At 47.1% G+C, this 287,421-nt stretch overlaps 4 protein-coding genes and 1 pseudogene across 12 annotated transcripts; 2 read left to right on the top strand and 3 right to left on the bottom strand.

Moving 5' to 3' along the window:
• Positions 1-3,739: 3,739 nt before the first annotated feature.
• Positions 3,740-80,906, bottom strand: EPHX2 (epoxide hydrolase 2). 2 transcript variants are annotated; one of them, XM_045055599.1, is made up of 20 exons: positions 80,732-80,906; positions 65,567-65,651; positions 59,072-59,228; positions 57,678-57,868; positions 55,853-55,975; positions 52,722-52,796; positions 48,367-48,462; positions 47,744-47,822; positions 44,833-44,867; positions 38,557-38,583; positions 36,044-36,129; positions 32,132-32,243; positions 16,775-16,846; positions 13,519-13,552; positions 12,933-13,065; positions 11,538-11,640; positions 10,598-10,667; positions 6,034-6,114; positions 4,378-4,436; positions 3,740-4,204 (listed from the first exon to the last, which is right to left on the bottom strand). In XM_045055599.1, exons 1-20 carry the CDS (start codon positions 80,830-80,832, stop codon positions 4,175-4,177), a joined length of 1,749 nt encoding a protein of 582 aa, XP_044911534.1. In that variant the 5' UTR covers positions 80,833-80,906; the 3' UTR covers positions 3,740-4,174. The 2 variants fall into 2 exon arrangements, with proteins under 2 accessions (XP_044911534.1, XP_003984847.2); XM_003984798.4 differs by lacking the exon at positions 12,933-13,065 and having other exon boundaries at positions 80,732-80,904.
• Positions 80,907-103,542: 22,636 nt separating this feature from the next.
• CHRNA2 (cholinergic receptor nicotinic alpha 2 subunit) lies at positions 103,543-116,922 on the top strand. Its single transcript, XM_023252629.2, has 6 exons — positions 103,543-103,842; positions 105,040-105,191; positions 105,574-105,618; positions 109,108-109,217; positions 112,952-113,966; positions 115,167-116,922. Exons 1-6 carry the CDS (start codon positions 103,734-103,736, stop codon positions 115,290-115,292), a joined length of 1,557 nt encoding a protein of 518 aa, XP_023108397.2. The 5' UTR covers positions 103,543-103,733; the 3' UTR covers positions 115,293-116,922.
• Positions 116,923-117,287: 365 nt separating this feature from the next.
• Positions 117,288-243,457, bottom strand: PTK2B (protein tyrosine kinase 2 beta). 7 transcript variants are annotated; one of them, XM_045055596.1, is made up of 32 exons: positions 243,248-243,455; positions 178,925-179,165; positions 149,529-149,707; positions 148,898-148,985; positions 147,615-147,694; positions 145,430-145,492; positions 145,160-145,214; positions 144,609-144,749; positions 144,121-144,195; positions 143,172-143,273; positions 142,333-142,450; positions 141,742-141,781; positions 141,567-141,635; positions 141,266-141,312; positions 140,325-140,375; positions 139,750-139,847; positions 138,877-138,961; positions 138,536-138,636; positions 138,171-138,286; positions 136,103-136,203; positions 135,605-135,694; positions 134,517-134,721; positions 131,808-131,916; positions 130,514-130,579; positions 129,127-129,252; positions 123,949-124,095; positions 123,596-123,631; positions 123,201-123,225; positions 121,463-121,509; positions 120,648-120,785; positions 120,312-120,392; positions 117,288-118,394 (listed from the first exon to the last, which is right to left on the bottom strand). In XM_045055596.1, the coding sequence occupies exons 2-32, from the start codon at positions 179,126-179,128 to the stop codon at positions 118,179-118,181; spliced, it is 3,099 nt and encodes a 1,032-aa protein (XP_044911531.1). In that variant the 5' UTR covers positions 179,129-179,165; positions 243,248-243,455; the 3' UTR covers positions 117,288-118,178. The 7 variants fall into 7 exon arrangements, with proteins under 7 accessions (XP_044911531.1, XP_044911532.1, XP_044911533.1 ...); XM_045055597.1 differs by lacking the exon at positions 243,248-243,455 and adding an exon at positions 188,068-188,084; XM_045055598.1 differs by lacking the exon at positions 243,248-243,455 and adding an exon at positions 153,887-154,076 and having other exon boundaries at positions 178,925-179,050.
• LOC111560367 lies at positions 164,573-164,676 on the bottom strand (annotated as a pseudogene).
• Positions 243,458-253,048: 9,591 nt separating the features above from the next.
• On the top strand, positions 253,049-280,646 carry TRIM35 (tripartite motif containing 35). Of its 2 annotated transcripts, XM_003984794.6 has the most exons (6): positions 253,052-253,548; positions 266,880-266,975; positions 271,564-271,794; positions 275,443-275,465; positions 276,280-276,398; positions 277,814-280,646. In XM_003984794.6, the coding sequence occupies exons 1-6, from the start codon at positions 253,114-253,116 to the stop codon at positions 278,389-278,391; spliced, it is 1,482 nt and encodes a 493-aa protein (XP_003984843.2). In that variant the 5' UTR covers positions 253,052-253,113; the 3' UTR covers positions 278,392-280,646. The 2 variants fall into 2 exon arrangements, with proteins under 2 accessions (XP_019684147.2, XP_003984843.2); XM_019828588.3 differs by lacking the exon at positions 271,564-271,794 and having other exon boundaries at positions 253,049-253,548.
• The last annotated feature ends 6,775 nt before the right edge of the window (positions 280,647-287,421 follow it).

Raw genomic sequence — 287,421 nt, 5'->3', positions numbered from 1 at the left:
GGTAGGGTCTCAGTTTGGGACAATGAAAAAGATCTGGAGGTGAGTGGAAGTGAGGGCGGCAAACAGAGTGAGTGTACTTAATGTCACCGAACTGTGTACTTGAAAGTAGTTAAAATGGCAAATTTTAATGTATATTTTACCACGGTGAAAGTGAAAAAAAAAAAAAAAAGTGAGTTCACAGGAGTATAAATGTCATTGATATTCTTTCAAAAGTAGGTACCAGACTCAAAACCCTTATATGTACATATGACAAAATGTACTTAAGTAAACCAACAAAGTGATCCCACTCATACCTTATAAATACCAAAGCTGGAAGCCTCCACGGTAACTGTAAATCCTTCAGCTGTGTTATTAAAAAAAGTATTGCATTTCTATTTTACGCAGCAGACACCCACTGAATGCTAACAAAGATTCATAGATGACTAGAACCGGGAGGGCTTCTCCTTCTGAATTTAGTTCTATTAGCAGATATTCCAGGAGTCTTGAAGATGAGTCCCCTTCCTTCTTCCTCCCTCCCTTCCTTCCTCCCTCCCTGCCTTCCTGTCTCTTTTATAGGCTCCACACCCAACATGGGGCTTGAACTCATGACCCTGAGATCAACAGTCACATGCACTGAGCCAGCCAGGCACCCCCAGTCTTATTCTATCAAGTCTTGGCATGGTGATAACAGTCATGCAATTGGCCATCCATGTCACCCAGTAGGGCATCAAAATCAAGAATCTGAAATCCACTCATTTATCCATCCATTCATCTGTGCTTTACTCAGCAAACATCGAATGGGCATCTACAAAATGCCAGGCATCTGCTGGGTTAGGATCAAGGGTGAGCACCTAGCTAGGTAGTTGCCCATCCTAAAGGCCTTACAGTCTCATGGGGCAGACAGTTCACAACTGGGTGCAGTAGCCAACACTTGGGAGAAACTTCTACAACTGCTAAGAAAATATTTTATCATTTGTTGCCAGATGGATTCCTTTGAATCGCGAGGCATGGTATTTCCCACCCAACTCCTGTTGCATAAACCTTTGAGGTTCTGACCTAGATATTCTAGCGATTTGTCTGTTTTGTATTTGTGCTTATGGTAATGTTGATGTGAACAACATGCCGACTGGCTTAGAGTTACTTCAAGGCCTAACACCAGGGGTTCATTGGACCCCAAGAGAGACAGAAATAGTTTTTTGTCCCATCTGTTCTAACAGACTCAGAAGACATTTCTCCTGAGAACCTTGGATACTGCTAGTTGACAGCCACTAAGGGTGAGGAATTTGTGAGCGACCATAATCCCCTCCGGAGAGAGCTCTGTGACCCCACTGATACGTGGGTGTAACAGAGAATATAGGGTCTGCTGTGCCTCTTTTTGAGAAGGCTAGTTCCCTTAGCAGAGGTCAATACAAATTTATTACAAATGTATTTGTTATACATTGTATAATTAAAAGAACTTGAACACACTCCCAGCAAGTTGTACTTAAACCGGCATCTGAAAAATCTGTCTTAATGAGGTCAGTCCCCTTTGCTGCCAGAGCTACAAGCAGCTGATTGATGTGTGGGCCAAAGCTCTCCAAGGCAGCGGGGAAACACATATTTCTAGTGTTTTCGTGAATAAACTGAAGACTCTTCCAGTCTAGGGTCCTTTATGACCCTCTATCTTGCATGACTGGTTATATTTTTGTTGCAAATCTATGGACCTGAGTCATTTGACCCTTATTTGAGATTGAACATACTCTGTTTTAGTAACATATCTGGCTTACATGGTCATTTCCCCAGGTCACGAATTTGCCATTTATTTTATTATTTAAAAAAAAAAATTAATGTTTATCCATTCTTGAGAGAGAGCACAAGCAGGGGAGGGGCAGAGAGAGAGAGGGAGACACAGAATCACAAGCGGGTTCCAGGCTCTGAGCTGTCACAGGCTCTGAGCCCAACACAGGGCTTGAATCCACGAACTTCGAGATCATGACCTGAGCCGAAGTCTGACGCTGGACTGACTGGGCCACCCAGGCGGCCCACTAATTTGCGTTTTAAATGGGCCCTTTAACTTTCAGATCCAAAAGGAAGGAGGTGGTGGTGGTGTGGCTGGAAATTTAAAGCCCACATAGGCCTTGTCCTAGGATAAACTGGAAAGCTTACAGCTAAAACTTCCACAGCGTTTCCTCGTGCCCGGTGCTGTTCCAGGTCCCTGCATCCGTTAACTGATTTGGTACTCACAATCACCTGAGTCTGGTACTATTCATGCACCCTTTACAGCTGAGGAAACTGAGGCACAGGAAAGCCTTTCTTGAGGTGACACAGTAGAAAGTGACGTATCAGGAGTCTCGTCCAGGGAATCTGACTCCAGATTCAGAAAGGAGATTTTTGGTAGGACCTCAGCCTTTGGGACCAGAGTGAGCCTGAATCTAGGCTCTGCCTCCAACCAGCCAAGTGACCTCGGGCAAGCTACCGGAACCTCAGCTTTCCCATCTGTTAAATGGGAAGAAGAGGTGATATATAGAAGGCTCTAAGGCATGCAGACATACTTAATAATGATAGCAGCTAACGTTTCTAACCTTTCCCTTGCCTTCTACACACACAGACACACCCTTTTTTGCCAGGTTAATTTATACTCCACATAAGTCATAGTTCAGCTTAAAGATACCACCTCTGCCCTCAAGCCCTCCCTATAGAATGGACAGCGAGGGAGGTGCACATACACCTGTGAGCACACCGGTCTCTGGGGAAGGGAGAAAAGGCACACGGGCCACTCCGGGGACTTGCTGGAGGAGGTGGCAGGTGGGAGTCCTGCAGGCAAAAAGACCCATACACTGGGGTGCAGGGTCAAGGAGAATTGGCAGGGTGCATGCAGAGACTCGAGGGGCAGTGACTTTGGAGAGCATTTAGGAATCTGGGAGTGATCAGGGCAGGCTGGGGGTGAGGGGCCTTTATTTGGGGACAGCGGGAGGCCCTGATACGTTCCGATCAGACTCTGTGCAGGGAGACCAGTTAGGAGGCCGTGCTGCAGGGCTCTGAGCCAGAGGCTCTGGACTTGGAGCCGGTTGGTGGGAGGGGCAGGGGGGCACAACTGGAGGGGACAGATCCAGTGAGACGCAGCTTCTGGATGTGGCTGGGGAAGGTACAGCTGGAGGGAAGTTCTGGGTCTGCTCTGAGACGCATGGCAGCTGCTGCCAGACGTGACCATTCAGGTTTATACTAATTACAATTAAAGGAGAAATTCACTTCCTCGTGCTCATTTTCCACATTCAAGGGCTCAGGCCACGTGCATGTATGTGAGCATACTGTGTCGAGGGCACGTGGCTGCTGCATGTGGCCGATGGCTTCTCCGTCCAACAGCACAGAACAGACCATTTCTCTCATCTCAGAAAGTTCCACTGCACAGGGGCGCCTGGGTGGCTCAGTTGGTTAAGCAGCTGACACTTGATCTCAGCTCAGGTCACGATCTCGAGGTTCGTGAGTTCGGGCCCCGCATCGAGCTCTGCACTCACAGCGTGGAGGCTGCTTGGGATCCTCTGTCACCTCTCTACCCCTCCCTCACTTGTGCTCATGCTCTTTCTCTCAAAAATAAGTAAATGTTAAAAAAAAGTGTTTTAAATAAAAGAAAAAGAGAACGTTTCATTGGACACCACCGCTCTAGATCACGCAGTGCCTCAGAGACTCAAACAACAGAGGGATACACACTCACTCAAAGGCGACAGACAGGACTACCACCCTCGCTCTGCCTTCCTCCCAGAACACAAACGCCAGCCTCACGGAATGTTTGAGCTTTATTAGACCAACGAGTTCCAATCTCAGCTGATGTGCTTCAAAATTAACGGATTTTGCTGCCGAACCGTGATTGGTTAGTCAAAGAGAAATCACCCCTGGCCATCCCGTGTCATCCCCTATAGAACACTGTAAGCCACTCTTAAGAGAGAAAGTAACACCTTTATACCTGGAGAATGAATCAGATGTGATTTTTCCTGTATCTAAAATTATGTCAGATTTGACTCTCTTCGTTTAAAGGAAACCACTCTGCAGAGTAAACCCCCTTGGAATGATGCTGCCAGTTACAAGAGGTGCCGGAAAGACTTCCTCTGGGTTCCAAGCCCAGCGAGGAAGGGCTTGCAGGCCTGCTGGGGGGCTGGCACACGCCATGCCCTAAAGCTTCGAGACCACTGGTGGGTCCCTGGCATCCGTCTCCAGCCACTCAATGAGGATCCGATTCAACTCGGTGGGCCTGGGAAGGAAACAGAGGGCAATTCACACCTGTCAGGACCCACTCACCGCAGGCATGTGAGAGCAGAGGTGATGAAGTGAATGGCAAGGCCAGGAAAGCCCTTATTGGAGGTAAACAGGAAGTCCCGGTCTCCCCCACCCAGGGGTCTCCCCACCCCCGCCACATCTCCTTACTTCTCCATCTGTGTCCAGTGTCCGCAATCCATAATGTGTCCCCTTTTCAGGTAGGGGATCTGGAAGAAACCCCCTCCCCCCCCCCCCCCCGAAAAGTAAGTGGCAGAACACAGGTGGCTCTCGTTTTAGGTTAGTGCTCCCCACAGGCCACCCTCCCCGAAAATCCTTGCATTATTTAAGAAAGGAATGGGCATTTACTGAACTCCTACTATGTGCCGGGTAGTCTATGTGCATCGCCTTCTCTAACCTTGACCGTGATCCTATGGGGTAAGATGAAGGCTCAGAGAAGCTGGGTAACCTATCCAAGGTCACACAGAGTGGTTGAGTGAAGATTCAAATTCAGGGCTGACTTGTTTGTACTCATCGAAACAAGTTGCTTCTCTTTAGAATTATCAGGACGCAGCTTGTTCACTGTCTGGAAAACGCCTGGTTGTTCAGCTCTTGCCACACAGATATGACTGAGTCCCCCTCTTTTGGACCCTGAACCCCCACAGTGGGTCACCGTAGCAAGCCCCAAAGAGGGAGACAGCGCAGCAGCACCGCCCTTGGCACATGCAGGCTCCCTCCCGACACGAGCCTTGAACTGTGCAACCCGATGCAGAAAATGTTTGGGGCGGGGGAATGCGGCTTTCCTCCCAGAGGCGAGGACGGCCCCTTCCGGGCCTAAGCCTCAGCGAGGTTAGCAGTCAGTGGCCAGGGTGGGAAAGGGCCAGCCAAAGAACTGGAAATTCTACAGAAATCTTCAAGGGTTGGTGCTAGAGAAAACGAGCCCCGCCCCGTGGGCTCAGCCCCTCCATCAGCTGGGTCCAGGGCCCACCAGAAGCGTGTCCTTGGCAGCGTCCCACCCTACACACTGTCTGCTGTGCCTGATGATGCCAACGAAGCCACAGCCGAGTGCGGATGGACCGCTCCGGGCAGCTAGCTAGGCAGGATCCGATGAGCCAGCCCAGCCACCCCACCTGCAAGCCTCCCCGGTCCCTACCAACCTCCACGCTTGTGGCAGAGTGAGCTTCCAAACTGCAGGTTTGTCACCTGTCAATCCCCTTCAATGGCTCACGCCTATGGGCCTACAAAGCGCGGTCTGGCCCGGTGGGCTCAGCAGAATCTTCCAGTCTTATGGAGCTCCTACCATTCTCGCAGTAAGCCCTGCATGCTCCTTGCCTCTCACCCTATCTTCTGTTCTCTCTGCGGGGCAAGCCTCAGTCGTTCACCAAGCCCAGACGCAGTGGTCAGCACCTCTGTGAAGACCTCCTTCCCTACGGAGCCCTCTTCACCTCTCTCCTGCGTCTGGGATGAACTGCAGGACAGCGAGCTCCCCAAGGGTGGGGTCTGCGTCTTATTCACCCTTACCTTCCCAGAATCTAGCACTGTGCTAACACAAGTGCCCAGTAAAAGCCAATGAAATGAATGAGTGAATGAATGAATGCATGAGTGAGTAAAGCACGAGTGAGTAAATGACAGGCTACATCAGTGCAGGGGAAAGAACGCATCAGTCAGGACTGCTGCTCCTATGAGGTGGCAGGGATCCTACTGATGAAGAACCAAGTGCTTTACCGGATCTCCAGCTCTGTGTCCCCAGCTGCCATCTTTCCTCTGTGAGGCCTGCGCCCTCTCCCGGGAAGCACCGATGACCCCAGTGCAGGACTGTTGGCTTACCCAGTCCTCCATATGCTTGGACATCTCCGGAGTGAGCACGACGTCCTTCTCCGCGGTCACCATCAGAGCCGGAATCAGGATCTAGGGGAGGGTACCAGGAAGCAGAGGCAGGCAGAGAAGGGACGGAACGGTCCCTTCTTGTGCCCCTCCATAGCTGAGGCCTTGCCTCTCCCAGGACAAGGATAGGGTACTTCATTTCCCTGCTTTGTGGCTTCCCCCACGATTAACATCCCCCAGAAAGACCTCCTGTGGTGCTGCTGTGGTCCTGGCTTTGTTTCCCCAGGTTTTGCACTATTACTGGGAATCTCAGATGATGGTGTGAGATGACAGAAAATACATAGGTTTGTCTCTGCCCCTGTTCCTGGCACAGGGCTCCTGAAACCCTTGTACTCTTCTAGGTGATAAGAATGATAGGAGCATCTCTTGTTCTAATATTTGGTCTTTTGATCCCATCCTTGCCTGACACAGGGTTCCTCAAACCCTTATAAATTCCGAAGTGATAAGAGCACCAGGGGTATCTTTTGTTCTACTGCGGGGACTCTGGGTGGGCTCCTGGGTGGGGATTGGATGGGGCTGGTCACCACAAAGACGAGCCGAGCCAGCCGTGATCAGAAGCTTAGGCTTTTCAGCCCCACCCCCCATTCTCTAGAGAGGACAGAGGGGCTGGAAATGGAGTTAATAATTGATCGTGCCTACATGAGTAAGCCTCCATTAAAATCCATAAAACCCCAATAGGATGGGGTTTGGGGAGCTTCCACACTGGCAAACACATCTACAGTGGGAGGGGTGATGTACCCCAACTCCGCAGGGACAGAAGCCCAAGAAGTGCTTGGGCCCCTCCCAGACCTCACTCTATGTATCTCTTCATCTGGCTGTTCATCTGAATCCTTTGTCATCTACTTTTGCAAACTGGCAAACGTGTCTCCCTGAGTTGTGGGAGCCACCCTAGCAAATGAATCGAACCTGAGGAGGGAGGCACGGGAACCTCAGAAGCAGAGGTAACCACCTGGACTTGTGATTGGCATTTGAAGCGGGGCGGCAGGGGGGCGGGGGCAGTCCTGTAGGACCCAGCCCTTACCTGTGGGATCCGACGCTATCTCCAGGGAGACAGTGTCAGAACGGAATTGAATTGTGGTGATGCAGAGAATTGCTCGGTGGAGGAAAACCCTCATACATCTGGTGACCAGAAGCGTGAAGTGTTTTGTGTTAAGAGACACACAGGAGGGTAAGACTAGGTTTTTCTAAGACGAGTAGAGTCAGCAGTGTCGTGACCCACACGGGTTTTGTGTGCATGTGTGCGTAGAAGTAAGAACACTTCTACTGGCCCACTCTGTGTGTCTGGTATTTACAGAACTGTAAGAAGAAAACCATAGGCCCCACATGGTGTCACTTGGGCCAGGCCAAGTCATTAAACTGGAGCTTAATACCTAATTGCAGTTTCAATCTCCCCCAGAAATGTCTTAGCTGGTTAGGAAGGAATTTATTGATTAGCACCAAGGAGGTAATCTGTCACACGGGTTCTCCCCTTACCCCATAGGAAGCTGAGGGAATGTGCATAAGACCCCTGCTCTTTCCCCTAAGGGAACAGGCCCTTGCCTGAAAAAATGGTCTCTTTTCTTTTGCTTATACCTTTCTCGCCCCACCCCTCCTTCCGAAAAACCCTTTCGCTTTGAGCACCCCTCTACTTGCTTGAAAGGATGCTGCCTAATTTCATGAGCCATTTAATAAGGCCAATTGGACCTTCAGATTTACTCAGTTGAATTTTGGTTTTTGACAGAATGGAATAGATGACACCAGAAAGGAGGAAAGATGCCTTGGATAGAGATCAATATTCCTTTTCTTTGAATTAAGTGGATGCTTTAAAAGGTCAGCCAAGAATCCAGGAAGTGAATGGGTCAGCCACAGCTGTTATCAGCCCGACATTAGTGGCAGCAGAAAGGACTTCACTTTCATCTACTGACAGATAGGACACTGTGGGGTGGAGAAAGCCTCCATTTATCCTCTTTGTTCTCCCTCCACCGTTATAATTGTCAAACAGCTTCGATTTGTCCCTGGTTAAGGGACTTTTACTGGTTTTTACCAATGTACAGAACTGCATGCTTCTCACTGCCAAATGATAAAGGACCAGCGATGTTCAAAAGTGATTTTGTTGCTACATGATGGAACTAGAGTGTATTACGCTGAGCGAAAGAAGTCAGAGAAAGACAATCCTATGATTTCACTCATTTGTGGAATTTAAGAAAACACATGAACATAGGGGAAGGGAAGCAAAAGTAAGACAAAAACAGAGATGGAGACAACCCATAAGAGAGTCTTAAACACAGAGAACTGAGGGTTGCTGCTGGGGTGTTGGGTGGGGGGATGGGCTAAATGGGTGATGGGCATTCAGGAGGGCACTTGTGATGAGCACGGGGTGTTATACAGAAGTGATCAATCACTAAGTTCTACTCCTGAAACCATGATTATACTACGTGTTCACGAACTTGGATTAAATAAAATAAATAAATAAATAAATAAGAAAAAAAAAAAGGGAATAAGTTGAATGAACACCAACAAAAAAGTGGTTTTATTGCTGAAACTAATCCTAAGGCTGCTATAAACTCCAGAATATTCCCAGTCAAAATGTAAACTGGTTGTGGGGGCATGAGAGGAGGTGGGGGAGAAGGAAGATCTGAGAGGTATCTGTAGAAGAATGGGTTTCCAACGTTAGCACCATTGGGGTTCACCTTCCCAAAGACCCTGCCATTATGCACCTGCATGTTGCAAGAGATTTTGCCTACCAACCCATGGCTTTGTCATTTTTGTCAGTCACAGGTGAGGGAGTCAAAGATAATGGGCCTTCACTGAACTACTACTATGTGCTAGGAACTATTCCTGTCATTTCCGTAAGTGGCAATGGAGAACAGAGTGGTTAAGTGCCTTACCCAAGGGCACACAGGGATTAGATCCCAGGCCAACCTGCTGCCCAGTGTGCTCTTAAGTATGTTCCATGCTCTATTGCCTGACCCCATGAGGTCAGCACCTCATCTGTTTTTAGTTTTGTTTTCTTTTGTTTTGAGTGAGTGAGAGAGAGAGAGAGAGAGAGAGAGAGAGAGAGAATTTTAAGCAGGCTCCACCCTCCGTGCAGAGTCCAACATGGGGCTCGATCCCAAGACCCTGGGATCATGACCTGAGCTGAAATCAAGTCAGACATTCAACTGACTAAGCCACCCAGGCACCCGATGGGCCTCATGTATTTTATCTGCCATCGTATCCCTAAGGTCCACCATAGTGCCTAGCATGTAGAGGGTGTTCACATTCCAGGGAATTGATGAGAAAACTAGGGCTACTGAGTGAGCTGAGGAATGCGAAAATGCAACTTCCCATAGGTTCTTAACTTTTTAAGTTTGTTTATTTATTTTGAGAGAGTGTGCGTGGGAAGGGCAGAGAGGGAGAGAGAGCGGGAGAGAGAGAATCCCAAGCAGGCTCCACACCATTAGTGTGAGGAGGCCAACATGGGGTTCGAACCCACGAACCTGTGAGATCATGACCTGAGCTGCAATCAAGAGTCAGACGCTTAACCGACTGAGCCACCCAGGCGCCCCGGTTTTTAATGTTTTGAGTGTAAACTATGAATGCCGTTACAGGTTTCCCCGGCTATCCAAAGGTGGAGCACTCCTGTGAAAGCTCCCGTAAGCCAAAGTGGCGTAAAGTGAAGAAGCAATCACCACTAATGTATAAGGAAAAGTGTTTGAACACTCCCAGACCCTCCAAATAACCTCTCAGGCATTTCTGATGGAAACATCTTGCTAACAGATACACAAAACAGACCAACATAAAGCCCAGATGCTCAGAGACACGGTTCAAGGCCATGGCGGCTTGATGCTGAGATGCTGAGGGGAGTTCCTGGGGAAGGGGCTTGGCGGGGCCGCTTTCGCTTGCGCGCTGCCTCTAAAATGAGTCGGTGCAAAAGAGATGCTGGATGCTTTTTTTCCCACAAGTGAAAATCCTCTTTGGATTTCTTTCAATTAGTGAAAACAGCTCCGAATGGAGGTCTTTCGTAAAAGCGATCTTTCAAAAAAGTGGGGCACACCTGTATTCCCTCTGCAGACCCAGAGATTGGAAACCCACCTTCTGCTTGACTCAGGTGGACTTGGACAAAAGTGACACAGCCAGAGGCTAAAGCCTGTGTCTCTGAAAGTGCCTCAGGCTCCTTCTGTGAAATGGGGGCTCTGTGTGACCCTCCTCACCTCTGGGAGTCATCCTGGACCATCTGCCCTGACCTGGGGCGCCATCAGGAGACGTGGGCCTTCCACACGGATGTCACGGGCACCCGGACAGTCCCCTGCTCTGCCCGCATGCTACCCTCTACCATTCCAAGGAAAGCATCAGTGAAAGCCCTAGTCGAGGCACTCACTTCCCCCTTGAGTGGAGGGAGGGGAAGGGCAGAAAGGAGGACAGCAAATCAGTCTGTCCTGCCCATCCCCCCAACTCTGACCAAAGGGCAGATTAACTGGGCCAATGAGAAGCCCAGGGGCGGGGCGGGGTGGGGTGGGGAGGGCAACCACCCTGAACCAGCACTTACCTTTCGTCCCGAACCTGTGCAGCCCCACTTCCAGTTTACATCCACGTTTCGATACCAGTTTAGGGGACCCCTGGGGGTGGGGACGATCAGGGGAACAAAAACAGGAAGGCTTTTAGTAGATGACTATGGTACAGACCCCACCCGAAGCCAGCTCTGAACAGCGGGTCTTCCCAGTGGGAGCAAAGGTTTCTGCAGGGGAGGGGAGAGGACGGAGCCCAGGGGTCACGTCTGGTGGCCCAACACACTTGCCATGTTTTAACGAGCAAGGTCTAGTGCCGGCATTCAGGGCTCGGCTGAGAGGGCTGCCAGCCTCCGAAGTGGGCTTCCGGAAACATGCAGAAACTGGCCCACATTCTCGGGGGGCTGCTGGGTTAGATCATGGGGAGCTCCGTTTAGTGCTCTCACCATCCAGAAGCTGCTCCCTTGCCCCAGGGAACCTACTGAAAAGAAACTTCGGGAGGTGCCCTCCTTCCAATGGGACGTAGAGAGGTAGCTTAACGATGCCTCTCTGGACAGGTAAGGATGGCCAGGGGCTGTCCCTGAACACTCTCCCAATCCTTAATACAAACGCAAAACCCAACAACCTGAGAGGTCTATAACCCTCCCCTGAAGATGTATGCACCGTCTGTGTTTACGTAGGCTTTTGTGTTTTTCTGAAGAAAGAACCCAGAGCTGTCATCTGCTTCTTTCAGGGTTCATGATGGAAAAAAAAAAAAAATGTTTTTAACCGTCTGTTCTGAGGGGGCCCATAAGCACAAGAGGGAGGAAACTGAGTTATCCCAAACTAGAGCAGGTGGAGTATTTTCAGGAGTGAGCCTCCCGACACTGGAGGGGTTCAAGCAGAAGCTGGCCAAGCATTCGCAGGGGGACGGCCGGCCTCACCCTGTAACCCTCTTTGCCGATCATGTCTCTTCGCTGTTTGGGGCCCCGTTCTCTTTACCTGAAACCAGACTTCTTGAACTGCTGCACATAGAACTGGATGTCCTCCTCGGTGACGATGTGGCTGAGGCTGGGCTCCTCTGGGGTTCTCACAAAGAGTCCTCCTGCAAAAAGCCACTTGTCTGCTCTCGGATCTCTGGGCCAGGCACCTGAGTTCTAACTCCAGCGTGTTCCCAGCTGACGTTGGGCACCTAACTGTCTCTCATGTCACATCTGAACTCACAGGGAAGGTTCTCACGCTCCTTCATTCATTCTTTCTCTCCTCCTTCTCCACAGTGAGCCCATCTCCTCCCAAGCTCTAAATCCATGCCCTGTCATCTTGGAACCCAATGATATCACACACAGACCTCCCCTTCCAGGACAAACCATGTCCCTCTCCTTTAGAAACTCACAATAACTCCAAGATGACCCTATTTCTTGTTTACCCAGGACCTACCAGCCCTTCCAGCAACCCTCTCCCCCAGACTACACCTTTTCTAAATAGTTTAACTTTAGATACCCCCACTGACTCTCAGAACTCTCGTAAATGTGTACTGATTTTGCTCTCAGCCCAGAGTAAGATCCAGGGCAGGCAGCAGGCATTTTGTTGCCTTCTGCGTGCTCACAGTACTTTGCACAGTGTGGAATCCTATCTTGTTTTCAGAGGTGTGCACTGTGTCCTGGCAGTCCCCGGTCCCCATGACGGTGACCCTGTGACGACCATGGGCAGCCCAGGGGCCACTGCTATTTCACAGAGGACAGTCACAAGGGCTATTAATGTTGGCACTTGAAGAGGGATGACTCACTATTTTCAGGCTCTTGAAGCCTCCAAGGAATAGGAACTGGGCGAGGCAGGTTTTTGCGAGACGTATCACAGGGGTACGTGATCAGAGTGCCTCCACCCCCCAGGCTGGCGCTTCTGGCTCGTTCAGCATCTCCGGAAGAGCCCCCACCTGCTCCCCTCACTTTACTAGTGCTATCTGCCTCCCTAAGAGACTGTGGGCTCCCTGAGAGCAGTGACCATGCTCTGTGCGTCTGGATATCTGCCCTGCCTCACATCAAGCGTGGGCTCCCAATGCTTGGGGAATGAAGGCATGAACAGGTGCATGAAAGAGGAAAGAGAGAGAGGGAGAGAGGGAGGGAGGGTGGGAGGGGGAAGGTGTTCTTGACCAGTGAGAAGACCTTGGCCTTCAGGGTAGGAGGACTTTAAGCCCAGCCTAGCCACTCTGAACGAGTTCCTTAACTCTTCTGAGCTCCATTCTCCTCATCTGTAGAACAGTGATAACAAGGGGATTTTTAAAGGATGTCTTGAGGACCATAAATGTCTAAAGGGGGCTGGGTCAGTGTTGGATGCACACAGTAGGTGCTCAAACAAGTGGCAACGATCATCGTCGTTAATGAAAATACAGGTGCATACTGGCAAGGCAAGGTTCCGTGGGAACAGGGCTGGATCTGGGAGCCGCGGGATGAGCTCCAGATGGTTCTGGGCTCTGACTCTTCACTTACATACAGCCAGGAGGGAGAACAAGGATGGTCGTCATGTGGGGGTACTGGAAATGACAGCAACACAGCACAGGGATGGAGGGAGGGCCAGTGGATTATGACAGAGGGGTTCTGGCTTGGGGGTCCAGCCTGACTCTGGCCCCAGCCCTGTGTGCACCAGGTGATCTTGCAAAGGTCAGTTCCTATCTTAGGTCTTGGTCCCTTATCAGCAGAAGGTGGGATTACCCCGATGAGCTTTAAGAATCCTCTAAGCTCTTGCTGTTTAAGACCTTGGGCCCAAAGTCCCCTGTGGGAAAGGAACCAAGGCCCAAGGCCGTGTGGTCAGCCCAGGGCTAGGGTGAGCGCTAGTCACCAGTGGGGACCCATGTTAAGCAAGTCACCGTTCAGAGCTAGTGGGTGGCTGCGTCTGCTCATAGAGGTCAGATGGACACTCGTGTCACGTTTAGGTGATTCCTGCCGTGATCCTCCCGTCCCCCTTCCCTCCTAAGAACCTCTCTTACCCATTTCGCGGACTCTGCTCACGGAGAGAAAAGCCTGTATGGAGGAGAGTTAGAAATGTCATCGTGGGGGAAGAAAGGAAATATGCTGGAACGGGTCATCTGTAAACCCGGTCACAACCAAAGACCTACAAGTGCATCAGGTTACACAAACATACTAAACTCCCAGGAGAGCGAGACACATCCTCAGGAGTCAAAGCAGATGTGGCCAACGGCCATGGCTCTGTGCCAAGGCTGCCCCTGGGTGCCTGCAGGTCTTGGCAGTGTAAGAACTTGGGTTGACACAACCAATGGGAACAAGAGATGAGACCTGAGATCTATGACGGGCGGGAAGTTAAAAATGAGACACTCTCTGGGGCGCCTGGGTGGCTCAGTTGGTTAAGCGTCTGACTCTTGATTTCAGCTCAGGTCATGATCTCATGGTTCGTGAAATCAGGCTCCGAGTCGGGCTCTGCACTGACAGTGTGGAGCTTGCTCGGGATTCTGTCTGTCTCTCTCTCTCTCTCTGCCCTTCCTCCTCCCCCAAATAAATAAATAAACATTAAACAAAATTAAAAAGAGAGATACTCCCTGCCCCTCCACTATGAATCCAGTAAATCTGCAGTCTTCAGTAAAGGGGTGGACTAGAAAAAAATCCACCCATCATGCAGAGCAAACGTGAAGGGCGTTGTTCCATTTCAGTTTGGTTCTAAGAGGAAACCATGAAAAGATCTCCGAGGAACTCATGGCTGTAGCCCTGCCTTCAGAGGTGTCTGGACTTGAATTTGCTCTATCTGCGTGATCTGGAAACCCCCAAGACACAAAGTAAACAACAAGAAAAGTGAGCCTAGGCTGGTAATGCCACCAGGATGCCAGGCAGAAGCAGCAAATGCGAAAGCACAGGACAGTCTTTTCTCAATCCCAGCTGAAGCAGACTGGTGCAGATTCAGTGCTGCTGAAGATGAGCTCACAAAGCAAAACGGTTAAAACTCTCTCTCTCACACGCCCCATTGCAAGAGACAGCAAACATAGCAAATGGTAAAATAAGAGTCTTCAAGAATATCAAATAATAGAACTTGAAGAGAGAGCGAGAGAGAATGAAAAAGTGAGTATACTTAGTGTTAAGCACTAAAGACATAAAAGAAGGAACTAGACAAGAATAGAATAAGACTGTATCATAAGAGATCAGAACGATTTGAAAAAGAGTGACATACAACCATACAACTTTCATACAAAAAAAAACAAAACAAAACCCCCGTTCATCGACATTAAAAAGAAAACTTCAAAGATGTATTCAACTGCAGATCAGACACCACTGAATACAAGAGGGCAGACCTCAGGCTGATTTTTCATAAGCAATGACAGAAGCTTCTACCTGGTGCTGGAAGCCGAGCTATCCCAGCCTGACGGCAGGGCCCGGGCTGTGGACGGATTGGTGACTGCAAGGCAGCCCAAAGCTTCTTGTCCTCCCGCTTTTAGGTAATTTGGCCTTAAAACTACCTGGGGTATTGTCTGTTGGGGAATTGCCCTCGGCAGGCCCCCTGGGAAAAGAACCATTAGGGAAGAAAATAAGGTTCCGCAAGAAACTGTGCGGCCTTACGTTTAGCCCTTGCCATCCCCTATGGAGACTCCTCTACTTACAGGAAGGATAGCCTCATACATTTGCCAGCAAAGAGGGCCTGTATAGGACAGACATATGGATTTGAAAGCCTCACTCTGGCAACTGAGGAGTGTATCTCTGGGTACAGGTGACTTCAACCCGTAGGCCCACCTGCCCTCCCCCCCCCCCCCCCCCCCCGGAGGCATTCCAGATGATGACTGAACCTAGTCGGTTCATTGGTTCCTAGGTGCATTGTCTTTCTAAGAATGTATGAGGCATGGGTTTCTAAGGCTTTTTCAGCCCCTTTTTTGGCACCTAGGATGGAGGCAAACACATTGTTCTTCTGGCCTCATGTGGTTAGGTCATGTCCCTAACATCACTTTCGACTTGAGGTGTTGAGAAATGGAGGGCCTTTCACGAGAACAGCAAAGCAAATGCTTTGTAGATCATAGATAAGTGCAGGTGCATAATGGAATAATGTTAGAAATTAACCTATAATCAAAGGGCATGTGGGAAAGTTAGGGGAAAATCACCATGTTATTTCTTAAAGGTTGTTTACACATAGGAACATTTTCAAAATTAGGTAATGTTAGAAAAACATAGAAGACGTATGCCAGAAGGAAATCACTGGCATATATAATGCCACATTTACTACAATAAATCAGCCGGTTCAACACACTGCTGTTGTCTGTGCCCATTTTTACTTTTTGTTTTTATGTTAGTTTTTTATTTTGGTTTTAGTTTTTTACTTTAGTTTTGTTTTATTTTCACCGACGCCGTTCTTCCTGCGGGAACCCCTGGTTGCTGGAGCTGGTCTCCGGCAACCCGGAATTCTGTATTTGCATGAACTATTCTACAAGACTGAAAAGCAAAACAGAAATATTCTCAGGCCAAAAAATTGTTTACTCTCAACAGACTCCTACAGAGACAACTACCAAAGAAGGTCCTTCAGGAAGGAAGAAGTTGAACTAAATGTAAAGGAGCAAGATGCCAGCGGGAACCAGCAGAGGAGCCGGCAAACGTGGGGACGTCTCACGGCACTGACTGAACGACAGTGGAGACAGTGACAGCAGGTGGGGATTATGGAATGAAAGCATTCTGGGCCCCTTTCCAAGACAAGGGTTAGTGATGTCAAGTGATTTGGGACTTTGATAAAGAGTTGTGCATGTGAAGCCGGTAGCGGCGGGTCATGGCATAATTTCTGAACTGTTGCCATTATAGCCCTTCTTTGATCTTTAGTCTCAAAGCCCTACCTGTGTGTGACAGGGAGGACGTAACATTTCCCGGTGATGAGGGGAGCGATAGAGTGAGGACCTCGGTCACCCTGACTACACCTGGTGGAAGGCTGGGGAGCCTGGGTGGCTCAGTCTGTTAGGCACCCGACTCTTGATTTTGGCTCAGATCACGATCTCATAGTTTGTGAGTTCAAGAACCGTGTGGGGCTTTGCACTGACAGTGGGGAGCCTGCTTGGGATTTTCTCTCTGTCCCTCCCCACTTGCACTGTCTGTGTCTCTTGCAAAATGAATAAACTTTAAAAAAAAAAAAAGGAAATAAGGCCAAGTTGCTCATTTCCAGACCCTGCCATACCCCAGAACCCCGCCCCCTCCCAGGGTTACATTCCAGAGGTCTTTGTACCTCTGCAGCTCCCAGCTCCACCCCCATCCCCACCCAACCCTCACCTCATCACTTGCTCTGAAGAAGCTTTTGAAAGTCCGGCTGAGGTTCTGTTCCAGTTCAGCCTCAGCCACTCCCTAAAACAAACAAGAAATCAAAAGGAAGGACTCTGCAGAAATCCTGAACCCAAGCCCTCCCCCGTCCGATTGACAGCCAGAAGCCCCCAGCCTCTGTCCCATCCAGCCCAAGTTTCATCAGAAGTGCATTAGTTTGGGTTTTCACATTGAAACACGTGTTTAAAACAAACAAAAAAAGCAAGCTTGAAATAGAATACAAGATGCTCACAATGGTTTCCCTGGGAGGTGGGTTTATGGATGTTGCTTTCTTTTCTTTTTACGTTTTTCAAAATTCCTACAATGAGAACGTCTTACTTGTTACACGTCCTTTTATGGGAATGGGGGAGGGCTGGACAGGAGTAGGCTGGGAGTGAGAAGGGACCGGTTCCAAGGATTCCAAGAAGCCAAAAATTGTTCCATTCATGCATCTCATTTTGCTGTGGCAACTTCAGAACCAACTTCTTTGAGGTGGGCCTAAATTATTACCGACTGACTGTTATTCCATGCCCACGGACTGTCTCCCAAAGGACAGGACAGCAAGGTTGCCTTGTTAAGAGCCAGCACACATAGCCCTTGTGGTGACAAATTACCAGGTATCCCCGTTCATGGGAGAGTTGTCACACAGAATGCCTCACCTAACACGGTGCTCTGGTCGTTTCCAGGTCTCTGGCTTGTGCACAATTGGATTAGTTCTGACTTGAACTTGCTTCATCAGTTCCACAGATATTGGGCCCCTTCCCCAGCAAACAGGGCTAAGAAGAGATGCTAATGTACAAAATAGAGGTCCCAAGGGCGGAGGCGAGGGTGGGGCGTAGACTGGGGTAGATGCTGGAGGCGCCAATACATGCTGGGGTCGGGGGAAGACATTCTTGCTGGAAACTCTGGGCCTGCATCCCTGTCTCCCCACCTCCCCTTCCTTCTGACCCCCACTGGGGGGCATGTCCAGACACTAAGACGGCGTGGCAAGGGGCTTTGAGATCCATCAGTAGATGCTGATCTGCTGGCTAGTCTCTCAGGACATGATTTTCTTAGGGCATAAAAGGAAAATTTTCATCCAGTCTTTCTTTTCCGGAAATTGAAAGCCCTTGGACCTGAAAGCTCTTATAAAGCCTGTGTCAAGAAAGATAGCTGTCCCCGAGGCAGGGATCCACCGGGGGCAACTGCTCCGAAGGAACAAAGATCCTTCCCCAACACGGTTCTGAGGAGACCATGTGGCAGGACACGGAGAAAGAGTGTGGTGGGGTGTCTCCATCTGTTCAGGCTGCCCTAACAGAACACCATAAATCAGGGAGCTTATAAACACAGACATTTATTTCTCGATGTGGAGGCTGGGAAGTCTGGGATCAAGGTGCCTGCAGATTCAGTCTTTCTGGCTCATACCCGGCCATCTTCTGGCTGTGCCCTCACATGGCGGAAAGGGCGAGGGTACTCTCTCTGGAGAGGGGGCTCATCCCATTCATGAGGGTGCCATCCTCCTGACCCAATCACCTCCCAAAGGCCCCACCTCCTAATTCCCTCCCACTGAAGATTAGCATTTCAATCTGAGAATTCGGGGGGAACACATTCCGTCTACAGCACAGTGCCAACCTACTTTTTCCTCTTCCTTCCCAACTGCTCACCTGAATGTACCCAGACACCATCTGAAATGGACTACAGAGTGTTTCTGAATGGGTGCCCTTACCCTCTCACCTCCCTGGTTTAACACACTGAAAAGTCCACCAAGAACACCTTGTTCTCTCAGTGTGGCCTTCAAAGAGCCTTCAACACCTGTACCCAAAACTGCCACTTCCAGGAAGTCCCACCTCCTGCCATCCCAATAAAAGAACTCTATTCTTGTTGGATCCCGCAGAGCTTTAACATGCCCTGCTTGGGCCACTTTGAGGCAGGGAAGCATCCACTTGGGAGCATCTGTGACTGTTCCCAGAAAGGAGGGTGCCGTAAGCCGGGTCTCTAAAGCCTTCCAGTGACCAGCAGCCCTCTGTCCTGCACACTGTGGAGGCCCCGCTACAGAGCGCTTCATTTCTTCTGCACGGCAACCTCGCGAGAGCTCCCAATTTGTGAGAAGGCAGCACACACGGAAGGAAACATTTATCATCTGCAGCACTAGGTCTGCGGTTTGAGAGTTTCTGATGCCAGCAATGCCAACGTGTTCATTACAATCCCCTCACATTTGTAAGATTCGATCACGACGACGAGTCATTCGTGACCTTCTGCTCTGCTGATGAAGGCCAAGGCCAAGAATCAGCCGTGGAAGGAAGTGCATTTTAAGGGTGGCTAAAAGCCCTGCTCAGCCCCGCATGTCACACGGATCATTTTTATTTATTGGGAGCCGCCCTCATCCCAGAAAGAGCTGCCGTTCAGGAGCCCACGGTTGGGGCGGAGTCTCCACAGGCGCAGAGCTCTGGACAAGGCTCTGGCCCACAAATGGCCTTTAAAAGAGCAAATGGATGCCAAATGGGTCAATACAAAATCAAAGGGATCAAAAAGGTAAATAAGTCTGTCAACCCACATGAAAGTAAATCAGATCAACAGAGATTGAGGACAAAGGTGAGGGCCAGAAAAGGGGAGAGGACAGTAACATTTGTACTCGGGTTATGTGCCCTGCTGATACCACCTGACTCTGTGATTTATGAAAGGTGACACCGTATTTTTAAGTCCCACGGACCAATGACAAGATTCCCGCCTGCCCGCTGGATGGGGCTCCTCCCTCTGTGCTCCTGAGCAGAGGTTAAAGGATGGACTCTGGAACCCAGCAAACAAGGCTTCACGCGCCAGTCCTGATCCTTAACTAACTGGGCAACTTAATCTTCCAGAGCCTCAATTTCCTTATCTACAAATTGGGAGTTTTGTAAGGATTATACGAGATCATAATGCCCGTTTTTTACAAAGTCTGACACACAGGAGAAACGCCAGTGAATGGTAATTTTCATTATTATTAGTATCTCCATCAAAAAAATGATTGGATTGCATCAGCAATGTCTGTTTTTGAGTGCCTGGGTGGCTCAGTCAGTTGAGCAACTGATTCTTGATTTCAGCTAAGGTCATGACAGCGTGGAGCCTGCTTGGAATTCTGTCTGCCCCTTCCCGGCTCCTACTCTCTTGTCTCTCAAAATAAAACATTAAAAAAAAAAAAAAGAAAGAAATGTCTAGTTTTGGATCTGGTCCGCTCATGAGCCTGTGAGTTTCTTCTAGACACACAATGTATCGTCTTCATGTTTTTGGTCCCATGGCCACAACATGGTAACAGTAGGTACCCAGCAAAGGCTGGGTTGGGTGGGAAGGAGAAAAAGAAGAACAGAGAAAGAAGAGGGGCAGGAATAGGAGAGAAAGACTTTGGTGGGAGTGTCTTCTAAATGATCGTGGCTTTTATTTTTCTGGCCTGCACTGGGAGCTCACACTCACCTAACAAGGTAAGTCAGCCCCAGCTAGAGGGAGAGCTGAACTGTAAGCTACTGAACGAAGTCTAACGACAGAATCAGATCTCTTGTGACCCAAAGCTACCTCGGGGGCAGGAGAACTGACGACCACTCGGGGTTCTAAAAGAAGCTCCTAGAACAAAGCCTTTGGAACTCCGTGAAGCCTGGAGCTCTGGCTCAGAGAACTCTGAGGCTGTTCAAGGCCAACCTCTTATGGTGTGGGTGGTGAAACCCACCTTGGAGAATGCATCAGAATTTCTTGGCCTTTCTTACTAACCACCTCCCCCTCCTGCCCTCTCTTTATTTTAAAGAAATCACAGAAAGTCACAACTATGAGGAAACTTCTAATTCTCTTCTCCCTGCTTTCTGTGCCTTCATATCAGTATCCTTGGCTTTGCCCTTTCTCCTGAGATGTATTTCCAACTGTCAGATAAACACATCTGTGAGGCTATATCTTGTCATACTCTTCAATGTGATCATTAAAATTAATCTGAAGAACCAATGAAGGAAATGTAATCTCTGGTGAAATATATTTTTTATTCGTACCCCAGTGTTATCGCCCCCGTCCCGCTCCCCGGCCCCCCATAGTGGGTTGAAGAGTGGCCCCTAAGAAGGTTATGCCCAAAATCTAATGCCTTGTACCTGCGAATGTGACCTTGTTTGGCAATGGAGTCTCTGTGGATGAAACCATCAGGATCTCAGATGAGTGACAGTTACAAGTCAGGGGCGCCAAGGGTTCCTGGCACCAGAAGTGAGGAGAGAGGCACGGAACAGATTCCCCCTCACAGCCTTCAGAAGAAACCAAACCCAGTAGCACCTTGATTTCGCACTTTAGCCTCCAGAACCATAAGAGCATAAATTTCTGTCGTTTCAAGCCACCAAGTTTGTGGTAATTTATAATAGTTAGCTCTGGAAAAATAATACACCCCTTCAGGAAGTCTCTTGATTTGGGGGGTGGATGAGGAGGGAAAGGGACTAGGGCCTACGTAACCTCTGGCCTCATGGGGGCGGACGCCCCGCCCCCCGCCCCCACCCAGTGGCAGGATGACAGGTGTGCGTTGGGATCTGGCTCCTGAGATCTCTTCACCTGCCTCCACCCCCAGTTTCACTCGCTGTGAGAGGAACCCCAGAAATGGAGGTTACAATGAAGAAGATCCAATTTTAGTCTAGACTTTTCTCCCGAGTGTTGGCAGGGGAGCAATTCTCAACCACCTCATGGGCCAGGGAGGTTCCTACAGCTGGCCACGGCAGCCGTTGTCTTGAACTCAGATGTCCTCACAGAGACGTCCTCCCCCTGCTTCATGACCCAGTGGGATTCCTCCTCCCTAATCTCCCCGTTTGTTCCTTCCAAGGGGTCCAACAGGTCTTCCTCGGAAGATGCACTAATTGGGTCTATTGTTTCATTGCTGAGACAGTGGAGACAGCCACTTAAATCAAATGGCAGGCCCTCAAAGCCTGAGCTCAGGCAGCCTCTGTCCCCCCTCCAGTCAACACTAGAAGCTGCATGTTGTCGTGCCTCTGGCCTTTTGATTTCTTTTTTAATGTTTATCTACTTTTGAGAGAGAGAGAGAGAGAGCATGAGCAGGGGAGGGGCAGAGAGAGAGGGAGACACAGAATCCAAAGCAGGCTCCAGGCTCCAAGCTGTCAGCACAGAGCCCGACGCGGGGCTCGAACTCATGAACCGTGAGATCATGACCTGAGCTGAAGTCGGACGCTTAACCGACTGAGCCACTCAGGCGCCCCTAGAAGCCGCGTCTTGGAGGGAAGAGGGGAGCCAGCATTCCTCCCATCAGCGGCTGGGGCCGGCAACTCTGCTTCACGTTCTACCTCGGTAATAATTGCGCAGATTCCCCTGAAACTCTGGGGCAGGGTTTTCTCAAAGTAAGCCAGAACACACGGCCGGCTGGGGTGGTTGTCCCTGAGGTGCAAAATGCCACCCGAAACCTGGGCAAAAAGAGAAAAGGGTTACTTTTCGTGTTCAGCCAGGCACACAGGAGAGAGAGGGGGTCGGGCCCCAGAAGGTCCGTGAGAAGAGCCGAGGCAACTCTGAAGCCACTTCCCCCCCGGGTGGGCTCCTCTACTCTTTGCCGGGCCCGGAAGAGGCCATCTTACAGACGAAGACCCTCAGGTTGGAGGGGGACCTCCTGCAAAGCCAGGCCCGTCACGAATGGCCCAGCTGGGGATGAGAACTCCAGACTTCAGACCCTCAGTGTTTAGCTCCTCTTACTATAACAGAACACTACCCATTCTACCCATTTAGGAAAACGAAAATAAGGGGCGCCTGGGTGGCTCAGTCGGTTGAGCAGCCGACTTTGGCTCAGGTCATGATCTCGCGGTCCGTGAGTTCGAGCCCCGCGCCGGGCTCTTTCTTCCACAGAAGGCACAAGTACTAAAACCACGACAGCAAAGGCTTGGCGAGTAAGGCAGCACAGAGTGACACTTTCTTTTAAATGTATCGCTCAAGGGGCATCAGGGTGGCTCTGTCAGTTGAGCATCCGACTCTTGATTCCAGCTCAGGTCATGATCTCACGGTTTGTGGGTTCGAGCCCTGCACTGGGCTCTGCGCTGGCATCACAGAGCCTGCTTGGGGTTCTCCCTCTCTCTCTCTCTCTCTCTCTGTCCCCCCACCAGAATAAGTAAATAAACTTAAAAAAAAATGTATTATTCAGGGGCACCTGGGTGGCTCAGTTGGTTAAGTATCCAACTCTTGGTCTTGGCTCAGGTCATGATCTCACGGTTTGTGGGTTTGAGTCCCACGTTGGGCTCTGTACCGCTAGCATGGAGCGTATTTGACATTCTCTCTCCCTCAAAAAGAATAAACAAACTTAAAAAATTAAAAAAAAAGTATTATTCAGCTGTGAAAAACAACCAAAATAATGTCCTTCCACGGGGGATCGGTTAAATAAATGATGGTCCACCCAGACTGTGAAGCACGAAGCAGCCATTACAACGAATGAGGTAAATCTGTATGTACCGGCAGGAAAATCTGCCCACGATCTAGTAAATGAAACAGCAGCACGACTCCACTTATACAAAAATTACATGCGCACTCATATGCGCCCATGCGTGCTCCCTCCCCGCCCCCACACTTAAAAGCATATTTAAAAAAAAAAAGTCTGGGAAATACTCACGAAACTATTCATAGTCGCTACTTCTAGATGAGTGAAAAGGGATTTAACTCTTCATTTTACACAACTCAGTACTTTTTTTAAAGTACTAAGCATAAATTATCCAAAAAAGAAATGCAGGAACAAATCACCAGCTGTCCCTGGAGCCTGGCAGCCGGGGAGGGGGGTGGTGGTTACTATGTGTGTTCTGGGGATTAAGGGAGACTGGGGACACTGTGAGGCAGAAGAGGAATCCTTTGTGCATGTGGGGGTGCCCTTCCACCAGGCAAAGCCACCTCTTCTCCACCGCTACCTGTAATTTCCTTTCCCTACATTTTCTCTCCATTACCTAGTTTCTCAGCTGGTTACAGACTTAAAAGTGGGCCCTGGCCTTTTGCTCTAGCTTCTACAGCCTCTTAGCTTGCTATCTGGTTCCAGACACCCACACCCTCGGTGGGAAACAAAGGCAGAAGGAAATGGCCGATAAAATTAAATTTCCTTCTAACCTGCAGCCCACTGGCAAATACTTGAGGCAGGCAGAGCAAAACATTTCTCCAGGAACTCCTTACTGTCTCAACGCTAAGGCTTTGCTAAAGGGCAAAACAACCTTAGCTTGACAATAGCTAGGCCTCCAGTATCCTGGGAGTCTTCTTTAGCATATGAAAATCTCCCTGGAAACTTCCCCAGGACTTCACCTCCCCCAACCCTGTAGAATATACCCAGTCTCTCCTCAGGATCCGGGGCAGCTCTTCCTGCCCACGGGTCCCGTCCCGTGCTTTAATAAAATCACCTTTTTGCACCAAAGATGTCTTCAAGAATTCTTTCTTGGCCATCGGCCCTGGACCCCGTGATCCCCACTATCACCCCCCCCAAAAACCTCATCAACACCCACAGGTGCCGCCACACACCCTTTTCCAAAGAAATAAAAATACATTCTACATTATACTGTTAAAGAGGAGTAAAGAGGGACCAGTGTTGGGAGGTGGAAGAGGTCATGCACTGACCATGTGCTGAGTTTGGGGGCAGAGGGGCTATAAAATATTCCTAGGCTAAGAGAGGACCCGAAGAACCTTAAGGACTAAAACATGGAGCTTGTCACACTCAAATTACCCAGCCCATTCTATTTGTCTTTGCTGCCCAGAGCTGCCTCCCCCTCTTTCTAACTATACAAACGCAAAGCCTATCATCTCTTTGCTGAGAAAAAAAGAAAAGCACACCTTTTAATTTTAGTCTCCGCCAGACTTGACAAATTTGCAGGACTAGACAGAAAACACAATGGCTCAGGGTTCAAAGGGCCAGAGGAGCTGAATCTAAACTTGGAGTTTACCTAAGCCACACTGAGCAAGCCATTACAAGAGGTGGGAGGGATGGGCACCCTGTGGTCCACACTGTAGCCTTCCTTGGGCTGAATGAATCCAGAGTGACCTTGAGGGCTCATGGTGACTCCTCCTGGGCTGCCCAGTGGTGGGGACAGGTTTGGAAGGAGAGAGGTAGGAAGGAGGGGGTTCCGGCACCCATCCCTGAATTAAACAGGCGGTCTACACATCATGCTTTATTTACTGGCCTAAATTCAGCTTAAGTTTGAAACCTATTTGAAAACCATCCAATGAGGCACTCCTTTTTCAGAGGAGGAAACTGAGGGCCAGAGGTAGAAAGGGACTTGCCCCATTGCTGAATAGGCTTGGACATGCTGGCAGGACCCCCGGGCATGGTTTCTCCTTAAGACCCAGTGTTGTGCCTATCCAGTCCAGCCTCAGCAGCTGAATGTACCTCAAACCCACTTCCTGGGTGCCTTTCAGTAGCCAGGTCACTGATTTGAATATTTAACATTTCCCTACCTGAGAGGCTTTGTTCTTAAGAACAAAACCATTCTCCAAAGTCTTCCTACAGATTTTTTTTTTAAATGTTTATTTATTTTTGAGACAGAGAGACAGAGCATGAATGGGGGGAGTGTCAGAGAGAGAGGGAGACACAGAATCTGAAACAGGCTCCAGGCTCTGAGCTGTCAGTACAGAGCCTGATGCGGGGCTCAAACTTACAGACCGCGAGATCATGACTTGAGCCGAAGTCGGATGCTTAACCAACTGAGCAACCCAGGCACCCCTTTTCCTACAGATTTTAAACCCAGCAGCAACACCATAACAGTGGAAGTACTGATTTTTCCACAATGACTGTTAAGAACCTTTGAAACCAAAAACTTTGCCCTACAAAGTCAGTAGGCATCTTTCCCCACCAAGGTCACTTTTGTCAATCAGGCCTTGGAGCTTATCTTGGTCTGCTGCTTCCCACTCTGTTGGGATGAGCAGGGCACACACAACAAAGTCCAAGCTCCCTCCCAGGGTGGCTTAGGGGGAGGCATGTAGGCTTTGAAGTCAAAGCTAGGTCAAACCCAGTCAGGACCTGGTCTCGGACCAGTCAGTGATCCCCCAGCGCCCCTGTCTGTTCAGCTGAAAGACAGGAGAACACAGTGAGCTTGTGAACAGAACCACTTGGTGGGGCGCCTGGGTGACTCAGTCGGTTGAGCGTCCGACTTCAGCTCAGGTCATGATCTCATGGTTCGTGGTTTCGAGCCCCGCGTCGGGCTCTGCTCTGACAGCTCAGAGCCTGGAGCCTGCTTCAGATTCTGTGTCTCCCTCTCTCTCTGCCCCTCCCCCGCTTGTGCTCTCTCTGCCTCTAAAATAAACATTAAAAAAATTTTTGAAAAAAGAACCACTTGGCATACGGAGCTCAAAAAAAAAAAAAAAAAAAAAAGGAATAACCGCAACCCAAGTGTCCATGGAAGGATGAATGGTAAACAAAATGTGGTCTACACGCACAACGGAGTATTATTCATTTTTAAAAAGGATGGAAATTCTGACAAGTGCTACAACACGGAATAATCCTGAGGACGTTGGGGCACCAGGGTGGCTTACTCAGCTAAGTATCCAACTCTTGATTTTAGCTCAGGTCATGATCTCGTGGCCGTGGGATCGAGCCCCACGTTGGGCCTCATGCTGAGCATGGAGCCTGCTTGGGATTCTGTCTCTCTCTCTCTCTCAATAAATAAATAAATAAACATTAAAAAAATAATAATCTTGAGGATGTTAAGCTAAAGTGAAATAATCCAGACACAAAAAGACAAATACTATAGGCCTCTGCTTCTATGAGGTACCCAGAGTAGTTAAATTCAGAGACAGAAAGTGGACTGCTGGTGCCAGGAGCTGGAGGGAAGAGGGAATAGGGAGGGAATCAGTGTTGCTTGGGTACAGAGTCTCATATCTACAAGACGAAAAAGTTCTGGAAATGGACGGTGGTGACGGCTGCACAGCAAAGTGAATGTACTTAATGTCATTGATCTATACACTTGAAAAATGGTTAAGATGGTTAAGTTTTGGGTTACGTGTATTGTTAAGTAGCAAAAATTCAACCAAGTATATTCTGGTACCTAACTGACTTTATTAATCGGTTCATGAATCGGGCAGTATCCCGTCTAGCAAGCAGAGGGGAGTTTCAAAGGGCAACAGAAAAGGAAAGGTTTTTAAAGGTAGAGAAGGATGGGGCGCCTGGGTGGCTCAGTCAGTTAAGCAGCCAACTTTGGCTCAGGTCATGATCTCACGGTCCATGAGTTTGAGCCCCACGTCGGGCTCTGTGCTGACAGCTCAGAGCCTGGAGCCTGTTTCAGATTCTGTGTCTCCCTCTCTGACCCTCCCCCGTTCATGCTCTGTCTCTGTCTCAAAAATAAATAAACGTTAAAAATAAATAAATAAATAAATCAAAAAGGTAGAGAGGGAGTGGAAAGCAAGCAATTAGTAGCAGAGAATCCATTGTTTTAGGCAAGGGGGCCCTTCTAGGGGGAACAGAAGGGGACTCTCAGTGATTTCCTTGTGCTGACCAGGAAGTTCCCATGTTGACTAGTTAAAGGTTGCATTTGTGGGGGGTTGAAACTGCAGTCAGGCTGGGTACTGAGTGTTGGTTTAATGACCTGGAGACTTCACCTAAGGGATGCCATTTTGGGCTCGTGGTTTTCTTTTAAACAGTATTTTACCACAATATTAAAATTAATGAAAGGGGGCCTGGGTGGTTCAATCGTTTAAGCGTTGGACTCTTGATTTCGGCTCAGGTCATGGTATCACGGTTCGTGAGTTCGAGCCCCATGTTGGGCTCTTGGCTGACAGCACGGAACTTGCTTGGGATTCTCTCTACCTCTCTGCTCCTTCCCCGCTCACGCTCTTTCTCAAAATAAATAAACATTAAAAAAAGAAAATACAAAACAATGCTATTTTCACTAAAGTTTCTAAAGAAAATATTATAAAAAAATAAGTGTGTTACTTACATCAACATGGGCACATTATTTTTTTAATGAAATAAATATTTTAAATATATATATATATATATTTTAATGTTTCTTTATTTTTGAGAGAGAAACAGACCACGAGCAGGGAAGGGGCAGAGAGAGAGGGAGACACAGAATCCAAAGCAGGCTCTAGGCTCCGAGCTGTCAGCACAGAGCCGGACGTCTGGCTCGAATCGACAAACCAGGGGATCACGATCTGAGCCGAAGTTGGACGCTTAACTGACTGAGCCACCCAGGCACCCCAGTTAAATATTTTAAAATTTCAATACCTAGTAGGGCAAATACCAATAGATGTAACCCACATTAACTAGAGCTCTTTGAGGTCCTTAATAACTTTTAAGAGTGTAAAGGGGGCCTGGGACCAGAAAGTTGGAGAATCACTGCAGTGCAGGGAGCCTATCATCGGGGAGCCAGTCAGTGCCCTCCTCGATCCGCACCAGCAATCCCAGACCTGAACAGCTGCCTGGAGGTCATTCACTGAGGAGGATGGCTATGAGTGCCTACCATCATCTGGAAAATGGCTAGATTAGCCCCTTCCCTGGACCGGCAGCATTAGCGTCATGTAAAATGACGCTTAGAAATGAGAATCCTTTGATGCCAACACAACCCATTGAATCAACACTCTGGGGGGTGTGGTCTGGCGATCTGTGTTTTAACTAGCTTTCCAGGGGATCCTGATGCAGGCTGACGTTTGAGAATCGCCAGGCTAGAGAATGACAGAACAGGAGCTGTCAAAGCTGGGATAACCTCCTGGGGCACTTGATGTACATGAATCACCTGTGGGACCTTGTTAAAAAGTGGAGTCTTGGGCGCGCCTGGGTGGCTGTCAGTTAAGCAGCCGACTTTGGCTTAGGTCATGATCTTGTGGTTCGTGAATTCAAGCCCTGCGTCGGGGTCTGTGCTGACAGCTCAGAGCCTGGAGCCTGTTTCGGATTCTGTGTCTCCCTCTCTCTCTGCCCCTCCCCTGCTCATGCTCTGTCTCGCTCTGTCTCTCTCTGTCTCAAAGATAAATAAACGTAAAAAAAAATTTTTTTTTTTTAAAGTGGAGTCTTGTTGGGTAGATGGCAGAAGGGCCTGTGAGTCTGCATTTCTAGCAAGCGCTCGGGGGATGTCGATGCTGCTCCCTGAGCCTCACCTGAAACACCAAGCCCTTTGCTCCAGCAGCTCCTAGCTTGTACTCAATTCTGAAGGTTCTAATGGAAGCGAGGCAGGAACTCCTTCCCTGGGAAAGTGCATGCATACATTAAATTATGTGGGCAATTTCAAGGTGTTCCAGACCTTCTGAAACTCACCTTGAGGATTGCTGACTGCTTCATTAGGAAGTCTCTCACCTCAGGAAGTCTCTTATCTTGTATGATATTTATGGGAGATAAAGAACTTGCCTGGGTTAAGCACATTTCATATGCATCTTCAGCCATTTGTCCCCTCAGGCTGGTATGGGCCCCCCTCCCCCCTTCTCATATCCACCCACACAGATCCCCTTCATCTTCCAGGGGCCAGTTCAAATGCCCCTCCTTTGGTAAAAAGTTAACTGTTTTCTTAGGAGTTCCCAGAGTAAGCTATGCTTCCATTACAGTCCTTTATGGCTGCCTTTTAAATGTTTATTTTTGACAGAGAGAGAGAGAGAGAGAGAAAGAGCATGAGCAAGCACGAGTAGGGGAAGGTCAGAGAGAGGGAGACAGAGGATCCGAAGCAGGCTCTGCGCCAACAGCAGAGAGCCTGATGTGGGGCTCAAACTCTTGAAGATCATGACCTCGAGATCATGACCTGAGCCAAAGTCAGATGCTTAACTGACTGAGCCACCCAGGCGCCCCTATGCCTGCCTTATGCTTCAGTTATTTGTTCACTTGCCCGTTTAACCCTGAGGTTGTTACTCGTCTCTGCAACTGGCACCTAACAGGAGATGCAGAAGCATTTGCTACATGAAATAATGCCTGTTGATTCTTCATCAGAAACACTAGCCAAAACATTTCTGACATTTACACACGTATGTAATGTTCGGGCCCTTCCCCCCACCACGGGGCACCTCTGTTTTACAGCAGACACAAGTCTTCTTATGCATGTTGCATTCAAAAGGAGGAGGAAGAAAAAGTTGAAAAGGTGGAAGAGAAAGAAGCGGGTGTGAAAGCCCATGTCCTCCTCCTCCCTTGGGACCCCCCATGTGGTGCAGCCTGGCAATTGGGGCCCAAGTGTCAAGGGTCTGGTGCCCACACCAGAGGCATGGGGTCTGGGTTAGGGAAGAAGGAAGAGGGTGAGAAGGAACTAGGAAGCATGGGGTGATGGCGATGGAAGGGCCTGTGGGGTGGGGTCCTCTGGGCACACAGAAGGCCACGGGAGGGGGTTGGGCTCTTGGGGGTGGGTGCCAGGCAGAGCCAGAGATTGAGAAAGGGTCAGATAAGAGACAAAAAAAAAAAAAGAAAGAAAAAAATCCAGACACCAGCTTCCCAATTCTGGGTAGGGCCCTGTTCCCTCCCCAGTTCCCAAAGGCCATGGCAGCTGCCACCGAGGCAGCTGAAACCAACACTTTGTTTCTCTCCCCACCTCCAGATCCTTCTCCAGTGTGAGATGCACAGGGGCCAAGCAAACACCTGGGAGAGGTGGCAGGCAGTACATCACACCTGAGACCAGGACTCGGACCTCTAGTCCAGCTGGAAGAATTTTCACGGGGCCACCTATGGCAACGAACCTACGAGGATTCTCTACGACTTTCGACATCAGCTACAGGCTCCGGGCGTATTGGCCGGTGCACAAGGACACTTAAACCTCCTTCCTGTCCCACTTGCCCAAGTCTCCTTCCAAACAGGGCAGTTCCCACAGTCCCCAACCTTCCCCTTCACTGTCTCCATCCTGTCCCCACCCTCCTGCTTCTCCCACCAAGGGGCACTGTTCCTGTTCCCCCTACCATCTGTCCCGGCCACACCATGTCTCCTCCTAATTCCTAGGAAATCCTAACCCCTAGTACCTCAGAAGGTAACAATATTTGGAGATGAGGTCTCTAAAAAGGTCATTAAAATGAGATCTTTGGAAGAGGCCCTCATCCACTGTGACTGGTGTCCTTATAAAAAGAGGAAATTTGAATGCAGAAACACACGTGCACAGAGGAAAGGCCATCTGAGGACACAGCAAGAAGAGGCCATCTACAAACCAAGGAGAGAGGCTTTAGAAGGAACCAACCATGTAGACACCTTGATCTTGGACTTCCAGCCTCCAGAACTGTGAGATAATCAATTCTATTGTTTATGCCCCCCAGTCTATATAGTACTTTGTTATGGCGGCCGTAGCTAATACACCATCTAATCCATCCTCCAGTCAAGACTTCGTCAAACTAATTAAAGACACTTTGATTCAATTCGAGCAGAAGGGAGCTCACCACTTCCCACACTCTGGGCACAGTAGGGCCTGGCCTCAATGAAGAATGTGATACAGTGAGCATCTTTTCATGATGTTGCTAGAGGCTTCTGGTGTCTCACTGAATGTATCGGGTCATTGCCTGACTCGAAAAGTTCCTCTTCCGAGGCAGCATCTTATCAATTAAAATCATTCTTAAGAGAAGCGCTACTCGCCAAATTGAAGCCGGGATGTTTATGACCCTCGGTTGGAAATCGTACCTCCTGTGAGCAGCAGAAGGGCAAGGGCTAGGTGAGAAAAATGGGGAGATGCTCTTGGTACTCCTTATTAATTCAATCCATCCTCTCTCTTGAGAGTGTCAAGGAAATGTCCTTTATCCTCTCTGGAAGTACCCAGATGTAGCTGGACATTGGGGTCCAGAGTCCACAGTGGATGAGATGCAGGTGTCCCCCTATGTCCCCAAGATGAGGCCAGATGACACTGGCTCACAATGCTGCTGTCAGCGAAACCCCCTGAAAGGTGGCAGTGACACCCCATCACAGGTATCACCCAAGCTCCAGGGAGCATCTCTGAAAGGCACCTTGGGCTTGCTGCACACGAGGTGATGCATAGAAACCTCCTCAAAGCACACGTGGGGCCTGGTGCAGGGATTTTAGGCTCTGGTGCTCCCTGTAATCACGAACCACACTCCTCAGCAAGTGAGGTGTGAGGGCCCTGGCAAGAGTCCGGGAGCTGTCCCCAATAAGAGGAGGGCTTCAGCAGGCTCTCAGGCACAGAACTAAGAGACGGCGCCTCCAGACCTGTGCTCAGCCCCCGACTCCACAATTTCAGAGAAATGGGAGAACCCACTGCGCCATCACCCCTACTCCCTGCCCCCCGCCACCCCAAACGCACACACACAGAAACGTGTCATCACCTGGAAAGGACCCACTGGGCTGTGGAACCAGTTTCACCTGAGCCCAGGTATAAAACCATTTCTAACTAATGCCATGGGAAATTATCCGGCACAGAGAAAATCAAGTCAATGGGGAGATGGAGAGAGAAAGGGGAAAGAAGAACAAAAACCTTGCTGGGATCACTGCTCTCAGGAGCCCGAACTTACTGGTTCTTGGAAGTAGAGCTGGTAATCAAAAATAGGATTGGCTTTGATTTTCTCCATCGTAGGTACACTGGGATCAGCTGGTATGAAGGGAGTATTCAAACTGGCCACTGCCCTGTGGAAAGAAGATACCAAGATGCAGACGTTGTAAGAAGACAGTATGTAAAAACCAGAAAGGACCTTACTATCAACACGAAAGCTCAGAGCAGGAAAGGGAGATGCATGAGATCTCATACCAGCAGTGTGGGGGAGAATGGGGTCAGCAGTCCAATTGCTTGACTCCCAGCCCGGCGGTTTTTTCCTCACTGAACTGAAGTATTTCTCACCTTCTTGCCTTAGACACAGACACACATACACACTGTGCGTGGCATGTCAACCTTGGTTAGATTATAGTTTTAAAAAATGCATTCATTTTGGGGCACCTGGGTGGCTCGACTGCTTAAGCGTCTGACTTCAGCTCAGGTCATGATCTCTGTTTGTGGGTTTGAGCCCCACGTCGGGCTCTGTGCTGACGGCTCAGAGCCTGGAGCCTCCTTCAGATTCTGTGTCTCCCTCTCTCTGTGCCCCTCCCCTACTCGCACCCTCTCTCTCAAAAATAGACGAGCATTAAAAAAATTGTTTTCAAATGCATTCATTTTGCCTTCCTTCTTTTCCTCCCTTAACTCTGTGCTAATTTTATGCTGTGTACTAAGGGAGAGAAGATATAAAATCAATACTAGATGAGCTTATTATAATTTTAAAAGGCTAGACAAATATACCCATGACTATACTACAAGATGGACTGTGATATGAGCCATAAGACTAGCACAAGCACCACGGGAGTTCAAGGAGATGAAGAGTTTCTAAATTTGGGCATCACAGAAGATGTCATGCAAAAGCAAGCATTTGAACTTGGTTTTTAAGGGTCGGAGAGAGCAGGGGAGGGGAAATGATACTGTAAGGGAGACATCATGGGGTAGCATGAGCAAATTCTAGAAGCGGGCAAAGCTGGTGGCTGAGTTTGACAGGGCAAAGAATCTATGTGGCCAAAGGCAAGCGTTTAATGGGGCATCTTGTGAAATAAAGCCAGCAGGGCAACTGGGAGCCTAGACATGAAGGGCCCCGAATCTGGATTAGATGCTGCAGAAAACCAAGACAACCATGAGAGCTTCTGAGAAAAGGGGAGAGTAGACAAAAGTTGCAGTCAGGAAGTGATGGGTCAAGCAGGAATACATGACATGGATGCAGAGAGGGACACCAGAAAGCCAGGAGAGGGCCAGCACACTACACTATACACAAAGTCACCCGAGGGGAACGGGATGGCAGATGTGGGAATAAAAGAGATGGGTGGATTTGAGCGACCACAGGAAGGCAGGACTGACAAGCCGACCAGCACAGTTAGTCTGGTGAAGTGATCCTGTGCCCACTGTGATCCTAAGGAAACTCCTTCCCGAAAGAGAAGCAGAGAGGAGAGAATATGTGGGGGAGATAAAAACTAGAAGGAACAGGATAAGCAGGACAATTGAACTAATCAGGGAAAGCGGTGGTGAGGCTTTCCCAGTGCCAACAAACAGAAATACAATGGGAGCCACACGTATAATTTAGAATTTTCTATTAGCCACTTAAAACAAGTAAAAAGGAACACGTGAGATTAACTGAAAATATTTAAAATTTGAAATCTAATGCTGATTTAAATACTTAAATATTCAACCCAATATATTTAAAATATTAATCATTTCAACATGCCATCAATATAAAAATTATTAAGAAGATATTTTACCTTTTCTTTTTTTGCTATCAAGTCTTTGAAATCTGGAAGGTATTTCCTACATAGAGTAATCTCAATTCGAACCAGCCACATTTCAAATGTTCAATAGCCACCAAAGACAGTGTAGGTTAGGCTACAAAATAAGTTACCCTGATGTCTAAAGGTTTCCAATGTTATCACAGTGAACCTATTTTAAGCATAACTTAAATCACAAGTCAAGAAATTCTAGCTTTTGCTTAACATTCTGAGCTGAATAGGATTTTCTTTTCAATTGCCTTGACATACAGTTTATTCCATATATAAAAAAATTATCATCACATGAGATGTTAGCATATAAATGCTGCTGCCAACTGCATTAAGATTGGAAAAAGCTAAACCACAGCCTCCTTTTGGGAGCACAGTCTCTAGATAATTGTCACAGAAAGGATGTAAAAAGGTATTCTTGCAAACAAGTGAAGCAACTCTTACATTAAATAGATCCCTGCAATTTATCTCAGTAGAATGCCAAAACTAAGGATTTAAAGAAATATTCCACACTAAAGGTGGGTTTTCCCTTTTCATTCATTATCTGGCTAGAAATGTGAAGATCAATGCCAAAGATTTTTTTTTTTAATTTTTTTTAAGTTTATTTATTTATTTGGAGAGAGAAAGAAAGAGCACGGGCAGGTGAGGGGCAGAGAGAAGGAGAGACAGAATCTCAAGCAGGCTCTACATCATCAACGCAGAGCCTGATGATGGGCTCGAACTCATAAACTGTGAGATCATGACCTGACCTGCACCAAGATCGAGTGGGATGCTTAACCGACTGCGCCACCCAGGCACCACAATGCCAACAATATTCTTAAAAGCCAGCTTTGCCCCTGGATGGGGGTCCTGGCTCCTTCCCTCTCCTCCAGGAATGCAGCAACAGGGCTGTTTTGATGAGCATAGATGGAAAAGGAGCAACTACTACCAAACTAATGACAGGATGGAAGCAGAACAATGAGAAGCGGAACAGGAATCCAGAGCATGCTTATGTATTCCAGACCTAATGTTCTTCTGGGCACAACTTTACTGGGCTCATATTAAATATTTTCAAAGTCTCACAGGAGAGAGACAGAGACTACATTTAATAAAACAAGAAGGTGTTTCACTTCCTTCAAGGTAGAGATCATAAGCTTGTTGCTCTAGTTCCTTTTACCCCTTTCAAGAAGCATCTAATACAGTCTACAGAGTAACTTTCTAGTGACCCAACTGCTAAGAACTGAGCTCTTATTTCAACTCTGAGTGAAAGAGAGGACAGAGAGAGAAGCTAATGAGATCAGAGGGACAAGAGTGCAAAAACTTTAAAAATATTTCAGGAAGTGTTTGATTCATGTTGGTCTTCGATATCATCCTACCATTTGAGCTGATGTTGAGCTGAACAAAGTTCTCCAGTGTTTCCATTATAAACTCAATGAAAGAAAAAGTGACTGGATTAGTTAGGGAAATACAGATAGCTAAGGATGATGTTGATTTAATACGCTAAGATCCCAAGCTGAAATAGGAGGTCACACAACACGCTTTAACTACAGTTGCCAGCACAACTGGGGGATGGCTACAAAGACCACCTGGCTCTCTGGGTTCAAAATCTGTCCTTTGAAAGCTCCCGCGAGTGCTCTGATGCCATTCTAAGAATGACTGTGAACGATGTGATGGTGGTCACAAAATGCCATTCTAACCTGATACCTGCACAGCATTTTGCAGGTTATATAGTCAAAAGGAGTTACCATTACTATGCTATCGTTGAGGAAACCAAGGCCTAACGGGTGAAATGATTCATCACACAGCCAGTCATGGCAAAACTGAAAGGCACGTTTCCTAACTCCTGGTCCAGGGCTGAAGTTTCTCCTGGCACTCAGCTCTATGACCCCACCACCCTTGCTGCCTCACCCACTCCCCCCAAACATCTACATTCTCCTACATTCCCAATGGCTACCCAGGCCCTGAGTTATCTGTCCCATTACTGGTAACTGGGACAGGTCTTGCTTCCTAAGACATTTACTCATCAATGGGCACTAAGAAGTTACATGTTGCCTTCCCAGATAACCTATTTGTTCTCAAGAAGTTGACTGCAGTTCAAGACCTGAGGAAGGATTCTAACAGGAATTCAAGTCCAAACTCTGGGCCAAATTCTGTGGCCTAATTACCTTACTCTCTCCGGGTAGAAGAGAGCCATGTTCCACACCAGCATGCCTCCCCAGTCGTGGCCAATGAACACTGCTTGAGTGATCCCCTAGTGAAGGATAAAGACATGAGCTGAATGTGGGCAGGTTTCTGGGATGGGATGCTGACAGCCCAATGCCTTGTGCTCCCTGGAGGCCCAAACCCTCGTCTGGCGATCCTTTCCTTCACTTTCTAGGACCTGTCCTCCACTGACCACGCAGTAGCTCCCCCAACGTCCACCCTCTTCAGGCCTCCCTTCCCACACACCAGCCCCACAGAGCCTCTGCAGATGACTGGTCTCCTACATTTTCTTAGAACACTAAGGCCACTGGCCACAAATCCTCTCCCTCTCTACCTTCCCTCAAATCAAAGTGTGTTTCACCTCTTTCTCTACTTTTTGTCTTCAAGTTAGTATGATTTACCTCCCTGTGTTCCATGTTCACTTTTCACTGAGTGACTGTGATTCTCTCCCCATTCTTTTGGGATCTTCCCTCCCTTAACTAACCACTAAAACCTCAGAGACATCTTTAATCCTTCTCTCTCTACCTGCGTCTTCCTTTCTTCTTCTGCTGCTAACAATGGATGACAACAGCTCCCTTTTATTGAGGACCTCCTAAGACAGGTGCTGTGTGTAGCATATGCACCCATTGTCTGGAATTCTCCCAATAACCTTCGAATACACGTTTTACAAATAGGAAGACAGGCTCGCAGTTGTTAGGCCACTTGCCCAAGGCCACATGGATGGTAACTCAGACCCAAGCTTCCTCAACTTAAAATCAGGCTCACCCCTCCACCCAGCCCTGCTGGCCCCAGTCAGCCACATGAGGGCCCTTCATTTTGAAAAGCAGCTCCCTGCCTCAGCTCCCTTGCCACACTTTTGTCTTGTGTCCAACTTCCCAGTGATCCACGCCAGTCACCTGCCTGGCGACCTTCCTAAGGCCCCACAACTTGGCTTCTTCCCTGCTACCCCTGAGTCCACTGAAACTTCCCTCTTAAAGGCTATTAATCACTGGTAACAGTTTTTTGCCCTCTCAGCTCTCACTCTTCTGACCGTTCTGCAGCATCAGACATTTCCTTTAAAATGTTCTTCCCTGGGCCTCTGTGACTCTATGCTTTCCAGGTTCTTTTCTCACTCACTGAGTCCACCCCCTCCTCTTCCTCTCTCACAGGAGTTACTTCATGGCTCAGCTCTCAGGCCTGTCCTTGGGAACCCATCTACTACTCTAATGGCTTCAGCTTCCACCTCCAGGTGGCGGGTGACCTCCTCACCAGCAATGGGCCCAGCTTCCTTCCCACGTGTCCCAGTAATGCCTGGGCTGGGGAGGGACACCCAGCCCAGTGGCCGACAGCCACCGGGGCTCTCTTCCAACAATCAGAGTAAGAGACTTTCTCAGCTGGATGGAAATCTTCTAGAGTTGGAACTGGGGTGGCCACACCGGGCCATGTCCTCTTAGATGTCCCTCCCCCTCATTCTCAAAAGGTCCAAAGCTGATTCTGCGGGACCGAGAATCTGCAGAGGGCGAGGACAGTGACACCTTTGCCTCGTTTCCTACAGTGGCTGGCACCATGCCTTGCTGCCCAACTGGAACCCCTGGGTCATCTTGAATTCTCCTCCTGACTCTCATATCCAACAAACAGGCACTAAATGTGGTGTTTTGGGGTTCTCTCTTCACTATCCCTCCACGGTCACTGTCCTGGCTGAGCCCTTCTCCGCCTCAGTCTAGGTCCCGCTGTCCTCATCCTGCCACTGTGACCTAATTGAGGACAGGGAAAGCGTACTACCTAACTGCGATCTCAAACTTACACAAGTAAAAAGCAGAAGCACAGTCTCAGATCACCATCATTGATCTGCTTTGTGTTTGACATTCCACATGATGTTAAATGAAGGAATTTGACTTCAGGTCTTTCCAAAGGGATAGATATGCGGTTTTAAAAGTTGTGAAATATCAGCCTATAGGATATTTCCCAAACTTCTTGACACAAAGCACTTGACCCTGGCTCAAGGCCAAAAGAAGTATCCTGGAAAATGCTTTTCATGAAACAAAAAAACCAAAACAAACTTGGCTCTACACTATTCTCCACAATGCCATCTCTGTGTCTATACTTCCTCCTGAGCACCTACCCTGCCTCCCACTGTCCCCGAAGTGTCATTCCTGCCCTTGCCACTCTCCTTGAGGGTTCTAACAGCTGACACCTTTGACAGTTCTGTCTTTGGGGCGCCCGGGTGGCTCAGTTGGTTCAACGTCTGACTCTCGATTTCGGTTCAGGTAATGATCTCACCGTTGTGGGATCAAGCCCCGCGTCAGGCTCTGTGCTGGGTGTAGAGCCTACTTGAGAATCTCTCTCTCTCTCTCTCTCTCTCTCTCTCTCTGCCCCCCACTTTCCCTCTGCCCCTTCCTCACTCTCTCTCTCTCAAAACACAAACAAAACAAAGGTACATCTTTAATTGCCCACACAAACAGAATTCTCCAGAGATCAGTTTAAAATAATGACTTACCAACTTATCCAGGAAGGTTACCATCTCCTAAGAAAGAAAAGACAAAAAATCAGAAATTGTATACACCCACCTCAGCTGCTTCAATATTAGAATTACCGTATCTGCCTTTTTATGGGCTATATTGTGTCTTCCCCAAATTCACATGTTGAAGCCCTAACATCACCCCTACCCCAGGACCTTGGAATGTGACTGTATTTGGAGACAGGGGCATTAAAGAGATAAGTTAAAATGAGGTCATCAGAGTAAGCCATGATCCAAGTTGGCCAGTGTCTTTATAAAGCAAAAGGTCTCGGGGCGCCTGGGTGGCTCAGTCGGTTAATTGTCTGGCTTCAGCTCAGGTCATGATCTCACAGTCTGCGAGTTCGAGCCCCGCATTGGGCTCTGTGCTGACAGATCAGAGCCTGGAGCCTGCTTTGGATTCTGTGTCTCACTCTCTCTCTGACCCTCCCTCGTTCATGCTCTTGTCTCTCTCTGTCTCAAAAATAAATAAAAACATTTTTAAAAATTAAAAAAAAAAGAACAAAAGGTCTCGACACAGACACGCACAGAGGAAAGCCCAAGTGAAGACACAGGGAGAAACGGCCACCAACAAGCTTCAGATGAAACCCTGCCGACACCTTGATCTCGAGCTGGATGGGCTCCAGCCTCCAGAATGGCGAGAGAATAAATTTCTGTTGTTTAAGCCTCCCAGTCTGTGGTACTTGGTTATGGCAGCCTGAGCACACGAATACAACGTTCAGTCATTTCCCTCGCTTGTGAGTTCTCTCCCTTCCTCTTCCAGCATCCTCTCAGTAACCAGGCTGACCTCAGATAAGCACAGTGAATTATTCAGTGTATGTTGGTGCACATCCCTAACTGGGCAACATCCATCGTAAGACAGAAATCATGCCTTCTTCCCGGGAGAAAGAAAGGGGAAGAAAACTGCTGTGCGGAGGGCTGGCTGCTTGCCTTGCCCCAGGACAGTGAGCTCCTGCCCCTTGTCCAGCAGCACACATGGGGGCTCCTGGCCACACCCGCCAGCAAGCTCGGGGTCTGGAAAAGGGGTCTAAGATGTGTGGAGGTGCTGGAGATGAGGGTCATCCAGAATCAGGACTTGGGGATGCCATATTGGGCCAGGTACAAAATGAGCAAGCAGGGGAATCCTGCTGGGGATGGAGGGAGGGTAGGACAGAGCAGAGGTGTAGACAGAATGAATCAGAGACCTGACGCGCCATTCAGCCCCTGCAGAAAGCCACACCACCTTCCGGCTTCCCCACCTCACTCCTCCTATATGGTCCCATCTAACTTGTCAACGCTACCCCCTGTTTACCTGAGCCTGTGCTCTGCTTGCTATAATCAAAGAGTCTATGGAGCTCTATCTCTGGAGCCCTAGCTTGGCCACTCAATTCACGTCCTTTCCCCTCACGCATCTGTATGTCCACTCTACAGATGAGGTAGCTGAGGCTCACAGCGGCCAAATGGTCAAATGCAGCCAAGGCCAACATGGCTAGTCAGGCAGAACTGGGACTGATTCCAAGTCTATCTGATTTCAAAAATTTAACATCAAGGGGAGCCTGGGTGGCTCAGTCAGTTAAGTGTCTGACTCTTGATTTTAGCTCAGATCCTGATCTCACAGGTCATGGGTTTGAGCCCTGTGTCAGGCTCTGCTCTGACAGCACAGAGCCTGCTTGCAATTCTCTCCCTCCTTCCTTCTCTCTCTCTCTCTCTCCCTCTCCCGCTTGTGCTTCCTCTCTCTCTCTCTCTCAAAGTAAATAAACATAAAAAAAAATTCAACATCAAAGCCTTCAAAGCTATCCTGGTTTGCCCTGTGGACCAACAGCGTTATTTTAAATATTTTCCAGTCCCTTGATTCCTAGCCCCTACCAGTTGAGAAGTCCCTAATTTGTTTTTGATTCCCTAGATCACTGCCCTCACTGGAGGCTGCGGAGATTTGCACCATAAAAGTTTGAAGACTTAGAAAATAAATGTGATTGTATTTCCCTTGCCTCCTGTTTTAGGCGCTTCCAAAATGAAAGGCGAGCTTTTTTTCCTTCTCTGGGCAAGGCCTATCTTTTGTTCTTCTACACTAAGCAAGGAGATGGAAACTTCAGGATAGAAGGATAGCATGATAGAAGACAAAGGGCTTCCCACAGAGCCCTAACAGCATTAAAAAGTGTTCAGTTATTCTCCACTGCGGCCTCAGTTCCGATGGGGACATCCACCAAATGGGAACATCCTTTTTGGCGGGGTTGGGGGACACACACAGAGTTCTGCCTACAGCCAGTGACAGTAACATTCTTCAAAGAGAAAGAATGTTAAAGGTTTTCTGGCTCCTTTTGCTACCCCAGCTCCCAAGCCTGCCCAGAAATCCCGGGGTCACAGTGACAACCTCACTAGGTAGGGAACAGAGGGCAAACCCCTCCCTGCTCCCCTGAAGAACGTTGGCAAGCAAGTGCAGATGACAGGTTCCATTGGTTAAAATGTGCACAATTTGTTGTTGTTTTCTTTTAATGTAGATACTCAGTATTGATATAATTAGGTTATTAATGGTTTTTATTTTCATCTTTCCCCCCAAAGACAGGGGAACGATTATTGGAAGACACCATACTATGTTGTCAGAAAGTTTTGTTATGGACTGAATGTTTGTGTCCCTCAAAATTCACATGTTAAAGCCCTAATCCCCAGTGTGATTATATTTGAAGATAGTGTCTTTACAGAAGTAATTAAGGTTCAGTGAGGTCACGAGGGTAGGGTCCTGATCAGATAGGTCAGTGTTCTTATAAGAGACACCAGAGAGCTTCTTCTTACTTTGCAATTAACCACAGAGAGACTGAAGATTAGTTCAGTGTTATTTCCACATCCTACTCTTAAAAAGAAAATCAGACCTAAAATGGGATCACTTAGGTAAAGGCCCCAAGTCAGAAAACCAACACTCAATACACAGTCTGACTGCAGTTTCAACCTCCTATAAATGTAACCTTTTTAAAAAAATTTTTTTTAATGTGTATTTTTGAGAGACAGAGAGAGCATGCGAGTGGTGAAGAACCAGAGAGAGAGGGAGACACAGAATCCAGAGCAGGCTCCAGGCTCTGAGCCGTCAGCACAGAGCCCCACACGGGGCTCGAACCCAGGGACCACAAGATCATGACCTGAGCCGAAGTCGGTGCTTAACAGACTAAGCCGCCCAGGCACCCCTAAATGTAACCTATAACCAATCAACATGGGAATTTCCTGGTCAGTACCCTTTCCGTTCCCCTTAGAAGGGCCACCTTGCCTAAAACAATGGATTTTCTGTTAATAATTTCCTTCTTTCCACTCCCTCTCTACCTTTAACAATCTTTTCTGTACCCCTTTGGAGTGAGTTCCCCTCTACTTGCTAGATGGAATGCTGTCTGATTTATGAATTGATTCATAAAACCAAATAGATCTTTATAATTTACTTGGTTGAATTTTTGCTATTTTAACACCATAAAACTAAGAATCACACTCAGATCAGGAGGGGTCTTGAGAACATGAAGTACATCCCTCTGACTGCATCTTATACTTGACAGCATGACCTGGAAAGGTTAAATGACTTGCTCAAGGTCAAACACAATGAAAGGGGCAACTGGGTGTGGATAAGCCTCTCAATGTTATTGCTATGTTGCATTCCAATACCCCTAATTTGGAATCCTAAGACTACAGACACACAGAGAATACATTCATGGTTCCCTAAAGGTACTTATTCGAAAAAAATTTTTTTAATGTTTATTTATTTTTTGAGAGAGAGAGAGAGGGAGGGAGGGAAGGAAGGGGGGAGGGAAGGAGAGGGGTAGGGTAGAGAGAGAGGGAGACACAGAACCTGAGCAGTCTCCAGGCTCTGAGCTGTCTGCACAGAGTCTGATGCAGGGCTCAAACCCATGAACCATGAGATCATGACCTGAGCCGAAGTCGGACACTTAACAGACTGAGCCACCCAGGCGCCCCCTAAAGATACTTATTCTAAAACAAATAGCAGTTGTATGATGAACTGGCACATACATTTAAGGATTTGTGGTTGAGGAAAAAAAAAAGTTTTCAATATATTTGGGGGGGGGGGTGTAGTTGAGAGAAGGATTTTTGTGGGCACTTGAAGATAAGCAGTATATGGCTCTTTATTCAGTTTCTTATATTTAAAGTTTATGCAGGTAATTTTTTTTAAAAAAGATTACATAGAGGGTTTAAAAAAATTTTTACATTATAAATATTGTGCTGATAATTTTTCAAATGACAGCTTTATTGAACGATGACTCATATACCATAAAATTCACCTGTTTAAAATAAACAATTCAGCGGAGTTTAGTGTAGTTACAGAGTTGTGAGATCACCACTGCTATCTAGTTACAGAACATTTCATCATGCCAAAAAGAAACCTTGTACCCATAAACAGTTCCCCATTTCCTCTAGCCCTTGGCAACCATTAATTTCATTTCTGACCTCTTCTGGAAATTTCTCCCAAATGGAATTATACAATACGTGGCCATTTGTGACTGGCTGATCTTAGCATAATGTTTTTAAGGGTCATTCATGTTGAAGCATGCATCATGATCTCACGCCTGTTTATGGCTGAATACTATTCCATTGTATGGATATGTCACATATTTTTTATCCATTCATCAGTTATTGAACATTGGGGTCGTTTCCACTTTTTGGCTTTTGTGAATAATGCTGTGAACAGTCACGTCCAGGTTTTTGGTGGACATATTTTTTAAAATTCTTTTGTGTGAATATCTAGTAGTGGACATACGAATAGCTTTTAAAGGGTGGAGTTGGAGGACAGGAGCCTCACATTTTATCTTGTTTGTTTTAGTAAAAGAATTGCCTTCTTCTGGAAGGCAATTATGTCAAACGACCCGATGTATCTGTCTTAAGAACCAATTTTGACACAAAGAAGTAGGGGTCCAGTTAGGGGACATCAGGGGGATGGAGAGAACCCACCCCCCTCCCCACAGGGTCACTGGGGAGATCTTGGCAGGATTTCGGAGGAGATATGAGCAAGATCAGAAGTGGCAGAGTGAAAGAGGTAAAGACTCAGAAACTGAGGAAGGAAGGACAACCCCAACTGGAAACTAAGGTTTTATCAATGCTCCTCTTCTAAGGCACCAAAGCCTATGTGTGGGCCTGGTTGGGAGGAGATCCAAACAGAGCTATGACTCCTAGATGGAGCCTTCTTGTAATTTTAGCATCATCAGCGGCATCACCAGCTTTCCGGCCAACCAAGAGGCTATTTCTTCCCCTTGGCTCCCCCAGCTAAGGCTCCCGCCTTGCTTTTCCCAAGGGCTGATAGAGCCTTGGGACACAGTCTCCTCACCTCAGCCTTGGCTTCCTCTTGCAAGCCCTGAAATGAGGGTCCCCTCCCTGATGGTGCTTACCCTTCACCTAGAATAGGAGCGCCATTACAGTCACCAATCCACATGCTAACTCCCTAGGTCTGGCCAACAACATCTTTACCAAAATAATTTTTAAAATCTTCAGGATGGAGGGTGCCTGGGTGGCTCAGGTGTTATGCATCTGACTTCGGCTCAGGTCATGATCTCATGGTTTGTGAGTTCGAGTCCCATATCAGGTGAGCACGAGCCCCGCTTCTCTCTTTCTCTCCCTCCCTTTCTCTCTCTACCCCTCATGGGATTCTCTCTCTCTCTCTCTCTGCCCCTCATTCACTTGTACCTCTCTCTCTCTAAAAAAAAATTAAAAAATAGGGGTGCCTGGGTGGCTCAGTCGGTTAAGCATTCGGCTTAGGTCATGATCTCACGGTTCGTGAGTTCGAGCCCCACGTCGGCTCTGTGCTGACAGCTCAGAGCCTGGAACCTGCTTGGGATTCTGTGTGTGTCTCTCTCTCTGTCCCTCCCCCACTCACACTCTGTCTCTCTCTCTCTCACAAATAAATAAACATTAAAAAACATTTTCTTTTAAATAAAGAATAAAAATAAAAAATAAAATCCTCAGGATGGCAAGGTGAGTTGGGGAGTGGCTACGAGGAAGGCCGTGGGAGCTGTGGCAGAGGTCAGACCTGGCTCTACTAGCTGTTGACCTCAGGCAATTACTTCACCTCCTGGTGACTCAGTTTCTTCTTCCATCAAATGTTTGGAACAGTACTTGATATACAGTAAATGTTGGCTATCATTTTGAAATACCATCTTAACTGTCAGTAAGATTGTATACTCAAATGCTGTAAAACGCTTTCCTAGGGTTTAATGAATACCCATACTTCTATCTGGTATCAGTGAAAACACCAGGACAGAAACGATGTTACAAATGTTACCCAAAGATCTTCCTTACCTTGCATAACACTTCCAAGGAATATTCTTCTATTTCTGCCATTAAAAATAAAGACAATTAATTAACATACTTGAAAATTACCAACAAACTAAGAGGGCCCCTTTGCCAAAAAAATATACCTTATTAAATCTTTAGATTGCTGTAGTCTACTTATTTTTGGTTTTGTTTCCTGTGCTTTTGGAGTCACGTCCATGAAATCACTGTCAAGGTCAATGGCACAAAGCTTTTCATTTACGCTTTCCTCTAAGAGTTTTAGTTTCAGGTCTTACATTTAAGTCTTTAATCCATTTTGAGTTGACTTTTGTGTAGGGTGTGAGGTAAGGGTCCAATTTCATTCTCTTGCATGTGGATACCCAATTTTCCCAGCATCACTGGTTGAAGAGACTGTCCTCTCCCCTAGGGTATGTTCTAGACACCCTAGTCAAAGATCAGCTGACAGTCCAGGCGTGGATTTATTTCCAGGCTCTCTACTCAGTTCCATTGGCCATATGTCCATCTTTATACCAATTCCACCTTGTTTGATTACTGTAGCTCTGTAATATATTTTGAAACCAGGAAGTATAAGTCTTCCAGCTTCGTTCTTTCTAAAGACTGATTTGACTATTAGGGTTTTTTTGGTGGATCATATGAATTGTAGAATTGTTTTTTCTATTTCTGTAAAAAAATGCCATTGGGATTTTATTTTATTTTATTTATTTTTTTTAAATTTTTCAACGTTTTTTATTTATTTTTGGGACAGAGAGAGACAGAGCATGAACGGGGGAGGGGCAGAGAGAGAGGGAGACACAGAATCGGAAACAGGCTCCAGGCTCCGAGCCATCAGCCCAGAGCCTGACGCGGGGCTCGAACTCCCGGACCGCGAGATCGTGACCTGGCTGAAGTCGGACGCTTAACCGACTGCGCCACCCAGGCGCCCCGCCATTGGGATTTTAAATAGGGATTCCACTGAATCTATAGATCACTTTGGGTAGTATGAACATTTTAATAATAATAGCAATTCCAGAAAGCAAAAAAGAAAAAAGAAAAAAAGAAGAGAAAACAGAAGAAAAAAAACTATTGAAGAAATAATTCAAGAAAACTTCCAAGAACTAAAAGATATATGTACCCAGAAAAGTGGATGAAAAGAGACCCAGATCATGGTATATAACATCATAAAATTTTAGAACACAGCAAGATAAATAAAAAGATCCTAAAGGTATCAAGGGTGAGGAAAAAGAAAACGGTCACATAGAAAGCCTCACAGATCCGAATGACATGGGACTTTTCAGTAGCAACAAGGGAAGAGAGAAAATAGCAGGATAACGGAGTCACGGTTTTAAAGGAAAATAATGTGTTATTTAAAATCTATTGCCAAATGATATGAAGTTTACATACAAATGCTCTGCAATGTATTTGTATGCATTCCAGATCATCAAGCTTGGCTTTAGAATTCACGTTGTGTATAATCTTTAGCAACGGTTAATGTGTAAATTATTATTTTCTTAAAAAAAGTTATAATTAGGGTATGTATAAGTCCCAATTCATCCAGAACAGTTCAGTTTGTGTTTCTTTTAATAGTGTTCTAGCCTGAATGATAAATTAATTACTAAGTTATGCCTAGGGGATTCAGGGAAGATCATAATAGAGATGAATAAAAATAAATATCTTAATAATTAATTTTGGGGGGGGAACCCTTAAATGTCTTTCCTGGGTGTTTGGACTAGAAGCTTTCTTTTTGTCAAAAGTGCCTCTGCACCACTCAAGAGGCAGTGAGTAGCCGCTAAGTCGATACCATGACAATTACGGAACAATCATGGAGGCACTCCACTGGTGGTCACCTGAGGGCCAGTTCATGTCAGCTGGCTTCAAACTCGACACAATAGGCTTGATGTGAACACGGGGGAGGCAGCTCAGGGAAGGGGTGGTGAGCAGCTTGTTTGGTTCACTGAGCTGCCATGGCTAACAGCACGGGTGGCACTGGGAGGGACAGGGATTCTGCCACAGGCCTGGCTGTAACACGTTCCTGTCCCCACCTGGGGAGCTTAACAGTTTGGGGCTGAGAACCCCTCTGAAACTGATAAAGCAGTAGACTCCCTCACCCCAGGCAAGTGTTCATAAATCCACACATAGACTCGGGTTCATAGGCCCCTGATGCCCATCCTTAGATAGGCTCCATGTGGGATCCAGAGACCCTGGGTTAAGAATCTGGCCTACCAATTACTGTATGATCCAGCAGTTCCACTTCTGGGTATACACCCCGAAAAACTGAAAGGAGGAACTCAAGCAGATACTTGCATACCCATATTTGTAGCAGCATTATTCTACATTAGCCAGAAGGTGGAGGCAACACAAATGGCCATTGATGAATAGATGGATAAACAAAATGTGATCTATCGTTACAATGAAGTATTATTCAGCCTCCAAAAGGAAGGAAATTGTGATATATGCCACAATGTGGATGAATCTTGAAGACATCATGCTAAGTGATATCAGCCAGTCACAAAAGGATAAATATTGTATGATCCACTTAGAGATGACCGGAGTAGTCAAATTCAGATAGAGAGAAAGGTAGTTGCCAGGAGCTAGGGAAAGGGGAATGGGGAATAGTGCTTAAGGAGTACAGAGTTCTGCAAGATGGAAAAAGTTCTACAGCTGGATGGTACATCCTATGCCCTATATCCTCCCAGACCAGTGGGAGACTTCCTCAGGGCATAGGCCATTGGGTTTCTTGTGTTCTTTCAGGTAATGCAGAGCAGGGATATCTGAGCCCAAAGTGCACAGACACAGATCACTGAAGGAGAGAGGAAGGGCAAAGTCAGACCCCCATGAAGGGCTGCTTGCTCCAACGTGGGCCCAGGGAAAGTCAGTGCAGTTGGAGAGCTCAGGCAGAAGGCATAACCAACACAGGACAGCTGTGAGACAGCTAACCTACCAGGAGGAGCAGATGACTCTCCATAGCCTTTCATATCCAGAGCTAGCACCCGGAAACCCGCCTGAGCCAGAGCAGGGATCTAGAAAACAAACAGTTCAGGTACACTCAAGTGCGGCCTCATCAGTCTTTTGCCGACACTCCTTCTTTCTTCCTTCTATCCCCGTTCTTGTAAATGGCTCAACTCAAAACGCCATGTGGCACTATCTGGAATTACCACCACGAGGCTGGAACAAGCCCACCTGGATAGGGCGGCCATACACAGTGGTAGGGCTCGTATACTGCATCTAATGCTACATCTAAGCATTTTTCTTAGCATAGCACAGATCTTGCAGATTTCTATATTCATTACAAAGGCTTCCCAGCAGGTGGCATAAAGTGTCCGGAAGAATCTGCCTTTTTCTAATCTGCAAAAGTGGTATATGGGGCTAGCACAGCTCTGAGGTCTGGCCCCAACTCTGGCCCCAACACTTCTGAGGTATCACATGGTCACACGTTCAAGGCGATGCTCCACTGTTAAGTTTTCAGCTTCTTTAAGGGCATTCTACTCTAGGCCATACCACCTAGGCTTTCCCCTCCTTTCCCCTCCCCCTGGCTGGGGCGTACCTTCCCCCAGTTTCCTTTACCTGGTACCTCCAAGAGAACCAGCTCTCCGGAAATCCATGGCACAGGCACACGGCAGGACCGGAGCCCAGCTCCACAAAATGCATACGCACCCCAGGCTGTAGAAAAGAGAGGTGAGCGGGTAGTGACCACAGCACCAGGCTGGGCAGAACCAGGTACGCCTTCTGCAGGCTGCCCCAGGCCGTCTCAGTGTATTGCCAGACCTCACATGGCCCAGTTTGCTCAGCTCAAGACCCCAGTGCTAGAAGATGTTCAAGAAGACAACTGGCCAAAGTGCATTAAAAACAGGCAGCTTTCCTAGGCACATAGGAAGCCTGAAAAGAAGGTTATAATGTTGGAAAGAAGAACAAAACAACTCGGCCTTCCTCCCGGAAAGGCCCTCATACCGTCAGAGTTTCTGATACTGTTTGACAGGTCTTCTGTATTTTAAACTGGGCTGATTTTGTGCACAGTGTAATATTCATGTTAACGTACAGAATACCAGGATTGCTTTGTTAAAAATTGTTTATCTTTTTTTTTTTTTTTTATTTATTCATTTTGCAGGGAGGGGAAGAGGGAAGGAGATAGAGAATCCCAAGCAGGCTCACGCTGTCACTGCAGAGCCTGACACGGGGCTTGAACCCATAAACCATGAGATCATGACCTGAGCCCAAACCAAGAGTTGGGCATTTGGGGCACCTGGGTGTCTCAGTTGGTTAAGCGTCCAACTTTGGCTTAGGTCATAACCTCACGGTTCGTGGGTTCATGCCCTGTGTCTGGTTTTGTGCTGATAGCTCAGAACCTGGAGCCTGCTTCGGATGCAGTGTCTCCAGCTCTCTGCCCCTCCTCTGCTCATGCTCTGTCCTTCTCTCTGTCTCTCTCAAAAATGAAAAAGTGTTAAAAAAAAAAAAAAAGAGACTTGGGCATTTAACCAACAGAGCCACCTAGATGCCCCTAAAAATTATTTATCTCTTGGATATAAAGTCTTCTTCAAGCTTTGCTAACTTCTTGTCCTTTCTGGGCTCTGTGTGTCAGAGGCTGCTAGAGCTCTGCATCTGTGTTCTCTTCTCCCTGGCACCTGACAGCATCTTCCAGACCTCCCCCACTTCCTCGCAATGGATGTGGCCATGTGGCCGAGTTCTGGCCAAAGGTATATGAGTAAGAGAAGTATGTGCTACATCCTGGGCCCGTATAACCCTCCCACACTTGGTCCTCCTCCTTTTCCTATCTGCTCCTGGATAGTTAGGGCCTCAAGAAAGTGAGAGCCAGCAGAAAGAAGGAGCCTGGCTGCTTGAACAACTGCATGGAGAACACCCACTCCTACCCCACACTGGACTGCTCTGCAAGCAAGAAAACAAACTTGGTGTTGGGCCACTGAAACCTTGGGATTGTTTGTTTTAGTACTGAACCTACCTCAATCATTATCGTGTGGTCTAAGCACACGAACTAAAGCAATATGGAGTCAAAGTGCTCTATTTTCCCCCAAAGTATGTGTCTCCAACTTTCTAATGGAAAGAAATGAGAAAAATAAGCTTTGCATCTAGAAATTCACTTGGAGCAATTCTATTTAGCTGCATCTCCGATTACTCCAAACTCCATGTTCCAAACCGGAAGTTTCACTCATGATTCCCAAGGAGTTATTTTGCTCGAGAAAGCATTTGGCTGGCATTTCACATACTCCTTCATGGTCTACAGTCTTATCAGAATATGTTCCATAGTGTTCCGGTTGGTACTTGGCAAAGGGAAGGATTTAACTTGAAATTCTATACTCCTTATATTGAAAAATGTTCTAGTACTGATGTCCAGTGAAATGATCTTTTTTTTTTATATTATTTATATTTTATTTTTCCTCCCTTTATTTTTCCTCCCTTCCCCTCCCGCCATGGTCTTCTGTTAAGTTTCTCAAGATCCACATATGAGTGAAAACATGGGGTATCTTTCTCTGACTGACTTATTTCTCCAGTAAAATGATTTTTTTTTAAACATTTATTTATTTTTGAGACAGAGACAGAGCATGAACGGGGGAGGGTCAGAGAGAGAGGGAGACACAGAATCTGAAACAGGCTCCAGGCTCCGAGCTGTCAGCACAGAGCCCAACGCGGGGCTTAAACTCACAGACTGCGAGATCATGACCTGAGCTGAAGTTGGCCGCTTAACCGACTGAGCCACCCAGGTGCCCCTAAAATGATCTTAATCTGCCTCTGTTGTAAGTGAAGCCTAACTCAAAGGCCCCCTCTCGCTGCTTTGTATTTGACTGAGTAGCCCAGCAAACGTACGTACTTTCCCATCCTTTGTGTGATATGTTAAAATTACCAGAAAGCCAGAAAATGAGAAAGATCGAACCCAGGCTGGACTGCCCCAGCATTCAGGGAAGATACAAGGAATAGCTCTGCCCCAGAAGTGGCCGCCCCCGGCCTTTAATTTGGAGCGAAGACAGAGGGGGTGATAAAGCAGCTCTGATCACACTCCTTCAAGGTCAAATGAGAAATGTATCGAAAGGGACTGGACCTTCAAGCCTCAGAGGAGAAGAACAACCCTGTCCTTGGCGTTGAAGCCACAAGGATACAGCCCAGACCCCAGGCCCCAGGGAAAGAGTCCCTAGGTCCTCAATACCGGAGATGAGGTGTGAGGGGACCTCATGAAACGTTCACCCCTTCAGGAGCCCCCAAGGTTACAGGAGGGGCGGCGCTGACGCTGACCCGTAGCTTCAGCCCTTTCTTTCTATCCGGCTTCCATTTATCCTTCCGTGCCTACCTCAACACGGCTGCTAAGCATTCACCACGGCAGCCTCCGCCCTCACAGGGCCCATCCCAAGTGCTCCAGGCACCACTATTATACAAGAACCTGTGAATGTTTATCTCAGTAGACTGGAAGATTCCTGAGGTCACAGAAGACCCTCCATTCATCTCGGTATTTCTCTCCGTGCCTGGCAAATAACAAATACCCAGTAAATATTGGAGGGGCTGTCCTCCAGGGCAGCAGGGGGTACTACGCCCCGTGGTCTGCATGCGGTATTTTAATTACCGTTGACCCTTGAACAAGGTGGGAACAAGGGGTACTGACCCCCACCCAGAGTCAAACATCTGCATGTAACTTTTGACTCCCCCAAAACTGAACTATTACTAGCTTGCTGTTGACCGGAAGCCTTACCGGTAATAGTTGATTAACACGTATTTTGTGTTCTACGTCTCATATGCTGGAATCTTACAATAAAGTGAGCTAGAGGAAAGAAAACGTATCTGAGAAAATCATAAGGGAGAGAAAATGCATCTAGAGCACTGTTCTTACAAAATCCTCATATGAGTGGACCCATGCTATTCAAACCCGTGTTGTTCAAGGGTCAACTGTAATCCACACAAGAACGCTGAAGGCAGGTATTAGTATCACCTCATTATAAAGCTGCGTACACTGAGATTCAGAGTGATAAAGAAATGTACCTGGGGGCACCTAGGTGATTCAGTCGGCTAAGCGTCTGACTCTTGATTTAAGCTCAGGTCATGATCTCGCGGTTTCGTGAGTTTGAGCCCATGTCAGGCTCTGTGCTGATTCTGCAGAGCCTGCTTGGGATTCTCTCTCTCTCTCTCTCTCTCTCTGCCCCTCCCCAGCTTGTACTCTCTCTCTCTCTCAAAATAAATAAATAAACTTAAAAAGAATTATTAAAAAAAAGAAAAAAAGAAATGTACCTAAACTTGCAAACTTGGTGCCCATGCCAGGATTCAAACTGGTTCTGCCTGTCTCCAAAGCAACTGTCCCATCTTGTTTAGCATACAAGCTGACCTGCAGCTTTGGGTCCCTTTTCATTTAAATGGGACCAATGACAAATTAAGAGAGATCCCAAAGTGAACCCACTGAATGGGGTTAGGACATTTTAACACCCTGCTCTGTATCCTGGCTGGCTCAGGAGTCGAAGCCCCTCTGCACATGGCCTTGGCTTTGCCATAGCCCTGACCGCCGGATGTTTTAATGACCACTTCTGTCCTTTGTCCTCACTCTGGGTTCCTTGAGAACGAGTCTGTCTTGTTCTCATACCTGGCCCTTGCCGACACCAAGGCAGTGGGTGATGAATATGTGTTGGAATAGAAACAAGTTCTCCCCAGAACACAGGCCAGACACACATGCCCTTTAGCACCTCCGGGCCACTCAGGGCCCCTTATAACCTGTTGTTCCAAAGGAGTCTGACTACATCTGTCACACTGCTTTGCATATCCTAAGGCGTGGTGCCTTCTGACTTCTGTGGACGGATACTCGTGGGAAGTACTATTTCCCTACAAGCAGCGGACGTTCGGCTACCCTCAGCATTTAACAAATGTCTCTGCAGGTCCGTGTAGGTGACCTATTGAGGGAGGGCACGGCGGCCTGGGAGAGAGCGCTCACATACCTTTATTGGCACATAGCCGTGGCTCACGTCCCTCGGATTGCATGCGATTGGCAGAGCGGTGGCAACTTGGAGAAGCTGGACGGAAAAGAGGTACAGTAAGAGAGGCGGCAGCCTCCTTCTGTGAGAAGTTCTGAGAGAGCTTCCAGAACTCCAGAGTGCTGGCCTGTGCCATGGCCTCCTGAGTCCTCCGGGGATTTCCCAGCCCATGTCCCTCTCCTGCAGGCACACAGCTAGATTTCTCTTCTCCCCTCTCTCTCAGGTCAGAGTAGCCCATGACTGAGTCCTCTGACAGAAGGCTATGGCCTGTCAGCCTAACCCATTAAAATCCCCCTCGATTCTCTAAATTCTCTACCTTGCCTCTCCCAGCTGAGAGCCTGGTGTGACCTGGGAAACCACCGGCGGAAGACGGTGGGTCCTCCGTCAACCCGGGTCTTTGAATGGCTGCATGAAGCAAAGCCCCTGGCTGCCACCAACTGAACTTCACATAAGAAAAAAAAAAAACAACAAAAACCAACTGCTCTAAAACACTGAGATTTTGTACTTCAATTAATAGAATTCTTCTCTGTGGCAGTTCCTCAAGTGGTCACCCAGGCACCTCTTGGACAGCACTAGGAATGCAAAGTTCACCGTCCCATCACTGGATGGCTCTGCTGAAGGGATTCTCTCTCAAGCTGGCCAAAATCAAACTCTCTCGGCCTCTGTATTCATCTGCTCGAGCTGCCATAACAATGTGCCACAGACAAGGTGACAGAAACAACAGTTATGCCTCTCAGTTCTGGAAGCTGGGTTGGTTCTTCCTGAGGCCTTCCTCTTTGGCTTGCGATGGCCGCCTTCACCCTGGGTCCTCACACGGTCTTCCCTCTGTGTGTGTGTGTGTCCTAACTGCCTCTTCTCATAAGGACACAGTCATACTGGTTTAAGGCCCAACCCAATGACCTCATTTTACCTTAATCATCTCTTTAAAAGCCCTATCTCCAAATATAGTCACTTCTGAGGTCCTGGGGCTTTCACATGAATGAATTTGAGGTGGAAGGGGGCAGAGTTCAGCCTGCAGTCCCCAGGTCTGTCCTCTGGAGTCCCAGAAGGTCAGATAACCCATCTTTGTATGACATCTGGGTAAAGAAGAGAATTCCTGAACAAAGGGTGCATAAGGAGCTCCTTTGACTCATTTGTGTCAGGTATCTTGAGACAAATGATAAAGGACAGGATGATGAGCACACCTAAGTGAATTTATTCATGACAAGTGACATATTAGTGACTTCTACTGCTAGATCTCTCATCTTTAGTCCCAAAGCTGTAACTGAGGAAGAAGTGGCTCCCATCAGCTATCCAGTTCTCTGACCTCTAAAGCGCAGGAAGTAAACTATGAAATCTACCTCCCTTTTAAACATGGAAGAGTCTGCCTGGGCATCCTCCGAGGGTGGGAAACAGAAGGCAAGCCCCCAACCTCTGTGGCATCTGGAGGGGATTCAGGGTGCGGAGGGAGGGATGGCAGCTTGGTGGCCTCTGATGACAATGAGCCTTGTCGGGCCTGAGGAAGCCAAGATACTGACCATAGGCCAGTGTGCCTTGGGACCCTTCTTCTAAGGTATCCCTGGCTTCCTAGGTCACACCCTAGCAGATGTCCCACTGCTTCCAGGGCTGAGGGGGTGGGGGTTTCCTGTTCTTATAGTTCTCCCGCCGTTTATACAATTTACAAAGCCTGTTCAGAACTGAGTCCCATAGCCTTCCTGAGAGATAAGGGGTAAGTCTCCTCCACTTAAAAAGGTGTAATTTTCATTTTCATTTCATTTTTCCTTTTATCTTGCCCATACTCTGGGGAAGGAGACAGGTGAGGCACAGTTTACTTTTCTGATTTTACAGGACAGGTATCTGTGGCTCATATATGACCAGTGGATACTAGTAAGTGGGGCAAGCAGGTGGCTGCTGGGATTCCACGTTTTCTTCTCTACTGCATAAGACCTCCAGGCTTGTGAAAGGATAAATCAAGTCTGGGCAAGACACTTTGAGGTTGTGAAGTCATTAGATACACATTTTGTATTTATTTGTTAAAGATGACAAATCAATTGTCCCTGTCATGGGGCTAAATTTGTGTCCCCTCCAAATTCATCTGTTGACATCTTAATCCCCAGAGCCTCAGAATGGGACTGTGTTTGGAGATAAGGTCTTTAAAGAGGTCACTTACGTTAAACGAGGTCATTGTGGAGTGAGCCTACTAGAGTTAAACTATAATCTGGCTGGTGCCCTTGTAAGAGGAGGGCGTTTGGACACACACACAGGGCAAGACCATATGAAGACAGAGAGAATGTGGCCATCCATCTACAAGCCAAGGAGAGAGGCCTCAGAAGAAACCGTCCCACCAATACCTTAATCTTGGACTTCTGGCCTCCTAGCCAGACTGCCTTGGCCACCCACTCTGTGTACTTTATGGCACCTCGGGAAACGAATGCAGTTCCCTTTGAGAAAATGGTTGGGATGGCTGTGACGTCCAGCTGGCTTAGCCAGGCGTATGTCCCTCCCTCCTCTCGCATTATGCTGACACAAGCAAAGCAATGCATTCCTGCAAAAGGCTTGTATTAACTGCTCCGCCTGGGCTCGGCGGGCTCAGCCATCTCAGGTAGACTTCTCTAACAACAAAAGGTTCCTCAGCTCTGGCACAGAAGGCTAACCCCTAGGCCGCCATCAGACATCATTAAGGGCATCCCATCCTCCTCTGTGAGGGATGGTTAACTAAACCACTCTGCCTGAGTGCCAGCAGTATGACCAGGCAGACCAGGTGAGGACTGCGCCCCGCACCCCCATGGGGTCAGGCCTGGCAGCTAAATTCTCAATATTTACTCTAAAAAGTCAAGGCTGGTGGGTTTGAAAGCCTCAATCTTGTCTTGGGTCTTGGTTCTTCTGACTCTGACTAGTATGGATTCTCGTTCTCAGAGCAGTTTCTCTGTTCACGACTGCAGAGAAAGAAATACAAAGCTCTTCAAGGACATCATGCTGATTGCACAATAGGTACTGGCCTCCCACCCAGGAGGTTCAAGAACTCCCAGAACCGGTTCTCCCCTCCCTTGCTGTTTCTTGCACACCTAAGCACCGGTGACTGGCCAAAACCCAACCTGGCACAGCCGTAAAGTTACCTGCACCCCAGTTACTTTCTCCAGTTCCCTCAGGGCTGTGTCTGTGTCACGGACGAGAATGGTGACCATCCCCAAGTCGCGAGCTGGCTCCAGATTAGCCCCGATGTCATCCAAGAATACAACCTATATCCAAAAAGCACAGATACTAGAATCACCACCAGCCAAAGCAAAACTCACGCGTGAGGGACAACACCGGAAAGAAACACATTAAAATGCAAACACTGGTTATTTTATGACAAGATGAAGAATTACTTTTTCTCCATATAATTATTTACTCTTAAAGTTAAAAATATTTAGGGGTGCCTGGGTGGCTCAGTCGGTTAAGTGTCCGACTTTGGCTCAGGTCATGATCTCCCAGTCCATGAGTTTGAGCCCCGCATCGGGCTCTGTGCTAATAGCTCAGAGCCTGGAGCCTGCTTTGGATTCTGAAGCTTCCTCTCTCTGCCCCTCTCCCACTTGCACTCTATCTCAAAAACAGAAAAAAATTTTTTAAAAAAAGTTAAAAACATATAATTATATGAGCATACACATAAACATACAGATAGATACACTTATTCCCATGTGCACTTATGGGTTTCAGCCTGAATTCTGAAACTGTAAGAAAATTAAGGAAGGATATAAACTTATCAGGGTGACATCAAAATAAATTAACCTAGGAAATCAACATGTACGAACAGATGAACAGACAAAAAAAGTGTGGAAAAGAACTGTAATAAGGGCAGATACTAAAACAAATTATCAAGCCACAGAAGGTAAAAAAAAAAAAGGGGGGGTGGTGGTGAGGGGGTGTTAGAAGATAGACATGTTAGTGAAATAGAAGAGAGCTGAGGAATAAACCCAAATATAAACAATTCGTGTTGTCTGCCTGATGAGGAAAAACAGTATTTGAAAAATTATATAATTATTTTAACTGTTTTGGGGGAAAAATGGATGCTTCCTTCACACCTCATCCCAAAATAAATTCTGAATGGAGCAAAGATTTACATTTTAAAGTTAAAAGAAAATCCTTAAAGTTGTAGAAGAAAGCGTAAGCGCATTCATCATCTTGGATTACGGCAGGTCTAGAATTCTAAGCAGCTCACACAACCCAAAAGTCAGAAATGAGAAGACGTTTATTTATACGCACATTAAAATTCAGAGCACTGTTACAAGGCTTAATCCAGGGACTAAGGGGAGCAAGAGCAAAGTTTGAGAGGAGAGAGGAAGACTTCTGGGATTGAGCCTGATAAGGATTCCCCATGACAGAGTTCAGGGTTTCATCTGATGAGCTCGTGGACAAGGTGGGGCCAATGAGAAAGAGTCAGAAACATCAGCGAAAGGAATTTAATCTTGTTCTGCTTGCCTTTTTTGAAAATTAGAGGTGGAGAATACAAGGAAAACAGAGTTTTAGAAATAGATAATTAGAGACAATATAAAGACAGAATTTTAGGGGTGCCTAGAGAGACAGCTGTAATATTGGAGCCCACTTCTGCTCACCCTTTGGTGGGGTGACTCTTACCAGCCTTGTGGTCTTGGGAAAGTCTCCCAGGGTCTATGTTCCTTTATAGGTAAACTGAGGCAGCTGGTCAGCAGTTTTGACAATACCTGTTTTGACCAATAAAAGCCACAGAGAGGGGCCAGATCCCCACATCTTATAGACTGTTCTAGACTGAAGGGATGGGTAAAGTCCTTTGTAAGTCCTGGCCTGGGAGAACAGGACCCTGCCACTGGACCTAGAGGTCCTACCAGGCTCCAGATGTCCCCCACCTGCTCACTCCTCCACAGTTTTTCTTAATTGCAGTATCTCTAGAACATTCTTTTTCACTAAAAGGAAGTGTCTACATACCTCATTGGGGCTGGCGTTCAAGGTGTCCAGTACAAACTTGTAGATCCGAGGGTCAGGCTTGGCCATTCTGATCCTGCATGACTCTATCAGGAAGTCAAAGTGTGGCCTCAGCTGACACACCAGCTGGGCCAGGATGCCCCTCTGAGCACTGTCATCCAGCCAGTTGTTGGTGAGGAGGCAGGTTGTATATCCTGAGAGAGAAGACACCAGTGACTGGACCAGATACAGGACTTTGCTCTGAGAAGCTCAGGGTACCCCACGGAGAAGGGGCCAAGCAGGGTTCTGTTTATTTACATCAACCTCTTGATGCCCAACGTCTAAACTGACAGGTTGGAAAAGAAGCATCTTCACCCATTAGCACCTCCTGACACAGAGACCTGAGAGTGAGTTAACTGTGTACATAAGGGCTTCCAGAAGCTTGGATAGAAACACTACATCCCTCAATTCCTTGCAAGTGTAGAGCAAGAGGTTGTGACCTTCATCAGCTCATATGATCCTCACCACCTTTGGGGTAGGCGGGACAGATCTTACCATCCACTTTTACAGCAAACAGAAGCTCAGAAAAATTATGAGCTTCCCTGAGCCACACAGTGAAGGCAGAACCCAGCCGGCTCAGAACTGTGCCTTTGGACTGCCCTGCCAGTGCTTCTTCCAGTCTATAGTACTTAAAACTCAGCTCGACTATAGTTCGAAACACCTGCCTTAACTGTCAGAGACTGTATTCCCATTTCAAAACTAGAGGAATGTAAACAGAGACAGCATTATCCCCTGGAAGGGCAAGAACCAGGAGCTACTGATGAGTCAGTGATGAGACCCTGTGCATGTAACATGAGTGAGAGATACAGACATGGGATGGCTTAGCCGCGACCAGATAAGTCTACTGATGAGTGGGTAGAATGATTTCGAATATGCCTGTGACCAAGAGCTGGGTTCTGACACTGAATAAATGTCTATCGGATAAACATGACCTCACGTCTTAGACCATTTGACACCATCTGAATTCGTGTCAGCTAGCTCATAGCTCAGCCCCTTTGACATCCAAAGGTCAAGACAATCCCAGTTGCTTAAAAGGCCTTGATTTTCAATCACTGTGGCAAGAAGTTGGGTCATTCTGGTCATTACTAGTGTCACTAGAGGGAGAGAATTTTGCTCACAAGGCAGTCTCTGGCACAAATTGCTTTATTAAATAAAATTCTTACATTTTCCCAGCTATTCTGATGGTGTTATTTTTTGCCATTTGATAAAACTTACTTTGGGGCTATGTTTTAAGAATGGCTTTCCATCGAGGTCCAGAAGACTTGTGATCTCAGAGCACATCTAGATGTCTTCTGACCTAACCTTTCCAAGGGTTCTGGTGTGGATGGTTCCGAGAACGGCCAGTATTGGATCCTTACCCTGCTTTCTGAGAGCAAGAGCCGCCTGAAGCATGGGGTGGTTGATCTTTGTTGCAGCCGCCTTGCCAAAGATTTGACTTACAGAGAAATTCTCAGGGAGGCGGATTCCAGAGTCCTGAGAACACTTCCTGCAGTCTTCTTCCATGAGTGGCACCCACTGTAAAAATGAATTCATAAGGGACTATCAATTTGTACAACCCTTTGTACAACCCCTTGCTGTGATCCAGCAATTCCACTCCTAGACACACACCCAACGGGAATGTCACCATTCCCAAAAGACATGTTCACCAAAAGACATGTACATACATGCACTATTCTAGGGCACTGTAGCAGCACTGTTCCTAAGAGTCCCACACTGCAAACTACACAAATGCCCCTGTGATGGGCTGAATAGTGTTTCCCCCAAATTTATGTTGAAATCTTAACCCCTCATACTTCAGAATGTGACTACTCTTGGAGGTAGGGTCTTTAAAGAGGTGATTAAGATAAAATGAGGTCAGGAGTGGGCCCTAATCTAATCTGACTGGTATCCTGGTAAGAACAGGAGATTAGGACACACACACACACACACACACACACACACACACACACACACACAGGAAGGACTGAAGACACAGGAAGATGGCCACTACAAGTCAAGAAGAGAGACCTCAGAAAAAACCAACCCTGTCACACCTTGATCTTGGGCTTCAAGGCTCCAGAGCTTTGAGAAAATAAATTTCTATTGTTTAAACCACTAAGTCTGTGATATTTTGTTACAGTGGGCCTAGATAACTAATATACTTATTAAGAGCAAAATGGATTATGATACATTTACGCACTATGATAGCAGCCCTATTTGTAATAGCTCACATTGAAAACTACCTAAATACCCAATAGCAGAATGATAGGCCATAAATGAACCCATGCATACGTGGTCAAATAATTTACAACAAAAGAGCCGAGAATCTACAATGGGAAAAGGACAATCTCTTCAATAAATGGTGTTGGGAAAATTGGACAGCAACATGCAAAACAATGAAATTTGACCCCATCCTACATCATACACAAAAATTAACTCAAAATGGATAAAAGACTGAAACCATAAAACCCCTAGAAGAAAACATAGGTGGTAAATTCCTTGACATAGGTTTTGGTGATGATTTTAGGAATCTGACAACAAAAGTAAAAGCAACAAAAGCAAAAATAAACAAGTGGGACTGCTTCAAACTAAAAAGCTTCTACACAGCAAAGGAAGACATCAACAAAATGACAAAATGAAAAGGGAAACCTATGGAATGGAAAAAACATATCAGATATCACGTATCTGATAAGGAGCTAATATCCAAAATACATAAAGAACTCACACAACCCAACAGCAAAAAAAAGCAAACATTCTGATTAAAAAACATATGGAAGATCTGAAAAGACATTTTTCCAAAGAAGACATACAGATGGCCAAGAGACACATGAAAAGATGCTCAACATGACCAACCATCAGGGATATGCAAATCAAAACCACAGTGAGATATCACCTCTCACCTATCAGAATGGCTTTTACCAAAAAGACAAGAAATAACAAATGTTTGTGAGGATGTAGAGAAAAGGGAACCCCTCCGCGCTGTTGGTGGAATGTAAATTGGTACAGTCACTGTGGAAAACGATATGGAGGTTCTCCAAAAAATTAAAAATATAACTACCATATGACCCAACATTCTACTTCTGGGTATTTATCCAAAGAAAACAAAAACACTAACTCGAAAAGATATCTGTATCCCCATGTTCACTGCAGCATTATTTATAATAGCCAAGGTATGAAAACGAACCAGGTGCCCATCAATGGATGAATGAATGGATAAAGAAAATGTGACGTATAAATACAATTGAATGTTATTCAGCTATAAAGAAGAACAAAAATTTTGCCATTTGTGACAATATGAAGATCGAGGGCATTATGATAAGTGAAATAAGCATACAGAGAAAGAAAAATACCATATGATTTCTCTTACATGTGGAAACTAAATTAAAAACTGAAACCAAAACAAAACACCAAAAAAAAGCCAAACTCATAGATACAGAGAATATGGCTGCTAGAGGCAGGTGGGGGTAGGAGTGGGAGCAATGAATTGGGGGGGGGGGGCGTCAAATGATAAAAAATAAGGGGGTTGCTCCTGGGTGGCACAGTCAGTTGAATGTCTGACTCTTGATTTCGGCTCAGGTCATGATCTCACAGTTCATGAGACTGAGCCCCATGTCGGGGTCTGCACTAACACCTCACAGCTTGCTTGGGATTCTGTTTCTCCGTCTCTTTTCCCCTCCCCTGCTCATGCACTCTCTTTCTCTCAAAATATTATTTCTCTCAAAATAAATAAATAAACTTAAAAAAAAGACACAAATGCCAAAATGGATGCAAGATAAAATATAAAATGCAAATAGACCAAAGCCATTAAGGGAATTAAAAAAATAATGGAAGAATTCACCTTTCCATAAAAATAATAAAACTCTTCCAGGCTTAGACTATTATACAAGTAAAAAAATATATATAGTTAAGTGGGAGAGTTACGTAAGTCGATTTGCATTTTAGGGAGGTCATCCTGGAAACAGTGAAGAGGGTTGGAGGAAGGGAGAATAATTAGAATTTTCACAAGTTCCCACCATCACAAATATCCACCTACTGGCATCTGTGGCCAAGAACTCCATCTTCCCTTCCATTGCCATAGATAATGGTCTATTGCTCTTATCAAGTTCAACCCCTCCATCCAGATTCCACTCCTTTGGGCTTCAAGAACATGGCTCCATCGGGTCTCCCTTCCTTATTCCTCTATCAGCAACCTTCCTTGCTAGTGGATCATTGTCATCAGCATACAAGCATGTTGTTTTCATAAAGGAAACCTCTTTCCCCTCCCACTACTGCCCCATTTTTCTGCCCCACTTTGCCTGAAAACTTCATGTAGTCTTCAACCCCTTTTTCTCATTCTTTCCTGAACATGCTCTGATCAGGCTTTCACCTCCACATTCCAGAGGCTCCTCTAGGCAATGTTACCAATGACCTCCATGTTGTGTTGCTGTATCTAATGCTGTACCTGACCTAGCAGTTCCATTGATACAGATGACCACTCTCTTCATCTGAAACTTGATAACTTCTTGGCTTTCAGGTCTCCTCACTCTCCTGATTTTTCTCTTATTGATGAAGATTCATTCTCCATCCCTCATTGCTGGGTCTTCCACATCAACCTGACCTTTAACATCAGAGTACCTGGGGGTCTGGATGCTCCATTTATACTTCCTTCCTCCACAATCATACTGAGTCCAATGGCATTAAAAGTGCCATCTACATGCTGTGTGTGTGTGTGTATTCATATTCAGCTTGGACATCTTTATTCAACTCTGGGTTTGCATATCCAGCTGCCTATTCCACATTCCATTTGGAGATCATTAAGCATTTCAAATTAAAATATCCCAAACTGGGCACCTGATTTCCCAGCCCCACAGTGATGAACAGCAACTGATACTTCTGGTTTGTTCTGGCCAGAAACCTTTTATCCTTCATTCCTCTCTCATATTCACACTCGATCCATCAGGAAAACCTGTTGAATCTACGGGCAAACTATTCCAGACTCGGACCACTTTTTACCGCTTCCACCAACATTCCTTTAGTCCAAGCTACCGCCATCTCTCACCGAGTCAGGTTTTAAAAGTATCATTCAGGAGGTGGATCTGAGGTTTGTCCTCCCATCTTCTCATTTGGCTGCCTCTCGAATAAACCTTTTTCTTGCTGTAAATACATATATATACTGTCACTTCACCACTCAAAATCTCCCAGTGCCTTTCCATCTCAGGGTGAAAAAAAAAGCAGAATGGATAAACAGATTGGAGTATATTCACACAATGGGATATCATGCGGCAATGAGAATAAAACTATCTATAACTACGCACAATAACATCTATGATTCTCCAAATATAAGGTGGAGGAAAAGATATCAGACACAAAAGAGTTCAGCTGCGTAGCGGTTCCATTTACATAAAGTACAAACAGTGATCTCTAAGGTTAGAAATCCGGAAGCATAGTTACTCTTGGAGAGGGGCGTGTCTAGAAGGGGCATAAGTGGGGTGTCTACAGTGTTGATCATGTTTTATTTCTGGATAAATAAAACGTGCTGTCAGTGAAAATTCATTCAGCTGTACACTTGGTGTACTTTTCTGTGTTGCACAAATGATTAATTAAAAGATGACATTCCTTCCCATGATATGACCTTTTTAAAAGACAAATTGAACCTAAGTAGCATTGATCCTTGAACAATGTGGGGTTGGAGGCACTGACACCCCGTGCAGTCGAAAATCCACATATAACTTTTGACTCCCCAAAAGCTTAAGTACTAATAACCTACTGTTGACCAGAAGACTTACTGATAACAGTTGATTACCACATACATGTTATATGTATTATATACTGTATTCACACGATGAAGTAGGCTAGAGAAAAGAACACATTATTAAGAAAATCCTAAGGAAGAGAAAATGCATTTACAGCACTGTATGTGTATTTATTGAAAAAAATCCACGTAGGGGTGGGCCCATGCTGTTCAAATGCACGTTGTTCAAGGGCCAACTGCTATTTGGTTTTTCAGGCCTGCTACACACAGACTAAAGAAGTCTGAATGGGTGCAGGGTTTTTACGGCAATAAGATATTCACTCTAGTATGTTCACTGAAAACATGTTGCACTTCCCTCTTTCCTTATCTTTCAACAATATTACTGCAGATTTTTTATTGACTTAGCATTTATTCTCAACAGTGTCATTACTTTTCACTCCCCAGTGGCCACAGTATGTGTGTGTGTGTGATGTGGCTTCACAGAATAGGTACGCTTTTGCTTTCTACTACAGTGTGCCGTAAGTTCTCTGACAGACAACAGGTAGCTGTAATCTGTAAAAAGGTTTTTTTTAATTTATTTTTTTTTAACATTTATTCATTTTTGAGAGTGAGAGACAGAGCATGAGCGGGGGAGGGGCAGAGAGAGAGGGAGGCTCCAGGCTCAGAGCTGTCAGCCCAGAGCCCAACGCGGGGCTCAAACCCACAGACTGTGAGATCATGACCTAAGCCGAAGTCGGACGCTCAACTGACTGAGCCACCCAGGCACCCCTAAAAAGTTTTAAAATATAGACTGTGTTCTCTGTGTGCTTATGAAATAGATTCTCAATAGCCTTTCTTCTTCCAGACACAAACAGAATTCAAGTGGTTTCAAATCCTGATTATTTTGTTAAAAAACAATTGGGGGGGGGTGCCTGAGTGGCTCAGTCGGTTATGATCTTGCAGTCTGTGAGTTCGAGCCCTGCATAGGGCTCTGTGCTGACAGCTCCTCCCCCACTCACACTCTGTCTCTCAAAAGTGAATAAACATTAAAAAAAAAATAATAAAAATTAAAAAAATAAAAAACGAGATTGTAGTAACAATAATAACTACTATTTATTGAGCACCTACTATGTACCAGGCACTGTGCTAGACACTTTCCAGGCTTCCTAACAGCCTATGAAATAGAGAGTATACCACTCTCATTTTGACTGAGACTTTGACAGGTTAAGCAACTTGTTGGGGTCACAAAGTCTATAAGTGGGAGCTGTGATTCAAATCCTGCGCTGATCTAGCAATCCCTTCTAAGGTATATATACCCAGAAGAATTGAAAGCAAGATGTCAAACAGATAATTATACACCCATGTTCACAGCACTATTATTCACAATAACCAAAAGGTGGAAACAACCCAATGTCCGTCAACAGATGAATGGATAAACAAAATGTGGTCTACCCACACAATGGAAAACGAACCATCTTTAAAAAGGAAAGAAATCCTTTCACATGCCACAGCACGGATGCACTTTGAAGACACCGTGCTAAGGGAAACAAGCCAGTCACAAAAGGACAAATACGGCATGATTCCACTTAGATGATACAGCGAGAGCAGCTACATACATAGAGACAGAAAGTTCAGCAATGGTTGCTGGTGGCTGAGGAAAAAGAAGGATGGGGAGTTCTTGTTTAAGGAGTATAGAATCTCACTTTTGCAAGATAAAGAGTTCTAGAGATGCATGGTGGTGATGCATTCACAATATGAATATACTTTACATTACAAAATTATATGCTTAAAGCGATCAAGATGGTAACTTTTCTATTATGTGTATTTTGCCACAATTTAAGGTAAAAACAAAACAAAACAAAACAAAAGCTACTCTGGCTGTTGTAATTCACTGGCATAGATCTTCAAAGGGTTGGAAATTTTCCAGTCATGGGGTGCCTCCTGCTGGCTGGCTGAAAGAGACAATACATCAGTCTTAAATATCTCTTTGTGTGTCTCTGGGCCTCCATACCAGTCTCAGGAGGTAAGTACTAGAAGGGGTAAATGGGTAAAGCAAACGTGAGTTTGCCCTCAGGGAGCTTCTAGTCAGTGCGGGAGAATGGGTGTGTGGGCACAGAATGCCTTCTCAGGGAGGTGGGGGGCGGTCTATGAAGTTTCCTCTTACCTGGGAATACGTGATCTCTCCCCTCATGAGGCGGGCACTGGGACCATCTGGGCCTCCTTTCTGGAAAGCTTCATTCAGAAAGCCTCTGGAAGACCCAAAGGAACAACATCACGAATGTTCTGATGACTTCATCACAGCACCACGTAGGGGACGGACACTATTTATATCCACAAACTGCTGTTAGAAAGGCATTCTGCCATGAAGGGGGAAATGCAAAGTTCAAGTTGGAATCTTAGTCGAAAGTGCAATCCAACTGTGACATGAGACCATAAACTAAATGATGAATATGCCCACAGGTGAAGCAGCTCATCATTCCTGTTTTCAGCTCATTTGCACACAGCATCGCTCCCAATGACTGCTTTATTAGTACATATTCTTCAAAGGGAATGAAATATTTTTTCTGGTTTTCTTCCTTCCTTCCTTCCTTCCTTCCTTCCTTCCTTCCTTCCTTCCTCCCTCCCTCCCTCCCTCCCTCCCTCTTTCTTTTCTTTTCTTTTCTTTTCTTTTCTTTTCTTTTCTTTTCTTTTCTTTTCTTTTCTTTTCTTTTCTTTCTTTCTTTCTTTCTTTCTTTCTTTCTTTCTTTCTTTCTTTCTCTTTCTTTCTTTCTTTCTTTCTTTCTTTCTTTCTTTCTTTCTTTCTTTCTTTCAGACTCCACTCCCAATGTAGGGCTTGAACTCACAACCCTGAGACCAAGAGTCACATACTCTACCGACTGAGCCAGCCAGATGTCTCCAACCATATAGTTCCTATTTCATTTTAACCTTATTTAAGTTTTAAAAGGTTTTCCAATGTCATGAGCTAAATTGTGCCCTCCCCCAATTCATATGTTGGAAGTCCTAATCTCCAGTACTTCAGAATGTGACTGTATTTGGAGACAGGCCTTTAAAAAGGGGATTAAGTTAAAATGAGGTCATTAAGGTGGGCCCTACGCCAATAACTAACTGGTGTCCCGAGGAGCAATCCGGGCACAGACATGGACAGAGAGAAGACCATGTGAAGACACAGGGAGAAGACAGCCATCTACAAGCCAAGGAGAGAGGCCTCGGGAGCAACCAGCCCTACCACCACCTTGATCTCGGACTTCTAGTCTCTGGAACTGTTGTGGAAGCCACCCGGTCTGCGGTACTTAATAATGGCAGCCCTAGTTATCTACCACACCTCAGTTCACATTCATCCCTTATACACAGACCCAAGGAGTAGTAGACACAGAGGGAGAGAGGTCAGCTAATTACCTTTTCACTTCCCTATACTACAAAATGTAAGTTTCCATTCCGATTTCCTGATAATTTCCCGCCCCCAGCGGTGGATTAGCTACCCTCACAGGGCTGGCTGGACGACATCAGACAGATGAAGGATGGGACATACGTGGCACGTACACACATCTCTGCTCCCCCGTCCCCCTGGCTGATGTGGATAGTCTATCACCACATCCTACTCCATTGAGTCCAAATACCAATGTGCAATCCTTCTTAATACAGTGCCCCAGGCAAAATATTTACAACGGACTGGAATTGGCAAGCCAGTTAAAATTATTTACCATTCGCAAGTAAGACGACAAACATCTCGAATCTGGGAGTTTCATTTCTGATAATAGTCAACCTATCTTTTATGCAACTAACCCTCTTGCAGGTAACAAGGATCAACTTTGCACAAAATGTACATAGATATATTTCTAGTACTTGCAGCCTTGTTCAACTTTCCAGTAATAACAATGGCGTTGCCACACCTTTGCTGTCAGTTGTCTTTTTGTAATTTATTTTTCTTTTTTTTAAGATTGTGTTTTTAAGTAATCTCTGCACCCAGCATGAGGCCCCAACTTACAACCCTGAGATCAAGAGTGGCCTGCTGTACTGACTGAGCCAGCCAGGCACCACCTACCCCAGTTGTCTTTTTTTTTTTTTTAAACACTGTTATTAAATGGCAATTACAATACCATCAAATTCACATTTTAAGTGTATGATTCAATGATTTGTAGTAAATTTACAAAGTTGTGTAAACATCAGCACATTCCAGTTTTAGAACATTTCCGTCACCCCAAAAGATCCCTCTAGTTTGTTTTAAGTTTATTTATTTTGAGTTGGGAGGGGGGAGAGAGAGAGATCCCAAGCAGGCTCCACAGTCAGCACAAAGCCTGATGCGGGGCTCGAACCCACAAACCATGAGATCATGACCTGAACAGAAACCAAGAGTTCAACCAAGAGTTTGCTTAAGCAACTGAGCCATCCAGGCACCCCTGCCTTCCAGTTTTAAGAATCAAGAGACAATTCAACTCAACAACCTTTTATTGAGCACCTAAGGTGTGTAAGACATCATGCCAGGTGCTGTGATATAAAAATGGAAAAACAGGATTGTATACTTAAGGAGCTTATGGGGGAACAAGGGAGGCAACCTATATACAAATAACTAACACACTCGATGAGTAGGATGGAAAGCAAAGGGAAAATTACTTTTGTGCCTGGAGAATGTGGGCTGATAAAAGAAAAGGAGCTGAGGGAAGAATATAATTGTAGACGAAGGAGGTACCAATGTATCTAAAACCACATCAGGCAATAATAATAATAATAATAATAGCAATTTGAGATAAGAACATTGTTGAATTTGAAATCACGATTTCCAAATTCTAAGGGTGGCTAATAAGAGCCATGAATGGTGAAATGGCCATTACAGAAAATGAAATTAGTGAATCAAAAGGCACGATACATTTTTCAAGGACAAATAGCAAAATGATGAATTAAAGTTAATGAGCAAAAAGATGAGACCTGAGAGGCCAAATGCCTTCCATAAACAAACAAGAATTCTAGAAGGATAGGGACGCCTGGGTGGCTCAGTCAGTTGAGTGTCAGACTTCAGCTCAGTCATGATGATCTCAGGGTCTGTGGGTTCGAGCCCCATGTGGGGCTCTGTGCTGACAGCTCAGAGCCTGGAGCCTGTTTTGGATTTTGTGTCTCCCTCTCTCTCTGCCCCTCCCCTGCCCGTGCTCTGTCTTTCTGTCTCTATCTCTGTCTCAAAAATAAACATTAAAAAAATTTCTTTTTTTAATTTAAAAGGATTCCAGAACGATAGATCTGAGAAGCAATACAGCAATAACAGGAGAGCATTTCTCAGTACTGAAGAAAGATTTGAGTCCTCAGGTCAAAAGTATACCAATTACCAAGGCAAAATTAATGAAAAATAAAAACACAAAAAGACCCCACAACAGGCATATGTTGGAGAACTATGTCAATTCCTAGGATAAAAAAGGGTAACAACCTTTTTACAGAAAAACAGATTAACACAAAAGAAAAACAATTCAAGCTAACATTAGTTGTCTATCTGCAACTTTAAGTGTCAGAAGATTGTGGAGGAACCACTCACTAGACATTGAGATAAAAAGAAATAGTCCAAAAATTCTAGCCCAGACAACTTTTTTTTTTTTTTAAGTTTATTTACTTTGAGAGAGAGAGAGACAGAGAAAGAGAGAGAGAATCCTAAGCAGGCTCTACACTGTCAGCGTAGAGTCCAACACAAGGCTCAATCTCACAACCGTGAGATCAGGACCCAAATCAAGAGTCTGGACGCTTATCTGACTGAGCTACCTAGGTGCTTCTAGCTCCAGACAATTTATTATACATTTGTGAAGGCAATAGAAAATCTCAGCCATGTAAAAGTAATGTTTACCATCACATGCCTTGCCCAGGAAAAAAAAAAAGAAAGAAAAAATTCAAGAAAGATTTCCATTCAACTTAACATAGATGAAAGTAAAAAGTTGAGAACAGGACAAATGCGGTTTATAAGAAATTGGAAATTTAAGTTTTTAAAAATATCATTTGTCATAGCATTAGAAGAAAACAGAACTAAATCTAATGAAAGAAGTTTGAGACCTCTACACTGAAAACTACAAAACTAAGAGAAATTAAAGACCTCAATAGATGGAGAGATCTGCATCAAGTTCATGAATCAGAAGACTTAATATGGTTCAGGGAAAATTCTCACCAAACTGATATAAAGATTCAATTCACTCCAATCAAAATGCCAGCAGATTTTGTGTATAAGTGTGAAAATTGGCACACTCATTATAAAATTTATCTGGAAACACAAAGGACACAGAACAACCAAATAAATCTTCAAGAATAAATACGAAGGATTTATATTATAAGATTTTAAGATTTGTTATAAAGCTATAATAATTATGACAATGTGGTATTATTGCAAACATAGACAAATTATCAAATATCAAATTAATATAACAGGGAGGCTAGAAATAGGCCTCCACATATATGGTCATTTGATTTTTCAACAAAGACACCACTAACATTTAACATAGGAAAGATTTTTTTCATTAAATGGCATTACAGCAACTGAATATCCATGAGTGGGGGACGGGGGGGGACTTCACACCATTTACAAAATTTGCTTTGAAGTGGAACATAGACCTAAATGTGAAAGTTAAAACAATCCAGCTTCTAGAAGAAAAAGCAATATGGGCCGTCTGGGTGGCTCAGTCAGTTAAGTGTCTGACTCTTGATTTCGGCTCAGGTCATGGCCTCAGGGTTCATGAGTTCCAGCCCCACAACAGGTTCACGTTCTCTCTATGCCTCCCCCACGCATGCACACTCTCTCTCAAATAAGTAAACTTAAAAAAAAAGAAGAAAGAGCAACATCTTCATGACCTTTAAGTAAGCAAAAATTTCTTTAAAGGACACAAGAAGCACTAACATAAAACAAAACAATGATAAATTAGATGTCATTAAAATCAAGACTTTCTGTTCATCAAAGACATCATTGAGAAAGTGATGAGTAAACCATACACATGGAGATGTTTGCAATATATACATATGACAAAGGACTTCTATCAAGAATATAAAAAGAATCCTAAATCTTTTCTCAATAAGGGAAAGATGACCCTATTGAAAAATGGGCAAACAACTTAAACAAGAATTTCACTCAAGAGAATTACCAAACGGCCAATAAGCATATAAAATGAAGCTCAACATCATTATTCATCAGGGAAATACAAATTAAAACCACAATGAAGGGCGTCTGGGTGGTTCAGTCAGTTGAGCTTCCGACTTTGGCTCAGGTCATGATCTCTCGGCCCTTGAGTTGGAGCCCCGCATTGGGCTCTGTGCTGACAGCTCAGAGCCTGGAGCCTGTTTCAGATTCTGTGTCTCCCTCTCTCTGACCCTCCCCCATTCATGCTTTCTCTCTCTCTGTCTCAAAAATAATTAAACATTAAAAAAAATTTTTTTTAAACCACAATGAGATGAAACTATATACCCACCAGAACCACTAAATTTAAACACCCTGACAATGTCAAGGACTAATGACCTTGTGGAGAAAGTGAAACTCTCTTCCACTGTTGGTAGGAGTATAATTTGATAGCAGTTTAGAAAATAGCAGTTACTGGGGCGCCTGGGTGGCTCAGTTGCTTAAGCATCCGATTTTGGCTCAGGTCATGATCTCACAGCCCGTGAGTTCAAGCCCCGCATCGGGCTTTGTGCTGACACCTCAGAGCCTGGAGCCTGCTTTGGATTCTGTGTCTTCCTCTCTCTCTGCTCCTCCCCTGCTCATTCTCTCTCTCTCTCTCAAAAATAAATAAACACAAAAAAAAAAAGAAAGAAAGAAAATGGCAAAATAAGCACTTTGATATCAACACAGGGCACATACCTCTATGCAATAAAGTTATAAGGCACACACACCACACCTTTATGCAACGATTAAGATGGCATTGAAAAATGCAAAACTAAGAGAGTGGGGATGGTATCAGGACAGCACACTGAGCATGTATCTATTTCTCTTTCTGCCTAAAATCCCACTAAGAGCATACAAAAGATACCCTTAAGAGATTTAAAAAGAAAAACAACTTCCATCGTTAAGAAAAACAAGAAAACGTAAATTATCGGACTGAAAAGTATGAGAAAATCTGGAAGACAGATGTAGCTTGGAACATATGGACTAAAAAAAGGGAGAAAGGAGGAAAACAAGAGGCCGAACATGTGAAAAGAAGTCTACTGTTGTTCTTTCCTCATGAAGTCCCAGGGCAGGTTCAAAGTCACTGTCAATAAACTCCATGAGTAGAAAGTGGACTCGGGGACTTCTGACAGCTGAGCTGGTGCCTCCCCTCCCTGCTACCATTTCATTTATTCACTAACAAACACTCACTGAGCACCTTCTATGTGCCAGGCACTGTTAGAGGCAACATGGAAGAAGGAGTGAACAAAAATCTCTCTTCAGGAGCTCACATTCTAGTGGGGGGAGAAAGAGAATAAACTGGTAAATTACACAGAGTGTTAGTGATACTGAGAAAAATTAAGTTGTAAAGGAGGCAGACAGTGTTCTAGCCATTACTGCTACCTAAAACATCAGCCCCAAACCTGTGGCTTAAAACAATCAGTCGTTTTATTATCTCTCAAGGTTTCTGCAGGTCAGGAATTAGGGAAGGGCTCAGCTGGGAGGTTCTGGCTGGGGATCTCTCCTGTGTCCGCAGACAGCTAGAACTGGATGGGGGAAGGGAAGGGCTGAAGCAGCTGGGGGCTGACCAGGTATGTCTCTTTTCAAGCAGTCTCAGGGCCTCTCCGAGCGGTCTCCCCAAGTCAGTTGGTGTTAAAAAGAAAACCACAGGCTCCAAACACAGTTACTTTCCTTAAGGCCCCACATCAGTAAGACTTCCTTCTTACCTAAATGGAGTTTCAGTCTCCACCCCAAAAATGGAGTTTCGGCCTCCACCCCAATCACTCCGTTGGCCTTCCTGGTGACCAGTCCCAACCATGAAGATTTGTAAGCTCCCCCCATGAGTCACCTCATTGCCTAGCAATGGCACTCCTCTCCCTCAGGAAATTTGAAGGGCTTTAGAAGCTCCGTGCTAGGAACCCAGGACAAACACCAGACAAATTCTTCATTATACAAAAAATAAAGACACCAATAAACATGCATGCTGATAGAAAAGGTTCTATTAATGGAATAAATTACTATGTATGCACATTAAAAAATCATAGGTAGGGGCGCCTGGGTGGCTCAGTCAGTTAAGCATCCAACTGACACTCAGGTCATGATCTCATAATTCATGAGTTCAAGTCCCACATTGGGCTCTACGCTGACAACATGGAGCCTGCTTGGGATTCCCTCTCTCTCTCTCTCTTTCTCTCTCTCTCTCTCTCTCTGCTCCTCCCCACCTCATGCTTTCTCTCTCTCTCAAATAAACTTAAAGAATAAATAAAAATAAAATAATTACAGCTTACCTTAAAGAGATAAGAAACAAAATGTACCCATAAGAAGACTAGAAATAAAATGTTTCCCCCCCGTTAAACTGGAGAAAAAGAAAACTTGGTCAACACAACTACAGACAGGAAAAAGAGGAATAAAGGAAGAAATAGCAGAAGCGGTGGTTAAGTAGAAAACACAAAACATCATGGTAGGAATCAATCAAAGTGACAAACAATCCAGGACAAAAATATGAAAACAGCGTAACACGTAAATACCAAAGGAAGAGCTACAAATGGCCAATTAAAATGAATAGCGAAGAGGAAAATGAAAACTTGCACAGTAGGGTGCTATTTTTCACCCATCTGCATGGAAAAAATTTAAAAGGGTCATCCCCGCTGCGGGGAGGCTCTGGGGCTGGGTTTCTGATATGCTGTCAGGAAAGGTACAGTGTTTTTACAGAAGGCTTTGGCAGAATCCATCAATAACTTACATGTAAATGCACTTTCACCTGATGTTTCCACTTTTAGCAAACTACCCTAGGGAGCTATTGCAGGGACACTGTTTGTAACATTGATGATTAAGAAATAACAAAAGGGCGCCTGGGTGGCGCAGTCGGTTAAGCCTCCGACTTCAGCCAGGTCACGATCTCGCGGTCCGTGAGGTCGAGCCCCGCGTCAGGCTCTGGGCTGATGGCTCAGAGCCTGGAGCCTGTTTCAGATTCTGTGTCTCCCTCTCTCTGACCCTCCCCCGTTCATGCTCTGTCTCTCTCTGTCCCAAAAATAAATAAACGTTGAAAAAAAAAATTAAAAAAAAAATAAAAAAAAAAAAAAAAGAAATAACAAAATGTCCATCAAGAGGGAAAATGTTTAAATAAACGATGACACTTCCACGTTGTGAAATACTATGGAGTGGTTAAAAAAAGGAAAAGTAGATATATATAAATAGACACAGGAAGATGTCCAATTGTTAAATGAAGTAATTGAAACTAAGCAAGTAAAAAAAAAAAAAAAAATTAAGGCCTAGAACAGTACGTGTGCCACAATCCTATTTTTTTTTAACCTTAGCTTTCTACCAAACTATCTACCAAACTCCACACCCGAAAAACAAATAATCCAGTGAAGAAACAGACAGAAGACATGAATAGACACTTTTCTAAAGAAGACATCCAGACGGCCAACAGGCACATGAAAAGATGCTCAACGTCGCTCCTCATCAGGGAAATACAAATCAAAACCACACTCAGGTACCACCTCAGGCCAATCAGAGTGGCCAAAATGAACAAATCAGGAGACTACAGATGCTAGCGAGGATGTGGAGAAATGGGAACCCTCTTGCACTGTTGGTGGAAATGAAAACGGTGCAGCCGCTCTGGAAAACAGTGTGGAGGTTCCTCAAAAAATTAAAAATAGATCTACCCTAGGACCCAGCAGTAGCACTGCTAGGAATTTACCCAAGGGATACAGGAGTGCTGATGCCTAGGGGCACTTGTACCCCAATGTTTATAGCAGCACTTTCAACAATAGCCAAATTATGGAAAGAGCCTAAATGTCCATCAACTGACGAATGGACAAAAAAGATGTGGTTTATATACACCATGGAGTACTACATGGCAATGAGAAAGAATGAAATATGGCCTTTTGTAGCAAGTTGGACGGAACTGGAGAGTGTTATGCTAAGTGAAATAAGTCATACAGGGATACAGATACTGTATGTTTTCATTCTTATGTGGACCCTGAGAAACTTAACAGAAGACCATGGGGGAGGGAAAGGAAAAAAAAAAATTAGAGAGGGAGGGAGCCAAACCATAAGAGACTCTTATTGATGGGGGGTGGGAGGGAAGAGAGGGTGGGTGATGAGAACTGAGGAGGGCACCTGTTGGGATGAGCACTGGGTGTTGTATGGAAACCAATTTGACGATAAATTTCATAATAAAAAAAAAAAAATAAACCTAGCTATCTACCAAACTACCCACCTACCAAACCGTGCATCGATGTGCCTGCAAATTCAGATAAGCAAGTGACAGACTGACAAGGCCTTATCTGAAACCTCAGAACCAGAGGAGTTTTAAAAGTCAGAACTGTTCAGACTGTAACGGTAAAGAACTGGGGGATATACCATGGTAAGTAACCCCTCCAGGAGGGTCTGGGGCAGCCCTCTTAATCAAAACCATTAGTATTTCTGTGGTGAAATGTGTGACTACTCACAGCAATGGGATAAAAATGAAAAATAGCCCCATACTTGTTCAGTTCGGATTTACTACCAAAACGAGGTCAGATTTTGTGGTCAAATGAAGTCAGGCCCAGGTTTTGCTATAAAGAATTATGGGGGTGGGGGGGTGGCGCCTGGGTGCTCAGTCAGTTAAGTGTCCAACTTCAGCTCAGGTAATGTTCTCATGGTTGGTGGGTTTGAGTCCCACGTCAGGCTCTCTGCTGTCAGCACAGCACAGTCTGTTTTGGATCCTGTGTCTCCCCCTCTCTCTGTTCCTCCCCAGCTTGTACTTTCTCTCAAAAATAAACACACAAAAAAAAGAATTACGGGGGAGGGGGATCCCTCTAAAAACCCCCTTGGTCTTGGATTAAATGAACTAGGTATCAACCACGATTACAGGCATGGGGAGAGGAAGAGGAAGAAGAGGGACCTGCATTCCTTTTTTTTTTTTTTTTTTTTTTTTTTTTTTTTTTTGAGAGAGAGAAAGAGAAAGCGAGCGAGCAGGGGCAGGGGAGGGCAGAAGGAGAGGGAGAGAGAGAGAATCCTGAGTAGGCTCCACACGGCCAGAGCAGAGCCCGATGCAGGGCTCGAACCCACAAACCACGAGATCATGACTCAAGCCAAAAATCCAGAGTCAGACATTTAACCGACTGAGCCATCCAGGTGCCCCAGGGCTTGCATTACTTTTCTGTGCTATTCTGTTAGTTTGAAAATTTTCATAACAAGGATGCATCTGTGTATTAGTTGTGAAGTTCAAACCTATGTGTAAAAGAAAATAAAGAGAAAGATGCTTCAGAGATAATTTAAAATCCCAGAGGTAGTAAGTAACAGGCATAAAGCACTACAAATCTGGGAGCTGCCCCCGGAGCTCCTGGGGGCATTCAACAAATACTTCCTGATATAGCACGCAGGATACAGATAAGAAGACCTGATTCTCAAATACCCTTTCTGTATTTGCTGACCCCTTGTTTCTCTTCCTAAAAAAACATTTACTGAGCACTGCATACAACAAGCACCTTGGGTTCTAGCACATCTTTCTTTTTTGTTTGTTTATTTTTATTTATTTATCTAGAGGGGGTGGGGGGAGCACAAGCAGGGGAGGGGCAGAGAGCGAGGGAGACAGAATCCCAAGCAGGCTCCGTTCAGCTAGCACAGAGCCCGATGTGGGGCTCGAACTCGCGAACTGTGAGATCATGACCTGAGCTGAAGTGAAGAGCCAGACACAACCGACTGAGCTGCCCAGCGCCCCCTTGAACATACAGTTTTGAAAGGACCTGATACTCTCCCCATCCCTGGTGTTCAGGCCAAGTGCACTGGGTGGATCTTCCATAACAAAGCTGTGTGCGAAGGTATTACGTGAAACACAACTGTCTACACAGTGGATCCGGATCTCAGGGCGCCATCCTGGCTCCTCTAGATCATGTCAGCCTCAGCTGTCAAGGTGACCCCCATCTCCAGCACCCCGACCCTCACAGGACACTGGTCCGAGGGGGTCACCGCCAAGAGTGGAGTCTCCCTGTCCCTCCTCCTGCCGTGCGATGCCACCGATGCCCACCGGAAGAAGCTGCACCCTCCTGTTCCAGGCCAGGTATTCAGGCGTCTCCACTGCTGGAGTTCAGGATGGCCGCCCAGGCCCCCATCACCTTGTCCTCTGGCAGGGATGTACGGATGTCCAGGACCCTCCCGCCCTCTCCCCCTCACGGCTTCAGCACAAGGCTCTCGGGCCTCCTAGGATCCCCACTGGGCCCTTCAGCACAGCTTCCTCACCTTCCATGCCTGTGACCTCGCTCACAGAAGGACTCGCTCACTTCGGCTCCAACCCCTGCCGGGCTTCACCGTCACCCGGCCTGCTCTACCGTCACCCGGCCTGCTCTACCAGCAAGCGCCCGAACTCCCGGGTCTCAAGCGAGCATCAGCCTCTTTCCTCTGACCGGTGTACCTGACCCATCACCCCAACAACCGGCTACCTTGCATTTGAGCACCTGTGATTTTACCTCCCCTTCACCCCAGCTCAAAACCCCTGAGACAGTTACCGGCTATCAAAGTAGGTACACGCTCAGCCTGACTTTCCTGTCACACTACAGCACAGGAACAAGCAACTCCCCTACTTGTCTCCCACGACGTCCCTCATCTCTGGCCACACTCAATCTTCTAGTGCACATTCTATGCTTTCCACCCCCATCCCCCAAGCCTTTGCTCATGCTGCTCCCTTCATCTGGAAGGTTCTCCCTTCACATCTCTCCCCATCAACCTCTTACCAGTCTTCTCAGGCTCTGCCTCCACTAAGGCCTTCCTGGTTCTCCAGCTTAGGCCTAATCCGTCCCTCTTTTGAACCACCTAAAAACTCTGTCCCTCTGATGGCACTGCCTTCATCTTGAGCTCTGGCCATCTGTGGATGTCTGAGTTTGCATATCGGATCCCAAGCACGTTGGAAAATGTACAGTGTAAGGCAGGCTCTTCAGGCTCACCTTCTTTTTTTTTTTTTTTTTCCTTCCATGTTTATTTATTTAAGAGCAAAAGAGAGTGAGAGAGCCCAAGGGAGTGGCAGAGAGAAAGAATCCCAAGTAGTCTCCGGGCTGTCGGTGCAGGGCCCGACATGGAGCTTGAACTCACAAACTGCACGCAAGATCATGACCTGAGCCAAACTCAAGAGTCGGATGCTTAACCAACTGAGCCACCCAGGTGCCCCAGGCTTACCTGCTGAATGAATACCTTCCCGGTTAGTTCCCAGACTCCAAAGGCTAAGAAGGTCAAGATTATGGACTCTGACCTCCTGGCACCAGCTAGCTTTGCTACCTCCTGTTTTATGACTGCTGGGAATGATCTTAACCACGGTCACAGAGGGAGTGCAAGAGTCTTTGCAACTATAAACAGAATATGCCTAATGGAGCACTTTACACATGCACGAGACTTTTATAAAGAAATGAGTCACAATACAGCTGTCCATCCACCTTACATGTTACCTAATTTAACCCTCACAAAAATTTCTAGAAGGCATTTTCTTATTTTAACATGAAGACTAGGGTTATAGAGGAGTTGACTAAGACTAAAACAGATTAAACAAGGTTACCCAGCAGTACGTGTTAGAACTGAGATTTTTAATCTGGGCCTGACTCAGAGATGAGTGCTGTCTTCAATACTCCACATTTGTAAACTTGTATACTTGTATCCTCACAAATCATGTTCACCCCCACATTGATGAGATCACAGGCACAAATATAGCTCACAGCTTACTCTCTTTTCAGGCCTTTTAAAAATAAAATCAAATTTATGAGTCAAAAGGAAGCAAAACAACACTATGGTTAAAAGGGTTTCTAAACTCACTAGGGAACCTGGGTGGCTCATTTGGTTAAGTGTCCAACTTGGGTTCAGGTGATGATCTCGTGGTTTGTGGGCTTGAGTCCCACGTCAGGCTCTGTGCTGACAGCTCAGAGCCTGGAGCCTATTTCAGATTCTGTGTCTCCCTCTCTCTGCCCCGCCCCCCCACTCACGCTCTCCCTCAAAAATAAATGAATATTTTAAAAAAATAATAAAAAAATAAAAATAAAAAATAAAACTCACTAATCCTCCCTCAGCTTCTCGCTCCTGTAAATGATCTGAATTGGACAAGCCTGGATCAAAGGTGGCCTTCCATTCTCAATCCTTCTCTCAAATCCTAATGACCTGGGATGTGATTATTCTGATTGTGGACTCTGTAGGCACAGAGTTTATTCTGTTGTTTGTGTTTACTGACAACAAATAATTATTGACACACTTATTATTGATGTGACGTATTGATATCAATTTATTGTTGACATACTTATCAGTGTACTTACTCACCGCCTACAGACTGGTATCTTTTCCCGTACAATAGCCAAGGGAGTGGGAAGTCATGATGAACCAGAGAGGAAAGAATCCTAAACAGGGAGGCAGAAAAACTGGTTCCATGGCTGCCTGTGTCTAATTACTACAGAGATCAAGTGAATCCTCTAAGCTTCAGTTTCCATACTATAGGAGTAAGGGCTGCTCTAGATTCTGAGACCCCTTTGGCTTGGCAGGCTTGCACTAACCAGTCTTTTATCATTGATACAACAGGACAGAAAGTCCTGCTGGTCTTTAGTATCACAAGAATTCTAGAATGGGGCATGTTTTGTATTGGTTTGATATGATTTCAAATCCACAACAAAGACCCCCCCCTCCCCCAAATGAAGTTGTTAGATGTGAAGCTGTTTTGAAAGGAGGGAAGCTGTAACAGAAAGTCAGTAACTGGTCTTCTGGTCCTATGCCCTTGATAAGCACTCAGTAGCTCAACTGCTGACGGCCTCACTGGAGGTCAATCAGTAAAAAAAACTGAAGAAGCCATTCGGAGAGTCTGTGAGGACTCTCCAGAGTATTTGGTCAGTGCTGAGGGGCTCTGCTCCTCTAAATAGCTCTCCCAAGCCCTTGGGGCAATTAGCTTTTGCCCTGATGAAGGCAACTCTTTCAGGAATAGCCGCCAGCTGGAGAAGCAAGTCCTCCTGCCCACCAATGCTGGTGCCATCGTTCCCTAGCAACATGCCCTGGCAACAGGGGACTCTGACTTTTGCACCAGCAAGCTAGAGGGCAGCTCTCAATTGGCTACACCATCTCCCACAAGTGCAAAATCAAACAACTAAATTTGGACCTCCTTTGGATCCAGTTCAGATCTCCTTAACTGGAACAAGAATGGGATTAATCAATCATTGTTTGCAAGTATGTTGTTTATTGGTTTATGAAGGGACATTATCCTGCATGCTATTGGCTTGTGAAATACCCACAGAGAACCAGTGTTAAATAAACTGCAGACAAAAACAAACTCAATCTCTGAGCATTAATTTGCCATGAAACAAAACAGGGCACGATTCTCAAAGCTTCCACCCTCTACTTATTCTTGCCACTAGTTCAGAATTTCGTTTTTGTGGGTGTTGCCAGAGTGATCTCTCTTTCTTCCTTTCTTTCTTAATGTTTTAAACAAACAGGCTTTCCTTCCTTCTCACTATAGGAGAAACACATGTTCATAAGCAGATATTTGCACTTAGAAAATGCAAAAAGTAGAAAAATGAAGGAAATAATTCATAATCTCACCTGGGATTAACAATCCCAAGGATATTCTGGAATACTTCTTCCAGACGTTTTTCGGCATATAGCTCTTCTTCCCCCGTAACTGAAACCATGTTGTATTAATCGTTTTACATTCTGGTGGGTGGTTTTTGTTTGTTCGTTTGTTTGTTTTTTCCCAATTATCACAACAGGTCTTTCTTTTCTGGTGTTATTGAAATCTCATTCTGAACATTTCTCTTCAGAGGTGACGCTTCCTAGTCCACCATTTCCCAGCGATTCGGCTTTGGGGCTGTTTCTCTAGTTTGCTCTTCTAGTACGTGAACGGCAACGCACAGAACTTTTTTCTCTTGCAAACTTCAGCGCGTCTTTTAAGACCCATTCCATTACACAGACTTAGGGGACAGCAGATGGCGCGGCGAGCAGTTCCCCTCCCTTTGGGAAAAGCCTTCAATACACAGGGCAATTGTGGAGTCTTTAGAGAGATTTAATTACTCAGTATTCAGGAAGACAATGGGTCTACTGACATGCTCGGGTATTTTCGGGCCGGGTAATTGTTTTAACCTTCAGCAGGGCTCTCGCCCTAAGCAATGTGAAAGCTAGGCCTAAGGTCCCCAGAGGCAGCTTCTCGGCGGGGTCCCGCCCCCTGCCGCGCCGCCTCCCCCTCTCCCCCTACCCTTCGCCCGTAGCCCTTTTCTGGCCCGGCGCCGGCTCCCTTACCTGGGCAGCGCCAACTCCTCCTCCGCGCGGCTGAAGGCGCTGGCCAGCGAGGGCAGCGCCAGGACCCCGTACAGGTCGAACAGGGCCGCGCGCACCGCCATGGCGGCCTGCGCCTCCACCTCCGGCCCCGCACAAAGCGCCCGGGGTGCGCGGAGGTCTGGGGTGGTATTGGAGCGGCAGGCCGCCGGGACCCCACCCACTTGTGGAGCGCGGCCCCACCCCTGCCCCGCCCCCGCCCCGCCCCCTGTCCTGGTCCGGCCGGGGTCGCGTCCCAGGCGGAAAGCGGACCTGTGTCCGCGGCCTGTCGGGGCTGAGCGCTTCACGCCAATTTGCCAGACTTTCACCGGACCGAGCAGGCCTGAGACAGGGGACGTCTGAGAAAGAGCCAGGGGCCACAGACTTTCAAGTGCGCGCGTGTGTTGCCAAAAGCTGCGTTCAATATTTGGATCCTTTGATGTGCGTTTCCCTTGGCCTAGCCACTAAACTAATAGCTTTGTTGCCCTCCTTTCGGTGCGTATATTTACAGACCCCTCACTATCCTGAGCACGCTCCCCTAGTCGCACACTTACCTGTCAGGGCAAAATGTGTTTCCAGAATAAAATATGCTCTGGGTATGGTATGCCAACTCAGAATACATCCATTCCAATCTCTTGTGGAACGAGGCTTACTTATTACTCCTTCGTACATGCTACTTGTACTAATGCTCCTAAAAGTGTTCCCGGCTTTGTTTTATTTAAAAACATTTTTTTAAACATTTATTTACTTTTGAGACAGGAAGAGACAGAGCATGAACAGGGGAGGGTCAGAGAGAGAGGGAGACACAAAATCTGAAACAGGCTCCAGGCTCTGAGCTGTCAGCACAGAGCCTGACCAGGGGCTCGAACTCGCGGACCACTAGATCATGACCTGAGCTGAAGTTGGACGTTTAACCGACTGAGCCACCCAGGCGCCCCTCCTGGCTTTGTTTTAAATCACAGACGCCACACTCCTGGTTGGCTCCTTTGTTTCTGGACTTTGCTTAGGAGTGTCTGAGCTGTCCTCGCTGAAGGGGGGGTCCTTGGACCCCTCCTGCGTCTGTAGTGTAGCTCTGTGAATTAAAACATGCTTTTGGCCTATGGAGCCCCTGAGTGCCTCAGTCAGTTAAGCATCTGACTCTTTCTTTTTTCTTTTCTTTTTTTTTTAGTTTCAGAGTTTAGTTTATTTATTTTTTTATTATGAAATTTATTGTCAGACTTGTTTCCATACAACACCCAGTGCTCATCCCAACAGGTGCCCTCCTCAATGCCCATACCCACCCTCTCCTCCCTCCCACCCCCCATCAACCCTCAGTTTATTCTCAGTTTTTAAGAGTCCCTTATGGTTTGGCTCCCTCCCTCTCTTAACTTTTTTTTCCCTTCCCGTCCCCCATCGTCTTCTGTTAAGTTTCTCAGGATCCACATAAGAGTGAAAACATATGGTATCTGTCTTTCTCTGTATGGCTTATTTCACTTAGCATCACACTCTCCAGTTCCATCCACGTTGCTACAAAGGGCCATATTTCATTTTTTCTCATTGCGAAGTAGTATTCCATTGTATATATAAACCACAACTTCTTTATCCATTCATCAGTTGATGGACATTTAGGCTCTTTCCATAATTTGGCTATTGTTGAAAGTGCTGCTATAAACATTGGGGTACAAGTTTCAGAAAGCATCTGACTCTTGATTTAGGCTCAGGTCCTGAGAGATTCTCTCCTTCTCTCTCTGCCCCTCCCTCCTTCCCTCTCTAAATAAATAAATAGACATTTAAGAAAACAAAAACAGGGGTGCCTGGGTGGCTCAGTCGGTTAAGCCTCCAACTTCAGCTCAGGTCATGATCTTGTGGTTTGTGAGTTGAAACCCCACATCGGGCTCTGTGCTGACAGCTCAGAGCCTGGAGCCTGCTTCCGATTCTGTCTCCTTCTTTCTCTGCCCCTCCCCTGTTCACGCTCTGTCTCTTAATAATAAATGTTAAAAAAAAATTTTTTTTTAAAAAACACAAAAACAAAAACCATGCTTTTGGCCTAGTTGTTCCAACTTGCCTACAGCTCGCCTCAAGACACGGACACTAGAGACCTCCCTGTTGAATGTGCCATTTGTGAATTTATCCAAGATATTCTCCCTCATTTGGCTAGAACAATGTTGTGAAAGATCATCAGACTCCTTACTGAAATCAAGAGGTATTGACCGATACCATACTTTGCATCTACAAATCATCAATCTGGTGAAGAAGAACAACAAATTTGTTTCGGGTGTTTTGTTCTGGTTAACTATGACCATGCTTACTTCTCTTGTCTTACAACCTCTTCCAGGATCTGCTGTAATGCCCCCGATTTCGAATCCGAGAGACCACCAAGGAGCTGATACCGATGCAAACGCACGAGGGTTTATTTGCAAGCTCGAGCTTGGGCCCAAGTATACCTGACAGAGCAGAGCAGGGACTTGGACCCCTAGGTTAAAAGGCATAGCAGTTTTATAGGGGCCAGTGGCCAATGAGATTGTAACACACACAGAAAGTTGCATAGTCATGTTACTCCACATGCAGGTGGCCAATTGAATTACAATTTACCCTATAGTAACTGTTTGAACTAGCCTATCACTCTGGTCAGAATTGGCGCGCAAGTTTGGCAGGCAAAAGGTGGGGTTTACATTCTTTGGCGGTTAGGGGTTCTGCATTCCTGTTTGAGCTGGTTTCCAGTAAGGGTGTGCTCAGCGGCTTGACTAGGGTGGGGGAGTGTCTTAAGCAATAAGTGGTCATGTGGGGGTTATACATGAGATGGTGGGTGTAGCACAAAATGGAGTCAGTCTTGCTCTGCTTGTCCAGGGGTAGGGGATTTTTGTTAAATTCCTTGGGTCCCACACTGCCTGAGACTGATAGTAGTGCTTTCTTCCTTTTTTTTTTTAAAGTTTTATTTATTTATTTATTTTGAGAGAGAAAGAGAGAGACAGAGAGAGAGAGAGCAGGGGGCGGGGCAGAGAGAGAAGAGAAGGGGACAGAGGATTCTAAGCAGGCTCTGTGATGACAGGCAGGGGCTCAAACTCAGCCTTGAGATAGTGACCTGAGCCAAAGTTGGATGTTCAACCGTTCAACCGACTGAGCCATCCAGGCGCCCCAACAATATGAACCCACTTAAATTAAATCTCCAACTTAGACTTTACTTTGGTCTCTAAACTCACACATCCAACCTCTTACTGAACATCTCCCCTTGAATATCCAACAAGTATCTTGAATTTATCATGACCCAAACAGAACTCTTGGTACATTCTTACCTCTTAAACCTGTTAATCCCAATACATTCTCAGTCTACTAAATGGCACCCCCATTCACTCAGTCACTCAGCCCAAAGAACTCGGAGCTGCTTCTGGATTTCTGGCTCCCCACTAAGCTGTGTATTCTTGAACTCAGTCCCAGTGGTGTCCAGTTGAGTAGGGCAGAGGTAATAGCTTCTGGTTCGGTGGTGTTTTTTGGGAGTCTTTCTTTTTTTTTTTTTTTTTTTAAACTTTTTTTTTTTTCAACGTTTATTTATTTTTGGGACAGAGAGAGACAGAGCATGAACGGGCGAGGGGCAGAGAGAGAGGGAGACACAGATTCAGAAACAGGCTCCAGGCTCTGAGCCATCTGCCCAGAGCCCGACGCAGGGCTCGAACTCACGGACCGCGAGATCGTGACCTGGCTGAAGTCGGACGCTCAACCGACTGCGCCACCCAGGCGCCCCTTGGGAGTCTTTCTTAAAGGCTCACCCTGGAGCTCACTTCCCCACTGCTTGCAAAGATTTTGTAGGTTCCTAGTAGCCTGAATTACATCTCTTTCTATTTAAATTAACTAGAGTAGTTTCTGCCATCTGGTGCAGTACCATTTAGGAATACATATACATATATGTTTGTAAATGTAGCAAAGCAAAGAGGAAGGACACCCTGACAGAACTGGATTTTGTAAATCCCCCTTCTGAGAAGGAAAGTAAGAAACACAGAATCTGAGACTTCCTTTTAAGATGGGAATAATTGCTTGTTAATAGGAAATTATGAAGCTATCACGGGCACCCTTGTTTATTCAGGGGCAGTAAAGTAGTAAATTGACGTGGTGTGGAATATTCTATAATACCTTGTGAGTTACAGAACGCCCTGGCTGAATTGCTTAGGCAAGGTGTAGAGGTCTCAATGGCATTTTACTGTGCTCTGCTCTTTCTCTTGGGTAATACTTCCCCCGTGTTTTCTGCTACCCACGGTGTAGGAAGGGAAGAGCTCACTCAGCTGGGCTATGGAAATCTTTACTGAAATGTAAATCCTACCCCTTATGTCTGCTAATTTTAATATGTATAAGGGGCGCCTGGGTAGCTCAGTCGGTTAAGGGTCCCACTTCTACTTCGGCTCAGGCCATGATCTTGTGGTCTGTGAGTTCGAGCTCTGCATTGGGCTCTGTGCTGACAGCTCAGAGCCTGGAGCCTGCTTGGGATTCTGTGTCTCCCTCTCTCTCTCTCTCTGCCCCTCCCCTTCTCGTGCGCTGCCTCTCTTGCTCTCAAAAATAAATAAAGCATAAAACCATGAGATCATGGCCTGAGCCGAAACCCAGAGTCAGACACTTAACCAACTGAGCCACCCAGGCACCACAAGTTCTCTAAACCCACATTCCACCTGAAGCTTTGTCTTTCTTTAGTGCAGCAAATGAATTTCTTTAATTCATCAACAAATAATATATTAAGCACTTTCTGGCACTTGGGTTTCATTGGTAAATAAAACAGACAAAAATAGGGACTAAGAAGCTTCTATTGTAGTGGGATGATGAATTCAAGGAATTTCCAGTTGCTTCTGGGGCCATGAATGAGGACATTAGAAATATTTATGGTGGCTACTTGTCATTTTTCTTAGTTATTATTATTATTTTTTTTACTTCCCAACATCTATAACCTCTTCCTACTTTTGAAGAATTCTACCCTGCAGTGGACATCTGTCATTTAGAGATGCACAGTGTCCTTTGAACATCATCTCTCTACTGTGATAGCTCTCGCGTTTTGAGTTCTTCCTTCTCAAGATAGACTCCACGAACACCCTGTTTCCTAGGCTCCCGTAATGCTGTTCATGTGACATGGGCTCTGCCCTTCAACCTTCTTGCCTGTGATTTGGGTATGAGAACAAGCAACTTGAAGCAACAGATGTGCGAGCTGGAACTTTCTTCCAGCAATAGCAGTGGCAGAAGCATCTAGTGTTTCTGGGGAGGATAGTATGGAACTTCCCCAGTCAATTCCTATATACTTGGTGTGGACGAAGAGACACAAGGGTGGCTTCCTAAAAATTGTACCATGGTGTGGTTTGCTGTCACTACATTGTTCTTAGTTGTGCGGTTTCCTAGCCTGCTTCTCTTTTCCTCCCTCAGATTCTGTGAGCACGCCTTGAACTAGGGTGAAGGTCTGTGAGTCAGGTTCAGCAGATTAGATGCACCCAGCCCAGGCTTTATAGCAGGAGGGAAGAGGGACAGAGGGGAGGGTTTTGGTTGGCAATTTTGGGGCAGCAGCAATATCCAAGGTCCTCAGCCGACAGGGACGATGCAGGCCATGTGACCCTCAGCATTCAGCAACAGAAGCAGCACTGTGTTTCCAAGTCTGGTCTGGGGTGATTTTGATAGTTGGCCTTCTCTACTACTAGTTTTCCAGGTTTGGTTCTCTAAGCTTCCAAGGGGCCTCACCAATAGCCTGTCATTAAATATATTCTCTGCCTAGATCAGCCAGTGTAGGCACCTCTTACTCCTCACCAATTCTCAAAACCCTTCTACTGTGCCTTCTGGAACCTTCTGGAACTCACCATGCCCTCTGGAACTTCAGGGTCATCATCAGCAAGATTCACTCCTTCCCCTAATCTCTCTTCTATTGTCTTGCTCTTCTTGCTCTGTCTCAAATGTGGCTCTCCTCTGAGGCACCTGCTTTCACTGTTCTCCCCCCTCCCCTTGTGTCACTGGGAAGGGGGAGGGGGAGACGACCTTTCAGTCCTCATCGCTGCACCCCGATCACCTCTGAAGACCCACAATATTAATCTCAACTCAGCCGACTGTTCTACACTACACCCAACTACTCCACTACTCTTCCCTTCTCTGGTCTCTCACGTGATCTCCCGAGAGACTGAGTGACACATTCCTTTCTCCCCTCAGTCTCCAATGCTTTCCCCCATCCTCGCTCTCAGCCAGTGTCTTTGCTTCCCACTGCACTGAGAAAATTGGAGCAATCAGAAAACTTCCACAGACTCCCACCTGTCTGTTGACTCACCCTGGACCTGTGGCTGCTTCAACTCCATCTCCTCTCCAGCCACACTGAGCAGCTGCCTCTGCTCCTGGCTAAGGCTGACTCTTCCTGTGAGACACTGAATTTGGTACTCTTGTAGGCACAAGGACAACTCCTCGCCCCATCACCAGTTATCTCCTCTCCTGGATCATCCCATTCACATGCCGACCGTTATGGACAGAATGAATGTATGTGTCCCCTCCCCCCCTATCTGTATGTTGAAGCCCCAGTGTGATGGTATTTGGAGGCAGGGCCTTTGGGAGGAAATTAGGGTTAGTTGAGGTCATGTGGGTAGGTCCCATGATGGGATTAGCGTCCTTATTTATTTTATTTTTAATTTTTTTAATGTTTTATTTATTTTTGAGAGAGAGAGAGAAAGACAGAGTACAAGTGGGGGAGGGGCAGAGAGAGAGAGGGAGACAGAATCCACGAAACAGGCTCCAGGCTCTGAGCTGTCAGTACAGAGCCTGATGTGGGGCTCGAACCCGTGAACCACAAGATCATGACCTGAGCCGAAGTCAGATGCTTAACTGACTGAGCCACCCAGGTGCCCCTAGTGTCCTTCTTTAAAAAGGCACCAGAGGGGCGCCTGGGTGGCTCAGTCGGTTAAGCATCCAACTTTGGCTCAGGTCACGATCTCGAGGCTTGTGAGTTCGAGCCCCGTGTCGGGCTCTGTGCTGACAGCTCAGAGCCTGGAGCCTGTTTCAGATTCTGTGTCTCCGTCTCTCTCTGACCCTCCCCCGTTCATGCTCTGACTCTCTCTGTCTCAAAAATAAATAAATGTTAAAAAAAAAATCTTTAAATACAAAATAAAAAGGCACCAGAGAGCTTGCTCTCTTGCTCTGTATGGACACAAAGAAGAGGTCATGTGAGCACAAAGTGAGATGGTGGCTGCCTACATGCCAAGAGACCTCAGAATGAAACCCCCCCAGCCAGCACCTTGACCTTGGACTTCCAGCCTGCAGAACTGTGAGCGGGAAATTTCTGTACCTTAAATCACCCAATCTGTGGTGTTTTGTTATGGCATCTCAAGCAGACTAAGACACCAATAGTCTATAACTTCATTTATTAAATAAATGAATAGGGGCACCTGGGTGACTTAGTTGGTTAAATGTTCGACTCTTGGTTTCAGCTCGGGTCATGATCTCAGGGTGGTGAGTTCAAGCCTCACTTTGGGCTCTGTGCTGACAGCGTGGAGCCTGCTTGGCATTCTCTCTCTCTCTCTCTCTCTCTCTCTCTCTCTCTCTTCTTTCTCTGCCCTCCCCCCTCCCCCACTCACATGTGCGTGCTCTCGGTCTCCCTCAAAATAAATAAATAAACCTTAAAAAAATGAATAAGTCTATGGAGAGCCCACATTTCTCTCCCACTACTATTCGTTTTCTTCTTTTATAGCAAAAGTCTGTAAGAGTTGTTGAGGCTTATCAACTCTACACCTACTTGGCCCATTCTCCTTTGAACTCATCTGATTCATGCTTTTGTCTTTATCCTCTTGGTGAAAATCCTCTTCCCAACGTCACAGAAAACCTCTGTGTTGCTAAATCCATAGATCATTCTACACCCTCACCATGCCCGACTTAGCAGCAACTGGCCCGGTGGCCCTTCCTGATGACACTCTCTGTCCTCGGCCTCTCGTACCCTCTCTTGCCTGGATGGTCTCACCTGCTATGCATATGGCTCCTGCTTGGTTTCCTCTGCAGATTCCTCCTCATTTTCCTCATCTCTAAAGTCAGTCCCTAGGCCTCTGCTATTCTTCATGTAAAACCACTCTCTTGCTTATCTCAACTGGTCTTCTCTTCCCTAAATTATTTCTCCTGCAATCTTCCTCACGCGTGACCCTCTGGCCACAGTCAGCCATATACAGCCCTTAGAGGGGCTCACCGAGGGAATCTGGGCAGGTGGCTGTGTGCAGGCTACCTGGGGCTCTGGTTTCCATGTCGACGGAATGGTTACAGAGAGGCAATTGCCAGGCTGAGGCTGAAAGGTGCCCCCACCTGTGCTAGAAATTACAGGAAACCTCTCTCTCATCCTCCTGCAATGTCCCTCCAGGGCTCTTCACTGAGACAGCTTAGTATTGGGTATACTTTAAAGAAGAAATCCTCAAAGAAACATAAATTGAAAGTACATTCAGAGATAACAGGCAATAAATGGATAAGTGACCAGATGGTGAAATTCCAAACTCAAATTCTGAGCCTGTGATGTGCTCAATTATTGCATCAATTCAACTCACAGCACTAATGGGGAAGAAGTAAGACTCTAAGAACTGGGAATAATCCCAAGATAGGAACGCTTCCTTGTCAGGGAAAGACGTTTCTCTTCCTGTAAGCTGATGAACTTGTTCTTACCTTAGCGGAAAGCCCCACAAGAACCTCACCTGAAAGATTTATCATGAGCCAGGTAAGCCAGCTTCCTTCATGCCCCATCCTAAGTCCCCTCACCGCCTCTGGACTTGAACAAGGGCTAGGTCCCCACCGTGCCCCAGCAGACAGGTTCCAGGGACAAACCTGGGAGGAGACACAAACACACACCAAACCTGCAAGATTCTGCTCGTTGATGTCCACAATCTGGTGATCATGCATAGAAATGGATTATCAGGGTACTAGACCAAGGACAGAAAGTGAAAATAAGATTTGGTGGACTGATAGGGGGATACTTCCTAGAGATTTTGGTTTAGTCTGCAAATTTGAATAGCTGGGGTGTGTATGAGTCAGGGTTCTCCCAAGAAACAGAAAAAATACTACACACACACACACACACACATATATATATATGTTATTCATATATATATATATATATATACATACATAAAATGAGACTTATTATAGGTATTGGTTCATATGGTTATGGAGGCTGAGAAGTCCCAGTCTGCTGTCTGCAAGCTGGAAAACCAGAAAGCAGGTGGTGTTACACACTGACAGTCTGGAGTCCAAAGGTCTGAGAATGAGAGGTAGGAACCAATGGTTTAAGTCCTGGTCTGAGTCTGAAGGCTGAAGAATCAGGTGTACTGGTGACCAAAAGCAGGAGAAAATAGAGGTCATAGCTCAAGCAGAGAAACTGAATCATGCTTCCATCACCTTTTTGTTCTACCCAGGCCCTCTACAGATAAGATGGTGCCCACATGCATTGGGGAGAGTGATCCTCTTGCCTTCGTCTACTGATTTAAATGCCTATCTCCTCCAGAGACATCCTACAGACACACTCAGAAAGAATGTTTTAGCAGCTATCTGGGCCTCCCTTAGCCCAGTCGTGTTGACACATAAGATTAACCATCACAGGGTGGTATTCACGGTTCGTTCAATGGTAGTCCATGCAAAGTTACTGTGAGATATCACAAATTAGTATAGTGGAAGGAAAGACTTGGAAAAATAGAAATGTTGGAATGGATTTTTTTATGCACAACCTTCCACCTTCTTCCTCGTATGAGAAAGCTCATGAGACACTCCCTTCTCCAAGGCCTTGAGAAGTAGATTGGTGTGAGAGGGCTACCATCTTGATTACGGGAGCTGTGGGAAGTGGTTTGCAGTTTGGGTGCTGAAGACTTGAGTTAAGGGAACTTCTCAGTATGTGACACATCATCATCAATCTTGACAGGAGGAACCAAGGAGAAGCCTCTATAACAAAGTAATAAATAAAATCTATAGCATGTTTCGGTGTGGTGGGGGGCGGTCATGGCATTAGAACCACCATCAAAGACCAGAATGATGCAGGGAAGATAATTTTGATGACCACCAAACTCTATCTAAGATGGATGGGTCTTGCAGAGTGTCAATGCATCGTTGTAAACTTAATTAGGTGATTCTAATTACAGATGTTATTCCTGATGGGATCCCTACTGCTGTCATTGCCAAATGCCCAGCTCTCCAGCAGCAATGACAAACCCCGAGCTCTAGATAGGGTGCCCGAGCCCAGAGGCTCAAATCATTCACCTGGTGGCAAGCTGATTACATTGAACTCCTTCCATAATGGAGGGGGTAGCAATTTGTCTTTCATGGAATAGATGCTTCTTCTGGAGGATGGGTGAAGGGGAAAGCTATAAATACCAACTCTAACCTAACAATCTTTTATAGCAATAAGGAAAGTACCAGCCTATATTTTCTTCCTTACTTGGTTAATTTATTTTATTTTCTGTGAACCCCTTTACTTTATATGCAGTGTGCTTTTGATGAACTTTATGATTTACTCCATGGGAAACAGAATTTCAAGATGACGTTGTGTCAGGATAAGAGCAAGGATGGGCATTGCCCAGAGAGGCTAGATATGGAGCTGGACAGAGTAACTGATGACTCCTAGGGATACGGGAGTAGAATGAGCACTTTTATTTCTGTGTGGAATGACTGCCTCACATTAGTGTTCGAAATGTGTTTTCTTAGATTCTCTGTTTGTCCACTTGGCCACCATTACTCACAGGGCCTAACTAATGGGCAAAGTTGTTCACATCATCCTTGTGATCCAGTTTTCACGGAAGTACAAAAATCATATTACAAACCCTCCAGTCAGTCCCGAGTCGACATCCCCAGCCACTTTCCTTTTTCTCTCGCATACAAAGCCAACACTCCCCCTGCACAAAGCACCCCACAACCGGGTACCAGACAACTAGAGGCTGTCCCTATGCCCACAGCCTGCCCAAATTACTCAGACTATCCGATCCTAAGCTGCTTATCCTGGCCTGCCTTGTCTCTTCTGCAGAAATTCCGGTAAATACCCTGAGCCCTGCTCTCCCCTTTGCCTTTTCTGTCCCCTGGCTGGCACTGGTGCTTCCCCATGTGGCCCCGCATGGCAACTGTGGTTTTTATTTCTAGGGATCTGTGGGTATAAACTTCTTCCTTCACGACAGTCATTCTCATGTCTGCATGTCTTGCCATACCCAATTAAAACACATTCTGGGTACAACTTTTAGAACAGTTAGATGTAAGCATTTTTTTTCCCCAAAGTGTAATTATGGAAAGCTGGGTGTGCATCGATGTTAGGAGCCAGAAAGCTAGATTTTGGGGAGCTTCCCAGCATTTAAACTCCTTTCAAATATTTTGGGAATGTTCCCACCTTGAAGGTGGTGGAGCCCACTTTCCACAAGGAGCCCGAAATGCCAGATTCCTGCGTCCTCAACCTTCCTTGCCCCTAGTTCATGGGCACATGCTTAGTCGCATGCATCTGTGCTGACCTTTGTGCTGGGAGCCGGTGCCACAAAGGAGCAGGGATAGAGGAGAACTAATTCCAGCAGCAGCAGGAGAGCCTGGCTTCCAGGGACAGCAGCGACAGCGGAAGGTTGGAAGGTTTTGCATCCAGTTCTACAGCAGCAGGCCAACCATGCAGGTAATGGCTTGTGATTTGGGCTCTGGTCTGGCTGATGTCTCCCTTATTCTCACCTGTGCCCTAAGCGGGTTCTCTGGCTTCCCTAGTGCTTCTGTGAACTCCCCATTGTCCTTTAGTAAAACTGTTTTCTGCTTAAATCATTCATGGGTTTTTACTGCTTGTCACCAAGAACCCTAGTTGGTATAAGCTATGATTACACACACACCTCAATATGAAAGTACATATGGCGAAATATTAAGATTTGTCAATTATAGATAGTGAGAATAATGAGTTTAACGAATTTATGAACTTGTATTTTGATAATGAATTATCAATAATGAATTAATGACTTTGTATTTTATGCCTTAATTTTCCTCAAAAGATAACACTAGCAATCATATGCATAGGTGTAAACATATATATTTGTGTACATACATATCACATATATATCATATATTATTTCACAACTCTAAGGCCTTTATTTCTACTAACTCGTTTACTCCTCACAATAGGCCTGTGAGGTAGGTACCAGTATTCACATCCTTGTTTTACATACAAAGAAATTGAGGCACAGAAAGCTCTAGAGACCTATCTAAAACCACACAGCTTTTTTAAAAGTGTGGTTGACACAGAATATTACATTTGACTCTGGGTTTACAGCGTAATGATTTGACAATCACATATATTACAAAATCCTCACCACGATAGGTGTAATTACCATCTGTCACCGTACAAAGTTGTTATGAAATTATTGACTATATGGCCCTGTGCTGTACTTTTCATCCCTCTGACTTACTTATTTTATGACTAGAAGTTTGTACCTCTTAATCCCCCTCATCTATTTTGCCTATCTCCCACCCTCACCCCTCTGTCAACCACCAATTTGTTCTCTGTATGTATGAGTCTGTTTCTCTTTGTTTTCTGTTTGTTTGTTCATCTGTCTTGTGTTTTAGATTCCACATATAAGTGAAATCATACGGTGCCTGGCTTTCTCTGTCTGGCTTGTTTCACTTAGCATAATACCCTCTAGGTCTATCCCTGTTGTCACAGATGGCAAGATTTCATTCTTCTTTATGGCTGTATGATATTCCATTGCATGTGTATATCACATCTTCTTTACCCATTTATCCATTGATGGACACTTGGGTTATTTCCATAATTTGGTTATTGTAAATAATGCTCCTATAAACTTAAGAGTGCATGTATCTTCTTAAATTATGTTTTCGTTTTCTTCCAGTAAATACAAAGAAGTAGAATTGCTGGGTTGTCAGGTATTTCTAGGTTTAATTTTTTGAGGAAACTCTATACTGTTTCCCACAGTGGCTGCACCAATTTACATTTCAACCAACAGTGCAAGAGAGTTCCTTTTTTTTCACATTCTCATCAACACTTGCTATTTCTTATCTTTTTTATTTTGGCCACACTGACTGATAATCTCATTGTTGTTTTGATTTGTGTTTCACTGATGGTTAGTGATGCTGAACATCTTTTCGTGTGTCTATTAGCCATCTGTATGTCTTCTTTGAAAATGTTTCTATTCAGTTCCTCTGAATGTTTTTTTTTTTTGATGTTTATTTATTTTTGAGACAGAGAGAGACAGAGCATGAATGGGGGAGGGTCAGAGAGAGAGGGAGACAGAATCTGAAGCAGGCTCCAGGCTCTGAGCTGTCAGCACAGAGCCCGACGCGGGGCTCGAACTCATGGACCATGAGATCATGACCTGAGCCAAAGTCAGACGCTCAACCGACTGAGCCACCCAGGTGTCCTGCATGTTTTTTAATCAGGTTTTTTTGTTTGTTTGTTTATTTATTTTTTGAGAGAGAGAGAGAGAGAGAGGGCACGGGAGGGGCAGAGAGAGAGGGAGAGAGAAAATCCCAAGCAGGCTCCACACTGTCAGCACAGAGCCTAGTGTGGGGCTCAATCTCATGAACCATGAGATCATGACCTGAGCCAAAGTCAAGAGTCGGACGCTTAACTGACTGAGCCATCCAGGTGCCCCAGGTTTTTTATTTTATTTTATTTTGCCATTAAGTTGGTACATTAAGTTGGTAACTCATGTTCCATGTATATCTTGATGTATGTCTTGGATCCTCTTATCAGATATATCATTTGCAAATATCTTCCTCATTCAGCAGGTTGCCTTTTCATTTTGTTGATGGTTTCCTTCACCGTTCAAAAAAACCACACAGCTTTTAGAGAGCAAAGCCAGAAATCAAACCCTGGTGGTCGTGCTCAGGGCCCTTTGCTTTTAACAAAATAAAGGACACAAGGTAACAAGCAGCTTGAGGGGGAGGCAGACCTCCAAGAGTGATGTTGGGGTCCAGGATGAGCTTACTTATGGGCTGAGGGGAAGGATCAGGCCAGAGGAGAGGTGAAAGTATGAGGAAGCCTGGGGGTATTTAATAGACGAGGATGCTATCAAGACCACCGTGCAGGGGGGAGGGACAACACTCATGGTGCGAGAAGGTGGCAAAAGGTCTACAGTTTGGAGGATGACCTTGCTTCTCTGGGAAACTGAAGGCAAGGTCACCAGCAAGGAGGCTGAGGAGGTGACAGGCAAGCTGCAGCCAGATCAGGTGGCAGCATGGGTGACCTGTGGTCCTGCAGACAGCTGCCTGAGGGGAGAGGGGTTTTCCTCCAGGGGAGAAGGGGAAGGAGAGACCCATAGGCCGGCTGACTGAGGGCTCTGTCTTCAGTCCTATTCTACTTGAAATTCTACGGCTCTCTTGACACACAGACCCAGGACCCTGGAGATTCCCCACCTGTGGGTGACATCAGGGGGTCCAGGCAGTGATCCCGGAGCACGGGGTCCTTCAGAGCAAAGAAAGAAGCATCTTCATAACTGGACAGAGGGAAAGCAAATCTGTTGTCTGTCCCCACTGGACACAGACTGAATAGTCACAGGCTCCTCCTCCCCTCGAGAGAGGGTGTGTGTGTGTGTGTGTGTGAGAGAGAGAGAGAGAGAGAGAGAGGAGAATGAGAGCATGAGTCTGTTTGCTTGCCAAGCCAGCCGTCCCTCCTGTGGACTGGCTTGGCTTTTACCTGCAGAAGCCCTTGTGCCGGGCTCTCCGTGTCGCCCTCTCCTATAGCAACTGCGAAGCCTCTCAGGCTGCCTGAGCTGGGAGCCCCAGGCAACGACCTGCCTGCAGAACTTGTCCAGCCCTCCCTAGAAAGCCCCCTTGACTCTCAGAATCAGGTCGCCCTCCGCCAAGGGATGTCCAGCCCCAGCATCTGTTTGCCCACGAGATGAAACCACCCAGCTCTGCTCTGCGCCCGCCTTTCCGTTTGGGGGGGACTTTTGACCAGGACGACTTCCAAGCCAGGCTGGTTCTGCGTTCTTTCAAAGGACTTTCTTCCTCTGTGGCCACGGGTAAGGAGGGTGCCCCCCAAAGCACCTCTGGGGGTGGTAGGTGTGGGGACATTGTCGGGGTGGGGTCGAGGGGATTCTAGCAGATTCGCTGCTTCTGGGTACTTTAGGAGGAAAGTATGTCCGACCACTAGAAGCCGCCTGCCCCTAGAAAAACGTTGGTCTTCTGGCTGTCTCTGCTAGAACTGCTCAGAGCCCAGTGATGGTCAACCCCTTCCTCGGAGGGTAGCTGAGTCTCGGGAGTTAGTGGCTGTACTATATAATATCTGCTTCTGTGTCTTGATGACTACTGCTCCTTCGCTTGTCACTTATTTATTCGTGAAGTAAATATTCTATCTTTTAGTGAAGGCTAATAGACATCGATGGTATTCACTGACTTGGAAGGTAGCAAGTTCTTCATTGCTGAGGTTTTACGGAGGCTGGAATTTGTGAGAGAAGCTTCCCACATCAGCTGATGTGCTAATCCAGATGACCTTTAAGATTCCACCTGACCTTGAGATGCGAAGCTTCTGTGGTTGATCAATTTATTGAGCAGAGCAGATATACAAGCTAGAAATATGCTCTCTCTCCCCTAAGTGCCTGGAAGGAAATTACTTGGAAGAAGAAACAGTATCATTTCCTCTAAGCGAGGGGCTTTCTTTGGGGGTAGTGACAGTTGGGAGAGAGCTGGGATTCTTGTGGTGGGGGAGGTGAGGGGATGCTGGATGGCAGAGAGGGGCTGTCGGGATCTAAGCAGGCTTTCTGGAGAAGGTGATACTTGTGAAAAGAATAGAATACGGCCTGGTGGGTGGGAAGCTGAAAATCAGCTGCAGTAGGAAGATGGACAAAGAGGCGAGCCCAAATCACCTTGACTTCATGGGACCAGGACTCAGGAGGTGGGCATGGGCATAGGGGGTGGTCTGGACACCCTCATGTGTCAGCAACAGTAGTGCGGATGTTGGTGTCTGAGCCCTTTCCATACACAATTTCTTTTGTGTAGATTTCCCCGTGCACCTTTTACCCAGACCCACCTTATAAACAGGGACATCACCCCACAGCCACCCCCTCCTTCCCCAAACCTGCCAATCCAGCCAGTTAAAGGATCAAAGAATCCAGGGCTCTTTCTCTTTTAATATCTTTCTTAGGTGGAAGGTAACTCTAATTACTGTCAATTACCTGGGATAATTTCCCCTTTGGTTTCCAGTGACAAATTAATGAGATTATTTTTGTGGGCCAATTACAAAGGACGCAAATGTGAGGCATCTTGTAGGAATATATCGTCTAGAATCGATTGACTTCTATTTGCACATCTTCCATAGGGTCCAGCACATCTCTGGTTGGTTCCTTATATGATGCAATTTCAGCATGCCTGGATTTCCATTTCTTTTTCTCCTATTGTCAGAAAAGTCTTTTATTTAGTGCACTGGATTGAAAGGTGAAACGGGTCATAGCTTTGGGATTTTTGGCCATGATATGGGTTGGAAGGGGGAATGAGTGAGTCTGCATATAGAGGAAACTCCTAGAACCCTGGATCCAGGTGAACCAGAAATTGAGGTGGGACATCTTTCCTTCTCACCACCCATCTGCCACTGACCTTTACCACATTATGGTTTAGAAGTTGGAGACTCGAGGGGCTCCAGGGTGGCTCACTGGGTTAAACGCCTGACTCTTGGTCTTGGCTCAGGTCATTATCTTACAGATGAACCATGAGAGTTCATTGGGGATTTGAGCCCCATGTTGGGCTCCATGCTGATGGTGTGGAGCCTGCTTGGGACTCTCTCTCTTCCTCACCCTCTCTCTGCCCCTCCCTTGCTCACTCTCTCTCTCTCTCTCTTTCAAAATAAATAAATAAATAAACTTAAAAAAAAAAATAGAAGCTGAAGACCCGAGTTTGAGTCCCGACCATATTGATTTTGAACTATACATCCTTGAGAAAATCTTTTCTGAATATCAATATTCTTTTAGTTTCATAAAAAAAGATAATAAAATCTCTTCCCCTTACCCTCCGAGGCCCAAATGAAGGAAAAGTGTGAAAGTGCCTCGTAAACCATAAAACTACACAAGCTTTGTAGATTGTTCTTAGAAAGATCTAGGCATTAATATCAAAGGGGACCCTGACATCCTCTTTCCCTGTTGCCTTTCCCCTTTGCCCTGCCCTGTTTTCTCATAGCTAACTGAAAACAAAGCAGTGAATCTTCATGGCTATGTCCTGGTGGAGAAAAACAATTTAATTTTATAGCTCCTCTGCATTTTAAAACAAGCAAATAAAACTTCTAGATGGTGGAGATGGTGTCAGGTAATAATTTGTCGCTGACGCTCCAGGTCCATTAGGGAGGCACGGGATACGTAAGAATATGAAGACATCCGGGGTGGAAGAGGAAAGAGAGAAAAGGAACCAGAAAAGGAGTGCTGTGATTGTCAGGTTTTGAATGAGCGTAGATAGACCGAAAAACTCACCTGTTCTGCAGTTCCCCCGGATGTTCATGACATCTGTCTTAGTTGGGCAATGCCAGGCTCTCTAAAATCAACTCAAGTCAACTCAAGCATCTCTAGTCTCTCAGATGCTTACCTGACATCAGACTCAGGGAAGAACTTCCCAGTGTGAGGAGTTGTAAAAAGCTCAGAAGGAACACTCTGGGGACTTGGGACCTCTCTGCATGGCTTTGAAGCCAATGGGACTAAATGAACAAAGTCATGCCTCACAGCAGGGGTGGATGAGCAGAGGAGAGTCTACAACTTTCCTTCCATCCTTTCTTCTCTAATATGTCCTCCTCAGGGCTATACGTTCTCAATTCTTTGCCCCTACTGCCTGGCACACTGTTGGCCCCATAATGGAAGAGGAAGTGGAAAGGTGAATGGGTAAAGAAAAGACAAAAGAATCAGATTATGGGAACAAGTGACCTATGTCATCTTGCTTCCTAAACTAAGCCTGGGTCTCCCTCACAGATTCTTCCCGAGCTCTCTTCCACTCCTGGGCACTATTCATGGTGACCCTATCTATATACCTGGAACCCACAGGCAAACCCCTGTTACAAGGGCTGTGCTTGGGGCTGAGATAACAGGCAAATGAGATACAGTCCCCATCCACAAGGAGCTCACGGTAGTGACTTCTGCTTCTATCCCAAAGCCCCTGACAACTTTTTTTTTTTTAATGTTTATTTTATTTTTGAGAGAGAGAGAGAGAATGAGCGGGGCAGGGTCAGGGAGAGAAGGAAACACAGAATGTGAAGCCTGCTTCTGAGCTGTCAGCACAGAGCCCGATGTGGGGCTCCAACTCACAAACCGTGAGATCATGACATGAGCCGAAGTCAGACGATTAACCGACTGAGCCACCCAGGCGCCCTGCCACTGTCTACTTTTGTCTCAAATTTGGAGCCCATGCGAGGAGTTCAGTGCTACGATTTATTTCCTGTTCTCTCTTTTATCTCAGCCCTAAGGTGATTCCCATGAACACGGCTGATTTTGGGGGGATGAATTTTGAGTATTTATTACCAGTTTTTTCCCAAGTATTTCTTTTTTAATTGTTGCAAAATATACATAATTTACTGTTTTAACCATTTTTAAGTGTATAGATCAGTGGCATCAAGTACATTCACAGTGCTGTGCAGCCATCACCACGGTCCATCTCCAGAACTTTGCGTCTTCTCCAACTGAAAGTCTGTCCCCATTAAACACTAACTCTCCCCTCCCCCCTCTTCCCAGCCCCTGGTGGCAGTCCCCATTCGGACTCTATGAATTTGATTACTCTAGGTAGTCAGATTATTGCATCATACAATATTTGTCCTAAGGCTGTTTGGCTTATGTCACTTAGCACACTGTCTTCAGGGTTCTTCTCTGTCCATAGACATGTCAGATTTTTTTTTTTCCTTTTTAAGGTTAAGTAATATGGCACTGTATGTGCACACCACACTTGTTTATCTATTTGTCCACATTCGGATTGCTCCCAGCTTTTTTCACAGTTGACTTTGACAACTTGCACTCCATTCAGATGGAAGAATGGAGTCTTTATTTATTTATTTTTTAATGTTTTTATTTATTTTTGAGACAGAGAGAGAGCATGAGCAGGGAAGGGGCAGAGAGAGAAGGAGACACAGAATTGGAAGCAGGCTCCAGGCTACGAGCCATCAGCACAGAGCCCGATGCGGGGCTTGAACTCACAGACTGTGAGATCATGACCTGAGCCGAAGTCGGACGTTCAACCGACTGAGCCACCCAGGCGCCCCAAGAATGGAGTCTTTAATCGATACCTACTTGGGGGATGAGAGCAGCTCCCCCCACACCCGGCCACGAGTTGTGGGGGAGGGCATGTAAAACACCCAGCAGATGTCACTACCCAATTAAAAATACTTTATAATATTTAGTAGCTAATACATCCTTATGGTAGGAAATTTGGAAAATATAGCAACGTGTCAAAAAGAAGTAAAAACTGCCCTCTAATTTCTGCACCCAGAGATAACACAGATGATGTGTATGTACAGAGAAAAAAAAGACTAGAAAAGAGCAATTCGGTTGTCTGAGTCCCCTGCAGCTTCTATAACAAAAATCCCACAGACTGGGTGGCATAAATAAACAAGGGACATTTATCTCTCGGAGTTCTGGAGGCTGGAAAGTCCAAGATCAAGGTGCTGGCAGATTTGGTGGCTGATAGGAGCCTGCTTCCTGGTTCAGAGATGATGCCTTCTCACTGAGTCCTCTCATGGCCAAGGGGAGAGGGAGCACTCTGCGATCTCTTTGCTAAGAACACTGATTCTATTCATGAGGGCTCCACCCTCGTGACCTAATCACCTCTCAAAGATCCCCCCCCCCCCACCTCCTAACACCATCACCCTGGGGGTCAGGGCTTCAAGCTATGAATATAGTGGGGGAAGGGGACACAAACATTCAGTCTACAGTATTGGTAACAATAACTTTCTCCGGAAATTAATTAGCTGTGCTTTCTTCTGCCTGGGTCTGCTGTAGGGAAGCCTCCAGGAGGCTGGCCTCTGTACCTGCAAGGGCCTGAGCCCCAGACCCAGCCGCTGCAGTTCATCTGTGCCTCAGGAGCTATATATAGACCCACAGGCTGGGGCAGGCATCACGCAAACATTATGCATGATGTGTAGCGAGATGTTAGTTCATGTATATATAAAGCTGCGCTCCCATTACAGAACTCCTAATAATTAGGCTCCAGAAATTGCGGTTTGGACAGAAGCTGCTCCAGAAGGAGTCTGTGTTGGGGGAGGTATCTACGGAAGAAGCTTCCCATTTTCCCATTGACAGGATCCCTTGCTTCACCCCACTTGGATCGTGGAGCCCCCCACCCCTCCCCCTGTCCCACCAGGAGAGCTGTGCGCTGTTCTCTTGATACTCATTAGATGTTTTAGAGAAGCCAACTTCTGGGGGCTTCCAGCCTTTTCCACCTGCCCTCTGGGGTTTTTGAGGGGGGGGCAGGAAGGATCTAAGAACTGAGCGGGGTAGGACTGCTAAGTGAGGAAACCTGGAGCAAGGGTGAGTTGCAGTGTGTGGCATGAGGGTAAGGGTGGCTGGTGGTCAGGGGCCATATTCTCCTGAGGGAACAGGAGATAAATGTAATTGTCAATTTCTAATAAGTCTTTGAATTGAAACCCAAGAAAATCAATACAGGAGCACCTTCTCTGCCCAAACACATTCTGGAAAAGCCGATTATAATACATATATTTCAGAACTGCCAGCACAGTGAAATTCACATGAAGCCCCTCCCACACGCTCTCTCCCTCCAAGGTGACACAAGCCATCAACGCGGGAGGCTGTGGGCTCTTCGTGTCCCCATGACCCCATGCCTCCACTTCTCCTACCCAGCCCCCTGCACTTCGCAGGCGCTGTGGTGGTCATGATCCCTCGTGCTCCCTCCCTGCACCCGTCCTGAGGGGTAGGCAGGCAGAGACTGTTCTATCCTTGCACCAGATAATCCCAGAGGGCTTGAGTGCCCTGACCAAGTCCTGAGTCAGGAGAGTGGTGGCCAGGACTCAGAGCCACATTCGCGAACTCCAGGAGGGCAGGCAGGGTGGGGGGACAGGCTTGAGGAGAGGTGGGACATCAATGATGGAATCGCTGCTCCAAGAGTAGGGGCAGAGTCGCCCGGCAGATGAGAATGGAACACACAGGAGAGGATGGACCTGGGGGCTGCATTTTAAAATCCCTTTCACTCATGTTCTTTTTTCTTTTTAAATTGCAGTAAAATATACATGACATGAAATTTACCATTAGTGCCATTCAAAATGTTGTGTAGACATCACCGGTATCGAGTTCTAGAACATTCTCTTCATCCCAAAGGGAAACCCCATGCCCGTTACCTGCACTGTGTCCCAAGGACACAGCTGGTGCCGGACAGAGTTGGCATTTGACACGTGCAGACTGTGGCTGAACAGTAGACATCATTATTTTGCCAACAAGAAGCGTGGTTAGAAGAAGAAGAAGAAGAAGAAGAAGAGGAAAGTGCTAATTTGAATATGTAAACTTTTTAGGGTAATACTGAATTTTTCCAGTAACGTTTTAAATCACATACTATATACATTAACACATTAACTTAAAAATACAGCTTTTCCCCAACTCCCTCTGTTGTGAAATATTTAACACTTCACTCACATCTTTGACATCAGGTCCTTCTTACCACTGGAATCATTTTTTTAACATTTATTTATTTATTTTGAGAGAGAGGCAGAGAGAGAGAGAGAGAGAGAGAGAGGGAATTCCAAACAGGCTCCACACTGTCAGCTCAGAGACTGACTCAGGGCTCGATCTCACAAACCTTGAGATCATGACCTGAGCCGAAATCAAGAGTCAGACGCTTAACCAACTGAGCCACTCAGGTGCCCCTGAACCGTGTTGTGAATCAGAGATCCACATTCTAGCCTATATTATTGTCCCTACAGTCTAAAGAGACTTGGCTATTTTTTATTAATACAGAAAATGTTTATTTCTTTAATAACAGTTTTTTGAGATATAATTAACATATCATAAAATTCATCCTTTTAAAATGTACAGTTTGGGGATGCCCGGGTGGCTCAGTGGGTTAAGCATCCCATCTTGATATTGGCTCAGGTCATAATGTCACCATTGGCTCAGGTCATGATCTCATGGTTGGTAAATTGAGCCCCATGTTGGACTCTGGACTGACAGCCCGGAGCCTGCTTGGGATTCTCTCTCTACTGTCTTTCTGCCCCTCCCCTGCTCACGAGTGCACGCTTGCACACGTGCTCTCTCAAAAATAAATAAATATTTAAAATATGCATTTTAGTGAATTACATTCGCAGAGCGGAACAACAGACACCGCTAAGTACTTGTAGAACATTTTGACCATCCCCCAAAGAAACCCTGTACCCTTAGCGGTCACTCCCTCTTCTCCTTTCCCCTCCAGCCCCCCACCAAAGCAGCTAATCTGCTCTCTGTCTCCACAGATGTACCCATTCTGGATATTTCATATACGTAGGGTCACATCACGTGTAGTTTTGTGTGTCTGGCATCTTTTACTTCGCATGTTTCCAAGGTCCATCCATGCTGTAGAAGGTCAGCGCACCCTTCCATGGTACCAACATTCCACCCCTCGTGTATTTCTTTATCAGCTCGTCGGCATTTGGGTGCTTCCATTTTGGCTATGGTGAACAGCACCCGAGTTCTTCCACTGACCACCTCTTGCGGCGTGATTATCTCCATTTTACAGGTGCAACACTGAGGCCAGAGCAGTGGGGACTCCAATCCCATCTTGTACCCACCCCCCCTCCGTCCAGCGCGTCAGGGTTTCTCTCAGGCCAGAGTCGCTGGTTGATGCCAGAGAGAGAAGGTGTTAGATCTTCACTTAAGCCAGAGAGAGCCCAAGAGCCCTCTACTCGTGGGAAGCCTGCGTGCTCACCTTTTACAGCTCTGTGAAGTGTGAGGAACCCAGGCACACACACCCGTGTCAGGGATGCACAGCCCTAAGCCCCCTTCTGTGACCTGCTCAGGTTCTATAGCGAGAAGGGCCGTGTGGCGTCCAGCAGAAGCTCTGCCGTGCCAGCAACTGGACCCTCTACTGGGGAAGCAGGTCTGAGCCTCAGCCCACAGCAAAGCCCTGGCCTGCCCTCCTTCTGATGTCCAGGGGAAACCAGACCCCACCCTCTGAAGCCATGGGCCCTTCCCGCTCTGCAGTCCTGTCCTCGATGAGGCTCGGTCTGTGGTGGCTCCTTCTGAGCCCAGCAGGTGAGTGGGTGTAATCACTAGGACATCATGTCGCACCTGTAGGCTCCCGTGCCGCATGGGGGAGACTCCTGCAGGTGGGCTCCCGGCAGCTGCCAGCGCTGCAGGGGACTTGAGTAGCTCCTCCCACAGCGGGAAGGTGGCGGGGCACTCGCGGCTTTCATGCTGGGAGCTGTGGCACCTCGAGCCTCCCGAAGGTCAGCGTTCCTCAACTGCAAAATGCCCCTCGTTCTGCGAACTGCCCCAGGCTGTCGTGAGGACCACGTGAGATGCAAGTCTGGGACGAGCCCCTGGGATACAGTGGGCACTCAGTACACGGCAACTGCTATTACTGATGTGCTTTTCTGGATTTCAGCGCAGCATTCTTGGCTTGCTCGGGCGGGGGAACCTTGAAGAGTGAGGCTGTGTGCAGAGCGCGGTGAAAACAAACACGAACGATTCCATCCACAATTTTGGGACACTTTGCCTGGCTGATAAGAAGGAGCAAATGCCAGTGGTTGGAGCAAAAATGGGGGAGATGCCTGAAGTAGCAGAGGATTTTGTGGTTAGCATTAGCGGTTCGTTGACTGGTGCGTGGGAATGAAAGGCTCGCTGTGATGGGTGAAGCCCTTCTCCCTGCAGCTCACTCCATGCCAACCAGGTGTCTCCCCCATATCGCTGTCCCTGGGGGCTCTTCAGTTCTAGGCTGCATGTTATCTGTAGGTCTGACTTCTTCTCCATTCCTCCGTCTCTGCCTCCCTGTCCAGCACTTATTTCCATGCCTTCTTATCTAATAGTCACAGCGTAACTGACATTTCTTTATTTATTTACTTGAGGAGGCAGGGCAGAGAAGGAGAGAGAGAGACAGACAGACAGATAGAGAGAATCCCAAGCAGGCTCTCTGCTCTCATTGCAAAGCCCAACGTGGAGCTCACTCCCGCAAAGTGGGAGATCATGACCTGAGCTGAAATCAAGAGTCAGGGGTTTAACCATCTGAGCCACCTGGGAGCCCCTTTGGGCTCCCAGCCATGTGCTGGTTGCTTTAAGTTCTACTTTATTATGTTGAATCCTCAAAACAATGTTTTGAGCCCAGCTCTGGATAGAGTCCCCATTTTGCAGATGAGGAAACTGAGGTTCAGTGGTTCTGATTTGATGGGGGAGGGACCCAAGCACCCACCACCATGGACTCCTGGAGACCCCACTCTTCCTTCCTGTCCGCAGGGTCAGCACAGCGAGCCTCCCGTACCCAAGCCGAGGACCGACTCTTCAAACACCTCTTTAGGGGCTACAACCGCTGGGCACGGCCAGTGCCCAACACCTCAGACGTGGTGATCGTGCGCTTTGGGCTGTCCATTGCCCAGCTCATCGATGTGGTGCGCCTGTCCCCCATACTTCTCCCTCTTGGGATCAGGCCCCAGACCACAGGTCCCTTTCCCGGGGTCCTTCCTCCCTACCCCCCACTCTCCCAGCCCCACACCCCCTCCTGAGAGGGCAGTGATTGGCAGCAGCGGGTTTTCTAAGTGCCCTGCTTGTTCCACTGGACGCAAAGTCAGAGGACCCAAGTGGCCCGTGTGATCTTGAAGAATCTGAGTAAGGGTGGCGGTATCGGGAGGGAATGGTAAATTGGGCTGGGCTTGGGGTGTCGCATAAGAGGTTCCTCTGGTGAGTAGGGGGCCTGCATCGTCCCACCCCACTCTACCCTGTTTTGGGGGGCTGGTTCCATCACTGCCTGTTCTTATTCTCTCTACCGGTCAGGATGAGAAGAACCAAATGATGACCACCAACGTCTGGCTAAAGCAGGTGAGATTCTCTCCACTGGTTGGGGCGAGAATAAGGGAGGGAGCCCACGGACCCCAGACCCACCCAGGACTCTCTCACTCTCAGCGGGATTCTGAATTCATGTTTCACCCAAGAGTTACCACTTGGGACATTCCCAAAGCCAGCCGATTGCAGCATGCTCCTCGTAGGGGCTGTGCTCTGAGACTCCAAGTCCAGTACCTGAGAATGTCACCTACAAGAACCCAGTCACCCCCTTTCTGGGAATGGGCATTTTCTACGTCCCGGCTATTGTTTGGAGATCAGTTTATTGAGTTGTCACTGAAAACCCAAAGGAGGTTTCATTCTGCCCCTTTTACAGCTGAGGAAAGCCTGAAGCTGAGTGCAACTCAGCTAGAAAAGGGGGGCCCAGGTGTGCTCAACTCGGAACCGCAGGCTCCTTCTGCGGGAGAATGCTGGGTGTTCCACGTCTATGCTGCCTAACAAACTACCCCGAAACTTAATGGCTCAAAGTAACAGTTGTCATATCTCATAGCTTTATGGCCAGGAGTTTGGGTGATGTCTTCTGCTTTGAGTGGCAACTACTGGTGATACTTGGTGCTGTTTAACCTGTGGTCTGCTCTGGAGGTTCTAAGAGCGCTTGACTCATGTCAATTCCTTAGGAGGGGTGTCTGGAAGGCTCGGGAAGGTTCTGGAAGCTGGGTCCACAGGGCCCTTCTTTCTCTTCAGGCATAGTCAGGGTGTCTCCATGAGTTCTCTCCTGCAGGGGAGTTGGACGCCTCACCTGGTGGTTCAGACACCCCAGAGCCAGGGTCCTCAGAGTCAGGAGATGAAGCTGCTGGCTTCTTATGGTCTGAAAACTGGCCTGCATCCATCCTGGAAAAGAATGTGTGACCCTTTTTGATGTACTGTCCTTGGGGGCAGAACTTGGGGGGCACAGGCTTTATTAGAGCCTGAATATATTCCTTTCCTCTTCACCCCCTCGCGCTCTGCCTGGCCCCTCCCCAGGCCCCGAAGTGGAGATGGTGAGAGCACATGAGAAAGAGGACCTAGCCTTCTGTCTACTTTCCCCCCATACTCCGTCTTTCTGCCCCATTGGTAACTTAACCATCTCCTATCTCAGAGGCTCGTACCCAGAAAACCACAACAATCAGAATTTTGATTGGCATTTCCATTTTGAGTCTTTTGAATGACTGCCTTACTTTCTGTAAGTGGCTAGTGGTGTCCTTCCTGCCTCCATAGGCCCTGGGGCGGTATGCTGGCCACTTAATTTATAGTTGGATGCTTAGGTTGGAGGTGTGGAGCAGGCCCCTCTGACAATGTTCACCTTGCGGCTGTCAGGGGCCACACAGCTCATCTTTACAGATGTGCACACTGAGGCCCAGAATAGTAAGAGACTTGGGAAGCCACATAGTCCCGAAGTTCAGGGGGAGACCTAGAACCTGGGCTGCCGTAATTGTCCCCATGAGCCCGTCACCTTGGCTTCGGGGGCTGGGGTGGGAAGCAGAGGAAGGAGCACTGGAGCAGAAGTCAGGCCAACCAGCACCACCTCTGACCAGCCTCAAACCTCACTTTCCTCATCTGTGAAATGGGGATAGTATAAACCGTTGCCTGCATCGGCAACCAATTGCCAATTAATATAACCCATTGGTGTAGATGCCCTCCATGTGTTGGTTGAACCCAAAAGCTAGACAGATGATGGTCTAGGGGCAAGGGGATAGGTTTCTGAAGATCAGTCCCTTTCAAAATTATTCAACGTCCTGAGAAATCCTGACAATTTTACGAACGTTTCAACCTTTCTTATTTTGCAAGTCTGGCTCCTCTGAGCACCTCAGCCTTCCCCTACAGGTGAACGGTCAATACCACAGCTAGGTCAGTGTCTTCCCAAGCGTGGTTTGGGTACCAACGGCAGTGTTTTGTGAGATGATTTTACTTGCCTCGCTAATCTTTTGGTAATAGTCGTGTATTTATATTCTAGTGGATGTTTTCGAATGCTCTTGGTTTTCTAGTTACGTCAGTGACATAAAATTTCAATATTTATGTAAGTTTAAAAACGGCGAACCAATTTAAAGGAAAATACTAAGCACATGATGAGACAGGTGGTGCACATATATTGGAAAAAATTATGAAAATGGGGCTTGGAAGTTTGAGGCTGGGGAACCACTGAGTTAGACCAGTGCTTTTCCGCTCATGCTCCTGCTTCCTGGAAATGCTTGCCTTTCCCTTCTCTCCTTCCTGGATCTCTACCCAGGTGGATGCTTTGTGTAAACGTCACATGACTATCCTTAGAGGGGAAAAGGCATCATTCATGAGACCCTTTCCCAGGGTGCATCACAGCGCTATTTTAGTGCAGATGTACGGAAGCAAAATGGCTCCTGGGATGAGGGCAGGCTTGGAGGCCAGGGGAGGCCAGGATTCAAGCACCCTCCATACTTCACTTTCCTCACCCTAACCCACAGGATTACTTGTGAAGATTAGAGAGAACCATCTAGAGGGCCTGCGACAAAAGTGGGTTTCTAAATGGTAGTAGTCATTATTTTAATTATGATAAGCCCTTGGAGGCAAAGGACAGCCTTGTGTGTCGACCCCAGTCATCATCTGTTGGGGGTGGCTGTTTCCTTCAGGTCCAGAAGAGATCTGGGAAGCCCTCCCAGAGACAGGACCAGACAGCTTTAGAGGGAGGAGGCATTGTTTTCATTGCTCAGAGACACGTTTACTGAGCATTCACCAGGGGTGTGGTGCTAGGGAGCCAGAGTGAGAAACAGATGTCCCTGGCTTCATAGAACTCACAGAGGCATTCAATAAACCCATACGCAAATCCACATTGCTCGCCACTATGATCATGCCAAAGAGGGAAATTTCAGAGAGCGGGTAATGCTAACCTGGTTTGGGGGGGAAAGATTCACTTGGACCAGCTGCTGAGAGCAAGGTTGCCCCCCTTCCCCCCCCCCCCCCCCCGCATCCCCTTGCTGCTGGGACTCCCAGGGGGCCCTCTGAAGCACAGTCAGGAAGTCACTGCATAACTCTGGCAGGATGTGTTCACCTCTCTGGTCCTCAGTTTCCTTACTTGTTAAAATGGGGAAATACTGCCACGTGCTCAGCATTCCCTGCCCGGCTCTCCCGCTAAGGCTCTTCCCAGACAGAGGGTGTAAAAATACGTAAACTGTGGGGCGCTAATAAATGTTCCTACAAGTGAGTGAGGTGGCTCTCCAGGGTCTTCCTGCTAGGGAGGCAAAATGAGGACTAGAAGCGGGACTAGGGTGACCTATGGTCTTGGTGCGCTCGTACTAGAGTTGGGGCAAAGCTGGGGGATGCTGATCTTAGGCTGGACTTCCGATCCCCAACTCAGAGCCCTGGCCCAGCCTCCCAGACTTTTCCCTTCTCTGGGGCTAGGAGAGGCGCTTGGGACGTTCCCGCCAGCTGCTGAGGCGTCCCCAGGCTGCCCTAGGTGTTCCCAGGTGGTTCCCTGGGCGGTGCTGGTGATGTGACCCCCTCCCCCCCTCCCATGCACAGGAGTGGAATGATTACAAGCTGCACTGGAACCCGGCCGATTTCGGCAACATCACATCCCTCCGGGTCCCTTCCGAGATGATCTGGATCCCTGACATTGTCCTCTACAACAAGTAGGAAACCAGGGATCCTGGAGGCCCCTGGGAGGCCCCTGGGGTGGGGGGCGGGTAAAGAGAGGCTCGGCTGGGTTGGACGTGGGCGGTACCTTCTTGTGTCCCTGCTTCCTTGCTTTCCTCTCAACTCCTGTTTGCTCATCCTTACCCCCTTCCCCTTCCTCTTGGTTCCATTATTTCTTTCCTTGTGTTCTCGCACTCAGACACCCAAACTTACTGAGTGAGCATCCACTCTAAATCAGTGCACGGTGCTGTGCTGGGTGGTGGTGGGGGACACAGATTTGCCAACATTGAGTAGTATTTGCAACATGTGGCTGGTGCAGGCTCTGAAAACAGTGGCTAGGAGTTGGCGGTTTGCAGGCTGACAGTACTGCTGGAACAGGTAAGCAGCATCCCCCTGGGGGGGGAAACACCTTCCAGGGAGCAAACTCACTTGGTATGGGTACTTTTTAAAACTCATATTATTGACAGTTGTCTTGTATTCAAGACCAAAAAGGAGCCGTCTTTGAGCATAGTGACGAGAAGCTAATAAAAGCCAAGGAGAGTCTAAAGACGGCACCAAGAACACCAACACAATTTTTTTTTTAGTGTTTTTAATTTTTATTTATTTCAAGAGATACAGAGAGAGGGAGCAGGGGAGGGGCAGAGAGAGAGAGAGGGAGAGAGAGAATCCCAAGCATGTTCCGCGCTGTCAGCACAGAGCCCGATGCGGGGCTCGAACTCACCAAGGGTGAGATCATGACCCGAGCCGAAGTCAGTTGCTCAGCTGACTGAGCCACCCAGGTGTCTCCACAATTTTTTTTTAAAGAAGGTATAGAGATCTATACTTCCATTTGTGTTTGCTGTCAGGTAATTCTTGATTTAGAAATCAAAACTTAAGGGGCATCTAGGTGGCTCAGTTGGTTGAGCGTCCGACTTGGGCTCAGGTCATGATTTCACGGTTCGTGGGTTCAAGACCCCCGTCAGGCTCTGTGCTGACAGCTCAGAGGCTGCAGCCTGCTTTGGATTCTGTGTCTCCCTCTCTCTCTGCCCCTCCCCCACTTGTGCTCTGTCTCTCTCTCTTTCAGAAATGAATACACGTTAAAAAAAATTAAACAAAACCTGTTCTATAGAAATCAAAACGTAAAAGCTGTTTGGCATTATGCTTGTCTAACAGTGTTTTCTAAAGTGGGGCTCTAAAGGGTGCTAGTTCTCAGAGATATAAATAGGTATGAAAAGTAGTCCTGTGGTCAAATAATTTTGGTTAACATTGTATATCATTAAGTCTCCTGTCCTGGCCCCAGTCTTTTGGAAAATGTTAGGACAAGACAGCATTTTAAATGTTAGAAGTTGCACAGCCAAGAAACCCATGTAGCCTAGGATTTCCCTGTTCATTTGGCCCGAATTTGGAAAAGCTATTTTTAAATAAAACAAAGGGAGACAGATCCACTTTTGGAGTCTTGGTGTCTTCAGATAGGTCAAAGGGGAATGACAATGATTCCTTTACGCCACCCATCCCTGGTCAGACCCAAAGCCCTGAACGTCTGTAAACACACAGCACGGATTTCTGGAAGGTCTAACACTGCAGGTGCCTAGTGTTTGCTGTCACTGGACTCATGGACCCCTTTGTGCCCCAGAGCCGCCCCCTCCCGCCCCCCCCCCCCCCCCCACCCTGAGCCAGCACCCAGGATCCTTCGTGTTGCTGTTTCTGGCAGAAGTCAGGAGCAAAATCCTACACCTGATGTTTGGGATTGCCAATAAAGCTTTGGCCAGTGTTACTTGATTATAACAGGAAAGTCTTTTGATAGGATGAAAGTTCAAACCAAATTCTTGCAGACATTCAAAGAAAGGTCTCCTCCATGGAGGCATTCCACTCCAGGCGAAACTGAAGGATCAAGGAAATTGCACTTTTCCTTCCTCAGAATGGGGCACATGTTGCCATCTAGTGGTAATTCTGCGTGGTGACAAAAAAATGCCTTAAAAAAAATTAAAGTTTGCCCTGATATTTGTTACTATCAAAGTTCCCGTTTCCAATCCCGTTTTTCCAATCCGTGGTCTGGAATTTCTCCATGGGAAAGAAGGTTGTCTTCCCGTGTGTTCTTCTGGTTCCCCTGCCTTATAGGGAATTGGAGGGAGAAGGAAGGCTCCTTAAATGCTGGGGTGTGGAGCCCACCGCACTGCCTGCCCCCTCTACCCCCCAGGGAATCAGGGACTCAGGCTATCAGGAAGCCCCCAGCGAATGGTCACTGTTCTTCCAGTGTTCCCCGAGCCTTTGTGGGTCCTTGGATGCTTAGCCCCATGACACCACAAACATCATCTCCCACCACCCCTTCTTTAAAAAAATATTTTTTTAATGTTTATTTATTTTTGAGAGAAAGAGAGAGAGAGAGAGAGAGCGCGCACCAGCAGGGGAGGGGCAGAGAGAGAGGGAGACACAGAATCCGAAGCAGGCTCCAGGCTCTGAGCTGCCAGCACAGAGCCCGACGTGGGGGGGGGGGGGGGGCTCGAACCCACGGACCGTGAGATCATGAAAATCAGAAACGCAACCGACTGCGCCACCCAGGTGCCCCTTCTACCACCCCTTCTTATGCCCTGCCCCCCAAACCTGAGCACACACTGAGTTCTGTCTTTCCCCTCTTCTTCCTCTGTTCCCAGCCCAGGCTCTGCTGGTAGGCTCTTCACCCCATCTCTCTGCCAATCCCACTACTTTCAGGGTGACCCTGCTCACTTGGGGAGGTCCTCCCACCCCCACCTCCACCCCCGCCCCCAATGTGTCTTGGGGAGCACTTGGACTGCCCTTGGAGTGCTGCTGCCAAACTGCCTCCCTTGTGGTGTAGGTGTGCAGGGCTGCCTCTGGTTTCCTCGAGGTTCCTGAAGGGCAGGCCCGTGTCCCACATCCCATCCCCCCACAGCTCCCGTGCGGCCCCTAGTGGATGAGGCCCAGGTAGAAACGCACAGTAAATGGATGGAGTCAAGGAGGTATCTCTCTACACCAGCAGAGGTGCTGGGTCTCTTCTGAGCAAGGAGCTAAGGATCCCAGGTGGAGAAGGCAAGACCCCAGATAAGGGCTTTGCTGACCATCTGCTGGGGGGAGGAAATATACACAATCACTCTAACATATTAAATGAATACCAGCAGGCAATGAGACTATATGCCCCATGGGTTTATAAACATGTAAAAAATTATATACACGATCTGTATGTCAGTCAAACATATATGATGTACATGACATCAGAATGTTAATGTGGTTATTTAAAAAATTCTCTTTTTAGATGTTTACTTATCTCGAGAAAGAGAGAGAGTGCACGCATGTGTTCGTGTGCTCTTGCACACTTGCAGGGGAGAGGCAGAGAGAGGGAAAGAGAGAGAGAGAGAGAGAATCCCACGAAGGCTCCATGCTGTCAGCTCAGAGCCCAACACGGGGCTCGATCTCAGGAACCGTGAGATCGTGACCTGAGCCAAGATCGAGAGTGGGACGCTTAACCGACTGAGCCACCCAGGCATCCCTAAAATTCTTGGTATTTTCCTGTATTCCTCAAAATTCCTACTTTTGTAATTAAAAAGACAGCGTTTGAAAGACACTCCTTCAGGTCGCTCTGAATATGCGCGGGAAGAGTCTCACACGCTTGCGTAAATCCCCGCAACTTGGCCAGGTCTGGCTTTGTTCTTGGGGTCCCCTGCTGTTGGCTGTCTGGAGCAGCCTGGCTTGGGCAGGCAGGCTGTGCCAGGTCCTCCAGCTCCTCTCCTGTCTCCAGTGCAGATGGGGAGTTTGCGGTGACCCACATGACCAAGGCTCACCTCTTCTCCACGGGCACTGTGCACTGGGTGCCCCCGGCCATCTACAAGAGCTCCTGCAGCATCGACGTCACCTTCTTCCCCTTCGACCAGCAGAACTGCAAGATGAAGTTTGGCTCCTGGACGTATGACAAGGCCAAGATCGACCTGGAGCAGACAGAGCAGACAGTGGACCTGAAGGACTACTGGGAGAGCGGCGAGTGGGCCATCATCAATGCCACGGGCACCTACAACACCAAGAAGTACGACTGCTGCGCCGAGATCTACCCCGACGTCACCTACTACTTCGTCATCCGGCGCCTGCCCCTCTTCTACACCATCAACCTCATCATCCCCTGCCTGCTCATCTCCTGCCTCACGGTGCTTGTCTTCTACCTGCCCTCCGACTGTGGCGAGAAGATCACGCTCTGCATCTCCGTGCTGCTCTCGCTCACCGTCTTCCTCCTGCTCATCACGGACATCATCCCCTCCACCTCCCTGGTCATCCCGCTCATCGGCGAGTACCTGCTCTTCACCATGATCTTCGTCACGCTCTCCATCGTCATCACGGTCTTTGTACTAAATGTCCACCACCGCTCCCCCCGCACCCACACTATGCCCCACTGGGTGCGGGTGGCCTTTCTGGGCTGTGTGCCCCGGTGGCTTCTGATGAACCGGCCTGTGCCCCCCCTGGAGCCCCGTGACCCCCCAGATCTGAAGCCCAGCTCCTCTCATTACTGGCTGGAGACCAACGTGGATGCGGAGGAAAGAGAGGAGGAAAAGGAGGAGGAAGACAGATGGGGGTGGGCAGCTCACGTATCCCCCTCCATGGGTGTCCTCCATGGCCACGGTGGTCTACATCAGGGGGCCTCAGGGCCCAGGGTGGAGGTCCAGTTGCAGGAGGGCGGGCTTCTGCTGTCACCTCGCATACAGAAGGCACTTGAAGGTGTGCACTATATTGCTGATCACCTGCGATCTGAGGATGCTGACTCTTCGGTGAGTGGGGGCCGGGAGAGGGGCTCTTCCCCTCGGTGATTCCACCAGCCTGGTAGGGAGCCACCTCACCCCAAGGTGTTAGTTTGGGCCACCTGGTCTCTTCATGAGGACCCACTTCCCTCAGTGTGGCCCTTGGGAGTCTGGACTAAACTGATAAAGAACTTCTAGCCAGCAGCTCTTAAGACACTAATTGGCAAGTGGCAGAACAACAGCCAAGGATGCTCTAGTTAAGGCTCACTGGGGGACAGCAGGCCAGAGAAGGAGGGTCCTCAGATGCTGAAATTCCCCGTGCCATCCTCACGCCAGCCTTTATCACCATTACCCTATAGGTGGTGAGGCAAGGGGGCAGAGGGAGGTGGAGGGACTATCATCAGGAAACGATAAATCAGATAAATCAGGCTGCTGCTTTGTCAGCCTTCTTCCTCTGTCCTGATGGGTTTCCTCCCAGTTCTCTTTGTTTGTGGGCTCTGGGCATTTTGTGGAATTCACTATTCACCCACAAACCCTGAGGAACCTGGGTTGTACCAGGCGGGCTCCCCGTCTCGGTGCCTGCTGTGCCCAGTATTATTAGGTCAGCAGGCCACTGCTCAGAATCACAGATTTCTTATCAACCTAGGGAAGGATGAAAGGCCGGGAGGTTATTAGTGGGTGGCTTTGTTGAGTAGATAAGGAAAATTAATCATTAATCTAGGAGCAGGTAGGAATCCAGAACTGTTTGCTTGGTCTTTGAGCACAAATTCCACATAGCCCCACCCCCCCCATGGCCCCACCCCTTTCCCTGGGCCACACTACCCTTGCTTACCTCCTCCTCTCCAACTCCTGCAGTGGATGGGGGAATTGGGTGGGAGGTGATGTCGGGGCAGCAAAGTCTTCACCATTTTGTAACTGCTGAGTGTTGACTTTAAATCACTGTAGGCCCCTGAGAAGACCCATGCCCCTTGGTGGTTGTAGAACCTTTAGCCTCCCTTAGCTGGAACTTGAGAGTCTATGAGAAGGCTCTGGGGTGAGGTCACAGGGGTGGGATAGGACAGGGATCACTAGGAGAGGCTTGTTTGAGTCTTGAGACAACATTAGCTCCCCAAGGTCTCGGTGGGGCCCCTGTTGCCCCCAGTGTCATCGCTACAGGGCTGTGAATGGGTGGGACACTTCCCCTCTCCCAAGGCCTGACCTCTGTCACAGTGAGTCCTTTTCTACCTGCAGGTGAAGGAAGACTGGAAGTATGTGGCCATGGTCATTGATAGGATATTCCTCTGGTTGTTTATCATCGTCTGCTTCCTGGGGACCATTGGACTCTTTCTCCCTCCATTCCTGGCTGGAATGATCTGATTTCCTGTTCCTTGTTTTGGCCCAAAGGCGGCACTGCTTGACCATCTTTAACCGCTGTCCCCTCTAGAGAACACCTTTGGGGTCAACACCATCTGCCTGCAGGTGCCTCTCTGTGGAGTCCTTACACTGGCCTAATCATCAAAGACTCCTTGGGTCAATTCACTTGACGTTACTGTATTATGTGCTGAGAATCTGCTGGGCACAGAGCCCTGCTTTGGATGCTGACGAGCTAGGAAATAAGGAATTTGCTTTGAAGAAGATTACAATATGGTGGTGACGGTGCAAAGCCACATAAGATTCTCTGGCAGGGGCCAGGAAGACACTAACAGGAGGTCCAAGCAGAGTGATCCAGCGGGGAGAGTCACAGACCTCAAAGGATGGGTGCATGGGGAAGAGGGGAGAGGGTGCTTCTGGGGGTGGAAAGGCTGTGAACAGCACTTTGGATTCAGGAATGAGCACGAAGTGTCTAGGAGAACAGGCAGGCTGAGATGGGGCTCCGGGGTGGGAGCAGTGGGAGGAGCTTGGAAAGGCAGGTTAGGGTGTCTTTGAACCATGTAGAAAAGCAAGTTCACATTCTGATCCTGCAGGTCTAACAGTAGGATGGTAAAGACTCTTCTGGAAGGAGAGAAAGGGGGAAGTGGGGCCACAGGTGGCGGTATAGGTTAGGGCCTCTAGGTGGTGGAGGGATGTGTGGTTGGATGCAGGTAGCTGGGCCATCCCACCTTCCTGGAAGCTCATTGGAACCCCTGGCTTCTCCTCACCTTTAGCCACACCCCCTGCTACAAACTGGCTCAGCACCAGCGGCCCCAAGACGTTTGGCAGCGCTGAGAGTCCCTGTCTTCGGGGGTGCCATCTGGCCTTGAATGCATATTAACAAACCAGGAAGCTATCCTGAGCCATTCTTGACTAACTCAAGCTCGCAGCTTGCTCCCCCCAACCCTCTACAGGACACGTGGTGCTCGACGCTCGGGACCTTTGCTCCCAGTGACTGACGGGAACGAGCTGGATCACTCTGCACCTCGAGACTGCTGTGTAAAGGCAGAAGCTGCAGGCCTGCTTCCCTTTCCCAGCCTGGCCTCCTGTTCCTTCCCGAAGTCCCGCAGTGGCTTCTGAGCTGCTCTGTGCAGCCATGGAACCCTCACACCTTGGGATCCGGCAATCTGCACCCCTCGGCCACATGCTGGAACCTGGAAGAGCTCCTGCCCCAGGATCAGGCCTCACCCCTGCCTGTCCAGCCCCTGGAGGGCAGAACCTCAGCCGCTGATGGATGCAGACGGACACTGGGCTCTCCAGACAGCCTGGGGACCCCGGAGAGGAGGCCGAGCAGGGCGAACTTCCAGCTTCCCTTTGGGCTCTGGGGTACCCTCCTTCCAAACCCCCCACTCACCTCTCCCTGACAGACACAGAGGAAATCTGCAATGCCTCGGCCCAGCCCCCCGCTCCTCAGTTCTTCCCAAGACTTGGTGACACATCTGGTTTCTGGCTCCTCTTAGCTCCCGTGGGGGCAGCCTCCCAGCCTCCCTTCTCCTCCCTCCTGGCTCTCCCCGACCCGATCTCCTGTGCCGTGATGTTCCCTCATGCTAGCCCATCTCCCATCCACCTTGCATGTGAGTAAAGAGATGAAATATGAGGCTGAGGCCGCTGCTCTTTCAGCTGTGGGACCCCCCTCCTCAGCATCCGCAGGACCACCCATGCCCCGCTGGAGCCCCAGCTGGGAGACTGTCATCGGTGGTCCTCGTGTGGCCCTGGAGGGGGCTGCCCTGGGTCCCCACTGGAAAGTCACCCTTCGGTCAGGTGCAGGGGTGAAGGGGCTGGAGCACGCACCTGACCCCATGCCCTGGCGTCACCATGCACCCCTCCGTGCTGCAGCCCAGTATTGGCTCTGGAGCTGCGCCCAACAGAGCACAGTCGACTTCTTCCAGGGTTGTGGCCCGAGGCCAGTGTCCCCCTCCCCACAAAGAGCAGGACAAGCAAACAAAACAATCAAACCACAAAGCAAATGGTACAATTTTAATTCATCCACAAGTCAACTAGAAAGAAGGTAAAAGAGTATTCTGCACCAACACAAGGGAGGGGTGGGGCAGCTGGGAAGGCGGTGGGGGAGGGGAAGAAAAGGAGAAGTAAGAAAAGAGGGAGAGAAGGAAGGGGCAGAGTCAGGGAAGGGAGAGAAAGGGCACAGGGAAGAGAGGCACAATCTTGTGGTCCAAGTCCTGTTTTGGCCTCATCTCTCCCCCTCTCCTTGACGCTTGGCGTGTCGTCAACACAGCGTCTTGTGCCCGGACTCCCAATAGCTTGTTCCTGGACTGTGTCCCAGGTCCCCCCTCAGGGGGGCACACGGCTGTCAGTCCAGACCACACTCACATTAAATAAATTCCAATATACACTGTACAAGGAAGCCAGGCCCGTCCCTCATCTCGCCAGCCGCCCACCCCCAAAGGAAAGCCCCTCCCCAGTCCCTCTGCATCAAGGGACCTCCGTGAGCGGAAGAAGAAGGAATAGCTTGGTTCCACTGGTCCTGCCGTGTCCATGCATAAAGCCATCGTGGCCACTAGGGGCACCAGTGTGACCCCTCTCCCCCCCAAAGTGGGGCCGGCGGGTGTGAGGAGGGAGTGGCCAGTGGCAGCAGGGCTCCCTCTGAGCCCTCTTTGTCACCCCCTGGCATCTGTAGCCCTGAGTCCCCTCTTTCCAGCTGCAGCCTGAGCAGCACAGTCTGGGGGTTGGGGTGGGGAGAGGGGGTCGTGCAAAGTGGCAAGGGGAGGACTCCCCTCAGCCTTCCCCCTGAGAAGACCCATGTGACCGAAGGCAAGGCAGGGGCCGGGGGTGGGGGCGGGGGAGGTACACTACAGGCAGGGGCAGAAGACGCAGGCAGGTGGTGCCGACCCTCCATCACTCTGCAGGCGGGTGGGCCAGATTGGCCAGAACCTTGGCCTGGTCTACGGCATCGAGCAGGTTCTTGGCGTCCACGGCCAGGGTGTGGGAGGCTGTGAGCATCTGCCGCTTGCACTCCTCACTCAGGGAGGTCACGGCGTTTTGCTGGGCCAGGCGCATCTTATTGATGAGCTCCGCCAGGTCCTTGTTGAGCAGCTTCTGGGTCCCCTCAATCTGTAAGAAAAGCGCACAGAGAGGCTGGGAGCCTGAGGGGCCACAAAGGTTAAGCCATGCACGCATCCCCTTTGGTGTTGGCTGAAGTAGTTGGAAGTTCACTGGGGGGCAGGTCTGACCCAGGCGTGGGCTGAGTCCAAGGTTGGCATGGATGGACATTACAGATGCCCCAGCCCCCAGCCCACCCGGTGCTGGGTCTGTATGATGCAGCCCTGCAGACCACCCCCTTCACTGCAGCGGCCCCCATGCTGGCCCAAGGTTAGAGTGAATGGTCAGGGGACAAGGGCACTTGGTCATTTGTTAGCTGTCTACCGTCAAACCAAGAGACTGGGGATCGTGATTTGAACTGTAGGGTTTTGTTTTCACCGCCATATCCCCAGAGCCTAGCACACTGCTGAGCACTACTCCACACTCAAGAGATATTTACCAAGTGAAATGAATGACCTGAGCCATCAGAGGGAAGGTAAGGAGCTCTCACATCAGAAGGGACAGCTCCAGCGGGGCTCCTCTATGGGCTGCTGCCGCCACCCAGAGGGAGGCCGGGAAATGACCAAACTCTCCTGTGTCGTCTTGTCTTGAACAGTCACAGGTAGTGGAGGCTGTGTTGCTGACCAATGCGAGATGGGGAATCAAACTACAGCCTGGCAGGGGGCCCGGGGTTCTCCTGAGCTCCGTGGCTGGTTTCCAGACAGACAACCAACACATGTTGAGAGGCGGTATTGTTCGGCGTTCAACTACGTTCAGAGTTTCCTATGGCTGTGGTCCTAACCCAAGACAAACGGGGTGGCTTAAAACAGCACAGACTCGTTTCTTACACTTCTGGAGGTCAGAAGGCTGAAATGTGCCCTACGGGGCCAAAGTCAAGGGGACAGCTGGGCTATGCCCCTTCTACGGGCTCTAGGGGAGAATCTGTTCCCTGCCTTTTCCAGCTTCTAAAGGCTGTTTCCTGCCTTGGCTTATGGATCTTTCCAGCAATGGCAATATTCCAATCTCTGCTTCTGTCATCCCATCTCCTTCTCTGACTCTTATAGGATGTCTGCATCTGCCAACCCTGTTACAAGGACTTACACTGCACCCACTTGGGTAATGCAGCATAATCTCCCCATGTCAAGACCCTTAAATTAAAAAAAAAAAAGTTTTTATTTATTTATTTTTGAGAGAAAGAGAGCGGGGGAGGGGCAGAGAGAGAGAGAAGGAGACACAGAATCCCAAGCAGGCTCTGTGCTGTCAGCACAGAGCCCGATGCAAGGGCTCGAACACATGAACTGTGAGGTCATGACCTGAGCTGAAATCAAGAGTCGGACGCTTAACCAACTGAGCCGCCCAGGCGCCCCTCAGGATCCTTAACTTACACCTACAGAATCCCTCTTGCCAGGTAAGGTAACATAGTCACAGTTCTGACGATTAGGCTGGGGACACCTTTAGGGGAACATTATTCTGGCCACCCCAGGCACAATCTCAGAATAGAACACCAAGCTTTTCATTTTGGTTTTCAGTAATTGTTTCTCACTTACAAAAAAAAAAAAAAAAAAGGAAATTATTTAAATGATCAACTGAAGAAACCTTAACTATTTTGCTATTTTGATGATACATTCACTTCAGCCTTAGTGTGGTGGGTGATTAGATAAAGGATCACCGGAGGGGAAAAGGGAAAGGGAAGGTCTGTCCACCTGTGCACGCCCTCATGCAAAATTACCGCAACTCTGTAAGACTTAAACTAGGAGACTCCCCCTGGGAGCCTGGTCATGTCCCTGGGTGCAAACACAGCCCCCTAGGGGTCCTGCTCAGATTTGCTGTGTGGAGCCACATGTCCTGTGCGGAAGGCCCTGCAGATGGAAACGAGGCTGCCCACATGGTCCTTCTGAGTCTCCTGCGTGAAGCACAGCAGAGGACACAGTCTGGGATGAGGACACCCACCTCGGTCCGGGAGGATGACGGCAAGGAGGGCAGGAGATCATCCACGCTCCCAATAAGCTTCCGCAGGGTCAAGCCCACGTTCTGCGAGAGAGACGGAGGAGGGGGACTATCACTTCTTGCTTTTTGAGAAAGCTGTATTTCCCTGGGGAAGAGTCCTCCCGGGCTGGTATGCGCCCTCCGTGTCTACGGGGCACTAAATTCCCTCTGACCGCCCTGCGCTAAAGGGAGTCTTTCTGAGAAAGTCGCCTACTGGGCAGATGAGGGAGCTCGACGCCACCGCCCTTCCACCCAGGGCCAGAATGAGCAGCCTCCACCTGCCCCGTCCACGGCTCTCACCTTCACCACCACCACATAGCCCTCGGGAGGCAGCTGACAGAGCTCGTTCTTGAGATCCAGCACAGCCCGCACGAGCTCCATGACATTGAGGTACACCAGGTCGTCGGTCCGGTCCAGGTTGGCTGTGGGCTGGATGGACTGGGGGCGGGGGGGAAGTAAGCGGCCAGAGGGGAGGGTCATGAGTCTGGAGGACACTGCTCTTCTTTCTTGCGCAGACGCTATTGATGCCCACATGGCCACCAGCCCAGTTTGAAAAGATTCTTCTCTGACATAACAGTGCCCTGTCCTGGGGATGCATCCCCTCCCTTCTGCTTTTAGGGGTTCTCAGATTAGAGTCTGCTAGGGAGTCTTAAAGCAAAAAAATACTTCTGGCTGGCCTCACACCGGACCAACGAAACCATCACCCGGGTTTGGGGGCCAGGTGGTTCTCAGAGCTCCTTGGATGATTCTAATGGGCAGCCAAGGCTCACACCCACTGTTCTAGAATGAGGAACACCAGCTACGGTAGGAACCGTGTGGGTGCGGGAAGCCAAGGGGGCAGCTTGAGAGAGGAAGGGGGTCCACATGTCCTGCTCCTAGGGCTGGGCCAGTGAGCCTTCCTGCACATCAGGGAGCGAGCACGGGAGGCAAGGAGACTGGGTTTCCCCTTGCTTTTTCATGAGTTAGCTGTGTGGCCTTAGACAAGACACTTCTTCGTTCTGGGCCTCAGCTATGTGAGGATACAGGACTGGGTTATTTGTGAAGTCTTCATAGCCTTGCGTCTCGTGGAACCCTGATTCAAATTCATCACCAGCTTCGGCAAAGCTAACACGTACCTGAGCACCCAGCCGCGGTGGCTTCTGTGGGGGGCCCGTGAACTCCGCTGCAAGGAGGAGGGAGAGTGAGTGGGGGGGGCGGGGAGGGTCTCGGCACCCTGGCCCTTCCCTTCATTCCTGCTGCCAACCAAGCCAACCTCCTCTCTTCTGCTACCTGGAGCCCCAGGGAAACTAAGCCCGAAGGTGTTTCCAGGAAGGTGCCTGGGTAAATGGGCTCTGGTCCCCCTGGTCGTCCCATAGTCAAACACCACTGTCCATTTTACAGAAAGCAAAAGCCAAAGTTGCAGCGGAGGTGGAGTCCTCGCACAGACGTCCCAGCGCCTGCTGGACACACACTGGCCCCTGAGGAACAGCACACACGCTGGCCTTGATGGTCCCGGGGAAGAAACTTCACTCTGTGAAGTAACAGGTGGCTGTGGAGCCCCTGACCTGGTGCCAGAGCAGCTCCTGGGGTAGACTTGTGAGGATTCCCTAATGGTCTGCTTTGAGTGTTTGGGGTTCAAGGAAGTGAAACGGCAGAAAACCCACACTATTCGAAGTTACTTGACCTTCCTATGCCTCGGTTTCCTGTCCTTTGTAAAATGGGCGTAATGACCTTTTTTTTTTTTAAAATGTTTATTTATTTATGTTTCTTGAGAGTGAGAGAGAGCGTGAGCAGGGGAGGGGCAGAGAGAGAGGGAGAGAATCCCAAGCAGGCCCTGTGCTGCCTGAGCAGAGCCGGATGTGGGGCTGGATCTCACAACAGGTGAGATCACGATCTGAGATGAAATGGAGAGTCGGACGCTTGGGGTGCCTGGGTGGCTCAGCTGGTTAAGTGTCTGACTCTTGGTTTCAACTCTGGTCGGGGTCTCACAGTTTATGAGTTTGATCCCTGTGTCGGGCTCTGTGCTGACAGTGCAGAGTCTGCTTGGGATTCTCTCTCCCTGTCTCTGTCCCTCCCCTGCTTTCTCTCTCTCTGTCTCTCATTCAAGATAAATAAAGAAATATTAAAAAGTCAGCCACTTAACCGACTGAGCCAGCCTGGCGCCCTGCGTAACGATGAATCACGCCTATCTGATAGAGTTGCTGTGGGGTCAGAGCTAACATTTGCAAGCAACTTGGGCCTGCGCTTGGCTAGTGGTGAGTTTCCTGTGACTGTTGTCATTGTCACTGGTTGCTCATCACCATCACCATGATCATCAGCCTCACCCTCCCTAGGATGACAAAGATGAGCCTAGCTCGCTGCTGACTCTTCCTGACCCCCCCTTCAGCAGCAGCTTCTGGAAAGGCCCTGTGGGCTTAGCTGCCCCTGTCCCCTCTCTTCCATCCCTGGGGCCCTCTCTCTCTTTCATCCTAGGGGCCTAGGGAAGAGAGGCATCCGCTGGGAGAGGCGGGCGGAGCAACTTTACTATCCCTGCAGGCAGCCTCCAACACAGTGAGGGGGAGATAGGAAGAACCACTAACATCTCCAAATAAATGCAGAAGGAGATACACTGAAATGAGGGCTGAGGACCCCGGCAACAGAGGGAGACAAGAAGAGGCCTGGGCAGGGAGACAGTGGGGGCGGTAGATGGAGCTGAGACTAAATACCAAATCCCAGACGGGCCCTCTCTGCACACTCTGAACTGAAACAGGCAGAGTTTCTTAAAATGGCAAGCAGATTCTGCTGCTGTCTGCAGTGGGCAGCGAGCGCGGATGGGGGCTCCACGCGAGATGTCAAGCAGAAGTTCCTGCCAAAAGGAAGGGCGCAGACACTTACTATAGCCGGCCTCCTTCTCTGGGGTCTGGAAGGGAGGAGAGAGAACGGGTCACCAATGAGGTTCGCGGGACACCTCACCCCCCACCTTGACCTGTTCCCCACGCCCTCAACTGTGTTCTTGGAGGTCATAGCTGCAGGGGGACACCGGCGAGCCCTTGTCCTAGGGGCCGGGAGGGCCCTATGGCAGAGGAAGGATGCACTGTGGGTGTCGATCAAGCGGGAGCTCAGGAATGGAGGTTCGTGGAGATCCAAGTAATGGGAGAAGTCAGGCTCCCGAGGTGAGAGGCAAAAAGGGAACGGATGGGCAGGCAGGGGGCCTGGGGCTGGGGGTCCCGCGGTCTCCCATGCCTTCCCAGGCCTTCGCTTTAAGGCAGAACCTTCTCCCGGTGACTTACCAGCGGGGACTTATCGTTCATGTACACCATGGGGTCCTGCAGAGGAGGAAACCAAAGCAAACGACTTAGGATTCTAGAACTGAAAACCCCAAGGATGCATGGAGGGCATTCACTCTCATCATCCGGGCAGGCAAGAGGACACAGATGGACACGGTGGTGTGGACATGGCTCCCATTCAAGTGCCTTTATCAAATTGTGCTCAGCAGCGCTGCGGGCGGGGGTGGGAGGGGGGTGGGGGGAGGGGGGAAGTTGGGGGGCCGAGGGGGCTGGAGGGCGGGGGGCGGGGCGAGGGGGCGGGGAGGGGGGGTGAGGGGGCGAGGGTCCCTCCCCGCCACGACTCAGTGGCTTCTCACCAAGGATTTCTCCTCCTGCCTCAGCCACTGGTAATCTTCCACCATCTGCTTCTGCTGTTTCTCCAGGATCTGCCTCATCTTGAGCCTCTCGGCCTCCCATAGCTGCTGGGCCTCTTCTCGGCTGCTGGGTCGGATGAAGTCCTCCTCCTGAGAGGTCAGCGGGGAGAGAGGAGAGGACCCGATGAGTCCCGTGCCCAGGCCCAGGAAGGGCAATCCTCAGAAGAGCCTGTGGGAGCCACGAGCCTTGGCCTCGCCAGCTGCTTTCTCATTGGAAAGTTCTTAAATCCGCAGCCGTATATGCACACAGTTATTGGATCCGTCAGCCCCGAGCACGTGCCCCTGCTGCAGTGTAACCTCGAGCCCGAGAGCACAGCACTGAACATGCGTTGTATCTAAACAACGGCTCGATCTGCTAATACAATTTTATTTGCAAATGACCACCCTAATGTTATTTTCTCAGTTGGCACTTGTCGTGGCTGCTGTCACTTAATAAATTAAAAAATGCAAAGCCAGTCTTCTGGAAAGCCTTGGGTGCTTATCGTCACCCGAACACCGTGGCAGTGGGTCTGGAAGCCCTGAGGAGCTGTGGTGTGGCTGCAAAGCTGTCCATACAGGGTACAGGCTGAGGGAAGGGGCAACGGCCTGCACCCGTGTGACCGCGTCTTTTTAGGAAAACATACTCTTTACTATTTTTTAAACATTTATGTCTTTACTTACTCATTTACTTATTTATTTATTTTAAGAGAGAAGGAGAGACAGAGTGGGGGAGGGGCAGAGAGAGAGAGAATCCCAAGCAGGCTCCATGCTATCAGTGCAGAGCCCTACTCGGAGCTTGATCTCATGAACCGTGAGATCATGACCCGAGGCCAAAATCAAGAGTTGGACTCTCAACTGACTGAGCCACCCAGGCACCCCCAAAATGTACTCTTTTTTTAAGCTAGTAGCTTGGGTTATTTAGCCAAAGGCTAAAAGAAATGTATGAACTAAAAAAAAGTAGAGAACAAAACTTAAAGAAATATGGACCTATAGATATGCCATAAATGCTTCCTTTCCTTGGCTTCATTAATCTAATCTCCGTCTTAACTTGTTTAAAGGGCTTCGGAGCAATAGTTTTACCTGCTATTTCTTAAACAGAAGGTATTACAAGGGCACCTGGGGGGCTCAGCTGGTTAAGCTACTGACTCTGGGTTTTGGTTTGGGTCATGATCTCAAGGGTTTTGAGTTCTCTCTCTCTCTCTCTCACTTGAGATTCTGTCTCCCCCTCTCTCTGCCCCTCCTCTGCTCATGCTGTCTCAGTCTCTCTCAAAACAAATAAGTAAACTTAAAAAAAAAAACACCCATTTTAAACAGGGGGTGTTACATGTTTTCTTAGTACTTCTTTTCCCTTAATCTTCCCCAGGGTTCATTTACATCTTTTGCTTTTTTCTGCTGTACATGATTACCTTGGCCTCCTGGACTCATGAGTGCCATATGTCATTTTTTCGAATGCATAAAGCCCAGGGTGTGCTTTGTCACGGGCAGGACCTTTCTATGGCATTCAGACCAGCGGCCTCCTCAGATCCTTGCTTTTAAAGTGGCCATTTTACATACAAGTCACTTGCATAAATTGCTAAAAATTATTCTCTATCTACTTTAGCAAGCCGTAATCTCTGCCAAGCCTCTAAAAAAGATTTTCCCAACCAAACCCTCTAAAATGCACTTGAATATAACAACACAGTTTCAAATTAGTTATATTTCCTAGCGCTCACTGAGTTTCAATCACGGCTCTCAATTTCTAACAATACTTCTCCCCCACCCCCACCCCCACTCCACTGCAAGTTACATTTCTTGCTGGAATATTCTTTGTTTGTTAATCCATTCAACAACTACTTATTAAGCAACTACTATGTGGCAGGCATAGGGCTGGGTGCTGGGAGGGCAGTGATAGTAGAATATGCAATGTCCCTGTTCTCATAGGGAGAACTAAGGAATAGTTAGCCAGGACTTCCTCAACCTCAGTACCATTAACATTTGGGACCAGATAATTTTTTTTTCTTGTAGGGAGGCATAGAGAGGCAGACAGAGAGACAGAGGTGAGAGAGAGAGAGACACACACACAGAGAGAGAGACAGAGAGAGAGAGAGAGAGAGAGAGAGAGAGAGAGGTGGGGGGAGGAACAGGGGCAGAGGGAGAGAGAGAGAGAATCTTAAGAAGGCTTCACAATCAGCATGGAGCCTGATGTGAAGCTCGATCCCATGACCTTTGGGATCATGACCTGAGCCCAAATCAAGAGTCGGATGCTCAACTGACTGAGCCATCTAGGCGCCCCAAGATAATTCTTTATTGAGGAAGATTTCCTGTAAATTGTAGGTTGCTTACCAGCAATTCCACCCACTAGATACCTTTGGCATCTCCCCAGTTGTAACAAAAATGCCTCCAGACATCTCCAAATGTCCCCTCTGAGGTAAGATCACCTCAGCTGGAGGCTATTGAGTTAGACTTTATTTTAAGACAAGTTTCAGGACATAAGAGTATTTTATAATCATAGAATTGATAAAATAAGTAAGATTGATTTCAGAGGCTGATGCTCCAGAATGAGGGTATTTGAAGGTTATAAATACCCATGGTTAAATGTCAACACCTGCAAACACAATGGTATGGCTGCCCCATGCTATTGGCAAATAGTAACACAGGAGCTTAAGTGTAAAATATTGTGACTATCAAGCTAGGAATCTCAAGGTAAGACGAGGCTAGACTGAGAGAGAGTAGATGCTGGTAGAAGAAGTTAGTAGTCAAGAAAGCACTGTGTAGTTTTGTAAGCATTAAAAGAAAATTCCCAATACTCAAATGCCTAGGGTGCCCCAAGTCTGATCACCATCTCATCAGATATTTTAACATGTATTGGAAATTTTTTTCCTATGACTTAAAATTGCATAATAAAACTCAAGGTGAACATTAGATTTTTAACAATTAATCACTTTAGGGCTTACTTGCCTACACGGTACCTCAGATATTCCTATCAGGTAATGGATACTTACATTGCTGGTCACTTTAAAAAGGAATCGGGTTCTGGTGGTACCTTAAAGTGACTCTCGCAAAGCTGTGAGTCCTTCCATATTTTGGCTACCTGCCTCCCACCTTGCCAGTCTTATTTCCATATCCAAATGCATCCTCCTATGTTCTAGCCAAACAGCTCCCGCACTTGCCCTGTGGCTTCACATCACTCAGTCTTGGCTCCTACTGATTGATGACTCTTTCATCCCCCATATCCCAGTTTCTTCCTGTCCAAATCTTCCCCATGCTTCGAGGCCCAGCTGAAAAAAAGAAGCTGGAAGCTGTTCTTCTCTTTGACCTCCCACTGCACCTTTGCGTTACTTCTGTGCGCCACTCCCAGCTTTATGGCTTGCATCACAGGTAAGTGTGCATGCACCCGCCCTATTCCTTCTGGCCGCCTGGAAGCTCACTGAGGGCTGAAGTCTCTCGTTCTCCCTTCAGCACCTAGGACAGTGCCTGGCTAACCGGTCCTGCACAAAGTAGTAGTTTATTGAATTTTATTATTAATTTAAACCGAATTGTGGTTTAATCCTTCAAGAGAAGGATTGCTGCCATCCTGACCCTGGTGTGGAATTCTAGATTCCCAGATGAGTAAGGCAATAGAGTCAGTCAGGACAAAAAATAGTTTTTGTGGGAAAACCGTCTCTGATTTTTGTTAAATGCTTTCAAATGCTTGACGGGAAGCCTGTTACACCTTTCCAGCATTTTACCTGAAAGAGGTTTTCTCAGTCTTTTAGATGTATACCATAAAATGGATTTTGTATTTTTTACTTTGTTGTTGTTGTTTACTGAAAGAAATGTTCATTATATTCTTTTAGGCAGACATTCCTTATGGCAAATACTTCCAAATCCCTGACACAAAGGCCTTTTTTTTTTTTTCTGCTGCACGATCTGTCTTTATGGAACTGAACAAAGTTCTTATGGTGAAGCGGGGATTAGATAAAGGCAGTGCCACCCTGGAAATGTGCAAAGTAGTTTTTTCTAAAAGGACACACTTTAAAGCAAAATTCGCTGAAACTCAACTACAAATAGAATCAAGGACAGGAAGGTGGAGGAACTGAACATTCTAAATTATAGTGCATGCTTAAAACTTCAGTTTTATTATTGTTAAGTATATGTTAAGATATAAATTGGTTAAATTAACATAAAAGGGGAAAGTGAGCGAGGTCAGGGGAAATTTTAGTCCACAATAGATCTTGCTGCCTAGAATTCTAAGTTATCTTATGCATTTAAAATTTTTCCTAATTTGAGAATAATAGTACAGAACATGTCAACATACTTTCCTCTATTTTTCAAATCTATTGGAATAAACGTGTAGTTTTCCCAAAAAACTTTCAAAGTCAAGTATACTGAGCCTGAAGTATCACTCTTGCATACAGAGATAGAACTAAAATAATGCATTTGGTTTGTTTTGTCACATATCAAGACCCAGTTTAGTAAAGTATATCAAATATTCATGCCAGCTGACCATGGCTCCATTGAAGGAGAAGATGGGTGCTGAAAAGGGGCAGGTGGGCGTCACTTTTATATGCAGAGCTGCCTTTTTTTTTTTTTTTTTTTGCGAGACTTGACAATCAGAAGCCAGTCCACAAGACCTCACTGGCAGTTGTAACAAAAACATGATGACTGGGAAGGGTGGCTTAGCCCCACACCAACCCCCAGGCTCCTTCCCACACAACAGCAACTTTCACAAAAGCAGCAGAAGTAGAACCACAAGGAAGCCTTTCCATTGACTGAGGAGAGATTTAGCAACCTAAGCAATCACGCAGGAAGGGCAGAACTGGGTAGAGCCTCCTGGATCTCCGGCACCATCAGGTTTGGTTGCCATCTGCCCACAAACCTCCACACCACCCCAGGGCTCAGGAAAGGGGAGATTTGACACCGATTGCCACAGCACCAGAGTATGGACAGGGGCAGGTCCAGGCCAGCTGGGTGTCCTTGAGAACAGAGCCGGGTTTGGCCCCCAGCTTCCAGTGTGTTTGCAAAAGAGAGGGCATCACAGAGCCCCTTGGTGGGCTGGCTGGTGCATTAAAGCATGGAGGGCACCTCCTGACCCTGAGGATGTAGGGTTTCTGGTGGCCCAGACGCCTCCCTCTAGCAGCCTCCTCAGTTCGGGTTAGGACCCAGCATGCAGAGCCCTCTTACCCGCATGCTGTGGCGCTTGAAGACATTGTGCCGATGGAGAGGTGGGGTGTGCAGCGAGTTTACAGGAGATGGATACTCCATAGGGCTGGTGAGCGTAGGTGAGCTGGCACACAGACCCTCAGGGACCTATTCAGGAGAAGCAAAGAAGCACCAGGCACAGGGACAAGGCAAGAAGGTGGACGATTAGCTGCTACAAACATGAGCACAGAGAAACATTAATGGACACCATTGGAGAAACAGGACTTGCTCTTCAGGAGCTAATAAAGAATGTGGTGTAGGCATTTCGTTGGTCTTATGATAGGGCAACACACGTGGCTCTTGCCTAGTGTCTGCACCACTGCTGTGGCCTCTTTTTCATCTAGCATCCAACCACCATGATGCTCTGCATATCATGGGGTCCACCTATGTTACTGACCTACTGAGTCCATGTCTCTGCCTTTAGGACTCTTCAGAAAAGAGCTCTGTTTCATAGTCATGTTGCAAACTGAGAGATATGATTAGCCCACAGAAATGTGTGTGTGTGTGTGTGTGTGTGTGTGTGTGTGTGTGTGTGTGTTTAATCATTATTTTAAACATCACACAAAAAGGTATGATGCTTTTTAGGAATATTGCTTCTGTCTTCTGCATCAAGATTTTTTTTCTTTACAGGACAAAAATGTATCTGTTAGTTCTTGGTTAGCCTTGTTTTGGTACTGGAGCATTTCCTTGAGAAATATAGGACCATGGGACAGCACATTTCTGTAAGGAGTACCAGGTAAATAGATATTGTTTCTATTGGTTGAGATGCTCCATTGTTGAGCAGTGACTCTGAGCTGAGGGATGTAAGAGAAGAAAAGAGATGGGCTCCCTATGACTGAGATGCAGGACTGAGACACAAGACAGACATTCTCAGACAGGGACCAACAGCTTGGGAAGATCCCATGTTTGGTGATGATGGAGGTGTGAGGAAAGCTCAGATGGAGACTGGTTCTGCCCACCTGGGTTCTGCTCAGGGCCTCCGAGGGGAGCCCCAGGGAACAACTCCATTCCCTGGGGAATACCAACTGTCCCCAACTGCCTGAAATTCCTTCTCAGAAAGCTTTCTTCAGGGTAGGGGGCCGAAGAAGCCTTCAGCATAGAGAGGTAGCTGTAGGCAGGCACACAGAGGAACAAACACTATGGACAGAGGTAAGTCTTAGCTGAGGACAGCCTGGTAGAATTGCATTTTGATATCTGGCACTCTGAGTTCAAATTCTCTTGTGGGTACCAAAGAAGAGTCAGTGCAGGCCATCTCCTAATAACCCAAGCAGGTAACGGCTACTCCTCAAAGGCACAAGAATGGAATTTCAGGATGGCTTGAGATAAGAAATGGCCCCAAACTTTCCCGGCCCTCTGGTTACATGTTTACCTGGAACTGCAGCTTGGGAGCCAGAAGGTTGGTTTGTGGAGGGGGTCTATACTTGGGCCGGCTGGGCTGGAGAGAAATCACAAAGATGAGTCAGTCCATGGCTCTCTCCCTGAGTGACCATGCTCATCAAAGGGAATACTAGATTGGACACAGGTCAGGCTTATTCAGAATGAAGGAGACATGAGGGGCAAAATTATCATTAAAACCATTTGCATTCACTTATTGAGCACACACTATACGCTGAGTGATAAGAAGGTACAAAGAAACCAGTCTTCCTGTCCTCCTGGGGGCCATCACTAATTGAAGGGTTTACCAATCTCTGTTGTGTAGCTTCTTTAGATATGGGAATACCTGTCAAATCAGCTATCAAAAGCCACATACTTTCAGAGGTAACAAGTCAGCGAGGCCTCAGGCACTTGCAGGGGCTTCATGGAGGAAATGAAAACTGAGCTGGGCCCTGACTGAGGGAAGGGGCAGGGCATGCCAGGCAAGGGCGACAGTGAGAAAAGGTCCTGGGCCAGATAGGACTTTGTTATGGACTGAATGTTTGTGTCCCCCACCCCCAGATTCATATGTTGAAGCCCCAACTCTTAGTGTGATGGCATTTGGAGGTAGGACCTTTGCAACATAATTAGGGTTAGATGAGGTCATAAGAGTTGGGGCTCTTGCTCCCTCTGCTGTGTGAAGGCACAGTGAGAAGGTGGCCATCTGTAAGTCAAGAAGAGAGTGCTCACCACACAATGAATCTGCCATCACCTTGATCTTGGACTTCCTAGCCTCCATACTCAGTCTACTGTATTTTGTTATGGAAGCTTGAGCTGACTAATATAGGCATGGTCCCTCAAAACCCACCCACCTAATGGCATGGCAAGCAGGGCACTGGATTCTGAGCCTAGAGATACCATGTAGGGCATGTACATGGAAACTGAACATAAGGGACTAAGGGACACTCCCCATTCATGTGCTCTCAGGGACATCTAATTTGTCCCTGAAAAACACCAGAAAGAAAAGTGCTCCAGCCCTGCAAGGGCAGAGTTTACAGGGTGGTTCCCTGCCCTAGCTTCTCTCTGAGAGGTCTGCTGTCTTGGGTCTCAGATCAAACCAGCCAGGGACCCATGTGATGGGTGCTGAGTTCAGTGCTGATGGACAGTTGGGTTGAGGGCCAAGAGGACTATTGGAGTACATCCTGCTTATGCTGGAGGAAAAGGGAGGAGGGTACATAGGCCAAGACGGGCTAGATGGGGACCCAGTTCTGCTTGACTCACAGGATCCATGAGACCAGGGCTTTGTTTACCTTGGGTGGGGGTTCCTGGTAGGCTGTGGGCTCCAAGATTTTGGGAGGTCGGTAACGAGCATTCCTTTCCTGCTCTATAGCGATGTCCTTCTCCATCTGATAAATGTCACTGCCAAGGAGTCAGGTCAGATAAAGAAAGAGGGATAAAGTTAAAGATGCTCCTGGGACGTCTTCTCTGCATTCCTTCCTCAGAAGCCTGGAGAGGCCCAAAGAAGGACCACTGGATCCCATTTCTGTTTCCTCTGCAGAGTGGCCTGGGGAGACCCCTCTGAGAAGGCTGGAAGATGGATCCTGAGGCTGCTCCCCCAACAGTGAAGTTGGGAAAATCACGTGAATGGATCTATGGTGGGGAAAAAGTCCTTGGAGAGCCAGTCCAACAGGGTAGTGCAAGCATGTCTCCCACCCACCTCCCCCTGCATCTTGCCTTCCTGTGCTTACTATTGGCACCAACCCCCTATGTAGATTTCTTATATCCCAGCCAACTTCATAACCAAGGCCTGTGTTCTACATCTCCTATATCTCCTATTTTTCATTAAATCACCCATCAACACATTCCTGGTATATATTAATGAGAAATGGCTATGGATTCATTCCTGGGTTAGCTATGCGCATGCTTCTTGCCTTTCTTACTCAATCCGGTGGTTCCCAACTTGAGAGTCACAGACCCTAGGGGACTCTGGAGTGATTACAGGGAGTCCATGAATCCACATGTTCATATGTGTACCAAGTATTATGTGCTACTGAATATACACTATTTGGTTTTGTATTTTCAAGTGTACAAGCAGTATGTTATATATTATATTAAAAATTCATTATATAGCTTAATACATTTTGCCAATCAATAAATTCCGAAAATATAACTATTGTTACAGGAAGGAATTTTCAAAGTTTGACATTAAATGGGCTCTTCTTTCCGCCCCTCCCCCCCCCCCCCCCCCCAATTAGGAAACACTCATCAAATCCTTTCTTAACTCTAATGGAGGACTGCCAGGCTATAGCTTGAGCAGGGGCGTCGGGGGGGGGGGATATCCTGGGGTCCTTGGGGTCTTCAGATATCCTTCCAATTATACCAGAAAGCCTGCTTCTAACTCCATCCATGGAGGAGGCTGGCCTTGTTCCTCTAATAGGGCATGCCTCTCAGCCCATGGAGAAGCACCTGTCGTAGCTCCCCGTGGTTCTCAAGCCCCCAGGGTGAATTAAGACACCTCCCCCCCTCATCACCCCAGAGCTTTGGCCCTTTCAAATTACATCTTTCAAATACTTTTCCTGGAACACTTTGGCTTCTCTAATTTGACCAAAGAGATCAATCTAAAATTAATCAGGAGGGTCAACGAAGGGAAAGACAGGTACAGAGAGGTCTTTTAAGCTGAAGGCCTTGCAGACTGTGTTGGAATGCCCTACAGACAAATTCAATGTCATTCCCACTGCCTTAGCTTGGGCAGTTCCAGCATACCCCTTGGGGTAACGCCCCAAAAAGTAGTTGCCAGGAACTATTTTCTTTCTCTAAAAAATGCCAATGTGTTGACTGCAGTGTTTAAAGCCATGGTGTTTTGAATGTTAATGAAACACTAGATTCCCTAATGCAGGGGGCCAGGAAGCTATTGCCTACAGGCCAAATCCAGCCCCCTCACCTATTTTTGAACGGCCCCAAACTAAGAATGGTTTTTACATTTTTAAACGATTGAAAAAAATAAAAAGAAGAAATTTCATGACGTGAAAATTGTATAAAAATTCAAATTTCAGTTCCCCCAAATAGTCTTACTGAAATCCAGCTACACTCGTTTATTTATGTATTGTCTATGGCTGCTTTTGAGCTATAATGGCAGAGTTGAGTAGTTGTAACAGAGACCATATGGCTTGCAAAGCCCACAATATTTACTATCTGGCTGTTTACAGAAAAAGTTTGCTGACCCCTGCCCTAAAGAATGCCAAAAAAAAAAGTCAGACCACCCAGGGAGAAGTTGTCGGCAGGGAGGCCACCAAGAAAACAGGGAGACCCTCTAAAATGTATTCTGACAGCGCCCTTCACCAGGGACCTCCCAGTACCCAGAGAATAATGGCTCTTGGGTGAGAGATCAGACCTCCAGGCTGCCAATGCTCCATTTAGAAGGGAGAGGCGACCCATGGGTCACTGTCTTAACAGTCAAAAATCAATCACTGCCTTCTCTACTATCTGGGAGGAACAATCAAATGCAGAGGAGAGGCACAGGGTGCTGCTGGGGGTGTGGGTCACATGCCCGAGCTGGGCCTCCTGTAGGGCACACCCCATGTCTTTGTAAAGAGCACAGGTATGTCAGTGAAAGTCTGGTTCAGACTTTGGGTTCTAACCTAAAAAATATTTTTGGAGCACTTACTAGGAGCTTGAGGTTGAGACACATCGAGATGGTGAGGCTTACCCAGGCTCACTGTGTCTGATGGTGAACTCAGTTTCCCTCCCCTGGCCTCTGGCAAGCTGCTGAGTCTGCACCATGCTTCTGCTGGGAGCACCAGTCATTTCCACTTGGATGGGTGACTCCGTGTTGGTCAGAGGGGAGGTCCTGGTGGCAAGTCCCAGCCCCACCCGCCACTGCCACTGAACCTGAATTCTCTCATCCGTAAGGTGGCCAACTGCATGTTGTTTAAGGAAATACATTGTAAGAAGGGCTCTAGAGGAGACTGGCTCTCTGGGGGCCCTGTGCCTGCAGCCCCCCACCCCTGCTCCATGGTCACCTGAGGTTGCACACGAGCTCAGTGAAGCGGGGCCGCTCACTGGGGTCGTAGTCCCAGCAGCGAGTCATGAGGGTGTAGAGAACAGGTGGGCAGAGGTCGGGCTTGGGTAGCCGGTCCCCCTTCTCGAGCACCCCGATGACGTCCTTGTTCTCCAGCCAGAAGAAGGGCTGCTTGCCAAAGCTCAGGATCTCCCACATGCATACAGCTGAGGGCAGGAGGAGAGGGCTCAGGACCTGCTCTGGGGAGGACTCATGCGTGGAGAGGCCAGTGCACCCTCCTCAGGGAAAACTGTGGCAATCAGACCTCCCGTGTTCCCTAGCTTCCCCCTCTAGCATCCCTGGGGGCTCACCGTGGTGGTCCATGGAGGGACCAATCACCAGCATCTGCAAGTGAACTAGGGCTCACCTCCCTATACCCTGTTCCCATGAAGCTATTAGGTTTTGTGGGGCCAGGAGGAGGGGGCAGTCAAAGGCATGTCACAGGGACTCCACCAGTCCTTCTCATAGGAGGGAGTGAAGCCTCTACGCGAAAGCTGGTGTTTGAAGCCTAGCACCAACACTTGCTGCCTACACGATCATGGGCAAGCCCCTGGCCTGCTGAGCTTCAGTTTCCTTATCTGGAAAATGGGAATAATAATAATAATGAGATTTATTGGGCTGGCTGTGGAGAACTGAGAGGGAAAATCTATGTGGCTGTGTGCTCTGTAAGGGTCTGTCCATCTATCACCTGGTCTTGTTCTTACCTCTCCCTTTTCCTCCTTCTGAGAACAAACCTCAGAGTTTGGCTTTGAGGATGCCCTCCAGAGAGTCCCCACATCAGTCCCCGGGGCTAGTTGGTGGAGTGCATGCTCCCCTCGAGCCTTCTTTGGGAAGATGAACCAATACTGCCCAGGCAGGCCCTTAGCCCATGTTGCCTCCAACCCACCACTAGTGGTGGGACTTCTGAGACTTCTCAGGGGCCACAGCAACAGAGAACCCTTGCAACCCAGGGGTGGGGGTCCTGACCCCTGCCCCCGGCACCCCCTCATAGCCTGGTCATGGAGGGGAGAATCAGAACCCTTTCCCACACTCTGCTGAAACTCCACTCACCAAACATCCAGACGTCACTGGCTGTCGTAAAGCGGCGGAAATTGATGGACTCAGGGGACATCCACTTGATCGGAAGACGAGTCACAGAGGCTTTGGGTGGGCAAAGAGGTTTAACAGGGATTATTTAGGGAAGAAAGAGCCAGAATTATCCGGAAATACAGCCTATTCTCCAGAGACCCTTGGCCTGCCTGGGTTTGACCAACTGTAGTTTCTTTCTTTCTTTCTCTTTTTTTTTTCTTTTTTCTTTTTCTTCTCTTCCCTTTCCTTTCCTTTTTTTCCCTTTCCTTTCCTTTTTTACCCTTTTCTTTCTTTCTTTCTTTCTTTCTTTCTTTCTTTCTTTCTTTCTTTCTTTCTTTCTTTTCTTTTCCTTTCCTTTCCTTTCCTTTCCTTTCCTTTCCTTTTCTTTTCTTTTCTTTTCTTTTCTTTTTTCTTTTCTCTTCTTTTATTTTGGCTGCAGAGACCTGTCCAGGGACAAAGCACAGGCCAAACTCCCCTCACCTTTGTAATATTCCTCATCCTCAATGTACCGGGAAAGGCCAAAGTCCCCCAGCTTCACACACTCAGGGGAGGCCACCAGGATGTTTCGCACGGCGATGTCCCTGGGAGAGAAGTGTGAAGGTTCAGAATGTTTCAGAGAGACAGAGATAGACAGATGGACAGACAGAGAGATAAAGGGGAAGAGTGCTGGCCACAGTCCCAGCCTCTGGAGCAGAACAGGGCCACTTCTATGGGTCAGCCCTTCCCTGACCCACTGAGTTGACTTGCTGAAGCCCTGCTCAGGCGGGAGGCTAGACTGGCCCTCAGGTCCTGCCACACACAAAGCCCTCCACCATCTCCCTGTTGAGCTTTCTCTCCCATCACCCCTTCTCACGTGGCTCCAGTGTGAAGCTTATTTCAGGTCCCAGGACTTGCTCCACACGCTTGCCCTGTTGGCTATATCCTGCCCCCTGCCAGGGAGGGAGTCGCCCTGCTGGTTCTTCAAGCAACTTTCCTGATCACAATTATTCTCCCATTTCTGCAACTCCATAGGACCGTTGGCTTTTGTCATGGCAGAAAGCAACAGCTTGCAAATACCCTTCACGGAGCACGAGGACAGCCAAGACCACCCAAATGCTTTACACATTTACACAACACTCTGTGTTGTGACATGAAGACCTGCAGGCCTCCCTGGCACAGAGGGGGAGACGGGGCACAGAGAGTAGAAGGAGCTAGCCCAGTAGGTTCCCTGTGAGAAAAGGGGTCAGCCCAGACAGCCTAACCCCAGAGCTGAGCTCTCACTCCTCCCCAGGGAGAACTCACTGACTCAGTTTACCTCATGTTCCTGGCATCATTTCTAACCCCAAACCGGCTTGTCTGCTTGCTCCTCACGGGCAGGCTCTGTTCCCTACCATTTGTCTTTATTACTGTAAAGCTGATTCCAAAGCATGATGACTTCACCCAAACAAACAGAGGAAACAAATCATTACCCCACCACCTGCACCCCATGACTATTTACATCTCGAATTTTCCCCTTATGCTATGAGGTAAGCTCCACAAGGAAAGGGATTTTTGTCGGTTTTAATTATGACTTCATCCCAGAGCCGAGGACGGTGCCTGCAAGCACAGGGTAGAAGTTCCATATGTGTTGAATGAGTGAATGGAATGAATGAACGAACGTTTATATCCCCACACATTGCTTTGCACAATAACACCCACAGGGCCACGTATCCCACGTTCATGGTGTGGGATTGAAGAATTCACCTGCTCGCCCCAATGCTTTGAGAGCACCCCCCTTTGTCTCCTCCAGAGGATCATATCCCTCCTGGCTGGGACCTTCTTTTCAGGGAATAGGAACAAAGCTGGGTGGAGAAGGGGCCACTCCACAGCCAGAGGGAGACTAGGACTTGGCAGCTCAGGGGTTCTGGGGACCAGTGCGGGGCCAGCTGCTTGGGCTGGGAAGGGCCCAGACCTCAGGATCTTCCAGACACTGCCCAAGTCCTGTCCCCTGCCCGGGCCATGTGTCACCAAGCAGGTGAGCCTGAGGAAAGCAAGCTCCATGCAAGTGGGGAAGCGATTTCTTAAAAACCACAGGGAGGGGCGCCTGGGTAGCGCAGTCGGTTAAGCGCCCGACTTCAGCCAGGTCACGATCTCGCGGTCCGTGAGGTCAAGCCCCGCGTCAGGCTCTGGGCTGATGGCTCAGAGCCTGGAGCCTGTTTTTGATTCTGTGTCTCCCTCTCTCTCTGCCCCTCCCCTGTTCATGCTCTGTCTCTCTCTGTCCCAAAAATAAATAAAAATAAACGTTGAAAAAAAAATTTTTTTTAAAAAACCCACAGGGAAGCGGGCTAGATGCCCTGAGTTACAATCAGATGCCCAGCACTTTAGACTACTCTTAATAGCAACGCTGTGAGACACATATCGCCATTTCACTTTGCAGATGAGGCAATGGGTTCCTAGAAGATGCTCAAGTTGTCGCATTGAGCAGGACCAAAGCTGGGCTTTCAATCTCTGTCTCTGTGACTCCGAAGTTCTGCATTACCCCAGCCTCCCTGGGTCATACGAAAGAGACCAGCTTCCTTCCCAAGCCCACCTGTGGACACAGTTGATGCTCTCCAGATAGGCCATGGCCTTGCAAATCTGCAGGGAGTACAAGACGAGAGTGAGCACCTTCAGGGAGTTCTTGTTTCGCTCTAGGTAGTGGCCCAGCTGTAGGAAGAGGGAAAGTGCTGTCAAGACCTCGGCAGGTAGCTTCCAAGCTCTTCCCAGGCAAACCTAGGTTGCTAAGATGTTCCAGAAACTTCCTCTACAAATGATCTCTGGGTTGTTTCAGCTGAATACAGAGTGCAAAATCTGGGAGCTTAGGGCCCATGTTCTAAATGCATCCCACCCACAGGCCCTGCTCAACAGTGGCCCAGCTGTCACCACAGGGTTCCACTTCCCCCACCTGCAGCTCACCTCACCATAGGGATACAATTCCATGATGATCCAGGTGGGTTCCTCTTCAATGATGCCGATCAGCTTCACAATATGAGGGTGGTCAAGATTCTTCATGATCACTGAAATTGGGGGCGAGAGGGAGGGGCCAGAGGGGTGCTAAGGTCCAATATGAGAAACACACTGTGCTGTCCCAACTGGGAGAAACAGGGAGTGAGACCCCTCCTCCCAGTGGAGGTCCCTGCACTGTTCGTACCCTCCCCATCCCAGCTTCCAGGCCCCTCTCCCATCCTGCAGGTCTGTGTGGTCCCAGGGGTCTTTTCTCATGTACAGGGCTGTGTCACTCTCCAGGGCACACCTACCTGCCTCACTCAAGAACTTCTCCTTGTTGTCCAGAGTGCAGTCTTTCTTGCAGGTTTTTACAGCTACGTTGATTTTCTCCCCTTTCTGCAATGAAATTCTGTTCAGAGTTGCCCCTGCCCCCCACTTCTGGGCCAGCCCAGTGCTCAGAAGAAAGTGTCCCCTTCCTGGCATTGCCATGGTCGTCCCGCAAGCTTGATTGACAGCCAAGGGAAGACAGACAGCATCTGGGCCTCTGGGGCTCTGCAAGGCACAGTCCTCCCCTTCCTCCTTCTTCCCCCCCACCCCCACTCTTCTCTCCACTCTTCTCTCCACTCCTGACTTCCTCGCTTCTTGACCAGAGTATGTCAGGACCAGAGAGAACCTTTGAGACCCGAGCCTCTGGCTGTCTAGATGAGGACACTGAGGCTAAGGGCCTGTGCTCTGCCCCATGTCAGTAGTGGTCGCGTGTAGATCGCATGCAAAGCCTCTTTCTCTCTCTTTGTTGTTGGCTTTTACAATTCTGCTTCCTCTTTTCCTTGGCCCCACTCTCTTCAGGGCCCCAACCCACTGGCAGCCTCAAGACTAGCTCCTCCCTCAGCTCCTGCTCTTCCTCTTCTCAGAGCTGAGTTTTCTCACGCCTCCCCATGTTCTTGCTTGCCAAGGTCAGGCCAACCCTTCACCAGGTCCTGCCTCCATTTTGCTCCCTGGGATTGCTATCCTTCTGGGAAATGACTCTGCTTCCAGCACTCCTTGGGGATTTCAGAAATACTGCAAATGCCAAGTGAATGCAAAGCCACACATCATGGTGGCCGCTCCAACCTCACAATACATGACCTCCCCTTTGTCCTATGGAAAAGTGGGAAGGGAATGTCAGTGAAGAGTCTGGAACTTACGTGATTTGTGTAGACACCTTCGTAGACCTCCCCAAAAAAGCCTTCACCAAGAATCCGATTCAGGACTACATCATCCCGTGTGACGCCATACTGTGGGCCTGGGCAGATGGAAAGAACAGATGGTCTCAGGGCACAGAAACCGCTGGTGCCCCTGGGAATCTGAATATTTGCAGGCCCCAAGGCCAGGCTCTGCTCCGTTTCCACCCAGGCATTGCCAGACCCCTCAACAACATCTCAGCTAAGATCCAGGGGTTGGCCTGGGTAAGGAGTTTTAGAAGGCTCCATCATCTCTGACCTGGGGAAAAGCCATCATCACCCTGTTCTCTCTGCAGGCCAGGTCCCATGACCACACTCTTAGGATCCCCACACACATCACAGGCATGCAAAAGGTCAATAGTGTGGGAATAAAACAATAATCTCAGCTTTCAAATCCAAGGTGTTTCACTCAGGTTTGTCTCTGTCTGAAGCACACATGGGAGAAGATGCAGGAAGGAAAGAAAGTCCCCTGTGGTGTCCCCACAACGTCACTTCATAGGACCCTGGCTGTGGCCATTGTGGTAGGGTCAGAGATCTACCTCCGGGCCTTCGCAGGGTCTCATCGGGAATCTCTGCATAGATGTCTGATTCTGGAATGACAGAAAGAGAACATCGTATGGGTAAGATACCCTCAGCAGGCACCGCCAGGAATCAGGCACATGGCTCCCACATGCAGGCCAGCAAAACCAAGGCTGACATCCCTGGGAGGGGAGGGGAGCCAGGCAAGAACTGGGGCTTCTGTCCCAGGTTTCGGCATGGCCACAGAACCTAGGGCACCTTGACTTGAATCCCTGCTCACTGCTGCCAGATTGCATCATTTAAAGCAAGTTAGTTAGTCTCCCTCAATCTGTTTTTCTTTCTGTGAAATGAATGTTTCTGGGGAATGCCATAAAGATCAATAAAATAATACCTATTATATATTTAACAAGGTTAGGGACTGGATGTTTGTATCCCCCCACCCATTCCTATGTTGAAGTCCTGACCGCCAGTGTGAAGGTATTTGGAGGTGGGGCTTTTGGGGGTGACTAGGTTGAGATGAGGTCAGGAGTATGGCACCCCCATGGTGAGATTACTTCTCCGATAAGAAGAGAGACTAGAGCTCTCCATTTATCCACCATATGGGGACACGGAGAAGGTGGCCGTCCGCATGCCGGGAAGACAGTTCTCACCAGGACCTAGCCCTGCTACCACCTTGATCTTAGACTTCCAGTCTCCAGAACTGTGAGAAACACATGTCTGCTGGGAAGGCCCCCAGGCTGTGGCGTTTAGTATGACAGCCCAAGCCAAGACAAACACGGTGCCACGTACTAACTGTTGAATACATGTTAGCCATTGGGATTCATGACATTTGAAGCCATCATTGAGAAGTCATAGGGGAGGTCTGCTTTCCTGGAGCTTGGAGGGAATCTTTGACAATGTCACAAGAGCAGGTGGAAGGGAGGCTCCGGCACAGGAGGACAATGGCAGATGGGCGGCTTACCTATGCTGCAGCTCTCTGAGAGATGGGGCCGCTGCGCCTCCAGGTTTCTGTAGGAGGAGATGAGAGGGCAGGAGCCTGGTGAACTCAGAGCCTGGCAACGAGCCCCCCCGGGAAGCCCACCCTCTCCCGCCCACCCCTCATAGAGGCCAGCCCCACTGTGCCCCCTGCCTGCCTGCAGGAGCAGGCTGTCCTGATGACACCAGGCTGGGAGCATGGCCCAGGCTGCCGGAGGACAGCAGCAATTCTCCCTAAGATGATGCCGGTAGCATTAGGACACCGGACTACCCCAGCAAGAACTTACAGGGTGAAGTTTACTGGCGAGAAATCGCCACTTGTGATGTGCTGGGGTTCCAGTGTTCTCCCCTGGGTCCTGGAAACCAGAAACCATGGGTGGGGGCTCCCTATTTGTTCTGCCTTCTCCCAGGAAGACACGGGCTGAGTGCAAGGCTTGTTCGCTGCCTTTCTGTTATACTCACAGTACGGGGATCTGGGGCAGGCTGTTCCGCTTCTCACCATCTGGGGAGAGGGCAGAAAGAGGGGGCGCTGGAGCCAGGGACACAGGGTCCTAGATGGATGGCTGACCTCACTGCTCCTATGAGCCAACACAAGGGAGAACCCCTTCCCGCCATTCTGTATCTTCTGAGAGTCAGAGCGGAAGCTAAGTAGGCCTTTGGCCTGAATTAGAATGCTCTTAGTAGAAGAAATTCTCAGCCTTCCTTCTGCCACCACCCACGTGTTCCAGCTCGGACCCCTGCTTCCGATCCCAAAATAGACACATCTTCACAGGAGGGACAAGTCATGTTCCAACACTAGCTTTGATCTTCCTGGGGCCACAAACATCTCTGCTCCTGATGCCAGCTCCCCAAGCTGCTTTTGGCCAGGGCCTGCAGCTAAGGACCCAGGACGGTCCACAGGGGGTATCCAGGAGGGTTGGGTGAGCACCTCCTCACACTTCCAAAGCCTCTTTGATCATATACTGGTCAATGGCTTAGCTTCTCTCGCTCTGCCACTGGGGGCTTGTGCCACATCTGCCCATTGGGCCAGTTTGCCTTTAAATGGAAACTCACCTTTCTTGGGATGAATGATGAGAGAGCCTTTGTGCTCCCCTTGAAGCCGGCAGTAACCATCCACCAGGTCAGCCATGTTCTCGGCCTCTGCCAGAGAGGAGGTTTTGATGGACAAAGACTGCAGAGAAGAGACCAGCCAAGTATGAGACCTGAGACCCTTGGCTAGAGTCTGCCCCACAGGAATGGAGAAGAAACCGCACACTCAGAAGGAGCTGACAAGGCCACCCTTCGTTCCCCTGCCGGGAGTCCCTCAGCACCTCTGCCAGGGATTGCACTCCCCACAGCCACCAGGGGGCGCGCCTGCCACCCCTCCCCACTGGCAACATTAAACCCTGGGAAGGCCAGTTTTGCTAGGACTTATTTTGGTCTCTAAGTGCGTAGCATAATGTCTTGTACCCAGTAGGTGCTCAATAAGTAAGAGCAGAAACTAGGAGAAGAGGGAGTGGGATAGGGGACAGTCAGATGAAAGGAGAGATAGACAATCAGTTTGCAGTTTGAGTTCTCTCTGATTATTCCACCCACAAAAAGCCCAGGTTCCCAGAGGTACTGTTACTGAGTCATCATTCACTTGTTCAGAGTTAGATCTCTGATTTGTGACTTGATTTCCGGTCACTTCATCCACCCTAAAAACTCCTCCAACTTATTTCTTGACATTTTTAAACAGCTTTGCTTCCTGATACATCTCCCTTATAATTTTATTGTCAGCCTGGCATAACGTCTGAGCAATGGGTGCAGTTTTCTTAGTGAGATCCCAGAAACCAGGCTGGCCTGGGCAAGAAATCCCAACCTGTAGCTGCATCCCCTTGTTTTAGAGCTTCCAGGTGTCCAGAGACACTCACCTGGGGGGCACCTTCAATGCCCAACTGTAGTACTGCCTGGCCTTCCTCCAGTGGGAGGCACCTGATGGACTTGATCTGCTTGAATTCAGCTAGGCAGGTGGGCTGTAAGAGAGCAGGGGGCCCTTCAGACCATCCCACTCCTGGGATCAAGCCTTGAAGATTGGTCAGTATGGCGGGGGAGGAGCTGCAAGGAGGTCCTGCATGGAGGAGAGACCTGCAAGGAGGTCTCTCCATGGTGTGAAGAGAGAATCAAAGACTATTAAGGCAGAAGGGATCATCTGGTCTAAGCTCCTCACTTTGCAGAAGAGAAGAGGAGTCTAGGGAGCCAGGAGTTGCTCACGGTCATATGCCAAATTGGTGATACAGCCGGGACTGGACCCAGGTCTTCTGCCTCCCAGAGAATGATTGTCCCATCTTGCCATTGCAAGATCAACTTTTTTAAAAAAACTTTTTTTTTTCAACGTTTATTTATTTTTGGGACAGAGAGAGACAGAGCATGAAGGGGGGAGGGGCAGAGAGAGAGGGAGACACAGAATCAGAAATAGGCTCCAGGCTCTGAGCCATCAGCCCAGAGACTGACGCGGGGCTCGAACTCACGGACCACGAGATCGTGACCTGGCTGAAGTCGGACGCTTAACCGACTGCGCCACCCAGGCGCCCCAAGATCAACTTTTTTATCTGAGCCAGAAGAGCAGTGATAGTGCCCTTCCCTCCTCTCTTCCCCACCACACCACCCTGCCACCCAGGGTGCAGGAGAAAGTCATGGGGAAGTAAAGAACTGTCTGCTCCATGTCCCGAACACTCTCTCTACAGCTACTCAAACCAAGGGCCTCTCTGCTCTCAGCAAGGGGCAGGGACGACTGGTAATCAGGACAAGGTAGGAGGCAGCAGAGAAGGGGAGACCGCTCAGCCTAGGGGTGGGTGCAACCTGCCCCCAGTCTCTCTCTACCTTTGCATCTTGACTTGTCAGCTGGCGGATGCCCTTCGGGCCAATGACCAGGTCCACAGTAATGTTCCATCCTTGCTGGAATAAAAGAGGAGAGAGGACTGTTGCTTCAGGTTTGTCTCCCTCATATTTCAGAAAGTTGAAAAACAAAAAGTTCACTAATTTAGACACAGGCCACTATCTCCTGTGCCCTCCAGCTCCTTCAATCTCATAACCCTACAGTACAGACTCCCCTCCTCCTTATACCCTGCCTACTCTGCCCACTTCCCAGATTTGTAGCCAAGATTTCAGTTCCCTTCCTCAGGCAAGCAGTTTAACATTAGTTGCATTTTAGGGCATGTCAGCGAGGCCCAGCTGCTCGAGGACCTTTGCTTGTGTGTGTTACTTCGAGCCAACAGGCCTCTTCTTGCCCCCAAGTCGGCCTTGTGGGCCCCTTTCCCGAGAGGCCTGGAATTTGGGTCAGGGAGAGAATAAAGAGGATGTGTCATTACAATGAGTTCACAGCGATAGGTCTCCTGGTCGATGTTGGCAAAGCCCGCGAGGGTGTTGAAGAACTTCATGACGCACTCCTCCTCCCTGAGCGAGGCGTACTGCTGGAAGGTCTGCTGGATCATCTTCCGGAACTGCTTGGGCTGGGGGTGGAGATGGTCAATGGTGAGCTGGCCCTGCTCCTCCAAGCTCTGATTCCTTCCCTGATCTCAGCAAAAGCCTGTCTGCTACTGTAGGGTGGTCCTCAGGCCTTTGCCACGAGAGCAGCAGCCATCTGTTCACTAAACCACACACCTACTATCTCCAGCGAGGCTCACCAGAGGCCTGGGATCGAGGCATGGAAGATAGCATCCCCAGGCCACAAAGATAATTGGCTTCTGGTGTGGAACTGGAGCCAGGTTTCCTAATTCCCAGCCACAGAAAGGGCCCACTGGATATTTTTAGTGATACCCTGGCTTTCCTGAGTATCCCCCACCCAATGCCATTGGGCTCTAGTCATAGAGACCAGCACAAAGGGGTTCTCTCTGGGCCCCTTGCCCAGTGGTTTCCTCACCTTTAAGTTCTCCTGCATCTGCTTTGGGAAAAACAGGTCCAGTCCTACTTCTTTCCTGAAAGAAGAGGAGAAAAAGTGGCATTTGACTCCCCCTCACCCCCAACCCAGGACTTCAGACCAATCAGGAAGAGATATGATGGACTGAGGACCAGGAAGATGGGTCCTGCCTGGCTTTGGTATGGAGATGAACAAGGTAGGGAGCACGTAGGAGCTCACGCAGGGCAGTGAGGAAGGAAGGGAGGAGAGGCAATGACCAGTTTCAGGACTTACTCCAGGAACTCGAAGTTGGACTTTTTGTCAAGTGCATTGTGGGGCATGTCCTTGAAGAACCGCCTGGAGAGAGAGAAGTCATGGAGAGGTTGATGGTTGTAGAACAAGGCCATCAGAGTTGGGTCACCCAAAGCCACACATTGGTCTAGAAGCTCCCTTTCCCCTGCCAAATGTAGTAACCAATTGAAGGGAGAATATTAGAGTGAAAAAAATTGATATTTACAAAACCACGAAGAAAAAGAAAACCCCCAAATTTCATTCCTAGGAAGGACTCCAGCCCTGTTCTTTGGGAGGCCCAGCTCTGGGACCTCCCAGTTGTTGGGCAGAAGAGAAAAATGGTGGTTCTATCTTTGGCCTCTAGAAACAAATGACCCAATGCAGCCAATGAGGATTGTTGGAGGGCCTAGCATTTAGTGGCCGGGTATATATATGACCCTGTAATGAATTAATTCAGTAGTTCTCAACCAGGGGCATTTTACACCTCCCTCTCCAGCCTGGAAACATTTGGCAATGTCTGGAAATTTTTGGTTGTCACATCTGGTTGGGAGGAAGTTGGTCCCATCAGCATCTAGTGTGTAGAGGCCAGGAACGCTGTTAAGTATCTTGTCATTCACATGATGGCCCTCCAAACAAATTATCTAGCACCAAATGTCCCATTGCTGAGATGGAGAAACCTGGGAGGTTGATACAAGGAGAGAACTCAGGAATCTAGGACAAATGTTCTTTCCTGACTCACTTCTCTATATAGAGTATCTGACAGAGTGGGATAGCAGATCCTGGAGGAGTATGCCAGCTGATTAAGACAGACCTGTACTTTGGAAACCAAACAACAGGTAAACAGCAATGATATTCAGTTGTAGGACGTGAAGAGCCTATCCAGGATTCTTCCCTGGACGCAAGGTCATTTTCCTCCTACTTCTACCTGAAGGTGCTGGTGATTAAGATCCAAAATTTCCACACAGCCAATCATGGCAGCTTTAGACAGTTTTCTGAGTCAAAGGTGAGTGGATGGCTCAGCTGGTGCCAACTTTGCTCAGGTCATGATCTCAAGGTTTGGTTTGTGAGTTCAAGCCCTGCATCTGACTTGCTGCTGTCAGCGCAGAGCCCGCTTCAGATCCTCTTTCCCCCTCACTCTCTGCCCCTCCCCCATCTGTGTTCGTTCTCTCCCCAAAATAAATTAAAAATAAATAAATAAAATAAATAGAAGGTTTTCTGAGCCAGTGCTACGGGATTGACCCCCACATTCACAGAAAACCTCAGAGCAAGCCTGTGAAGTGAGGATTACAGGCAACACGGCCTCCAGCAATTCCCATTGGCTTGAGGGAGCTGCAAAATGTACTCCTAGATAGCTGAACAAACTGGCTTGCTGTACGCACCTATTTAATTGGCAAATGCCCATCAGAGAAGAGGATTTTAGATCTTTCAGGGTTGTCCATTCATTCAAATATGTACTGTGCTCTCATTTGGTGCCAGGCGAAGGCAGTACCAATGCTGATTTCAAGGATTTGACAGGATTTCACAATCTAGTGCATGTGAGCCATTCATTCCTAAGTACAGAGGATCCATACAGGGTAAGGTAGATGGGGTGGGCGTGAGGAAGAGGGGCCTTCAGGATGGAAAGGCCCTTGAGTTGGCTCAGTGGGAAGAACCTATGGCCACCATCCTGCTTGTTATGGACCTTTCACAGGCAAGTCCTGAGGTTTTCTGTGAATGTAGAAGGTGAACAGGCAACACTGGCCCAGTAAATTTTCTAAAGCTGCCAGAATAAAAAAGAGTTTACCAGGTTGAAAAGAGAATGAGAAGAGTATGCCAGACAGCAGGCTCTGTGTCCCAGCTCCTACTGGAGCTGAAGACACAACAGTGAAGAGCACAGTGGAAACCCAACATTCGAATACCTCCCAGGACCTTGCCTAGTGCTCAAAGAAACATTTACTGAATCACTTGAATGGCAGATAGGTGGAAGAAAAAGGCAGCCTGGAGGGAAGAGCAGCCAAAGGAGGCAGGGGACACTGACCAGAAATGGGGCTGGCTCTTTTTTCTAAGGACCAGACAGTGAGCGCCTTACCCTCTGTCAGCCACCACTTGTCCCCATGGCTCTCATGTACCCACTCTTGCTTCCCACCCTGGAGGCAAGTCCAAGCTGGCTAAGAGCTCCAGTCCCTGGAGGGTCCTTGAGGCCACATACCTGAGCTCCAGGCAGCCCAGCTGCAGGGCCATGCCCTCGCTGACCTTGCTGGCATAGCGTTGCATGTAGTCATTCCGTAGCTGGTGGAGAGAAAGACCAAGGTTGAGAGTCATGCCCTCCTTCCCTGTTTCCCTGACCTTAGGCTCCAAGAGATGGTGGGTGCTTTGAACACAATCCTGCTGCCCTGAGCTATCTCTCTCACACAGCCCACCATGCACAAATGTGTAGTGGATGAAGAGCAGAGGGGGAGACTCTCCCTTTGCTCTGCCTCTTCCTCTAGAATTCTCTAGAATCATGCCTCCACAGGCCAAGGTCTTCAGGTTTTTTGAAGCACTTTCAGACACATTTTCTTATGGCTTTATGAGGCTGGGGTTCAGATTCCTCTTTCCACTCTTCATTTTAGAGGTAAAGAAATAGAATTTGGGGATGAGTCATTTATTCAAAGTCTTTTTGGTACTTAGTGACAGATGTCATTCACTCCACAATAAAAGTCTGGCTTTGTCTTCAGAAAACCAAGAGGGAGACACAGGTGAGAGCTGAGACCAGACAGAAAATAATGATGGCCTCTCACACATCCTCAGCACTCTGTGCCAAGTCCTGTGCTAAGCACTTTACATTTATTACAGCCAGTGGTGTGTTGGAGCAGCTCCAAACAGCTCATGAAAGCCAGTTATTAAATTTTCTGAAGTTTTGCAAGCTGTATGATATCATATTGGTAGCTTGAAAAATGCCATGATAGGGGAATATTTACACCATGGAAATTGGCAAGTGCAATAAATCAGAGATTTTTTTCTTCAGAGAGCTGGTTTACCAGCACCCTGCTAGTGATACCATTTGGTCCTCACAACAACCCTATAAAGTAAGTATTATTATTATCATCTCCATCTTCTAGAAAAGGAAATAGCTTCAGGCAGTTACATTAAGCCCCAGGAGGATACTAGGTTAGTAGCTGGCAGCACTGGCCAGAAGCCAGGCATGTCAGAGTCTGTGTGCTAAGACCACCAATTCTCTTTGTATCTGCTCTGCCTGCCCATTACCAGGTCTCCTGAGAAGTAAATAGCCACCAGCAAAGTCCAAAAGTAGCTATACATATGGGGCAGGGTAAGCCAGCACTTAATTAGCCATAAGAGAACCAAGATGGAACAGCTGCCTAGGGACAAAGGCATGGCCCCAAGAGAAGTTTCCTAGATTGGGACCTCCAAAATCTGGGCTTTGTCTCTCTATCTCCCCAGGAAAGGATGAGTAATAGGGCCCTGGGGACAGGAAGAAAAAAATACTTCTACCTGTTGGTAAAAATAAAGTAGCGTTGTCCTGTCTTCTTTTAGGCTTTCCATGAAGTCCTCTGGTAAGTAGCGGATTTGGAGGTCATACCTGCAACAGGAAATTCAGACTCTCTGGTTGACTTAGGGAAACTTGTCATTTAAGAGTCTGCCCATAAGGCTCATGGCCACCCATTCAGGAGTTGTTTCTTCTTTCCCTCCTCTGTGGTCAGGTGGAGGACTGTGGGGAGATCATGGAGGACAGAGGGGTGGCAAGCAAGTGGTGGTCTATACTAGTCCTGACTCTCCACCTTGTCCCCCTCATGGCAATTGTTTTCTTTACGTTTGCAGATCAGCCCTTGACCTGGTTTTCTATTTTCCCTGCCCTACTGTTCCTCCTTCTCCGTAGCACCAAGAGCATCCTGTCTGGGGATGTTCCTGATATCTGCCCTGGGAGAGGGGGTGTACTGTGAGCTCATGTTAAGTCTTGGTCAATAGATGCATTGGATGCTGCAAGAGAACTAAGCCTAAAATGCCACTCAGATTTTCTAGAATATTCTCAGAGGTTGGAAAGTGCTCCCAGGAATTACTTTCCTGGGCCTCCCCACTCCACACTCCTCTCCCCCCATTTGAGAGCCCAGGGCTCTTCTCCTACCTCCATTCAGCCTCCATGTGCAGACACTCGTACTTTTCCTGAACCTCACCCACTGTCATCTGCGGGTGTAGCCAGTGGATCTCATCCGACTTCATGTGCTTCAGCCTCAGGCCATAGCACTCACCCAGCTGGATGTTGGGCCCTATCCGTCCGCTCAGCAGAATGGAGGCAATGACCTCCTGGGGAGGAGAATAGAGAGACACAATTCAGGTATACCCCTTCTAGGCTCCCACAGTCCTCATGCATCCCCCAGAAGTGTGATTCTCTAGGGTGGGGTTCCATCTCAATGTTTCATTTATCTCTGATTCTCTAGCACTTAGTGCAAGTTTTGGTGCACAGTGGGCTCTATCCGATGAATGAATAATTTGGTAAAATGAGACAGAGATAGAGAAACTGAGAGGAGAGAGGAGAGGCAAAGGAGAAAATGCAATGAGGCAAAGAACACAGATTCTGTGCTTCTGCAGAACATTTCAACCAAATGGATTAATAATTACTGAGCATTCACCATGTAAAAGCACTCTCTGAATGGTTCCCAATTTAGCCAGCATTACTGAGCATCTATAGTAGGCACTCAAGGCACCTTGCGTACATTATGTCATTGAATCCATACAACACAGGGAAGTAGGTGTTACATCTCCATTTGGCTGATGTAGGTTACACAGCTCATGGAATTAAGCTGGGGTTTTAAACCCTGGGCTAGTGGACTCTGTGGATTTCTACTGGGCCAAGCTGCTTCATGGGGTGCTGGGGCTGGGCAAGGCAGAAGGATAAGATTCACATTAATGGATTAATTGGCACACTTTTCCACATAAGAATAATGGCCATAGGTAATAGAGTATTGACAAGAGATTAGGAAATCTCCTTATTCCTGCTTTCTTGTTGATCAGAAGTCAGCCTGCCCATAGCCTGATGCCATAGCTTCCTGGCCTCAAGCTAGAGCTGGATCAAGAAGAGGCCCAACTGAGACACCTGAGTGTCTCAGTTGGTTAAGCATCCAACTCTTGATTTTGGCTCAGGTCATGATCTCACAGTTGGTGAGATGGAGCCCTGCATCAGGCTCCATGCTATCAGCATGGAGCCTGCTTGGAATTCTCTCTCTCCCTGTCTTTCTGCCCCCACCCCCCACCCCTGCATGCATTCTCCTCTTCTCTCTCAAAATTAAAAAAAAAAAAAAGAGGCCCACTGGGAAGCTTCCTGGAAGCCCATCTATAAGGTCCTGCCTAGCTCTGAAATCACATTATTTTCAGTTTAATTCATGTTTCTCATATGGTTACACACATAACGGGTAAATTGAGCCAACTCCCAGTGGAGCAGAAAGTACCATCAAAGGCAAATTTTAAAAACTCTTCTTATTTTCACTAATAAAATATTAAACCCATATTTAAATAGTACTGTTTTAAAGAAATACCAAATTATTGGTCTGCCTGGACACCCACATGTGTTGTCCAGCTCTGCCTCCTGCCAGCTGTCTTCAAGTCCATGGAGTGGTGAAGCTAAAAAACCTTAAGCCTGAAAAATCCTTTTCCCATTAGGGAAGCAGATCTCCATCACAGCAGTCAACTCTTGCTCTGTGAGACAAATAGCGAAACTGAGGCATATAAAGTACCCATTAACAGTTGTCACAAATCAGTTCAGGAATCAGAATTACCATCCAGGGATGGGAAAGAAAGCTGTGATCAATGGTACTTATAGTGAAAGGGACTCAGACAAGAGGGAGAGCTCAAGGCTGTGAAGTTGACCATTTTGTCATTATTTCCACCCATTTCTCCTGCTACTGACCCTTGTACTGCTCTTTCCACTCATACAATGATATTATCCAGAGACCCCATGTCATTACTGAGCCCATCTGGAGTCCCAGCTATCAGGTATTTTTAAATATAGAGTCTTCACTGCCCCAAATGAAACTTATTTGGCCTATGTCTGATTTCTCCAGGGCTGGGACCCTTGTAATTATTGGAAATTTCAAACATACATGAAGTACACTGAAGTCAAAAAAACAGTATAATAAACACTAATACACACATCACCCAGCTTCGACAATTACCAAAACTCTGCCATTTTTGCTTCATCTATTATGCCATTGACCACCCAACCACCACTTTTGACAGGTTTTTTTTTTTTAGTTTATTTATCTTTTGAGAGAGAGAAAGAGAGAGTGAACAGAGGAGGGGGAAAGAGAGAGAGAGGAATAGAAAGAATCCCAAGCAAGCTTTGCACTCTCACTGCAGAGCCTGATGTGGGGCTCAAACTCACAAACTGTGAGACCAAGACCTGAGCCGTAATCAAGAGTTCAACACTTAACTGACTGAGCACCCCCCACCACCCCCACCCCCCCGTGTGCCCCTACAGTTCTTTAAAGGTAAGATTTACAGACATTAAAATGCATACATTTTATGCATACAGTTTGTATGTAATCCACATGCCAAAAATTAAGATACAGGACATTTCAAGACACCCAGAAAGTGCCCTCATGTCCATTCGCAGTCAACCACCAAGCCCATGCTCACCCCAACTCCAGGTAACCAGCTTTTCCTCCCATTTTTACTTAGTTTCACCTGTTCTAGAACTTCATATAAATTGAAACATTGAGTATATATAAATCATCCTCCTGTTTCTAGATACCTGAGCTGTTTCTTATTTTTTTGCTATTGTGAATAAAAGTACTATGAACATTAATATACAGGTCTTTTTATGTAAATATGTTGTCATTTCCTGTGGACAAATACTTAGGAGTGAAAATTACTTTGTCAAAGGTAGATATATGTTTAACTTTATAAGAAGCTGCTAAGATTATTCTGTTTTATATTTCCACTGTGATGTATGAGATATTCATTACACTACATCCTCACCAACATTTGGTGCTATGTCTTTTTTTTTTTTACATTTTATTTATTTTTTGAGACAGAGAGAGACAGAGCATGAGTGGGGAAGGGGCAGAGAGGGAGGGAGACATAGAATCCTTAGCAGGCTCCAGGCTCTGAGCTGTCAGCACAGAGCCCGATGTGGGGCTCGAACCCACAAACCGTGAGATCATGACCTGAACCAAAGTCGAATGCTTAACCGATGGAGCCACCCAGGCGTCCCCTAAGTCTTTTTAATATTAGTCAGTTTAATGGTTATATATAGTATCTCATTGTGTTTTTAATTTGCATCTCCCTGATGACTAATGATATTGAGCATATTTTTATCTGGCCATTCATGTAATTTCCTTTGTGAAATATTTGTTCCAATTTTTCCCATTTTTCTGTGTTGTCTTTTTATTATTGAGTTGTAGGCAATCCTTATACACTCTAGATAAAAGTACTATGTATATGTTTTATAAATACTTTCTCCAGGTCTGTACTATGTCTATTATTAATTGTCTTGTCAGTTTCTTTTGATAAAGTCTTCTTATTCAAAATTTTCTTTTATGGTTAGTGCTTTCTGCATTCTGTCTGAGAAATCTTTGCCTGCCACCAAATCATGAAGATACAATCCTGTTTTCTTTTATAAGCTTTATAGTTTTAACTTTTCCTTTTAGGGTCTGTAATCCATCTTGAATTAATTTTTGTGTATGGTGTGAGGTAGGGGTTAAAATGTACTTTTTTTTCTCATAAAGATCTATGGTTATTCAGCATTGGTTTTTGACTTTCATTTTCCAATTGAATTGTTTTGCTGCCTTTGTCAAAATCAACTGGCTGTATAAGTTTAGATTTATTTCTGGACTCTCACTTTCTGATTTATTGATCTTTGTCTACACTCTGCTAGTACCACACTGTCTGCATTACTGTAGCTTTAGAGGAGATTTTGAAGTCAAATAGCATAAGCCTTTTACCATCTCCTTCCAAGATTGCTGTGTTATTCTAGGTCCTGCATTTCCATATACATTTTTTGAATTAGCTTGTCACTTTTCTATTTAAAATGCCTATTGACTCATGATTGAGACTTTGTTAAATCTATAGCTTAGTTGGGGGAGAATTGACGACATCTTAACAACATTGAATCTTCCAGTCTGCAAACATGGTATATCTCTCCACTTAATTTTATTTTTCTTTAATTTTTCTCAGCAATGTTTTGTACTTTCAGTGTCTAGTTTTGCAGGTCTTTTGTTAAATTTATTCCTAAATAGTTTACATATGTTGATGCTTCTGAAAATTAAAAACATTTAAAATTAATTTTCTATTTTGGGGTTCACTCCCTTGGGTGGCTCCCTCTTCCCCAGGATTTTTCTTAATCTTCTGGCTGCTCAAGTCAGCCCTAAATTCTATCCTCTGATGCCTCAAACCATTAAGGCTGCAGCTTTCTGCCCCTCCCAGCCCTCCCAGATTGGAAAGTGCCCTCAGGCAAAAAACCAGAAATTTGCAAATCTCATTCCTTACAGTTCAACTCTCAAGAGCAGGTTTCCCTCTAGTTTCTGCTGGTTATGGTCACTCTCCAGGGCTTTCAAGACCATTTCCTTTTTATCTTGTCCAGATTTTGCCATTGTTATCAGCAGGAAGATCAGTCCAGGCCAGGGATTCCACCATTTTTGAAACCTCTGTACTATTTTAATGAATAAATCTGTACTTTCTGCAAATGGAAGAAGGTTGGGAGTCAGAGAGCTCCCTTTAGAGCTCCATCAGAGATTCTGGTGCTTTTGTAAACACAAAGAAAGCCCTGAAAAACAAAATCAAATCCTGGTGTCCTCTTCTTCTACCTTTTTATCTCCCGCCCCCTCCCCCCCCAGCCCCCTTGCAGCTCATGGTATGGCCAAGGTCAAAATCCTGAGGCTGAGGGGTTGGCAGTGGCTGCAAAGCCAGGAACAGAGTAGAGGAGGTGGGGCCAGGGACAGAGATGCTGTAGTGGTGAAGACAACATTTACCTACAGGGGGATCCAGCAAAGGAGTAAACGTATTAAAGATAATGGAAAATGGGTTTCTTAATGTTGGCGAAAGTACTCAAAATAAGGAAAGAAGGCTAGAGTGGACCCTTAGGTGAGGCATTGGAATTTGAAGTATTGGTGAGAACTCATAGTTTTAGGGGGCTGGAGAGAGGGAGACAGAGAGAGAGAGAGAGAGAGAGCACTCCTGCAAGCCATGTACCCATGAGGAGTGAGCATGTGCAACTGAGAGCACATTGAAAGAGCCTGACTGAGGTCAATGACACCAAGATAGTTATTTGCATACCAAACACTGAGTCTTAGTTTCCGAATACCCTCCTGCACTAAAAGGGTTCAGGGATCCTTGGAGAAATGCCTGATTACAGGTCTGGGGCAAACAAAGTACAAAATAAGCCTGGAATATCTTTTTGTCCTAGAAAAAAAGGGAAGTATTTAGAGAATGTTGGGGATATATAACAAGGAAACAGTATTAGCTTAAAGGGGCTGGCATAGGACAGACACTTAAGTATAAAAATATATAATGACAGGAATGGGTTACATCCCACTGAATAAAACATAATCTGAGGCAGATAGATAAATAAATAAACTGGGGAGAAGGGAATATTTTTCCTTACAATAGAATGCCAACTAGCAAATATGGTAGAAGAAAGGATGGAAACAGGAAATCACCATTTGGCAACAAACTCAGTGTTGGTTGGTTCAGGCATGATTCATCAATGGATGATAAGGCTGGAGGGTGGAGATCTGATGATGAATAGGATATTGACATAGTTTCAGTGTATCTTCCCTCAGACTCTAGTCATACACACACACACACACACACACACACACACACACACACTAACCTGGCAGACACAAATGATCAGTTTATCAAGGTTAACATCATCAGTAGGAGAACAGGTAAACAAAGCATACCTCCCACCTTGATGTACTGAGAAGAGCACAGCATCTTTTCTGAGATATTCCTGCCAAGAGTTCGTGGTCAAGTCTAGTTATATAACCCAGTGAGGGGTCTCCTCACAGACCTATAGAATAAAAGGTCTGTACTCTTTTTTTTTTTTAAACCGTTACCATTTTCTTAAATGTTTATTTATTTTTGAGAGAGACATCATATGTGCCAGTGGGGGAGAGGCAGAGAGAGAGAGAAGGAGAGAAAGAATCCCAAGCAGTATCCATGTTGTCAGTGCAGAGCTGGATGCAAGGCTCAAGCCCACAAACCAGGAGATCATGACTTGAGCCAAGATCAAAAGTTGGGTGCTTAACCAACTGAGCCACCCAGGAGCCCCTGTTACCACTTTTTTAAATTGAGGTATAAATAACACATAACATTATATTGTTCTGGCATACAACATGATTCAGTATTTGTACACACTGAGAAATGATCACCACAACAGGCTCGTTACCATCCATCACCACACATCATTACAAATTTTTTTTTCTTGTAATTAGAACTTTTAAGAGAGGGAGAGCAAGCAGGGAAGGGGCAGAGAGAGAGAGAGAGAGAGAGAGAGAGAATCCCAAACAGGCTCTGTGCTATCAGGGCTTGAACTCACAAACCATGAGATCATGACCTGAGCTGAAATCAAGAGTCCGAAGCTTGACCAACTGAGCCACCCAGGTTCCCCTCTTGTGATGAGAATTTTTAAGATTTCATCTCTTAACAACTTTCAAATATACAGCACAGTAGTATTGACTACAGTCACCATGCTATACCTACATCCCATAACTTATTTATCTTGTAACTAGAAGTTTGTACCTTTTGACCCCCTTCATCCATTTTGCCCATCTCCTCCTGTCACACCTCCCCTCTGGCAACCATCATTCTGTTCTCTATAAGCTTGGCTTTTTGTTTTGTTTTGATTTGTCTGTTTATTTGTTTATTCGTTAGATTCTACCTATGAGTGAAACCATATAGTATTTGTCTCTCTCTGACTTATTTCACTTAGCATAATATTCTCAAGTCCTCTTCACGTTGTCATGAATGGCAAGATTCCATTTTTTTTTATGGTTGAGTAATATTCCACTGTGTATCTATACCACCCCTCTTTATCCATTTATCCATCTATCAGGACACTGGGGCTGCTTCCATATCTTGGGTCTTGTAAATAATGCTGCCATGAACATGGGGATGAATATATCTTTTTGTATTAGTGTTTTCATTTCCTTCTGATAAATACCCAGAGGTGGAAATTCTGGATCGTAGGGTAGTTCTATATTTAACTTTTTGAGGAACCTCCACACTGTTTTCCACAGTGACTGCACCAGTTTGCATTCCTGCCCACAGTGCACAGGATTCTCCTTTCTCCACCTCCTCGAAAAGGCCTTCGGTCTTGCAGACCAAGAACCTCTTCTATACTGGAGGACACCACAGAGACATGACAACTAAATGTAAATGTGTGTTCCTGGCCCAGATAGAATAAAATAGACACTGGAAGGACAGTTGGTGAAATTCAAATGGTTCAGAGGTAGTGTTACAGCAGTTTGGGCTTTCTCCTTTGGGTGGCTGCAAGCTAGCTCTGTAGGAGAGTGCCCTTGCAGGGGGAATAAACACTGGAGTATTTTGGGTGAGTGGTATTGCTGCAACTTGCTTTCAAAAGAAAGCAAGAAAAAGAATAATGACAGTGGACGTGTGTGTGTTTATGAAGAGACTGAGCTACTAAATACGGCACATGATAGATCTGAACTGAAAGAGGACTTAGCTACCTCCATTTTGATCTCAAACTTTCTTTTTTTCCCCCCCTAAGTTGATTTATTTTGAAAGAGAGCACAAGAGAGAGCAGGGGAGGAAGAGAGAAAGGGAGAGAGAGAATCCTAAGCAGGATCTGAGCTTCCAGAGCAGAGCCCAACTTGGGGCTCAAACTCATGAACCATGAGATCATGACCTGAGCCGAGATCAACAGTTGGCACTTAACCCACTGAGCCACCCAGGTGCCCCATTGACCTCAAACTTTCTTATTAAGTCCTTCTTCCCAGCTTATTTTTTTCCTCCCAGCTTATCTCTTAACTCAGGCAAAAGACCCTGTGGGCAAAGCATCCCAGGATGGGAGTGGGAAACTACCCTTCAAGCAATAAGACCTTCCCTGAGCTAGCCAGACCCCATGTGACTGACCCTGAGGCAATGATCCACCTGACCTTCACTGCCACCAGTGAGGAGCCACCGACACTTGTCCCACATTCTCCTTACATAAATCTGGAAGTGTTTTCAGCACTGTGGAGAGTCTTTGAGATGCTAGTCCCCTGCCTTCCCGTGTTGGTCTCACTGAAATCAATTCCTTTCTTGTTTTGCCACCACCCATCTCTCTGCCTTTGGATTTTGTCAGCAGTGAGTGGCTGAGCCTGCTCTGTTTGGGGCTCCCTGGAGCCAGATGCTCTTGCATCCTAGCTACAGGGCTACAGAACTATTGGGGAATCTGAGTATCTGAGTGAAAGTACTATGGGGGTTCTTTGTACCATTCTTTCAACATTTTTATATGTTTAAAGTAATTTCAAAATCAAAAGAGAGGTTCTGGTGAGGGAGATTCCCAGGCACATGAGAAGTAAAGGTACCATATTGAATGAATAGGATTTCTTTCAGGCAAGACAAAGCCTCACACCTTCTCTTCCACTCAGTCTCTGAGAAGGGCCATACTGAATCCCCCTCTTTGCTCTGTGGTTGGTGAAACTCTCCAGGGCACAGCTTGTGGAAACATTTCCCTAGGTTTCTTTTTTTCTTTTTTTTTTCTTTTTTAATTTTTTTTTAACATTTATTTATTTTTGAGACAGAGAGAGACACAGCATGAACGGGGGAGGCGCAGAGAGAGAGGGAGACACAGATTCGGAAGCAGGCTCCAGGCTCTGAGCCATCAGCCCAGAGCCCGACGCGGGGCTCGAACTCGCGGACCGCGTTATCGTGACCTGAGCTGAAGTCGGACGCTTAACCGACTGAGCCACCCAGGCGCCCTTCCCTAGGTTTCTTTCTAAAAAGCAACCAATTTCTGTTGTATTGGTGGTAGGGTAAGACTCATTCCAGATCCTTGGAGTAGAAATTCACTGAGACTCTATCCAACAGATTTTCACAGGAATATAGATTTCATCTCCAGATAAGGAAGAAGTTTGGTGCTTTCTAAGTATAAAATGCATTACTTGGGAGGCTGCCTGGTGCTGGGAAGATTCTTACCTGGGGAGCATTCTTCCCAGAGGGGCAAACCTGAGAGAGAGGTTCCTGGAGACAGACATCTCCACCTACTACCACCATCACCTCACTGGTTACTGATGAAAGCATGTTGTATAATAAAGAATTTGGCTGGTCTTTGTCCTTGTTTCTGGGGTGGGAGCCTCTGAACCCTTGGAGTTTCTTAAGTGGTAGTGTCTTTGTTGTTGATGGTGTGCCTCTTGGACCACACTTGAATTTATGCTCATGAGGTGAGTCATGGTGGGCCCCTAGATAGTCTCAGGATGAGACCAACCATGTGATTAGAAGTTCCGGAACTTTGAGCCATGTGATATCAGCCTGGCCTCCAGGGAGAGGAGGAGAGCTGGAGAGTTACACAGCCAACGAGTCAACCAATCAATCAATCAGCTGATCAATGATGCCTACATAATAAAACCCCAATAAAAACTCTAGTTCAGGTGAGTTTCCTGGTTTGTGATGCACATTGATGTGCTTGGAGGGTGATGTGTCCTAAGGATATGGAAACTTGGTGTTTGGGGACCTCTTCTAGTTCATCCCGTGCATCTCTTCATTTGGCCGGTCCTGATTTGCATCTTTTATAATAAAACTGTTATCATCTTCAGTTCTCTGAGTCATTCGAGCAAATTAACAAACCTGGGGGATGGGTGGCAGGAACTCCCAAATTTACAGCCAGTGGGTCAGAAGTGTGGGTGGTCTGGGAACCCTGGAGCCTGTGACTGGGTTTTGAGGAGAGGTGTCTTGCTGGGGACCATGCCCTCAACCTGCGAAGTGTATGTGAGCTCCAGAAATGTGTTGTGTCAGAACTGCACTGCAAAGTGAATGAATCCCTCAGGCTCCTTGTGGGGGAAACAAGGCTGCCCACCAGGGGCGACACAGCACTAACTCTGGGGTCACACTAACCCAGTTCTGACATATACTTTAGTAGGCTGACAAGCTCCTAGAGCCAGTCTCCTTCCTGCTGTTCACTATGCTTGTCATATGAAGCCGCAGAAGTTCCTTCTCTCAAACCAGCTGCAACTTCCTCTGACGTACTCATGTTGCAAAGCACTGTTGGGAGCTCCAATGCACACACAGAGCCTCCACTCAAGGAGCGTCTATTCAGTGGGTGGGAGGAAACCAGAGGCTTATCGTGAGGGGGCCCACAGTGGGAAGGGGAATCAGTTTACAAGAAGAGGAACGTGGAGGTTCTCTCCGTGAAGAGTCAAGTTTGATCTCACCAAGGGGGCTTTGGTATCAGCCCTGCCCCCCTCACTTTACTGCCTCTTCTCTGATGTTCTCACAGCTTCTCAAGCAAATGGTGGGAGCAGCAAAACCAGCCCTCTGCCCACGATTCATAAATTGCCACTAGTGAGTCAATGTTTCTTTCTCTATTAATAAATCACTTTTTAAAAACAACAGTTTAAGACGTTTATCTACTCACTAAATTGCCATAAGTAACATGACAGAAAAAAACTGTCTTAATTTTATCACTTGTTATTTAGATAAGCCCAGGATGGTTTTTGTTGTTATCCTTCCTTCCTTCCTTCCTTCCTTCCTTCCTTCCTTCCTTCCTCCCTCCCTCCCTCCCTCTTTTTCTTTCTCTTTTTCTCTCTTCTTTTCTTTTCTTTTCTTTTCTTTTCTTTTCTTTTCTTTTCTTTTCTTTTCTTTTCTTTCTAGTAGGCTTCCCATCCAGCATGGAGCCCAATTCAGGGCTTGAACTCAGGACCCTGAGATCAAGAGCTGAGCTGAGATCAAGAGTCAGACACTTAGCTGACCGAGCCACCCAGGGACCCCCCCCAGGATATGTTTTTATTTTATTTCTTTTGCTAGAGGAAAACCTTTACTTCTGCCCTTGGGAGAGTTACTGAAAAGCAAACTCTCACACTGCCCCTGGCTCACACCTTCATGTATACAGGGGAATTTCTATGGCTTTTCTTCCTGTTTGGCTAACATTGATTTATTTGCTTTATCAAGTAGTGTAAAGACCTCAAACCACCTTTGCCTCTCTATTCTTGGGCATTTCCTCTTGTAAGCCAGAAACAAAGAAGAGATAGGACTGAAAGCTTGTCCACATCCAGGATAATTTATTTCCCGAAAGAAAATGTCACCCAAGCAATTAAGGACTCAGGCCACCTTCTCACTCCTTTATTGGTATTTGGGCACATTTTCTTTTTCTATATGAAATAGATTTTTGTATCTATTGTGAAGTATGGCCTAAAGTAAAGTTGTTTTCACAAGGGTATCTAACAGTAAGTGATTATGTGTATTGGGCTGTTTTCTTCTCTCTTTTTCTGTTCCTTTGATCTAAAGGTCTATGTTTGTACCTCAGTCACATTTTATCACTTCTTTAGTAATCTCTGTAAGTTCACGATTTTCTCAGGTTCACCTTTTTTTTTTTTTTTTAACGAAACACCTAATCTTGTTGTCATTGTTTGAGCTTATTAAACACGTTCATGTTAGTGGCTGAGTTTTTAGAAACAACTGAGATGACTTCATGGCCCTCCATTGAAATTGCCCATGCCTTGCCTAAGGTCATAGCCTTTCCTGGGGGCAATCTGCATCAGGGCCCAGTCACTTCAGGCTTAAAGGCCTTGTCCTTTTGGGGTAATTGCATGGCTCAGTTGGTTAAGTGTCCGACCCTTGATTTTGGCTCAGTTCATGATCTCACAGTTTGTGAGTTTGAGCCCTGCCTTGGGCTTATGCTGATAGTGCAGATCCTATCTGGGTTTCTCTCTCTCCCTCTCTCTCTCTCTGCCCCTCCCCCACAGTCTCTTTTTCTCTAAAATAAATAAATAAACTTAAAAAAAAATAAAGGCCCTGTCTTTTCATCCCAACACAAGAGCTATCTGTGGAGCTCTCTGTGGTAGGTCTGTAACACACCCAAGCTTCTCCCTCTGCCTGATCCAGCTTTGATCACTGCTTCCAGGAGAGTTTCATGACAGGACCCACTGATACAGCTCTTGGGTGCAAACCTGCAGGTCAGGGTCTGCTTCACAGGACTCCCACCTGTGGTACATTCACATAGTTTTCCTGGCTTGATCTCTCTCCTTACTCCTTGTTCTAGGAAGGCAAAATGCTCCTCTTTAAAAAAAAATTTTTTTTTGTTTGAACATTTGTTTATTTTTGAGAGAGACAGATGGAGTATGAGCAGGGAAGGGGCAGAAAGAGAGGGAGACACAGAATCCCAAGCAGGTTCCAGGCTCTGAGCTGTCAGTACAGAGCCCGACGTGGGGCTTAAACCCCAAAACTGCAACATCATGACCTGAGCCCAAGTTAGATGCTTAACTGAATGAGCCACCCAGGTGCCCTCAAATGCTCCTCTTCTTAAAGATGACTGAATTTACACTTTTAATAAATTAAAGCTTTGGTTTGAAAATATCCTGTTTAAATGCTATTTATAAAGGCTCCACTTTGAGATTGAGGGCAAATTTAAACAGATGACTTTTGTTGAAACCCGCAATGGTTCTCATTTGCTACTTGCTAGGATAGGATGCAAAGTCTTTAGCCTGAAGCATAAAAGTCTCATCTCCCTCTCTCACCTTAGTGTGCTGTCAGCTCCAGGCTCCCTGGCCAAGCAGACCATGCTCTCCCAGCCAGGAGGACCCCTGGCTCCTGTCTCTCTCCTCTCCTCCTGGTGAGCTGCTGGGCCCAGTCAGCACGGTGAGGTCTTCCCTGACCTACACTGATAGGGTCTGTTTCCTGCCCTGGGTCCCCAAAGAACTTTCCATACACATCTGGTAAGATACTGTTATGGATGGAACTGTGTTCCCCCACAAAAGATATGCTGAAATCCGAACCGTCAGTACCTTAGAACGTGACTTTGTTTGGAAATAGGGTCTTTACAGACTAATCAAGTTAAATGAGGTCATTAGTGTGGGCCCTAATCAATATGACTGGTGTCCTTATAAGAAGGGGAAGTTTCTATGTAGAGGGAGGCATGCACCCAGGGAGAAGCTGTCACGTACGAAGGTGAAGGCTGTGGGTGACACGTCTATAAGCCAAGGAATGCCAAAAGATGGCAGGCACACCACTAGGAACCAAAGAAAGGCAAGGAGGAATTTTCTCCTTCAGGTTTCAGAGGGAACATGGTCCTGCCAACACCTTGATCTTGGACTCCTAGCCCCCAAAACTGTGAGACAATGCCTTTTTTGTTGTTTAAAATTACCACACTTGTGGTACTTTGTTATGGCACTCTTAAGAAACCAATACAGACATTTACTAATTAGAACTAAGGCATTTGTCCACGTTGACTTTTCTAGCTTTTCAACTCTAAGGTTAGAAGCCAAATCTGACATATGATATCATCCCCTACCCCAAGCCCAGTTCTTGGCACAGATATTTGAAGAATGGATGAATGAATGAGTGAATATGAGCCAGCTCTCTGGCTAACAAGTAGGAGTTACAAAGGACAGAGACTCATGGTCAAAAATGTTCAAGAGATCAGGAGTGTGGTGATTAGTACCATAGGCTTTAGTGTCTACTGGATCTGGCCATGGTTGTGTGGTCTTGGCCCGGTCACCTAACTTTATTTCCTCATCTGTAAAATGGGAAAATATCTCTTCCACTATGGGATCTTTGGTGGGACTAAATAAGGTAGTATAGGATGTAAATAAATAGAGCATATATTAAGTTATAAACATGTTAACTGTCTTCTCCTTCATCTTCTAAGGGGGTTTATGTGCACCAACCAATTCTTGGACTTCTGTAGCATAAACTTAGTGATGGGAAGGGTAAAGTGGAGAGGTCTAAGTCCAAGTGGGTTTGACTTACACTGAAAGAAGCAATGACTGAAGGGAGAAAAATAACAGATCTTGAAATAAACAATAGAGGGGAGAAAGAAAAGAGGCTGCCTGGGCCAGAATTCAGGAATCCAAAAGTACAAGTAAAGACATTTCTGGATAGCAGCCAACCTTAATGGATATTAAGAAATGATTATGAGAATTTTAAGAAATTTTGCTATCTTGAAAGTGAAACCCCAATGCTGTTTTTCTCCTGAAGAGGATAAAATTTTAAATTGGTTTTCAATTCTTTTTAGATGATGTACTAATAACATTTGTGACACTGTGACAATATGACACTGTACTGAGAATAGCTTCAAGGGAAAAGGAGGCTGGCCAGCTTCATGCTGGTTACAGATACCTAAGGAGCTTAGCACAGTGGTTGGCACAGAGTAGGTCTCAATAAATGGTGACCATTATCATAATGGGCAGGCAGAGGAGAAGGGATAGGTATGGGATCAGAAGGGTCAAGCCAACTTGGGGAGCTGGATTAATTAACTCAAGAAATCTATAACTGAGATATAGATTTTGAGATCCTGTAGGTCACGATCTTGTGGTTTGTGAGTTTGAGCCCCACATGTGCTGTCAGCACAGAGCCTGCTTTGAATCCTCGGTCTCCCTCTCTCTCTGTCCCTCTCCCACTCGTGCGTGCGTTCTTTCTCTTTCTCTCTCTCTCTCTGTCTCTCTCTGTCTCTCTTGCTGTCTGCTCCTCCCTCGCTTGTGTGTGCGCTCTCTCAATAAATAAATAAATAAATAAATAAACTTAAAAAAAAAAAAGAATTAAAAAAATTTTTTTTCAGACCCTAAAATGGAGTCCAAGCATGCCTAGGCCAGAGGGTCTTGAGATTCTCCGTGCCTGAGAGGGAACTGGCACCTTCGGAGACCCACCCCATGGTAGTGGCTAAGGGAAGAAGAGGGAGCCATGGTTGCCGGTATTCCAACAGCCATTTAGCTGTGTACAAGGAGCACAGGTGATTGAAGAAAATAGTTTCTGGCAAAGGGATCTGATGGTGTTTCCAAACCAAAGCCAGTACTAGCAGCAGCAGGTGGGTAAAGTGTATAAATGAGCCTTGTAGGATGTCAGGTCATGGCCATGAAGAAGTTGGCTGGGAAGAAATAATGCAGAGAAAAGTGACTTCCTTCTGCTTGGAGCAAGCAGGCCATGAAGGGTTTTGTTCTCAGGGCAAAAGCTCACTATAGCAGGCTCCTTCCTTCCTCTTCCTGTCTGCCACACATAGAGCCAGGAAGTAAAACCCCGAGAAAGTACAAAAAATCAGGTCAAAAAGGCAACAAGAGACCTTCTCTTTAAACTGATAAGAACAGATACTACACTTGATCTTAGCCAAAAGGCCGAGAAGCAATGAGAAAGGATTTCTCTTTAAATGACTCAAACAGAACATAAGAGGTGTCTCTGAGCAATAAAAAGATTCTGTTAAAATAAGACCATTCTGTCAAATGTTTGGATTTACTAATAAACCACAAGGAAGGGCTCTTGATGTCCAATTGAAATTTGGGAGGAGTGAAGACCACTACAGATCAGTTAGGAAAGTATCAGGTGGATTTCACATACTTCTTTGAAAAATCACCCTACTAAAATAAGTCTTCAAGGAATGATTTTTTTTTAAGTAGTCTTCATGCTCAGCACAGAGCCCTACCCGGGGCTTGAACTCACAACCCTAAGATCAAGACCTGAAGTGAGATCAAGGGTTAGATGCTTAGCCAACTGAGCCACCCAGGGTGCTCTAAGGGATGATTTTTGTGATTCATTTGTAAGGATGTAGTGTGTGCCTCAACAGGAGGGGCTGGTCACATGGGTCACTTCAACACATTGGTGAAATTTTATTTCTCGCACAGGGTGATGGGTCCGGGGTGATCATTTCACCATAATGTTCCATAACTCACATCTGTGAGTCTCAATGGGTGCAGCTGGCATTTGGGGCCAGACGATTCTTGGTTGTGTGGTACCATTCAACACCCATGGCTGCAGCCTGAAAAATACTTTGCCTCATGCCCCAGTGTCACAATGTGACAATCAAAAAAGGAGGCCCTTACATTGAAACACCTTCCAGGAAGCGTGGAACAACCCCCAGGGGGAACTGCTGACTCATCTCTTCAGTACCTGTTTTCTTCTGCACAGAGCAGTCATTACATAAGAGAGCCTCTCAATGATTCCTTTCCCTGCATTCAACAATTATGCATTGAGCCTGTGACACATATCGGCCCCATTCCAAGTGCTATGGATATATGTGGATGTAGCAGTGACAAGACAAAGTTCTTGCCCAGAGGAGCTCTCATCTCAGTTTGATACCAAAGAGATATACATGCTATATCAAGAATTGGAAACATGTTCATATCTTTGACTGAGTTCTATGCCTGGAAGCATGCTCTGGATTGAATGTCTGTGTCACCTCCAAATCCATATGTTGAAGCCTTAATCTTCAATGTGATGGTATCTGGAGGAGGAACCTTTGGGAGGTAATTAGGTCATGAAGGAGAAGCCCTCATGAATGAGTTTAGTGCCCTTGTAAGAGCAACAAGAGAGAGATGAGATCTCTCTCTGCCATGTAAAGACACAGCAAGAAAGTGGCCAGGTCTGGAAGGAGGCCTTCACAAGAACGCAACTGCCATCTTGGATGTCCAGTCTCCAAAACTGTGATAAATAAATTTCCATTGTTTAAGCCTCCCCAGTCTGTGGTATTTTGTTGTAACAGCCAGAGCAGACTAGGACAAAGCATAAACTGCGGAAATGACTCAAAATACAGAGGGGCGCCAGGGTGGCTTGAGCATCCAACTCAGGTCATGATCTTGTGGTTCATGAGTTCTAATCCCCTGTTGGGCTTGCTGCTTTCAGCACAGAGCCCACTTACGATCTTCTGTCCCCCTTTCCCTCTGCCCCTCCCCTTCTCACACACACACACACACACACACACACACTCTCCCTCTCAAAAATAAATAAACTTTAAAAAAATGACTCAAAATACAGAAATACCCTGTGTAAAAAGAAACTCACTGTAGACATTTTTTAAATAGCAAAGTCCTCACAGCAAGCAGCCAATCTAAATAGTTTGAAAAGGGCCATGAAAATAATGGGAGGGCAGCACAAGGTTTATATGCTAGTTTTAAAAATTATCTAAAGAGATTGGAAAACTTTTGGAAAATGGTTCTATTGTAATAAATGGGAGGTATAGGATATGAAATCATATACAAAGAATGATAGTGCTAGGAGCTGAAACAAACAAATCCAGAATGAAATATATCAAAATGTGAACAGTGCTGTTTCAGGGTGGTGCATAGCCACACATATGTTTTTATTCTTCCAGGTTTCCTGTGTTTGAACTTTTGTATACATTGTGGTAGTTCAGAGGATGACCTCAGGAGTAAGAAACTGTTTTATTTCTGATTTGCTTTATGAATTTGGACAAATTAACTTCTCTGCTCTGGATGCTTCATTTGTAAACTGTAAACATTTTCCTATATCATGGAGTTCTCTCGAGGAATAAATGAGATGATATAGGTAGAGAGAGAGCTTAGTGTAGTGCCTGTGCACAGTAGTGCTAAATAAAATGCTATTAGTCGTATTGGATGAACAGACATTCATTTTATAAACTGTTGGATACCATTTGCTAACATCGTGCTGAAGATTTTTGCATCTATGTTCATGAGAGATATTGGTCTGTAGTTTCCCTTTCATGTATATCATTCATAAATTCATTTTATAATTGTAAAAAAAAACTCTTCAAAAATTATTGTTTTAGTTCAGCTGTTAAAACAGGCTTGGTTGTGCAGATTAGGCATTAAAAAAATCATATTCGAATGGTAGGAGCAGACATCATCTTTCAGCTTGAGACAAATGCCACAGTATATGCCTGTGTGTTTGGCTCATATGCTACCAAGTGTAGAACTCATACTCTATGTATAAGATCAACTTTTAAGAGACAGATAAACTCCTTGTAAAATATAAAACTCTAAAATTAAAATGCTGGCTAGCCAGTAAATTTCACAGAGCCAGAGAGAAGAAGGATGGCCAAAATTCACTCAAGACATGATGAAAATGAAGTTGAACATATATTTTGCTTTCTAGATCCTAGAAAGCAGAGCTCACTGATGTAGCCACAAAAACATAATCTCTGATTCTACAGACACTCAAATATTCAAATGTTTATTAAGCTTGTAAATCTTAGGCTGGAATTTTGGAGCCTTAAGTAAATTTAGAGATTCCTTAATGTGACTCTGTTTTTAAGTGGAGAAAGTGAGGCCCAGGGAGGTCAAGTGACTTGTCCAAGAATATCCAGGGAATTCTACTTCGGGCCAGCTGAAATTCTATTACCCCTCCTACATGTTATTACTTATGAATGGCAATCTCCCTTCCAGTCAACTTCCTATTCGGTCTTTATATCAAGTGATCTGGAAGATTACTGATCTCATTTGAGTACTCTCTAGGCATCAGTCCATTCATTCATTCATTCATTCACAACATCTATTAATTGCCCACTCTGTGTTAGGCTCCACGTAGGTACTGGGGTATAATGGTGAGTAAGATACAGGCCTCCTATCTCCCAGGGGCCACCTCTGTTTCGAGATGGGCAAGAGGCAGTTACTGTCAAATTTAGATAGGGACAATGGGAGATGGCCATCTCCAGCCACCTGATGCCCACCCACATACTTCCTCTTCTCCTCTGCCTCATCCAGCCTTCTCCTGTCACCCCTTCATAGATCTTTTAAAAGTATTTTGTGAATTCCCGACCCTATAACATGACCTCATACCCCGGGGCTTCCCACCATCTAAGTGATTCTGATCATCCTTCTCCAGGGAATGTTGAGCCAGATGGGTATTCTGCAGGCAGAGGTTGAGTCCTTTGAGGCAGTGACCAGTCTCAGCCCCTGAGATTCTAATTCAATGAATTTGGGATGGGACTTGGAAAACTGGTATTTAAAAACTCCCTGGTGACTCATATCATCTGCCTCATCTAGGAAGACCATTGTAGCGGATATATAAACCAATCTGCCAGCCCTATTTACAGCACTTCTTGGACATTTACTGCCACAGACCCAAGACATTACCCCCTGTAACATCAGATCAATCGGAAGCTCTCTCTTCCCCACTAGAATTTGGAACTGAGACATGGAATTCTAGCCAGTAAATCTCTATTGGCTTTATAAATGGAATGTATCCATCTATCCATCATTAAACAACTACTCGTTAATTCATTTAGCAAATTGGGGAAACAAAAACAAGTCCCTCTCTCATGGAACTTATTTTGTACTGGGGGTGGTGTTAATACATATACTAATATCTCAGGTTCTGATAAGTACTAAGACAAACAAAGCAGATACAGTCATCAGAATGGGGATGGCCCTCAAGTCCTCTCCGATAAGGGGGAACTTGAATGATCCCCAAAGGAAGTAAGGGAGGGAGGAGTGGCTTTCTTTGTGGGGCTAGAACCTTCCAGGCAAAGAAACCGTATCATACAGAGTCCCAAAGTGTGCAGCCCCAGTGTGCTTGGTGTGTTTTTGCAACTGTGAGGAGGCCTGTGGGTTGAGGTAGAGAGGACTGAGTGAAGTGACAGGAGGAAAGGCAGAGAGGGCTAGGCCAGGGCTTGGCAAACCTTTTCTGTAAAGGTCCTGGTTATTAATATTTTAGGCTTGAGGGCTATGTGGTCTCTATTGCAACTACTCAACTCTGCTGTTGCAGCTCAAAGGCAGCTATAGACAATATGTAAACAAGTGAGTGTGACTGTGTCCCAATAAAACGTTATTTACAAAAATGGGTGGTGGGCCATATTTGGCCTGCAGGCCATGGCTTGCCAACATTGGTCAAGTGGATTTTATTTTCAGTGAGAAAAGTAGCCATTCATTGGACAGTTTAAAGGAAAGTAGTGAAAATAAATAAATATAAACAAACAAAAAATAAATAACAGAGAGAAGTGAAATGTTCTAACCTATATCTGAAATACATCTCTACAGCTGACTAATATTTTAAAGATTCACCATAGTCGCTTCTTGAAGAATGGACCATAGTGGGCTATGGGCAGAAACAGTTAGCAGGCAAGCACATCATTCCAGGTGACAGGTCGTGAGAAGGAAGTGGTCAGAACCCGGGTGTTCTGATGGTAGGGTTGACAGGATTTCCGGAAAGACTAAATACAGTGTGTGAGAGAAAGAAAGAATTCACAAATGCCTCTGAGGTCTACAGCCTGAGACACGATCAACGGAGAGAGCAGAGCTGCAGTTACTGGAGCTAGGAAAGACCGGAAGAGAAGCAGAGTTTGAGGAGGGGATTTTGGGTATGATCCTTCACGCTGAAGTCAGATGTCCAGTGGAGACAGCAAGGTGGACACCTGAGCTGGAGGCATGGGAGGAGATCATGGAGTCAGTGCTATAAATTTGGTCACCAATTTCAAGCTATATGGCTGGGTGAGATTCAGTCAAGGAACCAACCTATGGCATCCCATAGTGTGACAGTGTCATAAGAAACACCCTTCCAGGGCACAGGGTGGCCACAGGACATCCTAGACAGCGGTGGGGAAAGGTGGCATCAGTCCATGCTCTGTTGTCATTTCCCAACACCTAGGTTTCACGTCAGTCATTCTAGACTCCTTGGGGGGCACCTAAATTCAGTGACAAGTGTCCTTCCAAAAGACATACAGACAAGAGGTGCACAGAGGGGAGAAGAGGAGGGGATGTGAAGACAGAGGCAGAGATTGGAGTCCTGTAGTCCTAAGCCAAGGAAGCCTGGAGCCACAAGAGCTGGAAGAAGCCAGGGAAGAGTCTGCCTTTGAGTCCTGCCAGCCCTTTGATATGGGACTTCCAGCCTCCAGAATGGTGAGAGAGTACACATTCCTGTTTAATAAGCCCCTGGTTCTCTGGTAATTTGTTACCGCAGCCCTAGGAAACAAATACAACAGCTATACAAGTTCTGAGTTCTCAACACACCTAAGGGATAGTTTTTAAAAAGTGATCGAAGAACAAAATAATAAAAGTTAGCATAACTTATCACTCTGAGAGCATTCATTCTGATGTGACAAAAGCCTCTGTCTAACAGGGACGCTTGGCAATGCAACTGCCAGATTAAAAATAGAAACGTAAGCATAGGCACCTGACTGCTAATTTGTCGATATAATGAATGTAGGCATCCAGATAAATACAGAGAGGCTCAGAACTCTGCGTGCTTGCCTGGCGCTCGCCTCTGCAGGCGTCTGTGGGTGGGTGGGCTGGCCTGGTAAGCAAGCGCAGGAAATGGGGAGGGGATGCAGAAAGGAGGAGGTCCTTGTTCATGTGCCTTTTTTTATATCACTGTGAGAGTCTCTGTGGTAATGTTTTGTGGTCTCCTGGCTGAACCGTTTCCTCTCAGGTTTTCAGGGACTGTCCTTACGTATGGTGCACTAGCCTTGCGTGGCTTTGTGTATTCTCCTTAGGGCAACCTTTCTTTTAGAAACAGCAACTTTCTGGGACAAGGATTTCCTCTTGCACTTCAACCTTGTGGTCTCACCCCCAGGGACATCTGAAGGAGGGCAGCGGGGCTTGCTCTGGGAACAAAGAACCTGAGACCATGAACTTTGGGGCTGGAGACACCTCCTCTGACCACATGGGGTTGCTGACCCTGTGCTGTAGTCCATTCAGGTTGATGTAACCGAGTACCGCAGACTGCAAATATTTATATCTCATGGTTCGAGATGCTGGTAGTCCAAGATCAAGGTGCCAGCAGATTCAGTTTTTGGTGAGAGCTCCCTCTCTGGTTCACAGATGTCTGGTTTCTCTCTGGGTCCTCACATGGCAGACAGAGCTCTGGTGTCTCTCCCTCTTCTTGAAAGGACACTAATCTCATCATGGGGGTCCCACCCTCATGATTTCATCTAGTCCTAATCACCTCCCCAAGGCCTCACCTCCTAATATCATCACTTTGGGGATTAGGGCTTCAACACATGAATTTGTGGGGTTGTGGGGGACACAAACGTTCAGTCCATAGTACCCAGTGTCTGGTTAAGTGACAGGTCTAAACTTGAAACTAACATGTATAGGGCAGGGACACTGGGTCTCAATATCTGAAATGTATCCTTCTGGGAATATTCTTGAATGTATTGTATATACAATGACCACTGGATTTATAGGGGAGGTCAGTGAGTACAGAGCAGGTTACACTGGGGCCAGATTCTGCCTTGCTCACACACCAGGCAAGACGTGCTGCAGGCCAACCCTGCAGCCTAGAAGTCTTGCTGTGAGGGACGGGATGCAGCTAGACCAGGCAGAAGGGCAAATGCTGGCTTAGTCTCTGTTCTCCCCAGGGATGTAAATGTGGATTATTAGTAGACTGATGTTTCAGGACAAAACAAGGATAAATCTTGAACATGGCTTTTCAGCATGACAGAGGCTGGCCAAGGGAGAGGATTTTAGAGGTGTGGGCCCCCCCAGCACTCTTGTGACCACACCATATTGCAGATAAGTACTTAATTTTCTGCTTGAGTCACTCCTTATCAGGGAAATACAAATCAAAACCACACTCAGGTATCACCTCACGCCAGTCAGAGTGGCCAAAATGAACAAACCAGGAGACTACAGATGCTGGAGAGGATGTGGAGAAACGGGAACCCTCTTGCACTGTTGGTGGGAATGCAAATTGGTGCAGCCGCTCTGGAAAGCAGCGTGGAGGTTTCTCAGAAAATTAAAAATAGACCTACCCTATGACCCAGCAATAGCACTGCTAGGAATTTATCCAAGGGATACAGGAGTACTGATGCATAGGGCCACTTGTACCCCAATGTTCATAGCAGCACTCTCAACAATAGCCAAATTATGGAAAGAGCCTAAATGTCCATCAACTGATGAATGGATAAAGAAATTGTGGTTTATATACACAATGGAATACTACGTGGCAATGAGAAAAAATGAAATATGGCCTTTTGTAGCAACGTGGATGGAACTGGAGAGTGTGATGCTAAGTGAAATAAGCCATACAGAGAAAGACAGATACCATATGGTTTCACTCTTATGTGGATCCTGAGAAACTTAACAGGAACCCATGGGGGAGGGGAAGGAAAAAAAAAAAAAGAGGTTAGAGTGGGAGAGAGCCAAAGCATAAGAGACTGTTAAAAACTGAGAACAAACTGAGGGTTGATGTGGGGTGGGAGGGAGGAGAGGGTGGGTGATGGGTATTGAGGAGGGCACCTTTTGGGATGAACACTGGGTGTTGTATGGAAACCAATTTGACAATAAATTTCATATATAAAATAAAAAAAAAAATTTCTGCTTGAGGCCCTCCTGTATGAGACACAGAAGTCCCATGATGAGCAGAAAAGCCTATGCAGAGAGTGGGTCAGCCGACATCAGCCAGAGAGAGAAAACACCATGAGCCAGCAAGTCAGTATGCCCGGCAAAGACAAGAGTGAATATGGCGCTTACAAGTAGTGACCATATAATTTATCCTCCAAATCATGATGTTCTTGAGATTGGCAGGGGTACTGTTAATGATCATCTTTAGATAGTGTGTGTAAACCAGGACTATCTGACATAAATCAGGATGTAAGGTCAATCTACGCAGAAGAAGATGGGGTGGGGGGAGGAGAAAGGGGAAGGGAGGGAGAGAACAAGAGACAGAGAGAGAGAGAGGAGAGGAGAGGAGAGGAAGGGAGAATGGGAATAAAAGAGAAGCTAGTAAGAGTCAAAGAGAGACACCCTGTGTGGGCACGCCTGGGTGGCACTCTGCTAGTTGTTTACAAAGTGTTATCTTAACCTCTTTCCCAGACAAGCAAATTAGCATGTTAGAGAAATATATAATGATATAAGCCTCCACTTGCAACAGAGAGTCAGAGCTTCCAAACAAACAGAATTTCTCACGAATACCAAACAGAAGGGAAACGAAAACTCAAGAAGAGCAAAATACATTTCTCATTTGGCACTCACTCCCTTCCCTTCAACACCTGTCTGCTTTCTGCTGGATCCTAGGCTCAAGGGCCAGCACTTATTTACATAGCTTTTAACAGCCCAGAGAAAACATCAGGAGGCTATTGCATTCACATAGAAAGATGTTGAGAACTAGAAGGAAAACATGAAATCAGCAAGAGCACATGGCGGTAACTGTTTTGGAAATGTGCTACCACATGGACCATGCCAGGGTGATGCTCTGTTGTTTCTACTGGATCAGACACAGCTATGTGGGGGTGTCAGTGTTTCAGATGTGTTCTTATGGAAGGACAAGTGCTTGGCTAACTGAGCATGGGGAGGATGGTGAAAGAAGACAGGAGCTGGAAGTAGAAAAACCCATCCAAGCACAAAGCCCCACTAGGGAAGGAGAGTGCAGGAAGAAGTCGGGAGCAGAGGGTGGGGGGGCACTCCCCAAGAGTCTCAGGCAGGAAAGCTGGGTCTGGATCTGTATGCAACTGTACACAGCGTCTACAAACGGGTTCTGAAGAGCAGAGCTGTTCCTTGATGTTTAGACCAAACTCTTTCGTATTTTAAAACGCTCTCACAGACCCTCTTTCTTCCTATCAGAGCACTTGCCTCCATTTGTCAAGGTTCATTGACTAGTGTGAGTCGATGTCAGGCTCACCGTTGGCCTAGAAGCCCCATGAAAGCAGGGGGTGCATCTGTTTTGCAGTATGATGATACTCCCAGGCCGTAACTAGCATGGTGCCAGGTGCATGGGGTATTCCACAAATATTTGTGGAACGAACCAAGACATTATTTAAGACTCTTTCATTACTGATCTCGCCCATAGCCATGTCTCCAACCACCACCCAGAGGCTGACAACACTCAACTGTTCATCTTCAGCCCCATTCTCTCCTCCAGAATTGTGAATCAAAAAGTCTCCTCCACATTTTCATGTGAAAATGTTAGAGCATCTCAACTGCACTTGACAGGTCCCAAACTGAACTTGTGAGCTGCTTTCTCTCCAACCAGTTTTTCCTCAAATGTTTTTTATCTTAGGGAGTGGGACCCTCTTCACCTGAACCAGGGCTGCCACCTTCATCTTCTTCATTCCTGCATCTCCTGTCCATCCGCAAAACCTTTCATTCATATCTCCTAAATTCTCTAGATAGTAATAATTTATCTCCATAGATCATGATGGTTAACAGTGCAGGCTGAGGAGATGTGGTGACTGGGTTTGAAAACAGGCTCTGCTACTTGCTAGCAATTTGCTTAACTACTCGGCACCTTGTTTCCTTATATACAAAATGGAGATAATAATAGTATGTGCTTCATAGAGTTCCTTTGAGATAAGTTCCTTTGAGTAAGATAATACATATGATGTCCTTTCAAAAGTGTTAGCTGCTATCATCACCACCACAATTATAATCATCACCACCATCATCACCATCATCATCAACACTATCATCATCACCACCATCACCTCAATGTCATCACCGCAACCATCACCACCACCATCACCACCACCACCATTACCATCAACATATCGTCACCATGACTGTCATCATTGTTACCTTAATGGCTATACTCCTAATCTAAGTTATCATCATCTCTCCTATGGGTCACTTCAATAGCCACCTAACATCTCCCCACAACCATTCTTGCCTTCTTCCAACATACTTTCCACTATGTAACTCAAGTGATCTTTTAAAAATGCAATCTCATGCCATTCATATGTTTAAACTACTAAATCAGTGGCTTCACACAAAAGATGAGATGAAACCAAAAAATTTTAGCATAGTTTAAATAGCCAACCTTGGACATCTTTTAGCCTCAAACCTGCCATATACCTTCCCACTTCAGGACCTTCCAGGTCCTGTCTACCTGAATCAGAGATGGCGTTCTTGACCCCTCCCTCTTCTTCATTCTTGCGTCTCCTATCCTCTGCTGATATATCTGTGCTGGAAACACGTTGTTCCCTCTGCCGATAACACTGTTCCTCTTGCCTTCTCCTCTTTCCTTCCCTCCACGGTCAAAACACCTCTGAAATATTGGTTATACTCACTGTCTCCACTCTCCCATTAACTTCACAATGGCTTCTGCCTCCCTCTTTCCACTGAAATTGCCCAGCAAAAGAACATGGCCACTGTTACTGAAGCCAACGAACTTATTTTTAACCTTATCTGACTTGACCTTTCTGAGTGTCTGAGATTGCTAACCACTCTTTCCTCAAAGTTTCCTCCACCTTTGTATCCCCTGCCTAATCTCTTGGTTCTCTTCATCTTTCTCTGGATAATTCTTCTTTTTCCTTCATCTAACCCTTTTTCTCTATCAGCCTCTTAGAAGTTGCTTTCCCAGGGTTTCCTGATTATAACTCTTCCTCATTTGCTCTACTCACTCTCCGTGGGTGATCCCATCCATTCACATCATACCCATTGCATTATGACTCCAAAATCCTTCTCTCTGAGTCCTTCCTCCCTCCCCAGCTCCAGGCCCATGTTCCTCCATGGGGGCGTTTCATAAACACTTCAAACACAACACATATAAAGCTGAAATCTCAGAACATAACCTTCCTGTCTCTGTTGGTATCTCAATGAAGGGCTCTGACACCTATTCAGTTAACCAAGCAAACGCATGAGTCATTCTTGTCTCCTTCCTTTCTCTCCCTCCCTACATCCAGTTAATCATCAGATTCTCTTAACTCTGCCTCCTTAGATGTACTCAGATGTGTTGACTTGTCTTTGCTCCAATGCCACTCCCTTAGTTCAGGCCCTCATCATTTCCCACTTGCACTATGGCCACAGCTCCCTAATCCATGTCCCCAGCCTTTCCTCTCTCCTGCCCTTTTTGTGCTGCTATCAGAGTTGAGGGAAAACATATCCCCAAATTATTTTCCAGAGAACTAGTGGCCCACCTTTTAAAGGAAGGGTTTCTTAGGCAAATAAGAAATGACTTAGTTAAGAAAACATCTCCTCTGTGGCCCTTTTTTAGTGATTTACCACACATATCAGCATATTTAAGGTTCTGGGAAGTCCTGTCACAAAGAATCTATTTGGAATTGTTTCACCAAGCATTTCCCAGACTTCTTTGACCATAAAACCCCTTCTCCTGGACATACTTCTTAACATCTTGCAGGATATTATATACTGTTTGAAAACACCAATCTGGCCATCTTACTTCTCTCTTTGAAAATAGGACAGGGAAGTGGATAAACATTAAAAGAAGACAATTTGAACTTTATTCTATGAGCAATTAAAAATCCTTGGAGTTCTGAGTGGGGGAAATGACCTAATATTCACTTAATCAGTAGCTTCCAATGATCGAGCTCCTACTGTCTGATAGGTTTTTCTCATCTACCACTTCAGTTCTTACAAGACTAAGGTGGGCATAATCCCCAAGTGAGGAGACTGAAGTCAGGTTGGTTAAGTATTGGGTCTAAGGTCATATAACCTATAAAGGTGGAGTCGTCTCTGGCTCAAGGTCTAGTTGGCTTAAAAACAATTTTTTTTAATGTTTTATTTATTTTTGAGACAGAGAGAGACAGAGCATGAGCAGGGGAGGGACAGAGAGAGACGGAGACACAGAATCCAAAGCAAGCTCCAGGCTCTGAGGCATCAGCACAGAGCTCAACGTGGGGCTCGAACTCACAAACCACGAGATCATGATCTGAGCCAAAGTCGGATGCTCAACTGACTGAGCCACCCAGGCGCCCCAAATTGGCTTTAAAGCCATGGCTGTTTGCAATAAGCAGGTGCCATTTTGCCTGCAGGGCAGATTGGAAATAGGCAAATCTAAGGCTTGGACATAAATTCCTAGAAGGCCATCACTTCTTTCTTTGTTCTTCTTTACCTTTGCTCTCACACCCAGATAATGCTTTGAGTACTAGCCATTCTTCTTAGGCTTGGGTCCCATTTTCTTTTCTATAGTCCCACTATATATATATATATATATATATATATATATATTTTTTTTTTTTTTTTTTTTTTTTTCCTTATGCACTCAGCACATCATCAGCTCCAGGATAGCTCCTCTCTTGCTTAAAAACTTTGTGTTTCTCCCTAGTGCCTGTCCAAGTCCAAATTTCTCAGCTTGACATTCTAAGCCCTCCCTTAACTGCCATCAACTTTCCTTTCTGATCTTAACTTTGACACTTTTCAAAATATTACACATATTACCCCAACTGAACTACTCACTATTTAGCAGCCTTCCTGCTTTTGTTCTTGCTCTTCCCTACTGTCGGAAAGTACCTATCTTTTGGTGTCCCTTTTCACTATAACTCTGTAGAACAAGTCCTAATCTAGACCAATCAGATGCTCTTAGGTTTTCAGCATAAAGGGTAAGGAGGTGCCCCACCCCCTCCAAACTCAGAGGGCAGGTTAACTTCTGAAAATTAAACTAGTAAAACCCACAGTGGATGACATCAGCCAACTGCAAAGATAATATACCCAAAGGAAGTCTCAAGAAGCAGGTAGTTAAGGAGATATGAAAACATCTCCCTGGAAGAAGGTACCCAGCGCTTATTCTGAGGGCACAACACTACCTACATTTCTGGAACCATAAGATGAGCAAACAAGGCACTTTCAAATCAGTTACAAGGAGCACAGGGAATAACTGAACTGTGATCAACTGTGCTAACTGGCCAAGGCAGTGACTCAATCAATTACATTCTGCTCTGGTGTATTGAAACATAGCTTGTGCTGTAATAGACAGAAGGCAGGTAAGGAGAAAAATTTGGAGTGGCTGTTCCAGCACCAACTAGAAGAGACACTGAGTTTGGGGGATACTGACTTTTGGGACAGGGGAAGGATCGGGGATGAAGGGATTGGAAAGAGTTCATCCAGCTTTCTCAAAGCTGGTTAGTTTTCCCCAAAGTCCTGTGTTTCCTTTGTTCAAATGACAAACCCACCAAGGCACCTTTTGAAAACCAATCTGGCTTTCTTTTGCATCATCAGAAAGGGATACACTGGGCAGTGAAAAGGGATATCCTCAGTGTATCTATCTCATGGGGTTCTTGGGAGGATTCAATGAGATAATGTGTGTTGAGGGATGGATATAGGCTGTACAAAGTAATTGTTCTATAAATGCATGTGTTTAAAATTAGTGTACTGTAGGTCTGCCTTTGACGACAAGTTCTTATACATCTGCTTAAGGTAAACTGGCTTCCTGGCATCTAGGTGCCTGGATGATGGTGGGCACCCACACCTGCAAAACAGGCTCCATGACCCTGGATGAGAATGAGCCAATTGAAGCCTTGTCTTAGAAAGGGCCTGACAACCATCCACCTGGTCTAGGGCATCTGTAGTTCATTATCATCCTCCAACCTCCTTTCTCTAAGCGCTAAGCATATGTCTTACACCATTTTTGTTCAATTTTCAATGTCATCACTTGCATGTATCTCTAACCCCAATTCTGTCAGAGTGTATACTCCTTGAGGATTGAGGCTCTTATGTCCCTTGCAGGGCTTCAAATGTGATAAATCTTCAATAAGTTGAAATGAGATGAATTAAAGATAAGGCAAATGATCTTGGGTTCAAATGAAGACTATAAAATCTGTCCCCCCAGTGAACTTGGTTGCAGACCCCCAGGGAGGGGAGCTGGTGCTACAGGCTGAGAGTGTCTCTCCTGGTGTCCCCATCCCAGAGAGTGGACACAGGAGAGCCTGCTAGGCTGAAGGGGGGCTGTTCAGCTGCCCCAGAAGGGGACAGACAGACCAGAGGCAGACGATTGGATAGAGCCCGCCACACTTACCTGGATCTCTGTCTGCACAGTGCATTTAACCAACTTGAAGTTCTTCCCGGTGTTGAAGCTGTTACTATAGAAGCACACCTTGAGGATCCGCACGTCTTCCTTTTCCACATCTACTGGCACCACCACCATGGGCTCTGGGGGGCCTTCAGGCCGACGTAACGTGCCCACCTTCACTCGGCTCAGGGGCTCGGACACCCCAGACATTCTCTCAGGCGGCAGCTAGGACCGGCACATCTCAGTCCTGTGGAGACAGCAGAGGGACAGCCCCGAAATGAGTCCGAGTAGGCCCCCATGCCTCATGCCCCAGGGACGGCACCCACCAAGCTCCAGGACCCAGCAAACCACACTTGCTCCCATTCTCAAAAACTCCCCTTAAAGGCATCCAGCTTTATTGACTGGGGGAAGCCGAAACACAAAGGAGCAGTTTGCATCAACATCCGGGTATAAAACCCCGGGACCTTGAGTTCCTGGGCTGAGAGCATTCTTTTCTAGAAGCCCCTCTCTCCATCACATTTCTCCTCCCACACTGACTCCAGGCAAGAGGCCCACATTTTGCAAGCGCAGCTGCGGGAGGAGGCGGCCACAGCATGGTTCCAAGGCACAGCTGAGCAGAAAAAGCAAAGAGCGAGACAGTAGAAAATAGCAGGAGAGAAACAGGGACAAGAGAAGAAGCAGAATCGGAGAATGGGTGGCCCGGAGGGAGCCTCAATGGAGAAGGCAGGAAAGGGCCCAGGTGGGGGGCCCGTCCATGAGCTGATGGCATTGTCTGCCCCCACCCGCAGCTGCCAACCCGAACTTCCTGGGCAGGAGGCCTCAGTCCCACAGGAACTCATCATACAGCACATGGTTCATTGCACACAGGAGAATTCAAGAGGAATAGCACTCCCACAGTTCAATGTGGGAGGTCCTCTGCCAGGTGGGAGAGGACTGGGCTGGGACCCTAGAAGATCCAGCCCAGTTTGGATGACAGTTTGGTCAACACTTCCATAGACTGTGAGAATCCTAGGAATCTTGAGCTCTCTCTGAGTCCCTGCAAAATAGCTCCTGTCCTCTTGATCCAACACAACCCTATAGGGTTTACTTCTCATTGCTCTAAAGCAGGAACACCCCAAGGAAACAATGCAAGTTTTATCTGCAGGCTGGTGGTATCAACCTTGGCTCCGCATTAGGATCCCCTGGGAAGCCTTTAAGAAAGCCTAAATCCGGCTCTGTGCCCAGAGATGGCCACTGAGTTGGCCTGTGGGGAGACCTGGCATTTTTAAGTTTCCAAGGATTTTTCTAACATTTAGCCTGGGCCGGGAGCCACCTTTCTCGACTAACCTTAGCTCTCATTCTGAACTAATTCTTACAGAAAAATTATCTCCCCTCTAACAAGACACTGTAATTCTTGGGGGACGTTTTTAGACCAGCAGTTGGGGGCAAAAGAATGGAACTGGCAACGTGAAAACACAAATGTGGAGGCAAGATTTTAGAAGCGGAACCAAAGTCATGGTAATCCATTCACACAGTGCTGGACACTAGCAGGGAAGATGTTGACAGTCATTGGCTTCAAGGACTTGTCCCTTGTAGCCAGTGTGTATCATGAGGGCACAAAGGAGATGCTGTGAGGACGAGGGAAAAGCAGGGCATGTCCCTTCCATCAGGGGTGGCCAGACAATGGGCAGAACACCAGTCTCAGTCCTCAAGGGCAGCCAGAATTTGAGACAAGACAGAAGGAGAAAAGAATATCCAGTCTCCTTTATTTTAGAGGCTAGTATGTATATTCTAGAAGTATCCATGCCATTTTCCTTTTTTTTAATTTTATTTATTTATAATTTTGAGAGAGAGGGAGAGAGAATGAGAGTGAAGGGGGAGCAGAGAGCCAGGGGATGGAGGATATGAAGCTGTGGGACAGAGCGCGGGGCTCAAACTCATGAACCATGAGATCATGACCTGAACTGAAGTCAGATGCTTTACCGACTGAGCCACCCAGGTGTCCCTGTGCTATTTTTCAATAAATATCCACTGAACATGTCCTGTGTGCCAATACTCTGGTATGTGTTGTGCATGAACCTCCATTTCCCCCATACTTTCAACAAGGTGTCCATAGGAAATAGCTTGAGAGGCAACCCTGGGAAGCCCTTTGAGGGAGTAGGAAATGCATGGTAGGGAAGGGAAGACAGCCAAAGGAGGGTTGTCAATGGAGTTGTCACTAAGGCAGCTGCAGTGCAGTCCTGCTGGGGACTCTGGGAGCTGGGACATGCTGCAGACGTGCTGTGGACCTGCTCCACCAACGGAGGGGCAGGGAGGAGGATTGGGGGTATTTATACACCTTTTCTTTCTTTTTTTTTTTAATATATGAAATTTATTGTCAAATTGGTTTCCATACAACACCCAGTGCTCATCCCAAAAGATGCCCTCTTCAATACTCATCATCTACCCTCCCCTCCCTCCCATCCCCCATCAACCCTCAGTTTGTTCTCAGTTTTTAAGAGTCTCTTATGGTTTGGTTCTCTTCCACTCTAACCTCTTTTTTTTTTTTTTTATACGCCTTTTCTGACAGACATCATTCCTAGCATTGCCAGCCAGTTCTACACAAGGGCAGAACGGACTCGGGAGCCAGAGAAAGTCGCAGGCAAAAAGATGCAAATGTTGGCAGGCAGAAGTAAGCAGGAGAATACTGGAATGTCAAGGCCCAAGGGGCTATTAGATGGGACAATGACAGATCTGCTACAGGATATGAAGAGGAGGGAAGGTGTGCCCCTAAAGAGCATACACTCTAGTCATGGAGACACACACACACACACACACAGCACTAGGCATACACATAACAGGTCCCAGATTCAGGAAATGCTGTGTCTATTTAGCCAGGGGCCCCATGACCACTGGGTATCTATTCGTACAGACTAGTGTTCAGGCAGGGGCTTCATGATGCAGTTTTGTAAAATAGGTGTTGGGGTAAGAAGGAAATGGAGTGGCACACGGCGTCCATCCCCGCGGACTGGATGGAAGTCAAAGGGCCTGTATTCCAGAAGCCATTTGGAAACCAGGGGCACAATCAGTGCTGTCATGTTGCCTAGTGGGGACAGGGATTCCGGGCTGGGGAGAAGGGCTATGCCCACATCTGTAGGTCACAACGCATGGCTTCCGGGCGTCCACGATGAAGGGGGTGGGCTGCCTTTCAAGAGATGCCCCCTGGCCCAGACAGCACTCTCATCCAAAGGGTGCTGGTGCCAGTGAGCACACAGGGGATGCCCCAGGGACTCCCTGCAACATGGGGGAAGAATTGGAGAGAGAATAGCCAAGTAGAAATAGCATGTCAGTAAAATGCAAAAGATCTGGTGCAACCCAGGCACCCCCATTTTCACATATTCTGTGAGCCATTGGCTGAAGTTAAGAGTGAAGCAGAGGAGCCCTTTCTGACAGGCAGAACGAGGGGCAGAGATAGAGCAGGTGAGTTAGAAATCTTTGCATGGGACAGAGGCCAGGGCAAGTCTGGCGGTGGGTGGTGGGGGGAGGTGCTTGGTGAGGAAGGGATTAGACCGCCATGGCTCAGGTCATGGTCTCCTTGGTTGTGAGCTCGAGCCCCGCCTCGGGCTCTGTGTGACAGCTCAGAGTCTGGAGCCTGCTCCGCATTCTGTGTCTTTGGCTCCCTCTGCCCCTCCCCCACTTGTGCTCTGTCTCTCTCTTTCTCAAAACTAATAAATAAACATTAAAAAAAATCAAACGTATGCAGCTGCCATCAGTCAATGAAATGTGGTGCTTTTAAATTGGAGCAGCCAAGAGGCTGGAAGCATGTGATCAGGACACGGAGCAAAAGGGACTCTCGTTCATTGTTGGTGCAAACTTTGGAAGACAGTTGGACGGTTTCTTACAAAACTAAACATATTCTTACCATACGATCCAGCAATAGTGCTCCTTAGTATTTACCCAAAGGAGTTGAAAACTTATGTCCACACAAAAACCTACACATGGATGTTTATAGCAGCTTTATTCATAACACCAAAACTCAGAAGCAACCAAGATGGCCTTCAGTAGGTGAATGGGTAAATAATCTGTGGTACATCCAGACGATGGGATATTATTCAGTGCTAAAAAGATAGGCTCTATCAAGCCACAAGGAGACGGGGAGGAAATTTAAATGCATCTAACTGAAAGAAGCCCATCTGAAAAGGGTACACGCTGTTTGATTTCCGCTATATGCCATTCTGCAAAAGGCAAAACTACAGAGACAGTAGAAAGATCAGTGGCCGCCAGGGGCTGGGGGAAAGAAGAGATGTACAGGCGGAATACAGAGGATTTTTAAGGCACTGCAGATACTCTGTGTGATATTATAATGATGGCTATCTACCATTATACATTTGTCCAAACTCATGGAGTGTATAACGTCGAGTGAACCCTAACGTAAATTATGGATGCCGGGGGTGGCGGTGATGTGAAGCCTGTCGTAGTAAATGTACCACTCTGGTGGGGGGACAGCCATAGTGGGGGAGGCTGTACATGAGTGTGGATGGGGGTATATGGGAAATCTCTGCCCCTTCCTCTCAGTTTTGCTGTGAACATAAAACTGTGCCAAAAAAAAAATAATAATAATAAAGTCTATTCAGAAAAAAATGGAATGATGAGAAACCACAGCTGGATAGTTGACCCCCATTACCCAGACTGACTGGGCAGCAACCAGCCCGTTCAGGAGCCAGCCTCCACCTCTGCCCTGAGCAAAGAGAAACATTCATAGTCTACATCTGACTGAACACAGCCCACCCAGACTGATGCATTGGCCACCACCAACATGCCTCGAGGACCCTGGTTTCTTATCTTCATCAGTTTTTCCAGGCCTTTGGTTTAGGAGCCATCATTTCTAGTGGTCAACATGGCTCTTGTTGAAATGCTTCTGCAAAACCATTTCAGTCACTCAGGATCTACTTCTCCCTTCAGCTGGAGCTAAGTCCTGCAGGTCTGCCTTTAATCCTTTGCAGCAGTATCCTCCAGATATTTATTCCAAGAATGTAAGTGCTTTATACTTAAGCATCTCCTTGGAGATGGGCATGGATGAGTATGCCCATTTTACAGATGAGAAAACATAAGAAATTTTTAAGCCATCTGGTCAAGGATTCCTGCTTGTTGAGTAGCAAACTTGGATCCCAGAGCAGATCTGAATTCAAGTACAAAGTTTTTCGCACTTTCCCATCTGCCTTTGAAAAAGGTAGTATCTCTTGATTTTACTGACGTTGGCACAAACTCCATGTGAGGAGGAATGTGTCAACTTGGCATTGAATATCCTCAGTCTGTGAAGGATCCTGAGGTCCTCCAGTTTAGGGAGCATCACCTCCCCAAGCTTGGTCTCAGTTGTGAGAGTCCCCGGAGGGGACTCACGTGTTTGGTCAAAAGACGCAGGCCCGGAACGGTGGTACCACATCTCCACTGACACGTGTAAACTTCCTCAAGGGCACCCCAAACTCCCATCTGTCAGCGCTGATCTGCAATGGACTGCCAAGGGATCCCCCCAAAACTCCCTGAAGCAGAGTAACTGAAAGGTGTGATGTAAGGAATCGTCAGCCACCTGCCTTCAGGGTCTTGGAGAACATAGCTCTCAACATCACGTGCGAGTTTCTCTTCTTGTCAGTTCCAGCTCATTTTCTGGCCAGTTCTAAAACCCTGGGAAAGCTCCTTAACCTCTCTTGGCCTCCTTTTCCTCACCTGTAAAATGGGGGTAATGCTCCCTGCTCTGTTTGCCTTATAGAAAGTTTGTGAGGACAAAGTGCAAACATGTAAATGAAAATTCATCATAAGCAATAAAGCTGAGTGCAAATGAAAGGCTTTATCATCATGGTTATCACTCGCCTATTTCCCAAAACCTTGTCTGACTATCTGTAGTCCCCATATCTTGTTCCCCCTTCCAAAGGCTCTTGGGGAGAGGTGTGTGTGTGTGTGTGTGTGTGTGTGCGTGTGTGTGTGTGTGTGTGTGTGTGTGTGGAAATTCAGATTTGCAGCATTGGCCAATTTCCACGGTGTAAATATTCCCACTATGGCTGATTTCAAGCCACCACCATGTGTCACTGAGCACAGAGTTGGGAGATATGAGAGTAACCCACTGACCGTAGCTCCCCTGTTTCTGACAACTGAACTTGTCTATTTCTCCAGCTCTTGCCTGATTACTTGAATTTCTCATCACTAGCTTGTCTCTGTATTTTGATGATCCTTAAATCCTTTGACTCTCAACCTGTGAGCCAAAAGTGCCGTCCCTTCTTCCAGTCAAGACCTGGCCCCCTCCCCCCAGCCTGGTAATCCCTCCCTGCATCTCATCCCAGCCCCAGCCCCTGTGAGCAGTGTGAGAGGAGAGAAGGTCCTCTGGCACCCGCAGAAACTCTGGACCTGAGCCATCACGGGCTCCAGCGTGCCTCCCAACCCAGATCTGCCCAAATCCAAGTCAAAGAATAACAAACACAAGGAAATGCGCTCAAATTAAAACAGGAAAGGTTTTGATTGGCTAAAAGAATGCCTTGGCCCAAACCTGTAAAGGGTAGTACGGGAACCTGCATAATCTCTGAGTCCCTGAAGTCGTCAGGAAGAAAATTAATGATACTCTTCCTGAATGGCAAGACATTCACCTGCTGAAAGGATGGGGTCCTGAAGCAGGGTTTAAATCCCTTCAGAGCCTCTGGGTTACCACTGTGCCCAGGGCTGTGTTCCTGGCAGGGGAAGCTGACAGGGTCACAGGCATCAGTATCACAGAAAAATACAACGTTGCCCTTGAAGACATTGGAGTGGAACCGTACGTCTTTATTGGACACATACTGTGTGCCAGGAATTTATGTAAGTGATCTCTGATTCTCCAGAAAATTCTGCAGGATGGGTAATGATAGCTTCATACCCCCCAAAAGGGAAACTGAGGCCTAGTGAGATGACCTTGTCCAGATCACACAGCTGGTAAGCGGCAAACACTTAAGGCCACCATGTTGCCTCACTCTGAAGTCTATTGTGAGTAATGCCCCAGACTTGCATGGCATGGCAGCTCCAAGCACAGGAGTTTTTTTTTTAATGTTTATTTAATTTTGAGACAGAGAGAGACAGAGCATGAGTGGCAGAGGGGCAGAGAGAGAGGGAGACACAGAATCAGAAGCAGGGTCCAGACTCTGAGCTGTCAGCACAGAGCCCGACACGGGGCTCAAACTCACAAACTGTGAGATCATGACATGAGCTGAAGTCGGTCGCTCAACCGACTGAGCCACCCAGGTGCCCCCAAGCACGTGAGTTTTAAACCCAGGGTCAAATGAGTCAGATGTGTGCACCTTCTCTCTGACATCATGCCACTGTTCCAACTAACGGTCCCCACTCCATGCTCCCTCAGATCATGGGCAGGACTTCTAATCCTCGAGACTATGCATTTTACCCTCAGGACTCTCAGCATCCACTCTCACGTCTGGTTCTCTGAGAGGCCAAGCTTCAATGTCACCTGCCAAAGACTAGAGGGCTGGCGTCACGTCCTGCCACCACCATGCTTAGGGGGTAGTAGCCAGGTCTGCCACCAACTGGCTCTGAGGCCTGAAGACATCAGTCCAGAGGGGTTGGAGTTCCCAAGCAGGAGCAGGTAGGTGGATGATGGCCTTTGATGCCAGTGCTCATGGCAAAATGGGAAAAATTAGGACCCTCTAGAGAATCCATCATAAAGCCCAATGGATTATTTTTGAAGGGCTGTCTTTTATTCTAACATTATGCCTTTCTACCTTTGTTGGTTTTCCAATGCTTGTTTGTTCATTAAGTGACAAGGATAGTCTTTGGCGAATGACATTGAGCTTGGCTTCTCAGAGAACCAGATGTCAGAGCGAATGCTGGGAGTCCTGAGGATAAAATCCTTCTCTCGAGGATTGAAAGTTCTGCCCGTGATCTGAGGGAGCATGGAGAGAGACCATTGCATGATATCAGGGAGAAGGCACACTCACCTGACTCATCAGATCTAGGCTTAAAACTCATGTCCTTGAGGCTGTCATGCCATTTAAGTCTGGGGCATTACTCACAATGCACTTCAGAGTCGGGCAACATGGTGGCCTTAAGTCACTGCCATTTACCAGCTGCGTGATCTGGACAAGGTCACCTTGCTAAGCTTCAGTTTCCTCTCTTGTTTTATGAGGCTGACACTACCTATCCTGCAGAATTTTCTGGAGAATCAGAGGTTACCTCTGTAAACTCCCTGGCACATGTATTTTTTAAGTGCCTGTGACTTGGCAGAAGACAGGATCAGAAACCCAATACCAGTTTCTCCTTGTAAAACATTAGCCTGGCCTAGTGAGTCCAGGATCAGCCCCTTCTGTCTCCACTGCTCTGAGGCTGCCTTTTCGCCAACACCCACCTTCCTCCAGCCACCTGCCCACCTGAAGGGATCACCCCTACCTCCCACTCTTTGCACGCACGTAGGGCCATCGACTGTCCTGACAACACCACAGAAGCATGGAAGGAAGCCTCATGGGAGACAGTCACAACATAAGCCCCTTGGATCTAGCAGAAGCCAGAATGTCATGAGACACACGCTTTATTTCCACTCTGTCTCTGAGTCACTTCCTCTTGCTGTTTCCACATCAACGGAATGGGGAACACATGCCTTTCCTCTGCAAAGGCCTGCGGAGAGCAGCCGCTTAACTAATTGGCAGTGACCTTGTAGTCTCAGGGAGCCAGGTCTGCATTTCTGGGCAAGTCGGGCCCTGCTGGTGCCACGCAGCACACTCCCCCCCTCCGAGCCTAGGCCCTTTCAGCCCCAGTTCCCGAGGGGCCAGCGCCGTGCCCACTCTGGGACCGCCCAATCAGTTACTTGGTTAATCCCTTCCCCTCAGCTCCAAGCATCCCTCCCCGTCACCTCTCTAAGGAAGGAACCAGAAAGGTTGTGATTATCCCCAGCTATAATTCAATGTAATTCAAAAAGCATTTCTTGAGGCTCTACACATTTGCAGCTCGCCGTCCCCCCACACATCACCCACTCGGGATCATTCTGTTGCCAGCACCTGCCAGCCCAGAGGCCCGCTGATGTGGGGCTGGCTGTCAGCCGGGGGGAAAACAGAGGGGTGGGTCGTCCCCACCCAAGGGACAACAGAGACTCATGACCCTGTCTCCCTTACTGTTCTTTTCACTAGTTCAAGGACTTTGATCCCTAGAGCTAGGCAGATTCTGCTTACCTCCTGTGTGGCCTCTGGGCTCCACTGCTTTCCCCAACCTTGCTCCTTGTAGGCCAGTTCATGAGTGGCTGTGGCTACTTTTGTCTCTCCTTCCCCTTCCCTCCTCCCCATCCTCCCTTCCCCCTCCCCCACTTTCCTTCCTTCCTTCCTCCCCTCTCCTGGTCTTCCCTTCTGCTCCTCCCCCCATTTCTGCCTTCCTATGTTTTCAGGGCCATGCCAGGCTCCAGAAGAAGGAAGAGGGTCCCTGCCCAGCAGAGATTCATAATCTGGTCAAGAGGAAAGAGATAAACACAAACTAGGCACAGCGTGATATGGGATCTGACAGGGGTCCATGTTTGTCCGCTTGAGGAGCCCAGAAGACCGCTTGCCTATGGGGGCCCCAGGATCTCAGGACGATCGGGAAACCGCATTACATAACACAGGGCTGGTGAGGAGGGTGGCGAGGGGTGTTGGGAAATGAGAGGAGATGGTGGCAACGTGCTAAGGAATTTGAACTTTGCCCTGTGGAGAAGCAGATTTTTATTTAAAATATATAATTCTGGGGCGCTCGGGTGGCTCAGTCGGTTAGGCGTCTGACATCGGCTCAGGTCATGATCTCATGGTTTGTGGGTTTGAGCCTTGCTTGCTGGCTGTGCAGAGCCCGCTTCGGGATCCTCTGCCCTCCTCTCTCTCCCCCTCCCCCCCCCAAATAAATACACGTTAAAATATGTATATTTATATGATGCTGGTCATAGGACGAAGCACAGGTGTGAGCTGGGAGGCAGCAGGGCAGTCCGGATGAGGCCCCGGTAAGCGTTTCAGAACTGGTAATGCAGCGAAAAGGTGACCTGATTGGTAGCATTTGCCAATTTCCCCAGTGTAAATGCTTCCATGGCTGATTGCCAGTTGCCCATGTGGCTTTGCTGAAAGTGGATTAGGGGAGGAATGGGGGCTGTCAGCTTGTGAGAGCTGGTTCCGGCACACCACTGCCTGGACAGTGGTTCAGACAGATGCGGCGGGGATGAGGGGTGTGCAGATTTCAGAGTCACATTTCACAGGACTTGCCTCCAGCTGCTTCTGACCCTCGACCCTCGGGGTCTGGCCCTGCAGCCTCACCACCGGCACCCGGAGATAGCAATATACAAGGTGCGCAGAAGCACAAGGTTTTCAGATGTGTGTTTCCCTCCAAGGGGCTTCTGTTACTGTCCAACCTCTTAAAGGGTGTAGCTTTCAAAACCACATTCTTTGTCATCTCTAACCTGAAACTAAATTCTTCTCCAGCTTCTCCGCTTTGAGGCATGATCTCAACTTTTTCCTTTTCTCCCAGCCTTCCACTCCAGCGAATCTCCTTTCCCTGTCTGTGTGCGTTACAGAGTTGGCTGTTGAGCAGAGAAATTTGGCACTGTGACCAATCAATGCTTCAGTTGGGTATTTGACTGGGTTTCCCCCATTTTCTTAAGAGGTTAATGAGGGGCGCCTGGGTGGCTCAGTCGGTTAAACGTCCGACTTCGGCTCAGGTCATGATCTCGCGGTTTGTGAGTTCGAGCCCCGCGTCGGGCTCTGTGCTGATGGCTCAGAGCCTGGAGCCTGTTTCAGATTCTGTGTCTCCCTCTCTCTGACCCTGCCCCGTTCATGCTCTGTCTCTCTCTGTCTCAAAAATAAATAAACGTTAAAAAAAAAAAGAGGTTAATGAGGAGGGCAGATGACAAGCAGGTGAATTCATAATCTGTCAAATGGTTTCTCCACCGACCGAGGATCCAGTGTCTATATTCACTTGGGGACCGACTGCTATTTTAATTGGCCCTTGTTCACACCTTTTAATTTGGCATTAAGGAGTTTGTGATTATCAAACAAGAAGCTCCAAGTTAAACACAGGAGTGGGAGAGATTTGGACTTTAATTTCAGGCCACAAAGGACCCCTGAAATCTGCATAGGTTGGTAAGACATGCCAAGTGTAATGAAACACAACTGGTGAAATGGGATAAATGTGAAGTTCTTCACGAAGATGAAAAAATAATCTTCCCCAAGCTGGGATGAGGAAGATGTGGTTTAGCAACAGCACGGGTTAAAAAAATGGGGTTTAAGTTATCTGTGAGCTCACTGTTAGTCACTGTGATATGGCTGCCAAAAAGATCAATGCATTTTGGGCTACTAGAAAATCCCTAAAACAAGAGTGGTGACTTTCCCCGGGGCTCTGCATAGACGTGACCACATCAACAGCACTGCTGGCCCAGGCAGCCGGGGGGTTTGAGGGGCTGCATTCTAGGGGGAGGATATGCAGAGCCCTGGGACCCTGGGGATTCTGTCATATGATGCAGGAGGGAAGGGAGAGTGGAGTCCTGGGAAGTGAGGACAGCGTTGCTGGTTTCAAATGGTTATAGGGCCGACCATGCAACAGGCAGACCCTACTCGCTCATCCAAGTCAAGGATTGAAAAAATTGCAATGGAGAGACAGGAGGGAAGAGGGTCTTTACATTTGCAGGACCACACACTTTCCAGAGTATCTGCACTCTTGCTATCTTGTTATTTCCCAAAGCAGGTGTCCTTCCCATTTGGAGGAGGAGAAAAAGTGACTGAGCAGCTTGCCTTTGTTAAGTGGCACAGGCAGGACCAGAACTCAGATTTCCCTTCTTTTTTAAAGTTTATTTATTTACTTAGAGAGGGGGGGGGGGGCAGGGTCAGAGAGAATGAGAGAATCCCAAGCAGGCTCAGTGCTATCAGCACAGGAACCAGGAGATCATGACCTGAGCTGAAACCAAGAGTCGGACACTTAACCAACTGAGCCACCCAGGCGCCCCTCAGATTTCCCACTTTAACCCAACAAATTCAAGTTTGTGCTTACAGCTCAAATCCATTCAGCAAGCCCCCACCCCCAATCCCCCCACCGCCCCACTCTGGGCTTTGTCTCCACACATGCAGAGAGGATAGCTCAGATGAACACTGCTTTTCTGTGTGGACCCAGTAGTCTGCTCAAACAAAAACTTCCACGTAAGCTCATTAGTTTCTAGCCAGGAACTAGAACACCAGCCAAGGAACACCAGCCTTGGATATATTAACATGCATAATGATGATGGCTATGTAAACTTTTATTTCTTTGTCATCTCTTATGGCACATTTGATAAACAGGAAAAAAATCAATAATACAAAGAAAACGCCCCCACTTTTCTTCCCACAAGAAAGTACAAAGCCAGTTCCAACAGTTGTCCCCTCGTCTATGACCACCTTGAAAACAGCTAAAACATCTTCGCAAACAAGCCTCTCCACCTGCCAATCCCCAATCTGCTCCTCTTCACAAATCCAGTATACAAATTTGCTTTATATAAACACAAATCAAAACCATTAAACATGACCATGGCCCCCATCTGTACCCTGTAGCAATCAGCTTTCATTTTCCTGCGAATTGGATAGAAGAGCTATTTAGATGCCCCATCAGGCAAGCAGGATGCCACCTGTGTGTGAAAATACTTGAGGAAATTAAAAATAGTTGGAGAAATCCTGGGCAGGTAAACATGCTGATAAAAACAGCTTTGAGGTAAGCGCTACAAATCTATTAACTAAGTCAAGAAACCTGGAGAAAAATAATAAAGTCGTATGTTTATGGCCTTGAAATGAAACAGTCACAACTGGCAGAGTTGATTGAGAACTGGCTTTCTGAAGCCGAGCTGGTCAAATATAAAGCAACTCAATGTACCGACCTGGTCACCCAACTTGGGGAAACGCATCCCATATATCTAAAAGGGGAGATCACAGAGCATTTGCACAAAGATGTTCATACCTGTGTGATTTATAACAGTGAGAGAGTAAAATCAGAACGAAATCCTCAGAGCAATGCTTAGGGGGGTTCTAGGCAATATCGATGATGATAAACTCTATGATTAAAGTATGAGCAGTGGTGATGCATGAAAATCTTAGTATAAAAATGTTAAGTGACAGGGAATGAAGCTTACATGCTGATTATAATGACGTAAAAATATATCTACATTTAGAATGACATAGAGATAAAAGATATTAAGTTCTTTTACTGTTAAACTGGTTAAATATGTATAAGAAAAATCAGTGGCTTCCCTACAGATAAAAGGCAGCCCTCTTTCCATTGTCCATCTCTACCTCCCCCCGCAACACGGTCCTCCTTTCTATGCTCTGTGCATAGCCCAGAGAATGGCCAATCTCCCGGCCCCAAAGCTAGACTATAGGGCAGACAGTCCCTGGAAATCCAGATTTCTGGATCCTCTCCACAATCAGGATTAGGGGTGAATAGGGTAGAGAGATATATCAATATACCTGCCGAGAGAACCCCGGGACTACAGAATGTTACCTTCAACTGTAGACAGTCCTCTTAAGAGAGCAGAGCATTGGCAGCACCTGTGTACCTGAGACCTCGATTCCCTCTCCAGCCCTGAGACCCTGAGCATGTGTCTCCTTCCTCCCTCCCCCTGTGCACGCCCACCAAGGGCTCACTTCCGGGAACTAACAGCAGTTAACGCAGAGCACTTCCCTGGACCTTCCTGGGCCAGCACCTCATGTGCACACTGAGTCGGTTCAATCGACCCTAATAACACACCTAAAAGGTAGTAGGTACTGTTCTCATTTATCCTACAGATGAAGGAGGTGAGGCTGAGCAGAGTGACTTCCCGAAGGTCACACAGCAAGTAGAGAGCAGAGCTGTGGCTCAGGCAGAGCTCAGATGGGCGCCAGGTGAAGTCTCTTTACCCCTACACCCTGCAGTGATGTGGGGGCCAGGGCTGGCCGTGAAGGAGGCCTTGCTTGGCCCCCAGACACTCCCAGGGTACTGTGCTTTGAGATTCTGGATTCTAATTATTAAAAAAGTAGACTGTTGGATCTGAAACATGGTCTCAAATAGCACCTGGTCCCATGGCTTCCTCACCCTGGCTGTGTGCACATATGTCAGTATATATATTGACAGAGACTCTCTCCTTGATCAGATTTCAGTTGGGTTCCTTTGGGTCCACTGCTCGACAAGACCTGAGCTTCAGCGTCTACCTCTATCCTCAAGGAGTCCATCTTTAGCAAGAATACTGCTAGGTAGGCTTAGCCAGTATTCTCCACCTTCTATAGCTGATTACTCTTGATATCTGATCAAATCTCCTGCCCCCACCGCATCCCCATCCACTAGGTAATATTTGATGGCTCTGGCCAGCCTTCAACAGGAATCCTGTTAGGTCCATTTACATAAAGAATCACCCTACCCTTGGGGCGCCTGGGTGGCTCAGTTGGTTAAGCGTCTGACTCTTGGTTTTGGCTCAGGTCATGATCTCACAGGTCATGAGTTTGAGACCTGCTTGGGGCTCCACACTGACAGCACAGAGCCTACTTGAAATTCTCTCTCTCTGCCTCTCCTCTGCTCTCTCTCTCTCTCTCAAAATAAATAAATCAACTTAAAAAAAAATTACTCTGCCCTCTTCACAATTTTCCATCCACTGATCCCTACACTGCTCCTTAACTATAAATGCCTATTTTTTCTTGCTTTGTTTCAGTTTCTTTCCCCTACTGCAAAACCCCATTGTTGTAGTCCTCCTGAATAAAGTCTGCCTTACCATCTGTAACAAGTGTCTGAATAATTTTTCTGTAACAATCTAGATCTAAGTATATGCATACAATGCAAAGTTCAGTCCCACCCTAGTGAGTGGAGACCTCTAGGGCTGGGTCCAGCCTTCTTTATGTTTAACTGACATCCCTGGTGATTCTGATACAAGCCCAAGGGCAGTGGAGGGTTGGGGGGGGGGGTGGGGGCGGGATGGCCAGTTTGGCCCCTGTCTCTATGGTGAGAACTGAGCTTCAGAGAAACAACAGTGTGTGGGGATTCTTGGCTGGAACCCAGATCTCTCGATTCCCTGACTGTAGGCCTCTCCCTACCAGGACGGGTTTGACAAATATTCAGTACAGCAATGGGTCTCACAGCATTGCAGTCAATTCTCACACGCAGGCCCTTTCTGGGTGTCTCTGAGTATCTTATTTCAGAGCACAGTAGTGGTTTCTGTTTCAGTATTTTGTTACCCGAGCCTGTTATTGGGAAATGGACAGAAAGAGAAGAAACAGGTGGTTTCATTTATTCAGAGCTCAGAAAATTGGGGGGAACTCTTTTTAAAAATGCCAGCCACGGTGGTCTGAGGTCAGGCTCCTGAGAGCAGAGGTGAGAAACCCCCCAGCTTAGAGCCCTGTTTCCACAATCTTTCCAGCCCCTGCTTGAACTGGTGCAGGATCTTTTTCTTCCCTGGTTAGAACAACAAAACAAAACACAAAGGGAAAATCCAACCCCAAATTGTCTGAGCCTGAAGGGAGCAAAGTTACTGTTCGACACTTTTAAAAGAGCTATGGAAGGGAAAGTTCTCATGGATCCAAAGTGGGGCATAGAAACTAAGCCAGGTGGCCAGACGAGGCCAGGAAAGAATGAACACGTAGGGTCTACTGTGGGGCAATATTTGAGTAGGAGGCCCTGTGAATCGGAGTTTATGGGCTCAGCAATGAGTGATTCAAAAAAAAGGAAAAGAAATGTAGGGTGTTTTCCCATAGCTCTGTCCTTCTCACTGAGCTACAGAGCTGCACTCATACATTGGTTCCTGTCTGCCTGGAAAGGTCATTGCTAAGGAGACTACTTGGCATATATAATCAAATTTAATGTAAAAACTCCGAAGATCATATGCCTCCTCGCTACACAAATACACTGCCGTGGTTGTAACTAGGTTGTATGCAGAAAAGGAGACAGAGGAATTAAAACAGTCATAGTAGTGGGGCGCCTGGGTGGCGCAGTCGGTTAAGCGTCCGACTTCAGCCAGGTCACGATCTCGCGGTCTGTGAGTTCGAGCCCCGCGTCGGGCTCTGGGCTGATGGCTCAGAGCCTGGAGCCTGTTTCCTATTCTGTGTCTCCCTCTCTCTCTGCCCCTCCCCCGTTCATGCTCTGTCTCTCTCTGTCCCAAAAATAAATAAACGTTGAAAACAGTCATAGTAGAGAGGTAATGAAGTTTTCCTTTCTGATGGGTTTGGCTTCAAGGATGAATAGTTCTCAAAAATCGCTTTGGCTACCTGTATAGATATATTTGACCCAAGCCTGAAAATAACGAGGTCCCCACTACTACGTCAGCCCCAAGCGTGTTCTCTAGCAGCCCAGTAGGGAGTGAAGTCACAATCCTGGGCTCTCGTTCGTAAAAGTCATGAATCCAGCTCCCCCCATGGCGGGTATAAGTCTATGTTTGGCATAACGGTCCTCAACCCTTTCTGCGTTTCGTTCTTCTTTCATTGGTTTCTGAGGCACACAGGAAGTCAGAAAAAAAAGAACAGCAACCCCCTTCTCCACAGCTTCACCACAGACTTGAGGCAGAAGGGAGAGAGTACAGCAGAACCCAGAAAGTGCTCTGTGGCCCAGAACAGGCTAGGTGAGGGGAGCGAGCCCTGGGGCCCTTCCCCTCCCACAGGGCTCAGGCAGGAGGGCAGTGTGGGCCTTATGTCCACCGCCAGGGCCTCGAGAGCCTCCAGAGGCACCCAGTTCTACTCTTTCCTTCTGGCGACCCAGAATTTTCTCACTCCTTACATACACATACAAAAACTATAGCATGTAATTCTTTTGAATCACATTTAACTCAAAGGCCACAATGATCTTTCGATAACTTGGCCAAGTCACCTCACCTGTGGGGACCTCAGTTTTCTCATACAAAAAAGTGAAGAGATTAGGGGATAGGAATGTGTTTCCAACAAAGTCTTGAGCATGAATATTTCAAACTGTTAAAAGTGATAGCCTGGTTTCAGGAGGAGGTTTATTTCTGCCTTGTTTGGCAGAAAATGCTTCGATGTTTACAGAACTCCCAAAACACTTTTCAGGGGCCCTGAATTCCAGGGTAAAGCTGCAGGACCAGATTAGATGCTTCCTGAAGTGCCCTCTTGGATCTAAAATTTTGGGAGGTAAAATCATTAGCCACAGGGAAGCCCCTGGGTTGTTGAGGGAGAACTGAGAGGCCGAGAAACAAAATGTGAGGGGCAGGAAAATAGTTGGGCGGGGGGGGGGGGGGGGGATGACTTGAGATATTGGTATCAGGGAAAACAGAGCAACTAAAATTATAAACTCATTGGTGGTGAGAATCACACTGAAGGGGGCTTACAAATGAACTGTTTGGTTTTTTACCTCCTTTGCTTTATAGATGAGGCCAGAGGTGTTAAGCGACCTTCCCAAACACACAGAGCTGAACTCTTGGTTGTGGGGAACAGAGCAGGGATCTTTTGAAGGGTATAACCACAGGACTGAAGGCTTTGTCAGGAGGCCCTTGTTACCCATGGTAAACCATCTTGTGGGTACAAGAGTCCAAGTGATCCCATAAAGACTGACCATGCAGGTAACACCAATCAGGTACAGAGTTAAACACAGGAGGAGGCCCCTGTCCTCTAGAACCTTCCACACCTGCATTACAATCCCTCTCTGATCTTAACTTCACCCTGCCCACCATGGACTGTCCTCTTGGGAGAGGCTTCTTCCAACCTGAGCCTATGTTCTTATGTGCCCAGAATGTAGACAGGGCACCTACATTTTAATGGCGGCCTTAAGTAGAAATACTCATCCCTCACACATGAAGTAGCAAGTGACAGTTCACAAAGCACTTGCCCTGTCTCCTCCCTCTTCCCTCTTCCTTTCCAGGGGAGGGGACGCTAGCTCAGAAAAGGTAAAGGCCCACACTCAACAGGCTGCAGAAAAAGGATCAGAACTGAGGCCTCCCAACTAGCAGCCAAAGGAGGCTTTAGGAGAGAAGAGTTGGTATCATAGTGGGTTTGGAAGAAGCACGTCTTCCGGGTCGATCCTGCCCACTCAACCCATCTAGGACAAATCCTGTTACTGACCTGAACCTCAGTGAGCTCACTCACAAAAGTTGAATGTGCTCATACCATTCCCTAGAATGGTTATGAAGATGAACAAAAATGATGTATATAATAACATTTGGTGAACTTTGAATCCTTAATGTCAAGTGTTGGTCATGATCACAAATCGTCTGTGCTCCTCTGGCTCCATCAAGCATCTACACAAACATTTCAATGACAGGGACCCATTCCTGTCAAAGACAACCCATTCATTCCATGTTTTGGACCATTTTTAGTACTGGAGAGTCCCTCCCTATGATGTGTTAAAGGAGTTTTTCTACAACTGCTACTGGTGGGTACGGGCTCTGCCTTGGGAGTTGCCAGGCATGAACCACGTTCCCCTGCTTTGCTCAGCAAGTCCTGGTTCCAAACACAGGACTTCAGAGACACAAGACTATTTGGGGTAGGGTGTTCCTAGATCATTCCATACCAAGACAACCTGTAGTCCAGACACATTTTATTTTTATTTTTTTATTTTGAAAGAGAGAGAGAGAGAGTGTGCATGAGCAGAGGGAGAGGCAGAAAGAGAGGGAGAGAGAGAATCCCAAGCAGACTCTGCACTGTCAGCAACCATGAGATCACAACCTGAGCTGAAATCAAGAGTTGAGTGCTTAACCACATTTTAATGCCCACCTCAAGAAACCCATAGAAATCAGTCTGGATGAGATTTGCTGACACCAGTGATGGCAACTGGATACTCCAGAGCCCACTCAGTCTTTCAGCAGGGGCCTTGGGTGGGGGCGGGGGGGGGGGACAGTCAAGCCTCCCCAGGCCTGCCTAGACCTGACTAGCCTGAGTCCACCTGAAGCTGTCTGGGTCTAGTCTTAAGCTCTTAGGATTTTAGAGCTACATGTAGGCTTGGAAGGTACATGTCCCAAAATATTCTCCCATAGCTTTGCAATCACAGATGTGGCTTCTGCTGGAGTCTCAGTCCACTCTGAACTCTGGTCTCTGCTCATCCCTGCACCCAGTTGGCAACCACATCCCCCTTCGTCCCCACAGCACTGGCTGAGCAGACTAACCTCCCACTCTTGGAATCTATTCTTGGCTGTCAGCATCGCCATCATTTGTCAAGTGTCTAATTGCCATGGCTGGGTGCCAGGTGAGGGGAAGAAAGAACCTAGAACAGAGGCTACCCTGCATGCTGCCATGGCCCATGACCCTGCTGGGAACAAACAGGTCATATGGGCAGAGCACTGAGCCAGATGTAGACGGACATGGTAAACTTGGTAGACACAGGGCTCACCAAAGGTGAGAAGCAGCGCTGAGTGCATAACTTGGAGTGGGGAGAAGAGGCTCACCATGGGTGAGGCCTGTGGAACAAAGGAAAGAACACAGCCCCACGAAGCAGGCATAAGGGCTTCCCATGTTCTAATCCTCAGGACATCAGAATTGACCATATTTGAACATAGGACCTTTAAAGAGGTGATTAAGGTAAAATGAGGCCATTAGGATGGGCCCTAATCCAATCTGGTGTCCTTAAAAAGAGGAAATTTAGACCCACAAAGAAACACCAGCTGCGTACAGAGAAAAGACCGTGTAAGGACACAGCAAGAAGACTGTCATCTACAAGCCAAGGAGAGAGGCCCCAGAAGAAACCAAGCCTGCTGACACATTGATCTTGAATTTCCAGTTTCCAGAACAGTGAGAACGAAATATCTGCTGTTTAAGTCATTGAGTCCATGGTATCCTGTTAAGGCAGCTTGAGCAGGACTAACACAGGAAGGGGATCTGGGTTCTGTCTCCCACCCCTTCTATACCTAGTGGCTGGAAACTTGAGAAGTCATTTCCACTCTCGTCCTGCATGGCCTCCATGTTTGGTGCTCAGAATTTACCCGCAGGGACCAGCCCAGATGATCAGAATGGTGTAGGATTTAGCATTGGAGGGGGGGTCCAGGAGATCACCCAGTCTAGTGGCTTCCAAACTCTGAATGCTTCTCAGGTGTATGCAAATACAGGAGGCCTACTCTAGATCTACCCTTCAGAATAAATGGGTGGGGCGACAGTAGGAATTTTTATTTTAACAGGAATTAAGAATGAGAATGAACAGATCAAGTGGCTGAGGCTGATTCCAGGGAGGGAAATGAGCTGCCCACGTCTGATGCTCGGAGCAGGGCAAAGCCGGGACCTGTGTGAGGTCTCCTCATCCTGGGCTGCATCTGGCTCTAGGCCTTCTTTGTGTGTCCAGAGCAGAGTAGGGGGAATCAGGACATCTGTCCTGGCAGGGACTGAGCTACCGACCCCTTCCCACTGCCCTCGGGGCCCCTGGATGCTGCAGGCTAGAGGCATTTATTCGTCCATGTCATCCCGTCCTGGACTCTCAGAATGGCCGTTCCTTCAGCCCCTTCCACCCTCATGGGTACAACTAACCCTGGGACTGTGACCAAGTCAGTTCACCTCTTTGGGCCTAGGGTCCCCTCTGTACAGAGAGAGAGAAAGGCTGGACTCTCAGGTTGCTTCTGGCTTGGATGTGCTGTCTGATTATAGCACCTTGGGGCTGGAAGGCCGTGAAGACATCTTCCTGGTGCACCTGGAGAAACGATCCCCTTGGATCATGTGGACAGGGCCTTGTCATAACCATGTTTTCTAGTTTCTGCATTTGGTGCTTTGGCCTCTAGGGCCTTGCTGACCCTGGAGGGACTAGTGTTAGCCAATTTTTGAGAGTATGACTTTATACACAAACCAACCAATCTGGAGCCCCCCTACCACCCCTATTCCCCTTGTTTATTGGGCTCTCACCCTTCGAGCATGTGCCCCAGAAGCTGCTGGAATTATTCCAATTAGCTAATTCTAGACCTGCTTTCCCTGCTTCATCCATCCTTCCCAAGGAAGCCACATTACAGGCTCTTGCCCACATTTTCCCCCTCTGTCCGTGTCTCCTGACCTGCTCTGTGCTGCTCTGTGTGGTCCCCCTGCACGGCACGCTCTGCCTCCTGTTTCTTGGGACTTGCGAGTGTAAACTTCCTTCGTGAATCATCTCTGTGTCTGCGTATTTTGGCAAACCGGCCTAAAATAAATCCTGAGTCTCCTCAGATCAGGCTTGCCATGGCCTGACCCTCTGGGCCTGTGTGCGACCCCTTTTGGGGTTCACATATCCTCCAGTCTATCTCCTGTATGATGTACAAACATTTTCATTGTCTCTGTGTACCACCCATGAAAAAGGTTTGCAATCCCTGACCCAGTCAACTTCCAGTCCAGCAATGGAATGTCCCTCTTAGCCCCCATGGCCCCCTCAGTCATGGGGCCTTACTGCCTTATGCACCAGGCTTTTCTACTTCTAAGGAGCTGGAAAAGTCTGCATGATGCTCGCCACAAACTTGCCTCCTCCCAACTGTTGGTCCCTGGTTGGACTCCTGACCTCTGGGGACATTCAGGATTAGCTGAATTCCACTTCAATAGGACAGCCCTTCTGCTATTTCAAAGAAGTTCTTGGTTCCCTTGAGGCATTTTTTCTCCTGTCTAAACATCCCAAGTTCCTTCATTGTGCCCCAGAAGTTGAGAATCAGGCTTTTCATGATTCCATGGCTCTAGAAGATTGCATCTTAAGGCCCATCTCTGAGGGTTAAGCTTAAAGAAGGCAGAACCCTGACCTGCAAAGATGCCTGACCTCCATGTGACCAGCTCTAATTTTTCATGAGATTTCAAATGTGAAATCCCTAGTTTTTAAATGTTGGTACAAACTTAAGAAATATGGTAGCTGCATGGAGCTCTGGGTCCTCTTCTAGCTCTTTGCCCAAGGCCAATTCCTCTGGATGGCTTGGCTACTCCCAGTTGGAAGGGATGGAGTTTTCCCAACACTGCTTGCAGTGCCTCCACTGATGGTTGTCATGTGAGAGTGGATGCCTAATCTCCACATGCCCACTGCTATATTTTCATGGGAAGCTGGACATTCAGATTTTTAACATGAACTCTTTAATCTTTAAATGTTGGCATAAATTGACAAAATATAGTGTAAACCAACAAAAACACATCTTTGGATTGCATGGAGACCCAGGACAACTAGTTTGCATCCTGTCCCAAGTCCCAGCCAGGGTTACCTTCCACTTCAGGACAGAGTGGTCACTCAGCTCTTCCCCAAGAGCTTTCTCAGCTATAGTATTCTCTGACCATAGCTCCCTGTGCTGGTTAATTTCATGTGTCAGCTAGATTTGGCTATGGGGTGCCCAGCTATTTGGTCAAAGATTATTCTGGGTGTTTCTGTAAAGTTTTTGGATCAGATTAACATTTGACTCAGTAGACTGAGTAAAGCAGATTGCTCTCTCTAATGTGGGTGGGCCTTGTCCAAGCAGATGAAGGCCTACTAGAACAAAAAGGCTCACCTTCTCCTGAACCTGAGAGAGTTCTTCTGGCCTGACATCCTTTCAAGTGTAGCATTGGCAGTTTCCTGACTTTTGGACTCAAATTAAGACTTCAGCTCTTCCTCAGTGTTGGGCCTGCCAAGATTAGGGAACTATCCCATGTGCTCCCCTGGGTCTCCAGCTTGCTGTTGCTGCTCTATATATACTAGATCCTGTTTCTTTGGGGGACTAACACACTCTCCTTAACCAAAAGAGAGATATAAATATGAAGAAGAAATTAAACACTGTACCAAATGAAGATACCTTTTCTTATTCTCTGCCTGATCATTTATACCATATTTCCAGTATTTAATATAATAGAATAACAATAACAGCTACCATTTGTCAAGCACTTTTTGTGTGTTAAGTTTTACATATATATATATATATATATATATATATATATATATATATGGGTTTTACATATGTGTTTTACATATATATAAGCATGGTGGTAAGTTTTACATATACATAAGAATTTATGTACATACATAATTATAAATTTACATATTTTATATAAATTTATATGTATTTATAAGAATATATATACATTCTTATTTGAGTCAATCAAATATATATATTCTTATTTGATCAACATAAAACCCTGTCCCCTTACCAGAACACATGAGTGTCATGAGGACAGGGGCCTTCTCACTACTGTATGCTTGTGCCAGGACCAGTGTTTATAAGGAGGAGGTACTCAATAAATTATGTATTGAATTAAGGAATGAATTATTTTTTTAAATAGATACTATTACTATCCCCGTATCACACATGAGGAAATGGAATCTCAAAGGCACTAAATACCAGCCCAAGGTCACAGGACTAAGAAATGGTGGAGCTGAGACACAACCCCAAGTTCATTTCAGTTCAATACCCACACTCCTGATCCTGTGCTTGCTTCCACTGCACATGGAAGAGCCAGGCCCCTCCCCACTGCCTGACCTTGGCATTTACACCTACAGCTTTCTCAGCCAACAAGGATGCCCTGAGTGTAGCTCCTTCATGGCCCAGTGCCCCTCACTCACTCCCACACTGATAGGTCTGTGACCAAGCCATCCACTGAGGTTTCTAAAGACTAATTTGAGAGTCTAACCACAGTTTCATCTTTAAAAATAAAGACAAAAGCAAGAGAGGAAACCCACTGCAGGGTCTTGGTTCACCCCATTTTTCTCAGAGCTGTTTCAGGTAATAGGAGACACTGGCTGAGTCTCAGCTGAGAGGCCAGAGTCACAGAGGCTGACCTCTCTTGGTCCTTGCTAAGAACTTTCTGAGGAAACGTGCACGATTTGCAAAAATTACCACCTCCTCACATTCTGTCTCTGTAACCCCATGTGGGTCAAACCACACAGCAGGCCAGCAACTGAAAACAGGTGGTGAGTGGAATTAGGTATGGCTCACAAAAGGGACAACACAGCAAGTATACGGAAGACGTGGGAGAGAGAAAAGGGTGAAGGCGATGAAGGAAGGGCTCCAGACAGACCAAAACAAGGTGAGAACTTGCATGGTCATGGGGGCACAGTCAGACCCACGTAGGGTGGAAGGCACAACAAGGGATGATTGGTAACTTGATCTTGAATGGAGCCACCAACACAAGTTTCTTCATTTGTTCCTTAATAACCAGACCCTCCCACAACCAAGTATCTGGAAAACTTCCCTGATTGCTTTGCTCCCTCACAGAAACCATTTTAGTCCAAAAACACATAGGGTCCCTACATCTGCTTTGCCCCAAACTACCAACAGTCTGATTGCTCTTTCTACCCCCAAAGCATCAATATCCTATTTCAATGGTTTCAGGACAACACAACCATTCTAATAATGACATAGTAAGCTATGAGGAAAGCTTTGCAGTCAGGGTGTTACAGCTCCTTCCTTAACCCCTAGGAGCTCCAAGACCACAAGCACAACACATCCTCAGTGGGAACCTCAGTTACTCCATTGAAGCACTGGGGGCTGGATCAGCTCTTACACTCTTTGGCTGAATTCCTTCATACATGAACTCTGTGCTGCTTGACATTGAGTTCTTTGCAGGCCTTGGAGTCCCTGAGCCTAGCACAGGGACTTGCCAGAGTGGGGGCCCCTACATGCTTCAGAGGGGATCCCATGATTACAGGATGGTATAAGGGGAGCTATAGGGCAGGTGGTGAGGGGAAAGGTCTTAGGTTAAGACCTTTAAGAAGAGGGAAGTGGAGGCTTGAAAACATTGGGAAGAGCGAGGGCATAAAGAGGAGATGATATTCCTTTCTTCTTTTATCCCAATATCACAGCTCTGTTTATTCTGAGAAGCAACCAGCTGCAGCTCCAAAATAGATATGCCGAGAACCGCCTCTAATGACAGAGAGTACTTCTGTGGGAGCCAAGGTTAGAACAGCCCTTTTCAAGGCATGGGAGCAGAGAAGAGCCTAGAAGGGAGACACTCCTGGGGGTCTTTCTACTCCTGCCTTGCTGGCTCCCCTCCTCCTCCCTCCCAGCCTGAGGCAGCAGTGGCTCTTTGCAGAGTCCCCAGGACATAACAACTAGCTGACCAGCTGCAGAGCAGAGCATGTCCCCTCAGTCACTGGCATCTCCAGTGACAGTGTTTAGCTCTTCCCTGACAGATGGTCCCATGGCTGGGTGTGACAAATGGCTTTCCTCTCCCCAGACCTGAATATCCTTTCCCCGCAGCCTTTCTGAGCACAAGAGAGATAATGAGACAGCCCAACAGAACCAAACTTTGTTAGGCATAATATGTTAAGAGTTCGTGTACAGGCACAAATTAATAATGCACCAAATGGAGTTAAGCCAACAAGGAAGAATTTATTCAGTACTATTGCAATAGGGGAGAGAGATTAAACTCATCTCCAGCTATAGCAGAGCCAGCAGGGGTTTATAGCCAATGGGCAAGGTGAGGGAATGGTTGGAAAATCACTAAGAGGAACTTGGTTAGCTGTCAAGGATGGGGGACTCTTGCTGAACTGAGCATGGAAGGCCGAGGATAAAAGGCTAAGGGTGAAGCCCAGATGAGAAGAGGATTCAGTGGAGAGGAAGCAGAGAGATCAGTAATTTGGGGAAAAAGCTGTTCCCCTCCCTTACCTCCCTTGGAAACAAGCCAACATGGGTATCAGCCCTCATAAGAACCAACAGAGTGGGGGCATCTGGGTGGCTCAGTCGGTTGAGCATCCAACTTTGGCTCAGGTCGTGATCTCATGGTTCATGAGTTCGAGCCCTGCATCGGGCTCTCAGCTGTCAACACAGAGCCTTCTTTGGATCCTCTGTCCTCTCTCTCTCTCCTCTCAAAAATAAATATAACATTAAAAAAATTTTAAAAAATAAAAGAACCACCTGAGTGAAATGATGGTCCACAGCTACCTGGAACTAGTAACAAGAACAGCATGGGTTTGGGCCCACAGAAGGGCCAATCCTACCCACAAAGTAGGCCCAGTCTGGTCCTGACTCTACCACATCCCATTTGGTAGGACTCTCTTCATCCCCCAGCACCATATGAGGTGTCAACAGGACCCTGACAACAGATTCCCCATCAATGCCTACCGCACTTTCAGGGGCAAGTATCTCCGTCTAGCTGGATATTTGGCTGAGAAGGGACAGCTGGAGAAGCCCAGACACTCACACGGTCAGTTTGTTCAGCAATTCACCAACTCCATCTTCCAGGACATATGCTCTGGATTTGTTGTTTAACTGCCCAGAATTACAGGCCCTCTGTCTGCCTCCCTATGCTCTCTGCAGGGTCTCTCAGAGATGCCTGGACTTCTCTCAAAGCCAAGAGGGCCTCTGGACTCAGGCCTCACAGGACAAAGGGCCCCTGATATTATTTCTAAATGAGTCATTCATGAAGTCACTCTGTGTGTGTGTGTGTGTGTGTGTGTGTTTAAAATTATTAATTAGTGAAAGTAAACATTTAAAATACATCATGATATTTGTTGCCTTATATTGATATTTCTTCTTGGTTAACCCAGAGAGCCTCGAAAAATGGAAAAGACTTTCCTAGAATTTTAGAGACCCCATTTTCAGAGAACCTCTACCTCTTCGAACTGAGGACTCAAATGCCAGTAAGCCCGAGTCCAGCCTCCCCTTCCTTCTCCTGTGCACCTAGTGTTATTTCTTAGGTTGCCGCCCACTGGCCCCTCTGCACAGTCCCTGACCTCACTTTCTGACCAGCAGCACCCTCTCCTCTCCATACACACAGACCCACAAACCCAAACACCTCCTGACAAACTGGAACTGGAGCCTCTGAGCTGGCAGGATCCTCTCCTGGCCTGTGTTCTACAAACTCAGAAGTTTCAAATGGGACTTCTTGCCTCCCTTGGGGATACGAGCCGGTCACAAGCTATTTGCATATAGTGAAGCCTGGCCTGCATAGGAACCTTGTTCTGGACCTGCCTCCCCAGGAGTGAGATTAGGTGGGGGGGGGGGGGGGGGGGGGGGGGGGGAGGGGGATGCAGGCTAGAAGACTGCCTGCTCTGATCCTGGCCTAGAATGAACCAGGATTTCTGGCAGACCCTGGTCCAGCCAGCTGAAAGACTTCCTCAACTTAACTAGGCAAAAGCTGGCCTGCCACCTCAAGACCCTGGGCACCCAAATCTAGAAGCTGGTTGTTGCCTGTAGAGACTATGCTGTTTACTTATGAACAAACTAGGGTAGCATAAAAAGAGCAGGGGTGGGAATTAGTCCAAAGCCCTGAACAAAGTAGGCAGCCTCCCCCTGTGGGCAGGTGATGCTCACTAGAATACCTGGGATGGTGACTTAGTCTCTTAGGTCTGCTATAACAAAATTACATTGGCTGAGGATGCTTAGAAAGAACAGACATTTCTTTCTCATTGTCTGAAGGCTGGAAGTCTGAGATGAGAATGCCAGTGTGGTCAGGTGAGGGCGCTCTTCCAGGGTACAGATTTTTCACTGTGTCCTACAGGATGGAAGGGAGCCCTCGGGGGGTCTCTTTTATAAGAGCATGATCCCACTCACAAAGGCTTTGTTTTTATGACCTAATCCCCTCCCACCTCCTAACACCATCACCTGGGGGGTTCGGGTTTCAGCATATGAATTCATGGGGGGCATGCATTCAGATCCTGGCAGACTGAAAGACTGAGGAGGTGGGAAGTGCTGAGAGGGAGGTGTCCTCAGGGAGGATGAACTAATTCTAGGGTCAGGAATGGGCCAGACTACCTTGAAATTTTCTAGACTCTGATTTGGGTCATCTTAAGTCTCAAGTGCCTAGTCTTGACTTGCCTGGGTTTCCATTTTCTGTTCATCACAGGAAGAGGCTATCAGGTGGGTCTTTGTCTTAGGGGAGAAGAAGCTGAGAAGCTTCATTGGAATGTTTGGAACGTGGCAGTGTAAAGAGATGAGGGAGGTGTTTCCAGAACTGACCTTGAGAACTCTCATATTACCGGGGCAGTATCAACGGGAAATACTATAAAAACATAAAGCATGTTTGGGGTGGTTGTTTGGAATTCTCTCCGGACTACTAAATCTATAGTCTCTCATTATCTTATCCTGTATCTCAACTCTCCAAGGGTCCATTTTGTGGCCTTTGGACAGGAAGGTGGGTTTCCAACCACTGGGCTCAACACCGTCCCCGTCATGAGGGGCATCTCTGTCCTCTCTCGTGTTTAGATGTGTGGTTCTTGCCTTCCAGGAGGCACAGACTATCAGTAATGATAACTTCAAATTAATAGACATATATTAGGAACTTTTAATGTGCCAGCCACAAATATTAACTCAATTCTCAAAACAAAGCAAAAAGGTTGGTACTATTATTCTCCTGCCAAGTTACATGTGGGGGAACTGAAGCATACAGAGGTTAAAATAACCCTCTCAATGTCATGGAGCTGGGAAATGGCAGATCCTCCTACTTCCTTAACCAGCGCACCACCCCATCTTTCACGGAAATATATAGGACTTCATCAAATTGTGGAGGAAAGCAGCCATGGCTTTGGCAGGTGCCTGTTCTTGCACAATGATTCCCTCCCCCACAGAAAACATGTGCTTCACCATGCCAAGGTTAAGTTCTGTGTGCAGCCTTTTTCCCAGGGTCTCCTTCTGTGCTCCTTCAGCCTGGGGCTGGGCCACAGGGACTGTGATTATTATCAGTCAACAAGCATCACTGAGTACCCACTGAATGGGCAGACAGGACAGAGAATACAAAGGCAAGCAAAGTGTGAGGCAGAAACTCAACAACCAAGTTGGACAGGCAGAGGCTTCCACAGAATTTCACAGGGCAGAGTGTGGTGAGTGCTACAAGAGAGGCACAAATCAAATTACACATGGGAGCAGCAAAAGAGAAGGGAGTGCCCTCACCTGATGCGGAAGGGCAGCATGGGCATATGGATAGGTTTGTCAACAAAGGAGGTGGGTGGGGAGGTTGTCAGCAAAATTTAGAAGGAATGTGGGCAAAACAGCCAGAAAGTAAAGGCTTGGCACACTTGATTCAGTGTGCCAAGGTTTATAAAGGCAACTGCATAAGACAGATTTGCAAAGACCTAGGGGCTGCAACTGGGAGGCCGATGCATTGATTAGGACAAGAAAAAGTAGAGTCTTGCCCAGGATGGGAGGTAACAATAAGGAGGAGATAAAGGGTAGAATGTTTGAGGTAGAATCCACAGGAATTGGTAGCCACTGGAGGGGAGCCCATGTCACCTACAACATTCTTCAATCAATAGGAGCCTGGTGAGGCTATTCATCAAGTCAGAGGATGAGAAGGTTGGGCTGGAAAATTCTGTTTGAGACTGGGGCCTTCCTGGATGGATAGAGAAAGTGGGAGGGCCAACCATGCTTCCTTAACAATGGCTCAAGAATTTATAGGCCCCATTCTGTTTAATGCCTGTGGCATTGAACACAATGACCCTCATCTCTACAGTCCCCTGTGCCTGCCTATCTAGGTCTCCTTGGCAGAGCCTGCTTCCAGTTCTAGCTCTGTCATAAAGCTTTCCTCTCCACCCCTCAATAAGATGAGCTCTTCCTCCCTGTTAGGCACATCTTATGGTGAACATGCTATGCTCACTCTTTTGGACCACAGGTTTCTTGTAACCTGGGAATAGTACCATATACACTTTTTGCCCCCAGTTATATTTCACACAGGACTGGGATATACAGAGTAAGCCATCATTTACTCAAGAGTATGGAATTGAATGGCCCAGCCCAATCCCCTGGGGTATGTGCTCTGCAGCTACGTGGGGCCCCTCCTTGCATGCCCGTGGGATATATCTTGCAACTCATGGTGGAGGAGCCCAGCTCTGTCCCTTACTAGCGTGTCACACACAGAGTTCTCAGATAGGGAAACCGAAGGACTCCATAAAAATCTTTTTTGCTCCTTTTCCTGCTGCCGTTCTTGCTGGGACCTGCACCTCCACTTTATACACACCTCATAATGTAAAGGGGATAGGCCCTCTTGTAAGGGACAAGGAGTTAATGATTTCTTTAGGATAGACAACATCTAAGGAAGGACCAGGTGAGAATGACCAAGGAAGCCATCATCTGTGTATTCTAGACCACCAGCGTTAGACATCTCAAGTGATAACACCTGGGCCCTTGTCCTTGTTCTAACTGGTTCCTGGAGAGGACACGTATACCAGCCCATGATCCTCAATAAAAATCCCAGACCCCAAACAAAGACAAGGCTCCCTTCTTTCCTTTCTGAGTCTCTCAGACACTCTCTACCTTCAATAAGCTCTGCTTTTACTGCCTACAGGCTCGCATTTGATATCTGTCCTGTGCACAGCTGGGGACCCTCTTGGCTTTTTCTGTGGGAACCCCTGGGGGTCCTCAGACCCTGCCTGCTGGCATCAGTTCCAGCTATTCTGAAACTTGTCCTTTGTAAAATGAAACAATGATGGGCAGCTATTTGAGTTGACTTAAGGATTCAACTCGAGGTCGTATGTAAGATGTACAGACACAGGGGGACTGGCACAAGGCACTCCATGAATGGGAACAGGAAGGCAGGCTCCGGGTCTAATCTTAGCCTTGCAGTGGCCTGGGTATTTCCTTCGTTCCTCCTCTGCAGGACGAGGGAGAGTAATCTTGACCTGCAGGACTGGGGGTGGGCAAGATGACCAGTAAGAATCCACAGAAACATGTAACAGAGACACTTCCCCCAGGGGCTGTACCAGCTCAGCGCATGGCAGACTTTTCTGGGGCTTCTGCCAAGAGCCATCACACAGCCTTCTCCAGACACAGGCACAGGCCAGACCTCACCTCTGTCTTGCCCAGGGAAGGTCCATGATGAGAAAGATGAAGATGTGCTCCAGGAGCACCATGGAGATGGGAGAGAGGGCAGTGCTGGCCCTGAATTAGGCTTAGTTAGCGAGGGAAGAGTTGTCAGAGGCCAGGCAGTCCAGACTTCAGCACCATGCAGAAGGCCCTCCTGGCCACTTTATGCCTCAATTCTTCTAGGGATAAGGCACTTAATTCCTCAAGATGTTAGCAGCCTGCTCCAATGCTCAGAGCTCCAGTGATAAGAAAGTCTTCTTTTTTAAAAAAATCTTTTTGTAAGTTTATTTATTTATTTTGAGAGAGAGAGAGAGAGAGAGAGAGAGAGAGAGAGGCAGAGGGAGAGAATCCCAAGCAGGCTCTGCACTGTCAGCACGGAGTCGGATGTGGGGCTTGAACTCACCAACCGTAAGATCATGACCCAAACCCAAGTCGGATGCTTAACTGACTGAGCCATCCAGGCGCCCCAAGAAAGACTTCTTTTATATTCAGCCCAAGTACACTTTTCTGTAACTTCCTGGGTCTGCCTTCTGGACACACATGTGTAATAAAACACATCTCTCCTTTGCTAAGGGCCCTTCAATGTTAGGAAACTGCTTATCAACTCCTCCAGGTTTTTCCACTTTAAACTGCTGCAGACCTTCACACAGTCCTCACAAGATGAGATCTTCAGATCCCTCGCCCCCCTGGGCATAACCAGCAAGCTCTGTCCCACTAGTTCCAGCAGGACCTCATAGTTGAGGGTCCAAGACCACAGAAGCACCATGGCCTGATGGAATGTGCTGGCCCTTATCCTTGTCCCTTCCCCAGTACGGAGATTTTCCCAGGGCCAGTAGGATACTCTGCAATTTTTCCCATTTTCTGCCCCGAGGGGACCAGGAGTGGCTGCTATCCTCCAAAGAACTGTGTTGGGCGCTGATATCATAAGGATTCCCAAACTCCAGCCATGTGAGCATCGTGGGTGTGCTCTGTCACTAAAGTGGGTCAGTGTTGGCACAGCAGTGACATGCCAGCACTTATTGAACCTCATTTCCACCTAGTGGTTCTAGATTTCACATGGGAATGGCTATGCCTGCCACTAACTCTCATCCTGGTCTGACAGAGAGGCACTGACCAGGATGACGGCAATGGCCTTAGGATGGGGTCCCGGTCCCTCCTGTCCAATCCCAGGCTTGGCGTCCTCCCACCAGTCTCCCCAGGGAGGGGCAGGCTGCTGCAAAGAGGTTACCTGTAAGGCTAGAGCACCCCCAAGGAAGCATCCATGGGGGGAAGGTGAGGGGAGAGCAGAACAGTTCTGGGGGACAGCAGCGGGGGTGGCAGAAAACAGGATGAGACAGACTGTACCAGTCCCCAGCTCCTCCTAAATCTCTCTGTGAAATGCAGAAAGCTTTACACAGGTGATAAATTCACCCCAACAATAAACCCCCATTAGGATGCTGCTGTGGGCTTGAGGATCCAGCACTTTTAGCTCTTTTCAATCAGACTAGAGGAGTCACAGGGTGAGAAGAGGAGAGCACTGGATCTCACCAGCATAAGGAAATGACACATACCTGCCATGCTTGCTGACAGGGAGCCCCAGGGTGAATCACGCCCAGGAAGTAGAGAAGAGAGACCAGGTTGGCTCAGAGGAGGGTGAGAGAGGGGAGGAGGGATGAGCCCCTGGGCAGACCGGCTCCAGGCACAGCCACAGGCTCTAACTTTTCAAGTCCACTGGTCCCGCCTCCCGGATGATGAACTGGGTCAGCAAATCGATAGAAGCTCAGGGCCTGACCGGGATTACAACAGGCTGCCAGGAATTGGACCACAATCTGTGTCCATAAGAGGAAGTTCCAAACAGAGAACAGGGCTTCCCCTTCTTACTACCCGGATCCAGGCAGTTAGTAAACACCAAATAAGCACACACTCAGCTCCTTGTTTTTGTGAGCAGAGACTGCATTTTCTTGGCACAATTGGGCAGAACTGGCTGCACAGATGGATGTGAGGATGAGAGAAATTCCTGATGGAGGGCATTGGATCATGGGTGTTATCAGTGGCAGGAGGGTTGCTCCAAAGCCTGGGAAATCCGGGTATAGAGGCACAAGGGACCGTAGCTCATTGGAAACTGGAAATGCAGGGCAACGGGGGCCTCACGGGTACCCCATCTTTCCTAGGAAGCCCATCTGGGATGTCAGAGATGGAAGGGTCCTTCTAGTTCCCTTAGTGCAACCTCCTAATTTTACAGAGCAGGGGCCTGGCTTTCACCGGGCAGTCTGAGGGAAAGCTGGCCCCCTGGCTCCCCCAGCCTGGAGCTCTTTCCTTTCAAAAGCCAAATCCTCCACACCCTTCATCACTCCACTCACTATTTAAATGGCCAAAAGTTTTGCTTCAAGAATAATCTAGGGCCCCCCGTTTTTTTCCCTGATTATCATCGGGAAGAAGAAGAAATGCCCCAGAGGGCATTGTTTCTGACCTTGTTTTCTCCTTCCTGCTAGTCAAAATATACAAGGTAAAATGGCCTTCGCACAAGTTTCTCACATCCTTTTTTTTTTTTTTTTTTTTTAATTTCATAGCATACATGGCATCATTTTTGAGGTGGTTCACAGCATTTTAGGGCATCCTGCCAGGGGAAATCCTGTCCCTTCCACCCACCCCCATATTTACTCCCCGCCTCTGTAGTCTGCAGGCTTTAATCATGCTGATCTCCTGCTACCTGGTCAGGGAGAAAGTTGGCTCCCAGATCACCAGGCTCACACGACCAAGGTCGGGGGTCAGGGAGGGCCCTGGTGACAAGCCTGCCCCTTGCAATCAACTCCTCTTTAGGCTGTCCTCTGGCCTTTGTGATATCTTGGCTTCTTCATTCCTTACTGCTAAGTCAGGCCCCATCTGGAACATCCACTGCCTTAGAACAATGTGCCCTTCCTTAGCAGCATTGGCCAGAGCTGCAAATGTACATTTATTCTTTAGACAACCTGATTCAAGTTGGCCTCTCTCTTTGGATGCTAAGTTCTAGGAGGGCGGGGAAGATGGAGTTTCTTTACTCAGCACTGTAGCCCTAGAATCTAGTTGACTTAATGACATTTACTGATTGATAAAATGAAAGTGACCTTCATTTCTTATTGTGTGTAAGAAGGTGTGAGTGTGTGGTTTATGGTAATGGTGAGAAATTGACCTAATGTGGCCTAGGTCCATCCTCCAAACGTGTAGAAATGCTGTATAAAACATAACAAAAATAATCTTAATTCCACCCAAGCTGGAAAGAGTAAATTCTTGGGTCTCAGAAATAGAGGGGGCTCATGTACAGAACACGGACTGGCGGCTAAAGTTGTGGACACCCCAGGAACTGGGGTTGGGGGTTAATGTTCGTGTGGGTGGTGTCATCCAGCTTCAGATCCTTGAGAGGCAGGGGCTGAGCCCAGAGAATGAATAGCTGCCTTGATTATGTGATTATGAGAAGGACACCAGAAACATCACTCAATGGCCCTCGGAGGTGAGAAAGTTTCACTTCCAGCAGGGCCCAGTCAAAAAAAGAAGGAAACTGAAAACCCAAACCTTTGCCATTGTACATATGTGGGATGTGAATTCCAATCCAAGTAATTCAAATAAAAACAAATCCAGAAATGGTAACAAATGATTCAGATTTTTCCTCTGAAAAAGCAAAACTCTGTAGGACACTTGCCTAATCAGAGATACGTGGGACCCCTTGCCCCCTCACATACACATACATACAATTCAAAATTGCAAACTACGCAGGCAGATAACCAATGCTGAGGGAGGTTCAGCAGATGCAAATTATAGATTAGAAAATCAAGAACCAAAGCTAGTAGAATAATTCAGGACCATACAAAGTAAATTTGAAATACTTAAATAGAGAAAAAAAATAGCACAAGAAGTCCAAGATAATAATCCTAATGGCTAAGTTGGGGAGGGGGCTATTGAAAAGTTGTTAACACTAAAACATGAGTCGAAGGTAGTTTGGAAAATGGAAGGAAAAGGATTACAGTCAGAGTGTCATGAGGTCTTTCCACTTTGGGGAGAAGGGTAACAACAGTGATCAATGAGAGATTTTCAAGAATGTTAAAAATGAGTAAAACAATTAAAATAATAGAATTGTAATATATAACTTCTAAATCCAGAAGGTAAAAAAGAAGGACATAAAAGAAACACAATCTCATGAGGGGCAAAAGGTAGGAAAAAGGCAACTATAAACAATATAGCAAAAATGTGCTAAATATTAGAGGCTTAATATATTTTAAAAAGTTTAAATTGACATATCAAAAGACAAACACCTTTAGGCTCATTTTTTTTTTAATCCAGCTGTATGTAGTTTACAAAAAAACAAACCTAAAACATTAGGACATAGAAAAGTTGAAAATAAGGAGGTAGAAAAGCATAAACCAGACAATTACTAAATGAAAGAGAGTTGATATAGATACATAAGGTAACAGACTAAATTTGAAAAAAAGTTAAAAATATGATAATGAGGAAATGACTTTTAAAAGGGAAAAATTGACTGAGGAGGTATAATACTAAGTACACCCAAACACAAAGAATTCAAAACATAAAGCAAAAATTAACAGAAGTATAAAAAGAATTCTTTCTTTCCCAACGTCACTTGAACTGAACACTACAGAACTATGCAGGTACCCCTACATTCAATTCAACAGAACCTACAAAACTCAGCCATGTCTACAGCCCTATGCTGCCTTGACAGGATCCAGATGGTTATAAGCATTCTACATAGATGGTGAGCAAAGAGAGAGGACAATAAGAACTAACGGAAAAACTGAGCATCCACTACATTTAAGACATCATGCTAGGCACTTATGCACCATCTTATGCAACCTCAGAAATCCAAAGAGGTTGGATTAGTAACTGCAATTCACAGAGAAGAAACCAAAATTCAAAGGTGTTTAGTAACTTTTCAGAGGTCACAAGACTAGTGAGCAATAGAGATTGAATTCAGACCTTCTAATATAATCTCCATAAATCCACGGACTGTTTTTTTTACCCTGTAACCCCAGTATGTAAAACTAGGCCTAGCAGAGATGAGGCGCTTCATAAATACCTGCTGCTATAGACTGAATGTTTGAATTCCCCCCAAATTCATATGTTGAAGTCCTAACCCCCCAAGGGGATTGGTATTATGAAGTGGGGCCTTTGGGAGTTGATCAGGTCATGAAGGTGGAGCCCTCATGAATAAACTTAGTGTTCTTCTAAAGGAGACCCCAGACAGCTCCCTCACCCCTTCCACTGTGTAAGGACACAGTCAAAGAAGACCATCAATGAACCAGGAAGCGATCTCTCACCAGACAGAATCTGCTGGCACTTTGTTCTTGGACTTCCAGCCTCCAGAACTGTGAGAAATAAATGTCTGCTGTTTAAGCCATGTGTGTGGTACTTTTGTTACAGCAGCCTGAAGAAACAAAGACACTTACTGACTAGGTGAATGAATTCAGATACTCCCAGCCTGTGCTTCCCCATTATGCCAGACCACCTAGTCTACCATCTCCCTCAATCTTGGCTATCTGTCTCCTGACTCCACCCAAAACTCCCCTCCTCCAACAAAGCCTTCTCCGTTCTCCAGCCTGTTCACTAGCCATTTCCTCTTCTTCATCCAGAGCTGGCAAAGGAGAAAGGAGAAAGCCAGGCTCTTACAACATATCCGGGATGTCCTGCAAACACAGACAATTTCCTCACAGGCTGGTGGTTGGGCAGTGATGCTTCTGATAGCTGCTGATGGAGAAGGCAGGCACAGGGTGGTCCAATGCACTGGAGATTTGGGGGGACATCCTCTGTGGTCAGCGACTAGCATCGCCTCCCTATACCACGTGGCCATTAGCTGGTGTCTAGAATGCGGGAAGAAACTGAGGTATTTAAACACCATTTGAAATTGACCTGTAACCATTGAGTGGTAAGAAAATTCTTGGGGACAGCAAAAATGTCACCAGACAGAGGAATTTTTGTCTGTAGCTATTTTTAACTTTATTTTGAAATAATTATAAACTCACAGGAAGTTGTGAAAAATAGCACACAGAGTGCCCTGTACTCTTGACCCATCTTCCCATAGTGCTGCAGCAAAATATCAAAACCAGGAAATTGACATTGCTATAATACTGGGATGAGATGACAGACCTAATTCCATTTTCACCACCTTTCTGTGTGTGTGTGTGTGTGTGTGTGTGTGTGTGTGCATAGTTTGATGCCATCTTACTTCATGTATATGGCGGTGTAACTACCTCCACATTAAAGATACAGAATGTTTCCACCACCATGAAAGAACTCCCTTGATGGTCACACTTGCCCCCCTACCTCTGCAACTACTAATGTGTTCTTCATCTCTATAGTTTCATTTTAATAATGTTACATAAATGGAAGCCTTTGAAGGCTGACTTTTTTCACCACGCACAATGCCCTTGAGATCCATCCATCCATAGTCCATTCCTTTGTATTGCCGAGTAATATTTCATTGTATGGATATAACAGTCGCCCACTGTAGAACATCTGAGTTGTTTCCAGTTTTTGACTGTTCATTGGAGCTCTTTCACAAAAGGGTGGCTAGTCCTATTTGAAGTAGTAGTGTCTTTAGAATTCCCAGGGAGCAGCCAGGATCTACCTCCACTTTCAGTGATGTGCATGCCCAGAATGTGGAAAGAACTGCAGTCCATGAATTGACTTTTTGGCTGTGGCTCATTCCTACTGATCCTTCAAGTTTTAAGCAGAATATCACCTTTTCTGAGAAGTGTTTGCATCGATAACCATCTCCTGGGCCAAGCCCCTGCAGCTCTCCATAATCCTTGTGTGTCTTTTGCTTCTATATCCTCAGCTCTGGCTCAGGACCAGTATGCTCAATAAACATCATTGAATCAGTAGATCAACAGCAAGGTTGTCACCATGGTCTCTCTCTCTCTTTCTTTCTTTCTTTCTTTCTTTCTTTCTTTCTTTCTTTCTTTCTTTCTTTCTCACAGTCATGGTCATTTTCTAACACAGGCCATCCCTTCCTGTGGTTACATGTTCCTATAACAATGTTATAAAGGAGGATGGCCATCATCCAGAGGGCTATATTTCTTACTCAAACACTGTTGTAACTCTAATAAAGATAAGGCCACCAGAAGGGCCCTCAGGTGGTTCCCAGATTTTGCTATCAGAGATAATACCATAAAGGACATCTTAGTAAGTAAGGGCATTTCTGCATATCTGATTGTTTCAGAGGAGACAGCCCTAGAAGGAGAATGATGGAGTCAGAAGGCATATTTTTTATATGCAATCTTTTATATTTCCCAGGACATGTTGCCAAGTTGCTTTCCAGAAAGGTAGTTCTATTAGTCTCCTACTGCTCCTGTAACAAACTATCATAAGCTTAGTGGCTAAAAATAACACAAATTTATCATACAGTTCAGGAGGTCAGAGACCTAAAATTAAGGTACCAGCAGGGCTGTGTTCCTTCTGGAGGCTCTAGGGAAGAATCCTTTTCCTTGTCTTTTACAGCTTCTAGAGACTGTTTGCATTCACCAGCTCATGGCTCCTTCCTCCATCTTCAAATTCAACAGAAAATCACCTTCAGCTCTCTCTCTGTGACTTCTGCTTCTCTTGTCACATTTCCTTCTGTGTCACATCACCTTCCCAGATAATCTCAGATATCTCCCTCTCTCAAGATCCTTACCTTCAATCACATCTGCAATGACTCTTTTGCCATGTAAGTTAACATATTCACAGCCTTTTGGACTGGGACAAGTACATCTTTGGGGGGCCATTAGTATGCACGCACCTGCTGAGTATTAAAGCACTGAGACTCTGTTTGAACAAAAGTAGCATCTGAAGCATTAAGAGGCAGAATAAAAAAATAGCCATTTACTCTAAGAACACCATTCACTCAAGACTGAACGGCAAGGCGAGTTTTCAATTTTAGGTATATGCAGTACAATAAAAATACCATTCTTGAAAATCAGGGATGATTCTGTGGGAAGACTGTCACTGATATTAACACTGCGCTCGAGCCCAAGAAAGAAAAACCAGTACCCACACAAATTCTCCTTTTGAATTCTACAAGCAGGACAGCATGGCCAGGAAGTCAAGCTCAGCTATCTCTTTCATATAATAACTATTGTCAAACAGTCCAGCAGTATGGAAATGATTTATTGACATGTAACTCATGACCTTGTTGCCTGTTCTCTCTGCAAAGTTTTATCTAGTTCCAGCCATAATATAATCATACCTTGTCAGTTCCCAAGCACTATAGATGTCACCATTTCCCTCCAATTCTCAAGCTTAACAGGTCTCCTAACAGGCACACCTGCTAGCCACGGAGCACAAGCTGCTACAGGACCAAAGCTCACAAATTGACAGCAGGTGTCCTTCACTGTCAGCCTGCAATGCCTCCTCCCCCTTTCTCAGAGAATTTCGCTCACTGTCTTTGCAGGGAACTACTCCTTCTTCTACAGCAACCAAGTGATTTATTACAGGCTGCCCATCATGGTAGGCCATCTCTTTTATCTTTTTCCCCTGGTCTGGATCACAGCATGGGACACATTGCCCAAGCTGGGGCAAACATGGCACCCCACCCTCTTGGCATGGGTTGGGGAGATTGGTCCAGAAATGGACACAGGATCTTAGCCAAACCGATCCAAGTTCTTCTTTTGCATTTTTTAAAACATTAGCCTAGGGAAACAGGCTTTCTCTGGTGGGTAAAAAGGCTGTAGGTGAGATCCTGGAAGCAATTAGCAGCTCTGCTTCCTGCCTTTTGCAGAAGTTGTTCTGAAAGATGAAGCCAACACGAGGCAAGGGCCAGAAAGGCAAAAGAGCAGACCTGGAGACACTTGGCCATGTCTAAATTCCCAGTTCCAGTTGTTCCTGAGTGCAGTTGCTTCCTTATTCTTTCCTTAGTATGGGGACATGAGCCAGTGTATCCCCTCTTTGGGTTTCTGTCATCTGCAACCACAAGACTATGCACTAGGACAATAACAGGTGGGTGACACTTCTCATTTCATTCTCACTAGCAGGCTCTTTCCTGTTGATGTTGTTTACTAGGCCACTCTTAGATCTAAATGGCTGATAAGGTTTAATGATCATTAAACATCTGGATAGCAGGGAAATCATGCCCCTCAGAGTAGCCTTTCCTCCCCTCAGGCCAATCCTATCACTAAGGGGCCTCATTTGTCTCAGCATGGGTCTTGGTCTGAACTGCCATCATAGGGTAGATACAGGGATGTGTTGTGGTGACCAAAGTATGATTGTGTGTATGTGTGTGTGTATGGGGGGGGGGAGTGAGGGAGAGAGAGCACTTGTGAGCGAATGAGTTAGGAGCTCTGCCTACCCATATGCATAGGTCAACATGTACAACTAGACCAAACTGGGCCCTTCCTATCCCATGAGATGAAAAGACAAGGAGGGGGAAAAAATCCTACAGCAGATTGGCAAGCAACAGACACTGCTTCTAAGGAGTCCACTTTCTTGGACAGGGCACGCCATCCTCCAAACTGAGGGTGACTCACCGGCTTTATGTAGTAGCTCTCCATCTGCCCCACTGCCTTTATCTTTGGCATCTTATAGCACACAACCTCCAACACCAACAACCCCATTGATGTGTAGGCCATGGCACTCTGTGCTATAGACCTCTAGGCCTCTTCTGTAGTGGGTGCTAAGTCAGTATTTGTGGAATTAAATCCCACTTAATCCTGAGACTAGATCAGTAATCCCACGAGCATGCGGTTCACTGCTTCTCTATCTCCTTGAGGTGACAGTGGCTCAACTGGCTTAGGAAAGGAGACCCCATGCTCCTTATTCAACGCTTTCTGTTGTTCTTGTTCTAGAAAATGCTGTAGCATTTTACCATCCCCTTGAATAACATGCATCAAAATAATGTGCATCCAAATAAATTAAAGCTCCTATCTTGATGCTTTATAGTCAAAACAAGTTCACAAGTGTGGGCTGGCCCAGATCCATCCCCTATATACATGAAGTATACAATATTCTTGCTCTAACAAGCATTTAGAAGAAGAGAGGCCTTTCCCGTCTTCCGATTTGTTGTTCACAGGAACACATTCTGACCTTTACTTGGCCTTCTGTGTATCATGCCTATGGTGGAGACTACGAATTCTATTGCTGAGTGGGTGCATGAAAAAGGCGCTTTGGCAATTTGTCAAGATAAGCGTAGGGCACTTTTTAAAAAGAATGGAGCAGTGGGAAGCCACTAGCCATATTAATTGGTGAGCAGGTTGCAAGCTGGGAAGGGTGAGGAATCTCAGTGTTCAGAAGAGCAGAGGGAACGTGGTCAGCCGGGGGGGGGGAAGTAGGTGGCTGGACCAGAGGGGCCTCAAGCAGGCCCCCTGAGTCACCCATGACAGGCACAGCAGAGCACTGCTGTCAGTTCCCTGCCCAGGGGAAGTGGGGCCCAAACAGCACACTGAGTCATATTTATTGAAGAGACCACAAGAACAAAAGCTGTACACAGGAGCCTCTGCGGGGGATGGCATTCACACTGCTTTTACCACTCCATTAACAGTGTTTCTCTTTCCTCCTGTGGATGGGCTACGTGGGATGTGGGTTAAGAAAATCAAACACAGGTTCCATTTTCACATTATCCTTTAGTGGGTGGTTTTAACTCTATAGAACCAGGTGTGTTTTGAGAGATTTGCTTACAACCAGCATTTTTTAAAAAAAATTTAGAGAGAGTCAGGAAGAGGGACAGAGGGAGAGAGAGAGAGAACCTCTGACTCAGGGCTTGGTGTGGGGCTGGATCCCACGACCTGAGCCACAATCAAGAGTCGGATGCTCAGCCAACTGGGCCCCCTGGGCTCCCCTACAACCAACATTTTATTTTTAACTTTCCCCTAGAATAAGTCCAGGTTTGATTAAGAGAAAAATCTTTATGAAATTATCCTGGAAAGGTAAACTATTGGTAATTCAAAGTTAAGGTTTAAACTGTGAAGATGATAAGCAGCATGATTGTATTCTTATTGCCAAAGATCTTTTTGGAAACTTAGTCCTAGCCTCAGATAGAATGCCCCAGGGACAAGCAGAGGATAAAAAATCAATGGTTTTGGGAGTGAAGCAAGTTCTGCCTCTACATGGCTACAGGACCTTAGGCAAGTCACTTTCCTGTTTTCTTATGTCTATATTTTTATTCGAAAAGTAAAAAAAAAAAAAAAAAAAAAAAAAAAAGAACAATTGAGAAAATAACAATTACCCACATTTCCACAAACCCAAATTAACCACTATTAATATCTTGTGAACTATTTTCTCATTTGTTAACAAAACAGTTAGACTGTGTGATTGCCAAGGTCCTACTGGCTTAACATTCTCTGATTCTGTGACTAATTAGTCCATGGGTCCAGAAATAACATAGATCAAAACTGTCTCCCCAGTGCTTCCCCATCAAAAACTTATATTTTTAAGAAGTTAGTGGTGATATGTTTAAACATTGTCTTGTATCTGACCTCTTGCAACTTCATTATGAAGCAGGAGTTCCAACTTTTTAACAGATAATAGAAGGCTCTATTCATCTTTGCCTTGAACTTATGGGATTCGAGGGTGGGTAACAGTGAAGTCCCTGAATGAAGGTGCACACCTCTCCCCAGAGGGTTTGGAAATAGATCTTCCAAGCAAAGCCAGAGCCTCGAGAGCTGCTGGCATCACCCATCTTTCCTGTTGACACCCCCTTTATAAGGAGACCCCTATGATGGTCTGGAAGAGCCTTACTGAAGAGAATGCCAATGTGCCTGAAATGCTTGTTCATCCTCAGTGAGACTCCCAGTCTTCAAGATTTCCATCACATCCAAATTCTATTTGTTGGTCACACTTTCATTTAACTTACTCGTAAATTACTGATGTTACACACTCTAATATTGCTTGCTTCAGCTATCCTGTTTGCAAATTCAGCTCTTTTCCAGGCCATCTGTAAACACGTAACCACCACAGAAGTATCCATGACATAAACTTCGAATACCTACACCAGTGACTGCTTCCCCAGTACCTCTATCACGGCTTGGGCAAGTTCTGACTCATTTGTTTTCCTTATTGAAAGGACAGAGCTATATGCATTCCCAAGCCAGAATCAGAAGAAGCCTCTAGAACATTCCTGGGCTGAGGTTTTGACTAACAGATGATCAGCCATCTTGGTCATGGGGCTCCAGGGACAAGGTAGTAGAAGTATTATGGCAATGTATTCTTACAGTCATAAGACACATATTCTCTTTGAAGAGGGCTTTAGTTCTGTCCACTGAGGTCTTTGGAGGGCAAGTGACTGTCATCTCTAAGTTTGCTACAATTTTAGGTCTTCAAGGGTGTTTTAGACATTTTGGAATCTAACTCCTCCATTTGACAGGGGAAGAAATGGGACCAGTTTTGTCCAAGATAATTCATTCCTATGTCTATAATGTGTAAAACACCTTGACATGTGTAAAAGATACTGACACATATTTTTAAGCCTTGGAGCTTTACTAGAACTCTGTGCATTAGACAACTCTGTGCATTGGACAAGTTCTTTGCTCCATTTTACAGGGGAACAAAAGAAATTTCAAGGTTGTTGAGTGCAGGACCCAAGATCAGAGGTACTGAGTACCTAGCATTCTTGTTGTTGCATGGCACTGCCTCTTGAGAATCCAAAACCAACTTGCTGGTTTTTACTTGAGAAAGAGGCAGGTCCCAGGGAAGAATGAAGAGTTCATAGGCCTTCAGCACTCCAAATACACATTTCACATTTTGCTGGGTTCTTTCTATTGATTACTTCATGTAACTGTCATAATAGCTCAGTGAGGCAAATATTCTAGTCTTCATAGGAAAAAAACACTTGGGTTGAAGAAACTTGACCTGGATCACAGAATGAAAAAAAGATGGGATCTGGAATTGGGATATATGTCTACAGACTGCAGACTGTTTCATGTTATATGACACCCGGGGATGCCAAGCCACAACCATCCAGTTTCTGATCAGGACACCAATAAAGATCAGGAGATGGGCCTCAGCGCACTTATGTGGCATCTGGCCTAGCAGTTTATGGCTAGGGTGGAAGAAATGGAAAGGACAGAGGTGGGGCAGGGACATGGCTGATCGGAGGAGCTGGGGCCATCCAGCAGCATGGAGGAGCATCTGAAAGGCAGAGGCGCCCAGGGACTGGAAGAACAAGAGGGCTAAGTAGGAAGGGGTGGGCAGGGCAGTGCCAGAACATTGAAGAACAACTTCCAAATGGAAGAGGCTGCAGGGAACACGGCGGCTGGGAGAGGGGATGCAGGCTTGGTGCAGGGCAGGGCTGCGTGGGAGCCGAGAGGATTCTGCAAGCTGCCCTGCCTGCATCACAGGCATCCTGAGAACAAGTGCAAGCAGAGAGATCCGGCCCTTCAAGAACCACCTACCCAGCCGCCCCCACAAAGACATTACCCAATGCCAAGTAAAAGCTAAGCAGCAACCAATTTGGGCCCCCGATGATGAGCCAATATCTCTGGAGCATAATGCTGGCCACCTCTGAAGTTACCTTCCTCAGTTGCAGAGAGAAGCCAGGGAACTGTTTGTATTGTCTGCAGTGCTCCATGGACAGTGCTGGGAGGTGTGATCACACTTCCCTTACTGGTTGCTAAGCAACAGCATTAAGCCATGTGCAAGGCTGAAGCTCTAGGAGGTGTGTGTGGCAGAGTGTGTGCATGCTGGGGAAGAGCTGCAGAGTGGAGTGGAAAAAAAGTAGGCTTGTTGATTTTGTTGTGACTGCAAGATCTTGGCAGGTGAGGTTAAGAAGAGCCCTATCCTGCAGAGGGAACAAGGAGGAAATTGCAATACTACTCAATTGTGGGCCGCAAATGAAGAAACATCTTGAGTATTCACAACATAGGAAGAGGACCAAGTTCTGTTGAAAACTGTTCCTAAGAACAGTACCTCAGAGTATGTAGGTTTCAGGCATCTAGTTTCACTTGTTTTCAATTTCCAGGATATTTCAGGGCTTTTTCCCCCATAAGCTACTCAGTGCTCACTTTATCTAGAGATAATTTTATTTATCTGGAGATGATTTTATATGAATTGGAAGGAGAAGCACCTTTGGTGTGTTTGAAACCTGAGGCCTTTTGAGGTCTGCATTGCTAGGGTAGAATGCTACTGAAGCAAGCTGAATGGGTTGGTTTGGGAGAAGGGAGATTCTCCATCTCTGTGGGTACCTAAGCAGTCTGGACAACCACTTGGCATGAGAGACTCTTGGAATAATGACCTTGAAAGAGAAAGAGGAGAGACAAGGCAAGAGGCAGCAAGAACAAAGGCATGAGAGATGAAAATAAAGGGTATGTTCTGAGCAGATGAGGTAATACCAGCTTAACTATACGAAGGTAAGGTAGAATGTTACGGACTGATTTCTGTTGTGCCAAAATTCATACACAGTACAAGTCCTAACCCCCAGTACCTCAGAATGTGACTGTATTTGAAGATAGGTAAAATAAATAAGGTTATTAGGGTGGACCCTAAGCCAGTATGACTGGTGCCCTTATAAGAAATTAGCACAGACATGAACAGATGATGTGAGGACACAGGAAGAAGACAGCCCTCTACAAACCAAGGAAAGAGGCCTTAGAGGAAACCCACCTCGTCAACACTTTGACCTTGGACTTCCAGCCTCTAGAACTGTGAGAAAATAAATGTCTGTTGTTGAAGCCACCTAGTTGGTGGTATTTGTTATAACAGCCCAAGCTGACTAACACAAGAATGATGAGAAGGCTGGGAGTAGAGGAGGCCAGAGACAAAATGCAGAAGAATCTTGGGACCATGAAAGCCAGGCCAAGGAATTCAAACTTATTTGTAGATGGGTTCTATATAGTCAGTTTAATTAGCAAAATATTTCTAAACAAAAGGCCCATTTGGAGAGTGGAAAGATAGGAACCCACAGTGATGAAGAGGCTAGGAATTATAGCTAAGGGGTCTTGTTTCTTGTGGAATGTTATGTCTACTGCTGACCATGACATTTTAAGATGGTGATAAAAACATTAATGCAGAAGTGGAGAGCCAGAGGGCAGGGCCTCTGAAACCCATGTCATTCAAGATAGAAGGAAATCTTGCTCTTTATGTTGAGCCTGGATCAGAAAATAATGGGTAGGTGGTCCCTCTCTTTGAGGGCCATCATACTGGAAACCAGTCATTATTCTGGGATGTTGTAGAGGACAGTTCTAGCACCAGTGAGTGAGTTTTAGATAGAGATCATAGCTCAGCTCAGTGAAAGGAAGAGCCTTCTAGCAATCTGAGTTTTCTAACAACGATGAGTTCTCTGTGTGAGATATTGTCCACAGGTGCCCAAAGAAAAGAAGACCCTTCTCCATAAGGAATTTGGACTAGACCACTTCAGCTGTCCACTTGCTTCCCCAAAGCATTGTCTATTCACTGTTCGTGGAGGCATGTCTGGTCCTTTGGGATGCTCCACTTTTCTGTGATCAAAGGAGACTCCCCATCACTCTTCCATTATACACAGCATCATGGTCAACAGAGAGCAAGTAGTTCTATGAGAACAAAGCAAAGATAAGGATCCACAGAACCTCTTGCTTGGGCTTTCTTCCCTCTATGTAAATGGGAAATGCAAACTACCTATAACACCTACCATGATCTTGAGTGACTAGACTTGTAGCTGAATCAGGTCCTCCAGCTTCCAGATCACAGTGAACTGCACTTAATGACATGCTTTATGGCTTAAAATTTTTTTAATGTTTATTTATTTATTTTGAGAGGGGGGGTGGGGTATAGAGAGAGGGAGAGAGAGAATCTCAAGCATGGTCCATGCTGTCAGTGCAGAGTCCGACGCGGGGCTCTATGTAACAGACCATGAGATCATGACCTGGGCTGAAATCAGTCGGACACTTAACCAACTGAGCCACCCAGATGCCTTGACATGCTTAATGGATTTTTAAAGATATGTGGAGAACCTATTGGATGCCAGAGACTGCCCAAGCCACTGAGGGCTGACAGTACACAGCTCTCCTGGCAAAGGTGTGAGAAGTGAATCTCACTTTGGGGACCAAGTTTGGACACCTTTGGTGAGAGACAGATCAGTCATGCTACAGTCATTGGTATGAGCCTCTCTTGGTTCTCAAAGTTGGCCGCTGTAACCCGGAACTCTCAGTGTGCCCCCAGGCTCACAAGCTCCTGGGGAGCCGTGGATGTGTTTTCACGTGACTCATCTTCCCATGTACACATCATAGGTTCTGCTTATTTTTCAAAGCTGATTCAGCTGTGTGTAATAGAATTTATCCACCTCTCTTGGTTGGGTCTGAAAGTCAGTGTAGTACTGGCTACACACCATTGTCAGGAGGTCAGGCCTGCAGTTTGGGGAGAGCAACGGCTTCCCTCACAAGCAGTTAAAAGCCAGCCCTGAGCTAGTTTGTCTTTGCAGGGAAATGGGCATTTGTTTTGCAATCCCTATTCTCCATGCCATTAAAACCTTCATGCAGAATAGCCACGCTGTCCCCTCAGTGGTAGGCAGCTCCCCATTTTCACCATGCTTACTCAGATATCAACATGGGCAGTCCTGTCCCAAGGATGTAGCATCTTTCTTTTAACCTGTGTCAAAGATGATGAAGTTTCTTTTCCCTTAGGAGAGAGTAACAGAATTCCTCCAGGAAGAAAACTGTATTTATTTAGGAATATGCCCACTGTGGTCTGAATGTTTGTGCTCCCCCTAAATTCCTGTTAAAATTCTAACCCCTAAGGGGGTGGTATTAAGAGGTGGGGCCTTTAGAAGGTGATTAGGTCATGCCAGTGGAACCCTTATGAATGGGGTTAGCACCTTATAAAAGAGACCTCAGACAGCTCCCTCACTCCTTCTACCACGTGAGGACACAGCCAAAGAAGACTGTCTATGAATCAGGAAGTGAGCCCTCACCAGACACTGAACCTGTTGGTGCCTTGATCTTGGACTTTCAGCCTCTAGAACTGTAAGGAATAAATGTCTGTTGTTTATAAGTCACCCGGTCTGTGGTATTTTGTTATAGCAGCCCACATGAACCAGGATAGCACTCCACTAACTCACTGCAATTAGGGGATGAGGCTTAAGGAGTCTGGGCAGGTATTTTGCCATTGCTCCAGAAAAGGAGAGAAAAAGGACAGGAAGGAGGACTGGGAGGAGACCAGAGAAAGTGGAATGCTGCAGGATTGGACCCTCTTCAGAACACTCTTCCTCTCTTTCCAATTCTGCCAGTTCTGTGTGGTTAGACTTCTCAGGGTGATTGGTGAAGGCACTGAGTTCTGTGCCTTGGGGTGATGTGAGCACATAAGATCTGGCAGCACAGAGGTGATGAGAAGCACAAGGCAGGGAGTCCAGAACTGGTCCGGCAGAGAGTTTGGGGCAGAACCTTGGGCCACCTGCCACGGGCTATGGAGCAGGGTCTCCGTCCTAAGCCTGACTGGAAGACAAGGGGCAAGGGCCCTGTATGAAACTGCAGTTACACATATTTCTGTCTTTATAATATCTGGTGAGTGTATTGATGCTTATTATGTGCCACAAACAAATGCTGCGTGTTTTCTATACATCAATACATCATCTCCTTGTAATCGTTGCAGTATCTCTTTAAGGAAAGCACTATTATTATTGCCATTTGGCATGCAGGAAAGCTGAGGATTTAAGGGGTTAAGAATGTGCTCGAGGCCACGCGGCTGGGAAGTAAGGAGCCACACCTTGAGTTTGAGTGCTGGCTCCTAACCATTAAGAACACTGCCTGCTGATAGATTGTGAATTGTTTGTGTGCAAGCCGGATGTTCCTCTGCCTCCACTGGGAGACTGGATTGCTCCATATTCAAAGGAGCAATCATATCAGGCCCAAGCTTGTGGTGGTAGGAGAGGAGAGGGTGAGGGAAGAATAAGGAGTTGGGGAACCGCACACAAAATAGTAAGCTGAGGTGCTTGCCATTTTCCTGGAAAGTGAAAGGTGGGATCAAGAACTGAGTCCTGGAGTCCTCTCTCCAACCTTAGGACATTTTCCTTTCTGAGTTACAGGACTCAGAGCAATACACACACACACACACACACACACACACACACACACACACACAGAAGAAGGCCAGAAGGCAGGCAACAAGATTAATGGATATGGTAGAGGTTGGAGAGGGGGTTATCAAGAGCACCTTTGTGAAAATAAGCTATGAGCTGTTCAAGGCACATTCTGGGAGCTGTGGGTCTCCTCCAGGGTGACCTTGTCATTAAATAGCTATAGATAAATGGCAAAGAACTGGAGTTTCCAGAGATATACCTGAGTTCCTTGGAGCTTCTATGATTCTGTGAAGTCCTAAGGTCAGGGGACACAATTAGCCTGATGGCTTCATTGGAGAGAAATGAGGTTAAAAGCAAGAATTAAAGGCGGTCTTGGGAGAAAGAAACTATGCTTGGAGGTTATTTGAGTGTTGAAGAGGGCAGGGTAAGGGCTTGGCTGTGTATCAACTGAGAGATCTGGAAGGAAGAGAATCTGGAAGAAGTACAGGAAGGAGAAGAAAAAAGGGAGATCAATCATAGAATGAAATTCCTGAGCCTGACGTGGATGCCAAAGGCAGCACATTTTTGCCTGAGGAAAACATTCTTAATACAGCTCTGGGGGTGGCAGTTCCCTGAGTGATACAGATTAGTAATCAAATTATTTTCAAGGCTGATGAGCCCACCGACAGCTCTGGCACCCAGCCATGTCATCCCATGGATGGGGTTCAGCAAATGCCTTCTCCTCTCCATCGTCTCAGCCTTTGTATACACATTTCAAGAACTAGAGGCCAGTAAGGGCCAAAGCAACCACGTCTCGGTTTGTTTTGGTTTGTTTTTCAGACCTTCACTGCAATCCAGCACACACTGATTGAACACCTCCTCCACAATACCCACTGAGAGGGGCGCTCAGGCGTCTTCCAAGATTCATAGTCTAATCGGGAAAGATGATGTTATGGACTGAATGTATGTATCAGCCACACCCCCCCCACCCAAATCCACATGTTGGAGCCCTAGCCTGTAACATGATGGTGTCTAGAGATAGGGTCTTTATGGAATAATTAAGGTTAAATGATGTTGTAACGGTAGACCCTAACCTGAGAGATTTAGTGTCCTTATGAGAAAAGGAAGAGCAACCAGAGCTCTTCTCTCCTTGCACGCACACACACACACACACACACACACGCAGAAGAAGGGCATGAGAGGATACAGCAAGATGGTGGCAGTCTGCAAGCCAGGAAGAGGGCGTTCACCAGAAATGGCACCGCGATCTCAGAATTCCAGGCTCCAAGACTTGTGAGAAAATAAATGTCTATTGTGTAAGCCACCCAGCGATGGCATTTTGTTGTGGCAGTTTGCACTGACAAAGGCAGAGGGCACACATAAAACCAATGGTAAAGCAAGACGGAAGGAAAGTCCTATCAGAGTCAGAAAGAGGGTTATGGGAACGGGGAAGATGGTAAGGTGACGCCAGACTGAGGGCTCTGGGGAGAAGGGCCTGGCAGAGGTGGTGCTCAGGTTAGAGCCTGAAGGGGTCTGAGAGATGGGAGTTTGGGAAGCCCAGGAGAGGCAATCCTGACAGAGAACACCATGGACAAAGGCCAGAGGCTAGAAAAGTCCACCAAGCCCCCAGACGTTCTTGGGAAGATAAAAGTTGGGGCTTCATGGCGGAGCCCATGGAGACATGGTAGGTATTTCCACCAGGGTGAGCATGAAACCATTTTTGTAGAATTAAGAACAAAGCAAAACAAAACTTAAAGAGGAAGAAACAGCTGCCTGACTCTGACTGCAGACAGAAGTTGGTTCTCATACACACCCCTAAGTAACAGAATTGGCTTCACATGAGTGGTTCTCAAAGTGTGCTCCCTGGGCCAGCAGCATTAACAGCACCTGTGAAACTGTCTGAAATGCAAATTCTTAGGGCCCAAGCCAGGCACACTGCATCAGAAACTGTAGAATTGGAATCTAGTAACCTGTGTTTTCAAAAGCCCCCTAGGTGATTCCGATGGTGCTGACACTTGAGAAACGCTGTTCTGTGCAGCCCTGGACGAGCTAGGTTGCTTCCACTGGGAATGTTCCCCCAAGTGTGTTCATCCTGGGATCAGGAAGTCCTCTGCCCACTCATTTCTCCCTCATCATCCCTTAGCAGCTGATGAGATTTTGCACATTTTGTTTTTATGTGAATCCCTCTGATGCCCCTCATTCCCACAGGTTTTGGAGACCGTCTCTAAATTAGCACTTTCCCTCCTGAAAACCTCCTCAGATCTGAACAAATGTTTCCTGAGTACAGGTTTCACATCCTGACATTTGCTGGAATATGATTGGGAGACCGAGAGCCACGAGACAAGGCCTCTGCCTTCCACCGTTCCGTTAGCAAGGCATGTACTTGTGAAAAATAAGTTTATCTCAAGATAACATGTGCCTGGCAATAGATGGATGGCACAGCCAAGAGCTCTGGAGGAGGGGTGCTCGGGGATGGTGGAATGCGAGCTCCTGTCCAATGCCCAGTTCCTTTCCCCCCACCAGACTTTTCTAGTCCTAAATATCCTATATGTTCCATAATTCCTGTGAAATACCCTATTTGTACTATTGGGGCAAACCAGATGCCCGTGTGTCCCTTGCTTTCCAGGTGTGTGTCATCTTCACAGATTCCCCATTCCTGAGCACGGCCTCATCCTCTGACCTTCCCCCCAACAGATGGCTGTTGCTCATCTGGCCAAGCCCCTCTCCATCCTCTCTGCCCTACTCCCCAGCCCACATAGATGTACGGGGAAAAGAGAAGGAAGTGGGCTCTTCCTGGGGGCCAGCCCTCACCACCACCCTCTCTGGGCAGTTTTACACCCCAGCCCTGCAGCAGGAGCTTCAGGCCATGGCAACATGGCAACAAATGCCTTCACTGCGCCTTGCTTCCCGACCCCAAATCCAAGCACGCACACTCCAGAGTAAACACCATGGGAACCTGCCCTCCTGTGGCTGCCATGAAGTTCTTTCTAAAGAGTAGTATTATCGGTCACTTATTCCCCCTCCAGGGTCTGAGTCTTTAAAAGCCACCCTTCCTGCCTTCACCCATGTCTCTGTCACTTCTTCATAAGTCTGACTACATACTTCTATTCTTGTGCTCTCTTCTGCAATCCTTCCTCTTTCCTTGCCTCACTCTCACCCCAAACTCCACAGTACTCCTCTCCAGCTCATATTGTCTTCTCGAGACAGGACCAAAGATGAAGAATGGAAGGGGCAGTCTCTCTCTGTAGAACTGGCTGATGAATCACTGGTGAGTGTGGTTTGTGGGATAGAACAGTCTGTTCTCCAGAGAAAGGAGAATGAAAAGCCTCAGGCCCATGCCTAAGACACCAGCAACCCTGAAGTCCTCATGCTGGCAGGAAGGGTAGGGGTGGACTCCAGGCCTGAAGAAAATCCTGGTATAAAATCATATCCCTAGGGGTGCCTGGAGGGCTCAGTGGGTTAAGCATCTGACTTCAGCTCAGGTCATAATCTCATGGCTCATGAGTTTGAGCCCCGGGTCGGACTTTCTGCTGTCATTACAGAACCCACTTCGGACCCTCTGTCTCCCTCTCTCTGCCCCTCCCCCACTAGCGCTCTCTCTCTCTCTCTCTCTCTCTCTCTCTCTCTCTCTCTCCCTCAAAAATAAATAAATATTAAATAAAACAAAATCACATTCCTAAAGGTACTGTTCCAGTAGTACAACCCTGAGTCAAATCTTGCAATCATGTTACGGTATCTTTGGGTTTCTCCACCATGTCCAGTATATTGTCTCTCTGGGTCTCCCATTTTTTTTTAATTTTTAAAGTTTATTTATTTATTTTGAGAGACAGAGAGAGTGACGGGGGAAGGGCAGAGGTAGAGGGAGAGAGAGGGAAAGAGAGAATCCCGAGCAGGCTCCACAATGTGAGCACAGAACCCTACGTGGGGCTCAAACCCAAGAACCATGAGATCATGACCCAAACAGAAGCCAAGAGTCGGTTGTCTGACCGACTGAGCCACCAGACGCCCCAGGTTCTCCCATTTTAAAGGAAGTGATAACAATATTCCAGGCAACAGAAAATACAGTGCCGTATTTCCAACTTGTAACTGCAAACTTGTTTTTTAAATAATTTTCTATATGGTTATATGTAGTGTAAATTAAAGACCAGTGCTGGTTTTCTCAGCAGGAATTGAGAGAGAATAAAGAGGGACAGATTGGTGTGGTTGCTTGATTGACTGACTCACTAGCTTACATTCCTTCTTCCTTCTTTAATTGATTCATTCATTCATTCATTCATTCATTCTTAAAGTCATTTGTTCATCCATCCATCCATCCATTCATCCATCCATCTGTTTTTTATATATCTATTTTTCTGTATCGTATATGCTTGAATATAAGGTAAAGCTCTTCCCTTTCCCAAATTAGCTGTCAGAAAAGAGGAAGTACATATTCTAGCCCTAACAGAATATTTCACAGTATGGGCTGCCCTCTCAGTTATTCTATTTTGAATAAAAATATACTCTTTGAGAAAAAGTATTAGCCTGATACCACTTCAATCAATGCCTCCCAAAGGAGGCTTACAAAGGTCACCTAACTGATTTTTTTTTTTTAAGGCAGCATGGTACTACAATATAGATTCAGTAACTTTTCTTGAGGGCATAGCCTCCCAATTACAAGTGTGAATTTTGTTATTAAAAAGAAAACACTTAAAAGATCATTTTTTAAAAGCAATGCATGAAGTGGTTTTATTGTGAACAGCAAAAACAAACACAAAAAAACCATCTAAAGGATTTGATTAAGCTTTTCTCCAAAGAAGGCATACAAAGGGCCAATAGTCCATGAAAAGATGCTCCACATCATTTGTCACTATAGGGAAATACATGTGAAAACCACATGATATCATGCCCTCTAGAATAGCTAGAATCAAAATTACAGACAATAACCAGCATTGATGAGAATCAGGAAAATTAGAGCCGTGACACGTTGCTCCCATCTAATGATGGGAATGTAACATGCTACAGCTGCTGGGGAAAGCAGTTCGATTCTTCCTCAAAACGTTAAACACAGAGGTATCACACAACCCAGAAATTCCATGCCTATGTAGATAACTAAGAGAAATGCAAACGTACGTCCACATAAAAACTGATACGTGTATGTTCCATAGCATCATTATTCAACGTGGTCAAAAAAATGGAAACAACTCAAATGTGTATCAGCTAACGAATGGGTAAACAAAATGTGGTATATCCATACACTGGAATATTATGTGGCAATAAAAAAAGAGTGAAGGCGGCACACATGCTGTGACCTGGATGAACCTTGAAAACGTGATGCCAGGCGAAAGAAGCCAGTCAAAAAAAAAAAAAAAAGTCACGTTAGTGCATGACTCCATTTATGTGAAATGTCCAGGATAGGCAAATCCATAAAAACAGAGAGTGGTTGCAGGGGCTGGCAGGGGGAGAGAAGATAGAAAATTAAGGAACAGCTGCTTTTGGTATGTGGTTTTTTACGGGGTGATAAAAATGTTTTGCAATCAGACAGTGGTGTCCACTGCACAGCTCTGGGAATACATCAAAATTCACCAAATGTACATTTTAAAAGGATGAATTTTATGGTGTGTGAATTAGGTCTCATAAGAGCTGCTCTTCAAAAATAAACAAACACAGTCTGGAACAAAAAGAGGTAACCAACTCTCTTTAGAATGTAGGGACAATGGTATAGGCGAGAACGTGGATTGCTGACTCAAAAAATGGGTTCCAGTGGTGAGAAGGATACCGATGTCAAAGATGTGAGGGGAGTGTTAAAGGTTTTGTACCAGGGGGCATTGGAGAAAAGCCATATTTTAATTCAATGTATTATTTTACACAGGATGTGATTTTAAACAGGTCACTGAAACAACGTATTAAATATTACTCTAAAACATTTACATATTCACATCAGCTTTTTTTTTTTTTTAACAACCTCCTTATTGGGAGGTACACAGATGGTCAGTTTCAGGCACACATTGTGCATATCAAACGCCAACTGAGTGTCAGGCACCAGCTGCATCCTTAGGATATAACACGGACTCTCAGTGCATGGCTCTGACCTCGACAGAGCTTACAGCCTAGTTTGCTTGAATCGCAATGGAGCTCAATTTTGAAGTACTTTCTGTGAAGAGTTGGTAAAACACATCATAAAACCTTGCGGGTCATTCCTAATATTTGGGGGGTGCCGTAGGTTCCTGGGAGCTCAGACGAAAATTCTGTGCTTTCTTCCCGTTATCATGTATGTGCATTGGCTCAGAGGGGGAAATTATGCATCTGCTCTCGACAGTTCTGCATACAGTACCCTGCTACCCCAACACATACACATGCCCTACCCCAGGCTGGATTCCTTACTTTGAGATGATTATTTACAGAATCCACTTGAATCCAGACCCATTCTCCAGCCCCCACCACACACAAACAATAAGGATCTCCAGAACTGGAGGCCTGGAAAGGATCCAAGATGACCCAGGCCCCAAGAGATGCATGGAGGGCCCAGAGACCACCCAGGGACCACTGTGGAAGAGCTTAAGGTCCAGCAGGCACCTGCCTCCCTGCTTCAACCCTGGGAGGGTCTGTTTTTACCTGGTTTACGTACTGAGCTTTTGCCTAAGATCCGTTTTGAGGAAAACTGTCCACTTGTTAACAAGTCCCCAAACCTTATTGTATGTACAAATGAAAACCCTGAAACTTGAACAGGCTTACCCAGGTGACTCATCTAAGATCATGTGGAGGGACAGTGACAGAGCAGCCACTGACCAGACCCAGGGCTCCCATTCTCAGGGTGGGGTTCTCTCTGCCCCTCATGCCTTTCCCTGGGAGTGAACACAGGTTGGAGGCTAAGTGTTTAGCAAACGGGAGCAGGAAGAGTTTTTCTACATAGAGAGTCAGGAGGAGAAAGAGGGAGAGGGCTCAGAGGTACACTGGGGCCAATGGAGGGCCACTCTCTGGAGATAAAGGAGCCAATGTGTACTCAGGATTTTCAAATCTTGGGACTGCAGGATCCAGAAAGCTCTGAGTGCAGTTACCATGGCAAACCCTATGCCTGTGCACATTCAGGCTTAAGTCCGGGTTACTAAAAACCGCCAACCTCTGCCTTGCAAATCTCTCTTCCATATTCCCAAAGCAGTTTCCCCTCTACCAGGTTCCCTGCATTTTTTCCTATACCCTGTCTTTCTCCTGTCCTTCAGTCTGGTTCAAATGAGCTCAATAAGCAGGAGGATGAGGGAAAAGACAAAGGCAAGGATCCAGGGATTAGAGAGACACAGGAGTATCTTATAAAGAGATTATGGAGCTTCTGCTCCAAATCTCTGACTTCCTGTCCCAGGGCTTGAGGAAACCTCCACAAATCCAAAGAGACAAAGAGCACAACCTGACACCTGGGGAGAATGAGGTTCCTGCTCTGTTGCCATTGGCAGCTGAGATGCCAGCACAGGGAATGAGGCAGATCCACATCTGGCCCAGTGAGCCAGGCATCAGTGTGTAGGGAAGAAGGGAAATGGAATCTCCACTCTTTGGGACTTGAGTCAATTAAGAAGGAGATCAAAATGAAAAGCACCTCTCTGCCCCCAAAGAATTTCACACTGGGATGGGCTAATAAATTCTGGCAGATCAGAGGAGGCAAAGAAGCTCTGTCAGAGTTGGGAAGGTGGGCAGGGCTTCGGGCAGGACCAGGACTTGAGCAAATGTTTGATGGGGACCAGTGAGCAGATCAGGCTAGTTAGGGTGAAGAGCTTAGCATGGAAAGTATGGGGGAGCTAGAAGGGTAGACAAAGGCCGGATAATGGATGGCACTGAAGACTAAATTTAAGGGATCTGGATTTGTCTAGGGTCATGGGAGCTTCTGAGGGAACTGGAAGAAGGAAAGACAGAGGCTCCTAGATAATATTAGGGGATATTAGCTAATCAGCGTGGCCTGGACTAGAGCGGTGCTGCAGGGGGGTGGGGGAAGAGAAGACAGAAATGAGAGTCATAAAGGAGGAATCTGCAGGATTAGGGATAGGTAAGATACGAGCAGAGAAAAGCAAAGAGGAGAAAGGGAAGAGAACTTCAAGGTTTCTGACTTGGGACTCTAGGAGAAAGACCACTACATGAACAGGAAAGACGCCTGGAGGAAGAGATGGTTTTGTTTGAGAAACTGATGAACTTGGTTTCCTACATGTAGCATTTAAGATGAATTACTCAAGTGGAAATGTCTTATAGACTGTTGGAAGTGGGGGGCTGAAGGGAGGAGGGCCTGGCTGGAAGTAGAGCCCTGGAGTCACATGAACTGATGAGGGTGGATGGAGGGGCAGCAGATCTAAGTGCAAGTTGCTCACTGACTCTCAAGGAGGTTGCCATTAAACCTGGAGACAAGCTGACACTTAGCGCATACATAGCAAAAAATGAAGGCTGTGGGAAAGGGCTTATCTGTGAATCAAAAGTGTGGAAGAAGGAGGGGATTAAGGAGAATGGCAAATTCTGGGTATAACGTAAACAATTTGATGTTCCCATGAACCCTACAGCTTTCCCATTCAACTAAGGACCAATTTCAACTCGGAGAATGGAGAAGCCTCCAATTGACTAGCAGATATCTCCAGGACCCCCATATCATCCTGAATTTATCCAGACTCTTAAGACATGAATTATTGTAACATATCATAGCTGCTCCTCCTGAAATGTCAAGCTCTCTTTTCTCGGATCCTTTTTACTTGCTACTGCCCAAATTTGATCAGGGCCCCCTTCACCCAAGTTGACATCTCCACAGCTCTTTACAGCCTTCAGCATAAAGTCCAAAGGCTCCCTGCAGCCTTCAGAGTAATGTTCAAACTTTTCAGCCACCAGGTTGAAGCCTTATCTTACTTTCCGCCCTTATCTTTATTGCCCTTTGACAGCCTCGGCTCCACCCAAAGTGAGTCATTCAGACTAGGCCTTCCCACTTCCCTGCTTTTATTTACTCTCTTCTTTATCCACAAGCACCATCCCAAGTTTCTGCGGCCAGACCCTACCCATCCTTTCTGAGCTTTTCCAATTCCACTTCCTCCAGGAAGCATCCCTGGACTCCCCAGACAGAATAATCTCTCTATCCTCTGACATCATCAAACTTTATGGGTGCCTTTTATGGCACTGCAAGTCCCCATCTTGTCTTACAGTTACGTATCTTTATTTACCACCTCCTCAACCAGTCTGTAAACTCACTGAGAACAGACACAGTCCCTCACCTGTAAAGAAAGACTGACCGTGGGGCACCCGAGTGACTCAGTCAGTTCGGCTCAGGTCATGATCTTATGGTTCGTGAGTACGAGCCCCACATTGGGCTCACTGCTGTCAGCACAGAGCTCGCTTCGGATCCTCTGTCCCCCATCTCTCTCTGCTCCTCCCCTGCTCATGCATTCTCTCTCTCTCTCTCTCTCTCTCAAAAATAAATAAACATTTAAAAAAGAAAAGGAAAGAAAGACTGGCCCTGAGAGTCGAGGAGGTGAGGAGGGGAGAAAAAGGAAACAAATATCTAGAACAAGTTGCAAATGAGAAAACTAAGTCTCTGTGTGGCAATGCCACACAGGTAGAAAGTGACAGAGTCAAGGCTCTAACCCACAACTCTTCATCTTTCTAGGTAGAGTGCCTACGGTGCTTTCCAGGGCATTTCCACACAAGTCAAGGATTTCTCTCAAGGATCTAATCAAGGACGCTGTACTTCTTCATCATTTTTAAGTGAGAAAAGGGAGGTCTGCAAGACTGAAGAGACCACCCTCCCCCTCCAAAGTTACATTGCTAGCAAATGGCAGGATCTAAACTGGAGCCGTGTCTTGTTTTCATTTCTGATCAGCCGTCCGCTAACCTGGCCTCCCAACTTGCCTGCACGAGGGGCTTGGGAACTCAAGTCACTTATGACTGCCTAGGTTCACATCACTGTACATTGGTAGCCCGTGTTTGTGAAAATAGAGGAGGGAAGGTAACCGGCTGCTGATAAGGGCGCCTTCTGAGATGCTGGAGTGTCAGATCTCTGCTAACCTGCCTGGAGCAGGAACAGGTGTGGGAGAGTGTAAACCCACACCCCAAGAGAGGAGCTGGGTTCCCATTGCAAAAGCTCCTGGAGAACAGAGATGTGCTTGAGGCTAGGGAGGAAGTAGGGGGCGGGGCAAATTACATCATTTAGAAACCAGAAGATGTGATGTTCCAGTGGCCAGGACCAGAGGGGCTGTTCTCTCACTGGTGGGAAACAGACCCCTGCCCCTTCCCATCCCCCAAGAGCAAACAAAGCCCAAACTCTTGGAGGGGGTGGGGGAGACAATTCCCAGAAGGCTTGCAAGGAACCTCCAGGGTCCTCAGTTGTCCCAGTGGGGATGCATCAGCTGGGAGAGTCTGAGAGATCCAGGCGGTGGGCAGACCCTCAGAAAAAGACCCTCAGAAAAAGGGGCACAGGAAAGGGGACCGGTGGTCCTGTGCCCTCAAAGGTGTTGGGAGAATTGGCCTAACTGAAAGGGAGACTGGCTCATGAGATAACAATTAAACCCAGTGTCAAGTTCTAAACACCGGGAGAGGTATGTTCCTGTGAGGCCCCAGCTAGTGAGTGATGTGGCCAGATTCTTTGCAGGTGGATTTAAAGACATAAAAGGCAAGAAGGGCACTGGCAGGAAGATGTTAGTGAGCAGTCCCCAAGAGAGAAATGGGGAAGGATCACCCTTCCATGGATGTTGGCGGTAGTTGGTGTTAGTTCTAATCATGTTGACCAGGGGAGTGTCCTTTCTTGCCGCCCACCCATAGCCCACCTGGAACCACCCCTGTGTTCCCACCAATCCATCCATTGTGTCTAGGTAAAAAGGGCATCGGAATTTGCAGCCTCCAGCCTGCTCTCTTAATCAAACTGTCATCATGAGTAATAATTATACCTTGGGAAACAGCAGAGTGACTCAAAAAACGGTCCCCTCCCCCACAGCCACGCCTTCACACAGCTCAGAGCTTTGCACAGGACGCTGAGAACCCCAAGAGAGTGAAGCCACTAGCTCATGAAGCTTGTCAGCTTGTTCAACACCTCAAGTGACCATTCAGACTCCATTGTCTGATGGGCAGTAGTAGAAAGTCTCTTTAATGGTTAAATAGCTAATTAGGCCCAGGCTGTTCATCAAGCATGGGGAATTGGGTGTGCAGTGGGAGGCAAGACGCAAAAACTGTTGGAGATGTGATGCAGGTCAGTGAGACAGCACACGCAAGAAGCCATGGGTGCCAGCCCTCAGAAGATGGCCTTTTCCCTCAGGTGCTTCCCCACCAGCTCAGGTGAACCCTAAGTATAAAAGTAGAATGATAAGGAGAGCCATACTTATTCAATGCCTACTGCGTGCCTGTTGAAGGGCTGAATTTTATTTTTAAATTTATTTATTTTTATTTTGAGAGAGAGCAAGGAGGGGAGGGGCAGATACAGAGACAGAGAATCCCAAGCAGGCTCCAAGCTGTCAGCACAGAGCCCGATGCGGGCCTTGAACCCACGAACCGTGAGATCACGACTTGAGCAGAAATCAAGAGTCGGATGCTTAACCGACTGAGACACTCAGGCGCCCCGAAGGACGGGATTTCTTTTATGTGCAGTTGAGGCAAAAGGGATGTTAAAATATTGAAATAGGCCATGTAAGTTGATAAATGCCTATTACCCCAGCCCCTCTCCTCCAACTGCCTGCCTCCTTTCTCACCTGTCTTATAGATGAGGAGGACAAGGCTACGTGACTTGCCTAATGTCAAGCAGCAAGTCCAGGAACTGGAGCTGGAAGCTTGGCTGACTGACTCCAAGCTTTTGCACTTGACCATAGGACTACCAGCCATGTTAGCATTGCGGAGGCCACTATTCTTGCTCCTCCCCCTCTACCCTAGAAATGACCCAGAGTCTAGGAGAAACCCTCAGTCACTGAGCCAGCAAGGACTTCTCTTCATCACCACCCTTGCAGCCCTGAACATGCCAGCAGTTGGGTATCTCCAGCCACCCATGTGTGACCACCCGAGAGCCCCATTCCTCTGGGAGGCCAAGGCCGCAAGGCCACTCCTGGGCAGGGGGAAATTTACAGGCTGGGAGACCTACCGCTTGGGGTCTACCCAGGTATGCTCCCTTCCTTCCCTTCCCGCACCAACTGTGCCTGTCTTAGCCATATTCAGGGCACTGAGCTACTGCCATCAGAATGGAGGGCTACTTGCTCAGAGCCATACTTTCCCCAGGGTTCTCTGTGAACAATGGGAAATGGGGGTAAGTTGCAGTAAGATTTTGGTTGACACGAGTAGGGGTTTCTGTCCACGGGGGATATGTGGTGCAGGGACAGCTCTACATAAGTGCTCAGTCCCTGAAGATCTTCTGTAAGTTGGACACCGCTGAGTCTACAATAAATTAGATCCCTCCCTGATAGAGTTATGGGATGAATAATGTCCTCTGAAAGACCTGCTTGGTCCCAGAACTGTACCCGCATGAACTGTCACTAGATATGAAATGTTATTTCCTATGAAACAATAATAGGTTTCCCTACACCCCTGCCAGAGTTCTATAGTCAAATTTACAGAATGCTAGTAGGCCCAGTGATACAGGAGTCTTTTTTCTGCAGGACTTATCATAACCTTGACTGTGCAAATTTGCATGACAAATCTGTGAGAGCCAGCTCATTTGAACATTTCCCTAATGGAACACCCATAACTATCTCATGGCATAGAGTTTCTCTGAACACTGTTTGGCAAATGCTGCTCTAAAGAGCTGGGGACAAAAGGCCTATCACTGGGCATGGGGATGGGGAGGCTTAGCCATTGGAAAGAGGGGCCATTTTTCACTCAGCGGTTCCCACAAGGGGAACACAATTTCCATTTCCTCTTTCTCTTAACAAATTCTTAACTCCCTCTGGGTTCCCTTTTCGGAGGCCCCTAGTTTGCTTTCACAAATGCCCCTGTTAAAGTCCAAACATGGTTCACAAGGCGCCCTTTCTTCATCCACCCCTGAAAGCTATTTTTCTAATAAGCTACTTGTAAAAATGGGAATAAGGGCAGCCACATTTTATAGGGCATTTGTTTGTGTCAGGCGCTGTGCTAGGTGTTTTATGTGGATTCTCTCTTTTAATTCATTCACATTTCCCTTCAGTTAATTCTGCCCTGAGCCACTGCCTCTCCCCACCCACTTTCCTCCAAGAGGAGAGCTGGGGATCTTCTCCCCTAGCAGCCGGTCATACTCGAAGGCAATGGCAAAGCTGGAAAAACAAAAGCCAATTTGAGCTCTCCCTCTCTGCCCAGGAGCTAACCCACTCTCTCACTAGAAGCAGGACCCTACCACATTATTTCCCCTGGGATCTCGGAGTGCTCGGTAAATATAAACAGAAGTCAATGAGCCCCAAGTACTTGGTGGATACCACTTTGGTCATCCCCATGGAGGTGTTACAAAAATTAGTATCTGCCACTTTTTCCTTAGCACTCACTAGGCAACTACATGCATTATCACTGATCCTCTCAACAGCCTGGACAACCAAGTATGCCCTGTATTCTTTCAGAAAAGAGATACTGGGGCTAAGTGGTCTGTGCGGAGCCTCATAGTGGGCAAGCAGCCAAGTTTGGATTTGAATCCAGGTCCGTCAGGCTCCAAAGCCCAATTTCTTTCTGAGGCATCATTGTCCCTCAGCTGTGTAGATAAACACGTGGACCAAGTTGTTTTTGTTTTTGTTTTTGTTTTTGTTTTTAAAAAATAACACGGTCAGGGGCACCTGGGTGGCTCAATCGGTTAAGCTTCTGACTCCTGATTTCAGCTCAGGTCATGATCTCATGGTTCAAGCCCCGTGTCGGGCTCTGTGCTGACAGTGTGGAGCCTGCTTGGGATTCTCTCTCTCTCCCTCTCCCTCTCTCTGTCCCCCTCCCAAATAAATAAACATTTTAAAAACCAGAGGAAGAAATAACACAGTCAGTCAGTGAAGGAGTCCCAAACTGGAATCCAGGAGGATTGGTTACAAGATAAATGTGCCCTGAGACTGTTCTCCTGGCACCTGCCTATCCCCAGCATGGTAGCGTCTTCAGCCTTCTTGTAGAGAAGTGTTGCCAGATAAAACACCAGATACCCGGTTACATTTCAATTTCAGAGAAACAATAAATAACGTCTGAGTCTAAGTATGTCCCAATATTGCACGGGATATACTTATACTAGAAAAAGATTAATTGCTTCTCTGAAATTCAAATCTGAGTGTCCTGTGTTTTTATTTGCTAAATCTAGCAACCCCACCCTAGAGTCAGAGGCATGCCGGGAAGTCTCCCGCCTGGCTCTAGGTCCCAAGCGTTGCTCCAACACGAGTTGCCATGGCAGCCTGAGCAGGCCCTTCTGGAGCTGTCTCTACTTACCTCTCCAGCTTCACCTCGCCCCTGCATTCTCCATGCTCAGAACACACTGCACTGCTTTCAGTTTCCTGAATGTGTCATGCTGCTTCTGGCCTCAGGTCTTAGCCCTAACTGTGCTTTGTGCGGGTCTTTTTCCCTCTCTCCCGCTATCTGGCTAATTCCTGTGGATCCTTAGCGTCTCCACCTAGAGTCACTTCTGCCGGGAAGTCTTCCCTGACTCCGTGACCACTGCCCCTTCCCATTGCAGCATGCCCCAGGGAGCAGGGGCGGGTCACATGCACCCGTGTCTCCCCACGCCCAGCACCAGCATGTGACCTCAGGTGGGAAGTTCAGCAGATGCTTATTGAATGAATGAATGAATGAATGAATGAAGAATGTTCAGGCAGAGCTGCATCTCTTGAATGTGACTGCTTCCTCCTTCCCTTCCATCTTTACTCACTTTTTCATCTCTGCCTCCTCTCCCTCCCTCAGAGTTGTGAAAAGCTGGGGCTTAGCTCCCCAACAGCATTTCCTGGCCGGGACTCAGGTGAGGAGAGAGCGCCTGCTTATGTCCCTTACCTGATCGTTCCAGACCAACTGTCCCTGTGGGCTCAGGTCTAGCTACAGGTCAGCAGAAACTTCCTCCTGGGTTCCCAAACCCTCCTGGCACATGCCCCCTCTGTGTCCAAACTCTGCTTCCCTTCTCCCCCTGGCCCTTTTAAAAGAGTCTAATTGGATTAAGCCCCACATTTGGGGTGTGGGGAGATGCCAGTGTCAGATGGCTGAGGGTTAGGGCAGGTGGTGGGGCTCGGTGGGCTCAGAACATCACCCATATGTTCCTTGTTCACCCACCCAAGGCTTTGCCCACGCACAGCCTGACAGCAGGAGAAGGCAGCACAGAACTTAACCCTTTCATGGCCTTTAGAAGGTAGTTTCACAAAGAACCAGTGTGCAGGGAGTGCTAACTTTAGTACACACACACACACACACACACACACACACACACACACACACACCCTGGAGTTCTGCCTCTATTCCCCTCTCAGAGCCCTCCCAGCTTGCTTCCAGTCAGGGTTCGATTTAGCAGATGCCCTCTAGGGGGGCAGGAAGTCCATGCCAGAGCAGTGGGAAGGGCATGGGAATAGGACCAGGGTGGGGGTGCTGAAGGGAATGGGGAGAGGGGAGAGGGCAGGACGCAGGGAGGGGCTCTGAGGCAGCACCTGTGACCAGATTCTGAAAGCCCTGGTCTGTTGCTCTCTGGTCTAACCTTTAGAGGCAGGTGGCCCTTTGGTGCCTTCTCATCATCTGCAACCCACCCCCCCCCCCACGCCTCCCCTCCACGAATACTTAACGAGGACAAAGAGGGAGAAACACCCTTCTGTCTCAAATTAACTCCAAAAATAGAATCCCTCTACCCCTGGGGAGGGCTAGTGAGCCCGGGCATGCGGTGCACCAGCAGCTCCGACTCCTGAGTTCCTTTTTCAGGAACTCTCAGGCCGGTCCAGGTACCCCCGGTCTCGGAATCACCCCCTGCCACCCCCTGCCACCCCGTCCAGCCTCCAACTTCTGGCTGGGCGCTCAGCCCGGATCGCGGGAGGGGACTCACACCGAGAGAAGCGCCGACTCCGACGGCTCCTCGGCTCCGCCAGGTGAGGCGCGGGTTGCGCGGCGGCAGGTACAGGTGGGTCCAGGGGCTGCGGCAGGTAAGGGATCCGCGGTGGCTCCGGAGGCCTCCGCTGAGTAACAGGGCTGACAGGTTTGTGTTTTCCCCTCTCCTCCTCCTAGTTAACCACACCCCTGCTGCTCTCCTCCTCACTTCCTTAAAGGGTGGGGTGTGTTGTCTGTGGTGCTGAGTGTGTGCCTGCTCCAGCCTCTTACCATAAACCCTGAAGTAGACGCCACCACCAATTCCCTGAGCTGCACGTGCCCACCTGGGCAGCCCTCTCCCAACCCCAGAAGGGGTCTTCTGCTGTTGCGTGCCCTGTGAGCGGCTGACCCCTCTGAATTTCTACCACCCCTCCCTCTTCCTACTCCACAGGCCGGCTTTTGGAGGCCACGTTTAGACGTTGGTGTTTCCTCTCTAGGCTCCTAGTGGGAGGCTGTTACCTGCCTCCCATAATCTCAGCATCTGTGACCCTCCGGGGCTTCCCCCTCTCCCCCCTACTTCTACAGCGGCCCCAGCCCCTTGATGGGACACTGGGATCAGGTGAATATTGCCAGGGGCTTTGGCAGAACTGATCCAGGTGCTTGTGCTGTGAGAGGGCAGGACCAGGGGCAGCACAAGAATTGTCACAGAAGCTGGGCAGCCTTTACCTGGCCCCATCTCCATATCAGCTAACTTGGCTGCCCAAACAAAGAGGCTGGTTCACCTCTATACTCAGGCCAGCAGGGCAGTGAAATTCAAGACAGTGACTCAAGGGCACTTAGAAACCCTTTTTCCCCTATTGCTAGAAAAATTCCTGACTTTCCCTTGAGTAGGAGGAGGTGAACTGGACTTAGCATAAGGTCGCAAAGCTGGTGTGTCCTCTATGTCCCCCACAACCTCAAAGCTCCTCTCCAGAGCCCCTGCCCCAAACTTCTTCATCCTGTGTCCTGTGAAGAATTAGGATCTCCCGGAGTTCTAGAAGATACTATTCACAGGGTCGTCTCTGAAGATGGTGGCCCCCGGAGTTGTGCAGCCATAGGTGACAGCCTGGCACACACGGTGACCCCCCTGACACTCCCTCACCCGTAACCCCAAACTCAATGGATTAGCCACCCCAGGAGAACAAAAGGAAAATCTAGCATTTGGTGAGCAAGTTTCAACACCAACCACTGTTGCTAAGAAAGCTTTCAGTTTACGTGATTTCATTTAATTTCCCCCACTTTCTGAAAAGAAAACCAAGGCTTAGATTCCTTAACTTGTCCAAGGCCACAAAGCCAGAATGTCAAATATCTCTCAAAGTGTGATCAGCTGACTCCTGGACGCCACTGCAGGTTTTAGAGGGCTTCGGAAAATGGGGGGGCCCTTCTGTCTTCTTGTGCACAGGAATGAGGAGATGAATGTTGAATGATGTGAAGGTTACATACTTGCATTAGCAGTTGAGGGTCTGTGTTGGGCGGGAGGCAATGGGAACGAAGGAACAAAACTAATCCAAATAGGTTTAAGAAAAGGTGAGTTTGTGTATGCTGCCATCATGTGGCCAAATCCATAACCTACAATCTGGCTGGGCTGTAATTTGAGAAATTTTCAGATATTCAAACTTTTTGGAGCATGTTGAATTCTTCAGAGTTTTTTTTTTTTTTTTTTTTTTTTAAGCTCTGAAACCTAGCTCCTAGCACCGTACAATCATAGGTTTTATTTATTAAGAGGACCTTGGGAAACTCCCTGGGTTGGATACACTGCCTGTGTTGTATGCAGTATTAGTAAAAAACCTATCAGAAATGCTTCCCAGAGCCTAGAATTCTGTATAAATGTTCTTAAAAGATTCTACCTATGTCTCATTGTGTGTTTTGTCATTTGTTTAAGATGGTAGCTAGTGGAACAGGTTAACCTGCACATGGGAAGGATCCAGTCAAGAGGAAAGGCGTGACTTTAGGAAGCAGATTGATCTCTCTGAGCTTGTATTTCCTAATCTAGGAGAGTAGAGGAATAAGTACTATCTTTTCTACCCATTTCACAGGGTATTGTGATGCCCCACTTAATTGATAGGTATGATAGGTATGAAATTGATTGGTATGAAAAAATACATCCTATGGTGATTAAAATGCTATTGTGCTATAACATACTATGATTTTATTTTTAGAAATAATAGGAATTAGGGGCTCCTGGCTGGCTGAGTCAGTAGAGCATGTGACTCTTGATCTCAGGGTTTTAAGTTTAAGCCCCACATTGGGCGCGGAGCTTACTTAAAAAAAAGGGGGAGGATGGGCTAAATGGGTAAGGGGCATTAAGGAATCTACTGAAATCATTGCTTCACTATACACTAATTTGGGTGTAAATTTTAAAAAATAAAAAATAAAGTTAAATAAAAAGAAGAATAGGAATTAAATAGGGTAGGTTCAGTGGGGAGAGATTACATATGTATCTGAACAGATACAATCTGTCAAGTGTTTGCTGTGTGACTAGAACTTTCATCCATCATCTAACTGATCTCCACAATTCATTGAGGTAAATAGTAGCATTCTTATCTGGTAGAAAGGAAAAGGAGGAAAAGGTAAATAATTTGTCCACAGCCACCCAGGTGGGAGAGAGCAGAACTGAATCTAAACCCATCATTGGCATGTAATGGTAAGTAATTGGGGTCTCTCCATTATGGATAGTGGAATAAAATCAATACTATAATTTTATTATCAGAATAAATTTCATGTTAAAAGAATAGTCTGGTTATAAGTGCTCTGAACAAGAACAACAAAATGAGCAAAGAAAAAAAAAAAAACTCCTGGGCACAAGGATTAAATACTTGAAATCCTTCATCACCAAAGGACATCTACCTCTAATTAAACCAGGTACTGCTGGGTTTGCTAAATGGACCACTGCCCACTGCTGATACCAGAACAAAAACAAAAAACAAACAAACCTCAAAACCATGCCCTAGACTTCAAAAGGACCCTTTATTCCATCATAAAGACACTGCTGGTTGTCCTCCTTTCTTCCCTTGTAATAGAATCCCTGGTTTTTAGTCATAAGCTGCCCAAGATAAAGACTACATTTTTCAGTCTCCTTTGCAGGTATGGCCATGTGATGAAGGTCTGGGCCACGGCTGGTGAGTAGAGGTTGTGTGTGCAGCTTGAGGATCGTGCATTTCAAGGGAATGGGCACAGCCTCCACTACCTCCTTTCCCACTTGCACCTACTGATGGAAACTGGAGTGGCCATCTTGGTCTGTGGTGTTGAGAAACGAAGGCTGGGTCCATAATGCCATCAAGCAAGCCCTAGACATGGCCTGGGCCTACTTGAACTTTTTTAAGTTTATTCATTTATTTTGAAAGACAGAGAGAGAGAGAGGAGAGATAGAGAGAGAGAGAGAGAGAGAGAGAGAGAGAGAGAGAGAATGCACGTAAGCAGGGGAGGGGCAGAGAGAGAGGGAGAGAGAGAATCCCAAGCAGACTTTGTGCTATTAGCGTGGAGCCTGATGTGGGGCTTGAACTCATGAACCATGAGATCATGACCTGAGTTGGACGCCTAACCACCTAAGCCACCCAGGCGCCCCTGGGCCTACTTGAACTTTTACATGAGAAGGAAAGAGACACTTAAATTGTTCAGGTTACTGCATTGGGGGCTCTTCTGTCACCATAGCTTAAAATGCATCCTAACTAAGGGGCACCTGAGTGGCTGAGTTGGCTAAGCGTCTGACTTCAACTCAGGTCATGATCTCATGGTTCATGGGTTAGAGCCCTGTGTCAGACTCTGTGCTCAAACCTGGAGTCGGCTTCAGATTCTGTGTCTCCCTCTCTCTCTGCCTCTCCCCTGCTAGTGTTCTGTCTCTCTCTCTAAAACAATAAATAAACATTAAAAAAAAGTTTTAAAAAATGCATCCTAATATACTATCATTCAGCGTATTTTTTTTTATACAAATCAAGGCTGAACCTCAATTTCCTCATCTATAAAATGGGAATAATTTACTTGACCCAGTTGTCTAAGGACTAGAAATAATACATGTAAATTTCCCTGCTAGTGCTATGGCTCATAGCTACCAATAAATGGCAGGTATTAAATACTGTTGTAACTTTAAAAAATGTGTTCCTGAAATAAAAATAATGGTTGCTTTAAAATATTCCACCACACCCATCCCCCTGAATGTGGAGGGGAGAAGTGAGACAAAAATAGCAAATTTGATAACTGACATAAACTGAATGATGGGTATGTGGGGGTTAATTATACCATTCTCTCTAATATTGTGTTTGGAAATGTTTATAGTGAAAAAGTTAAAATAAATAAAATCTTTCCATAGAGGGAAAAAAACAGATTCCTGGGCATAAGCCAAAGTGAATCTCTTTGGGAAAAATAAAGCCATATTAAATCCACTGAGAAATTAATTTGGGTACCCAAGAGGGAGGGCAGTTGGAGAAGTCAGAAGAATGTTTTTATTTTCCCTTTAAAAGCAACAGGCAGAGCGTCAGTGCCACAGAGGCCAGGCAGTTTCCACAACTCTGGGCACTGCTGTCTGGCACTTTTGTGGCTCCCCAACGTGGCTGCAGGGCAGTGGGCTGGAGGGTGCTCCCATAGAGTTGCCGTGTGGAAATGCAGCCTTCCCTCCCGCCCTGCCCACTTCGAGTCAGCTCTGTGACTTCTGTGACTTTGGCCTTCTCGGCCCTCAATCCTTTACTCCCACCTGTGAGTGAGCTCGCCAGGTCCCCACAACCTATGGATAAGCTCTGAAGCAAAGGCGTCACTGTACGAACCTTGTCTTGCCATTATCGACACCCGCAATTCTAACAAATGTGGCTGTCTGTTCCTAGCTCACACTAGGTTGGAAGCATTAACTAGGGATCGAGAGCAGGCTGTGACAGGCAGATTGGTGCTGGTAGCAAGAAGAACCTCTGAAAAAGAAAGAAAACTAAAGTGCCTAGCAACTCTAAGAACCCTTAAAACATAGGCATCTGTGGCCACTTACATAATAGGGACAAACAACCCTACCTACTGCATTAACTCCTGAGGGCACCCCTTTATGACCCAGCATAGCACAGTAATTATTGTCTGTTTTGGTAAATTGTGAAGGAACGTTCAAATGATATTCTGCATGCTAGGTTTTAGAGAAAGAAAAATCATACAATATATTTCAAAAAATGTCTACTCAAAATATTTGCAGTAAAATAATTGGGTGCTTAAAGAGAAATTTCTGGAAAATGGAAAATCAGTTTAGATTTCATTTTGCCAAGTTACCAAGTTGCCTGTCTGTACTAGAGTATTTTACCACCCTGCCTCCTTCACGGTGAATAGCAGCCAGGTGTAACCTTCACTGGGGAAATCCAGGCAAGGGGTTGAAAGCTTGAGTGTCTACAGAGGCAAGGCAGGGAATGTGAGGGAAGCTAGCTGGATAGAGACTGTGGCAAACTGGAGAACAAATGTCCCTCCCACAGGGAGCAGCTGCTATTCAGCATGTCTACAGCCACAGATGCTTGCGTGGTTCAGTCGGTTAAGCATCCGACTTCAGCTGAGGTTATGATCTCGCCCTTCTTGGGTTCCAGCCCCACGTCAGGCTCTGTGTTGACAGCTTGGAGCCTGGAGCCTGTTCCAGATTCTGTGTCTCCCTCCCTCTGACCCTCCCCCACTTGCATTCTCTCTCTTTCTCTCTCTCTCTCTCTCAAAAATAAACATTTAAAAAAAAAATAGGGGCGCCTGGGTGGCTCAGTCAGTTAGGCGTCTGACTTTGGCTCAGGTCATGATCTCGCGGTTTGCGAGTTCGAGCCCCGAGTCGGGTTCTGTGCTGAGAGATCAGAGCTCAGAGCCTGGAGCCTGCTTTGGATTCTGTGTCTCCGTCTCTCTCTGCTCCTCTCCCACTCATGCTCTGTCTCTCTCAAACATAAATAAACATTTGAAAGATTCTAAAAATATAAAAGTTGAGGCTTACTAAATGCCCATCAGCTAATGAGTGGATAAAGATGTGGTGTACATACATACAATAGAATATTACTCAGCCATTGGAAAGAATGAAATCTTGCCACTTGTAACATCATGGATGGATCTAGAGTGTATTAGGCTAAGTGAAATAACTTAGAGAAAGACAAATACCATATGATTTCACTCATACGTGGGATTTAAGAAACAAAACAGATGAACATGGGGGGAAAAGAGAGGAAAACCAGAAAACAGATTCTCATTTTTTTATGTTTATTTATTTATTTTGAGAGAGAGAGCACAGAGGAGAGACAGAGAGAGAGACGAAGAGAGAGAATCCCAAGCAGGCTCCATGCTATCAGCACAAAGCCTGATGCAGGGCTTAAACTCATGAACTGTGAGATCATGACCTGAGCTGAAATCAGGAGTTGGATGCTTAACCGACTGAGTCACCCAGGTGCTCCAAAACAGATTCTTAACTATAGAGAACAAACTGAGGGTTACTGGAGGGATAACAGGGGAGGATCGGCTAGATGTGATGGGTATTAAGGAGGGCACTTGTGATGAGCACTGGGTGTTATATGTAAGTGATGAATCACGAAATTCTACTTTTGAAACTAATATTACCTTATGTGTTAACTAATTGGAATTTAAATCAACACTTGAAACAACAACAAAAAAAAGTTGAGGCTTACAAGATCATATATGATAAATGGTACAGAGGGGAAAAAAACATGTGGATCAAATAAAAGAAGTCTGCAACCTAATCTGACCCAGAGGCAGGCAATTTACTACCCTAAGTGTATTCCTAACTACTTGCATTAATACTACTTCTTATGGAAGTTCTCCCTGCATTATTCAAGCCAAATAAGAGCTCCTACCTTCCTTTTTTCCATGGTTTAGGCCTCAGAGAAGGCCTAAGCCATCACTGTGTGCCACATCAAGCATCAGACTATAGTGATTTTCTCAAAGATTTCCTTGGTAATTCTGTTGAATAAGCTCAGTTATGTCTGCACGTCTGGTTGCCTATGTCTGGCAGTGGTTCTTGCAATTGTCAGCTTTGCAACTGTTGCATTCAGCAGCCATCCTATATATTATCCCTGTAATATTCTGTGAAATGAAATCTGCTTTTTGGATATTAACAGAGCCGCTCCAGCTTTCTTTGACTCCTATTAGCATGGTATACCTTTTTTTCTATTCTTTTAACTTCTTTGTATGCTCATATTTAAAGTGGGCTCCTTTTAGGCAGCGTATAGTTGGGTTTTGCCTTTAAAAGAAAAAAAAAATCTAATCTTGTTAATCTCTCTGCCTTTTATTTGCAATAATCATTTTCAAACCTACTGATTTAAAAAGGAAAAAAAAAAAGAATACTTACCTTTCTGCACCTAGGATTTTTTTCGTCACACAACACTTAAAAGATAGTTGTCATTTCTTACATTAATTTTCATGGTTATAGCAAGGGCCTAGAATGTGGCAGTGCCTGGCAAGAATGTCTGGGGTACGAGATGGGGCAAATCACCAACAGCGAGAACTGCCAGAAGGCTTTTGCATTAGTTTAGTAGGTACAAGGGAGGAACTGAACTTCAAAGTCCTACGAAAAAGTTCCTTTCTACTGAAAGAAGGAACAGAAGCTGGTGACAGATTGGTTATAGTCACCAAGATTTCTCTTTTCTGGTCTCTGGGTAAGTATTAGTCACCCTCTTTACTGAAATTATGCAAAGTATAAAAAAGTTCAGAGTGTCTGCGCTGCTGAGAACTTAGGGGCATTTAGTTCCATCTTTCCTTTTATAGTCCAGGGAAAGGAAGCCAGAAAAGTGAAGTAATATGTCCTGGGTCATGCCTCTGGCTAGTACTGGGGCTTGGAATAGAACCAAGTCTTTTCTGGATTTCCAGAAAACCTGGAGAACCTTACGGGCTGAATACTAACTTTTAAATTCCGCTTAGAGAAAATAAGATATATTCAATTTCTACTCTTCACCTGTTTTGATTTGTGGCCCCACTCAGAGAGTCTGAGAAAACCAATGACACAATAAACAGGGGAAAAAGCCCTGTAAGAACAAAATGAAACACACAGATAGCAAAACACATAGATTGACAGAGTAACTGGGACACACAGATAAGACAACACAGTGACAGAAAATGAAGTAGAAAACAAGATTTTCAGGGAGATGCCTGGAGGGTAGGGTTATTAGCTCCATCTTGTGGTCTTTTCAGAGACTGCCTCTAAGGTTAATTTTTGAATCCATAACTAAAACTCCAGATCTGACTCCTCGGGTGAGAAGCTCTGGAACAGTGGGCCTCAAGCTTTACTGTACCTGAGAATTAACTGGAGAGTATGTGAAAATGCAAATTCCTGGGCCTTTCTCTCACAGAGGCAAGTAGACCAAAGTGGGCCAGGGATCTGTGCTTTTAGAGAGCTCCCCAGGTAATGCAGGAGGACTAGGAACCATGTATAAGAAACATTGCAGAAGGCAGTAATTAGTGGTATTCATCCTCTTGGCATCGTGGGAAAGTGGCGGAGGGCGGGGGGGGGGGGTGTTTGAGGTAAAGCTTGGAAGACAATTGTCAAGAACTATAAAAGGACTGAGATTTTAGCCTTCTTGCAAATTAACAAGTTAGCCTGTCATAGAATCAAGAATGCTGGTAGATGAGACTCCTGGATCAGAGACAAAGAGCAGTGGGTTACTAACACGGGTGACTGTGAATAACCTACTGGGGATATAAGTTACTGGTAACTTACTGGGAATAAGCATTGGGGCCACTTTTCTGAGCCCCAATTACCAGAAACCTAGGTGAGGAGGGCCATGGTAGGCTTCATTATAGGAGAGGCACTAGAAGCTTAGGGAAAATGAATGTCGCATAAGGGAGATTAAATCTGCTGGATCTTTGCCTGGAGGGGGACACTATTTATCTTCCAAAGCTCTCCACCACAGAAGAATCCCTGAAAAGATTTTCCGAAAAAGGCAGTCAGTGCCTCTGCTCAAATACAGAAAAATGACACACATGAGCTGTCTTCCAACACAAACCAAGAAAATGGAAATGTGTCAGGGGAAAGGGATCCTACATCTGAAGGCTGTAAAGTGATCAAACTGAGGCAGGAATGGGGAGTTGGAGAGATTCAGCCTGGATTCTAGTTTCCATAGCTAACTTTGCGGAAATCCTTAAATGTCTCTGGTTTAATGGGGGGGTCTGCCTAATGTAATAAGCACTTTCCATATTCATTTCACTTTAATACTCATCTCATGCAGAAAAGAGCTGCAAATGGTGATATTTTTCCTCAAGACGAAATAGATCGTGAAAGATTGTGACATACCCACTTATGGAAGCACGGACCGGAAAAGTGTCTTTTTTAGAGGTCTTCCCACTACCCCCTTCTCTCACCTGTTTCCTCCTTATCCCAGGGAGCAGGAATAAGTCTCGCCAAAATAAGTAAACAACGAAAGCAAAAGTGGTAAACAGATGCTTAAGACTCAACCATTATTCCAGAACCAGGAAGTGGAGGGCTCGCTCTTCTCCAACCTCGCCGACCTGAGATTTCCAGAGATTCGGTGAGGAAGGATCTTAAATTTCATTCCCATTTCAAACCGTTAATAGGTTTCCAATGACACGGAAGCCCTACAGCACAACTGGGCAGCTTCTTTCTCCCTGAACCGGGCCAGACCGCAGAGGACAGGCGGAGGCCGACGAGCACCCGCGGGACCGGCGGGAACCGCGAAGTACAGGGTCCCGCCCCGCTCTTCCGGGGTTTCCCTGCGCCGACTGGAATTAGGGCGGAGCCTCCAGAGCGCGTCCCTCGCGATTGGCCGGCGCCTCTGTCGCTCAGCGCGCCGGACGGAAGGGGTCGGGAGCCGCCCCGCGCGGGTCCTGAATCCTCGAGGTGGGTGGGAGGGGTGGGAGTCAAAGTTACCGGCTTGGGAACCGGTGGCCACAGCTATGGAGCTGGGCCCTGCCGTGTCCCCCGGGCCTTCCCGCTCCTTCAAGGAGGAGCTGCTCTGTGCCGTCTGCTACGATCCCTTCCGCGATGCCGTGACTCTGCGCTGCGGCCACAACTTCTGCCGCGGGTGCGTGACCCGCTGCTGGGAGGTGCAGGTGACGCCCACCTGCCCGGTGTGCAAGGACCGCGCGGCCCTCGCCGACCTGCGCACTAACCACACCCTCAACAACCTGGTAGAGAAACTGCTACGCGAGGAGTCCGAGGGCGCGCGCTGGGCGGGCCACCGATCCCCGCGCCTCTGCCGCCTGCACCGCGGCCAGTTCAGCCTCTTCTGCCTCGACGACAAGGAGTTGCTGTGCTGCTCGTGCCAGGCCGACTCCCGGCACCAGGGGCACCGCGTGCAGCCAGTGAAAGACACTGCCCACGACTTTCGGGTAAGAGCGGCAGTGTGCGGGAGGTGGCCGAGAGCGCACGTGGCGGCCGTGTCCCGACCGGACCTCGGCACCCCTGACCCCGCGGCTCCCTTCAGAGCTGGGTGCCCAGACCTCGCCCCCTCGGACTCCGCTAACCTACAGGGGGGTCGGGCCAGGAGGCCTGCGAGGGGAGAAGAGGGAAAGTAAACAGGAAGTGTGGGAACTGGGGTTACACGTTGTTCTCAGGACGGCCCCACCCACTTCTGAACGGCCGAGCCCCTGCACCAGTTACCCCAGCAGGGTGTGGCTCAGGCCCATTTGAGAAGCACAGGAGTGGGTAAAGCCCAAGGATCTTGGAGCTTAGGGCAGTCAGGTTAGAGGTGCGGGAGCCCAGGACCTGGGGAGCCAGGGAAAGGTCTTCCAAAGTGGGTCACATACTTCCCGGAGCTGGCCCTATGTATCGTGGAGGAGTGGAGAGGCTTTTGGCCCTGGCCAACTGGTTTATTCTGGATCACACTCTGCGCCCCAATGCCTAGAGTTCCAGTGGCTGTAAATAAAGTGAGGAATGTACAGGGCAAAAGTAACATGGAGAACACTTTGGTATCGGAAGGGGAAATGATCAGAAAGTAAGGATTAGCCATCTCTGGAGTTTTCACAATTTTTGACCTTTAGCCCATGGTTTTTCCATTGTGATCCAGAGCACTCATATGTATGTGCCAATTGAAACAGAAGTTCTGTGAAAACGTCTATTGTACTCTGGGATTGGCTGTTATTTTATTTTTACTGATTGATTTAAAAATTGCACAGGGTGGGGCACCTGGGTGGCTCAGTCGGTTAAGCGTCCGACTTCAGCTCAGGTCACAATCTCGCGGTCCGTGAGTTCGAGCCCCGCGTCGGGCTCTGTGCTGACTGCTCAGAGCCTGGAGCCTGTTTCAGATTCTGTGTCTCCCTCTCTCTCTGACCCTCCCCTGTTCATGCTCTGTCTCTGTCTCAAAAATAAATAAACATTAAAAAAAAATTTTTTTTTAAATAAAAATTGCACAGGGTGTGAAACACTATTTCCTTAGCTATTAACACATGGGTCAGACCCACTGGTTAAGCTGGTAGGAAGCTGAATGTATTGAAAAGGAGGTGCGCTGGTCTCCAGACCCTGTTTTCTTTTCAATGCCTTTTTTTCTTTTCTTTTTTTTTTTAAGCTTATTTATTTTGAGAGAGAGCATGTGTGCATGAAGGAGGGAGGGGCAGAGAGAGAGAGAGAGAGAGAGAGAGAGAGAGAGAGAATCCCAAGCAGGCTCCACACTGTCAGCGCAGAGCCCAATGCGGGGCTTGAACTCACACTGTGAGATCATAACCTGAGCCCAAATCAAAAATCTGATGCTTAACAGACTGAGCCATCAGGGCACCCCTAATGCCTTTCTTAAGAAATATTGAAAGTTGGTTACAGTTCCATTGCACATTTTGACAGAGTTCAAGTAAAGGGGAATGTTAACAGAACGCATGTTTGAATAACACAGTAACTTGCCAGAGGGATAACCCTGTAACGCCTGTTGCCGTATTTAACAGTGGTCCACAACAGTGCTTTTTCCCATACTCTCTGGCACAAGTGCCAGGTCCTGATTTGGTACAGCTAAAGTAAATACTGGGCATTCTGGGGGCTGGGGTTGAGGTGGGGCTGGGCACCATGGATCAAGTCATGGCTCATCACCATGAGACTGGCACAGGTACAGAGCAGGAAGATGGGCAGGGGTCGAGGCCAAGAGCACTAAGTCAGAACCCCCAGGTCTGGGCTAAGCCGGGATTCACAGTTAGTGAGTCAGGTGCCCGGAAGCACATACGGTCTAATGACAACTTCCTGTTCATTCAGCAGATGCCTTGTACTGCTAGGTCCCAGGGATACTGCAAGACATGAGATAAACAACAGGTCGTACCTTCAGGGAGCTTGAAGCAGAGACCTGAGGGATGAGGAGGTGTTAGCCAGGTGAAGGGGGTGAAGAAGCCAGGCAGAGGCAGCAGCATACATAGGGGTCCAGAAGCTGGGAGGCCTAACTCTTTAGGCAGTAAGAGGATTTCAGAGTGGTTAGAGTGAGAATGGAGTGCAGAAGAGGCCTTGAGGCCTTGAGGCTTGGCCTTTATCTTAGAGACTTTAGGGAGCAGTAGGAGGGTTTTAAGCAGAGGGATGATGCTGTCAGACTGATGGGCACCTAGGGTGACCTATGAGGACAGAGGGAGTCCGGTCCCGAAAGATGTGAGGAGAATGCAAGCCATGTGTGCTCAGCCCTTCGCAGGGTGGGACTCAGTCGTGCGTTAGGCACCCGTGTCCCAAGGACCTGTTGTGTGGTGTTAGGGACCTGTTAGGGGTGCTGAAGCCACAGAGGTAAGACCGAGCCCTCGCCCTGTGGAACTCACACTGTAGTAGGGGAAGTCAGACAATAAATAGTGCTGGGTGACTGGGCGGGGAGCAGCGTGGGAAGGCTGGAGAGGGGAGAGCAGGCTGAGGGGCTTCTGTTGTGTGCGGTGGGCAGCCCTGAAAGCTTCTAAATAGGGACTTTGTGGTGAGCTGTGTGTTTAGAAAGATCACTTGGGCAATCATCTGAGGAATTCGGTAAAAATAATAATCAAACCAGGCGACACTATTTTTTTATAAATTTTTTTGGTTTATTTTTGAGAGACAGAGCACAAGTGGGGGAGGGGCAGAGAGAGGGAGACACAGAATCCAAAGCAGGCTCCATGCTCTGAGCTGTCAGCGCAGAGCCCGACGCGGGGCTCAAATTCACAAATGGTAAGATCGTGACCTGAGCCGAAGTCGGACGCTTAACCGACTGAGCCACCCAGGCGCCCCCAGCCGACGCTTTTTGACCGCTTACTATGTGCCTGGTGCTCTTGAGTGTTTACATGTCAACCAATTTAATCCTCACAAAAACCCTATGAGGTTGCATATTGGTCTGCTATTGCTGTTGTAATAAATTGCCACAAACACGGCAGTTTAGCACAGCACAGAAGTGTTTTCTTATGGTTCTGGAGGTCAGAAGTCCTGAAATCCAGGTGTTGGCAGCACTACGTGCCTTTTGGAGGCCAAGACAGAATTTATTTCCTTGCCCTGTCCAGCTTTTAGAGGCCCCTTTCTCCATCATTCCAACGTCTGCTTCTGTTGTCTCATTGCCTTCTCTGACTGACTCCCCTAACTTCCTTTTAAAAGGACCCTTCGAGGGGCGCCTGGGTGGCGCAGTCGGTTAAGCCTCCGACTTCAGCCAGGTCACGATCTCGCGGTCCGTGAGTTCGAGCCCCGCGTCAGGCTCTGGGCTGATGGCTCGGAGCCTGGAGCCTGTTTCCGATTCTGTGTCTCCCTCTCTCTCTGCCCCTCCCCCGTTCATGCTCTGTCTCTCTCTGTCCCAAAAATAAATAAACGTTGAAAAAAAAAAATAAAAGGACCCTTCGATGACTTGGGCCCACCTGGACCATCCAGGATAATCGTCCATCTTAAAATCCATAATTTCATCCTACCTGCAAAGTCCTTTTTGTCATATAAATAATATATTCACAAATTCTGAGTTTTAGGATGTGGACGTCTTTATTCAACTTGCTACATGTAGGTATTGTTCTCCCCATTTTACAGACAGTGATACTGAGTCTCAGGTGACGTGACTTGTCTGAAGTCACAGGGTAAGTACTATATACAGTTCACCTGGGGCCTTGTTCAGCCCCTACTCTGGTCATGGACTTTGTGAGAAACTTCTCTGGTCCCTGGGGAAGACTTTCCCTGCCGGTTCTCTGTTCTGGGAGCTGTGAGGGCAGCCGATTATGTAGGAGTTTTAAGAGGCTTGAGTGGGTAAGAACTGCCATCAGTGGGTGCCTACTGTGTGCCAGGCACAGTATGTCCAGCAGAGGACAGAGGAGTCCTAGCCCTAGGCTTCTTGGAGTCAGACATAACTGAATAACAATCACACTAATTAGGGGCATCTGGGTGGCTCAGTCGGTTGAGCGTCCGACCCTTGATTTCAGCTCAGGTCATGATCTCATGGTCCGTGAATTCAAGTCGCGCAGAGCCTGCTTAGGATTCTTTGTCTCCCTCTCTCCCTGCCCCTCCCCTGCTCACTCTCTCTGTCTTTCTCAAAAATAAGTAAATAAACTTAAAAAAGTGTGTGTGTGTGTGTGTATATATATAATCACCCTCGTTGTAGTTTCAGGGTGACATTCCCGTGAAGGACAGTACAGTATGTGACCCACTGTGACAAGGCAGCCTGCTTTTGTCTGCTGGGGCATGGAAAGGAGTCTCTGGGGAGGTGATTTCAAGACTCAGGAGGAGTTAGCTAAGTGAGGGGCAGCAAGCAGCAGTGGTGGGGCAGGGGGCAGGGATGCAGAGTAACCCAGAGACGTCTGGACGGGGAATGAGGGCATCCAGTCCAGGACAGATCGCAAGGGGCACGAAGGGCATGTTAAAGATCTGAGATTTTGTCCTACCTACATACGTGGGGCATGAAGGAAGGAAGTGCTGAGATACCCAAACATGGCATAAGTGTTTGATTTTTTTCTAATGTTTATTTATTTATTTATTTATTTTTTGAGAGAGAGAGAGAGAGAGAGAGAGAGTGAGCGAGCGCACGAGCCGGGGAGGGGCAGAGAGAGAGACAGAAGATCTCAAGCAGGCTCCAGGCTCCGAGCTGTCAACACAGAGCCCGACGCCAGGCTCAAACTCACAAACTGCGAGTTCATGACCGGAGCTGAAGCAGGCGCTTAACCAATGGGGCCACCCAGGTGCCCCACACATGACATAAGTGTTTCAACCAGATCACTAAAAGTACATGTTGGGGCTTGAAGTGACATCCACTGGCACGTGTTTCTCAAACCTCAACAACCTACCCGTTCTTCGAGGAGAAACTGTTCTAACACTGTGAAATAAAATATATTCCTTACATACAAACACTAAACTAGTGTAAATTCCTCCTATTCCACACATAGGCAGTAAAACAGACACACAAAACTTACAAATTAAGCACAAACAAAACAAAAATCAATTCACTTCTAGTTCAGATATTCATTACAAGGCCTTATTTTGCTGAAACTCAAGTGCTGCTCCTTCGGTGGCTCTGAGGCTTGTCTGGCAATACTCGCGATACCCCTTTACCCTCTTCTATGTGATGACTTGATTTGCCAGCCTCAGTTTCCCTCTTCGAAGAACCAAAACTTGGCTGTGATGTAATTGGCCTTCATTAGATCTAGCCTATCCTTTACTTGTTAGGTGTATTTCTGTTCTTTCCCTATTAGGCCGAGACAATGAAAGTCGTATAGCTTGGACATTGTTAGCAAATACAGACTGGTCCTGAAGTTGTAGGAACTGAAAGCGTGTGTCGGCAGTGTTCATAAGGTGACTCAGAAAAGGTTTACCTTAGGTAGGTGTTTTGGTTTTGGTTTTGGTTTGTTTGTGTGTGTAGGTCATTGAATGAAAACACTAATTGAAAACTCTTCCTGGAAAACTTGCAGATCCCCAAAGATAGAGACTCGGAGCCAGAGGGCACTGTGAGGAGATGATTCCATTTTACTAGTGAGAAAACAGAAACTTGGAGAGATACAGCAATTCGTGACAGTCGCAGGGAGTGAAAAGGGTACACGCAGGATTAGAACTCAGATTTCCTGAGTCCCAGTCCAGTGTTTACTCTGCCTTGCAGAACCCCCACAAAGTCCCGGGCCTCGAACTGCCTTGTCCAGATCACTTTCTTAGGCGTCATATGGGACTGACTTGAGAGCCATTCTCTGCCCTCCAGCTTCTTCTGCACCAGCCCCAGTCTGTTCCCCTTCTGGGATTACCTTCTTACAATTAGTCTGGCTAAATCTTAGCCTGGAATATTCCATGTTTTCCTTAAATCTCCCCCCCTCATAATTTTCCCCCTTTTCCTAACTACACACCCCCTTCTGGACCCCCCCATTATGGGCTCGGCCCTACCAGATCCAAATTGCATGGAGGACATTGATTGCCTGCTTGGTGAGGCATGTGCCCAAGGGCAGGGATGGGGTCTTACTGAACACTGCTTATTGAGGCTCCTGAGTTATTGGACCCCAGCACAAGGCACCATGGTGGACACCTGCTTCATAAGCACACCGAGGGGAAAGGAAAAATGGGAGACTGGGTTGGAGTTGGATAGGAAAAGGATCTGGACGAGATCGAGTTGTCTTGGATGCATTTATCCTATGCATTTAAGAGGCCTGGGAAATAACCCGGAAGGAGAGTTAAGTCACCTGGTGCTAAGTGGCACTTAGTAGTGAGAGTTAACACATGCCTGGTGTGCTCTTTTAAGTACTTTACATGGATTGACTAGTGGGAACCTCACAGCAATCCTGTGAGCTAGGCAGTCTCATTCCTCTTACCCACATGAGAAAACCATGGGGCAGAGAGAAGAAAATGAATGCTCCTAATGGGGGAGCTGGGATTTGAACTTGGGTGGCAGGGTGCCAGAGCTCTTAGCTGCTGTGTCAGTCTGCCTGGAAACAAACATTTGAAATAGGGAAAGTAACAGGAACCAGAGGCAGATGCCAGGACACTGGTAATGGGCTGGGTAAACATGGACCAAGAACTGTTCTTCATTTTTACAGTGAAATTTCAGAGACATGCCTCATTTCTTAATTAAAAAAATTTTTTTTGAGAGAGAGAGAGGGGAGGGGCAGAGAGAAAGGGAGAGAGAGAGAATCCTAAGCAGGCTCCACACCCAGCACTGAGCCCAACATGGGGCTCAGTCTCATGGCCACAGGATCATGACCTGAGCCGAAATTAAGAGTTGGATGCTTAACCGACTGAGCCACCCAGGCACCCCTCTAAGGTATGGAGCCTGACGGCCAGTGAGAGAGAGGGCTTTGCCAAAGTTCTCGCCAGTGGTTAGTGACAAAGACACTATTTATAAATCAGGTCTCCTAACTTTCAGTCCAGGAGCCAGTGTGGAGTAGTGGAAAGACCGTGGACGTTGGATGCACTCATTGACTGGGCAGGTAGGTAGGTATGCACATCCGCTTTGTGCTGAGACCTGGGGATATGCAGGGACAAGACAGTTTCTACCCTTGCAGGGCAAGCGTCCATTCCTTCTGCAAAGGTTTGTTGAGCACCATGTGTGGGGCGAGAGGACCTGGCCTTTCCTGGAAGCCTGCAGCCTTTCCAGGAAAGTGAGGTGATTATCCAGGGTAGTAAGTGGGACCATAGGGTTGTACCTGAGAGCTGTGAGAGCCCACGGGATGTACCTGAACTCTGCTGGGGAGATCAAGGCGGCTCCCTGAGGAAGTGAGGGGAACCTGAGCTGAGTTTTCAGCGCCACGTTGGGATTGTTGGACGGGCAGACAGGAATCATTCAGAAGCAGCAGCATACATAGGGCTTCGGAGGACAGAAAATCTGGCTTGGGGCAGACATCCCTGGCTGCAGACCTGACCCTAGCACTTTGATAAGTACTTGAGGGGCACAGTGACCATCTTGGGAAGTAGTATTTATTCTTTCTCTTACCTGCACCCTTCCCATTTTCTGTTATACCGCATAGCACCTGTGTTAATGGATAATTTGGGCAAAATAACTTTGTAAAATCCTTAGGGTTAATTATTAAATATATTATTGAAACTTGCTGCTTAAAGAATCAAATTGTAATTTTTAAAATCAACGACGTAGACCTTATAATCACATTCTGAACCTTTTAGTGTAAATAAAAGCTTCCTGTTCTGCATGTTTATAACTAACCTTGAGTGTTGTAATTTGAAACTAAAATCAGAGCTCATTTGCTCTTTTGGGCTTGGGGCCTGGTCGATGCTCCACATGTGTCACAGGCCATTTAGCTCCATCCAGGGCAGTGATGACCCGTATGAGTCCCGACCAGGCTTCACACCAGAGCCCCCACTAGGAAGCCAGCAGCTTCTGCTCATTCAACACACTGCTTGGGCTATAATGCAGGTCCCTGAATGGTCAGTCCAGTTGGATACACGTATGTTGTGTGGTGTTAAAATCTGAATATCTAAAACAAATGTGAAAAGTGTATTGTTTAGATTCATTTGAATTCACACTGTTTACATGCAGTATTTCCTAGATGAACCACAAAGTGCATGGAAAGGGAAAAAGTGGAATAAAACGTCACAGTAAATCCCCAAATAGGAAGAAAAGGGAATACTGAACAAGTGGGAGAAATAGGTGGTAGGTTGGATGACATGTTGGGTTATGTTAAATATTCCAGTTAAATGACAGAAGTTGTCAGAGAAGAAAACAACCTAGTTTTGTGCCACTTAAATAGGATTATGACAATGGACGGAAAAAAAATACATTTGATAAAGTTCGGTGTGCTTTAGTACTTAAAAAAAATTAGCAAACTAGGAACGGAAGGAACCTCATTAATCTGATAAAGTATAACTCCTGAAAAGCTTAGAGCTAATACCATATTTAATGGTGAAACACTGAAAGTTTTCTCATTATGGCCAGTTCTATTCAATTGTGTATTGAAAATTGTAGCTAATAAAATAAGTCAGGAATCATAAATAAAAGGTATAAGGTTAGGAAAGAGGGAAACTACACTAGCATGATCTGTAGATGACATGATTACATGTATCTGTATAGAAATTTCTGTTGCATAGGAAATAAAAAGATGCTATGGATAAATTATGAATATAAGTTTAGACAGAATGCCAGTTGCAAAAAGATTAAAATATTTCTGTATATCAGTAGCAAATATCAAATAAAAAATACAGTGGTATAGAAAATTGAGTTTATAACAATAAAGGTAACAAAGATGCAGATCTCTGGCCGGGTGGGGCAGGGGGGAGAAGTGGGGAACAATTTCATTGAGAGACATCAAAGACTAAATGGAGGATATACCAAATTCATAGATGAGAAGACTCACTATTTACAGATGCCAGTTATCTCCAAACTGAGTGTAGAGTCAGTACTATCCTAATCAAAATCCCAATGTGATTATTTTGTGGAATTTGACAAGCTAATTCTAACATTCGTATGAAAACTTTAAGGGACAACGATTGCAAAAACATTCTTAGGAGATATTTATTAGATATTAGATATTTATTAGATATCTATATTAGATATAGAAATATTATAAAATATATTTATTTTACAGCTGTAGAAATTAAGGCTGTGTGATATTGGCAGAGGACAGACAGGTGGACCAGGGAAACAGACTAGAGAACTGGAAACATGTATGGTAGAGGTGGCCTGTGTATCAGTGGGGCATGCTAGTACTCTTAAATAATGGTTCTGAGGAAGCGAGCTCTCAGGTCATACCATTGACAGGATAAACTCCAGGTATCCACATTGGACCCAAATGAGAAAGGAAAGCCATAAAGCTTAAAAAATGATAATAATATAGCAAATTAACTTTGTGACCCTAGGGTATGGGAATATTTTTAAAACTAATTCTAAAGGGTAAGACCAATACATTTGACCATATTGAAGTTAAGAAATACAAGCGATACAGTAGAAGATACCTATTACACATCTAACCCATGAAAGACGTTGCACATTTACAATAAATCCCTACAAACCAGTCAGAAAATGGCAGGCAACTCCGTTAAAAAATGGTTGAAAGACGTGAACAGATTAAAAAATAAATATCCAATGGTTAATAAACACTTCATTAACATCGCTTGTGTGGTATTAGCTAGTACAACTGCTTTGGAAAACGGTTTGGCATTAATCTTCTAAAGCTGAAAATACACACACCAGTGTTTCTGCCTCCAGGAGTATTTTGCACAGAGACAAGTGTACGTGTATATGTGATGTATGCAGGAAGATATGTGCTATTTGTATTACTTGGAGAGTGTCAATGACCCAACTGTCCATGAACACGGAATGGGTAAATGTGTATTCATACACTGGAATACAGTGCAACAATGAATGAGTAAACTTACATACAGTAACGGATTTGAATCCTGTAAACCTTACATTAAGGTTAAGAAAACAAGACACACAAGAATGCACACAGAATGGTTCCATTAATACAAAGTTCAGAACCGGGAAAAACTAAAGTATATTGTTTAGATTAAGGATGCATACATGGGTGCATAGAACTATGAAGAGAAGCAGGGAAATACATGCAAATAAGGACCCTTGTTTCCTCTGGCAGCAAGACGGGGTTACGATTCAGAAGGGACACATCCTGGGTGTGGTTACAGAGGTGTTCACTTTATAACCTTCTGTACTTAACCACATGTATGTGTATTTAAGGCACACATATGTTTTATGCCAAAGCAAACAAGTTGTCAACAACAGAGATTGAAAGGTAAAAAACAACTCTTTAAACCTGGGAGAAATTGCCGGGATTTCCTTTCATTGTGGGAGGAAAGCTCTCGGTAAGTGACAAGAAATGTTTTCATTTTATAGGTTTTTAAATTTTCGAGGTAGACTTTATATACAACAAGATGCATAGATCTTGAATGTTGAATCTGAGGAGTTCTGACAATTATCCACACCCTATACTTGCCACCCCGAACAAACTAGAACATTTCTGTCACCCTGGAGAGCCCTCTTCTTCCCAGTCGGAGGCAACCACCTTCTGATTTCTGCCACCTTCTATTAGTGCTGACCATTCTTGAGCTTCACATAAATTTTAACAACTTACTCAATAATTTTGACAACTTACTCAACTCCTCTGGGCCTTCTTTTCTCCTTTGTGTAAGTGGAGTGTAGTGCCTGCCTCACAGGAATGTAAGAATTAAGTAGCATGATATTTATAAAGTGCTTAATCTGATGCATGATGCACAGTACATGTCAGTAGTAACTCTTGTTACAAATAGAACCATTGGTGGATCTCATCAACTCACACCTCAGAGAAGGGTCATTTTGGGGTTGTTCTTTGCTGCATTACAGTGGAACTCTCATAGTGGTTGAAGAGTTTGGGAAAGGACAAGGGACTTTTGCGTCTGGCCCCCTGCCATCTTTTTTAGCCCGTAATCGAAGGCAGAGGGCTGGGCTGTGTTGTTTTGGGACCAGCACACCCCTGGGTAACGTGTGGGCAGTTCCTTCACGCCTGTCATCCACACATATTTGGCACATCACAGAACTATTACGTGACTTTGTGACAAGACCTCTCGTCCCACAAAATAAAACATTAGGGTGATATTTCACTGGTCTTGTGGGAGGTTCATGCTGATTTTATTTTGCTACTGGGAGGATCACCTTAGAGATGTTATTCTACAGAAAATAATTTTGAAAAATCTGTTATATATTCTCAAGGAGATCATAAAAATGACCAAAATGAATAGAAAAGAAAACGAAATCTGCAGAAAATGAAACGAGGTATCACTTTTGGACTACGGCAGTTAGAAGAATGGGCTATGGAGTAAGAGACTGCTCAGTTATTGCTGCATAACAAATTACCTCCAAAAAGAGTGGTTTAAAACAGAAAATGTTATCGCACAGTTTCTTTGGGTCTGTAATCTGGGCATGACTTAGCTGGGGGTGTCTGCCCTCAGTCTCTCATGATGCTGCAGTCTCATCTGAAGGCTCGAGTAGGCCAAGGTCACCATTCAAGCTTGCTTATTTGCCTGCTCATGTGGTTGCTGGCAGGATTCCGGTCCTTTCGGGCTGTTGGGTGGACGCCATCCTCAGTTCCTAGCCCCGTGGGCCACCCCGTAGACTAGATCACAACATGGCAGCTGGCTTCCATCCAAAGTGAGCAAGCAATGTAGGGTGAGAAGGGGTATGCACAGGCTGTTGGTCCCCTATCTTGGAAGTGATCTCCCTTTGCTTTTGCAACATTCTGCTGATCAGAAGCAAGTTGCTAGGTCCAGCCCACAGGGAGGAGATTCCACCATGGCATGAATGCCAGAAGTGGGGATTACTGGGGCCATTTCATTTCATTCATTCATTCATTCATTCGAAGTGTTTATTTTTGAGAGAGAGACACACAGTGCAAGTGGGGGAGGCACAGAGAGAGACACAGAATCGGAAGCAGGCTCCAGGCTCTGAGCTGTCAACACAGAGCCTGATGCAGGGCTTGAACCCACGAGAAGTGAGATCATGACCTGAGCCGAAATTGGCCGCTTAACTGACTGAGCCACGCAGGCACCCCAGCTGGGACCACTTTAGAGGCTGCCTCCTTCAATCTGCCCTCTGGCCCCCAATGATTCATGTCACCCCACCCCTGCCACATTCATAATATACTCACCCACTCCCAAGATCCCCAAACATCTTGTTATAGTATCAGCCTCTGAATCTCCTCATCTGAATCAGGTCCAGGTGGGGATGAGGCTTTTGAGAACAAATCTGTATCTTCTATTGCTGCATAGCAAATCACCCCCAAAACTGGAAGCTTAAAGCAACAAATTGCCCTATCTCACAGGAAGGAGGGATCACCAGGGGCCATCTTAGAAGCTGGCTATCCCCACTGTCTAGATTCACATCCCTATTCTGCCATACTATTCAGCCACACTAGCTGTGTGCTCTTGGGCTAGTCACTTCCCTTTTGTGTGCTTTTTGTTTTTTAATTTCTAAAATGAGGCTAATAATATTATTCACCTAACAGAGATAATGTTATGATTAACATAATCTATAAAGTAATTAGCACTTTCCCTGGCAAATAGTAAATGCTGGCCATTTATAATTAATGCCATTAGAATTGTTACTATTTTTCCAAAGAAAAAAACCTGGTAAGCTTTCTTCAGAATGATAAGTGAAAAGGTTAACGATGGAAAGAGATGGATAGGCCTTGAATACAAAAGGTAGGAATCCAACCTAAAACTGGTAGTGAAGTCCAAGGAGATCAGAGCAAGAATGCTTAAGTTTAAAAAAACAAAACTACTAAAACCAAAGTATTTGCTGAAAGCAGTGATGAAAGTGTTTCCCATGGCTCCTGTACCAGTAGAATATTGCCACAAGGTAGGGATGTGGGCAGATCTGTGTTTAGATCGGGCCCTGTAGGAATAACTGGACCAACCTGCCATCAGATCTGTTCATTTCTAACTGCAGGCCAGTCCGGTTTAGAAAGTGGGAAAGGGAGCCTGTGAGCACATGGTCTATAGAACTGGCACACAGCTCAGGGGTTCTTGGCTTTCCTGGACCAGCTTTAGGCCTGAGCGGGATGCCCTTCTACGCTGTACTGTGGCCAACTTGCGAGGGAACAGGCCCTGTCTTCCCATCTGTACCAGGTATGAAACGAAGGGGCCGGTTAGAAGGGATCTGAGAGCACTTTATGCTAAAAATGCCAGATTGGAGGTCAGGGCTATAGGATTTCCCTTTCTGCTGTGCCCTGCAGCATGTGGACAGACTGGGTTGAGTAAACAGTTGAGTTGTGCCCACACTGACGTTGGACTCCAGTTGTAAATGGGGTGTGTCCCCCCCCTGCCTGGCCTCCAGCCCTAATGTGCCTCCTCCTTGTATCTCGCGCAGGCCAAGTGCAGGAACATGGAGCATGCGCTGCGGGAGAAAGCCAAGGCCTTCTGGGCTGTGCGGCGCTCCTATGAGGCCATCGCCAAGCATAATCAGGTGAGTGCACTGGCTGAGTGGGGAGACTAGGGACACCTGGGATATGGGGGGAGGGGAGAGGTGAGGGTGGGCCCACCCTGGCTGTGGGTATGGACACAGAATCATCCTTCCCTAACTCTGAGGGTCTAGCACGGTCATGTCCTAGGTTGCTGATTGTGGCTGCACCGCCATGGCCTCTCTAAATCGCTGGGCACAGGCCACGCCAGCAGCCACGGAAGTGGCTTGAAAAACTACCTGTGCCATCTGCACTATGCTTTCAGTCTAACTTCAACACGTGCTGCACTTGACCATCCAACCCAGCTGCTCAAGCCAACGGTGACCTAGGGCTCTTTAGCTCCTCCTCTTTCCCTCTTACTCCCCGGGTCCACTCCATAGCAGTCCTGTCTCCTCTAACTGCAAAATACATCATGTCCACCTGCCGTTCTGTTTCCAGCGTCCTGGCCATGTCTCCGTTGTTTCTCACCTGGCCGTGTACCAGGGCCCCAGCCTTCTGCCCTTCTTCTGCAGTCCGTCTCCATGGAGTGGACTGATGTTTTAGAAAAATACATTGATTGCGTCACTCTTCTGCTTAAAACTGTTGAGATCACACAGTCCAGACTCCTCACCGTGGCCTTCACGGCCTTCATCCCACCCTTCCCTGCTCCTCGGTTTCGTCTCCTCCCATGCTCGGCTCCAGCTACATTGGCCTGCCTTCTGACCCTCACGTGAGCTGTCTCCTCCCAGATCTCCCATAAGGGGCACTTTGTCATTAGTATCTCAGCTCAGATGTCCCTTCGGAGAATCGTTCCCTGATCACCCTACCCAAGCAGCCTTCTCCTTTAGTTGCTCTCATATGTCCCCATTTTGTGTTCTTTGGAACACTACGTTACCTGCAATTAACTTCCTATTTTTTTTTTTTTTATGTACTCCCATTAGAATGTAACGAAAGCAAGCGCAGTAGTATCTGAGAGGATTCTTGGCACACAGTAGTTGATCAATAAGGGGTTGTAAATTGAATGAGTGAATGGTCTCCCCTCTGTCCCCACTGTCATTGTCTATGCCTGGGCACCCTCTCTTCCTCTGAGTCCTGTGCAGATTGGCAGCCGGGTTTCTGATGGGTTGCCCTGGCTTTGCTCTGTCACCCCCTGGGTGAGTACTTCTAAGTACAGCTCAGCTGAGACCTACCTGGCTTGGGCTGCCTGGCACTCCCCTCCCATGCCCATGTGCCCACGGGAGGGGACTAGGCTTGAGAAAGAGCCTCCTTAACATCTGGCCAAGGAGTTTCCCCGAGCCGCAGAGCTGGTGGAATAAGGTAGAAGAAAGGATCGTGAAAAGTGGGTGGCTAGGGCAGTAACGGCAAAGCCGACCTACTCCCAAACCCAAGCCTTGTCCTCCAGGCACATCCGTCACCCCCTGCAAGCTAATCCCCTCATCTGCAGAAAGAGAGCGGCTTCGTCTTACTAGAATGTTGTTAAACGTTCACTTGAGATGATGCATGTGAAGTGCCCAACAGAAAAGTCCTTGCAACAACTCTCGCATCTTATAGACCAGCTGGATTTGAGAGGTGTTTTCACTGTTGGAGTGAATCATTTTGTCATACCGTCAGAGCCAGAACACACGTTGAGCTTCCGATCCAGACAGGAAGTGACTGGAACCTCCCACCCTGTTCCGATCCAGACAGGAAGTGACTGGAACCTCCCACCCTGTTCCGATCCAGACAGGAAGTGACTGGAACCTCCCACCCTGTGGTCAGAACACTCGTAGTGAGTTGCTTTTCCCGTGGTCGCCGTGGAATCCTGGAGCTCTGCCTCTGTGGCTTGAGCTCCTTTGTGGCCAGCCCCATCCATTCACGTGGCTCGCCTCGTCGGGACTGCAGTGGAGGTGCCCGGCGCATGTCCGTAGGTCCAGGTGCTAGCACCTGTCTGCCCGTCCCAGGCGCTGTGCAACTCTCGCGTGGCCAGGTGTCAGATTGCAGGACTCCTATGTGATTCATGCTTTCCCCCTGAGTCCAGTCTGCGCAGGCTGATGAGGGAAGTGAAGGCTTTGATGTTTACCCCTTTAAGGCTCCGGATTGCCAGCCGGCAGGGTAGCTAGACTTGACTTTGCACTGGCGGGATTTTCCTGCCTGCTTTTTTATCTTTCTGTGGGTCAGAAATCCTCCTGCGTTTCACTGTCTCTCCCACCATGCACAACCCATCTTTTGGGCCTGGTATTTCAGCAGTACCCTCCCATTTGCATGCCTTTGACAGTTAGTCAGTTTGTACACCGGCTCACGAGTATAAAGCCATTTGTGTTTCTTCTGTGAACACCAGTTCACATGCTTTTTTTTTCCTTGGAATATTTGCCCTTTTCTCTAGTGGATTCATAGGAGTCCTCTCTATATTAAGAATAACAGTCTGTTATCCGTTGCAAATATTTTTCCTCGCTTGTCATTTCTTTTTCAGTGAACCACTTTTACCTTTTCTGGGTCATTTTCACTTTTTCGGTGAATATTTTGTCACATATTGTCAGAGCCATGAGCATATTATTTATCATGTACTGAACTTTTCAATCTCAAGATGAGATAGTGACCTGCCGTTGCTACCGCACACATTTCAAGTTGTTTTTCCAGTGGTCATCTTAGAATTGTATTTTTGTACTTCACTTTATTAGTAGTCTCTTGCCATTTAGAACTTGTCATGTTTAGGGCGCCTGGGTGGCTCAGTGGTTAAGCATCTGACTCTTGATTTCAGCTCAGGTCTTGGTGTCAGGGTAATGACTTTAGGCCCCATGTTGGGCTCTGTGCTGGGCATGAAGCCTACTTTAAAAAAAAAAAACAACTTCTTATTTTTATATCCATTCAATGATCTCCTTTGAGGCTTCTCAGTGTTTTACTGCTGTACAAAAGGTCTTTTTCATTCCAAGGTGAGAAATATTTCTCTGCTTTTTCTTTGAGTGCATTTATGGGTTTGTTTTAACTTTTAAAAAGCTTTTTGTAGTTACAATTAGGAGTATGTGTATCGTTAATGATTTGGTGGGGTTTTTTTTAATTTTTTTTTTTTAACGTTTATTTATTTTTGAGACAGAGAGAGACAGAGCATGAATGGGGGAGGGTCAGAGAGAGAGAGGGAGACACAGAATCTGAAACAGGCTCCAGGCTCTGAGCTGTCAGCACAGAGCCCGACGCGGGGCTTGAACTCACGAACCGCGAGATCATGACCTGAGCCAAAGTCGGATGCTTAACCGACTGAGCCACCCAGGCGCCCCAATGATTTGGTTTTAAAGTAAATACTTCCTACTCTTTTGGGAAGCCTCTGGATCAGACAGATTTGAAGTCTTAAGATTGGAAGGCAAATAAGTTTTATTTATTTTTTTTAACTTGTTTTATTTTTTATTTTTTAAAATCTACATCCAAATTAGTTAGCATATAGTGCAACAATGATGTCAGGAGTAGATTCCTTAGTGCCCCTTACCCATTTAGCCCATCCCCCCCCTCCCACAGCCCCTCCCGAAACCCTCAGTTTGTTCTCCATATTTATGAGTCTCTTCTGTTTTGTCCCCTCCCTGTTTTTATATGATTTTTGTTTCCCTTCCCTTATGTTCGTCTGTTTTAGTCTCTTAAAGTCCTCATATGAGTGAAGTCATATGATTTTTGTTTTTCTCTGACTAATTTCACTTAGCATAATACCCTCCAGTTCCATCCATGTAGTTGCAAATGGCAAGATTTCATTCTTTTTGATTGCCAAGTAATACTTCATTGTATATATCTACCACATTTTCTTCATTCATCCATCGATGGACATTTGGGCTCTTTCCATACTTTGGCTATTGTCGATAGTGCTGCTATAAACATGGGGGTGCATGCGTCCCTTCGAAACAGCACACCTGTATCCTGTGGATAAATGCCTGGTAGTGCAATTGCTGGGTCATAGGGTAGTTCTATTTTTAGTTTTTTGGAGAACCTCCTACTGTTTTCCAGAGTGGCTGCACCAGCTTGCATTCCCAGCAAATAAGTTTTAAACATCGTTGTTATTTGCAAGGCACTTGGGTGGCTCAGTCGGTTAAGTGTGCAACTTCAGCTCAGGTCATGATCTCACGGTTGGTGAGTTAGAGCCCCACATCAGGCTCTGTGCTGACAGCTCAGAGCCTGGAGCCTGCTTCAGATTCTGTGTCTCCCTTTCTCTCTGCCCCTCCCTTGTTTATGCACTCTCTCTCTCAAAAATAAATTAACATGCAAAAAATTTTAAAAATACATTCAAAAAATAAAAAATGGTTCTTACAGCAACAGTTCATTTCTGCGATTCAGTATTTCCCTTGCTGTTGTGCACCTAACCAAGATACAGATTAGTGTGTGTTGAGGAGGATCCAGACGATAGGCGTCATCTAGAAGCAGTGATTCGATTTGAGATTTCAACTTATCAAGACAATCTCATTAAGCTGTGTGCTTTAAACTTACAACTCTATGCTGATAAAACTGCACCTGCATTTTACCTGTCGGGGGGTCTGCTCATGGTTTCGTTTGAAAACAGAGCTCCTTTGCTAGAAACCTCCGAGTCACACGGCCAGGCACCGGCGAAGGGCTTCCATCCGAGGCTGACTCTCTGTGGCTCCGTCCTGCTCTCTGCCACAGGTGGAGGCTGTCTGGCTGGAAGGGCGAATCCGGCAGGAGTTTGACAAGCTTCGCGAGTTCCTGAGAGTGGAGGAGCAAGCCATCCTGGATGCCATGGCCGAGGAGGCGAGGGAGAAGCAGCGTCTGGCTGAAGGGAAGATGAAGCGTCTGGCAGAGGACACAGAGGCTCTGGCCCATGAGATTGAGCGGCTGCAGGTGGAAATGAAGGAGGATGACGTTTCCTTTCTCATGGTGAGGGGCTTGCCGCCTGGCTTCAGTGACAGGGACCAGGTGTTCAGGAGCCGGTGGGGAGCCGGAGGCCCCCGGCCCCGGCCCACCCCGTCTTCCCATAGTCTCGGGGTGCTGGGCCCTCGGAGCCTTCGGAGGAAGTTCTCTGCCCGTCAGGAGGCCAAGAGGGTTTTCATCAGAGTTCACTTCTCTCTGCCTCTGTCTCCTTTCCTTCTCCCTTGCCCTTCCTCTCTTGTACTCACTCTTGCTCTCTTTTCTTTTCTTCTCTCTCTGCTCCAAATGGAGTACTTGGTAAATAAGCTTTTTATTTTGGATTAATTTTAGATGTATGGAAAAGTTGCAGGGATAGCCCTGAGTGCCCCCGTACGCCTCTCCTTGTTTCTCCCATTGTCGACACCTTACATCATCTTGTGGCACATTTGTCCGCGGGAAGCTGACCTGGGTGTGTTGTAATTAACTAATGTCCAGACTTCTTTGGAGTCACCACTTTTTGCATTACTATCCTCTTCCTGCTCCAGGGTCCCATCCAGGGGCTCACAGTGCATTTAGTTGTCCCGTCTCCCAGTCTCCCCTGGTCTGTGACAGCTTCTTATTTTCTGTTTTTCATGACCTTGGCAGTCCTGAGGAGTTCTGGCCAGATGGCCTGTTCTCCCACCGGGGCTTGTCTGATGTTTTTCTCATGATTAGACAGGGGTTATAGGATTTTACAAAGAAGACAAAATGGAATATTCTAGAGTTATACAATTATTTTAACTTTTTAATGTAAATATGACATTTTGATATTCTCTATTGTTTTCTTAAGAAAAGGGTGACTTTGGGGCACCAGGGTTGGCTCAGGCAGTTGGGTGTCAGACTTCAGCTCAGGTCACGATCTCACAGTTGTTGAGTTCGAGCTCTGTGTCAGGTTCTGTGCTGACAGCTCGGAACCTGGAGCCCGCTTTGAATTCTGTGTCTCCCTCTCTCTCTGCTCCTCCCCCACTCACACTCTGTCTCTCTCGCAAAAAGAATACACATTAAAAAAAATTTTTTTTTTTTTTAAATAAAAGGGTGACCTCTTTCTCTCTTTAAAAAATATCTATTTAGTTGATTTTTTTTCTTTTTATTGCTTTCATCCCCTGCCTCCTGCCCCCCATGAGTCACTAAGTCTTTATAGAGATGTTTCTATAATGGAAAGCTAGTTTGGAAATCGATTAGGATGGTGAGGTATCTCCTCCACTTAGAGAACAGCCAAACCCTCTGGAAAGGGGACTCTTTGTAGAGTGGATTGAGAAGGGACAGGGACATATTCCATTCAAGCTGGGTGGGTGTCACATCCCCGCCAGGGACCATTGGGGTTCTCTGCCTCATACAAAGCTTTGAATCCTGATGTCTCCTGTCTCCAAAATGCCCCTGATAATAAAATCATTTGGTGGATTCTAAAAGCTAGATTCCTTGCTGTTTCTGGTTAGGAAATTGGGAGTGTCGTCTTGCCCAGTGACCAGTGTGCTTTCATGACCTTTTTTTTTTAAGCTTATGTATTTATTTTGAGAGAGACAGAGTGCAAGTGAGAAAGGACCAGAGAGAGAGGGAGAGAGAGAATCCCAAGCAGGCTCTGTGCTGTCGGCACGGACCCCAAAACGGGGCTTGAACCCCCAAAACTGTGAGATCGTGACCTGAGCCGAAATCAGGAGTCAGATGCCTAAATGACTGAGTCGGCCAGGTGCCCTGATTTTTTCTTTTTTAATGTAACAGTTTTATTGAGATAAAATTCACATATTGTATAATTCACTCATTTAAAATGTGTAGTTCAGTGGTTTTTACTGTAGTCACAGAGTTATACAGCCATCACCATAATCAGTCATAGAATTAGTTTTACCCCCCCAACAGAAACCCCGTACTTTTTAGCTGTCACCCTCCTATGCTCCCCCTCTCGCCCCACCATCAGCCCTCAGCAAACGCTAATCTACTTTCTATCTCTAAGGATTTGCCTAGTCTGGACATTTTCCATAAATGATTCCTATAAATGGAATCACATAACATGTAGCCTTTTGTGACCAGCTTCTTTCACTCTGCACGTTTTGAAACTATATCTGTTGCAGCATGTATCAGTACAGGACTGAATAATACTCCGTTGTGTGGATATGCTACATTTTATTTACCCATTCATCAATTGGTGGACATTTGGGTTGCTTCCACTTTTTAGCGATTATGAATCATACTGCTATAAACATTCATGTGCAAGTTTTTGTGTAGACATATGTTTTTATTTCTCTTGAGTATGTGCCTAGGAATAGATTTACTGAATCATACGGTAACTTGTAAGTTTAACCGTTTGCCCGGCTGCTTTCTAAGCAACTGCACTGATTTTATAGTCCCATCAGCAGTGTATGAGGGCTAACTTCTCCACATGCTTGCCAGCGCTAACTTTCTTTGAAAATGTCTTATTATTTTTAAATTTTTATTTTAGAGAGCGAGCGTGAGCAGGGGAGAGAGAGGGGCAAAGGGAGAGAGAGGGAGAAAGAGAAAGAGAACCCTAAGCAGGCTCTGTGCCGAGCACGGAGCCCTGTGTGGGGCTCAATCCCGTGACCCTGGGATCACGACCTGAACCAAAATCAAAGTTGGACACTCAACCGACTGAACCACCTAGGCACCTCCTGACTGTTTTTTCAAATAGCCATTGCCGTGGGTGCAAAATGGTATCTCACTGTGGTTTTAATTTGCATTTCTTCAGTGGCTAATGATATTGAACATCTTTTCACGTACTTGTTGGTCATTTGTATATCTTTGGGGGAACTGCACATTCAAATCCTTGGTCCATTTTTTAAAGTGGGTTGCTTGTCTTTTTGTTGTTGAATTGTAACGGTTTTTAGGCATTATGCACACTTTGCAGGTATGTGATTTGTAAATATTTTTTCCCATTTTGTGGGTCATTTGTTCACTTTCTTGGTAACTTCCTTTGAAGTACAGAAGCTTTTCCTTTTGATGGAGTCCGGTTGGTCTGTGTTTTCTTTGCTGTTTATGCTTTTGGAGTCATATCTAAGAAACTATAGTCTAATCCAGTTTTATAGGCTTAGCTCCACATTTAAGTTTTGAGTTAATTCAGAAAATTTTGGGTGTGGTGCAGGGTGGGAATCCGTCTTCAATCTGTTGCATGTGGACGTCCGGTTGTCCCACTGAAGACCATTTACCGAAGATCATTCTTTCCCCAACGAATGGCCTTGGCACCCTTGTAGAAAACCAACTGACAGTAAATGTGAGGGTTTACTTCTCGACTTTCAGTGTCCATTAGATCTGTATGTCTGTCCTTATGTTAGTACCACGTTGTTTTCACTACTCTTGCTTTTAGTAAGCGTTGGAGTCGGGATGTGTGAGCCACCAACTTTGTTTTTGCCCAAGATTGTTTTGGCTATTCTGGTTCCCTTGAATTTCCATACGAATTTTAGGATCAGCTTGTCAGTGTCTATAAAGAAGCCAGCTAGAATTTTGATAGGAACTGTATTGAATCTGTAAATCAGTTGGGGGAGCATTGCCATCTTAACAATGTGAAGTCTTCTGGTCCATGAACATGGGATATAGGGCTACTTTTGAGATGAGAAACTTACTTTTTTTTTTTTCCTGTGCTTATGGCTCTGTTTTTTGTTTGTTTGCTCGTTTGTTTGTTTTTTCTTTTAGAAACACAAAAGCCGAAAACGCCGGTAAGTTGCCAAAGCTGATGGAGGGGAGGGGAAGAGCAGGCAGAAATACCAGGGGTGCCAGCGCCAGTGGCTCCAGGGCCAGGCAGGTAATGAAGCCAGCTGGGTATGACCCAGAGGGAGTGGTGGGGACTGGCCAGGTGGACAGAGCCCTCCTTTGAGCCATTCCACTTCCGATTTATGCTGGTGAAGTGTTGTTTTTCTGAGTGTGGAAAATCACCGTCCGTTGTGTGGGGAGAGAATGTGGCATCTTGCACATGGCTTGTATTTCTCAGGGGGCCATCCCAACGTTTAAGCGTATTTCTTGGTTAGCCCCTCCTCGCCTCAGGGACACACTGGTTTGTGTTGATGTCTGTTGGGCTCACAGCGATGAACTGTATCCCAGTCACCGCTGTACGAAGGTGAAAGAGAATGCTTTGGAGAGTAGTGAGTTTCCCGCCACCGAAGGTGTTCAAAGTGAAGACCAATGATACGTTCAGACATTGGGACTAGGGGACCCTTATGGTCCCTTCTGACTCAGACATCCCACGAGCAGATATGTAAGTATGCTTTGTGCCCTCAAGAAGGGGAACTGTGTCTGAGAACGTCCTATATATATTTATCCCAGCTGGGGCAGGATGAGCCCGAATACTGAATCCTGCAGAGAGCTAGGAGCAGCCTAATTGGCTACTGGCTCGTCTCCCATCAGAGCCCAGCCCAGGTTTGTCATGGGTAGGATGGCCAGGGAATGAGTCCTGTCGCCCGTGGCCGGCTGACCCAGTTAGGCCCAGGATGCACGGCCCCAGCCCTGCCCACCAGGCCTTCCCTCCCTTCCCAGCCTCTTCTGCACCATGGAGCCAGAGCCCGTCCAGCCCGGGATGCTCATCGACGTCTGCAAGTACCTGGATTCCCTGCAGTACCGCGTCTGGAGGAAGATGGTCACGTCCGTTGAATCTGGTGAGTGGGGGTGCGGGCAGGGTTACAGGAAGGAGGGGGGTACTTTACGTGAGGCACAGAGCCAGCTGCACTCCTCTCTTTTAGCTTCCCATCCTGTCGGACCTTCTCCAGCCTCTTGCAGACAGGTGCCTGGTGCCCTCTCCACCCCCAGCCCCACCACTCAAAACCCTCTGGCAGAGCCCCTGTCATTGGGTCCTGACACTCGGCCACCTCTGCAGAAAGAGGAGCTGGCTGCCCTCTCTGTTCGGAACTGGACCGTGTAGGTTATGGAAGGTCTCCTCCTTTCAGGATCGCCTTTCCAAGGTGACACCAGGCCACGCGAGTCACTGTGTTTGTTGGGCGCTACGGACTGAGTGTTTGTGTCCCCTTACATTCGTAGGTTGAAGCCCCAACCTCCAATGGGATGGCATTTGAGGTGTGGCCTTTGGGAGGTGATTTGGGTTACATGAGGTCATGAGCATAGAGCCCCAGGATGGGGTTAGTGCCCTTACAAGGAGAGGCACCAGAGGGCCGGCTTCCTCTCCCCTTTGCCCGGTGTGGGGACACAGCAAGAGGCAGCCGTCTGTGAGCCACGAGGAGGGAGGGCCTCACCCAAACTGAACCACGCTACAGCCCAGTCTCAGACTTCAGTCTCCAGAACCATGAGAGGGACATTTCGGTTGTTGAAGCCACGCAGCCCGGGGTATTTTTGTGTAGCAACCCAAGCTAAGACGTGATTTTGTAGGGAGAAATGTCAGTGACCCACCCAGAGGGATGTTACGTGCTTCTCCAAATCGTCATGGAGTTTTGTGAGCACCCGGGGCCCCTGCTCCTGTTGGTTTCCTGTGGCTGCTCTAACAAAGGACTGCACACTGGGTGCCGTAAGATGACAGATTTACTTGCTCTCGCAGTTCCAGGGGCCAGAAGACCAGAGTGCTGGTGTCGGCAGGGCCGTACTCCCTCTGAAACCTATAGGGAGGGCCTTCCATGCCTCTCGCTGGCTTCTGGTGTTGGCCAGCAATCCTTGGCCGGCAGCTGTAGCCCTTGGATCCCGGCCCTTGTCATCACCTGGCCTTGTCCCCTCGTGTGTCTGTGTCCCTTCTCCTTTCTTTGGCAAGAACAACAGTCATGTTGGGTTAAGGTCCCACTCGGCTCCTGTCTGATGTCATCTCAGTCACATCTGCCATGACCCCACTCCCAAATAAGGATGCCTTCTGAAATACTGGCGGTTAAGACATCCCCATCTTTTTCGGTGGGGCACAGTTCAGCCCATAACCCTGCCCCTCAGCCCTGGACAGCTCCCTCCAAGCCCTGGGGCCAGTTGGGACACAGTGGGTCACTTTGGGGGGATGGAGGCATTGGCTGGCGGCTGGCATGGGAGGCAGGCAGCACCTAAGGTTGGCTGATTCGCCCCCGCTGTCCCCCTCTGCTCTCAGTGCCTTTCAGCTTCGATCCCAATACCGCGGCCGGCTGGCTCTCGGTGTCCAATGACCTCACCAGTGTCACCAACCACGGCTACCGCGTGCAGGTGGAGAACCCGGAGCGCTTCTCCTCAGCGCCGTGCCTGCTGGGCTCCCGCGTCTTCTCGCAGGGCTCCCACACCTGGGAGGTGGACCTGGGGGGGCTGCCCAGCTGGCGGGTGGGTGTGATGCGGCTGCAGCAGGACGCCGGCGCCGAAGGCCACTCGCACAGCTGCTACCACGACACCCGCTCGGGCTTCTGGTACGTGTGTCGCACGCAGGGCGTAGAGGGAGACCACTGTGTGACCTCGGACCCGGCCACGTCAGCCCTGGTCCCGGCCATCCCCCGCCGCCTGCGCGTAGAGCTGGAGTGTGAGGAGGGCGAGCTGTCTTTCTACGACGCGGAGAGCCACTGCCACCTCTACACCTTCCACGCCCGCTTCGGGGAGGTGCGGCCCTACTTCTACCTGGGGGGCATGCGGGGGGACGGGCCTGCCGAGCCTCTGCGCATCTGCCCCCTGCGGATCACTGTCAAGGAGGAGCTGGATGGCTGAGGTTGGCCCGGAGCCGGATGGATGCTGCCTGGGACCGGGTCGTGGTCCTGCTCTCTTTCTGCCCTTCCTCAGTCCACGTTCACCTCAGTACCTCTGAACCGACTGCCTCTGCCAGCATCTTCCTGCTGACCTGTCTTGTCCTATTCCTATGGCTCCAGGCCCCAGACCTTCTCCTTCATTTCTGGTCTCTTCTCTGCCCACGGTTAAAAGTCATCCAGGAGACCCCTCACTCCCCAGATCCATGGCACCTTCAGGATGTGAATTTTCTAAACCCTAATGCCAGGATTTCTGGGGATGACATTTGCTTCTAGAATGGGCCTGTTTTTTAAAAAAAATTTTTTTAATGTTTATTTTTGAGACAAAGCGTGAGCGGGGGAGGGGCAGAGAGAGAGGGAGACACAGACCCGAAGCAAGCTCCAGGCTCTGAGCTGTCCGCACAGAGCCTGACGCGGGGTGGGCCCAAACCCACGCACTGAACCCGCAAGATCATGACCTGAGCTGAAGTCAAACGCTTAACCAACTGAGCCACCCAGACGCCCCTAGAATGGGCCTGTTTTAAAACGTAGGTTTTATTATCCAGGTATGGCAAGGCCAGTGGACCTGGAGAGGGCCGCAGTTGAAAAGAGATTGTTATTTACAGCTCCCAAGAGGAGGGCCCCACCGCACTTTTGGGAGTAGCCACACAGGGCAGCATCAGGGGAAGCATCAGGGTCTGTGAGGAGGCAGGGGGAGTTGAGGAAGCACAGGTTGGAGACTTTATTGTGGTTTCAGCGATAGGAACAGGTGGGGCAGGGCTCTGGGTAGACGGGTTTGAGATCTTCTAGTTCGAATCATTTTGGCAGGCTCTGGGACATCGGGGCTGTCCCCATTTGTCAGGGATGATCCAGAGGGGAACCTTGGCCCCCAGTGTGAGAGCCAGGTAAAGGAAGTGGTTGGGGGTATAGCTCAGGATGGGTTGGTTTGCAGATGAAAGGCGTGCTCACCGGGGAGTTGATTGCTTTCTCCTGGGAGGAACAGGTTCCCCAGGCCTGTGAGGCCCCAGATGCCAGAGCCTCAAGAATACAGAAAATAAGAAAATATAGTTCATACAGGGCTGCTGCTGTGGCTTTGGGGCAGGACCTGGGCTCAACTTGTCTATCACTTTATCCCAGTATTTTAAAACTGCTCCCCAGGATCCCCTGTGGTCCCCTTGGGGAATAGGCAAGGCTGCCCATCAGATTAGCTCTGATTTATCTATTTGCACTTCTTGGACTATTGCACTTAAAAAACACTTTTTCTTTCTTTTTTTTTTTTTTTTTACATTTTAGCCTTAAAAAGTGACTTATACAATGCAAGTGGAAAAAACCCCACAATTTAAAAAAGCACAGTTTAGACCCGTTCCTTCTCTGGGCTTCAGTTTCCTCATCTGGGGATGAGATAGGAGGACTGGGAAATTATGTCCTGTGATTGCTGTGGAAGAAACAGCTCTGATGCGGCCTCATAAAGTAATGAGGGACCCCTTTCATTCAGGTCTGGGGTGAGAAGGGCGGGAGATGGCCTCGCTTGGCCTTTGCTGCCCTCCCTGGCCTCAGCTGCTTGTCTTACACCCTGTCGCCTTTCGTGTTGTCATCCTGATTGCTTCTGCCCCCTTTCAATTCCTGTCGTGCCTACAAACTTGCACCTCCATCTTCCTCCTTGCTCATGCCTGCAGATAAATGTTGATTGTCCGCTTGCTCTGTCCCAGGAAACGGCGTGGTAGGAGGAAATACTGTCCCGTGGGGGTGGTGGTCTAATCAGGGGGCACGTTCCCGACCGAGGACTCGAGTTCTTTCTTCCCCCTGTGCCCCCACCTCACAGAAATGGGCTTTTAAAACAGAAATGACGACTCAAAACTGAAGCGTTGTCAATGGGATGTGTACGATCAGTAGGGGCCACGGGGAGGGACGCGGTAGGAAATGCCACTGGGTGAAGGGGGCTGGGTTGGAATGTTGGCTGACTGGCATGTGCAGGCGGGAAGGCACTTGGGCTCATTGACGCTCAAGGCACTTTGGTGACCAGCACCTGAGACCAGTGTGCATTCTCTTGGTGTTTATCTAGCCCATCAAATAGAATCTCTGCAAAAATCTTGACCTGAAATTATTTTAAGTTATAATAAACTTTTAAAAACGTTTTTTTATTTCCAACGTAGATAGTGGAAGGGGTTTTTTAAAGAGTACAATTTGGATAGCCTAGGCCTCTTTTTTAAAAAATAAAAATGATATTTGAGCTAAAACCCACTTTTTCTTTTGACATTGTCCTTTTGTGTCCTTGGAAGCAAAAGCTCATCCATATTGTAGCATGTATTTGACTTCGTTCCCTTTCATGATCAAGTCACATTCTGTTGTGTGGATATACTGCATTTTATCTATTCTTGAGGTAGTGGACATTCAGATCGTTTTCATCTGTTGCCATTACAAAGAATGCTGCTGTGAACATGCCTTGTACATGGGTTGTACAAGTTTTTGTGTGGACGTAGGTTTTCTGTTCTCTTGGGTATATACCTAGGAGTGGATTTGATGGATCATACATGAACTCTGTTTAACCCTTTGGGGAACTGCTAGGCTATTTTTTTTTTTTATGTTTATTTATTTTTGAGAGACAGAGTGTGAGCAGGGGAGGGCAGAGAGAGAGGGAGACACAGAATCAGAAGCAGGCTCCAGGCTCTAGGCTCTGAGCTCTCGGCACAGAGCCCAACGCAGGGCTCAAATCCACCAACTGTGAGATCATGACCTGAGCCGAAGACAGACGCTTAATCCACTGAGCCACCCAGGTGCCCCTAGGCTATTTTTCAATGTAGCTGCATCATTTTATATTATTAGAGGTGCACAAAGGTTCTGGTTGCTCCATATCCTTGTCAACACTTGTTACTGTCTTAGCCATCCTAATGGGGGTGAAGTGATACCTCATTGTGGTTATTTATTTGGGGGAGAGAAGGTGAGTGGGAGAGGGGCAGAGAGAGAGGAAGAGAAAGAATCCCAAGCAGGCTCCACACTCAGCATGGAGCCCAACGCCGGGCTCGAACTCACCAGCCATGAGATCATGACTTGAGCCGAAACCAAGAGCTGGATGCTTCACCAGCTGAGCCACGCGGGTGCCCCTTTGAGCTGCTTCCTGTTGCTTCCTTGGCCTGCAAGGCCTGTTGCCCTCCTTTATTTGCCTTCAGTCGTCTGGGCTCCATGGTGCCTCCTGAGACCTGCCCAGGGCTTGCCTGGCTGCCACCTCACGTTGTCCACTCTGCTGGAAGGGCGCCTGCATGCACAGTGCCTCTGCTGCCTTCTCTGCACGGGGACTTTTGAGTGCAGGAACCACATCACCTTCACCTTTCTACTCCTGGGTCCTTGTTGCTGGGGCATAAGCAAGATCATTGGACGTGTGAGTTGGAGTTCAGGCAAGCTGTGCCTGAAAGCCTCACATGACTGGTGGCATCTTTGGTAAGGAGAAAGCGGCCTGGCACCTGAAATCCAGACTCCTGGGATCCTGATCCTAAGTATGATTTATGAGCTACCGGAGCCTTTGGAACCATGATGCTCATCTAAAATGAGGATTATAGTACTACCTCAGATTGTCATGCGGATTGAGATAATTTTTTTGGTACAAATGCCATGTATTCTAAACATAGTACAGCCTTAATACATGTTGGTCGGTTCTTCAGGAAATGAGAGATTCTGAATACTGACATGATTCACATTAATGAATCCCAAAGGAAATCGAGAAATTTAAAGTTATCTATTTTGGGAGTACTCCAATTTCTTGAGATTTTTAGCAAGGATATATACATACAGGATATAGGCTTATGAAAAATTTCCATACAGCGGGAAAATGGTTATGTTGTAGTGACCGAGAAAAATAGGGTTCAGAGTTACAGACATGCAACACACACAAAAAGACCAGTAGGATCTTGTCTGTAATTTGTGTGTGTTTGAGTAGATAATCCATATAACATGGCTGTACATTTCAAGGGTACAAAAGGTACTAAGAACAGTCTCCCACTTCTGACCACTCAGCTTCCCTCCTGTGAGCAATCCATATTACCATTTTTTAAAAAACTCGTTCCAGTGATATTTCATGCATAGCTTGAGTATATTCTGGTTCCCCCAAATACACCGTCATGTAAGAGCACATACTCAGATCTGTATCCCTAAGCAACCCAACCAAGAAGAGAAAACTCAATTTCCTGTCCTTAAGGGGAAGGTTTGCCATGGATGTTTTCTTGCAGTCGGCTCAACTGGCAGATTTATTTAGCTTTCCATTCTTGTTTAAATATTTCACTCTAGGGTTTTTATTTTCTTTCTTTTTTTTTTTTTTTTAGGTTTACTTATTTATTTTTGAGAGAGAGAGAATGTGAGCCGGGGAGGGCCAGAGACAGAGAGAGAGAATCCCAAGCAGGCTCCACACTGTTAGTATAGAGCCCGACATGGGACTTGATCTCAAGAAATGTGAGATTGTGACCTGAGCTGAAATCAAGAGTCGGATGCTTAACCAACAGAGCCACCCAGATGCTCCTCACCCAAGGGTTTTAAAGCAGAGGAAAGCTATGGAATTTAGTTGTTCCTGACATCAGAAAATTAACCTGAGACCTCAACATGTTTTTAAAATTTCAATTCTCACAGGGCAAGGACCTGAATAGTCTAGTGGTCACAAGGTCTTGATGTGGGATCGGCGAGCTTGGGTTCAAAGTCTGACCCATCCACTGTGTGACTTGGGCACAGTTACTTGACCTTAGTGCCTTACCTTCATCATGTGAACAATGGAGATAAGGATACCTAAAGGGCTCCTGGCTGGCTCAGTGGAGCTGTGACTCTTGATCCTGGGATTGTGAGTTCGAGCCCCATGTTGGGTGTAGTGATCGCTTAAAAAAATAAATTAGAAAAAATGTTTTTAGGGGCGCCTGAAGTCGGTTAAGCGTCCGACTTCAGCCAGGTCACGATCTCGCGGTCATGAGTTCGAGCCCCGCGTCGGGCTCTGGGCTGATGGCTCAGAGCCTGGAGCCTATTTCCGATTCTGTGTCTCCCTCTCTCTCTGCCCCTCCCCCATTCATGCTCTGTCTCTCTCTGTCCCAAAAATAAATAAATGTTGGAAAAAAAATTAAAAAAAAAAAAGAAAAATGTTTTTAAATTTAAGAGAGGCAGAGACAGTGCGAGCAGGGGAGGGGCAGAGAGAGAGGGAGAGAGAGAATCCCAAGCAGGCTCCACGTTGCCAGCACAGAGCCCAGTGTGGGACTTGAACTCATGAAACTATGAGATCATGCTCTGAGCCAAAACCAGGAGTCAGGTGCTTAACCAACTGAGCCCCCGCCACCCCCCCCCAAATAAAATTTCTTTAAAAAACTAAGATATGTTAAGATGAATGGAGATAATAACCCACCTCGTAAGTGTGGTTGTGGGACTACACGAGCTAACCTTTAAAACACTTAGAACACGTCTGGCACGTACTCTGTGGTTGAGAATTTACTGTTATTTTACCTGGTTCTGCTACCAAATAACAGGCTTTAGAGAAAACCGTTGAACTTGTCTTCTGTAAAAAGGGAAACTGGGACACTTGCGTAATTGTTTTCAAGGTCTTTTGCAATTCTAACATCCTGTGATTCACAATCTGTGTCACTAGCAGAAGCCCAGGGTCCTGCACGTGGTAGCAGCTGCTGCTGACCGGTATTTAAGAACCTGGGTGTGGCACCACCCAGAGCTTTGCCCATGTTTTGAGTCTAGACAGAGTGAAGGCTAGTGTCCTAATGTTTGAAGCGTAACAAAGCTTATTCTAGAGGGGAGCGGGTCTTGAAGAAATGTTGCTAAAAATAAACAGCCACGCACAATAAAACCGTATGGTCACGTTCCAGAGATGGCTCCTATGCTTGGAGGGGCGAGATTAAAGATGGCGTCAAGTGCTGACCCACATCCACTGTGGGGATGATTTTGGTGGCAGCAGAGCTGTTTGGATCCGGCGAAATTTGATGACTCTCTGTGGTGGAGATTGTAGCATCTGCCTTCAAGGTCTCAGAAAATGCAGCTTCTCACACTGGCCTGTGCCACCCTCTCCTTCCTCCGGCCCTGACTGGAGGCCCGATGGAGTCAGTGATGGCTAAAGCCTCATGGCCCAGCAGAGGGAAGCTTCCCTGCTCTGGGTGCTCTTTGTCCTTGTTTGTGGGTGTCACTTGGGTGTGTGTGGGGGGGGTTAGTTTTGCTAGGGAACAGACTGAGGAAGATGGGAGATTCTGGTTTCTATGGATACTGGGCTAGCTGGGATTTGCATAATGCATTTCAGAGAACAGTCTGGGAACAATGTGGCCCCAGGAGGAACATAAAGGCACATGGAAACGAGTTGGAGGGCCTAGAAAGTCAGGCTCCATTTCAGCCCTCACTTAGGAACAGGAGTCTGGGATCCAACCCCCTGCGCCCCTGTCGGAGAGGAAGCAACAGGGAGCCCCGAGGATGCATGGAGGTTGTGCATACACAGCGCCCCTGCCACAGGCACGGTCTGTACTGTGAGCTCAAAAAATGTCCCTGCTCTTTGGCTCCCCCTTTATCTCAGCTACTGTCTGAAGGGGTCCTTAAATACCTGTACCCAGCATGGGAAGCTCCCAAGTGTGCTTCCAGAACATTTCACACAGGCCCTCTCATTTGAATCCTGACTCCCACATGAGACGTGCTCAGGAGCCGGCAGGTCACGTGACGAGTCAGTAGCCCAGCCAGCCCTCAATGCTGGTCTGGTTCCTGTCCTCAAATCCCCAAATATCTCAGGTTTGCAGCAGTAAGGGTGGCATAATTGAGCCCGTTGAGTTTGTGAGGGCCTGAACTAGAGGAGGAGCAGTGGGGATAAGGAGAAATGGGCATCAGGAATACCGGAGGAGGCAAATCGGCCAGGCAGCATCAGGCAAGTCAGGGGCAATGGCCACCAGTTTCTGGCTTGATGGAGTGTGGTCAGTGAGGCGTGGACGAGGGGAGCACCCGGGTTCAGTGTTGTGTGGTGGGACAGCGGGATGGAAGTAGACTGAGGGCCATCAGAGAGCACTCTAGATCAGGATGGGAGACACTGGAGTCAGGAGTCATCACGGAGTCACCTTGTGGAGGCCCGTGGAGGCTGCAGGAGTCTGACTTCCCATGTGGGGAGAGTCTAGAAGGAGAGGAGGCAGCAGGCACAGAATCCTGGGGAGTACTGACACATTCGGAGGTGGGCCGAGGTCTCCAGGGAGAGACACAAGTGAATGCCCAAGCAGAACCAGGGGAAAGTGGTGTGACAGAAGCAAAACAACATGTTGAAGGGAGTGGGCAAGTGCGGAAAGACCCAGAGAGTCCGTAACATGAGCACAGAAAGTGATTGAACTCCAGTTTAATCATGGAGCCTGGAGTAGCTTTTCCTGGTATCAGTGAAGACAGAAGAAAAGACGAAAACTCACCATCAGGAAATGATGGGTAGCCAACCTGTTGGCAGAACTTAGGAGGAATGCCCCCTAATTATGAAGCCAGGGGTGGTGGTGGCATTTTTAGCACCCACCCTGCCTTTTGAAACACTCTCCCAAGAGATCTCAAAAGCTGCTGTGTCTCTCCTTGTGTCTCTCCTGTATCTGCACTGTGAGGACCAGACCCTATGAAGGTTCTGGTGTTAGACTCTGGGGCTCAAATGAGGTGGGCTTGTTGGTGCTACAAGGTCATGGCCCTGACTCCCTCCTTGCTTTATTCCCTTTTGCTCTCCATGAACCTGGTCTCAGCTGTGGGGATTAAAAGGGGAAAACCACACTGCAGGGCCATGGGTGACACCACAGCAGCGACTGGGGAGCTTATGGAGATCAATATTTGTTGAGTGGATGAATGCGTAAAGGAATGAATCAGTACCCCAAAGGGGAAAGTGCATTTGGTGAACAAAAGTTGAGGTGGTGAGACCCAGCCATTCCCCTCACCAGGAAGTGATGGCTTTCACTGTTGAGACTGAGGGTCACGACATTTTTTTTTTTAACTAAGGGACTTCCCTTACCTATCCTAACCCTCTACCATTCCCAAGCTGTTCTTTCAAGTGGCCAGGAATACTGGTTTCTTCTGTCCTTCACCCTGCCATACCCATTCGGTTGACTGCACATCCCAGAAAAGTTCCAGGCAGAAAGGAGGGGGAAGTGATGGCAGCGTCGTGAGACCAGGGAGGTGTCCCTACAAAAGGGGGGAAGAGGTGGCCCTACCAGGGTGCACACGAGTTTGTAGTTTGTCGTTGCTGTGTTTCTGTTTGTATGAGTCCACTTTTTCGTAGTCTCAGGAGAGCTGTAAGCCTAGAAGATCCCACCTCCATACAACAGAGCCCCCTCTGCTGGTACCTGCGGGAAGGTGGGAGGTGCTGGGAACCCAGGCACCAGAATTGTCCACACATTGTCACCTGACGACCTTGTGTGGGGTGGAGGGAATCCATGCATCCAGTTAGAAACCATCTTCTTGAGGATGAGTTTATTGATCAGAAGCAACAGAGGACATGACAAAATACCACAGAAACAAAGGAAAAGAATCATCCTGACTCAGTGGGAGCGCATGCCCCTTTAAAAGGCCATCTGCAACATCCGGAAGAAAACTGTCTTCCTCAACAAGGAGTCTTGTGTGTAATAGGAGCAGAGGGAGCAGGAGGGGAGCACGTTCCAGTGGAGACGGAGGGAGGGGAGGTGGGAGGGAGGGTAGAATCCCAGGAAAGCTGAAAAGGTAACTGCAGACTTGAAGCCCATAGAAGAGACAGCAAAGACCCGAGGTGTAACTAAGGTGGGTATGATTGAGCAAGAAATGTGGAAATGGACTTGGAAATAATGCCAGAAGACAGAAGTGAGGGATTTTTTTTTTTTTAAAGAAAAAGAAATCAAGATATGGAGGACAGAAAATAAAAATCCAGCTTAAGAATGATAAAACTAAATTACTGGTGTAACTGGAGGCTGAAAGTGTGTATCACATTCCGGACAAATTCATGACCAACGCTTTGAGTTGTAGAATATAAAATAAACTCTTCTAAATATCCATGAGTCCCAAGGAAAACAACACAACAATCACCCGG

Source organism: Felis catus, chromosome B1 (assembly GCF_018350175.1).
Source record: "Felis catus isolate Fca126 chromosome B1, F.catus_Fca126_mat1.0, whole genome shotgun sequence".
Classification (NCBI taxonomy): Eukaryota; Metazoa; Chordata; class Mammalia; order Carnivora; family Felidae; genus Felis; species Felis catus.
This window is presented reverse-complemented; position numbering and strand designations above follow the sequence as displayed.

Bases quoted from the DNA above. Each gene is read 5' to 3' on its own strand.
- EPHX2 (XM_045055599.1), bottom strand. From the start codon at position 80,832: ATGGCGGTGCGCGCGGCCCTGTTCGACCTGTACGGGGTCCTGGCGCTG. The intron at 38,584-44,832 runs GTAAGGAAGATC...TTTCTTTCTTAG, and splicing joins CCTTGGAAGTGTTATGCAAG to GAGATGGTAACCTTCCTGGA. The intron at 4,205-4,377 runs GTAAGGAGATGT...TTTCCTTCCCAG, and splicing joins CACTGGACACAGATGGAGAA to GCCCACCGAGTTGAATCGGA.
- CHRNA2 (XM_023252629.2), top strand. From the start codon at position 103,734: ATGTCCAGGGGAAACCAGACCCCACCCTCTGAAGCCATGGGCCCTTCC. The intron at 109,218-112,951 runs GTAGGAAACCAG...TCCTGTCTCCAG, and splicing joins GACATTGTCCTCTACAACAA to TGCAGATGGGGAGTTTGCGG. The intron at 113,967-115,166 runs GTGAGTGGGGGC...TTCTACCTGCAG, and splicing joins CTGAGGATGCTGACTCTTCG to GTGAAGGAAGACTGGAAGTA.
- PTK2B (XM_045055596.1), bottom strand. From the start codon at position 179,128: ATGTCTGGGGTGTCCGAGCCCCTGAGCCGAGTGAAGGTGGGCACGTTA. The intron at 134,722-135,604 runs GTGAGTGGAGTT...TCCTGCCCTCAG, and splicing joins CAGTGACGTCTGGATGTTTG to CTGTATGCATGTGGGAGATC. The intron at 123,226-123,595 runs GTAAGTCACCGG...CCTCCCTTCCAG, and splicing joins TGAACGATAAGTCCCCGCTG to ACCCCAGAGAAGGAGGCCGG.
- TRIM35 (XM_003984794.6), top strand. From the start codon at position 253,114: ATGGAGCTGGGCCCTGCCGTGTCCCCCGGGCCTTCCCGCTCCTTCAAG. The intron at 253,549-266,879 runs GTAAGAGCGGCA...TATCTCGCGCAG, and splicing joins ACACTGCCCACGACTTTCGG to GCCAAGTGCAGGAACATGGA. The intron at 276,399-277,813 runs GTGAGTGGGGGT...CTCTGCTCTCAG, and splicing joins GGTCACGTCCGTTGAATCTG to TGCCTTTCAGCTTCGATCCC.